A 226760-nucleotide genomic window follows, 5' to 3' on the forward strand; every position below is an offset into this window, starting at 1 on the left:
GATGAACCATAATAATGAAAACATTAGTGACTTTCTATTTCTTTTATCAGCTCATCCTGTTTTCCTTTTTCCTTTTTTAACCTTTTAGAAGTGCCCTCTGCCTGATATGTGAAAGACAGAGAAAGGGACAGGCAGAGAGAGATTGGATCTTTTTGGTAAAAAGAAAAGGAGGATTTGTGGCACCTTAGAGACTAACAAATTTATTTGAGCATAAGCTTTCGTGAGCTACAGCTCACTTCATCGGATGTTTTTTGGTGTTTAGCTTTACGTGTTTATGCTTATTTGATTTTATGTTTCTGTTTATATATACCTAGGCATTGTGTATGTGCGTATGGGTGTATCTATCATCTATCTATCTATATTTTTTTAAAGGTGCTGAGTATCCATTATACCCACTGAAGAGAATGGCAGTTGTGAGTGCTTCGCACTCGTAACTGGACAACACTCCTGCTATGCAGTAGGTGTATCTGCAAACTCTGTGTGCACCTGTGTATATATACTTATGTATACCTGTGCTTGTGTATATGCTTCCATAGACCATATGCATTTGTGTATATATAGTGGGATATTGTACACATATCTGTGCATGCAGACTTGGGTACGGTATGTTGCAAATGCATTGTATGTATACCAGCATATTGTGTGTACACCTGTGCACGGTATGAGTACCTTATACATGCATATTGATCGGACACCCAGCATGTCTATATGTGGTACCAGTCCACATATTGTGTATATATCGGTGTATTGTATTTGAGCATGTGTTTTGTGTACAAACTGAATGGCAAGTGAAAACTATGATGTAAGTAAGTGCCTTGTTGTGAATTTAAGCCAAAAGACGGGAAGGAACATTAAGGGTTCAATATGTTCTGAAGGACACAGAATTCACTGAGTAAATTGCATATATGTTTAAATGGATGTCCTTCTCCCACTAGATGTATTAAAAATAGCAAATCTCCCTTTAATACAGGAATTCCTAGGAAGGGCCCATGACACTGATGATCCCATAGCGCTTTCAATAAGAACAGAGGGATCTGCTCTTTGCTGAGATTTCCCCTCGCCGCGCTGTCATTCAGCTAGCTGTCTGCTTCCCTCCCACCGCAGAGCTGGCTGCATTTCAGAGGAGTAGCATTTGCTATAGGAGTATGTCTATACTGCTAAATGCTTCACTGACATGCCCCCCTGAACCCCCATTAAAGTCAATGGAGTGTAAGTGAGCATGCAATTTGGCTTGTACCGTATTAAAAAAACGTGGGGGGGGGGATCCTTTAAGGATGAAAGATGCTGTATCAATTGACATTTCCCCATTATTTTATTTTATTACTTTATTACTAGTGGAGAGGAGGGTCTTGATTTGGAACCCAAAGACAATTAGGAACCGACTTACTTATGTGCTTAACTTTAGGCAGTGTGACCACTCAGAGTGAATAAAGTCAATCATGTGCATATATCTATGTAGGACTGGGTTCATAGAATAAGAAGCCGAATATAGTGGTGTGACAAAGGTCTGTTCCCAAGAATCCCTGTAAAAATCTTTTTCCAGGAAAGGGATGACTCTTTTGAAACAGGTTTGGTAAGCTAGCCCCTGCTTAGTGCTTATGTAACATACACCCATCCCTTCTTATGCACCCACACAACTCTGATCTCAGCCTGTCTCCCTCTGAGCCACGGCTTAAGAATCAGGGACAAGTTTCTAGGATGTAGCAGTGCACATTGACTTGCTGAAATAGTTAATGAGAAATTATACCATCCCCGAGCCCTATACACACACACCACCCCAGAACAAAAAACCCAGAATAATAATTAAAAGATGCCTAGAAACGCTCTTGGAAGAGCATAAATTCTGAAGATGAAAGTAAATGATTAAAATAATTAAATACTTCAAGTTGACAAGCAGAAGCAGAATCTTGCCAACGGACATTTGTCGGTAATTAGTTAATTAATCCTAACACAAATTATAAGCCATAACAAACCAGTCAGGCTGAACACAGCCGGCTGTTCAGAATTAAACTTAAATAAATAAATAAATAGAGAGAAGAAGAAGAAGAAGAAAGAAAAGTTTAAGTTTCTTACAAATTTGAAAAGATGATGCTGTCCAGGAGCTGGGGTTTCCTTGAGAGAGGGGAAGCCAGGCCACAAGGGCTAGATCGCTGGTGTTGAAGGTCAGATCCCAGAGCTCTTATGCTCTCCCAGATGTTCTCCTGTAACTGCTGCCGCCTTTATCCCTCTCTGCCCTTCTCCCACTCTTAGCTTCTTTCCTTCTTCCATTCCACCTCCCCATGCCTGGCAGAACGTCCCATTCCTCATGTGAGAAGCACCTTCCAATTCCTCTTTCAAGCTGCTTTACAACTTGCCCTTGCTTCTCTCATCTGTAATAGCTCCTCATAGTCTTGCATCTCAGCTGGCGTCCAGTGCATTGTATCAGTATGAGTTAGGGCCTGAACCTGTGGAAGAGCTGTGCATCTTCAACTCCCACTGACTTCAACACAAGAAGCTGAATGGGAGCAGCGCCTTCGAGGAGGCACTCAGCAGCCTGGAGGACTGAATACTTAAGGGACTGTAAGTTCTTCAGGGGAGGACCTTTGTCATGTTTCCAGAGCACCCTGTGTCCATATGGCACTCAGTGAAGAATAACAATAACACGTAAGCAAATGCAAAAGCCATGCATCTGGAGAGGTTTATCCCCAGCATAGGCCCAAAGCTATGGATCTGGCACCATGAATCCCATTTAACATCACCTCTGTTCTCTTCAAGAGTATCCACCAATGTAAGAAATGTCAAGACACCAGCTCTAAGAGGGGATTGTAGGATGTTAGGAGGACAGAGGGCCTGGATATGTCTGAAGTGGAATAACTGAGGCACAACTAGAAATTATTTTGCTCTCCACAACAAAATTTATATGCAGCTTTCAGAGAGGAAACATGATCTGGTGGTTACAGCAGAAGACTGGGAGACCGGACTCCTGGTTTCTGTCTTTAGTGCTAGGTGGGAGTACGGTGTGGTGCCTAGAATAGGGGATTAAGGATCAGGACTCCCCCGTGGCTGAGAGCAAGTATGGTCCAGTGATGTGAACTGGGAGCCAAGAATCCTGGGTTCTATTTCCATCTCTACCATTGACTCGCTTGCTGATTTTGGATATTCCATTAAACCTTGCTGTGCCTCACTTTTGACATTGATAAAGTGGGGATAATGATACTGACCTACTTCACAGGGGTGTCATCTGAATTCACTAATATTTAAAAGAGCTCAGGAGACAAGCAGAGGATTATTGACTAAAAGGGCATGAAGACCATAGCATAGCATGGTCAAATCACAAAGGGTGGCCCCAAGTTCCCAAGCAAAACTGACTTCAGAATTCTGAACATAAAGCCAGGCTGTTATGCCCTCATCCGGAAAGCATTCGCAAAGGAAGGGCTAACGCATACACCCAGTTTTGTTCAGGCTCAAAGATATTTAGTACAAATGATACAAGGCCAAGAGGACACACTTGCGGTCAGCGTGGTGAGGAGCTGGCTTGAGCTGGAAGATGGGGATATTGCTTTAACTATTGCAATGGAAGGAGTTTAATGAACTGAACTCCAGTTTCTCACCTCTAGCAACCTTGGCTCAAGTCCAATTTGCAGCCCTAAATTAAGTGAGTTGAGTGCTGCCCACACAAGTCTTAGTGAATGACAGCTCATATGCTGCCGTGTACCTTCATATTAACACATGCAATCAGACCTGTGGATAGAGAAAGGAGCCATCCATGCCTTGTGTCTTCCACAGCACAAACAGCCTCTCAAATATAGAGACACATGAGTAAGTGTTCAGATGGAAAGCACATGTGTGCTCCTCCAATCCTGGCATGGAAACAATGCCATGTGACTTATCTGGCCAATAAAAAGTCAGCATCATAACTTGGCTAGTGAACGGCGAATATAATTCGATCACAGATATTTTTTTAAAATGGCAAAAAAAAGAAAATCATAATTTGTTTTCAAATAACAAAGAAATACAAAGAAATTGTGATCTTCTCCCTGGTGAAATTTGTCAGAGAAAAACAATCACATTGAATTATTTGCTCAGCTACTTAATCTCTCTCTCTGTAATGTGTATATGGGTATATATATGTGTGTGTCTGTATGCATGTATGACTATATATTTATGTGTGTGTTTATATGTGTGTTCATACATAATAGATAAATAGATAGAAATTACATTGGAAAAATAGCTTTATGGTAAAAAATTATAAGGATCATCCTTTTTTATTGAATTTCCTATTAAATGTGTGTGAAATGGGTTCCTGTTTGCTATAGAGCTCCAGTGAAGAGAAAGTTTTATTTTGTGTGTGTGTGTATGTGTGTGTTGTAAGTGTTTTGCATTATGTGAGTTCTGACCTTCAGAGGGGAACAGAAGGAATATTTTCCCCCCTGAGGCTAGAGTTGTCAGTGAAATGTCTGTCTTTCTTAATAATTTCAATCCGGGTGACAGGGGACAGGGCATTTTGCTCTGAACGAACGTTCTGTAAAAACTGTCAGATAGAATTTGTCTCAAGAAACAACATTTCTATCTATTCAGGGTCATAATTACAGACATCTTATGACCTGTGGAGCAGTGCATTTCTCTCAACAAAAAAAGGAACCCTAAAGTATGTGGTCTGGTCTTCCATGCCGCTTTGGATTAATGCTAAATGGATCCTAACAAATAATAAGAATCTCTAGCCAAAGATTTATTTTTCTCTTGTGGTTGTCCAGAATCCTTAATGAACTACGTACAGAAGTGACACAGTGGAAATGAAGGAATATAAAGAATTGCTACACGTTGGATTGGAGTAATGGTCCATTTCACCCTGTATCCTGTCTCCAAACTGCCTCTCCGAATTTCCTTAGAATTGGAAGTGGCCAGTCTTTTTAATTAGCTGAATAAGTAACTAAGCGAGTAGTTAACCAAATAAGCATGATGACGTTTTGATTGTGCTTTCCCCAATTTTGAAACACAGGAAATGGTGAGAAGACAGACATTTCAGTGACCTGCAGGAATTCAAACAGAAGGACAGAGTTAGAGAGAAATTGGAGAGGAAGGTTTGAATTGATGCTGCTGTCTATGAAACATCCAGAGCATTAAAGAAGTCTCCATTTGTTTTGTTAAAAGCTCATTGAGTCTTGATTTCCTGTCTGGTCTGTTCTCAATGGGGAAAAAGTATCAAATAACGGGAAGCAGCTTTTTTTCTCTCTCATGGCTTGATTTCAAGCTTAGCAACTGATTGTGAAATCTGATCATTACACTGGTCTCCACAGACCTCCACAGTTACGGCTCATGCTGCTTGAAACTGGAAATCATTTTTGGACACACTGAACTATTTCACCTCATGCAGCTCTTGGAGTACAAGTGTGCTCTGCACTGTACCTCTCAGGCTCCCCAAAAAGATCAAACAGGAGCACCAAGCTGGGGGATACAATGAAAATGAGTGAAACACGACAACCCAGATGATATGCTTCACACCACTTCTTTGATTTAATGAACACATTTCAGTTCCTTGCCTGGCCCCTACATGGCATAAGACTAGGACCTGCATGAAAAAAGTTCTACCAGGGAAGCTCTCTGGAGAGTGCAGTAGAAAAGTGTGAAGCGGTTTTGTGGCAAAATCCCAGATCGGAACATCCCAAAACTCTGGGAAAGTCTGAATCCAGATCTGAATGCTACAGCTCTCCCCTGTCTATATAATGAACCAAATCAAAGCTCTGAACCCCAACAGTTCCCCAACCCTCATTTGCAGATTTCTTCCTTTCAAGGCTGTAGCAGCACTAAGCAAATGGCCATGTTAAATGACCTTTCCCACTGCATGTTTTACCTCTGGAGTGTTGAGATTGTCCTGCTACATCTTGGTACATGATGGTCCAGAGTGTGTGTCCCACCACCTCGTCTATTGCAGCATCCATGTGTGGAAGTAGCTGTCTTTCTGGAATTAGCAAGCGGCCGCAGTAGAAGCATCTATCTATAGGAGTGGATTGTACTGTGGCAATTCTCCTGCAATGTGCAATGAAACTAGCTTATTCTTGGCTCTTATTCTTGAGAGTAGAGATTGTCCTGCTACATCTTGGTACATGATGGTCCAGAGTGTGTGTCCCACCACCTCGTCTATTGCAGCATCCATGTGTGGAAGTAGCTGTCTTTCTGGAATTAGCAAGCGGCCGCAGTAGAAGCATCTATCTATAGGAGTGGATTGTACTGTGGCAATTCTCCTGCAATGTGCAATGAAACTAGCTTATTCTTGGCTCTTATTCTTGAGAGTAGAGATGACTTCTATGTTTCTGAATATCATTATAAAGTAAGCAGTCTATGTACCAACTTGCAAAGCTCCTTCCTGTTAAAAGATCCTTTGGGATCCTTTGACCCATATTGTGATGTGGGCTTTTTTCTTTTTAACATTTCTGTGTACTTGGCATTCAGGAAAGTGAACGGTTGAGATCATTGGCTAGAAAGAAGTACAGTGCAGGCAGACTTTCCCCCAAACCTTTCCTAAAATACCTTGCTCCTGGCCCACAGCACTGCCACCTCCATTCTAGTTCTGAGCCCACCTGCAGTTCTACCAATGCACTGCAGTCCTGATCTGCCCCCAGTTGACTTGAGCCCCCAGACAGCTCTGTGGATACATTCCAGTTATGACCTACACCTGCTCTTGCTACTCCAGTCCTGGGGCCTCAGTTGAGTGAAGGTGCTAATATGGTGTTGGTGTATGGTGTTGGTAATATGGTGTTTAGTGGATTCATACCAGGGAAAAAGTGGTTCCTGATCTCCAAGTACTCCAGGCATTCCTGGGGTTACCTTAGTTACGAGCAGCTATCTCACTAAAGTACCTGGACATTCCTGATTTATCCTGTAGTCTCACTGAGTGCTTGTCCCTATTGAACAATCACACCATGGCAACTTCTCAAAGAGCAAGGATGTTAACCCCAGTCTCCTGACTGAATTCCATTTTGGGTCACTGATTCTGCCCATTTAAATCCTCCTTGCTGTTTCAACTGGATACGGGATTCTTTGTCTATTCCTGTCTTTACCTGTTGTGTAGAGTTACTAAATGCTGTTTAATAGCTGACAGGCTCCACCCAAGATGTGGCTGCATTGCACTTGTGGGTGAAGGGATTCCTTAATCACAATCACTAACCTTGCTGATGCTATGCACCATGTAAATATAAGATCATATTACTACGTGATGATTTAGTATTGATGTAATATTGCTCCAATTTTACTACATTGTGTCAACGGAGATTACACTAAAGCAAAGCCCTTTCTTGTCCAATACCAGTGGGTTATCCATAGCAGCCATTAAAAATCCCATGACACAGAATCTGGGGCTGAAATTTTGGCCCCATTGAAATCAATGGGAGTTTTGCCATTGACTTCAATGGGCCTAAGATATCACCCCTGGTGCCTCCATCTAAATTCCCTCTCTTGCCAAGAAGCATGCAAGGGCAGCCACAAGTTGCAGCAGAGCCACTGCACAAGACTCTCAGCTCTCTAAGGCAGAGAGTCTTTACTCTTTACTACATGTTTGTACAGTGCCTAGCACAATGGGGCCCTGAACCTTAATTAGGGCCTCTACATGTTCCCTGGAATATAAATAATAACAGCATCACTAGCTAATGAATTGCTTTCTATAGTGCTTTGAGATACCTGGGGCCTGAAAGGTGCTAGGTAAAAGCAAATACAATTCTAACCCCTGTCAGTAATATGAGACGGGCATCCTATTACTCTCCCTAACGTTTGCTCTCTTTTTTGAGCTGTAATACAGTAGGAAGGGAATGCATCCTGCTATGCTATTGGGGAGTCTTTTAAAGTAATCCTGTACAGTAGCACTGACATTTCCCATGTCCCAGTGATGGTTGGTTATATTAAGTCCAAATTACACTCATTGCAGTGAACATCCCCTTGTCGACACAGACTGAACAATGACACAGTGAGTGCTGCACTGAATGAACACCCTACAGGCGGGCCATGGCCCCAGCTGGTCTCTGAATGATTCTCACCTGTGAGAACAATCCATTAGAGATAGACGCACGTGCTAATCAGCTCCATTGACACTACGGACAGCAGGTTACAATCCATTTTCACCTGCAAACTCCAATCGATTCTCCATTCTGGCCATCACAGGTGTAGAGTAAACACTCTACGGATGGCTGGAGATCAGGAAACGGTTACAGCTCCAAGTGGAGGAGCCAGTTAACCCACTGCATGCCAGTCGGTGATAGCCCTGGGCGCTCAACAGCTTGCACTATCGGAGCATCCAGTTCCCGTTTAGCTTTTCCTTCAGTTTCAGTGTGGGAGCGGGCCCGCAGCAAGGAGCTTTACCGTCGCTATACGGGGAAGGCACATTCTTTCCATATTAACAATAATCACCACTGCTTCAGGATGCGCGGGTCAGATGAACGGGAGATTTTCCGTATTCATAGGACACCCAATTCAAAGCTGCTGTGAGCTGCCTTTCATCCTGCTAATAGTTCACTCTGCATCCCAGGAGAACCAAACTCATGATTTAAATATAAACTGACAAAACCCCTTCACCTCGGTAGTGTTTAACACCCATCTGTCAAAACAAACAACACAGGAAACAAATGCTCAGCAATGGAAACCTTGCCAGCTGAAACCTCGACAAGCACAGTTCACCACAGGTGAGCTAGACTCAAGTAAGCTTGGGCAAAATCAGTTTACTTGCATGACAAAGGGATCTCACCATCCTCGCCTCCCCTGGGTGGAGGAGGAGCCTGAGGTTTCTTGCTGCAGGAGTCCTTTCCCGTTTGATCAGAGAAAAGCTCCATTTTTAATTTTATTTTTATTTAAGCCCACAGCAAGATGAAGGAGTGAGGCTGAAAGTTGCATCTGTGGAGTTCGGGCTGACAGGCTAAATATGAACAAAGAATCATCTCAGCTTCATAAAGCGTCATTCATGTGTTACATGATGGGAAGGTAGCCTGGTCCAGCAGCTCAGCTGGGACCTGTGAACCTGGGTTCTATTCCTAGCTCTGCCCGTAATTTACTGTGTCACCTTTGATAAGTCACTTCCCCTCTCTGTGCCTTCATTTCACCCATTTGTAACATGGGGATAACAATACTTTCCCACTTCTGGGAAGGGCTTTGGGATTCTCATTAGAAAATGAGGTGTAAGTGCCAAGAGTTATGACCATTATAAAACTATCTCTACAAATGCAATGCTGAAACATACAACAGCGAGGGGCAGCATCATAACAGAAATACTAATCAAATCATCTAGAAAATAAAAACTCTAATCCTTGTGCTTTGCTCTTCCAAAACATCCCTTGCTCAGTGTTCCTACAGCATTCCATAATCATGGATTAAACCACACAGCACTGCTGTAAGATAGGTAAAACAGTGGCACCCCATTTACTACTGAATAAACTGAAGCACGGCTAGATTAATGGACAGCCATGGGTCAAATGATATATCAGTGACAGAACCAGGAATCAAACCCAGACGTTTTAATTCCCAATCCCCTGCTCCAGCCAACAGATAACACTGTTTTTAACCCTATACTATGCCTGATAAACTAATATGTTTGTGGGGGAGTTTTTGATCAGACCCAAGAGTGTAAAGGCCTGAATTCTATACCTGGCTCTAATGTAGACTGGCTGTGTGACCTTGAGTGACACACAACTGCTCTGAGCCTCAGTTTCCACAACTACAAAAACTGGTCATGTCTGTATTGCATGACTATTCACAGGATACTGCCTGTCCTGCTGGGCACGGGATTCTGTGTAAAATCTGGGAAGGATCCATTGGGGTGGCCTTTGTTAAATGCTTTGTGAGCTACAAATGTAAAAAGTGCTTTTGAAGTGTTCAGTATTACTATTACAACCACACCTCCTGATGTGCGCTATTGCTCACAGACATCTTCCAGGATAGCTAGACAGCTGATGGACAGATACTCTGGGAAAGACTGCACTCTGATCAGGTTAACTGTTTGCTTGTTGGGGAAGCGTAACAATAACAACTGTAATATTGGGTGGACAACTTGTGAAGGGATAAAAAAAGAGCTGCTGAAAGGTTTGAAAAAACAGCGTACGACTCCATGGACACTATCTTTTTCCAATTGTTGGTGGAATGACTTGTTCACTTTTGGCTCTCGGCTGGGGCAATCAGCACCTAGTAAACAGATTTTTATTCCTCCCCTTTCCCCTGCAAATGCCGTCTTAAATTAGTAAATAGGGGGTTTTGCCCATGTCAGTGGAAGAGGACAAAAGGGCACTCTCTGGGCCAGATCCTCAGCTGGTGTAAATCAGCATTGCTCTGCGGGACCCCTCCTCATATAAAAAGGAGAGATTGTGGACCTGTGTTACGTGTTCTTTTTACTGACATTTACTGGTTTATAGCTTTTCCAGTATTGTCAAATATCCTATCCACCTTGGTGTAGAAGACAACACTTCAGTTTTTCATCCTAGACTGTCTTTCTACTCACATTTCACACATTACGCTGATTTATTATTGTAAAGTTCATTGTCAATGTTATTGTAGGGTTGCCCTGGAGAGATGGGCTTGGTTTGTAATTGCAGGATAGATCATAGGACCAAGCTGATCTGTTATCATGCAATTACTTGTGAGGGCTGGATACACACACAGGGTTGCTGAGTTGTTCATGATCGCTAAGTCAGTCACACCCACACAAGGTTTTTTTAATTGTTGGATTCCTTATAAGAGCAGCGCCACATGCACTGCTTCTTATTGGTGCTAGCCTGGACCTGGGAGACACAAGGTTAAATTCCCTCCTCTGCCAAAGACTCCCTGTGTGACATAGGGTAAGTCATTTAATCTCTTTGTGTCTCAGTTCCCCATCTCTACCATGGAGATAATCATAGAATCATAGAATATCAGGGTTGGAAGGGACCTCAGGAGGTCATCTAGTCCAACCCCCTGCTCAAAGCAGGACTAATCCCCAACTAAATCATCCCAGCCAGGGCTTTGTCAAGCCTGACCTTAAAAATATCTAAGGAAGGAGATTCCACCACCTCCCTAGGTAACGCATTCCAGTGTTTCACCACCCTCCTAGTGAAAAAGTTTTTCCTAATATCCAACCTAAACCTCTCCCACTGCAACTTGAGACCATTACTCCTTGTTCTGTCATCTGCTACCACTGAGAACAGTCTAGATCCATCCTCTTTGGAACCCCCTTTCAGGTAGTTGAAAGCAGCTATCAAATCCCCCCTCATTCTTCTCTTCCGCAGACTAAACAATCCCAGTTCCCTCAGCCTCTCCTCATAAGTGATGTGTCCCAGTCCTCTAATCATTTTTGTTGCCCTCCGCTAGTCTCTTTCCAATTTTTCCACATCCTTCTTGTAGTGTGAGGCCCAAAACTGGACACAGTACTCCAGATGAGGCCTCACCAATGTCGAATAGAGGGGAACGATCACGTCCCTCGATCTGCTGGCAATGCCCCTACATATACAGCCCAAAATGCCATTGGCCTTCTTGGCAACAAGGGCACACTGTTGACTCATATCCAGCTTCTCATCCACTGTAACCCCTAGGTCCTTTTCTGCAGAACTGCTGAGCCATTCGGTCCCTAGTCTGTACCGGTGCATGGGATTCTTCCATCCTAAGTGCAGGACTCTGCACTTGTTCTTGTTGAACCTCATCAGATTTCTTTTGGCCCAATCCTCTAATTTGTCTAGGTCCCTCTGTATCCTATCCCTACCCTCCAGCGTATCTACCTCTCCTCCCAGTTTAGTGTCATCTGCAAACTTGCTGAGGGTCCAATCCACACCATCCTCCAGATCATTTATGAAGATATTGAACAAAACCGGCCCGAGGACCGACCCTTGGGGCACTCCACTTGATACCGGCTGCCAACTAGACATGGAGCCATTGATCACTACCCATTGAGCCCGACAATCTAGCCAACTTTCTATCCACCTTATAATCCATTCATCCAGCCCATACTTCTTTAACTTGCTGGCAAGAATACTGTGGGAGACCGTGTCAAAAGTTTTGCTAAAGTCAAGGAACAACACGTCCACTGCTTTCCCCTCATCCACAGAGCCAGTTATCTCGTCATAGAAGGCAATTAGATTAGTCAGGCATGACTTGCCCTTGGTGAATCCATGCTGACTGTTCCTGATCACTTTCCTCTCCTCTGAGTGCTTCAGAATTGATTCCTTGAGGACCTGCTCCATGATTTTTCCAGGGACTGAGGTGAGGCTAACTGGCGTGTAGTTCCCAGGATCCTCCTTCTTCCCTTTTTTAAAGATGGGCACTACATTAGCCTTTTTCCAGTCGTCCGGGACTTCCCCGGATCGCCATGAGTTTTCAAAGATAATGGCCAATGGCTCTGCAATCACATCCGCCAACTCCTTTAGCACTCTCGGATGCAACACATCCGGCCCCATGGACTTGTGCTCGTCCAGCTTTTCTAAATAGTCCTGAATCACTTCTTTCTCCACAGTGGGCTGGTCACCTACTCCCCATGCTGTGCTGCCCAGTGCAGTAGTCTGGGAGCTGACCTTGTTCGTTAAGACAGAGGCAAAAAAAGCATTGAGTACATTAGCTTTTTCCACATCCTCTGTCACTAGGTTGCCTCCCTCATTCAGTAAGGGGCCCACACTTTCCTTGCTAACATACCTGAAGAAACCCTTCTTGTTACTCTTAACATCTCTTGCTAGCTGCAACTCCAGGTGTGATTTGGCCTTCCTAATTTCACTCCTGCATCCCCGAGCAATATTTTTATACTCTTCCCTGGTCATTTGTCCAATCTTCCACTTCTTGTAAGCTTCTTTTTTGTGTTCAAGATCAGCAACGATTTCACCGTTAAGCCAAGCTGGTCGCCTGCCATATTTACTATTCTTTCTACACATCAGGATGGTTTGTCCCTGTAACCTCAATAAGGTTTCTTTAAAATACAGCCAGCTCTCCTGGACTCCTTTCCCCCTCATGTTATTCTCCCAGGGGATCCTGCCCATCAGTTCCCTGAGGGAGTCAAAGTCTGCTTTTCTGAAGTCCAGGGTCTGTATTCTGCTGCTCTCCTTTCTTCCCTGTGTCAGGATCCTGAACTCAACCATCTCATGGTCACTGCCTCCCAGGTTCCCATCCACTTTAGCTTCCCCTACTAATTCTTCCCGGTTTGTGAGCAGCAGGTCAAGAAGAGCTCTGCCCCTAGTTGGTTCCTCCACCACTTGCACCAGGTAATTGTCCCCTACCCTTTCCAAAAACTTCCTGGATTGTCTGTGCAGCGCTGTATTGCTTTCCCAGCAGATATCAGGGTGATTGAAGTCTCCCATGAGAACCAGGGCCTGCAATCTAGTAACTTCCGTGAGTTGCAGGAAGAAAGCCTCGTCCACCTCATCCCCCTGGTCCGGTGGTCTATGGCAGACTCCAACCACGACATCACCCTTGTTGCTCACACTTCTAAACGTAATCCAGAGACACTCAGGTTTTTCTGCAGTTTCATACTTGAGCTCTGAGCAGTCATACTGCTCCCTTACATACACAGTGTAACTCCCCCACCTTTTCTGCCCTTTTCATCCCTGTGAGGTAGCTATTCCTTTTCTGCCCTTTTCATCCCTGTGAGGTAGCTCACAGGGATGCTGGGAGGCAAAATACATTAAAAGAATGTGAGATGCTCAGATTCTACAGCAGTGGGAAGCCATATAAGTACCTAAGATATCTAAATAGATCGTTGCATATAAATTTTGGGCTATTTACAACACCCCCTAAAATAAAATTAAAAAAACAAAAAATCCTAGAAATATTTGGCTAGAAATAAATAACATTTGCAAACAAGTATAAGGAAAAAATTCCAGCCATTCAAATCTTAAAACACACAGCAGCCCTGATAGTGTCCATTTAATTATTGGATGTCTCCATTTCCTGAGTATTCCTTGGCACAGATGCACCATTGTCTTTATCACAACAGTACAATTGTTTCTGAAATGCCTTAGCCCTAGAAAGGGATGTAGGTATGTAGTGTATGTATGTGCTTTCTAAACAGGAAAATTCAATCTGTCAAGAAAATTCAATAACCATCTCAACATTTAATTGCACCCAAGGGCACAATAAAAATCAACAAGGATGGTAGTTGTTGATTTTTCGTTAACCTTCTCTTAAAAAAACCCCAAACCTGCTAAGTTAGACCGGCTGGCTGTGTATATATGTGCAATATGTACAGAGACCTATAGGGAAAAATGTGTTTAAAACTTCAAATTGGATCCACACAGGAAAACACACTTAAAAACTGGCACAGAGCTTTGCCATTGTTAGGTAAAAGAAAACATCCTGTTTTGATTTATGCACGCAGCACTCAATTTAACAAGTGTAGCTATGGGCAATTGGAAAACAGTCAAAATGGTGAATTTGCTGCTTACTTTCATTGAAACTGTTTCCTAAAGACAATTTGCTGTAGCTTTTTGGCATGGTTGGAATGTTTTTAACCCACAAGGACAATGTCCACTTCTCACCACTGAATGGTGAATGTGTTGGCCTAGCTGCAGTCAGGTATATGCCATGCAGCACAGCGTCCAGTATATTATTTCCTGGGACAGTTTTCCTTATGGTGACTGGTATGGTGACTAGTGATGGGGTTTTTAAAGCTTCAATGGGCCCTTTCACTAACGGACGGCTAAATCTTTATGGAACCACTCTTAGGCTTTGTCTACACTGGCACTTCATCGACAAAACTTTTGTCGTTCAGGGGTATTAAAAAAAACACCCCCCCCGAACGACAAAAGATTTACAGACGAAAAGCGCCTGACAAAAAACGCTCTCATGCCGACAAAGCCGCTGCCGCTTGTGGGGGGGGAAGTTTTTTGTTGGCAGGACTGCTCTCTCCTGTCGACATACAGCAGCTACACTGCATGCCTTTTTGCAGCACAGCCGTGTTGCTTAAAGCCTTGTAGTGTAGCCATAGCCTCAGTGAGCATAATAGATGAGGTCCCAACCTATGGTGGAGTGTAATTAATAAACTAAGTGCCAGTTGGGGTTATTCTGCACCTCAAGTCAGTGACTGCTTTTCAGTGGCCAGACAGTTAGAACATTGGTTGTTGTTGTTGTTGTTATTATTTATATCACAGTAGCACCTAGAGCCTCCCACGTGCTGGGTGTTGTACATCCACATAATAAGAGACAGTTTTTGGCCTGAGGAGTTTACAATTTAAACAGATGAAGAGTGGGAGAAATGCTGGAAATATTATGTGGGGTACAATGGAAATCACCACTTGCTGAACATCAGCTGTGTGCTTACTTACGGAAACTCAAGCTCAAGCCAATGGAGTGAAATCGACAAATAACTGTCACAGTAGGAAATGTCCCTGGCTCCATCAGTAAACTGTTCAAGTAGAACACCCGCCGCTTTTGACATCTTGAGCTTTCCCCTGATGTCTGGTTTCTGACTCTGACAGACTAATTCTGCAGGAAAACAAAGTTTTGATGAACAACCAGATGGGTCAAAATTTAGGGCCTGCTCTATTCAATCCAAAGGGAATGTTACCATTGACTTAAATGAGAGCAGGATCATTATTATATGAAGTGTGTAATATGGGCTGCTCTGAAAGACGGGGCGGGGGGGAGGCGTGTTACTGGGGTCAGACGGGGACAGTGGCTGAATGTCTGAATCTACGTTTTCAATTGCTTACTCTAGCTCATTCGGCATTCTCACTACTAAGTATGCTGAGAGTCACTAAGAGACATGGGCAGACACCTCTAGTACAGCTGGCATTGCTGGCTATTTCAGACCCAAAGTTGGGCAATAGATAAATTACTCCCTCACTCCTGGAATGATTTCACTGGCTCTCTTCTCAGTTCAGTTCCTTTTGACTACAAAGACTGGAGGCTGTGGAAGCAACAATCATTTCTTTCAGAAAGAATTCATGCCCAAAGAACTTTTACCTTACAAACAGCGTTCATAATTTTCCTTTCTATTTGGAGCGTCAAAAAGCTTCACTAGAAAGTAGGTTAATCACTCTCGTTAATTGTTTCTGGTAGAGCTGACCAAACCTTTTCAGTTTTATGTTACTAGAAGGGCTGGCAACTCTATATGCTTAGAGAGCGGTGATGTTTAGACAGCACAAATTCAATCACCTTCCTTCTCCTTCTGAGTTTTGCTTTGAGGTTTGTACATTTATACCCCAAAATGCTTGGTGCCAAAGCAACAAGATTTACACCTGTTATTAAATCCTTGGGATTCTCCTGGTACTAAGCCCAAGTTTGCCTGAAAGGTGCATCAACTTCAGGGAATATATCAATTATCCTGGACCAAGTTTCAGGTCCACAACAAAACCAGAAACTAGGGGAATTAACTGGTTTTCTATTTCGTTCACACAGTTCTGCTCCTGACGCAAAAACATTTCCTTCTACATTACACCACCCTCAGAAAACCTTTGCAAAAAGAAAAGGAGTACTTGTGGCACCTTAGAGACTAACCAATTTATTTGAGCATAAGCTTTCGTGAGCTACAGCTCACTTCATCGGATGCATTCAATGGAAAATACAGTGGGGAGATTATAAATCTCCGCTCTGTATTTTCCACTGATAATTATCATACACATTGTAAAGAGAGTGGTCACTTTGGATGGGCTATTACCAGCAGGAGAGTGAGTTTGTGGGGGGGGCGGAGGGTGAGAAAACCTGGATTTGTGCTGGAAATGGCCCAACTTGATTATCATACACATTGTAAGGAGAGTGATCACTTTAGATAAGCTATTACCAGCAGGAGAGTGGGGTGGGAGGAGGTATTGTTTCATGGTCTCTGTGTATATAATGTCTTCTGCAGTTTCCACAGTATGCATCTGATGAAGTGAGCTGTAGCTCACGAAAGCTTATGCTCAAATAAATTGGTTAGTCTCTAAGGTGCCACAAGTACTCCTTTTCTTTGTGCACCTATTAGTTGCCATCCTCCCATCCCAGGCCTTTGGGATGAAAAGTGTGATTAGTGAGGAATGACTAAAGTCTTGTGGCTTTAGACTGCGATTCAAGAGATCTGGGCTCGGTTCTTGGTTCTGCCACAGACACCTTGGGTAAGTCCCTTATTCTCTGTGTCTGTTCCCCATCTGCAAAAGAGGTATAATTCTACTCCCTTTTTCTACCTTGTCTTTCTAGATTGTAAACTCTTTGAGACAGGGGCTGTCTCTCACTATGTATACGTACAATACCTAGCACGGTGGGGCCTCGAGCTACTACATTGATACAAATAATAACAGAAGTGATAAAAAAAGTAAAATTTCCATGCAAAATGGTGTGAGGGAGGGGGGAAAATCACTTTTTCCCCCAACCAGTTCTAAGCGTTGTGTAAATAAGATATTTTATTAAAGTTAAGATTTGTGTCATTATTGTGGAAAATGCTTCCCTGACCCGGGCTCTTCTATAATTGGGGTCACCATCGCTAATTTTTTTTGCAGGATTATCTTGATTTTTGACAAAGTAATTCTATCTCCTGCCTGCAAATCCTACTGAGCTGACAGCTAGAGACCAAAAAACAAGCTGGGGGCTATGCTGTCTCACACATCATCACAAAAATTGTCTGCTAAATTTTAATTGCAGTCTTCGTTTCTCAGGATAATGTAGGAGACAAACTAAAGACCGACTCAGATCCCAGTTTTTTGCTGGGTTTTTTTTTCCAGTGGGAAAAACCTTTTGATCTGTAACCATTGCACATTTGATCTGGAATCACCAAAGGAATCAACAGGGAACCTCACAGTGTGATTTTATACATTTTGGAGTATAACTGCACCTCAGTGTGACATAGATTTTGCCACATCAGGGACTAGCACTTGATGATGGCATGAAAAGACAGTTGCATACCTGCATACATAACGGTGTTTAGGATCGCTTGGAAGTTGTGTCTAACTTTATTTAGTGTCCTCGCTGTTATGGGCCTCTCACCCCTTTGGCGTGCCACCTGGAACTGGGATACCAGTAAGCCAGCCTAACCCACCAACCTGGGCTACTTTTTCACTGTACTGCTGTGACAGGATCTCAAGCTCCTTCCAGCACACATACAGTTAGGGACACACCCAGCTGCAGCTTCATACAGATCCTGAGATCAGCTCTGCATGGGAAGGCTCAGCTAAGGAACTGCCCAGTTACTCAAGTGCACACCCTCCTTTGAAGGGTAAACCCAAAATTATACCATCTTGCACTGCACAGGGAACTGTACAGCATAAGATCATGAAATTCGCCCCCTCCCTCAATGTGGAGGAAGATATGCAACAGCTTTCTGTCCCCAGTTAGGATTTGCATACACTGGTTTTAGACAAAACAAAAACAAGTTTATTAACTACAAAAGATAGATTTTAAGTGATTTTAAGTGATAGCAAATAGGTCAAAGATTACCTTAGTAAATAAACAAAACCACAAACTGAGTTTAACATACTAGACAGGTAGGATATGGATTAGCAAATTCTCACCCTGAGTGATCAACAAGCTGGCAGATTCTTAAGGCACAAGCTTCCTTGGCTTTTCAAGCTTGGGTTTCCCAGGTTTTCATACGCAGGCTAGAAATCCCTCTAGCCTGGGACCATCACTTCCCCCAGTTCTGTCTTTGTTCCTCAGGTGTTTCCAGGTGTGTTGTTGTAGGGGGAGTGAGGTATCATCATGATGTCATTGTCCCCCTTTTATATCTTCTTACCACTTGCTGGAAAGCTCTTTTGCTGTGACCTGGATCAAACGGTTCCCATTGTGTAGTGCTATCTCTGAGAGGTTTCTATTGTACAGAGTTTCTGGGGTAATCCTTGTGCTTGTGTGCATTTCCTCAATAAACCATGAACGTTGTTTGGCCTTTTTATTGTTGTACATGAAAGGCTGCTTGTGGGTGTTTTCAACCTAACATGTTTTAGTAACACATATATAGCTAAACTTCATAACTTCACATATGATGATAGCACATACAATCCAACGAGATATTAATGTCTAGCAGATCAAGACTTTTAGAACAATACCTCACAAGGCATACTTTATACAAAACATATCCTAATTACATGACAGCGGGGAATATTGGGGTGCCAGGGTGTCACACTCACCAGATTAGTTTGATGTAGAAGAAGATTATAGAGTGGCTATTTCTCCCTTCAGGCTGTGATTGCTGAATACTTTCCTGGCCTGCACGGAGTACTCCTGACTGGCATACAACCACTGCAGGAAGCGTATCGTTCGGATAAGTTCATGGAGCATAGGTCCATCAATGGCTATTAGCCAAGATGGTCAAGGACACAACCACGTCCTCTGGGTGCTCTACACCTCCAACTTACAAGAAAATGGAACTGAACAACAGGGGATGGATCACGCAATAAATTCCCTCTTCTGTACACTCCTTTTGAAAAACCTGGCACTGGCTGCCGTCGGAAGACAGGATACTGGGTGAGACGGACCATTGGCCTGACCCAGTCTAGCCATTCTGACCTTATTGTCAGATCAACAACAGTCTGGTCTAGCGGCTGACCGGGGGGCTGACTGTAACAGAGGACGACGCTATGACCCGCTCGGTACGGTGCATGAGGCGGCGAAGGGGTGTGATTCGGGGGGTGCGGCGACACGTTTGGGGGAGGGATAGCTCAGGGGTTTGAGCATTGGCCTGCTAACCCCAGAGTTGCGAGTTCAATCCTTGAGGGGGCCCATTTAGAGATCTGGGGCAAAAACTGGCGATTGGTCCTGCTTTGAGCAGGGGGTTGGACGAGATGACCTCCTGAGGTCCCTTCCAACCCTGATAGTCTATGATTCTGTGGCTGAGCGGCTCAGCCTGGCGAGGCCCGTCCTCGTCCTGCAGCCACGAGGCTGCCCCAGGGACACCTACTCGGGGGCGTGCTCCTCCCGGCCCGCCAGGAGCCCGCCGAGGGCCCGCCGCCAAGGCACGCCCGGAGGCCGCCGGGGGCGGAGGCGAGCCGGGCCGCTCCCGCTCCGCGGCCAGCCTGCAGCCGGGCCAGGTGCTCAGACACCGCGGGGGGGCACGACAGGAAACCCCGGGCTTCGGGGAGCCCAGGGGGCCCCACCGGGCAGGGGACCCAGACCCCTCAGTCTGCCCCGCGGGGAGGGGAAGGGGCGGGTGCAGCCTCGCGGAGGCGGAGACACGGCAACCGAAAAGCCAAGGCCGCGGCGCGGGGGAGGGGAGGGCGGAAGACGGGCGGAGTCCCCAGACCCGGGGTAAGGGGCGGGGGTCAGAGGTCAGAGGTCGCTGGCTGGAGCGGGGCTGGTCACATGGCGGGCGGGGCTCTCGCGAGAGCGGGCGGCTGCGTCATCCCCCCTGCGCCCGCCGTGCGGCCTCGCTGTGTCACGTCGCGCCGCGGAGGGGAGGGAAGCTGCCGCCGGCCCGGGCCTGAGGAAGAACCGCGCGCGCGCCCCTGCCCCCACCCCCGCCCCCGCCATGGAGTACCTGATCGGCATCCAGGGCCCCGACTACATCCTGGTGGCGTCCGACACGGTGGCGGCCTCCAGCATCGTCCAGATGAAGCACGGTGGGAGGCGGCGGTGGGGCCCGGGGGCGGGGGGGGTACGACAGTCGCGGGGCAGCTGCTCAGGGAGGGGGAGGGGCAGCTGCTCAGGGAGGGGGAGGGGCAGCTGCTCAGGGAGGGGGAGGGGCAGCTGCTCAGGGAGGGGGATGGGGGAGGGGCAGTTGCTCGGGGGTGGGGGGGGGGCAGCTGCTCGGGGAGGGGGGTGGGGGGAGGTAAAGATCTCTTTACCCTCCCTCCTGCTGCAGAGCCCAGGTCACTGGTACACGTCCGGGAGATCCCTGCCCCCTTGATGACGGTTTTCCTGGTGCACCTGCTGCTGTGTCACCATTCACTATTTATGCACCTTTGCACTGGGAAGCAGGTTACCTTGAAGACCCCGAAGGAACTTGCTTTTTTTATTTAAAAACAAACAAACAAAAACCCAAGTTCTTCATCAAGATCTGTGGTGGCGTGTTGTGACACCACCCCGGGGCCCTGCTGAGAGTCCGGTTTCCATTTGGCTGCATGCAGTGCAGCCACCTAGGGAGGCCTGGCCCCTGCCCGAAAGAGTGTATGGTGTAGCCGCTAACTTCCCACTGGAAAGGTATTTTCACAGTGTAGCAAACTTGGCAGAGGGGAAAAGTTTTCAAAAAGCAATTGATCTCCTAGTCTCTGTGCTGTGACTTTAGATATTTTTATTTATTCTGTATTGGTTCTACAGTGAATTCATGTATTTGTCGCCTCAATCTCTTGCGGTAGAGTTTAGAGGCCCAGGTTAGGAGTCCCTTGTGCTTGGCACTGCACACCTTTATAAAAGAAAACTCTATCCCAGCCCCATAGTGTGTTTAAATATAAGATGAGAGGCAACGGGTGGAGAAAAAGAAGCAGCAGGGAGGTCAAAGTATCGGTGAAATGATCATGGTTGGTATAATAAGCAGTAGTCACAGTACACCCACTGTTTAGCCATTGTTGAGCATTGCGTAGGCATCACAGCAAAGGTGAGTTTTAAGGAGAGATTTCATGGCTGACAGTATAGTGTGTTTTTCTGACTTTTATTGGCTCTTCTCCCTTACATGAGAAGCAGCATAGAAGTGAAAAGGTATTTGAGGGTTATTCAGCAGAAATTAATCAAATGAACATCTGTAAAGTGTTCGGTGTTAGTTAGCTCTTGGAAGATATAAGAGCCAAGTTGTCCACCCATTTCTAAGTTACTTCAAATAGAAAAATATCCATAACTGCTCACGTGAGAGAGCTGAGCAAGACCAAAAGAGGTAACTTTGTGTCTCAGATTGTGCACATGTAACAACTGAAGATGAAAAGATATTATGGGGAGCTGTTGCTGATCTTTGGGATTTATAAAGCACCCATTATTTGGTTTTTTCACTTCTAACTTTTTTCATTATTTAAAAACTGTTGCTAGAATGCTGAGCCATCTGAACAATAACAGTTACCTGAACATGTGTACCTTTTATCTACTCAAGTGTTGGAGATTAGTACAGATAGTACAAGTTCCCAGGTTTTACATCCTTTCTGAGCCATTATCCAAAGGAAATTGACTATGTCTTCACTTGAAAAATTTATAAAATATTTCCCCCAGCAGTTTTAACACAGTTTCATTTGAAGTAGTGGGACCCAAGACTTCCTTGGCTGGACCTGTTTTAGTTAACCCTATTTAAAAGTAAGCCTAATTGAAAGGGTAGAAAACATGGTCCAGACACAAAAGTCTTATCAACATTAGAGTTCCGACCAGCTTTCACTGCGGTTCAGTTGAACTGGTGTTAGAGCTGGTGGTGGAGACACTTTAAAATTTCCCCACTGCACATCAGGTTTCAGGGCCTGATCCTGCAAGCACTTACATGTAGTCAGTGGAAGTGGAACTGCTCGCACGCGCAAAGCTACACATGTTTGTGGGACTGAGTTCTATGTTAGCAAAGTAAAACAAGTGCAGTCAAATGTTCAAGTTCCACATATAATTTTTTCCTCTTAAAAGGTTGTACTAGATCTGTGTTGTCAGCCACAAGCATGGAGAAATCATGAGTCAGGCCCCCAAAATCATGAGATTAAAAAAAAGTTTTTAATTTGACTTTGGGTTTCAGCCTTCATGTTCACATTTGAGCCTTTATGTTAATGCAGTTCCACTTCCAAGTGTTTTTCTTCAACACGGAGAGTTAAACTTCCTTTCTTTAAAAATGTGTATTCTGACATAATCACATGAATGCAGCAGTTGGGACTTCAAAAATAAAGCAAACTAAACACCATGCCTTCCCCCCAAATATTGGGAGTATTTCAATAAAATTGCAAACGTTGGCTATGCTGCTAGATGAATCTGACCACTATATCTTACTTCATGGCTACAGAAATGAACAGAGGTGATGTTCTTGTTTCATAAGCAGGACACCAAGTTAGGGAGAAATCTCAGTAATAAATTGCAGTTTTTACTCTAAATATTACTAAATACAGTCAACTTTTTTAAAAAGTTTGGTTTGTAAACTAATGGTGTTTAATTCCTGTTGGAATTTATTTAATCTATTTAGGCAAACATAGTGATGTGGGATTTATTAATTCTAGTTTGAAAAACAGTAAGCTATAGGTAGTAGTCATATTGGTATTTGGTAGTTTTTTCCTTCAAATTGTAAACAGATTGCAGAGAATGATCAGTCTGAATAGCAATCCCTAAACACTCAAAAGCAACTTTTAAAGTATTTAACAACTGCATAATACTCTCCAAATCCTATTAAAGGATTGTGACATTTCAGAAGCTATCAAAAATGTCTTCCAGGGAAGATTATTCAGCAGTATTTAGTAAATTGAAAGTGAAAGTGAGATTCAGATATGGAGATTTAGACTGTTGTTCTGTAGACCTAGCCTGAATGTGAAGAAGCAGTTTTCCCTAGGCACTAACAGCTGCTTGAATATTTATCTATCTTATCTAGTTAAAGCAGACTGGTGGTCAGATAAGATTACAGTATTAGGAGTAGTACAAAAGTGTGTTCCTATAGTTTTGTTGTCATAGCTGAGATTTGAAAAATACCTCAAAAAATTACAGTTTTAAAATTTTGATTTCAAGGGAAGAATTCTGTTTTAGAGTTTAATGATTTTGTTGCTTTTCAATGGGCTATTTTTGCAATTTGTAATCAATATTTATTATTTTTTCCTATTACCAGTGTTCTAATACAGTTCAGTCATGACATTGACTACCCCTGTATTTTAAAATAAGTGGTTTTGCTTGTCAAGGGTTGTCTATCCAAATTACTCCCTTCTGAAACAGCTGCTAGTGGATTTGGATATCCTAGGAAACGGAAGTCTCTTTGACGTACACTTTGATCCTACATTTTTCATAATTTCTCTTTGCTTAATGTGTTCACATGTTTCAATTTACCCAGAATTACACTTGCCCTAAAATATCATGTATTTATATAAAGCAAAACCTAACAGCTTATCAAGCAAAATTCTTGAATATTTTATTGGTGAGTAAATAATAGAATGAAAGAGCTAATACTTAATTTTTTAAAATGTATTGTTCTGTATTTGTGCAGTTTTAACCAACGTTGGTACATGAGTAACAGCTTGCATTTCTGTAGCATCTTCCCTCCTGAAGAATATCAAAGCACTTCAAAATTTAGTTCCAGATTCTGCTCTTGGATCTGCATATGTGGACCCTTGTGTTGAGCTCAGTTGTCTCCATGAATGCTCCCTGCAGGTGCAGGGGCTATCAGCATGGATCCAGTTGCACAACTGGGATCATACACTGATTCACAGAGTAGATGTAGGGCGCTACATTAATCACTGAAATGCAGTCACCTCTCTGAAGTGTGACAGCTTTTAACGGCACATAGGAACACTATGCAACAGATTAAGTTGGGAGACTGAGAGAAGCTGAATATTGTAATTTAGTTGGGATGCTTTGATTAGCATAATTGAGTGATTAAAATCCTTTAATTTGGTACTTATTAAATAAATTGTGAAACTGCTATGGTATTGGCAAAATAGCATGACTGTAGTGTTTGTTCTTGTCTCATTGCCTAGACCATGATAAGATGTTTAAAATGAGTGAGAAGATCTTGCTGTTGTGTGTGGGGGAAGCTGGAGACACTGTGCAGTTTGCAGAGTACATCCAGAAAAATGTTCAGCTCTATAAAATGAGAAATGGTAAGTACAACACCAGAACAAGAGGTCACGTTTTATAATTATATGAATGAGAGCTAATATGCCTGCATGTTATTAGAGGTACTGAGAGTTTAAAGGACAGCTAGAAATCTAGTGTGGTTTTTTTTTAAATAAAATATATTTGTGAGTATTACAGTCGCCCTTAGTGACCATGCCAGTTTTTGTGGGTTTACAGTTTACTGCTAACCTTTTTTAAAAAGACCTTTCCTGTTGCTGAGTGAAGAACCGGTACAAACAGGAAAAAATAATAAACAGATTCTCTACAAGGGAAACAATAAAACTTATTATATAAAAAGTACTGTGAAATGTACTAATTTTTTAAGTTTTTGTAATTTTAGGAGTTATTTCTAACAAGTAGTTCAAAAACATTCAGACATAGGGGGTGATTCTTAATAAAGTTGTTGTTCCTTTAAAGATGACTATTAGATTATTTCAGGTTTGTGTCGTGGGGTGGAGGGGGGAGAGACACTTCATTTTCTTAGTCTGTCTAGTTTGTGGATTTCTGCCTTTTAGGGGCTCAAGTAAATATGGTGATGAGGGCAGGATAGGTAGTTAGGGGCTTGAATACTTGGCATTGAATCCACCCAAATTTATATATTCATAAAAAGTTAATTCCTGCTGTGTGCCTGTGTGTATGTAATATATATATGAATGTCTCCATTTTGATTTCAATAATTCATTTCTTAAATGAGTTTTAAAAAAAAGTTTTTTCCCTTCCCTATCAACAATATGTCCCAGTATAACTACACATCAGAATTGGTACACTTGGGTCTGTACAAAACAGGGAAGATAGCCTAGCTGTTAGAAAGGGGAAGACAGGAAATCAGGACTCTTGTATCTATTGCTAGTTCTGATGTGGGTTGATTTTTGAGCAAGTCATCTGACCTCTCTGCCTCAATGTCTCCATCTGCAAAAGGAAAAGAAAATACTTCACTTATGAGAGTACTGCAGTTAGTTTGCAGAGCACTTCTGAGATCACCTAGTGAAATATGCTATATACAATTCATTGTAAAATCTTTCCTCCTGCCTTTGCAAGCACTGATCACCTCCTGTGGTGTGTTCAAATCTCTAATCAGATTTGTACTGACCTAGTCGAAAAGAGCAGACAGTTTGGCCTTTTGGTCTTTCAGCTTTCTGGATTTCTAGAGTGACTGCAAATGTTTGAACTCTTAATTAAATAATCTTTGGTTCACGTATACTCAGTCTATAGATGAGTCGTTACTGAATTGTAAAAGTATTTGTGTTGTGTATTTTGGTGAAATCCACTGTTTATATCTCTATGAAGCAATAGATTGAGCACCTTATGTCATCGCTTTAAAAAAAAAAAAAAAAAGCAAAGACTACTAGAAAAAACTTTTATCCTTTAGGGCAGGGTAAAGGTTCTAATGACAGTAGGATATCATGTAATAACTTGCTCTGCTCTCCTTAGCATTAGGCTTTTTGATCAAGTGTCTTGTATTATTTATGGAAGCCATCAGTCGTTTGGTTCTTTATTCATTGTCACAGGTTGTAGAACATTTCACATGCTTTTTTACTAAGTCTCTTTCCTGTACACACACTAAAATGGAATTACACGTCTAAAGGATTGGTTTTTACCCCAAAAAAAGATTCAGCATTAGTTTCAGAATTCTCTCCTGTCCACAGTCTTGCCTGTGGGGCAACAGCCTTCTCTTTCTGCAGTCCAGGCCTTTGAAGGTATATCTCCACTGGAATAAAAGACCTCTGGCTGGCCTGGGTCAGCTGACTTGGGTTTGCAGGGCCTGGACTGCAGGGCTAAAAATTGAGAGATCCCAGAACTCAGGCTTCAGCTCAAGCCCGAACATCTACACAGCAATTTTATAGCCCCACAGTCCAAGTCAGCTGACTTGGGTCAGCTGTGAGTGTTTAATTGCTATGTAGGCATACCCTGTGATTTAGAGAAATGTAGGAACTTTCCATCTGTCTTCAAATCCTAGGTGAAAAACATCTTCTCTGTTCCTCTTCGTGTCTCTCCTATTTAACTCCACGCCATTTTTTGGGATACAGTTTGTATGAAAAAATTTTCAGAATACAGATGTGTAATATTCTGCAGTTTTCTAGGGCTTTGTATTTTGAATCCCTGTATAGATATGAGTAATTTGAATGCTTAGCACCCTGTTGATATAGGTCAGTATAATTATTCCCAGTTAACAAAGGGAAAATGGAGACAGAGGTAAAGGGAACATAATAAATGAGTTGTCAGAGTCAGAATTGGAACTTGGAATTGCCCTCGATCATGTTGCCTTTCTGTTTTATTATGAAACAAATAGTGAAAGCAAAGCAGTAAGAACGATGCATTTGCACTCCAGTTTCCTCATCAATGCATTTGTTTCTTATATCAGGGTATGAATTGTCTCCAACTGCAGCAGCAAACTTTACACGCAGAAACTTGGCCGACTACCTGCGCAGTCGGGTAAGTAATAACTGAGGCATACCAGCAATGGCTAAAGTTACTAAGGGCTTCTCGCAAAAATCAAACGCTATGTTTGCCCTTTTCCCTCCCTACGTCCCGTCGTGCTGCAACAGCGTTTTTCTTCTCAGCAATGTTTTTGTTTCATTCTTTTCCCTCGGGCTCACAATTTAAACATGTGCTTACACATGACTGAATGCTCCAGGGCAGCAAACACAAACTAAAAATGAAAATAACATGTGACTGGCCAAGTTTCTCTCTCTCCTTCTGAAATAAGCAAATGATTTGAGTATGGTCTGAGTTAGTGAAGCCATAGGCTCCCCACAGTGAGTCGCGTGGAACTGAGACCCTTGAGAGCGATCAGGTTTTGTTGCTACAAAAGGGGTGGAGAAGACATTTCCCTTTTGTGTCAATTTTATATAGTTCACTTTCACTTCATAATTCCATGCTCTCTTCTGACGCTTGGTGCAGATAATTTTAGTAATTTCTCATTTAGCATAACTAGATTTTTACTTCAGTTGCTTGATGTAACTTGTGTACAGTCAAATGTGATTTTTTTCCTAAACCCACATTTCTGAAATGCCTTATTTGAAAAATATAAACCTCACAAAGTACCTTAAAAACTGCTGCCATTATGAGATACATGTGTTAAGATCCACCCTTGTGGTTCCTGTGTCTTAATTATACTACCATGCTATATTATGCCCTAAATAATTTCAGTGGTATGAATAAAGTATTACTGTACCACAGTAGTGCCTCCTGTTGTCCATCTTTGTCTGCTTGTGTTCGTTGTTTCATGTTCTCTTTTTAACAAACCCCTCTTGGTTCGGGGACCCTGGAGACATTTGGCAAATTAAGGTTCTCCCGTATTACTAGTTAAAAAATAGCTACAATAACATTGTGTTCAGCTTTAAGGAGATGACATTGACAACTATTCTATTTCCTGTAAAATGTTATCTGTGAAAGGAATTTTTACCAATTTTTATAATAGGCTTGCTTGTGTTTTCATGTTAAGGACGCTAAAAACTTGAAGTATCATTTAATATCTTTCCCCAAATGGCTACCCTGTTAGCGCTGCTACTGTTCATTTAAATTATCTATATCTGTGTATTTCCAAATGGAAAATGGATAGAAGCAATATAAGAGGGGGAAGTTTTCAACCTGTGAAAAACTTCAGATTTTGTTTTGATCACGATCTGATTAATTGTCTTCAAAGTGTGGCATAGGAGTTGGGATATGGCCCAGAATCCAGGGTCTTGGTATAGACCAAATGTCCGCTAACTACCTACTATGAATTACTAGGGAATAACTTTCACTTGCAGATGGATGAACTCTAACCAAGAGGTCGCTTCTTTCTTTACCTATGGTTTTTCCTCTTCAAAATGGTCTGTTTTATGGAAATTGTAAGCTATGGTTTACTTTTTTTTTTTCCTTCTCGTTAAATTGCCTATCACCTCACTTATCAGAAACTAATACAACTACAGTGTTAAGAGTCCAGCTTTGGGCCCAGTAAACGTTTTGCCATAAATACCAGACAGCTAAGTGAATTAAGCCCCTTTAAAATCGAGATAAGGCCAACACTTCTCATGCAAATGCATTGAATCCATTTAATCTTCTCCCAAAATGATTTAATAGAGCAAAACTATTTGATGTACTTAGCAAAACAAGCCCCTTTTGTAAACAGACATGAAGCTTTCAGTAAATATCAAAACCAAGTTGAAGCTGTTTTTTTCGAATTAGCAGAGTGTAATGACGGACTAACTTAAGGTAATATTTCAAAGCATTGTTAACAAATGCTGTCTCCTCATTCATCGTTCAGATGCCTCCTTTAAGTGCCCTTTGATGCTTGGCAATTATAGTGAGGAAGTCGGGACTTCAGGGTTCTACACTTGCTGTTGGCTTGCCATGCGACATGTTCAAGGTCAAATATCCACTTCTGTGCCTCACTTTCCCCCAGTTGTAAAATGGGTATTGGATATAAATACGTAATCCTTGGGTACCTCACGGGGAGAGGAGGCTTAATTCACTGCTTGTAAAGTGCTATAAAGTTCTTTGCTGGAAGTTGTCACAGAAAGGCAAAGTGGTATCTAAATATACAAGTTTTGGGATTTCAACAGTCCTCTGCCTGGCACATGTATATTCTCCACACAAAAGAAGAGCAGGGAAAATAAGAGGACTTGATGATGCTGTGAATTAAGTTGAGCAAATATGTTAGTATGGGGAGGAACAGGGGTGAGATTTGTTTATTGCTAGGACATTTTATAGAAATTTCCCAGGGAACCTTTTTCAGGCTTGCCGTCGGTCTTCTTATTTGTAGTAGAGTAGTACCTGTGGGCCCCAACCCAGAGCAGAGCCCTATTGTTGGGCCTCATATGTACATAGAGCCTGCCCTGAAGAGCTTTCAGTTTAAATGAACAAGACAAAAGAGGGGTGGAAGAAGGGGAGACCTGAGGCTCTGACTAGCCCAAGTTCATACAGAGCTGGGAATAAAATACGGGAGTCCTGACTCCTAGTCCTCTGTTTAAACCACACCTCTTTCTGTTTAGAAATGAGTGTAATGTACCTCCTGCAAATTAAATGGATACAAATTGGACTGTAGATGTTATCCTATAAAAATTATATTTATTTTAACTTTCATTCAAATGTTCACATTTTGAAAGGCTTGTATGTTTGCATGGAGCTGTTCTGAGTTTCCATGAGTGACGTGAGAAGCAGTATTGTAATTCTCCTCCCTCTGTTGTGCATACACAGACTTGTCTATCAGTTGCATAAGAGGCTGATTACTTGTCTCAAGGTCACAGGACCCTCAGAGCAGATGGCATAGGTGAAATTGTCTTTGAATGTCCTGCCTACTTAAGCACAGACAGCCATTTGTTACATATGATAAAAATATCACTAACGAGGGTAATAATTTAACATGCTTTTTGGCAAATGCGGTTAGCAGGATGTGACATGATGCGGCATTGTCTTCTTCCTCTATGTGCCATGTCCCTTGAGGCCTGATCCTCTCTGCACCCCCCCTCCTCCCTGTGCCCAGGCTTGCCTTCCAGCTCACCTGCTCCAGATGGGCGACACAGTGGGGAGGACACTGGCAAAGGCAGATGTGTTTATTTACCGGAGACAAAATGTTGTGCTGCTGCAGATGGCAATGCCCCTGAGCAAATGGCGCACTTTGACACCACTGTCACACTACAGGGATCTCTGTGCTGTAGGGAGAACACTATCATCTTTTGAAACTTCGCACTTAGTGCTTGTATGAAAGTGCGGAGCTTTCAACAAGAAGTTACGAACATTGGCATCAGAAAGTTGTATTCTTTGCTCAATCACTTGTCAGATATTTGTTATTTCTGTACCTGTTGTGACCCAGTTAGAATCAATAAAAATATAGCCAATAGTGCTTTGTACAAAGAAATCATTCACGTAGGACTCTGGAAGTCTATTAATCTAATACTGTTGGTTATAGCCATAAAACAGAATATACATCCCAAGCTAAATTATACTTTGTGGGGAAGGGAAGAGGAGGGGACTAGGTTGTTTACCTACATGTTTAAATATATATGTTCATCTTGATGCACAGCAAGGTGTGGAAAGTTCCCTGCAAGCTGAGTTGAGCCTAGACCCTTGGCTAATAGCAGCTAATACTTGGCCAGGCCAATATGAAAAGGTTTTTTAAGATATTCCATTCTTGGCTATGTAAAACAATTTGCCTTGCCCAAACCCAATTTATTTCTTAATATTTTGGAAAGTCACTTATGACTGAACCTGAGTTGCATGTGTCTTCTGCTCTGTGCTGACACAAGGGAGCACTTTAAACCTGGGATCATGTATTGGCAGGGATTGTCTAGGTCTGGCAATGGGAAATGTTACCTTAGTGGGTTGAATACCTGATACTGGAGTTTTATAAAAGATGATGACCCTACCAAACTGTGATTATTCCCCTAATTTTGGGGGCAGGAGAGCAGGCAAGTTAGAAAACATCCCCTAATTTGTATTTTGGTATTGCCTTTCTCCAGCTTTTGGGTGTAGTTCATCCATGATCCCTTCTGCGTTTTCCTTCACTTGTACCCTCAAAAGTCCTACCTTTTATGTTGGGCTGGCCTTTATGAAGAGCCAGGCTATAGAATCACTGTTCTGTCTCAGTAATGCTTTTGGAGATTATACTCTGAGCTATACTGGTTTAAATTAACTAGAATTTTTTTTTTAACTTGCTGTTTTGCCCATCACAGTGCTGATACAGTTATGAGTTTTCAGGTGTAAATCCCCTCTCTCAGGAGGACTGTATGTGAGAAGGTGTTGCTTTCTCACTCCTAGAGTGTGTGTGCTACCCAGTTAGGTGCCTGCTGAGATCAGAAATCCCTGTTTCTGTGCTAAATAGTCCCATTGGAAGTATAGTCATATTATATCAAAGATTTTGGCTTTGTAAAAAGCCTCTGTAGGTCTACTCCAAACCTAATTTTTCTGAATCTCTACTCGTTAAGGAGTTGCACACTAATCCCTCACAACTGTCTTTAAATCTGTAACTTTTAACTCTAAAACCAATAGATAAACTGATTAGAAAAATTGTCTTCAGAATAAAAATTGTCTTCAGCTATTGAGAATCTGGTAATGGAAACTGTTTGTCTTAATACTTACGATTTGGAATTGGTGACTTAAATCCAGAACATTTCTCAACACTACCCTCTTCTTTCCAAATAGGTTGTGAAATGGCTCCATGCCAAAAGGTGCTTGGGCCCCATTTACATGTATCTGGGATACCTCCAATTATTGGGTTTATTCTAGCTAACTATGTTACAGGGTACAAGTCTGAACAGGAAGCAAGTTGAGTATGAGCAGGACTTTTGGGCATTTGGTCATTAACATGCAGGAGCCTTTAAAAATCATTTTAGTGGGTTACAAAATGTAGAAGAGTTTGCTATAATCTGAGCTTGAGCATTGCACTCACTCGGTGCTGCTTTGTTATTGATGTCTTGGTCTAACTTCATGCCAATGCTTTGCGTCCACTCAGGGGTTTCCGATCACTTTAGGAAGGTGAATGAATAATATCTCCATTTTACAAATGAGCAAACTGAGGTGAAGCAACTTGCCCAAGGTCGGTCAGAAATGCAACCCAGGGGTCCAACTCCGAATTTCCTGTTTATAATTAGTAATTGACATTCCTTCACGTGAAAAGTAAAGGAGATGGGGGGGTAAAACTCACAGTGAGGGACAGAATAATCCCATGGGACTAGCTATGTGGCTGGGCTGTACTCTCCTACTCCTTACTTTGAGGGACCCATAAGTGTTGTTTTGCAAGCAGGGGTAAGACCAGAAAATTTCCAGAAGGTCATTCACCTGCGGAATGCCTCAGTCCCAAGGTGCCCTGGCCATAGGAACTCTTCCTGTGTGCGCCATTCAGTTGTTGTTATTCCCAACTCGCTCCCCCATGGCAATTGGTATTGGGCAGCTTTTGTGCTCTGACCTCTTCGGTGGGGGTTGCAGATCACAGAGAAGCTGCATGAAGGAATCTTTGTTTTTGTGTCCTTTAGTGTGTGGAGGGGGTGGAGCTTGCTGGTTGGGTAGTTGTCCTCCTTATTGGCCCCTCCCCTTTCTTTGCTGACTGTGTGTTTACAAAAGTGCCAGATGCGGAGGAGAGAGGGGACATCTTATATAATCTTTTCCCTTCATAGCTTTTTCCTGGTTTTATGGCTGTCCACATTACGCAGTGAAGGCAACACAGGGGCATTGGTGTTTTGCACTGGGTCTACTTCAGTGAAATGTCACCAACTGAAATAGATTATTTTGAGTCTCTGTGTGTTATATTGAAACAATATTCTGCAGGGTATTAGAGTATTACAGCCCAACCCAAACTGAGGCATGTTCTACACTATTAACCACCATCTGTGTCCCTCACCACTTCAGCTAGTTTGAATTCATTTGTCTATCTCTATGGATGAACTAGCATTAATGTAATGCTTTGCAATCATAGTTATTCATATTTCTAGCACTTGCTGAGTGTTTAGCATTCATAACTTGCTACATTTACCTTGCAGCATGTAATTCTGCTTCAACATGTGGAGTCTGCTCCAAAATATTGAATTTTGCCTGAATTCCCCTTAAAAACACTACCGATTAACAAACACAGGGGTTACATTTTGCCATTGGACAGTCAGTGATTTTATCTGTGAGCTTTATTTGTTGGGTAGAGACAGCGTTTTGGATTAGCAAGTGAAATGAATGGAGAAAACAAATACTGTGTTAACTAGCTGGTATAATAAGGCATCTGTGCCATGTTGCATTTTAAGTCATTAAATTTTGAAACCTCTCTAATTACAATATGGCTGCACCTTTAACAAGAAAGCACGCAAATTTGGAGCTGCTGCCGGAGTATAACATCATGTGTAGCAACAAGAAAATGGCCCACCTCTTTGCTGATGGACAATAGCTAATATTAATTTAAGTCAAGTTTGTAGTGTTTCACTGCAGTCCTGAAGATGCACAGCAATAGGTATAACTGGTAGCTTTCCAACTCTTTGAACTTTACACTCTGACACTTAATTCATTGGCAGTTGGACTTGGGGCTTGTCTACATGTGCATTTGTGCTTTTAGTTTCAGGTGTGATTTTCTTTTTTTTTTTTTTTTTAAACCAGTTTCAATTGGGTTAATGCTGTGTAGATGCTCTTATTTTGTTTTTAAACCAGGCTTCTTTTGGTTTAGCTTAATTCTGTTAGAAACAGCTGAATTAAAGTAAGCCATTTTTAAACCAAAGTAAGAACCTCCACCTGGGTTTACACCAGTTTAACTAAACAGTGTAAAACTGTGTCTAGACAAGGCCTTAGTTTTCTGTATGGATTGTGAAAATGAAGCCAAATATAGTGTATCTACACTGCAAAAATAGGAAGTGTGTTCTTAAGTCAGGTTAGTATAGCAGTGAAGACATGGCAAGTCAGGTTACTAACTCAAGTTGAACTGTATAGCTTTTCCCCCCACCACTTCCCACCCCACCCCCCGCATGTAGATATACCCTTAGCTTACGGGAGGGGGTCCATGATTTATTTCAGGTGGAACCCTGCCTAAGCTTAGAGTAGAAGTCACACTTTCCTTTGGGATCACAGAACCTGATTCTTATTTACGGGAAGGGCTCTTCACGGTACTCTGGCAGTGTTCACTCACTTGAAGGCCCCTTTACGCTCCCAGGGAGGAGTCAAAGGGCTTTATTGTAAATGTCTCCCAGGTCACACTGTTGACACTGTACTGGTTAAGGAAGTGTTTTTAATTCTGATTGATCACTTCTGATGTGCTGTGCTCCTCATACTGGGTATATACCCTCGCAGATGAGGACACACTTTGCCATAATCAGTGTATTTGTGTGTGTGTGTGTGTGTCTCTCTCTGAAAAGACCTTTTGTCAGTGCCTATTTGGCTGCTGCAGCACAAATCTACATGCATACTTCTCTGGTACCATTTTTTATTGGTGCAGAAACTATTGCTGTTTCCTTTCTCGACCTACTGCCTTCCCCAACCTCCCAGATGACTTACCTGCTGGGAATGCCAGTGCCAAGGTTGGTATATTTACTAAGTTGCAGCACATTGTTTAAATAAAAAAAACCCAAATTCTAAAGTGCAGCTTCTTATTGTGATGTTATGTTTAATTATAGGTGACAGGGTCTGGACTGAGTCCAAAGGAAGACTGTCAATTCCTCCCTTGCTGTCCACGCTTGGCAGGATGCTTCCTCACGCCCACCTCTCTCCCCCTTGCTGTGACTTTGGCTTCCGCCAGATGTCACACCGCTGCTTGTCGCCGCCCAGCCTCCCATCGCTGATCTTGTTGTTTCAGTGTATTTCTCACAACTGTTCTCTTCAGCTGTAAATTCTGAAGAATTTCACGCTCTTCTTAATCACTGCAGTTATTTTAAATCCAATGGCATAGAGTGCAAAGCTAGATGGGGATGGAAAATACTTCCTTTAACTGAAGGGAAAGCTTGCATTTCTTGAGGGACGAAAAAATGGATTGTTTTGACTCCGTCCCAAAGTGTTAGCCCATCATCTCTCATGTTAAACCTTTGTAATCACAGTAACATTCTAAAAAGTTCAAAGCTCTTGCTCATGTTAATTAGCAACAAAATTCCATGCCTAGTTTGAAATTGATAAACATCCTGCTACTAACCTAAAGTTCAGTGTAGAGAGTATTTAACAAATGTCTGATTTGGTGCTTTTCTGCTCAAAACCTCAGAGTTGGAAGACTAGGCATAGAAGAATTGAGGGTGCAAGAGGACCCCAGTACTAGACTAGCAAGGTTGTTGCCGGTCCATGTTGAAGTGCAGTGATCTGTAGTAGGGGAAACTTCCACCATGCCTACCCATGCTATGAAAGATTAGATCCAGGCACTTTAAAAAGCGTAACATTAATGCTCATATGAAGGTTTTCTTGGGGTTTTGTAATGCTGCCAGTCACCATAGTATCTGTGGTCTTAATTTTTACATAGAAAGTGCAAAGTTCCTAATGGACTTCTGGAGACTCTGGATCCTCCTCCCTTTTGTGGGTAAAAACTATTTGAGGTGGTTCATTTGCAAGATTTGATTTTATTTGTTTGGCTGGCGTGTCTGGTAAATGGGAGTGTCAGGTCGTTGGATACGGGAAGGCTCATATTTTACATGATATTTGCAGCAAAACTAAAAAAAGCAGAGTAGGACAAATTTTGATTTTAATATTGTGGGGTTGATGGGTCAGGAGCACATAATTCAACAAATGTGGAGTTTGGTATTTCCTTGTGGTCCAGTGTCTTTTAGAAGTTGGTTCCTTAAGCCTTCACAACAGGAAAAATTGCAGCACCTGGCATTAAAGGCACAACACTTGGGTTAGTGTTTTACCGTTTGCTCCAAATACCATTGCAGTTTAAATGTTTTAAGGTTAATCAGGTTAAACCATTTTAACTTTCACCTATGAAAATACATATTTTTTTAAAACCAGTAAAATGTCATGGCAAAACCCAAAACAAAAATGTAGCCTTGTGGGACCTTGGATTCAAGTCCTGAACTGCTAGATTTGAAACAAATCTTGGCATACTTTAAAATTCTAGCAGTGGGTGAGTGTTGTGGACGCTGCAGCAGGAAGCAAAGATGACTTTAAATATCAAGAAAAGATGTACCTTGAAAAGAGAGCTCTTCCGTGGAATACATGAATTTTACTCCCCAAAATGATGTATGAAAATGCCCTTTTAATATTGCATTTCTTTGTAAGCATAGGCTCTGAAACAGATCAGGAACTATGTGCATCCCAAAGGGTGTTAATCAGTTAGAAAAGATGTAGAAATAGTAAATAAAATGTGAAAATAATTATCTAATGTTTGAGCCCCACCTTACTCTAGTAGTAAAATAGCATAAGATGATTTATTTACATTTGAAATTTTTTAAAAAGCACAAACAAAAGATGTTTCATGGAGCTTCTGCAGAAGAATTTTGGAAACTGCAAGTTGTTACCCAGCTGTATTGATTTAATTAGTCTGTGACACCACTTATTTATGCTTAAGCTTCTCACACATGCAAAAGTTGGTAATTCGAAGTAGCACAATAATTTGTGAGTTGTCTTCTGTGCGTGTGTCATGGCTTTTAAATGACAACTTTGGTGTGCATGTGAGATGTTTAAGCATAAATAAATGATAATACACAGGCTAATTAAACTAATACATTTGTGTAGCAACTTGATTCTGGAATGACTGAAACAATCTTTCACGGAATATCTTTCAATAACACTTTTTAAAAGTTTGATGAACCCTTAAAATGTATATAATAAAAGCAGTGTAGTGAAATAGAATATCCAAAACCATTGTGTGAATTAATTTGCTAACCCGTTTTATAAGGATATGTTGATTCATGAAGTGGGAAAGATCAGCAGCCTATTCAGTTCCTTTTGTGAGGAGGGCATTCAAACTATAGCACTGTCATTTCATTTAAAAACTATTTCAACTCAAGGTTCTTTGTAACACTTGTATCCAGTGATGTCCTTTACTGTCATGGTTTTTTGGTCTCAACTTAATGTTATCCCAACCATGTAATACCAATGTATTATTTTGTTAAGATTTTTAATAACTTCTCATTGAAGGAATCAGTGTGACAGAATAACTACAGATAGCACTCTGGGAAGGAAGGAATCTGTTTTGCTCCTAAGGATTTAATCACTTTCTTACATTCTCAAGTATATAAGAAACAAGTTCCTACCAACGGCACATATCCCAGACTTTCAAAATGAGTTTGCTCTCTGCTCTGGCACTAGTATTAGGTGTCATTCTTCCCTACTTATGCATCGGATGAAGTAAGCTGTAGCTCACGAAAGCTTATGCTCAAATAAATTGGTTAGTCTCTAAGGTGCCACAAGTTCCTCCTTTTCTTTTTGCGAATACAGACTAACACGGCTGCTACTCTGAAATCTTCCCTACTCTGGCTGGCTGGTTTGTTGATCTACATTTTCTGAAAATCTAATAAACACACTGTTTTCAATGACCGTTTCTTATTAATGCCAAGTACTAAAATCAGTATGGAACTACTAAAAGTGTAAAAGTGTTGAGCAAGCATATGGTGATTCCATGTACTCCTTGTATGAGCCTATGCTTCACAAATTGGTAATCGTGTGTGTGGTATGGATCACATATAATGTGTTCACATGTGTTTGGAATATCTATAGCTATGTGCTTACACAACCACTTTCCCACTGTGGAAAATGCAATAAGAATACATGGGTTTTTAAAGCAAATGATAACCCATATAAAACATGATGCAAACTCCTGGGGCTTTGCAGAATTACTAGATCTGTATTTATAACCCAGTAAAAGGCATGGTTGTATTAGTGGAAATGGGTGGTCTCTCTTGGCTAAAGAATAAACATGAAAACATCTTTATTTAATGGGTTGCATTTAAAGTCTTAAACAAGAATAGGGAGGAAAGAATTAAACTGGAGCAGACTAACACTTAATTCTCTGCATCTGTCAAACCATTTCTGAAACCTAAAAGACACACGTGAAAATATTTAATTCTTAAATGTTTGTGATGCGGGGGGACTTGGATTATCTTGATCTTATGATAACAAGAAAGTGGGCCAGAGTCTGCAGTCTTAGATGGAAGCAAATTTATTCACATAAGCTTAGTGATTTTTTAGATTAAATCTGGTAGGTGGAATAAAAGTCTAATTGGCAATTAATGTTACAATGCAACATTATATATAAAACTGTTCACACTGTGTTCTGTTTTCATACTGGCTTAAAATGCTGCGTGGTTAACTCAGTGTAACTAAATAAACAGCATATTAAATTAACAGAAACTTTGTACCGGCCAAAAAAGTCCACATTTTGTTTGCATGGTGACAGTCAAAAATCTAAGCATTTTTTTGAGATGGACAGTGGTGTGAAAGTATTTTAATTATGATTTGTCCCCATAAGATTGAAACACTAACTGTGAAAGGGTCCTAAGGAGCAGACTGAAGGGAAAGTAAAAGTCTTACATGTTTTAAAGGAATGCAGTGGGCAAAGAAGTTTGCTTCCCAACAACAAAAAAATTTCAGCCACTCCGGGGTTTTGAATTCAAATGTGTTCCTCAGAAGCAATTTGCACAGTTACTAGAGATGCTTTGTGTCCAAAGGAGCATATTGAAACAGGCTGGATTACCAGTCTCTACATGTTATGGGGGACAGTAGAGGGGAGGCTGGTTAGCATTGCTGCATTAATCAAAATTCTATGTTTCTGCTTGCAGACCCCTTACCATGTCAATCTTCTTTTGGCCGGCTACGATGAACACGAAGGCCCTGCCCTTTATTATATGGATTACCTTGCAGCCCTGGCTAAAGCTCCCTTTGCAGCACATGGATATGGTGCGTTCCTAACCCTGAGCATTCTTGACCGCTATTACAAGCCAAGTAAGTATGAATCCTGTGGCAAAGAAACAATTCTCTTTCTACTGACTAGTAAATCAAAGGCTTAATAAAGTGGGATCTCGCGCTTGTGAATCCTGTTGAGTCACTCTACCCGGTTCTGTTGCTGTAGTAGGCACAGAGATTAGATATTCATTGAGGAGTAAAGATCTAAAAATCTATAGACTAGCTTTTCAGCAGAAATGGAGGCTGCAGTGAAACTAGACTTTTTCCAAGTGCTGGCTGTTCCTGTTTTAAAGTTAGGAAGTTTTGTTGGTTTTTTTAAACTGACCTATTAGTTCCTGGCCATCTTCATCTAATAAATAATGTTTTGATGGCTTTACTGTAGTATTTTGGGTACTACTGACTTTTTGCCCCAGGTGTTGCACTGATAATTTACTACTTAGCATTTCTATCATCCTGTACCAAGAGACTAACAAATGGTAGTTAAATCATGGTGTTCAAAACTAAACCGTGAGGCGGGAAGATGTCTTCAACTAGCATCTGCCTCTACAAGCTAGAGTTCAAATACCTCTGCTGCTGCTGTATGTTACCTAGTTTGCTGGCTATGATGTGCATACAATTATCTCCTGAAGTGTCCCTCTTCAGAGTGCAGTCTAGTTTCCCATTTCTCCATAACTGCATCCGCTCAGTTCATAGCATATTAAAAAAACAGAAAAAAAAAACTGCACTCTTTTCTAATATGTTTATCTCATCCTTTTGCAGATCTGGTGTATGGGGATGCTTTGTTTTGGCTGCTTTGCAACCTTTTCCTACTGTTTAGTGTTTACATCAGAATAATTCTTTGCACATCTGTAGCTCTCAATGTTTTTAAAGCATTCAAACTTAGCCTCTCTGATTGCCAGGAGACAGGGCAGCATTATCCCCATTTTACAGATGAGGAAACTTGAAACACAACTGAAATGACTTGTCCGCATTGGAAATCTGCAGAGCTGGGAATAGAGTTAAGCTTTTTCTGACTCTCTTGTACTTTAGCCACGAAAGCACCTTACCCACTGGCAGCAATATTTTGCGTGCAAGGTTTAATTTACTGACTCATAGCAGAGACCTTCCTTTAGCAGTATTTCTATCTGCCTCCTGCAACCAGTGCAGCAGGAATCTGGCAGTTCTCTTCTAATTGGAGCTTATTCCACCTGAGCAGCAGGTGTGAGATGGGAACAAAAGCCCTTGAACCAAGTAGGCTGCATGCTAAGCATGCATCTCTGTAATTTTTTCATTACTTGCGTCTCCTGGAAGCGATGCTGCCTTTCTTCTCTTTCCCCACCCCTTCCAAAAGGAAAAAAATTAAGTACAATATGTTGTCACAGTTGGCCATCCCCACTGAATGCTGATTTTTTTTTTTTTTTATCCTAATGTGTGAGACTAGCAGGGGCATCACACACGTGCCTTTCCCATTATTAAAGCTCATACCCAGCAGGGAATGTAGCACTAAAACCAATCCCCGCCCACGTTCACTGACTTGCAGCCGGCTGTGGACAGATGGAGCTGATTTAAAGCTGTAATAAACTCAAGGAGAGAGAGACGGCTGGACTTCTCCGAAGCCCAGTCCCTGGCCATGGGAGGCAAAATTCCGTCATGCTTCCCATTGGTATAACAAATCGATTCTCAATGGCTTGTTGCAGCGCGAGTGCTTCAGTGCAGGGCATCCTCAGTGCATATGGAATGTGTTTTCTGTGAACTGGGAAGGAGGGTTTTTTTTGGTGCTCAGCTGAAAAGTTGTTTAAATTTAATAAAAAGATTGACTTGAGAGAGATGGCCTCTAACTAAAGCAATCTGTGGGTGTTTTCTCCTTCAGGTATCACACGCGAGGAGGCAATGGAGCTCCTAAAGAAATGTCTAGAGGAGGTGAGTCACCAAAGACTTGGGCCTGTGTGATCTTGAGAAAGGAATGTTTGTTTGCCTTCATTTACTGATATTTTTCCTGTTCCTCTGTCACATTTTTTCCCTGCCTTTGCCAGAAGGGGTAATAAATATACATTGGCCAGATGTGGAACCAGCTACTGAGGAAAAGGATTTGTGGGTACTTACGTTGTCTTAGCATGGTTCATGTCCTCCAGAATGTAAACTTTAAGATTAATTGCTTTTCTTTACTTCTGGTCCTTCCATACTTAACATAATATTGATGTAGACAGCCCTTGACTTTGTCTTTTTATGTTATTTCTGCCTAAAATGTTTTTATCCTTCTGATACTTATCCTCCTGTGCTTGTGGTAAGTTTATTTTTCTACTAGACATTTTTAAACTGCTTTCTCCCCTTAGTTCATAAGTTGAATAACCAAGTCTAACTCCAATAATGACTTGACCTCAGGCACTGAAGCGGTTGATCAGCAGCTTTAGCAAAAATATCCTTTTCACACCATAAATCTTTATCAGAGCAGTCCTCGGTGTCATTGTCTCTTGGAGGTTAAAGAGGTGAACTGGTGTTACTGGGGAGAAGTCTTCTGCAAAGGGCCTTACAAGCATTTTGGTGATGTGTAAGGTTTTTAGTAGATTAGCTTTCCTGTCAATCATGGTGTCTGATAGTTAGCAAAGTACTTTACAAATTACTTTGGTGGGTGCTGCCCAACCCTATCCTGAAAGAAGTTGTGTTGTATAGTTCTCTGACCATTACGTGTCTTACAGCTAGTGAGTTGAAAGGATAGTCTCGCATGGTAACTCAGTAGCTAGATAAGTACATGGCAACTTTGCTGTTGTCATATGCTGTTGAGCTCATGGTTTCTGGGACACAGCAAAAACTACCAAGTTCAACTAATTTGCTTAACTTTGGATGCCACTGTAAATGTGCTTTAGAAATGTGCATAAATCTAGGGATCCTGCCTTGAATATGCCTCAAGAACTGCAGGACCAGTTCTTCTAGAAGTTGGCCTACTAGGTAACTATGTGTAAACCAAGAACACACTTGGGGCATGTGAAGAATCATCTTAAAAGAAGACTAGTATATTACCATACAGTGCTACATGGAGCAGGACCTGCTGACATTTTGCCCTCCATGTCTTGCCTCAGCAGTCTAGTTCATATCTATGCTTACTGTGGTACCCCCAATTATCACTACTGCTAAAAAAAAAAATTAAAACCAAGAATGTCACAAATGCTCACTATATTGGTGCACCCTCAGTAATCAATGCACCCTAACCCAAAAATTCAAAATGTACAAATAAGCTACAAAAGAAAATAATGTGACAGCAGAGCCTCTTTACTCAATGCAGTTCATCCTAATACAAGGAACAAACAATACCACATTGTATTTTATATAATCAAGGCATCCTGCTCTCAAGCAAGATAAGAAGTGGCGTTATCCTCCATATATCAAACTGACCATTTATTATGAGCTCATAAGTGTCTTACCCTAAAGGTGACTTCAGCATTTGCCTGAGAAAGGGTTTGACCTTAACTCGTATGTGTTGGTTATTGGGTGGAGAAGTTTAAAAATGTAAATACATCACAAGCAGATCAGAAAATGTAAATACATCACAAGCACAAGCTCAGGCCCCTCTAAAATGTTTGCCTGTTTGTATCTAAGTGTAATGGTAGAAAATGATGGTAATCTTCTCCACTTTCACTTGAATGAAAAATCTTGTTAGAGAACTGAGATAATTCATGCTGAAATAACAGGCATGTGGGAGAGGGAGCTCATGCTGCCAACGTCTCATGCACGATTGACTGAAGTTTATATCCCAGGCAGTGTGTACTGTGGGGACCTGTTAAATACTTAGCCCTGGCACATAGTCAAGTGCATTTTTTCAACAGAGTTGTTCTCTTGTTAGGTACTAGTTTAAGACAGATTCTTTAAGATGTACATCAAGATAAATTTGGGCATGACAAGTTTATTCTCTTATCAAGTCTAACATACTACATCACTGGGTGTGCAAGCTCCTTATTCAGATCCCAAGTCCTGCTTCAGATTTGTTCAAAAGGAATTTTAGGTAAATACTAAAACTCACATAAGAGCAGAATTAAAATATATTTATTTGCTTATGCAAGTTTGTAGGCTTAAAACGTTGCTGCTTGTGGCTTTTTTCTACTTGTAAAATCCATGTAATTCTTTAAGGTGACTATGCAAACCCTCCGATTTCTATTTAATTTCCAAACTGACTTCCACAGAGATCACAGTCAATTCTAGCTCTCCAGGATTTCTGAATATGAAAGGCACTTCTCAGTTTTGGTGTCCAGAGATACTGCAGAATCAAAGTGGAAGCAGGACAGAAATTGGAGGAGAGAAACTAATGCTTTTAGGACATGCAACGATGTCTCTCTCAAAGAAATGTTTTTTATTTAAGCATTGAACAAATCTTTCCCCTCTCTCTGTCTGTTAAACAGCTTCAGAAACGTTTCATCCTGAACCTGCCTTCTTTCAGCGTCCGGTTCATTGACAAAGACGGCATCCACGAAGTGGACAACATACCCTTTCCGAAAGTGTCATCCTAACCTGTGGGATCTTTCCTGGGATTTTTCTTTCAGTTCACTTTTGGGGTTTTTTTTTCTACTTGTTTGATGTACTACACAATTAATGTACTGCACTTGGGGACTTCAAATAAAGATTGACATTGGCTATATCAATCTTATCACTTTATTCCATTAACCCTTTTCTCCCAAAGTAAATTAAATCATCATCGCTCGGCAGATGGGTTCTGGGATTGCGAATCCTTGACTGTGCAGATAGCAACTTCCTTCCTTGCTGTTCTGCGCCCTTATCAGTGTGTCTCTGTGCTTTCTCAGCTTGTTCCAGTTTTGCTGCTCCAAATGTCTTCCCTCTTAAATTCTTGATCAGATATTAATTTTCCCTTTTAGCAGTTAAGTATCCATCATCCATCCTGTCAGTATGTGGTGCAGTCCAGCAAGCAGCTGGTATAACGTTCCACTTGTCTTAAACAGCTTAACTTGATCTATAGAATAGTTACAAGAATTTATCCAGTTTTATTTTATAGTAAAGGGGTCAACTATCAGAACATCTTAATAGAGTTCTCTTGGTCTCTTAGATTTTGTTATTTAGACCAACTTGAAGTTGAGGGAAGAGGTTTTTCTGGGAAAGAGTATATGTAGGGATAGAAAATGAGTGTCCGGAGAAACTGGTACCCTTTATGGCTTAGTGGTTGGGGAAGAAATCCAGTTTCTGGAAAGTAATGTTTTGCTTGCCAGTTGGATCTTAGCCACCCTAAATTTAACAGTATAATTATTTTAGTATGAATCATGTGAATTAGGAGAGCACCACAAGTCAGCATGTCCAAAAGAATGTGTGCTAAACTGCATCCATTTTTAACACTTGTTTTGAATTGGGCTTAACTATAATATGCACAGTAGGGAACTTTTAAATGTTACTTGTGCCTCTCATGGAGCTTCTGTGAACTATTCCGCGCTAAATAAAGAGAGCCTTTTTTATTCCATGAGAACAATCACTAACCTGTCCAGGGTTAAGATGGTGCTTCCATTCTAAATTATCCATTCTATCATCTGTCATGTAACTTCCTCAAATAATTGCCATATAGTGGCTGACATTTGTTTAATCTTGGCCTAGAATTGAACATTTATAAAGGCTCAAACGTCACACAGAATTGTGAGTTACCTGAATCTGGGGCTGAAGCGGTTTTCAACCATTTCAAATGTTCTGTTCAGATGCTTGTTTTGTGCTTGGATAATTACACATTTGATTAAAATCTTCAGATGGTACATGTGACATGCTTTTTTGCTCAGAAATAAAGGTGGACATGTGAAAAACTATTTACAGTGGATAGTATTTTCAGCACTGTATCCAATATGGTCTAGTTCCCAAGTACAGATATTTGATCCTTCTGACAGATAGGAAGATGAGTGGCTTAGACTTGGCAACCTTAACTTCCAAAGCATTCTTGATCCCCTACACAAACGTCCTTCTATGAACATATTTGTATTTCCAGTATGACCCAGAGGCCCTACCTGAGATTGGGGCCTCATTGTGGGTGCTCCGCATATGCTTTGGGTGAAATTCTAACTCTATTGAAGTCAATGGCAAAACTCCCATTGACTTCAGTGGGGCTAGGATTTCACACTGGGGCGGGGATTCAAAGAGTTCAGTCTAAATAGATAACAGAGAGTACTAAATCCCCATCTTACAAAAAGAGAACTTGAGACTTGCCCAAGGTATACAGGAAGTCTGTGGCAGAGCGTGGGTCCCAGTTCAGTGCCTTAACTAGGAAACAATTCTTCCTTTCTAGGCCATCCTTAGTTGTATCTAATTTTGACCTCTGTTACCATCAGGCTTTGCTAGTCTGCCTTTATTTATCAGCTGTTTTTATTATAGTTGTGGCAACAGTGGCTTTTATTTTTAAACCTTTCTGAAACAATCTTGGGCTGAACTTATCTCAGATTTTTAAAAAACTTTTCAGACTTTGTACATTGTAAAGAAACAAGATTTCAACCAAATTATTTTCTCTTGGCAGGTCACATTTAACGTGATAGGAGGATCCTTAACTTGGAATGTCCTGACTTTTTGGTGGTTGAAATCTCACCCTTACTGTGTTGCATTAATGTCTTTTTTAGCTTTTCGTAAGCAGCATCTCTAATTTATTTTACCACCAATCTTGAATGTTTTTGCATGTTTCCTGTTTGTTTTAGAAGACCTCATTACAGATTGGCTGAGCTGGTATGATGTTTTCTTCGCTGCATACCAAATAGAAAAAGTGTTTAACTATCCCCTGATAGGAGGCTCACTATTTTAACAGACACCAACATATGGGTGTGGTGGTTGTGCCATTAAAGCCCAGTTATGTCCTAGCAAAGGATCTGCCTTGTGTTTTGTTGGGTTTTTTTTTTGTTTTTTATTTATTACTGGCACCCATCTGCACACAGGTGATTAATAAACATAAAACAATTATTCCATTCCAAACAGCCTTGGTGGAGTCAGGTTAGAGTGGAACATATGTTTCGCCTGAGGGCAGGGACCAAGCTTTGAATCCCCACTGACTGAGGGATACAGGGAGTTGCATCAAGAGCCAACAGAGCAGCAACCTCCAGGAATAAATACGGACTTCCATTACCCACAAAGCAATTGAACAAAGAATCTGCAGAAATTTTTAAAATGCTCCTTCGACTCTGTAATAAAGCATTTCGTCCTTCTTGGGGGGATCTTAGTTTTACATTTTTTTAAGGACTTGTACTTTGAAGGAGAGGAAGAGTCCTACTTTTTGCTGGATATTTTTCGTACAGTGATGTAGCATTTAACAAGTCATTGCCACCTAACTGAAGGCCAGCCCTAATATTTAATCTCCTAGAACCAAGTGATAACCAAGTCCTATTATAATAAACCTCTCATTGAACAAGCCCTGTGTTCAATGTCCCAAGGAGAATTGCACCAAGTAAATTTAAGCAGCTGATTTTACCTACACTTATTTCCAGTTTCCATACGTATGACTCGATTTCTAAAGCAAATTGAAATTTCTTTCATTAAAATAATGTGTCCAAAGGTCTTTTTAAAGATCTGCTCGGTTGTTTTTAGATTTATATGAATGCTGCAGCTGTAAATCTCTTGATGGGCTTAGCAAATTTTGAGTTGCATATTGGTCAGAGTAGATGGAAGGCAAAGATTTCCCACCCCAGTTGTGTGCTGAAAAGGGTGGGGGGGGGGTACTTTGTCTTTTTTGCATATAAATATTGTGTCAACTTTACTCCAAAGCCCATGAAACTTCATTTATAAAAAATATCCTTGATCCTAAACTTCAGAAATCCTGCTGAGAGATCTAAATCTAACAACACAGGTCTAATTTTCATCAGATATATTCTTTGAAGGAATTAAACTATTGCAGAATAAAATGGTTTCCATTAAAAACAGAAAGTTTGATATAAAGAGAAATTAAAATGCTGTGACCCAGGTTAAAGTATTTCTAAGTTATTGCAACATCTACATTGAGCTGTTTGCTTTGCTTTGGCTAATAATCCTGACCATATGTTTTATTACCAAAGCCTCAGGGCCTAAAGAGTTAACAAGGCACTCTTCTCATTTTAGATTTCCTGTTTAAAGATGGTCTTTTCCTGAGGACTGTGTGCATGTAACAGATCAGTGCACCAGCTCATCTCTTTGTGGGGCTAGAGTTTGCCTTAAGATCAGTTTACAAGGGAACTGAATCTGTGCCTCAGGCCATGTCTACACTGAGTGCTTGGGATATGTATACAGATATGCTATTCCAGCAGAGCGCTCCTAGTGTGGATACAGATTATACTGCCAAAGCTGCTTTTGATCATATCGTTTATTTCACTCAAGGGGATGGGAATAAGATGTACTTGCAAAAGTGTAGCTTTGCCAGTGTAAACTGTATCCACTCTAGGAGCTGCTTCTAGCACAGTTATGCGAGTCAGAGATTACACCCTGACCCATGTAGAGGAAGTCTGTAGTGTCGACATGGTCTTAGGACCATTTTACTGCCTGGAAAATCATTGGGAGCCCTTCCTGGGTAATAGATTTGTGCATGTGGAATGGGCTATGGCAGTTGCTCAGTGCCCAGTGAACACACAACAGCTTAGGACATGCGATAAAGAAGATTCTTACCTAAGCAAAACTAGGGTAAATAATAGAGCTAGTTGTACATTATCATTGAAAATAATGTGGCTGCTCAGTCTTCTGTGCACAGCCATCAAGCTGATTACTGATGCCGAAGCGAGAGTACCACTAAAGGCATCACCAAGGCACTTCATGCAAGTTTTCTGTCGGCCTGTCCTATCCAAGTGTTTACTCCGTCTAGCTTGTTAAATACGGTGGGTTCACAGTTCAAATACCCGTGCCTGCAGGTAGTGAGAACATGCTTTTTAGCTGCACATTAAGAGTGGACAAGGATCCACTATCAACAGCAGCATATACAATAGAACCTCAGAGTTCCGAACACCTCGGGAATGGAGGTTGTTTGCGACTCTGAAATGTTCAGAACTCTGAACTAAACTTTTTTTAAAGTTTTTTTTTAAAAGTTTACAACTGAACGTTGACTTAATACAGCTTTGAAACTTCACTATGCAGAAGAAAAATGCTGCTTTTAACCATCTTAATTTAAATGAAACAAGCACAGAAACAGTTTCCTGATCTTGTCACATTTTCTTTTTTAAACTTTCCCTTTATTTTTTAGTAGTTTACATTTAACACAGCACTGTACTGTATTTGCTTTTTTTGTCTCTGCTGCTGCCTGATTGTATACTTCCAGTTCCAAATGAGGTGTGTGGTTGACCAGTCAGCTTGTAACTCTGTTAGTAACTCTGAGGTTTACTATATACAAATCAGCTGGCCTGTGTAAGTGAATCTGGAACAATCTGATCAAAGTCCAAGAGAATTTGGGAGGTATTGTAATAAAGTGATTTTAGTGCCAGTCCTCATGAAAGGAAAAGAGTGATCCTGGTAATTACTGTCCAACTTCGATCCCTAGTAAAACACTGGAATGTATACTGAGAGATCCCAGAATGTCTGGTACACAATGGAACTATCAGCAATTAGTTTCAAAGGTGTAGAAAACAAGGGTAAAGAATAGCAATAGCATCTCTCAAATGCACACAGCTAGGTTTGTTCGGTCACTTCAGTTTCTTGAAAACAAAATGAAGACTACTTTCGGTTAAGTTGTAACAGAAGGCAGTGCAATATGCTGCTAGGTAGGATCTGGAGCTAGGGCAGGTGTGTTCTGCCTCTTGTTTTGCCACAGACTTTGTGACTTGGGGCAAGATGCTCCAGCTCTCTGTGCAGCAGTTTCCCTAGCTGCAGCATGGAGATAAAACTCCCCTTTGTAAAATGTTTTGAGATGTAGGGAGTGAAAAGTGCTACATCAGTGCAGTTGTATTATTACACATGTGATGTCTGGTGTGTGGCTGGGGAGTACATTTCAATCTAGTCGTAAAAATAAGTTTAATTTTCAAAATGTCATCCTTAATTCCCTCTTTCTAAAAGGGTTTAACCGCATACTGAGGTTCCATGTGTCCTTATCAGTCAGTGCAATCAACAGTAACTAAGCTCAGGAAATTCACATATGAGCACCAGTCAAACTAAACGGAGGCTTTAGTCACTTCAGCAGACTTTTTTTTTTTTAATGGAAAAGTGAATGATGAAATAAAATCCTATTCCTCTTTCTGCTCTGTTCTCCTGACTAGTTTGGGTTTGAACCACTGCATCCCGATGACCCTCTGTGGACTGTGTTAACAATTAAAACAGTTAGTCATCTTGAAAATGTAAAGTGACATTTTAAGGGTTTTGGTTCCGTGCTAATGTGCCGTTAGGTAGTTATCCAATAAGCTTATTCATGTAGTCTAACTCAAGACAGCTGTGGAAGTAGCATAGAAAACCCTTTACTGTTTATGAAGGGTGAGGGGAGAGGAGTGTTTTAGAAGGATCTGTTTTGGAATTATGAGTAGGTACTTTTCCTTCAGTAAAGTATTATACCATTAAAGATTAGCATCAGTTTAAAAAGCACACTGTGCTAAATCTATTTCTGCATAGCGGTGGAACTAAAATACACCCTGAGTCTGAGCACTCCTAAACGTGGTGGGAGATTGGGCTAATTCTTAACTATAATGGGATGATCCAGACATACTGAACATTACAACTTGGGTCCATCTATGAGGTGGTCTGGAAGAAACTCCTCTTAGTATCTGGATGAAGGCTGTTGTAGGTTCATTTGTTTGGGTCCTGTATCTTCCTCTTCTCCTGTTTTGCAGCCCAACTAAACAACTCAGATCTGCAAAAATCTGTAGTTTTAAAGGCCTCGTTTGGCCATTGCCAAACTGTGCTGCTGTCCTAATGTTCCCTCTGATCAGATGTAGTTTTGTATTATAAATCTGGCACATGAACACCATAATGGTGGGTGCATAATTAAATGGTTAGGAATAGGTTAGGGCTTGATTCTGATGAGTACCCAGCCAGTGTTAGGGATGCGTAGCATTTTGCAGGATTGGACACTTTGATGAAGAAGGAAAGGCATAGGCAGCATGGGTTCCTGGAGAAAGCACAGGCACTGTCCTACTGGAATGGAAAATGAAAAGTTACAAATGGAAGTGATTCAGGTTTGCCTGTTAATTGGTTTTAAATAGAAAGATGCAGTTTTGTACTTTGAAAATTTCCTTTGCGTTATTTTTTTCAGTCACATTTCTCCCTGCCCCGGAGCACAGAACAGGCTGCCCTGTGGCAGGCTTGAGTCCAATGGCAGAGGTGGCATCTCCAGACTCTTGCTAGGGGAGGCAGGGAGAGTCACTTGGGGGAAGCACTAGTTCTGCACAGGTCTTGAGGTCTCCAGCGAGTAATTGGCTGTGGGAGGGCTGGCATCTTGATGTAGTGCAGACTTTTGTGACCGCGGTGGTCTGAGAAGAAAAACAGCTCCTCTCCTACTGCATGTTTGCTGCGGGAGGTGGTGGGATATTCCCTATGAATCACTGGATTACTGCTGCAAAAAGTACAGTAATTAAATGATGTTTTGGGGGAGGATGCAGAGATGTTTCTAGAAAGGTCAGTGAAACAAGATAAAACGTTTCAGATTGCTGATTGGCAATCCTGTAGCACCCTTCCCAAAGCAGCCTCAATGGTAATAAATATTGAGCAAAGAACCTTCCTCTGTAGCTGGCACACTTTATTAAATGGAAATAAAATGTGAGATCTGATTTATGTTACAGAATTTAAGTCCTGATTCTGCTGTCCCTCTGGTGTCAAACAGGAGTAACTCGTTGCAGGGAGTAGCATTACACTGTTGTAAAACAAGTGCAAGGAAGATCACAATCAGGACCCTTACAGTGTGCATTTTGCTATTCTGATTGACAAATAGAGCAGAGACCTTCAAACAGAAGTAAAATCAGCAGTCCATGATTAACATACAAGTCGAATATCAGTTGTAACTATGTAATGGTCTCATTTATATAAGATATCCGGATATTATTTCTATAACAAGTTAAATTTAAAAAAAAATCCTGCCCTATCGTTTGTCATCTGCCATCTCTTATTAGGGTTTTAAGAGGGATATGGACAGTATGATATCACAGCAGCATTAAGCACTGGTGGGCTTGACTGATGCTTTGGTCTCCTGTTGCTAAAGGTGTTTCACTTGAAATTTAACGTATGCCACTTCCATTCTGTCAGAGCTTTTGACTTTGGCTTCACTAGCTCAGCCTGCAGGAAGAACCTGTGTGCAAGCAAGCCTGTTGCGTTCCACAGGGGGTGGTGGTATCAGACACATGCCCCACCTAGCCTATTACACTTGCACTTGCCACTCCATCTATAGAAGAGCTTGTACAGGTGATCTGTGGTTCTCAGGAATTCAGTCTGACATCCAAGGCCCTGGCTGTAATAATCTATTGCCAAATAATAGTTGGGAATTAATGTTTTTTCTCGTGAGTAATTCTCAAGTAATTCTCTTGATTTTTTGCAAACATTAAGTTGGCCCGTGAGGTGGGTAAGAATTATCCCCATTTTACAACGAGTTTCTCAGCCTCAGTTTCCCTAAGTGGCTCAACAAAGGGAGTCATTTTCAGAGCTGGGATCAGGAGTCCCTGGCTACCAGGCCTGTACTTAGACCACTGGACCGAAACGGCAATCTCATTACACAGATGTAACCGGCTCAAAACAAAGCCCCTAACCCAAGCCTCTAAAAGCAGGAACAGTCAGTAGAATTATCTTAAGTACGATGTCACGATTCCGAACAGATCTCAAATATTCCAACCAGAAGAGATCGAGGATCCATGCCCCGCCCTGTTACAGAGCTACTGGAAGGGAACCTCTGAATAGCATCAGGCTATTATATAGAAGTAATGGCCAGACAGCAGTGAAGAATGGCCTTAATCCTAAAATATCTCAGACGATGCCAAACCTACAGATTTTGTGCGTAATAGAGTTGGGGATGGGGGGGGGTTACATTCGACTGCCACAATTTAAGTACAAAGAGGCGTGAGGAAAGGAAGACACGTCTAGAACTTGGTCACTTCTGGAACTGAACCTTTGATGTAGCCCTGCCTACACGGCAAATTCAACCATATCGGGGAACCTGATTGCAACTTGGTTACAAATGCTGGTGGATCCACATAAGCAGAACCTTATGGAGTCCCATTGCAGGAGCAGGACCATAGCTACAGTTTTGTGCTGTAAACTGGACCTTAGCTCTGTTTCATAACCAAATTAAAGCCTTCATTTGACCAAGTAGAGAACTCCTGTGTGAATGTGTAATAGTGCTTTCGTTACAGTGTGTATGGTAACACCCATTGTTTCATGTTCTCTGTGTATATAAAATCCCCCTACTGTATTTTCCACTGCATGCATCCAATGAAGTGAGCTGTAGCTCACGAAAGCTTATGCTCAAATAAATTTGTTAGTCTCTAAGATGCCACAAATACTTTTCTTTTTGTCTTGTGGATGTAAAACAAGCGGATGGAGTTTTTGGTGCTACGGAAAGTGTGGAACATGGTGATTTGTTACTCCAGGGAAGGCTGCTCGTACAATTGTACACAGTGTATCTGGAAGCATCTCAGAAATGACAGCATCAAGGTTTGAGACGAAGACAGAAAGGAGAAGAGTTTGTTTTTTGAGGATATACTCCACATTGCAAACAAAGGGACAAGGCCATGGGGGAACGCTGACATCGCTCTATGGATCTGTCTAGGATAGAGATTCTAGAGTTGGGCTGTAGCCCTGTGGCCTGGGTCAGTTGCTGCAATAATCACTCCTTTGTAATGGATTTCAGGGAGAGGGTTGCAGGGCCTGTGTGCTGAACAGGAGGTAAGTGAGCAGCAGCGTATGGCAAGAAACCCCAGGAACTGTTGAAGAATTAGTGACCTAATTGGAAAATTCAAAATTAATATACAAACGTTGGCAGCAAAGCAATAAAAAGAGAGCCAACTTTAACGATCTCAGAGAAAGCTGGGTGGCATTGGCAGGCGTCAAATGTAACCACTCTGGTAAAGATGACTGGTAAAAGGATTTCTGAATCAAGAATTCCATCATGTGTCTCATGTACTCAGTGGCAGCTTCTGCGCCAGCTAGCTCGGCCACAGTGAAAAATTACCAAGCCAAGTCGGTGATGATTAGAGGTAGGACCCTACCAAATTCATGGCTGTGAAAAACGTGTCACTGACCGTAAAATCTGGTCTCTGGTGTGCTCTTACCCTGTACGATACAGACTTCACGGGGGAGACCAGCGTTCCTCAAATTGGGGGTCCTGACACAAAAGGGAGTTGCAGAGGGGTTGCAGGGTTATTTTAGGGGGGTTGCGGTATTGCCATCCTTCTGCGCTGCCGTAAGAGCTGTGTTGGGCGGGGGCGCAGTGCTGAAGGCAGTGTCCTGCCAGCAGCAGCACAGAAGTAAGGGTAGCAGTACTCCGACCCTCCTACAATCAGTTTGTGGACACACACTCACACACCCCCCGCCCCACCACTCTTTTTTGGGTCAGGATGCGACAATTACAACACCGTGAAATTTCAGATTTAAAGAGCTGAAATCATGATATTTATTATTTTAAAATCCTATGACTGTGAAATTGACCAAAATGGACTGTGAATTTGGTAGGGTCCTAATTATAGGTGGAGCTGGTAACCTTAATGCTAGGCAGTGCTATCCCCTTCTTTTCGTTCTAAGACCCTGTTTTCAGTTGCTTGCAACTTTGCTGGGCTTTAAGGGTTTGGGATGAAATTTTCCATCCTGGGTATCTGCCTCAGGTTAAATTTTGGGGGAAGGAGGGTGGGAGATGGGGGGAACTTTCAGCTAAAATGGTTCAGCTCTTTCTGAGAACCTGGTTAGGAAAAAGTGTCTTGCTAATATTAACAAATATTTTGCAACTGCTTCATTAAGAAGAGCTAGCACCTCTATGAAGGTCCTTTCCAGAAGAAATCATTATAACAAAGTTTTTGTCAAAAAAAGGATTGGACATTTATGTGTGTAATGAGACTATCCCCAGTTAGCTTACATAGCGTTTTTAAGAAACCAAATGTGGAAGGGCTATAAGCTCTCCTGCTTTGGGGCATAAATGAACCTCTAACTCATGGATGTTAGGAAGAAACTTCCCATATGACAAATAATTCCACACTTGTCAACAGTAGGGTTTCTTGCACCATTTTCTGAAGCTTCTGGTAGTGAGCACAGTCAAAGTTAGGATACAGGACAAGTTGGACCAGGAGTCTGATCCATTTATTTGTTCCTCATAAAGAATTAATAAAGTTCAAAATCTATTTTCTTAAATTTTGCTTTACAATTCATCCGTTTTAAATATATGATTTTGCCCCTTTAAAAATCCAGTTACAATTGTTTTCTTTGTAAATCACATATGTTTTACACTCTCCATGCAAGAAAAACATAAAGAAGTTTATCCAAACCATCTCACTTAGAGTTTTGGTCTGAGTGCATCTGATACTTACATTTTTCTATTAGTATTTACCTTTGTATTTGTTGTCCACACTTCATTGGAACACCAAGAAAGCTGGCTGTGAGAACGCTGCCAGGGGTCAGCTTGGCTTCAGCTCTGAAATGTTTATGTAAGCTGGTGAAAGACTTGAGTTTAACCTCTGCTCGTGTATTTAGGAACTATAAAGCTGTATGGTTTTCTTTTTTGGTTTCTAGGTTGGTTCTAAAAACTTCAGAGAGCGAAACCAAAAGGCCCTTTATGTTCAAAAGTTGTGAAAAAGATGGCTTTCTTCTATCCCAGAGCAGTACTCGCTTATTAAACAAGGTGCATGGTGTTAACAGGGGGAAAAATGGGACAAAACGGAATTGCACTATTTTCCTTGCTGGTCCGAAGCTCAAATGCTTCTGTAGCTCAGCAGATTCAAAGAGGGTGTGATTGGTGACTTCTCTTAAATAAGAATGGACATCTCCATGCCCGCGCAGGAAACATTTTCTTTTTTTTTTTTTCTCATCCCCAATGCATTATAGAAGATCTACCAGGAGTAATATACATGGGATTCCTGCTGTGGGGATAGCAGATGGATTGCGATTTCTGTGACATTTTCCCCTGTCCATGCCTCCTCTCCCCCCACCCCCACCCTACCTGCCTGCAGGGGAAGCTGGCTACTCATTCTGTGATTTGGAACTTACCCACCCTGCTCTCATAAGAGGGTTCAAGCTACAAACATAATGGGGCTAGCCACACTGTCCAGAGGCTGCCCTGGAGTCAGGGAGGGTACTGTAAATCTCAGATGGGCTTCTGGCTTAAGAAACTCTGGCAGCACTGGTCAGAGAGAGTTTACTGAGCTAGATGGATGGCTGGTCTGATCTAGTCTGGCAATTCCTATGTCCTGCTAAAGGCAACCTATGATGGAAGAGTTCGCAAGAAGCAGTGAGGTCTGTGTTCATTATGGGGGTGTTTTTTGGGGAGGTGTGGAAGGGGAATGAAATGGAAACCTGGATGGAGGGGTAGGCTTGAATTAAAACATTCCCTTCTGCTGCTGGAAACTCCAGCACAGCAGCAACCCTGGGAGAACCAAAACAATGATACTGAGCAGAAATGGGAAATAAAAGTGCCCATTCTGTGTTCATTGTCCAAAATGCAAAAAAAGCCAAGAAAATTAAATGAGATGTGTAACTATCCCTTCCCCTTGAATCAGCTATAGCAGTATTTCTCATATTTAAGGCCTAGCATACTACACCAGCAGCTCAGAAGGACTGAGTGTATCACCTTCATAATTTGAGCCAGTGTCAATACAATAGATTCTTATTTTGATATTATTCTTAAACCAACCCATTTATCGCCTGCTTGAAGCCTGTTTCACTAGTGATCCGTGCACCACAGTTTGAGAATCTCTGATCTACAGTGTTATTTGTCACCACAGCAGGGTTTTGAGTTTTATACTGACAGTGAAGGCGAAAATCAGCCTAAATTAAAATATTTCCTGTGGATAAATAATATCTGTTAGCAAGTATTTTATTGGAACACAAAGGTTCCAAGTTCAGTTACACAGGGTTATAACTCATTCTCCTGAAACAGCCTCTGCTATCAGCCAACTCATCAGACTCGTCATTTGCCCATGTACAGATTATCAGAATTAGACGGTTTAAAAGCATAAATATTTCTTTGATGATTAGGGATCAGCAATGAATTGAAACATTCTATCTTAATAGGAACTAGTGCTTCCAGCTGTAATATGTGGATAATAATCCTTCCTTTGTGTTGTCTATTTAGACTACAAGTTTTCAGGGAAGGACTATCTCTTATTGTGTACTTGTACAGCACCTAACACAATGGGGCCCCAATCTCAGCTGAGACCTCTAGGTACTACTGGAATATGAATAAATAATCACTAAAAAATAAGTTGCTCTGCAGAGAAATTGACCATATTGACAGCTTAGCTGAAAATATTCCAAATGCAAAGAGGAAATGCTCCTTTTGTGTGGTTTATGTATCTATATTAGATATTTTCTGCATGCTCAGATGTAAACATAGCCAAATAAATAAAAAGAGAGAAGTCATCTGAGGATGATATAATCTGCCCAGGAAATACAGCAATGACTTCTGTTTGCAGTTCCACTTAGCTTTCAGAATTAATAAGGCCTCCAAGATTTCTAGTGGCAGCTCTTCCTGTTAAGCAGCCTGGCACCTTCCACCATGCGAAAACAAGAAAGTACAGCCAGAAATGTCCTAGGCATCTCCAAAAAGTGTTTGTGGAATACTTCACATAAAACTTCTATTTAAAGGGGATAGCAGGGTGTGGCTTACGCCAGGGCTAGTCTGCTCCCGCACCACCACCACTAAGCATTTTGAAGGGCTGATATGGCCATAATAGACATTTTCTTATTCAACGTACAGAATCTGTTCCCTGTGCCTCTAGCTCAGACTGGCCTGGTAGTCGTACTGCTAGCCCTGGAAACATTCACGTGACTACTTGAGAGTGAGCTGGATCCTGGTCCTTCTTGTCCATCATCAAGTTGCGAGCTGAGTTCTGGCTGCAGAATTTTCTTTGCCTTGGAGGATGGAGATAGATGGGACAACAGGATTTTTCAGTGCCCAGATTCAGTCTCCAGCACCAGCTAATAGAGAAAGCATCCTCAAACAAACCAAGACTATTTTATCTGGACACCCCCAAGAGAGAGTTAAGTACTGGAAGCCATCAGTTTTCGCCTGACAGTCTTCTCTGAGTGTAATCTCCTACAAAAGCCATTTAAAAATATTAATGAATCTTGTGGAAACTTTTGCTTCCTGACCCTTTGGAGATCCATGCATGATTTTTGCATTTTGGTCAAGAAAACATGAAGATACGGTGGGCCATTTTCTCCCCTGGTGTAAATCAGCATAGCTGTATTGACATTTATCAAAGTTGCTTGAGACACTTGGCATAAAGCAACCCATAAAGAAACTAAAGCTGACTACTTCTCAACATGATGAAAGTCCACTGCAACTTTTTAGAAATGCTTCTTCCTGAGTTAGGCTGAAATTCACCCCTATGCAGAGAACCAGCAGAAGGCATAACACATCACTGAACCTTAATGATGTCTGTAACATGGGACTTAGGTGAGGAATTTGGCCATTGGCAGGCCGTTAGCAGTGGGGGTGATTCACCCTTTAAGGCATAAATTTGAGAAGGGGAAGTTTTAAATTAAGTGGAGGTGCTGCAATAGAATTGGCTGAAGTCTAATCTAATATGTATGGAATAATGAGCAGGAGCACACACAGCAGCTGGAATTTTGGACATGGGAAAAAATTGGCAGAGAAGCCATTCTACTAGTTTGCAGAATATGGGTCACTAGACCACTGAGTCATGACAAGAAAACTTTGCCTCTTGAAGATTCCCAAGTCAGTTTCAGACTGTGCAGTAGATGGTATGCTAACAAAATTGGACTAGATACCCAAGCAAATCCCATCTACACAGATCCATCCTATGGGGTTCTAGTAAGAGGGACACGAGATCAAAACACATCTTGGCACACTCCAGTGTTTGATTTGGAGCAATACTTTGATCTCATCTGACCTCAGCCCTACCATCAAAAGGGAGTGGATAGTTATCTGCATTCAAACCTGCCTTTTTATATGATGTCTGCTATGCCCTATGCTGCTAAACTGAACGTCATTTTTAAGGGAACGCTTCTATATTCCAGGATATGTCTTCAAACTCCTGCTTGCAAGGAAAGATCAAACAGAAACATATCCTGGAGGCATCAGAATAAATATGCTTCGGCTCAGTTTACGGTAAGGAGCTATCAGCTTCATTGAACACCTCCACTCTGGTTGGATGTCTGTGTACCACTAAGTGGCTCACTGGCTCTTTCAGTGCCAGAGGCTGTCGGTTCAAATGTGGGGGATGCCCTAATAGTGAGGGGTAAAGTCTAAGGGTTGGTTTAAAGATATTATTCTCAGTTACAGCACCAAGAGTCCCTGGTGGCCCAAGTGATAATGTTTGTGTTATGTAGGAAGTCAAACTAGATGATCATAATGGTCCGTCCTGGTCTTAAAATCTATTAAATCTAACTAAACTCCCGCAAAGAGTTCTGATCCTGTGTAGTAAAGGATGAATTCTTCAAGTTTGGTTCTCTGAAAATCTGGGTCAGGAAAAAATAAAATTGGGGTGGGACTCTGTCTAGGACATTTATGCTGTCTAGGCCACTTCCTCCAATTACTTTTCCCCTGAGCATATTGGTTATATTTGATTATTTTGTTACCACTGGAAGGAGATTTTGGTCCTGCAATTTCACTACATGGATTCCCTTCCCCTCCCCCTCATCTGATTCAAATCCCATTAAAGTCAACAGAAACACTCCCATTGATTATTGACTGTCTGACTCCTTTATGCTCTATCTGTTACACTGGAACTTTAAAGACTCTGTCATAAATGAAAGGACACACCAGGCACAAGTCAGCAACTTGCAAAAGTCTATTTATTGTGTTGGTGTACTACAGAGAGAGATTACCATCCTGTCATTTTTAAGGTATCCTATTAAGGTGAATTATTCGTTCTATTCAAAGCCATGCAGAATAGCAGCACATAACTACAGCCTCTTCTTTATGTTAATGATAAAATACAGAGTTGCAGTTCAGTGTTAACCATAGTTAACGCGTGAGATATCTCAGTATTAGGGAACTTAGAGTCCTAGTCTACAGGTCACTTTCGCGTTTCATGTCAGGGACTGTCTTGTGGTTTCCCTAGATTTGTTGTTTGTACAAAATTAATTCAAACAACATTTTAGATTGAAATTCCAAAGTGTCCCATAACGGGTAGAAATCATGAGACAATCTGTTTTGAAATACACTTTGCCAACAGTAATGTCACATATTTCCCCACGATGATATATGTAGTCAGTGTGGGAATTTATACAAGGGGAGGTCCTGGATTGTGGAAAGGACCCTCATGGCTTCTGAGGATGGGAAGGTGGAGAAAATAACTGGGGGTCCCTACAGGACAGGGGTCCTGGCAGGTGAATTCTAGCACTAATGAGATACTGAATAAAAAGCACCCTCCTGGCAAACACTTATCTTTTGGATTGCTCTGATTTGCTGCACTTGCCTGGGAAAGACATGCAGATGGTGTGAAGCAGAAAGAGAGAAGCCAACAATAAGCACCTAACTGTCACATGTTTTGGGGTGAACACCTTGATTTTGTTTAAGGTTTAATAGCATAAGGGAGAGGCATGTGACTAATCTTTCTCTGTTCTGTGGAGATCAATGAGTTAAAACAGTATTTTCTGTATATCTAGATATTTATATGGCCCCATCACCAAGTATTTATGGGTTTATCTTCACCCCCAAAGAGGCTGAGAGGTATTATTACACCCAGTGTCCTGATGTGCCACTAAAGTACAGCAATATTAGAAATCAGATTTTTCAGAGGCGTTGAGCACCTGCCTCTCCCACTGATTTCTGCTGCAGTTGTGAGACTCAGGCCTGACTTTTCACAAGTGGTTACTGATTTTAGGTGCCTCCATTTCTGGGTGCCCAACTTGAGGCCATCTTAGGGGCCGTATTTGAAGACTGTGCCTACACCTGCTTTATATAAACTAGGCTCTTTTTACGGGTCAAGCTGGGCACCCAAAGTCACTAGCCCCTTTTGAAAATGTAGGTCTGGGTGCTTCTGAAAACCAGACTTTATGTGATTTACGCAAAAGCAGCCGGGAAGTCTAGGGCAGAGCCCACAACCTCCCACCCACTTTACAAAGAAGCAGTTCCCACCCCAGACATTAGGGAGCTAGGCTTTGGCTCATGAAACTTTCAAGGGACTAAGCAGCAGCCCAAAGGGGAAAACAGTAGAGGAGGTAGTTTTTCTCCCTGACAAATTGAATAATTACTGTACATTGTAACCTGATGTTCATGCTATCTAATGTTTCTCTCTGTTGCATTTCAAGAACACTCACCAGAATTAGTTGGTATATGCAGAGTGGCCTATTCACACAAGCAACACCTGTATGACTATGACTATGAAATGACTTCTCACTCCCCCTATACTCACCTTTGCATGTTTATAGATTATATATCAGCATCCATGTCATATTGTTCCGATGCCATGTAGCAGATGTGCCTCCCATACCCCCAACCAGTTCTTGTATATTCCCTGTTCTGAAGTCTCTCTCTTAATGTGGGCAAGTTGATGCCAACAATGGGGCAAAGTCAGGACTCTTTTGGTTTTGCAGAGCATCGTCGTTTAGGGATTAGTTTTGCAAACTACAAACTCAGTGCTGTTTCTCCACCCATTTCCATTTGATGTGAATGCTGAACATTTTGGAGGGATGATGATTTGGAAAAATGGCTCCAGTTTGGGCCCATCCCTAGAGGATTTCAATATAAAAAAATTCACGTTTCCTTTTAAGTTGCCAAACATCTCCCTTTTAAGGATGTTTATGTTGCGATCATTTGAGGGTTTCTCTACACTTTCCATCAGCCTCTGCTATATTCCTAAGGGAAAACTATATCTATAAAGCAGACAAAGGCCCGAACCAAGACACCTGAGCCAAAATTCCAGATCTGAACACCCTAGAACTTGGCAAGTGTGTGCGTAAAATCTGAACCCCAATTCCAGTCTGAATTTCACAATGGTCTTTGTCTCCTGAATCCAAAACATTGATCCAAACGCCCCAGAACTTTGTGGGGATCCAGATCCTCATTTTGTAAACCCATCTCTGCTCTATTGTCTTCAGTAAAATCAAAGACTTCAATCCTGCCACTGGCTCTGTGCTCTTGCAGGGGGCCTGCCCAAAGTACAGCTATTTGCAGGATCAGGGCGTAAATCCTAGCTCCGGTAACTCTCAGCTCATTTCTATTAATCCATAGTTTATTTCAGTCAAATGTCAGCTACACAAACAAAACAAAAGGGGACTTCCCCTCCCTTGGATTTATAGAACTTTTCCTTCTGGCAGAAACAGAAGAAACCAAGTGTCCCAGAGAACATGAAGGTGTTTTCTTCAAATAAAAAGAGGTTTATTAAGATAATGAGAATGACACTGTGGTGTGTTGTACATCGATTGCAGCTCTCAGAGAAACAACAGCAAGTACAAAACCCTGCAGAACTTCGATAGCCATTATCATCACAGCCTGTTGTCCATGCTACAGGTCTGTGACTCCAAAACTTCATTCCCATTTCTAATGGCAGAAAATCCAAAGACTTTCCTCTTTCAAAAAAAAAAAAAATCCCAACTCAATTAGATATAAATAACTTGCACTGGACATTTTAAAACTTTCAGATTTAATTACACATAAATAAATATGTACAGATTTAGAACAGTTCAGTTCAATTTGGCCTGGTTCAAGTTCTGCTCCTTGTGCTTTATTAATTATTATTATTATTATTAATTTTAGAAACCTGTGTGCTGTTATTTGTAGATTGTGGAGTTTTATTTAGTCCCAGGTGTAACTTAACCTGCTTGACCCCATTGGCTTGCATGTAACATTCCAGAAGGTTCTCGTTGATCAATTCCCATCTTGGAAAGAAGTCTGAGTGTAAGATTGTTCTCCTGACATGGTTCAGGGTTCCATAGGCCCTGGAGAAAATCTGTAGTGAGTGTCAGTTTGTTGCAAACTGTAAACAAAGTCTTAAAACCGCTTGAAAATCAAGGCAGCAACGCTGGTGATTTTCCTCTTGTCTTGGGCATAGGACGATTGTGTAGGTGGCATCATTGGAAGATTCCCTGTCTGCCTGTTGAAGGCAGGTTATACATCCAGATCTGCCTGCAATACAAAAAAATCCCACCTGACTTACTTCTGCCTCAGTTTCAAAAGCATCTTGAGTGGCTGAGGCCTTTCCTCTCTAGTGATTTTTCGGTGTTTCAGTTTGAACAGACTCCTGGGGCACTTCAGTATTTTGTTGTGGGTTAAAAAACAAAACAAAATAAAATTGCACATGACTTGGCTTCCTGCATCCACCATTAAAATAAACAAAAGCCATCAACCTGTCTTATTCTCTCGATCTCAGTGATGTCCATTAAGGTTCTTTTCTTCTTCTTTTTCTTCTTCTTCTTTCTTAAATTCTTTAAATCTTCTTGTTTATTTGTTTGCTTTAAGAGTTGCATCTCAAGTTCAAACATCGTAGTTCGGAAAACATTTTTTTTCTAACACCAATAAGATCAGACCTCCTATCATGAGCTGGGAAGAGCTCCCCCCAGTGGGGAGGGGGAGGGAGACAGCATGTTATTTCCGATGTTTCACTTCTTTCTCTGATGCTTTAGAGTCTCCAGCTGCATGCCCATTCCCTGTGCTGTTCATGAACATTTTATCCAAACCCTTGAGGGACTCCACCAGGTAGTTCTGGAAGGCTGTGAGTGCTGCACAGATAGCTGGACCCCCGAAGCCGTGGGTTATCAGGCTGAAGTGAGTCAAGCAGCTTTGGACACCTGGCTCTAAGATGAGAGACGGGCGGCTGTTCCCAAGCGGAGAACGATCCTGGGCCATCAAGTCTGCAAACTCTTTACAAATTTGCCTACAAGAGAAAGGAAGCCATTACGTTTTTAAAGAGGCTGGAAATCTATGGTCCTAAGTTTCTGTTTGTGCTCTGTTTCTGTAATTCATTTAATCTGTTATCACTGGGGAGACTGGCTGAGCCAAGAGACTCCAAGTGTTTCCCTTCCAGGACACTGGTCTGAATTCAGCCCTGAGCTGGTAGGGATTGAAGGTCATTTCCATTGGCTAGCTATTTGCTAGCCTGGACGAGATGAGTTTAATGGGTCTCCGATTCAATTCCCTGTGCATCATTATGAAGCCCCAGTAAGAATCATGTTTGCACAGGTGTCACTGAGGGCATGATTTGAAGGCAATGGGGTTGCACAGGTATTACTTAGGGCATGATTTAGCTTGCAGAATCTTTATGATTGGTGATGATGTCCGAGAAGGAAAGAACCTGGCTTGAAGTTCAGGTCCCAGGATGAGTTTGCAGGACTGGCAGTTAAATAAAATCCTTTTACTTGTAAACTAAGTGAAATGATCTGAAAGTCTCTGAGGTCCAAAAAGCAAGGAACCCATGAAGTTATTTTTAATGAGTCACTGTTCGGAGCAGAACACCACTTGAAAACAGTTAGCTTAAAACAATCCAACAACAAAAAATAAGAGGAAAGTGTTTGGTGAAGTGATGCGTTATCCCCAGGGGAGATGTCATGAAAGGCAAACATAAGCCAAATGCGTGCAGTGTCAATGAGCATGTCCTTTGAATGTTCATGTTCGTCCTTCCAATGTGAGTGCATGATGCATTTCACTGTGTTGTGTATCCGTTGGATATGTGTGTGCAGCCCATTACCGTGAGTGTGTCCTCCTTGGGGCAAGGACTGTCTTTCCGTGATATGTATGTACAGTGCCTAGCACAAGGGGGCCTCAATGCTGCTGGGGATGCATACTCACTTGGTAGCCAGGAGCATGTTTTTCCGGGTGTGGAGTTCGCTGGGATCAGAGTGCTGACGGCACAGATATTCCGCTGCTGCCTTCGCTGGGAACTCTGTTTCACACACGTATCCAAAATCCCTGGCGAGGTGAACCGCTTCACCTAGAAGAAGGACAAATTAATGAGCTGGGTCTGTACTTGTGTAACAATGAGGGAGCATTTTCTGCAGAAGTCTCCACATATCTTATTGGGATGCCTTGCTCATTTCTGTTGGGGCTGGATGCCCTTTTTCTCAGATCTCTAGCCAAGGGGAGAAAAACTCTGGACTCTCCAGGATTGGCTCTAGCATTCTGGGACTAGCTGCGTCACAGGGTGGCTAGCCCCTGTGAAGAAGTAGGTCCAGCTCTCCTGTGCAAAGACAAGTGCTCCCATTTGGCCAATTAAGAAGGCAGGGTGCCACTGGGGGCTATAAAGAACCAGAGAGGATCAGAGACAGGGAGGGGAGTGAGGGATGCTCCCCTGGTAAAGGGATGGGGGGAGGGATAGCTCCGTGGTTTGAGCAATGGCCTGCTAAACCCAGGGTTGTGAGTTCAGTCCTTGAGGGGGCCATTTACGGATCTGGGGCAAAAATTGGGGATTGGTCCTGCTTTGAGCAGGGGGTTGGACTAGATGACCTCCTGAGGTCCCTTCCAACCCTGATATTCTATGATTCTATGATCTCCCAGCAGAGAGGCTGTGGGGTTCCTGCTGGGAAGAGTGGAGCTGTTCTCTGGATGTGGAAGGACTGGGCTGGCTGCCTTGGTACAAGGACAGGAGAGGACTGGGCTGGATAGCTGGGGCATGAGGAGGGATCCTAGGACGGTATGCTGTGCATACTGCTTTGGATTATGCTGGGGAAGTTCTAGACAAAGGTTGTGGCACTTTGTTAAAGTTTACATGCATGGAACTTCTGTAATAAATGGAACGCACAAGGGCTATATTTATACTTGGGAAGATGCTTTGGAGGGAAACTGAGGCAGACAGGCCTGTCGTGTTGCACCTGCCACAGGGGGGCCCTTCTGGAGGTGCTGCACTATGTCAAGCTCCCACCGAAGGCAATGGGAGTTTCTTGTGCCCTGCTGTGGGAGAATCATGCCCCAGGAGTCCTGATTGACAGTCGCCGGCTCTAAGAACAAAATCCCTCCCTCCCTCCTTTGCTGGCCGATAAAGTAACACACCAAAGTCAATGTGGCTGAAGTTACATCTGGGTGGAATTTGGCCCATTGTGCTGTGTTCTTGCAGGAGGAAGCATAACAGAGACAACTCTGTCCCTCCCACCTCCCACATCATCTCTCTCTTTCTCTCACCGGTTTTCTCCTTCTATCTTTTCCTACTGGCCCTCCTATTTCAGAATCAGAGTATGATCCCATTGTGTGAGGCAACCACGCTGCCTTACCACAAACCCGGACTATCAAAGGGGACTGACTCCTTTTTGTGGAGGGGGGGGGAACACCCTAATATTGTGATTACTCAAGAGCAGGGGAAGGGGGGAAGCACAGGAGGAATAGAAGGAAGATAGGTTCTTGTTTGTATCCTTCCTCACTGAACAGAAAGGCCTAAGGGGAGAGTGCTCAGCCTAGGTATCCATCATTCCATGGAACTGCCCTCTCATTGATGAAATTGATCCATCTTCAGGCATCCCCATGGAAATAATCAGAGCTGATGGTAATTGATCATGCCCAAACCCCCGGTTAGGCAGACAGAGCTAATTTGACTTGCCCCCCGCTGTTCATACGTATTAGGCCATCCATCCTAATAGCATTAACCTAGTTCCCATCGCTGCCACCCCAGCTCTGAGAATTGTGCGTGAAGCCTCGTTTGGGCAGAGTGTTTGCACTTCCCCGTCTGAAGCGTCTCAATTTCCTTTCCCTCCTCGCTCCCTCAGCCATCACTATATCATGAAATACTGGAAGATTAGAGTGGGGGCAATTTTGTGTGTGTGGGCGCATGTGCGTGTGCACAATATGCCTGAAAATCCAGTCACTTCTGTGGAACCGAAGCTATAACAGAGGGGTTAAAGCAAAGCACTGGAAGTTGGGACTTCTTGGCTCTGTCCTTGGTGCTTGGTGGAAGCATGTGTTAGTGGCTAAAGCTAAGTGTTTTGAAGGTGACTAGTGATTTGGGAGCCCAACTTGAGACACTGTAAAGGGGCTTGATCCGAGGGTCAGTACATGTTCTTAAAGTGCTTTGCTGAATCAGGGCCTGGTGGAGCAGGGGCTTCCTTACCAGCTGTAATGAAATAGATTGGGACACCTTCAGGCCAGTGTGGCGCAGGAGGGCACATGGCAGAGATGGCCATGAAGGAGAGTTGTCAAGTGACTTTACACAGGTAATGCCCTAATTCAGCCAACATTTCATCCCACGTGTGAAATCTTTCAGCGCCTGGGCAGTCCCAGTAAAGTTTTCAGGCCAGATGCCTACGTTAGCCACGTTCTTTTCAAACTCTTTTCTGGAGTGTTTGAGAGTGTTTTGAAAGTTGGAACGTAACCTGGTATCTTGTGTAGAATTAAGGCCAAATTCATCCCTGGTGTAACTCCAGTGAAGCCTGCACCCAAAATGCCAGAGAGCAGACCGCCGAAAATCCCATGAAAAATTCCAGACACACATTTCTATTTCTACTGATTTGCCCATGTGGCTCTCTTAAATATTTCTAACGTGTCTAGCATTGCAGTATCTAAGTGCTAAATACTGTCCTTGAGATTTGCATAGTACATTCATGGAGGACATCAGGATGGCTTCTGCTCTTCCCTTCCCCCTGGTTCTAGCATGCCATGCTTCCTCTTTATAAGATGATGAGATTGGCACATGAGAATCAAAAGAGACAAATGTTAGACTCCAAACTGGCTGAACCTTAGCACAGGAGACACAGCGTGTGAGTTCTACTTGAAGCAAAGCTCTGGAAGCAAGCAAACTGTCCACTAAGCACATCCCTCGAGCACAGCCTTATGTGTCTAATGTTCTTCTTTTGCTATTTTAGGTGATGATTTTTATTCCCCTGTCTCATTTACCCACGGCCACCAATTCTCCCTCCATCTATAAAAAGAAAAGGAGTACTTGTGGCACCTTAGATACTAACCAATTTATTTGAGCATAAGCTTTCATGAGCTACAGCTCACTTCATCGGATGCATACTGTGGAAAGTGTAGAAGATCTTTTTATACACACAATGCATGAAAAAATGGGTGTTTACCACTGCAAAAGGTTTTCTCTCCCCCCTTTTGCAGTGGTAAACTTTTGCAGTGGTAAACACCCATTTTTTCATGCTTTGTGTGTATAAAAAGATCTTCTACACTTTCCACAGTATGCATCCGATGAAGTGAGCTGTAGCTCACGAAAGCTTATGCTCAAATAAATGACATCATCCCTCCATCTATAGTTATGAACAGCTCTGCATCGATATAAAAATATAATTAATGCTCAGAAACACCCAGTAATAAATAAAAAAATGAATAAATAAAAAGTACAGAGGTTGAAGAGGCAGAGGGGACCAAACAGATTAAAATAAGACAGCAAATGTCCAAGAAAAAAGGGGCCTGGGGCATAGCAGGGCAACCTAGTTTCTGTCTGCTGAAAAATGGCAAAGCATTAGCACCTTCCCCTGGGTGAACCATCTTCCAATACCAGAACGCTGAGTTGCAAGAGGAAATCAGATCCATCAAGCACACATGGCCCCACTCTTTTATTTACTATGAGCCGTTAAGCAGTAACCAAAAAGCCAGCAGCCTCGTGAAATCAAAATGTATATTTCTTCCTTTCTTTCGTTCTTTTCGTTCTTTTCTTTGAATGGAAATCAGCCTGTCACTCAGCACGCACCGACTGCCCTTGGTAACAACCTCCACCTAATGAAGCGGGTCATTTAATTTGCTGGCAACAATGGAGACAATTTTCTATTCAAAAACTGCAGGCAGCTGCCTCCAACACGCTGGGTGCAAATACAATGGATTCCGAAGCTGGAAGGGCGTTGGAGCTACCATTTCATTTGTCTCCTTCCTGTGTCCTTTGGTCCATAGATGCGGTAGCAACATCATCATTTCCATAGTGTGAAGGCTGGGAGGAGAACTACTAAACATGCAGCTTTAAGCAAGGGGACTTCATGTTTAAAGGGCAAGTTATATGTTGACTATGGAGGCCCTACATAGCATGTTTCCCGTAGCCTCACTCAGCACCCACCATACTCACAGATCAGCCACTACAGACTGTCTCCCTCTACATACCCTAGAAGGCCCTGGTTCCCTCACTGTTTCTCTTTTGGGAATTGAACCCTGCTGTCTCACACAGCAGAGCCATTGAGCCAACCTCAAGCATATTTTTAAGGAGTGTGCGGAGCACTAGTGTACCATGAATCCAGACATAGGGGCAGCTAGGATTGGAAGTGCATTTGACCTATTTCAAAGGCAAGACAAGGGAACATGTGGAGATCTACACAAGTCTGAGTCCCAACAGACAGGTCTGTTTGGGCCAAGGACACAACATTTTCAGTAGTGCAGTAACTTTGCAATAGAAGTGAGTGCATATTTGTGAATAGGTTGGTGAATATTCGTGATAATTTCTTAATGAGTTTGCTTTGGCCGCGTTCCTGCTCCTTTTGTGTTTGCTTTCTGTGAATCTTCGTGCAACTGAGTTTTACTTGTAGTAATTCACAAAAGTGAATTTTAAGCTCCAGTAGTCATTGATAGCACATTTCAAACTCGTGCTGAAAATTTGATTTGAAGAGTTAAGCTCATACAATGAGGGAGCAGAAAGAATAACATTTGACTTACATGAACCAGTCATAGCTAAGCAACACAGGTTGGGTTTCAGATTTCAGTGGTTCTAAATTCTAGATCCCGTGATGTTCTAAAGGACCCCAAAAGCTTTGGTTGCCACGTGTAAGCGCTGCAACATTTGCCCTGACAGGTCTGCAGAGTCCTACCTCGTTCCGATTGTGAGTGCTTTCTCCAAACTGTGCTCCCGTTAGCCCAGCAGAAATCTGTTAGTTCAGAAGACGTGCTTGGGTCAAGATGGAGAATTACATGCAGACCCCACTTTGGCTTAATGATGGCTGCTGCATAATCTGTTCTGTTTTAGGCCTTCTGTCAAATTGCAAATGGAGGACTTAGAAGGGCAAAGGTTGGGCACCCCAGTCTGATGTTAAACCACAGAACGACTCTTACCTTCCACCAGCGACGTCAGCAAAGTGACATTGGCAGCTTTACGCCTTCCTGCCGGTAGATTTAAGCCTATTTTCTCCAATCTTTCCCTTAAACACCTTCCACCATTTTTTGATTTTGCCCTGCAAGAGAGAAACAAAGAGGGAAAAGATTTTAGTTGAAAGGAAAGAAACAGCAACACACAAATTGCTGTTGTAACTGAGTAGTCTCTTAATCTGGCATAAAATATACAATAAGCTTCACGAATCTCAATTGTAAGAACTACTGATAACAGAATATAAAGTTTGTTAAAATCAATTTCTATATTCCAAATGACACAGTAGTCCTGGATTCTTTTATAGCCCTGGAGAGAATGAAACAGATATGAGACTAAAAAGAACCTTCATCCAATCACTAGTTTTATTGTTTCAAATTCTCAACAATAGCAATCCTCTGTGATGCCTTTGTTCCAACAAACAGCAGCTCATCTAAGTTTGTGCAGGAGACTCACAGATTCATTAACAAAGAAGCATTTGGGCTGCAAACTTGTAGGAACTTGCAAGGTGATGCGCTGTATTGCAAAAATACCCATGTGCCCAGAAGTGCACAGAGACCTGCTGGGCTTTAATGTTGTTCCAAAAGGTGGGTCTTACTGGCGTGACAACAGCAACAGCCAACCAGTGAGCTCATTGCAGGTTTGGGGCTGCATCTCCGCAAAAGGCAATAAAATTGACTATCCCCCAAAGCAGCAGCAAAACATGTGGCCTGTTACTGGAATAATTTAATTCAACAACTCTGCAGCCTTTGCTGTTCTGAGATAAAAAGAGCCCCGGACTGGGACTTCTCTATCCAATGACAAGATATAAGAATAACCACGTGGTAGAGCTGAACAAAACACTTGCAATGGATCCCAGAACTAGGGCACAAGCTGCAAAATTCGTACTTGGATTCAGATATTGAACACCCCTGAAGTTTGGCAAGGTGTTTGGGATGGGGCTTTGGCTTGGCCTTTTATAGACCTAGGGGGCAGCTGCACAATTTGGATCAGAATGTGAACTTTCCCAGATTCAGATCTCGGGGTTTGAAATTGTAACCAGACCTGTACATCATACCAAATCGGAAGGACCCGCAGATGCCGTCTGAAGTCAGTGGGACAGTCTCAAGGGCATTCCCTAGACTGTAAGCTCTTTGGGGCAGGGTTTATCTTTTTGTTCTGTGTTTGACTGGGGCTCCTAGGCTCTACTGCAATGCAAATAATTAAAAATGACCGGCAAGAGTTCATCACTGGAAATAGCTCAGACGCTTTGACCTGAAGGAAGCAGAGGAGAGACAAAATCAGAGGAAGATAAGTAAGGTGTGGTACTTACCTCCTTAGGACTCCCCCGAGAAGAGAGGCATTGAGACACTCTGGTGGGGAGAGCCTTCTCTGCACCTCCCCGACAGTCACCTTGTACTTAGAGGTGGAACTGAGAAGGGAGAGCCGGCCAGGCACGGAGCAGAAGACCTCGTTGGGATTTGTCACCCCTCCAATCAAACTGTCTTTGTTCATCGATAGGGCAGAGATGGTCGTGCCGTTTGCCTTCGAGGGGATGGGCACTGGAAGGAAAAGCAGCAAGAGAGAAAGAATGTCACTGGAAAGGGTCTAAAGCAGAGGAAACAGAAACTTGGTGATGCTTGGGGCCACTCTGGCAGCATTCCAGGAGCTCAATGTACAGGCATTTCCATCGTAAGAAGTAAACAGACATGACCATGGTGTTTTCCTTGGTCTTGTATGTTTCTTAATGGAGAAAGAGAAACTGCCTGAGGGGTGGGTTTGAAAACCAGGCAAAATGCAGATCTGTAACTTATCCCTCCAAATTCAGCGGTGCTAGGACCCGGGGTTCTTGTTTGGCCTCTAGGAAAGGACCAGGTGCATAATTTTGACCAGATCCCCAATCCCGCCTTTCCCTGTCTGCCTTAGGGGTGCTTAGGATCCAAGATTTTGGTTTGGCCTGTCACAGAGAAAGGGGCCATTTGCAAAACTCAGATCTGGATCCTGTTTCAAGATTTCCAGCACTGCTGATTTTTGGAGGGGTTTTGGATTTGGGATTTTCATTGGGGCCCATGGTCACACAGCACCATTAGGGAGGAACAACAGACCTGGACTCTGTCCCTAGCGCCTCCGTTATCTGAGACTCAGCAAACCCCAGGGGAGCTAAGGGCGATATGTGTGGACATGGGAAGGCTCATATTGACTACTTCTGGCTTTGGATCAGGCACACAGCAAGCGGGAGCCCCACACTTGGGTCACCCTGGTCTAAAGTTAACTGAAAAGATCAGTTCACCAAACAACCCAGAACAAACTGCCTTATACTTAATGGGGAAAATGCCAATTAAAAGCAGAAAGGCAGACGGATGGAGGTGAACAGCAAGCTCCACACAGGGCCCATGGCCTTACACCGAGAGTGAAACTGGCCTATTTTCCCAGACATCACTTCAGTAAGAAACCTCTTTAGACACAATAAAGGTTTCTTGGTTAGAGCCATGGCAGAGGCTTGTGCCAAGTGACTTTGGGTTTTATATTTTGAAATTAATACCCAATTTAACTCTGAATCCACGGTTTTCAAAGACGCCATAGCTAACTGCAAATGCAATCACTCCAGATTGTTTAAACCCTGGCATTCTTTGTGGTTACTGAGTAATGGTCACTCCATGATGTACATTCAAACAGTACACATGCCTAATACTTAGAGCAACAAATAACAGGGTGAGATCCAGGTTTTATAAAGGAAATACACATGCCCAAAATGAAACAGCAAACCTGAAATTTAATCGGAAAGGGCAAGTATACTGAGCCCATTAAGGGGGCCTTACAATCAGCATATTGTAAATACAGCTCAACAACTTGTTAGCATGGCAATAAAAGAGCAGCACATGTTACATAAAAATGGCTAATGTTTTAGGGCTAAAAGATGAATGGAAATAAGCTAAGGTCTATTAAGTTCCCTCTCAGTGTGAAACTCTGACAACGTCGGGGGACTGAAGGACAGGTTGCATGGGTTTCCCTTCGGAACTGACTAGCAAAGGGTAAAGTTCTGACAGTTGTGACACTTGGGATTGTGGCTGATGGAGAGGTTCTAAGGGAAGAACAGAGGCTAAAAGATTCAAGAACATCACCGTATGGGCTAGGAAAGCAGAGCTGCTTCCAGACAGCAGCGACGTCAGGGCTTTCTTTCACATTCCCCGGATGGTTAATATTTATCCCTTGGCACATTCCTAAAATAAAAAGCCAGAGCATGTTTTAAAAATGTCCACGTATCACTGCAAAAATGTGTCTCACTGCAGGTCCATGCATTCCTAAGTTTTTGGACTTCATTGAGACATGCATCAACATGCATCCATGCAGCCCCATGCATCCCTGGAGAGCTGTGTATGTCTTGTGGTTTCATGTGTTTTGTGCATCACAGTGTATCCACGTGTTTCCATGCATTCATGTGTCAGTGAAGAGTTGTGCATTACTTGTAGGTTCATACTTCATCCCTGTGGATTCATGCATCAATGTGTATTCATGCTTCCATGCACCACTGGGCACCTACGTATCTGTGTGTCTGACTACATATCCATGCAGGACGGTACAACCATGCAACACGACTCATCCACATGTCACAGCATTTGTTTTCCCCTGGTCCTGGATGAAAGAGCGAATCCATTTGGACTTGGTGCGGTATAATGCTGGAAGCTATTGGAAAGCTCACCTTGCAGAGCAAAAAGGTAAAATGCAGACATGTGTTTGGGAGGCATTCCATGCCGTGATAGAGTGCTGGGCAGCAAGGCCAGGCGCTACGGTCCATGGCAGCACGGTGATGGGCGGATGAACAGGGCATGATGAGGCACTGACACATGGTGTGTCACTATGACAGTTTTAAAACGTGCTGACTTTTTTTTAGGAATATGCACACTGCAGAAAACCAATCCACCTAGAGAAGACTAAGCTAGTCCCTGCCACTCCCAGAGACACAGTTCAGAACCCGTTAGGCAGTCTCTGTTACATGCAATGACTTTCTGAATGTTATAGGTGCTGTGACAAGGAGAACCCATAGCAGACAATTAATTTGAATAATGATCTGTATTTCAGTAGTGCTTAGAAACCCCAACTGAGACCAGGGCCCCATTGTGCTAGGTGCTGTACATACACAGAAGGAGAGAGTCCCATCCCAAAGTGTTTGCACTCTAAATAGACAAGACAGACAAAAAGGTGGAAGGGGAAACAGAGGCAAAGAGAGGGGAAGTAACTCGTCCAAGGTCACAGAGTAGGCCATTGGTAGCGCTGGGAATAGACTCCAAATCTCCTGACTCCAAGATCACTACCCTATCCACTAGACCAGGCTTCCTTAATCCAATCAGACAATCAAACATAACTACATGAAAAATTTTTGTTTTGGTGTCGCTTTCTGTTTGCCTGGTCCGCTCTCCAGCTTTTTTACCAATAAACCTGCTGCAGATGAGAGACAAAACTACCATCAGAGACTGGGAGTTTGGTTTCCTTGGCCTTTTTGGAACCAAAATTGGCTCTTGTCATGAGCAAACCAAAATGTCCCCCTGATCTGCAGAAAGCTGCTTTCCTGTTGCCTCAAGACTCAGGTGATCTGAACACCAGAGTCAGCCTGCAGACAAGAAGGAAGCATAAGACTATCGGAGGTTTGCCCAATACTCAGCAGGCAACACGAAGCCCTGTCTGCACTAGCTCTGGGTTTGCTTTGTTTCCGATGCAAGCAGAATCTCACTTTCCAAACCACGTTGGTGCTTCCAGATGACAGACCATCTGGAAAGTGCTGTGTTGCACTAAGCAAAGAACATTTCTGAGATTTAGACCTGGGCCCCAGTGCAGCAGGAGGAACCACTGTAGCAAGATTTAAAATTACATTACGGGGACAAGGTTTTCAAGGCAAACTAGCTGGGCTTCGGGCCATTGGATGGTTCTCCCCAGGAAGCGTTCTGCTACTCTGTGTGCTAAGCAGAGGCGGCACTGTGTTGCACGGTTTGGGTACAAATCTAAATCGGAACATTCCCAGTGTTCAGGGGTGTTTGCCTCCAGCCTTAAGGCTGTGATATACAAATTAAGCAGGCTGCATTGTACAGGGCTTTCTCCTTTAAAGTCTGCTTGGTTTAGACCACCTGAGATGTCCTGTCTGGGGTTTGAGCCACCTTGGAACACTGGGGGTATTGCCTTCCCATCAGTAGGCTTATTCTTCCATTAGACTCCATGAGAAATAGGTGTGTATATCAAGGGAGGAATTCGCAAAAAGAAAAGAGTACTTGTGGCACCTTAGAGAATAACAAATGTATCTATCAACTTCATGAAAAAACTCGTGCAGATACAGACAGACATCATCTTCCTCTCCAAATGCAAACAGATGGACATCAGTGGTCAAATAAATTTGTTAGTCTCTAAGGTGCCACAAGTCCTCCTTTTCTTTTTGCGAATACAGACTAACACGGCTGCTACTCTGAAACCTGTCATTATGCAAGGGAGGAATTGACCTCACTGCAGATGGATAACCCTAGAAATATAGGACCCGAATTAGGAACTTTGGTGAGCTGAGCCATCTGTCCTTGTATTATACAAAGACTGTATTTCCACCATGAATGTTACAGGGACACGCCCAAGGCTCTGCTCATCGGTGTAACAGAGTGAATATAAACCCAGCCACTGGGTGGCAAGGAAGGAGTTAAAATGCTCTCCTGGACACAGAACTCACCACAGGTGTTTGTCTCCTCACTGCAGGGATTGCCAGACAGCCAGGCTGGGGAGGAGAGGTAATTGGATAGGGCTCAGCTGAAGGGAATTACTCCAGGAGGACAAAGGGATGCAGCAGTGGTGGGTTTCTCTGTGTGTGTGTGTTGAGCTGGGCTAGGGGACTGGCAATGGATCTGATTTAAGTTAGTGAGCATCACCTCTACCTGCCAGAGCTTTCAAAGCTACAGAAATCAATGGGATAGGGAGAATGGGGAAGCTGGTAAAATATGGCTAGGTGGCACTGTCTGCATAGTTTAGCTTCTATGGATTTAAGCCCTTGCCCTGTTGACTCACCGGTGATACTTTTATTGTGTATTTTTAGTAACTGCCTGGAAAACTTGAAACCTGTTTCTTTCCTGATGCTTTCTGCTTCACTACAACAATTATTATTACTTAATTATTTCTATAGAAACAGTTACCCAGATTAGTACCCCAATGTCGAAAGACAGCCCCTGCCCCAGAGAGCTTACAGACTATGCAACAGCTGAATAATGAGCTCAGACAAGGGAGGACCTGGTAGCGTTAGAGATGGGGCTGGGGGCGTGTTCCCAGAGGTCCGCAGTTGCAGGGAGCCTACAGCCCAGGCCGTGCTAGAAGACAGTGTTTTGCAAAGCAAAAGTGGGGTTTAAGGAGGGATTTAAAAGACGTGGCTTGTGTGCTGGGCGACCAGCACGGATTTATTTTTAAGCAAGGAACATTAAGTTCCCATTCTGGGGGGAAAACTCATGGAGTCTGCAGACAGTTTTAGGCAGATGGATAGATTGTTTTTTGGGGCCACCTATCTTTAGCTGTGTCCCTTTGGAAATCCCAAGTTAAACCCGGGGCTTTAAGACTATAAATGGCAGCGTGACATTAATGAATAGCATTTATTTGGCACACCCGGTGTATTCTGTCTGTGCAAAAAGGCTCCGGTTGAGAAAAGGGACCCATAGTACTGAGCGCTGAACAGACACATAGCGAGAAGCAGTCCCTGCCCCAAGAAACTTACAGCGTAAATAGACAAGGGTGAAGACAAGGAGTATTATCATCTCCATTTTATAGATGGAGAACCGAGGCCCAGATTCGCAAAGGTACTTAGACATCTAGCTCCTATTGAAATAAATGGGAGTTAGGTGAATCTAGCCCTACAGACTTGCCCAAGGTTTGAAAAGCTTTGAACTTGCTTTGAAATGATATTGTCCTGAAATATCAGGGGGGATTTTCTCACATAGTCTCTGATCTATTATCCTCTCTCGTATAATAAATTTAGCCGTTAAAAATACTGCAGTGTCAGTAATAAACGTGCAAGTAGTGGGCAGATATTGGAAGGAAACTTGCCTCTGTGTTTCTTGTTCGTGTTGCCAGGTGCATTTCCATCAGGCAGAGCTCAGGATCTCACTGTCTGGTTTACTCTCCCAGGGGAGGCACTAGTTGCTAAATGTTACACATTTTGTGTGTGCCGAACAGCAGTGTAAATGGTGACCTAAAATCCTATGTGAGCGTCCAGCCATGGTTCTAGAGGGTACATGCTGTTTTGTCTTCCCTTAGAATAAGAGAAACTTGTGATTTCCAACCAGAAATGTCGTGTGTGTGTGCGTGCGTGTGTGCATGCTGATTTGCATCTCTTTTGTCCTCTGCACACACCTTGGGCATAGCTGTCTGAGATGGTGAAACTCACACGCTGAGACAGAACTCAATTAATCTGAGACAGGGACTTTCATAACAAGGGCCGAGAGAGATTTCAAAATGTGTCCCAGTTTCTAAGAACAGACAGCCACGTGGCCATTCTGCGTACCTTCCCTCACTGCTTTCAACAGGGTTTTATCACCCCATGCTCATCGTGCTGGACCATGCCATGGAGCTGCTATAAACCCACAAATGCTGCAGAGTGGCCTGGTGGTAAGAGCTGAGAGACTGGAAGTCAGGACTCTGGGTGCTATTCCAGCTCTGCCCTGGACATGCATTGTATCATTTCTTCTCTGTGTGCCTGGGTTTCACCATCTGCAGAATGGGGATAAAGATACCTTGGAGGAATGTTGTGCTGTTTAATTAAAGCTTGTCAAGTGCTTTGAGATCCTTGGATGAAAGATCCCATAGGTGAAAGTGCTGGGGTGGTAGATGTAGCCAGGGGGAGTAGATACAGTGCCAAGATACGAGACTGGTTGATGCTTTGTAGATAGACAGAAGGGAGCTGAAAGACCAACCTGTGAGGGACCTGGCATCTCCAGTGGGATGCTGCAGTTTTCTCAAAATGTAATGGGAGGCCAGGAGCCTGGGTTCTGTGCTGTGCCTCAGGCAATATAGCCCAGGGTGGTGAAGGGAAAGGTGGCTTTAAGCCATCTCTGTACCTCCTGGATTCTGGGTTCAGCGGGGGCTGCATAGCCCCCTGTTGAAGTTAGGTCCGAGGGGCTGTTCTAACTTGTGGCCATTCTACAGCCCAGAATAACTGGAGTGCAGAGCTCCCTGGCCACATCCCCTCCTCCCATCAGGATGCCCTGGTGCCAGGGGCTGTGCAGGGAGACTGCACAGAGTCCTTTTGCCAGCTCTGCGCTGGCTGAGGAGGCCCCCTGCTCTGAGGGCATTCACCCAAGGCCATCTTTGACTGCTACCTACCCCCTTCTATTGCTGAGTTGATTGTAATGGAGACTCAGGTGAGGGTCTCTTTGTGACCTGTGCCTGGCTGGGCCCACTGCAGGGTGAAGATGGGACAGGGGATGTGAGGGACACAGGGCTCATATTACAAACACAGCCCCAGCAAGAGCAGAGGGAAATGAGAGCTACACTAGATCCACTTTTGCCTACAGTTTGCTGGGGGAAAAAAATCTTTACACATTTGCTCCGGCATCAGAATCCTTCCTTGCAAAGCATCTGGACCCAGCACTTGACTTTCCCCAAGCAGCTGCCTCAGCCCCCCGCAATAAATGGTACATCACACTCCCTGCAACTGAGAGCTTTAATTGTCACTTTACAATCTGTAAACTGATCATTCCCTGCAGCACCAGGAGCGTGGCTAGAGGAGGGTTTCTCTTCTGTTCCACTGGAAGAATAATGTGTTGGCCGCTAACAATGGCCCTGATTCTGATCTCGCTTATCCAGGGAACTCCATGGGCTTCGCTGCAGTCCCCTCTGATGTGCTCAGAGTGCATGAGAGCAGGGCCAAGGTTTGTAAAATGTACAGATTGGTGTTTACAAAATGTAGCAGAAAGAAAGGAAGCTTGGAGTTTGGGTTTGGTTCTGGTTTGGGGAAGCATCCAAACTCCTGGTCATTTATCTGAATGTCTTGGGACTGGTTCTCACTGACAATTGACACCAGTGTAAATCAGGAGTCACTCCACTGAGCCAATGGAACTAGATGGGTGTAAAACCAGTGCCAGGGAGAACAGAGTAAGGCTTGTTTCTGTAGAATTGGGCTGGAGAGCTTCCAAGACTAGGAAGCGTAAGCACGAGGTTTCTAGCACGTTTGCTCCTGGTCCCAGCTAAGAGTCCCCTACGCACAGAAGCCTTTGTTTTGGATTCAGGTTCCAGGTGCAGAGAGAAACCAGAAAGGAAAGGGGAAATGTATCCAAGAGGTTCCTCTCAAAAAGTGAGAAAGGGCTTGGAAAGTTTCCTATTTTTCCCTGTCCGGTTTGTCCCATCCCACACCAACCTCAGTGTCTGTTAGAAAGCAGACATCTCTCTATCCCCAGCTCCCATTGTTCATCAAGCAGAATAAGCTTTCATCTGTCAGGGATGGGTTAGGATTGCAGCACTGACAGATCTGTAACCCTGTGATGCTGTTGCCTCTGGAGATACCCTCCATCCTTTTCCTGAGTGCATGGTGCTTTGGTGGCAATGACATTCCACCTCCAGGCATCCATGGTGCTGTCTGTCTTTGCAACAAGTGGATATTTGAGCTTGTGAATATATAAAAACTCCTCGCAGTGCTTGGATCTCAAAGCTCTATTGTCGGACCAGATACTGTCCTTAGAGACTAGTCAATTGACTCCTGACGTACATTTGAAAATGGCTCTCTTCCCTGTTCTTTCATTAGCAAATTGCATTCTTAGCCCCTGGCACACACCAGTATGTAGCAAAGAGAGCTTTACAAGGAAATTGGACTGGATGGAGGGAGTCTTGCAGCCTTGGCTTTGGTATTTCTTAGGTTTAAATTTTTCATCTTGTTCCCTATAGCTGGCTTTATTCCCACTGACATGCCATCCTGATGAGGAGGGGTTAAGAATCACTGAATTTTGCTCAAAGAAGTTTCAAACAAGATCTGGGTGTAAATCAGGAAAGAGCCTTCTGCAAATCTTCATTTGAATTCAAAAGTGAATTTCAATTCTGCTGTGTCTGCAGTACGCTCACGTTTGCTTCCCACAAACATCTGAGCCTTCAAGCTTCAGTAGGCAACTTGTAAACAGCAATTTTTAACCAGGAATATTCACCACAAGCAAATTTTGAAGCTTCTATTTAATTGACAAATTAGCAGTATGCACAGTGGTGGTCAGGTAGTGTACATACAGCATCCAATCAAATTACAGGGAAAGTACCACGTGATTTCTCTAGCTAGCCACCAGCCACTCAGACACCAGGATGAGGAGAATGATGGACACAGTTTGAGGTTCAGATATTGGGTCTTCACAGCGAATTGTTCTTACAGGAGAAAATATTTTACAACAAAAGCGGGCATGTGCTTTTTCATTTGAGAAATGTTTGTCCTTCTTGAAAACAATTTGTGGGCAGAAAAAGTGGCAACATTTGACAACTAAATTGTTTACTGCAAATTACTTGCTCAGCTTGATTTCCAACTCAGTCACTGGGCACGGTGAAGAGGAAACAAGTCTACAGGGAGTACGTAGCTCAATAAACGTCACCCTTCCTACCAGCCTGTTTTCCCCTTCTCTCTGACACATGCCTATCGAACCCTAGACCCCAGCTACATCAAACCTCTGTGTAATGCAGCTGTTATAGCCACATCTCTTCAGAAACTCAGAATGTTAACACTTGGATGGGTGTTTTAAAGAGGTATTCAGTGAAACCTGTATAGGAGACCAACCCTACAAAACAGCCTCTAGTCTTAAGACTCAGCCCCCAGAAATATCCTTAGACACATTGGTCCTGGTTCTTTCCCCTCTCACTGGTTACACACTGGTGTCAACTCCACTGAGTTTAATGGAGTTACTATAGATTTACAACCGTGAGAGTAAAGTTCTGTTCCACCTTTAAAAGGACACCTGCACTGAGTAATCTATTTTTATCAGTCCTTTGAGAGGTTGCTTAAAACAAGTTTCACTGTGTGTGACAGAATTCTAGATGCTAGCACAAAGGAACCTTCTGTGTAAGCTAGTCCAGCCCCTTGCATTAGAAACAGCAATGCCTAGCGATTAGAGCAGCAGACAGGGAATCAGGATTCCTGGATTCCATTCCTTGGCACAAAGTGGGACGTTGTCTATGTCACTTAAGCTCTCTCTGCCTCATTTTGCCCACTGGTGAGATGTATTTATGTAGACAGGGTTGAGAGGCTTTAGTTAATTAATGTTTGTAAACATTAAGAAGGGCAAAGGATTATCAGCATCCATCAAGGAGGACTAATCTAACCTCAGTTTGAATGTCTCCAGTTGTAAATTACATACTGTAGATACACAGATATACAAGAAGTGTCTGCATGTGGGTGTGAGTGAGAGTAGCGCCTATTGTACCTTTGAAAGCTCTTATTTTCAATCAGACGGTACTTCAGAGTTCAGATTGTTCAATTTCCTGGTGTTTCAGCAGGGAGGTATTTATTGATGGTCCTGAGAAGGAGGTCAGTGCCATCAGCTATATTTCAAACCTGCAGTCTGTAATTATCCTTTCTTCCCAGAGGGGATTATACAGGTATTTTCTTTATCTTTGAATGCACGACCTGAACCAAGTCTCCATGTCAAAGACCCTCTCTAGGAAATGCCGCACTCTGCTTGCAGGCCTTTTCAAATGGAAGGATCGAAAGAATCTTGTTTTTTATCTTTCAGCTTTCAAGATTCCTGGGTGCTGATCAGTAAATGGAACTTAGAATCTCAAAGGGAAAATAGAGTACAGGGCAGAAGCCTCCAAACTGTTCCCACGAGATCGCTAACACGAAGAGACCCAGTGCTTAGGCAAGATCTTTATACTAAAATTTTCTTTCCAAATGCAAATCAATACAGTAGATTATGCCCCCAAAACTGACCAGGTAAATATATTTGACCAAAGTCATATTGGAGTAGTTTGAAGGGAGTTGTGGAATCCCTCTCACTGGAGATTTTTAAGAAGGGGTTAGACAACACCTGTTAGGGATGGTGTAGGTATACTTAGTCTTACCTCGGCCCAGGGGGCTGGACTACATGACCTTGCAAAGACCCTGCCAGCCCTATATTTCTATGCGATTCTACATTCTACCTACTTAAATTTCCCCTGTGATTTCAGTAGAATACAGATTCTTCTTTACTTCCCGCTCAAACTGTTGTCTACTGTTGCTGTGCCCTGTTAAACATATCCTGTGTTTAATCCCAGAGGTAGCTGAATGTCTGTGGTGGGTTTCATGATCAGCTTGTAACATTTATGAGAGTAGCTGAGTATTCTTTGGACTGAAAGGTGCTAGTTAAGTTAAAGATGAAACCTGAACACTGTATTATCTCCTTAAGGAAACAATCAATCGGATAACAAAAATTATTCAAACATATGAGTATAAAGTCCTTTCATCTTCAGGTTTGGGAAATAGAGGTGAGCAAGTAATTTGCAACTAATAATTGTATTTAATTAATTTTGCCTTCTTTAGTATTCATGAATTGTCTACAAAAGGATCACAAAATGCTCAAATGTATTTGTTATTCAGAATCATTCATGCATTTCTGCAGCTAATTCACAAACAATTCATTGTGAATATTCACAGTATGCACAGTCATGGTTAGTTTCATAAGTCACATGGAATTGTTTCAGTTCTCTGATTGGATGACTTAGGTAACAGCCTGAATTGCAAATTTTGCAATTCAAAATTAGCAAATATTCAAGGTTAAAATTCACTCTTTGCTACTGAAACTCAAATGATCACAGAAAGTGAATACAAAAGGGTCACAGACACAGTCCCTTAGAAATGTGCTTTTGAATTTCAATTAATATTTCCGATAATTTTTTCCACCGTTCACTCAGCTCTAGAAATAACTATCCAAGTAATGCTCTCCACAATGCTGTCTGCTGTCTATAGTGAACAATGTTGCAATTTTTATTTTCACCTTTATATCTCTGTTGAAAAGGTAGGGTTTATTACAATTTAGCTCCTTCAATTTTTCCTTCCTAATTAAATATAATCTTCCTTTAAGTCGTGAAACTGAACCCCTTCTTCATGCCTATATTAGCAAAAATAAAATAAAATATAACAATAAATGAAATCCTTAATTCAATGATTACCAGCTCTCTATAATTCAATAGCTACCGCCCCTTTTCATAAATAATGTTTTTGCTTCACATTAATTTAGAAAAATATATAGATATTTGGAAAGGTGTGCAAAGGAAAATAAAATGGAGAGTGGAAAAGAATGAAAAGATAAATGAAGGTCTGAGAGTTTCCTAAAGTTTAAATGAAAGGAATTTGATACTAGAGTTTGGTGCCGATGACAAAGGAAGTTTCTTAATGTCAAACTAGATCAGCCCAGCTTCAGATGTGTAACACAGTAGCAAACTCTTTCACACACGCACACACACACACACACACACCATTCTGCCCTGTAGCATTAAGCATCACAGGTTTATTCATTTAGCGGCACAAACTCCCATTACTTTTTGGCAACGGGTATATGGGATCTTTATGTGTTTAAACAGTATAATCCATTTTACAGTAATATGCTTGAGAGGTTTTCACTGTAATTTCCTACAGAAGCGCCTGAATTTGTGTGGCTTGGATCTACATAATCTAAAAGGAGAGAACAAAGATGCAGTGTCTTTTAGAAATGGCTATGGATCCTATACAAGCCATGTTAATGTTGCTATCAATTTGTTAAAATGTATTTAGAGTATAGAAGGGTAAAAGACCCTTCAGCAAAGATTAGACGGGAATAGTCATACAAAAAAAGACTTCTCTTCATGTAGAACTTGCTGCCAATCCACAGAACATTTGGGGAGGGCTTTAATTTGAGCTTCAAACCACAGTCATGTAGATATGCCAGTCCACCTGCCATTTTGGAGTTGGTGGGTAGCTTGGAGATTGCTCTAGGGAAAAGACACCAATACCACTGATCTCCATCAGACACCAGTGTCACAGTGGAAAGAGCCCTGTTTTTTTTCTAGTTCAAAAGCCTGCACACGGGCAAAATCACATGGGATGCCAGGCATTTTTCAGTATAATTGAAACCTTACTTAAAAGAGCAATGGGAGCATTCTCTACAGGGCTGTGAAGCTGCCACCGTTTTCATGAGTGGGATTCTAGACATCTCATGGAAATGTACACACTGCAAAAATCTTTCATCACAGGCCCACCATGCTTTAGAAACTGCTTTAAGATGAATCCCTTATAAGATCCTGATTCTGGAACTCTGCGCCCATGCAGAACTCCCCGTTAACATCAGTGGGGCTCTGCACAGACGCAGGGGATTTGCCCGCATGGGTCCTTGTTGGACTGGGGTCTTGCTCCAGACAAGGGGGGAGTTGGCAGATCTGTGTGTAATACTGACATGAGTTAAGATAAATTGTTTTGCCAAACAACCAATCTCAAGAAATTGATTCCTCCTGGTATTTTTGGTGGAAATTATTAATCAATTAGAGCTGGTTGAAAATGTTCATCCACGTGTTTTTTCAATATAAAATGGCTTTTCAGCAAAACAGGAATGTTCATAGAAAAAATTCATTTTCATCAACATTTTTTACAGGAGAAACAAAATCCCAACCAGCTCTAATAATAAGTGTCAAATTGAGCCCAATAATCTGCATGGAACGGGGAGTAATCATTATGAAAGAATTATTTTAATTGCAGCTGTTAATGTATCTATACATTCTTGTTACTTTTATAATTGTTCTGATCACTTCTTGATTTGAACGGCCCTTCCTGTTTGTGGCGACAAGTTGTGTGCTCCTGAATATTTTCGGGAAAAGACAGGCAGTGTCTCCTGCTAATACCACATCAAACACAACAAACAAAGTTCCACTTTCTCTCACCTGTTGCATGCAGCATTGTCAAAATCTCTGCCCTTGGCATCTGCCAAGCACAGAAAGTTTAGCAGGGATTTTTATGCATCTGATTACTGTCTATCTGTAATGAGTCTCCACGGAGTCAATGATGTCTCGTGGCTAGAGAAGGGGACTGCATATCAGGAGGCCTGGGTTCTGTTGCCAGCTGTCATTGGCTCACTGAATGGCTTTGAGCAATTCTCTTAACCAGCTACTTTACTCTCCATCTATGCTACTTATGTGGCCCCATCAACACAGTGTCTGAGAGCCTCCCAGTCTTTAATGGATTTATCCTCACAACATTCCTCTAAGGCCGGGAAGTGTTATTATTCCCATTGCACAGATGGAAAACTGAGGCACAGAGAGACTAGGGGCCGGATCCACAAAAGTATTTAGGCCCCTAGTTTCCGTTGATTTCAGTGGGAGTTAGAGACCTAAATACCCTTGAAGATCTGGCCCTAAGTGACTTGCTCAAGGTCAGAGAGTAAATATGTGGCAGAACTGTGAATTAAATGCACATCTCCCAAGTCCCAGGCTAGTCCCTAACGTGTCCTCTCTGTGCCTCTGTTTTCCCATCAGTAAAGTTGGGACTTTCTGATCTTTTGCCAGCCTGATGGAGCTCACTGGATGAGACAAGATCTTTGGCTGTCACGTGTTGTTCTCAGCTATACGCAGTTCATCATAAGCAATTTTTGCTTTTGTTTTTAGAGGATATTGTGCTAAATAAAGCCAGTGTGAGCTTTTAGCCAGACATGAAAAGATCCCTCTGGTCAATGCTCAGAAAGGAAATCAGTTCAGTCCAATACTGAAGGGGTCCAGAACAAGCCAAGAGAAAATGTATCTGAGCTGTGGGGGAGTGTCTGGTCACAGCTAGTGGAGACTGTGGAACAGGAAGCACCGGAGAGATGAGAATTGTCTGGGAGGTTGTGTCTCCATCTAGTCATCTCCCATGGGGAGACAGAGCTCATGCAGCTCGGGACTCGTCCAGCCGGTCCAGATGGAACAAGGACTGACCGGATCCTTCATAACCCAGCCCCAAAGTACTTTGGTGACTCACGCTAGATAAATAGCTGACACAGAGCAGGGAGGATTCAACCTAAGCCAAAATTTCAAGCATGTTGGATACGTCTGCCAATGAACTGAAGCTGCGGAGTTCAGCTCCAGGGCTGACTCCCCAAGCACCCCGCCATCCAGCAAGAGACCTGACCCCCCAGGAACTCCGACATCCTGCTCTAGACTTGCCGTCAGTTACAGGGATTTCATTTGGGTTCATCTCTAGCAACAGGGACATGTCAACTGGCAGCTGCTTGGTCAAAGCCTCTTCCCAGTGGGCATGTGTGACCCCCTCAGACGTCCACCATGGAGAGTGAACCTAGGGCTCAAACCAGCCCAGACCTCCAGTGACTGATCCCCCTCCCCACACATCCCTAAACCTGCCCAGCTGCCAACTTCTCCCTTGCTCTGCCGGTTCCCAAGCCTCTGCCTGTGTCTAGGACCCTGCAAGTATCAGCTTTGCCTACATGTGCTGGTTTTGTCTTGGGGCTGCAAAGCCCAAAAAGGTTGGGAGAGGCTCTTTAAAATATGTCCAGCTGAGCCCAGATGTTTTCTCAAGAGCCCTCCAACCCAGTTGTGCAGGTCCTGGCAATGCAGAGGGGTATCCTGACTTTTGGGAGTTTCACTGAACTGAACCTTCTGGGCAAATGTAGACCTGGTCCTATTCAAATCATTAGGTATTAGAGACGGCTTCCTGTCCCCAAAGATCAAGAGTGTCTGGCATCAAGGCATTGGTTTGGTCCGCTCTGCGCAGTAGGGCATGAAGCCGGACGCTGAGAGGAAAGAACCTTTGCAAATCTACTCAAGCATGTGGATTCTTTTTCCAGCAGGAACTCTCTCTGTGACTCAGAGCCTCTATTTGATCCATTTGAGCCAACAATGGTAACCAGATGCCGCAGGGATTGGGGTGGTAAAATAATCTGACTAGAGTAGAATTTAGCACAGAGCATCTCCAAAGCATTTTACCCACTTTGGCTAATTAATCCCTATTTTAAAGAGAAAAAAAACCCTGAGGCACAGAGAGATCAAGGCCCACATCCTCAAAGGCATTTAGGCTCCTAACTTCCACTGATGTCCACTGATTTCAGTGGGAGTTAGGAGTCTAAATACCTTTGAGGATCTGGGCCTAAGTGACCTGCCAAAGGTCACAGAGGAAGAGGAGGGATGGGCCAGCGGTTAGGGAACAATCTCTGACTCAGAGACCTGGGATCTTTAGGTAATTAAGGCTTTGTACATTTTCATCTGAGACTAGGGATCTTGGATTATCACTTAGCAGGCAAGCGATGAAGGAGGAAGGACGGTCTAGTGATTACGGAGATTTGGGCTGTGAAGACCTGGGTTTGATTCCCAGCCCTGCCAAAGACGTCCTGTGTGACCTTAGGTAAGTCACATAGCCTCACTGTGCCTCAGTTCTCCACCTGTACAATGAGGACCTGGGCAGTATGAAGAGAAGACATTAAATATCATGAGGCGCTCAGATACTACAGCAAGGGGGCCAGCTCAGTACCTAGATCGAAAGCGAGCCAGTAGCTGAGCCAGGAATAGAACCCGGGATTTCCTGGCTCCCTCTGTGAGACGTAGCTGCCTGTCCGCTGAGGCAGAACAAAGAGCAATATTTTGCTTCCTGGCTCTGAGTGCTAATGTCAGTAGAGCTGGGCGGTTTGGGGAGGTTAAATGACTCGTTGTGAATCAAAGCCAAACATGCAGAGCAAGGTGACGCTTGGAGGAGGCAAATCCGGCCTGTTGCAGCTGAGGAAGTGTCCCAGGCATGTGTATTTCCAGATGAATATCATTTCTGAGCTGAGTGCCAGCGTCCTGGGTTCACAGCACAAGGACGGTGCTGAGCTCCCCAGGTTTATGACTGTGCCGATATGCGGCTAATCTCATTATGTTCCAGTTGGGGCGGCAGCTTCTTAGAGCACATAGCAAGGGGATATTACACCAGAAATATACCGTGGCGAGAGCGTTTGCTAAGTAAAACAAGTGCTCCTGGCACTGAGGCCATGCCGGACCTGAGAGCAGCCAGCCTGCTGCCTACAACACCACGCAGCAAAATTCCGGCGCGAAATGGGATGCTGGGGTTTGTTAAACCGCATTTCAGTACTCAGCACACTCTGCCAGTTCCCGGCTGCTGGAGTCTGAGCTCTGCTGGGAATAGGCTGCAAGCGCTGGGCTGGGCTCATGGGCACTCCAAGTACTTTCCAAGCCAGCAGCGTGGGGAGCTCTCCTGCATTTAGCCTCTTGGCGTGTATGGAGGGTGAGACGTGTATACAGAAAACTGTAATGCAGAAGTTGGTTCTGCAGAGCGTGTGGGTTTGAATGGCTGTACTTAAGTATTTTCATAGATTCCAAGGGACCACTGTGATCATCTAGTTAGCTCTCCAGTACCACACAGGCCAGAGAACTTCCCAAATTAATTCCCAGAGCAGATCTTTTAGAAAAACAGCCAATATTGATTTAAAAATGGTCAGTGATGGAGAATCCAATTTGGTAAATTGTTCCAATTGGTAATTACTCTCTCTGTTAAAAATGTGTGCCTTATTTCCACTCTGAATTTGTCTAGCTTCAACTTGCAGCCATTGGATCCTGTTGTGCCTTTCTCTGCTAGACTGAAGAGCCCTTTATTAAATACTGTATTTGTTCTCCATGTAGATACTTATATATTGTACTCATATCATCCCTTAACCTTCTCTTTATTAAGGTAAATAGATTGAGTTCCTTGAGTCTATCACTATAAAGCAGGTTTTCTAATCCTGTAATCATTCTGTGGCTCTTCTCTGAACCATCTCCAATTTATCAACATCCTTCTTGAATTGTGGGCACCAGAACTGGACACAGGATTCCAGCAGTGGCTGCACCAGTGCTAAATATAGAGGGAAAATAACCTCCTTGCTCCTACTTGAGAGTCCCCTGCTTATGTTTATTTTGGGTGTCTTACTCATTAATAGGAATATAGGAATTGCTAGACTGGATCAGATCAGTGCTCTTGGTAGTCCAGTATCCTGTCTCCAGCAGTGACCAAAACTGGTTACTTCAGAGAAAAGTGCAAGACACCTCACAATAAAATAAGTTGCCTATAGGGGAAGTTTCCTCCTAAACCCAGGCAGGTAACATGTTTGTGCCCTAAAGTGTAAGAGCGTTTATAACCTGTTTCTATCCTGTCTAATGTAACTCTCTGGTTGCTCTCATTAGCCATGTAAGCATCTATTCCTTTTTTGAATCCTGATAAACTCTTGGAATCAAAGCTATCTAATAGCAATGAAATCCACAGGTTGATTGTGTGCTATGTTTTAAAAAAAAGCTTTTAACTGGTTTAAAATTTGCTAACTATTAGTCCCCTTGAGAAAGGGTAAATACAGCCTGATTTATGTTCTCTATACCATCCATTAGTTTGTAAACTTCTCTCACATCTGCTCTTATTTATTTCCTCTCTGACCAGTCCCAGTCTCTTCACTCTCTCCTCGTAAGGGAGTCTTTCCATGTCTCTAATAATTTTCCCGACCCATCTCTGCACCACCTCTATTTTGGCTGTATCCTTTTTTGGAGATGGAGCGACCAGGCCTGGGCTCCAGGTGAAAACATCCAGCTGAGTCCCAGAAAGGTGTTAGAATATTCTTAGCTCTGTGCTCCACCCCATTCCTCGTGCATCAAAATATTTGGCTTCTTTGGGGGCTGCTGCTGTGCTGTTCATAGAGGTTTCCATGAAGTTGCCCAGGACACCACTCAAGTAATTTCAGGTTTTTGTTCGTGCCCTTGTCCCGTTGGCATGTGGATATGTTTGTGGAGGGGGGATGCGGTTTATCAATGAGTCTGTTACTAAAACTGCACTTAATTTAAACCCGCCTAAGCAGATCCCACTGCTGCCAGCACTTCACAGGCAGAATTCACAGTGGAGTCAACAGATGGGCTGGGTGCAGACTGGCAGCATGTTCAGGCAACTCTAATAAACTAACCTCAAATCCTGCCCTCTCCTCCATGACCAGAGCGGGTCTTGGACACTGTAGGACTTGTCTGGCTGAACTGCACCAGGAGCAGAGGCAGGACCGGGGGGAGGCAGGGAGCTCCTGCATGCCACCAAACCCAGCTCCTTGGGGCACCTTCCCAACCACCACTGCGGGACCATAGCGGGGATCTTGTGGTCAGAGGGAAAGCTTGTGGACTCTTGGCTATAAAGATCTGTCAACCATTCTCCCTTGACAAAGGGATGTGCATCTGCGCTGGAGGCTAGTGCAAGAATAAGGTGGCAGTAGCCCCCACTGACCTCATCAGGGACATTCTGCACCCTATCTTATCCCTACCAAGCTCAGTTACTCAGAAGGAGGATCTGTGCCCTGCAAGCAATGAAGTTTTGCCCACTAAGCTTGTTAGCTCCATGCAAGGCACTTAAAGAAGAGTTTTTCATTAGTAAGAATAGTCAATTAACAGCATAAATGTGTTAATTAATTTTTTTAAAAGCTGGTGTCAGGTTCACGTTGCTGCTGTGAACTGAGCTTGCCTGGTGGCTTTATTGATTTGTTTAGATTTATTCACACACACACACACACACAGTCCCCGCTCCATGGGCTGTGGGAGCCCCTTGACGTAACTAGAACTGCAATCTTTCAGTCAAAAATTGTTTTTGATTAAAAATGGCCTTTGTTTAAAAAAAAAACCCGAAAAATTGTTTGGGGTTTTTTTTTTTAATTTTTTTTCCAATTTTTGGATGGAAAAAACTAAATCAGAAAACTTTTGAGTTTTCAATTGTCCCTCCTTTTGCTCCAATTTCCAGTCTCGCTGCCCCCCACCCCCCCCACACACATACTCCTCTTCAGGGACAAAATGATAAAAAGGAGAAGGGGGGAAGGAAAACCAAAATCCAAACATTTTCAGGTTTTCGGAGTTGACAGGGGTGTTAAAATCTGAACGTAGTCATAAGAATTTTCAAGAAAATGACATTTTTTTTAAAATATTTGCAAAGCATAATTAGTCTTTTTGGACCAGCTCTAGGTATAACTCCAATCCGACATCACACATGCCCAAACAGAACGCCGGGGCAACAGCACAATTCAATAGAATTCAGCAGCAGCCAGCTAGGCCATGCAAAAGCTCAAATCACCCAGCTTCGCAACAAACCAGTGTAGAAAAAACGGGCGTCTATCGAGATATGCAGGAGAGAGGCACCCTGGGCTCTGTCGGCTGGTGCTCTGGCTAAGCTGTATGCAGTGGGACAACTCAGGGCAAAAGAAGGGAAACTGGAGGTTCCTTTAGAATCTATGAATTGGGCCTGACCTCCCCCGCCCCCGATCTTATCTACCACCTTATCCTCTCTCCATCTCCCATTCCTGGGTTGGTGCCTTCTGTCATCCTTGAAACAGCCTCCCATCCTCCTCTCAAGCCCTGTTTCACACTCCTGTCCCACAGAGTCTCCCACACACATCTCCTCTCCTTTAAAGAGCATTTGTGTGTGATCTGTTATGTAGTAGCTTGAGTGACAGCTCCAGAAAGTGCAGTGACTTGACCAAGGCAGTAGACAGTGACGGAACCTGAACCAAAAACCCAGGGGACCTGATGCCAAATCTACTCTAATCCTGAGATCATGTGTGATGGCCGCTGTCTTGGCCAACACCAGAGACAGAACTGGAGACTTCCTGAGCTAAAAGCACGAATCCCAACAGCTTGAACTAAAAAGCCGGTTGGGCTCAGGGGGGCACATCTAACATACACTGCCAGTGGGTCACGCACACGCCCTCGAGGCATCAACTCATGAGGAACAATCCACGTTCCAAATTCACATCTCCCCAAAGGAAAGGCCATGTCAGTGTAACTTTTAAAGAACGCACCCAAGGAGCAGCCCAGCCACCTTCTCTGAACCTGGCTTTTAAAAAAGGCTTTTCCACTTCCAACAAAGGGGAAAGAATTCATTTAAAAACATCTAATTAAGCAGTAAGTCATGACAAGGTTCGTGAAACTCGGAGATAACACATGCCTGGGAGGCATTCTGCAGGCTGAGACAAAAAACAAGGCCTTCCACTGTGCTTGCCCTATGTTATCTCACATTAACACACACCTTGTTGTATCCTGCTGCAGTTATAAGACATTAAAAATATCATTTTAATGAACGGGTGCGTATGCAGGCACGGGTCAGAGTAAAAAACTTCCTTTTAATCTTTTTGTCTGTGATTATTGGGGGGCAGGGGGTGTATACACTGGAGGGAAACAACACCTCACCCAAATACTGGATACAGTCTTACAATTACAGGTCTTTGTGGCCTTGTATTTTACAGAATGACACCACATCTTCCCTTTCTCATGGCAGGATATGACGTTACACTAATCTCTTATGAATATACTTAATTCATTAACTGTTTTTTCCCCTTGCCATATCAGGCTTCATGTTGTATTAATTAATCTGAATTCTACAACACATACTGAAATTAACAAAAAATAAAATCACTCCCCTACCACCACCACCATCAAACTCTACCAAGGCCCATCCTACCACTGGCCTACACAGGAAGCTCCCCCTGAAAATTCTACGTGTGAATCAGGGCTTTTAATTTTGCAGGAGGATTATTTTTTATCTTGAAACCTGAAAATTGTGCGCAGGACTAGTCTGTGTAACTACCTATTTCTCATTCTCCCTCCTTCATTCCATCCATTAGTTTGTTACATCACTTGTTGCATTTAGACGCTAAGCTCTCTGGGGTAGGAACTCTTTGTTACTATGGGTCTGCACAGCACAATGGGGTCCTGATCCTGATTGGAGCTATGACACTTCCACTATCGACAGCAAAATATCCTCAGCTGACAAATCAAACAAATCAAAATAAAGACAGCAAGACCCTGATACTGCTGCCTCTGAAATCAAAGGAAGATTTGCCACTTCCTTCAGAGCAAGCAGGATTGGGCCCTAAACCTGCAAGTGCATTGGATGCAAATAGCTATTTACGTTTGGTGCATGTTTTATTTTGCTGATACTTAAGAATTATGAAGCACCAAAGCCATTTATTTATTTATAGGACTTCATTTTAGACATCTAATCCATCACTCTCTTTCTAGGTACTCATCTGATCCTCCTGACTGTTGCATCTAAGCACCCATCGCCATACCATCATGACGATGCAGGAGCTTTTTGGGCAGACATGCCCTCTGCTGCTCTCACAATGAATATGTGTCTTAAAGGCACAAAGGTACCTAAGAGATTTTTGTTTTCTTTTGAACAAAAAGGCTTTATGAGAAAGTTTCAAACATTCCAGAAAGGGCGTGAATGCGACAACCAAATAAACCTCCTTATTTCTGAGATCAAACTGCAGCCGTTCAGTGTAAAACTCAACGGCACCGTGCTCAATTTGACAAACAGAAGAAAACTTCCCTCCACCTTCTAAAAGCCAGCAAAGTGAGGACTCTTTAAGCTACCCCATTTTGAGCTCCAGCTGATTGTTTTTGGACATGTGTTGTGCCTCCCATATAGCTGTTTGTATGAAGATGCTTTTTAATGTCAGAGTGTGAGCAGCTGTCTCACGCCTCAAAGACACGACGACAGCAGGTGAAAGAGAGCAGAAAATGCCATTTAGCTGAATCTATCAGGACAGCCAAGGCCTACACTGAATTTTCACTGTGAGCTCAGAGGCATTGTTTGACTGTTCTGGTTAAATTATGGTGTTAAGAAAAATATATTCCCCTTCTCAGTTAAGGCTTGATCTGAAAAATGGTTATGGAAAAGAGGCATTTCTAAAGCACTTTCCAACAAGAGAATGAAAAAACAGGTTTGTGTGGCGGGTGGGTGGGTGTGTGCACATGTGGGATAGTCACAATATCTGTATCACCCTGCTTTAGCTATTTAAGATTTTACATATTTTCTTCTGAAACTAAAAATCTCTTATCACTTACCATGTTAGTAATGGGGGGACGGATGGTCCAGTGGTTAGGTCACTAGCCTGCGACTCAAAAGATCCAGCTTTAATTCCCGTCACAGGCTCCCTGTGTGACCTTGGGCAAGTCACTTAGGTTATGTCTACACTGCAACTCAAGTTGTGACTGCAGCACGGGTTGACACACTTCAATCTAGCTGTTGTAGGGAACAGGGGTGGATGCAGCTTTGGCACAGGCTAGCCACCATAGTACAAGCCTGCTGGGGACTGTGGGTACGTACCCAGGTTGCTGGCCCACATCGGGGTCTGTGCTGCTGTATCCTCATTGGTATTGTTACCCGTGCTAGCTAGATTAAAACTAGGGTGGGTATGCTGCAATGACCCCTTCGTCTGCAGTGTTGATGTACCTGTAATCTCTCTGTGTCTGAGCTAAAGCCCATTGAAGTCAGGCTATGCCAGCACCTATATTAGGATTCAGCAAATGCCTCACAATGTTCTCTGGATATTCACTTGACTATAACACCGGGTTTTGTTAGCCTATGTTCATCCTCCATCCCACAAAGATTCTAGCAAATGTGGTTACTGGGAGAAATGTTCACGGAAACAGTGAATTTAAGACAATTATAAGAATATTTGTGGAAAGTGAATTATGAATGCATATTTGCAACCAAAATCTGGCTCAAAGGTCTGCACATCCAATCAGGGAATAGAACCAATCCCATCTGATCGTATGGGACCCATCAGAACTAACCTACGCAGCAACTTCTGAATAGTCACAACAACAACGTGCTCTTGTACAATCTACAGACCAAGAATTAGCCATAGAAATTACCCAGGAAATAAGAACAAATAAAGGAGAAATCTGAGAACGTTGTAAATTCGCTCAGAGATGATTTGTGAAAAACAAAGCGGCTCCTCCATTCCCTGAATAAATTGTTCAGTCTGCAATGACATCTCCACAAACAGTGGAACCTTCTTGCAGGCGCAAATCCCCAGCCTGCTGCCATGCTTAAGGAGCTGGATAAGAACAAAATCTGGCCCTAAATTCTTTAGCCCTGACTGTCCGTGCTACAAACTATGGTGCACATGGCTATATCATTGAGAGAAATAGTGTTGTTATGCTTTATGCGTACTGCACCTTTAACTGTCGAGGAGCCTCCCTGTCTGCTGCTTGGCAGCTGTCATTTTGTGTTTCCTTTCAGATGCAGAATGTTGGGAGTGAGTCACACACTCTGGACTGATCCCCCCTACCTTCCACTCTGTGCAATCCACTGAATCTGTGCAAAGCGTGTGCAATTGGGTGTAGGAAATGCCAGCAAATCAACCAGCAGTGTTTTATACCTGCCATGCACAGGGATAAATGACTACACAAGGTGCAGGGCTACTGGGACTCAGGCTCACATTCCCTTCCTCCCCCCTCCCCCCGATACTTAATATTTGTTCGTTCTTTGCTGCTTTTCTCAATCTTAAATAAAAGCAACTTAGACAGAAGGAGCCATGTTTAGCTCTGCGAGTCTGGGAAAACACAACAGATCCATATCAAACCACTTACTTCATCTCTTAAAGCTACACAGAAATGGTCTATGATGACACTAGCTACCAAAACTACTGACGTTAAAAAAACGCAACCAAATATTTTGGCAATAAACCCTCAGACTAAATGAAATCTCCTCAGTTGTGACCCTACCTGCTGTTGCAAGTATCTGAACGAGATGTCTGCAATATTGAATAACCGCCCTCTGCTGCAGCTTTACTCCATTGCCAAACAGATTGCATTAAATCTCAGTCACTCAAGGTTAGTATCAATTTGTGCAAAGGGAATATGGATCTGCTCCAGCCAGATCTATAATTATGGTCGCTGTACTAAAGAGATGAGGCATAATGCACCCTAGGGACTCCCAAGGTGACAGACTATACAGGCAGAGCTACTGTTTACAGGCATCAGAGGTCTTTGTTGGGAAAGTTAGAGAGGTCTCTTAATATTTTGCTGCCATTTTTCGGCTCAAGTTTTCTGTAAAATGATTTCATAGCTTGGGACATGAGAATCTTTCAGATAAAGATGGGAAAAGGTCAGTTTAAAGTTGACGGAGTGGATGATGGAAGTTTTGTTGACCAAGTGAGTTAGCCATATCTCAGCACTTAGAAAGGAGTTTTTTCCCCTTTTCACCTGCAAAGATTTATATTAGATTTGTGTCCGGGAGATCCATTGTGGGGAAGTTATGGATTAAACTTCCCTGATGCAGTCAGATTAAAGTGCAATTCTTGCAATACTGGGTGCTCTTCACATTTACCCAAAACATCTAGGAGAGAGAAATATACTCAGAAATCCCCACTATAAATGTGTTCATCTCATAACTTTTACTCCCTGACTGTAAATTGCTTAGAATTTGTCTATGCAGGTTTTTTAAAATGAAAAAAAAAATGGAAATTCATTCTTTCAGTGATGCCAGAGCAGGGAAGGGTGGATCCCGCAGAGAAAATGCAACAATATGTGCTTTGGTGTCTAGCGAATAAAAATAGCAACCCCAGACCGGAGCAAATCCTGAGGGTCCTTATTCGCTTCTCCCTTAGTGTTTACACAGGTAAAATTCCCAGTTACCTGGAGCAAGGGCTTCCAGATTTGACCCTGAAGTAAGCAGAGGTGAATGAAGAAAGAATGATGCAATATCACCTCAAAATAAATAAGGCTGCAAGGTAATTAGTTCTGCCTACTTCCAGTTAACGGCTCCACTGTTTATTTACTATTGACTAGCAACTCCCTGGCTTACAATGCAAAAACATACCTTCCCTTCAGACATGCAAAGCAGAATGGGCAGTTATTTGAGGATTAACATACCATTAACCATGGCTATAGATATAAACTCTGGACAACGTTAAGGGCCTGATCGGCTCCCACTGATGTGAATGAGATCTTGGCCACTGACTTCAGTCAGAGAAGGATCAGGCCCCCGTTTCTTTTTGAGTCAAAATATGCCCACTCTTGTAGGTGTTGCAGAGTTGTTAATCGAAAAGGGGAAACAGACAGGAGTTACTGAGCCCAAACTGCGGAGTGTAACGGTACTGAGTACCAAGAGAAAAGTACAGGGTCTGATCCTGCAAGCATTAACCGGGGAGCAGAACATGTAGTGCTGTCAGAAACCTCACTGGCTAGGCATGGAAATACTGCACCCTCTAGTGAGGGTTTTCAAGATCTGGCCCACACGGTCACCTCCACCCCAGAGCGGGATGCACAGGCACCGTTTAAGGCCCATAGGCCTCTTGCTGGCCACCTGCACCAGAGGGAATTCCACTCTCACTACCTTAAAAATGAGGGACACCTTTCTGTGGTTTAAAAACTTGCCCATGAAACATGCCATGGGCCCAATCCTGGGGCTCTTATTCTGGCAGAACTCTGTTTTGCTAAGGAAGGCAGGATTGGGCCCCGGGTTTAGAAGGCTGGTTGTCTTTCTTTCTCCGTGGAAAGATATGGTTCCTGGGCAGAAGTAAAGCTCCCTGTTACATTAGGGAGAGCTGGGGATTCTTTTGGTTTTTTGGTTCTGCAAAGTAGATCTTTTTCAGATACACATTTGCAGCTATTGCTCATGTAAAAGTTGCCCCAACTGCCTCCTTGCATCATAACACAACAATTCGGACTGTGTTATTGCTGAGCCACCAAAATGTTTTGGAATACGAGATTATCTGTTTAGTTTGCACACTCTGCACTCTCATTTACGAACTTCACAATCAGCTTCTGCGTGCACATACAGAGAGATCTGGAAATTGTGTGCAAGGCTTTAAAGACACTATACTGGGGAAAACAAAAACAAAAATCTGATTACTCTCCAAAACATATTGTATGTCTTTATTCTAAACATAGCAGTTTGCTCGAAAAGAAACCTGATTGGAAATTGTCCACGGGCACTGAAGTTGCAGAAGACTTGTATCTACTTGCCTCTTCTTTTCAGACTTTTTTTCCCCCCTTGAGACACTGCAAAATCTTCAGGATGCAAGCCTGGCTTTGTAACAATAATGATAATTCCAATTTGGGAGACAGAGATTTTCTAAATAATCATAAATTTTGACAAGGGAAGAGGGGGAACACCCTCCCTTCGCACACTGTAATTACATCCAAACTTTCCAGACTTGTATTCGCATTGAAGCATATTTTAAAACTGTTATCTCTGATGCTTTTGGCACACACAAAAAAGCAAATGTACAGCAAACACTTATGTGTAATGAGAGCGCAAACACACACTGGAGCCTGTTGTAACGATTTCTCATGCAATGGTATTTAATGAAATGCCTCTTATATGTTCTAATTAAAGCTAAAATAATTATGGTTGTTAATGCTTCACTGAAATGCCTTCTGTAATGAAATTTTATTCTTGGAATAACAATTTTCCTGTAAAGGGTACTGTAACGTACGATGGTTTTTTCTTTTCTTTTTTTTTACTATGTAATGACTACCATCAGTGCACCATTAATGTCGATTGGAGCTTTGCCTGAATAAAGATTTGCAATATTAGACCCAGTAAGAAAGGATTCTGATCTCTGCTAATCTCAGTGATTTACTCTAGGTTCCAACTGGTGAAATTAAGATCAGAAGTTGGGTTCAAAAGGTTTACCCCCACCCCTCACACCCTTTCTTCTTAAAACACAGTATAAATAATAGAGAGGCCTGGTTTCTCTGTTGCTCTATACTTTATAGAATATAATCATTTACACCAGTGCAAAGTTAGTGTAAGATACTACCACTCTGATTTCATAGGGGTTTACACACCCACTTTACACTCATGCAAATGATTGTACAAAGTGGAGGGCAATAGTGAAGCAGGCCCCAATTCTGCAATCTTTACTCAGGCAAAACTCCCATTGACTTTACTGGTGTTTTGCTTGAGCAGGAGGACTGCAGCCCCAGGTCTCTCATTATTAACCCAGTTCAGGTGTCACTCAGGTGTTATCAGATATAGTTATCTCAGGAACCTTTGCATCCCTCTGAACTTCAGAAACCTGAAACTGCCCATATTAACTGTCACCACTAAACCTTTAAAGAGGGCTGTGGTTTTGTCCCTGTGCTTGTGTTTAATGGCTACACGTATCAGTGGTTAAACAGCGCTTTCTATCTACATGTTTGCTCTCTTCAAAATGTGAAGGGAAGCCAAGAGCAGGGTTTGACTATTTCATACAAGTTATTATCCCAGGGAGCCGCATAAATCGATCATGGTCTTAACGCTCTCGACAATACTCCGATGAAGTTTTTATTAGAAAAATATTTCACAGAGTTGAGCTATTTTAACCACGGGTCTTTGTTGTCAAGCAGATGGGGGCGTTTAACAGGTAGAGGCGAATGAGTCGTAAATTACGAAAGACACTCTCAGTGACACCAGAGACCGTCAGCTACGTGTGTGTGTGTACACTTTGTGCGGGGCTGTATTTACGGCTCCACTTTCTCTGACTGTCATTATTGCAATCCGGTTTCAGAGTAGCAGCCCTGTTAGTCTGTATCCCCAAAAAGAAAAGGAGGAACTTGTGGCACCTTAGAGACTAATCAATTTATTTGAGCCTAAGCTTTCCTGAGCTACAGCTCACTTCATCGGATGCATACTGTGGAAAATACAGTGGGGAGATGAATGCATCCGATGAAGTGAGCTGTAGCTCAGGAAAGCTTAGGCTCAAATAAATTGGTTAGTCTCTAAGGTGCCACAAGTCCTCCTGTTCTTATTATTGCAATCCGTTTTCCTGACCATCAGAAATAGGGAATAAACTAAAGGAAAAACTATCGCGTTACCATGGCAGGCGTTATTAATCTGCGGGTTACATTCTGCTGTCGGTCATTAGGGTTTACGCTGGTGAAATAGTGTTGAAAATCAGTGGCCTTGATTTGCGCTGGGGCAAGGAAGAGCAATTTGGCTGTATCTTTGGGCAGGGAGGAAGTGTTTGGGGTTCAGGTGGGAGGCTGGTTTCGATTCTTTGCTTTAACTGGGGGAAGGTAGTCAAGGCTCATCTTTACAAGCTTAGGGGAATAGAGGGCTCTTGAGTAGAAGCGGGCTGAATAGGTGCAAAGTAGAAATATTTTGCACAGAATGAGATGAATGCGACTTCCCCTGTTTCGTAAAAAAGTGTTTTCAGAGAGAGCGAGAAAGAGACCCCGGGACGATCAGTAAATACACCGAGTTCTCAGCAAAACCTCCAGAGCGTTCAGACGCTGTTTTATCTCCCGGGTCTCACTTCACAAAGTGACTGTTTAGCGTTTGAAACAACCCACTATTAACCTCCCGCTGAACGCTCGGCCTGTTTGATTTGGAGTCGAATTTAATTTGGGAAGGTTAAAAAATAATCCGCTCAGGTGGGGCTCCCAAATTAATCCCAAATAATCCGCTCAAGTGGGGCTCCCAAATTATCTTCAGCCGGCGTTAGGATCAACTGCGCTCAGCTGAAGTCAACTCCATTTCCCTGACATCAGCTCGCTTCGCTTTTCCGATTTCTCCCCAACAAGGATTTTGTTTTACACGGTCAGGGAGCGACTGGAGTCTGGGACAGGGAGGCAAATTCTGCATTTGCTTTGATTAGTATTCATTCGGATGGCGGGTCCGATCCTCAACCCTTTGTCGAATTAAAAACAAAACAAAGTTGAAATCAGGGCAGGATCTGGCCCTTGGCTTTTGTAAGGTTAGAAATAAATGGACTCTGTCATGGGACAGCAGCATCCGACTCAGTGAGACCCGATGGCGGGGAAACGAGGTCAGGATCCGAATCAAGGGGGTGAGAGAAGCTGCGAAATGGCTGAGATCAGAAACGAGAGCCCCTGCGGTAAAGCAGTGGGAATGGGTTGTAAGCGCCTAGGAGCCCCCCGCCGAGGGGAGCAGCAGTGACAGGCTTACAAGACTCAGTTTCCCCGACCTGATCTTTAATCCCAGGCTCTGGAAATAACCCGGGGTTTACAAAGCGCCTTGCAATCGTTTAAACATCAAGTCTAACGTAAGAGTGTCAAGGGATAAATATCTCTGGGTCCATCGAGATCCGTGGGCTTTTTATTTGAAACCTTCCCCCCCCCCCCCGCTTTGGCAGTCCGGCTAGATGTACAGAAGTGCAGTTAATTCGCAGATGAGCTAAACGACACCAGTCACCCCATGAGGGAGGGTTTGTTCTTCCTTTGAACTGTTCCCGGGGATTGTAACTCGCCTGGCGAGCTCTTCCCCGGCCGGCCAGAGGCACGGCGGCCTTGCGCGGCCTCTTGGGCTTTGTTGTTTTGCAAAACAAGATGAGAAAATAGTCTCGAAGCTGCATTTTATTAGAGCCCTTTACGGGGGGCATCCCTCCCCTCCGTCCGCTGCCCGCCCCAGCCCCCTGGGAGAAGAACATCCCGTCGACGCGTTTCTTCCTCGCTATCGTCTTCTGCTGAACGCTGTGGGGGGCGGGGGGCCGCAAAGCAAAGCGCGACCCGAGCCCTTTGGGGCGCACCATGCAATGGCCCGGGAGTCCTCAAAACAGCCGGCCCGGCCGAGGGGGACCGGCGGCTCCTGCCCGCCCGGGGAACTTCCTCGGGAACCTTCTCTGCTCGGCTCCCGGGCCGGGGAGACCTGCGCCGGCCACGGGACGGGCTTGGCTTATGGCTGATCGAGTCCCTCCGACTGGCTGCGCCCCCGGTTCGAGTTCAAGGGGGTGAACTAGCGGGAACTCCCCGGGTTTTACACCCCCCCCCCAGCAGACCGGCAGAGGCTGCCCCCCGCCCGGCCCCCCAGACAGCAGGGGCTCATCGAGAGGGAGGACTGACAGCGACCCTAAAGCAGCTGGGAGGGCTGATCCTTCACACCGAGATGGAATCTCATCCTTTCCTGCCCCCTGATATTCGGCACATTTCCCGAGGAGCCCTTTTTGCTGTGGCATTCTCAGCCTGTTACCCTGTCTGGGTTTCTCTCGCTTTCTTATTTATTTCTTTTTAAAAAATGACCCGGTCTCATCCAAAGCAATGGTGCTGCCAAGAGCCCAAAGACCCTCTCTCTTTGTGCTGCCTTGGTCTGGTGCAAAGCACATGCCGGGACCATTTCATGAAGAAGAGAAACTAGTCTTGAAAAAAAAAAGAAAACCCCATGCGGGTCTTCCTGTGACACCTTCATTCTCCGGGGCCAGGGGCCACTTTCTCTCTCTGCAGTAATGCGACCCCAGACGCCTCTCTAGTCTAAACCCCTAGTTTAGTCCGAAATCCATATAGACTCGCCCGTACCATTGTTTTGGTCCAGACTGAGACTTGGCATACCGAGGTCCGATTTTTAAAAAGTAGATTTACAACAACAACAAACAAAAGAAGGAAGCCAATGCACTGGCTTGCTCAGAAGGGATGCAAGGTTTCGGCGCCGACCGAAGAAGTCTGCAGGCCGAAAGCAAAGCAGGGCAGTTTGCAGTCACGGTTGCAAATGCCTTTTATGTTGCGTTAGTCGAGAAAGTCTCGTTCCAAAATACAGCGCGGTAATTAATTGTCCCTGGTCTTTGTTTGTTTGTTTTGTATTCAAATGGCTTCCCGGGAATTCCTCCCGCTTTTGTCCCGACTTTAATCCGGCTTGATGGGGGTGCGCGGGGGGAGAGGGGGGCTGTGTGGAGTGTGACCCAGATGCTGTGGTCTCGAAACCAATTGCTCTGCGTTCGGGGGTAACTTTGGACAGCAAACTTCGCGAGGCGCCCTGGCGGCGCAGCGCCATCAGCGCGCAGTGAACGGTTGAACCTTTGCACGGACTTTTTAGGAACCTGCCCAGCGATTATGAAGCCAACCCCTGAAGGTCCCCGAGTCGCTGCTGGAAGGAACCAGCGTTTTTCTGCCTATTACTGCGCAGTGACTTTTGGGGGGATTGTCGGTGTTTGGGGGAGGGCGAGGGATGTAGACGCGGAACTTTATTTTTAAAAGTCCTAACCAGGTTTGCCCATTTCTCCATAACCCCTGGGAGCTGTTACGGTCCGTTGGGTAAATGCAGTTTCCAGACCGGGAACACATTCTGGGCTCTCCTATTTAGAAATGCTGCTCTGGAGATATCCTAGTCCAGGGATAAATAACCTGCGAGATCACCGCGCGGCTGCTCCCGGCAGCACCAGCCGCGTGTCGGGACTCAAGAGGCGGGACAAGTTCCTGGAAGAGTTTGCAAACTACGCGCCCCGTCCTGCATATCTTTACCCACGCGAGCAAGTCTGTACCGGGCCGGCCTGAGCCTGCATTCCCCGGCCACGCAAACCCGGGGGTGCCGCAGCAAGGCGGGATTGGCTAGCACCTTTGCACAGGTTGCTCCTGAGGCAGGCTCTCCTAGGCCGGGCTTTGTTTTTAAGTTGGCTAATTGAGAGCCCCAGGCCTGCCGGTTCCATAGCCGAGCCAGCCAGCCTGCAGGCCCCTGGAGAAAACGGCTCCGCTTTGATTTTCTGTCTCGTACAACCAGGAGGTTTGCCACCCACCCCCGGGCTGGAATTCCAGGCTCAGGGCTGGTCCCCCTCGGTCCCCAGCCAGCCCAGCGAGGGGGATGTGGTGACATTGGCCGTACTCTGCCCTCAACCCATGTGGGCGACTCGGATGGGGCCATACCCTGCCCAGAATCCCTGAGCCCGAGCGCGGCTGAGCGGCAGCCGACCTGCCACCCGCAGCATCCCGCTCGGATTGGCCCGGGAGTGTTGCCCTAAGTCTGAACAGACAAGTTTGGATGGGCCGGAGCCTGCCCGGATTCCTGTGCAGAGAGTTAGCTGGGGAGTTGTATGGGGGGGGGATTTACTGGGGGAGGCGGGGGTGCAGTGACTTGCTCCGGTGTCTGGGTCCCATCCTGGCTGTGCCAATGACCTGCTACTTGGCCTAGGGTAAGACCCAGATCCAAAGCGCGCAGGGGCCAGCAGCTAGATTCTTTCCATCGGCCCCTGTAAGGCAGGGATACTATTCACCGGGGGGGCGGAGGGGGGGGGCTAGCCACGCGCTGGGTGTTATTCAGCATTATGGAAGAAGGTTTGGGGCACGAGACGGACAATTAGACATAACGCCGCTGGTCAAAGCCCTCTGGCCCCCGGAGACGCGTTTCTCCTTCTTCCGACTGTTTGTGCGCGTTTTGCTGGGCTTTCCCTGGAGTTTTACTGCTCTGGCCCCCGGGCCATTCCCGGCCTATCACCCTGTAGGATGGTTGCCTTGGCCACATCCGCCGATATGACCCACGGGCCGCTTTCATATGGAGCTGGCTGAATGGCTCCGCCGCAGCTGCGGGGGCTTTTATTTCTTATTCCGCTCTCCTTTTTCCCCAGGCGCTTTCAACCCAGCAGGTCTCGTTTTTTAAAAACTATATTTGACCGTTGCTAATGTTATTTTACTGACCCACCTCAAACGGGACATTTTGATTCTAATGGGTGACTTTTTAAAAAAAACAAAAAGGCAACTGTCATTTTGTCTGCGATGAGCACAGATTGTAAGACCCCCAGCCCCAGCCCGGCCGTGAACCCAAGGCCTTTCCAATGCTGAGCAGCGAGCCCGGATGGGATCCCAAGCAAAGTCAGATTCTATTTTTAAAAATATTTTCCTAATTATATTTGATCTCCTGGGGAGGGGGCCGGAGAGACACTCCCCGCCCCCTCCCCCCGCCAGCTTCGGGAATTCGCAACGATTTCACTTAGCCAATCAATCGGGCGAAGTGCAATCGATCGGGAGCTGCCGGCCAGGACAGTAAATAATCAATAGTAGATAATCACCCCCGAACTCTCCCGCTTTCTGCAAGATAGCGACTGCTCTTACCAGGAGCTGGGATTGGTGCATAGTTTAAAAAAAACCACCACCACCCCCCGTCCCTGCTCCACAGAGGTTTATTGTACCTCTCCTGTTCCCGGCTGCTGAAGGCGCCGATCCAAAGCCAGCTGAGATCCATGGAAGCCTTTCCATTGGCTTCCTTCGGCTTTGGATCAGGCCCCGTGTCCACTAGCTTGGGGCCTGGTCGGAGAGGGCTGTAGAGAAGTCCCCCCACCCCACCCCAGCACCCTTGCGTAGGAAGCAAGAGACCCAGGCAGTCCCCAGGCGCCCCCGACATTAAGCCCCAGCCAACCTCCTTCCCCCGGATCTGGAGCAGCTGCGGACTGGTGCGAAATAGCCCCAGCGCCAGCTCTGAGCAGTAGAGTCCATCCTTGGGCCGTACAGACTTGGTGGGGTGGGGGGATTCCAGTTAATCAGTGCCCTGCCCCCCCCCCCATCTGTGTTTCTCCGGCCCCTCTGAGCTCTGACATTGTTAGTGCTTTATGAGGCAGTAAATATCCAGAGGCAGGGAGGATGCATTTGAACGCCGGGCAGGCCCCTAAGTAATTACTTTTAATAGGGAAAAAAACCGAGGGTCTCTGCAAGAAACCGGAGATTGGATCAGGCCCTGAGTCCGGAAATTGGAGCAGGCAGCCCGGATTGGCAGCTCGTCTCTGAGCTGGTGTGAAATGTGTTTAAGGGATTATTTAAAAGGAAGAAATGCCGGGGCCGGACCCCATAAAGAGGCGAGGGACCCGGAACGGGTGTTTGGAGCAAACCCTGCGGCCTCAAACCCTAGGCAGCGCCAGAGATTGGGGGCTCTCCCCCCCTTCCCAGTGGGAACTGGGGTCCCATTGCAGCGCCGGCCCGGTCCCCAGAGGTGGGTGGGCTACTAAGAAGGCTTTCCTTGCAGCCCCTGTTTCCAGAGGAGATCTCCTTACCTTTCTTGATCACCGACTGATCCAGTAAATTCAGCCCGGCATCATCCACAGCCTGAAAGCACGCAAGGCACAAATATTAGGGTGCTGCTTTCCTAATGCAGAACTGAGGGGTGGGGGGCCGTGGAGATCTCTCCGTTTTCAAACGGGCCACATCATCAACACACACACACACACACACACACAGCGGAGATCTAGGCTTCCCGGGGCTTTTCTTCAAAGATCGAATGAGATAAATTAGACCCTACAAATACTGGGCTTGCAAATGGATTCGTGCAGCTCCTGTGAACAGTCACCCCCAGTTATTTCATCAGATACTTTTAAACCTACTTTATGACTAAATTTTTACAGAGAGCAAGAATCTAGAGTTGTTCTTTCTTGTTAGCAACGCGCAGACTTCCCTGTGCGAATATACTGCCTCGGTCGCTTAGGGGGGCCGGGGGGTCGTTCCAGGTAACTCCGGAGCTAATTCCTGTTTAAGGGGGGGACGCAGATAGTTTGCAATTGCCTCCAAGCGGCAGACAAACAAAAATATTCCGAGATTTGAGAGGACAGAGGACTAGGCTGTTCGCAGTGCGATTCTAGCGTTGGTCCCAGGATACGGAGAGAGACCAGAGAGGCGAGGAAATGTTTTTTATTGGACCAACTTGTGTGAAGGGAATAGATTTTTCCTCAAAATGGAAAAAAAAAATTGTATGAGTTGGGGATTAAATATCGTTCTGGGTGCTTTTGTATTCTTTGCGCATAATGTTTCTTTCTCCGTATTTCCTTTGCTAGAGAGTTGACAAATCCGGAATAAAAAGCACACGCACATAAAAAAACCAAACCAAACCGTGTCGTGTTTTGTTAAAGTAATTGAAGTTCTCTACAAAACTCCTGCCCCTCTGCTAGCTACTGTCTTCACGTGGTAAATAAATAAAATGATACGAAAATACAAATAGAACTCGAATTACTTCGGTACACTTGGGAGTGCGAACAAAACACCGACACAAATTCTCTCCCTGGGCTCTTTGTTAGCAGTTTGTGTCTTTGATGGCTCAGATAAAAGCATCGCTGGAATATAATTGGATCAAACTAAAGGGAACGTCTCGATTTCTGTCCTTTAGAACGAGGATAGTATTTTGCTCCATCTTTTAAAACAGTGAAATGATGTTTTGTAAATATCTCTGCGCAGCCATTCCCCCGAGTCCGTCTGCGGCTAATATCACGATATAAAATGAAAACAGGAGAGGAGACATCGTGTGGCTAGAAAGTTATAAAACATTTCACATTCGGGGCGATTTGGATGGCAAAGGAAATCTAGTTTCTTGACGGGACAAGAGAGGAAAGGATCTGAGCGGAGGCGCAAATTCGGGAAAAGCGAATGGGAAGGAGAGTCTGGAATTTGCAGCAAATCCAGAATTTACCGCAAAGATCCAACCAATACAATTGTTAAATAAGAAAATGAATATATCTACCGGACCGTTTTGCAATGGAAATGTCCCCCTCGATCCTCCCCAAAACAACCAACCAGGCAAAACACCAGTTCCAAGCGCAACCTTCCCCCCCTGATCCTTGTCATTTTCTTTTCTTTCTTTCTTTTTTAACGAAGCATCATCGAAAACGAAGGGGTGAAGGCGAAAAAGGAGAGCTGCACTTTTAGAAGCGCGCCCTCCCTTCGGAAAATGAGCCATCTCCACAGCCTGGATGTGAAGGTCCCAAACCTCCCCCTGCCTGGGCACAACCTTCCTGTTACAGCAGAACCAAGGGTCTTTTCGGCTCGGAGAGACCAGCCGGGCATTTTCGGGATCACTTTTTGGTTTCACTCCCGGGATGGAGCATTTGGTGGAGCAGCGAGGGGACGTTTTATGATTAATTGACCCCATTGAACAGCTTCTCTCAAACAAAGGGGCTCCCCCTTTAGTCCCCCCCACACTTTAAATTAACCCCCTTGAATCTCTTTGTTCCACCCGCTTTCCCCCCTTGGGCTGCCCTGGAAAGTCCGTTCCAAAAGACTGGACACAGCGCGGGGGACCCCTCCAGAAATGCAAACCGGGCCAGGGGCTCCGGGCTTTGCGCACCCAGGGCAGCCAGCTGGGATCTGGGCACCGGCGGAACCGAGCCACCCCGGCCGGAGAAAGGCTGCTAACTCCCCGCCAGCCCCCTCCACCCCCCGCCTGGCGGGCCTTGGGTCATTACACAGCCCCGGCATGTACCTGGATGTCCTCGAGGCTGGGATGTCCGAGTCCATGGAGGCCCAGCGGCCCGTCTCCAAGCCCGTGGCCCGCATCGGCCAGCCCGTGCAGCAGGCGGGGGACCCCCGGATATTCCCGGCGGGGATCCAGGCTCAGCGCCCGGTGGGTCTGTGAAAGCAGCCCCGCTTCCTCCTGCCGGGCCCGCTGCGAGTGCCAGCCGGGCTGCTGGTGCTGGTGGATGGGGTTGATGGTGCTGTACGGATCCCCCAGGTGCGGGTAGCCGGCCTCCTGGCTCTGCGAGTAGGGCATGGGGGGCTGCGGGTAGGGCGGCGGGAAGTAGGGGGGCTGGAAGTCCGAGGCCGGCGTGTGGCAGAGCGGGGGAGCCGAGGAGTAAGCCGCCTGGTTCAGGGAGGAGAGCTGGGAGAGGCGGCCGCCGGTCGAGGCCCCGTTCAGCCCATCGGGACGGTCCTGCGGGGAGAAGAGAAGAAAGACGCTGGTCAGGCGGAGCTGGGGCCCCGGCTCCCTCGCCTCCCCCGCGGGCGCCCGGCTCCAGGGCCACCTGGCTTCCCAGCGGCGCAGAGAAGGTCACCAAGCCCTGGGCAAAGCCCCCAGCTCCAGCGCCTGACACCGCCTGGCCACCTCCCCCGCCACGGGGCTAGGAATCCGCTTTGCCCCCTGGCTCCGCGTCCCCTTGGCAGGGACAGGTCCCCGCTCCAGCCTGCAAACACCTTCCTACCTGCACTTCCCTCCTCCGCTTGGATCCCCCCGAGCCTCCCCAGGAGAAAACAAAGCGTCCGCTCGGGACCCCCCGAGCTCTGACATCTGGCCAGAATCAGAGGGTGAAATCCCTTCTCATTGGGAGGGACGAGGCTGCCTCCATTAAATATCTCTGGGGTGGCCCCCTATGAGTCTCCCCCCCCCCCCCAACTTACCATGGCTGAATAAGTGTGAACTAGCATCTGTGCGGGGGGGGGAGGCCTAGAGGAAGGTGTCAAAGCAGAGACGTGGAGGAATAAAAGAAACCCCAATAACAATCCTTCAAAATCGGGTACGGCCCAGCAGCTCCATGCAGGAAAAATCCCAGATCCAGCGGGGGGGAGTTACGCGGATGGCTTTGTCCCTTCGATTACAAAACCGTTCAGTTCCGAAGCGTTTCAGATGGTTCCCACCTCCCTCTGCCTCTGAGCCCAAACCAACGCCATGCACTCCAGTTATAGAGCCGGGGGCGCGCCGGCAGCGCCGGGAGCGCGCGTTAAAGAGACAGAGCCCGAGTCTCGCTTTTTTGTATTATTATTTTAATAGGCAGGGGGGAGGTTTGTGTCTCTTTCTGGGGAGGGTTCTTTTTCTTTTCTTTTCTTTTTTTTTTCTTTTTAAACAACCACTACATTCAGGGAAAGAATCTTAAACAAAACATATCCGTGTGAATTCGTTTACACTGAAAGGACTCTGGATTTAAAAAAAAAACAAAACCCACACAAATATTGAGAGAGAGAGAAACCGTTTAGCAAAAATCAAATTGGTTCTTAGAATTTTTCTTAGTGGTTCTTTTAAGACCAGGTTTGTCTCTTTTCCGTTGAATACGGATGAGGCATCAAAGGGGGGGGGTTGATTCCACTCCCACGGAAAATTCAGGGGGAATTTTAACTCTCGAGATCTCATTAACTATTCGCCTAATCTGGATTTGGAAGATTTGTGTTTCCTCCTGCTCTGCTTTGCTGGATTTTTGTGCCTTTCTGCCGGGGGTGCACCGCTTTCCATGGGGTCCATTACTTGCATTTTTTTTTGTTTCATTCTTGCATTTTTGTGTTGAGCACAGACTCATTTAAAAAGAAAAGTCCTCCCCTTTCCCCCCCCCCCCACCCCCGCCTGTTGGGGTGGGAGCCGGTAAATCCCAACCACCGCAGCCTCCAAGCAGGCTGCAAAAATCTTTGGAAATTCCGGTTCTCCCCCCCCCCCCCCCGCCCCAGCCCCTCAAGTCCACTGATGTCGACGCTGTGTCCCGCGGGCTGGGGGGGGGGGAGGGGGCGGTTGCTGGAGCAAAGAACAATTTCAAATGGCTGAGTCGTGGCTGGGCTGGGGGAGGGAAGATGCTCGTGGAGGTGGATCGCGGTTTAAAGGAAACGTTTGTGTGGCTCTAAGGTTTCAGTTGATTAGCCTGAGCAAGGTGTTAATTTTTCTCTTGTACGAAAAGCGAAATTCCCAGTAGCAGCCTCGGAAATCAATCGATTCTGCCTCCCCCCCCAGTCCCCCAACCCGGCGCAAAGCGGCTCCCTCTGCGTCCAGCACCGACCCGCGGGGGTTATTCTGAAATTTACGAATTCACTCTCGAAATTGCAAGAATAAAAATACGCAGGAAACTTCAGAGCAGCAGCCGCAGACTCCAGCTCCTTGCGCCCCCCGCTGAAACCCGCCCACTGTCCAGCACCCCCAGCCTCTCCCCGCCCGGGGGAAGGAGCCCGGCCGGGGGGCGCCGGTCGCGAACAAATCCCTGGTATTCTTTAGACAGCAATCTCCAGGCTCATCGATACATGTTTGTGTGTAAATCCCCCAGCCCCTCTGGACCCCGATCGTCCGGGTGGGCCAGCGGGCGGGCCGGGCCCAGGCAGGCGGGGGAGCCTGCCCGGGGCAGGTTTCACCAGGTGAGCCGGGTCTCTGCCCGGGGCTCCGGGCGAGGGTGGAGGCCGGCCCGCTGCCGCCTGCCCTCAGCCCGCTCCGCAGGTGTTTTGTGGTTCAGAGCCCGTATTTTTGCAGCCCCGGCCAGCGCTCAGCGAGGACTGGGGGGGGAGGTGGAGGTGGAGGTGGGGGTGGGGCGGGGGTGGGGGTGAGCGTCTGTGTGAATTAAAAACAACGAAATAACTGTGTGACCCCCCCCCCCGCCCATGCAAAAAGAACAGGAGGACTTGTGGCACCTCAGAGACTAACACATTTCTTTGAGCAGAAGCTTTCGTGAGCTACAGCTCACTTCATCGGATGCATCTGCAACGCTAAGGTGTGACCCCCCCCCCCCCAGAGCTGGCGGCCCCTGCTCTCGTCAGCAAACCCTGAGTGCTAAAGTCTGGAGACTTGGAGTGTGAATCTCGGGTAGGTGCCAGTTTAGCGCAGGCACCCACAAGCGCATCTGAACAAAAACCACAGCACCGGGCGTGCACACACACGTATCAGCACCCGCGTGCACGCACACACACACACCAGCGCATCTGTGCAAAAACACACCAACGGATCTGCACACACACGCAAACGGATCTGTACAAAAACACACAAAAGTATCTGCACACACACACACACGGATCTGCACACACACACACGGATCTACACACACACACACGTGAATCTGTACAAAACCACATAAACGGATCTGCACACAAACACACCAACGGATCTGCACACACACGCAAAAGAATCTGTACAAAAACACACAAAAGTATTTGCACACACACACACGGGTCTACACACACACGTGTATCTGTACAAAACCATCTAAACGGATCTGCACACACACACACACACGCAAACGTATCTGTGCAAAAACACACCAAAGTATCTGCACACACACCAACGGATCTGCACACACACACACACGACCAGTCACACACACGAACAAATAGATCTCCATAGCTCCCCACGGACTTTTGTAACTACTCAGAAGTCTACATAGCGACACACGCCAAGATCTCGTTAATTGTCCATAGACACACACATCTCTCTCTGGAGCCGGACACACAAGTACGCTTCTGTCTCTAGAATTATCCACCCCCCGAAAGATAATTACACACCCACGGTTGCAATGCACAGACGTCTCTTAACACCTGCATCCCACACAGACACACAAATCTAGAGCCACGTGCCTTTATCGATGAGGGGCTGCGCACACAGCGAGCCGTACAGCTGCCCTAAGCAAATATTGTCTGCATCACAGACACACTCAGTGCCACGCCTCGATCCCTACCTACAGACACACACAACCGTCTCCCGGGAGTGCACAACCAGACACCGGGAAATGAACATCTGGGGGTGCGCCCGCATCCCTCTGAAATAACACAACCCTGGGCACCGCGGAGATTGCTCCCAATTTACGGCGTTTGGAGAAACCGGATCAACTTTGCTTAACCCCCTTGAGCCAGCCCCAGGCAGCCGGCCCCCTTCCCCTCTCACCCCGCTTCACGGGGCTCCCGCAGCAAACCCGGCATGTGCAATTCTCCCACCTCCCGCAGGACCCCGCAGATGCAGGGACTTGGTCCGAGCAGGCGAGAGAACAACACACCGGAGACGTACAAACATTGTCCCTCAGGCACCGAGTCGGAAAGTGGCGAATTAGGCTGTTTATTGCGGAGTGGAAAATCATAATATTAAAGGAATCGACGTATTTCCCTGACAATAAAGATATTACGGATTTGTTTTAAAAAAAGTGCAGATGCCCCGGGTACTTCTCACCCTTCACAGCCACGACGTGCAGGGAACTGACTGGCTGATCGCCCCTTTCCTGCGAGCCCTCCAGAGGCAGGGCCCCGCGCCCCACTCCACCACAGTGAGCCCCCAAGGGAGGGGCAGAGAGCCGGGGGGCAAAGTCGGATTTTAAACAAAGTCTGATCCCTCACTTTCCTGTTTGCGCGTTAGCAAATGTCTCGCCCCAGTCGCTCCTGAAATGCTGAGATTCACATACACACACACACCACACACACACACACTATTCCCCCTTGGAGGAACACGAATGAGGACTGTGTTGTTGTTACACAAGAGACTTGAAGGGACATCCAGAAACCCAGACTATTTCGGGTTCTTTCTCCCTCCCTGCTGGGGCTAGTCCCACAATACAAAGCCTTATTCTGCCGGTCCAATAAATCATTTCCCAGCCTTAGGACAAAGCCATGTGGCATTTCCAAAGCAGGTTCCCTGTACCGGGGGCAAATCACACATCCTTCCGGATAGGAAATAAAACGAGGAGAAAGGAGCGTCACCCCACCCTTCACAGCTGCGAGGATATCGCACAGACAGGCTTGAACTCCAGAGCCTGGCCAGCCTGTAGCAAAGGGGATCCTGCTGTATTTTAAATCAGCTTAATACATCATCCAGCCCCAGCCCCGAGAATAATCATTCTAATCACCAGCATCCCCACCCAGCTCCTCACCTGCAGGTACAAATGTTCTTCTTTCACGTTCTCGGCTTTCCAATGCATTTTGGGGCAGAAGGGAACTAAAAGCGCCTTTGTAAAGAGATGGAACAAACAATCGAATCGGACGAGCCAAATTCTTCTCCGGCTCCCTCCCTTCTCCCGAGGCCCCCTTTCCTCCCCAGCCGGCGGGGCTCGCGTTCGGGGCCGGGGGATCCAAGCTCCAGGAACCGGCCAGCGAAGGGCAGGTTCCAGGAAACCCGCCGCCCCTCGGAGGAGCCCGTGACCCCTGGCCCGGCGCACGTTTAATTTCCAGCCCTAACACAATTCTGGGACAGGCGCAGTGGGGTGGATTTGAATATTGCGCTGCAGGGCGCGCTGCTCCGCATTAGAATAATTGAATCCGGAATCCCGAGTTCATTTGAAACTTTCCAGAGACGCGCCCGGGCTGAGCCCCGGGAGGGAGCGGGAGCAGCCGTGTCAGGAACCGAACTAAAGGCGAATAGCCCACTCTCGGGTTTCTTGCTGGCTCGAATCGTGTGTCAGGTAGATCCGCGCTCCGCGGAGGCAAGGGACCCTCCCGCCTGGGATGGGCCGGTGCCTTCGGGCAGCGGGAATCGACCGCGTCTGGACCCAGGCGAGGGCGGAATTAGTTTGACAAAACTTTCATTCCATTCTTTGGGGGAGGGGGCGTGAGGGTGTGTTGGGGTATGTCAGGGGGGTGGGGGTGTGTTGGGGTATGTCGGGGGGGGGTGTAAGGGGAGAACTCAATTCTAAGATGCTACCAGCGCATCATGTAAACCCAACCCAGTCCCTAGAAAGAGGTGTGAGATCCTTCCCGTGTGGACATGCCTGCAGCAGGGTGGATGGGGCGCACCCAGCCGCTTTCTTGACCAAATCCTTCCCCTTCTCCTGCTGTCTTCTATTTGTTCGCTTGTTAGCACCGTCTTCACTTTCCCTTCTGCCTTACAGAGCCCAGCCTGCGCCCGAGACGAGGAGGATGAGGCAGAGGAAGGCTTTACTGGCAGACAGTTGGAGGTCCAGGGCTCTCCCTCCTCCAGCTCGGTGTCAACCTTCCCCCCTGCTCTGCTGAACGGTTTGGGAGCCGAGCAACCTCTTCCCCACACCCCACACTAAAGATTCTTTTTATTTCCCTTCCCTCCAAGCCACCCTAGGCCTGTGGTTAGAGCCCTGGCCCCGGACACCTGGGTTCTATTCCCAGCTCTGTCACTGACCTTGGGCAAGCTACCTCCCTGCTCTGTGCCTCAGTTTCCTCTCCCACCCTTTGTCTTTTTAGATGGTCAGTGCTTCAGACTGTCTCCTGGTCTGTGTTTGGTCAGCACCCGGCACAATGAGGCTTTGATCTCCTTTGGTCTGACTGTAATATGCATAATAAACAGCAACAAAGTCTTTGCTAGGACCAGACTGTCCACTGTTGTGCAGAAGTTTCCATTCCTGGCAGGGTGTAATTTGTGCACGAGCAGAGAAGAAACACTTTAGCCTAAACTGTAATACACTGTGATGTGTGAGAGACATTAACAAACAGAATCCCACATTACATTTAATTTAATTCCACTCTTCCTGCCCGGAGCTACAGCTCCCTTCATTTTCATTTTCCCTCTGAATTCCCACAACTCAGTCCTCTTTGATTTCCAGGTTTAATTAACAATGCTCATTAAGTGAATTTTTATTCCTTTCTTTTAATATTACTCTGCCACCTGTCTTTAGGAGGCAAAGGCTGATCATTTATTCTAATTTATTCCTATTAAAGATGGCATTTAAGGGAGGGAGGAAGGATATGCAGCCGTGAAAAGGGCTGATCTCTGCAGATGCTCTTCAATTCCTCTCCCCGCCCTCCTTCCAAAAATTCTTTTCAAGGATGCTGCCCCTGAAAGTTCTTTGGGGCTGTATTTATTTTCCACCAGATCCGTTTCATTTGCTAAGAAAAATTGGATTGGCCATGCTGTATTTTGCAGTCATGTTCCAGTTCATTCTTAAAGCCCCTTGCCAGTCTAGTCCTTCTAATGTTGATTCTTTATTCATCTGAAAGAGGCGCAACTGTGCAAAATGCTGGTGGTAAACACAGCTAACTCGCTTGCCCACAGGATCGCAGCACAATGGGGGAGGCTGGGATCTAAGCTGGGAGCATCAGAGAGGAAGCTGTGATTCCACTGGGAAAAAACAAAACAAAACAAAACAAAAAAGCAGAAAGGTACCACATTGTTACCAAATAGTCCTGGTGAACTTGTTTTGTGACAAATCTCTTTGGGCACCTGGGAGAATGAGTCGCAGCAGAGCGGCTCTCAGCTCTCCTCTGCATGGAGGTGTAGGAGGGTAGGAATTGCCAGGATGGATGAGACCCAGGGACCATCCAGCACAGGATCCTGTCTCTGCCACTGGCCAGCACCAGCTGCTTCAGAGGAAGGTGCAATACATTTTGAAAGTGTGAGTGTATGTTGGTACTTTGGGGCTTGTGTGTTTGTGAGACTGGGTGTGTCTGCCTCAGTGTAGGAACCCACCACCCATTGTCTCCCACTGCAGGGCCCAGCTCTCTAAGATGAGGGGTTCTTCCTCTCCCCAACCCCCTTTTGCTGGGTATTCAACTCTCCCTCACTTGTTCTCACCTCATAACCAGGGCCCAAGCCAGCCCCCAATGAAGCCAAGAGGAATTTTGCCATTGACTTCAATAGGGCTCAGATGAGGCCCTTGGTTCCTTGCTGCAGTGATCAGGGTCAGTCTAGGAGTTTGCTTTATCACAAGCACCTACAAGTTCCAGTCATGGACCAGGACCCCGCTGCGCTAGGTGCTGTACAAACAGAACAAAACGACAGTCCCTGCCCGAACCAGCTTACAATCTAAGTAGGAGATACAGCCAGATGGGGAGTTCCAGAAAACAACGAGACAGCATTGTCTAACTAGACAAGGCAGATGCAAGATGAAGGGACAGGACACATAATTTCATTCATACCTTTCTTCCAGGTTAGGACTGCCAAAGCAGGAACATGCAGAGTTACCTCTTCCTCATCTGCTGTGCCTAGGTGAGCAGCTCACCTGGCTTCGCTTATGCTTTTCTCCCTGTGCAACCTCCCTCTGGCTGGAGTGTCCCTATCACTGGAATTGCAAGCTGCACATTCCATTCCCTTCCATCCTACTGCACTGTCCAGGCACTTCCATTGCTGAACTGGAGTTTCACCACATCCCAGGTCACTACGAGCAGGTTAGACAGAACTAACCCAACGGGCAAGACTTGTAAGATTTCCCATCTGCCCATCAGTACTGCAGATTTATTTAGAGCATTTCCCAACAGCTATTGAAGTGCATCATTTAAACTGAACCTTAGAAACAGTTTGCTGCCCCACAGGCAACAGCCAGATTTCAAAATGTTGCTGGAGATTATTATTTATTACTCATATTATTGTGGAGTCCAGAAACCCCATTCTGCTGAGCGCTGCACAAACACACATCGAAACACAGGCCTCGCCCCAACGAGATTACAATTGAATATGCTTAATTTTATAACTGGTTCAGACTGCCAAAAGCAATAGGACAGTATCATTTACAATGTCTGTGTACTCTAACTGTGGGTGTGTACATTTCAGTTACACAACAAAGAGTCACATGTGTGCCACAAAGAGCACACACACACACAGAGAACCAACCTGTAGTCATTTTTCCATTGGAAAATTTCCCTATAAGCAAAGGGTTCACTATTAAAGAAAACAGCAATGTGCACGATGTGATACATTGAACCAGTTGGGACTTTGATCCTACCAGTTCCAAATTCACTGTACAAATGGATTCACGGATACATGAGTACAAACTGTGTCACCCTCTGCTCAGACCACCATTTACCAAGGGTGAAATCCTGGCTCCACTGAAGTCAACTGGAAACTTGTTCACTTGTGAATACTGACATCCAAATTAGCAATCCCTGAAAAACTGGTCACATAGTGGAGATGGCAGAAGTTTATCCCCAGCCAGGTCTGTTTACCCCTTGATCATGTATCACCATTGATAGAGCCCCATGCATGTGTGTGGTGCTTTGTGCAGTCTCTGCTATGGGGCCTTTGCAGCCTAAGTTTAGACATATCACCAGTGAAAATAACTGGCTGAAATGTGGTGTTAGGGGCACATAAATAAGACTATCTGGTCACTTGGCTTTTCCTCCAAAACAATGAGCTGATTCAGCCCCACATTGATTCTCTGCCATTAGGAATCCTGTCCCAGCTCTCATCAAATACTTGGGCGAGTCATGGACTGTTCCCATCATTCACAGTGTCCATTTAAAAGAAATATAGAGAACAAACAAAGCTACATAATGACAAAGTTCATATGGGGCTTGAGAGGGCTGAAAAGAGTTCAGATGAGAGGTACTTACTTAACCTGAGAGCTACCCCTAGAGGTGAGCTGGAATCGGTGCAACTTCTGGCACCACGTCGCCTAGCAAGACTAACCAACTTCATCACATTTTGCAGCAAGCCATTTGAACAAATGCCCTGGATGATTTCTGAGGCAGTGCTGCCGCCAAATAGCAACCTTATGAAATATTTAGTTTAATCACCAGTGCTTTTAGGGTGAGACGATGTGATATGAGTAAGCACTGTCGGATAACATATGTTTCTGCAGAACTGGCGCTGCACCTTAAGCTATAAACATAAAACAAAACAAAATATGCATCAGCTCACTCGAGACCTTACCCATCCCACCTACACGGTCGTGGGGTAAGTCTGCTCACTCCTGCAGAGCCTGCACTGGTGTCAAGTACACGTTGTGAGATAAATGCACAACTCTGTGCGTGTGTTATCAGCAATAACACCAATGCCCGCGCCTGCCATTCCGGGACCTCAAAGCACTTGGCCGGCATGAACGAGTTAGGACTCAGACCACCACTAGGCAGCAGGTGCTATCTTTCCCATTTTACAGATGGAGAAAGTGATGCACAGAAAGTGCCATGACTTGCCTAAGGGCAGTCACCGAATCACCAGTAGACGCTGCTGTAGACCCTAGTTGGCAGCATGGTCTTTCGAAGATGGGGGTCCTAGCCCTGGCTCAGATACTGGCCTGCCGCGTGGCCTTTGGCAAGTCACATAATTTTTATGTGACTCCTTTCTTTGTCTGTCTGGTCTATTTAGACTGTGAGCGCTTTGGGGCGGGGACCGGCTCTCCTTCTGTGGCTGTGATGGGGTCTTTAGAGTGCTCCAATCACACCAAGATTCCTGACTCCACCCCCTGTGCTCTAACCACTAGCAAACACTCCCTTTGCATCATCAGAGCACACTGGGCTCAGGAAGAAAAGAGCGGCCTTTAAAGGTGTATTGCATCCAAGCCCGTGTTTTAGAAAGCCAGATCCTTGGCGGAGGCTGTACTAGCATTTCCCATGCAGTCCAGTTGCTTATGCAATGTGTTTGCCCTGTGAAATGAGTCACTGTCAGGCATTTAGCCCCATCTCCCTCTAACCCCCAAATGACTAGCTGGCAGCTCATGGAAAGCCAGGGGGGTATATTCACTCTTACGCATATGTGAAGAAACATGTAACTGTTAAGCAAACTGGGGATGGCCAATGGCTCAAGCTACCACCCACTTCTGCCCAGCAATGGACATTCATTCCCACATCCTGCCAGAGCACGAGTGTGCCTTCCCTGAGCTGCAGAGTACAGGAATCAGGAGTTTAGGGGACTACTTCTACTCTAACTGGACTGACAGTTCCCCAAAGCCATTGCCCTTGGATGGAGCAGTTAAAGGGCTGGTCTGAATGGAGACTGTGGCTCTTAAGTATTTTTCCAGGTGGCACAAGCATCCATATCATAGACATCACCATTGCCATTAGCTACTGCCCTGGTTGGCATGAAAGGTCAAGGACCAAATGGGTCACAGGGACTGGATTCCCTCCCCCTCTTAGAAGGGAGTCCCACTAGCACCCAGCTAGGTCTCTGTCCAGGCACTGTGCGTGGGAAGTTTCCAGTCTCTGGGGTCATCAGGCTGGCATTGCTCATGAGCAGGGAGGTGGAGAATCCTAGTGCTGGGCCAAGGGGTCTAGTCTGCTGTGGGTGCAGGCACGTATCTCCTATTGACGATATCCTCTGCTAATGGGCGATCCAGGCCTTGTGACCAGAGGTGGAATCTGGAGCAGGAGCCACTTTTATTAAATCATTTGGCAGGTTTTGATGATCTGAAATGCATTTTAAAATATTCCAATTCCTTTTGCCTGTCCCCTTGTTTGCTGAGGGCCAAGCTTTCTTGGGAGGATGGGGAGCTGCCCCCAATCAGCAGAAAGGGTGCTGACAGGCCCATGCTAACACAGTGAAGTACAGCCTTTAACCGTGGCAGGTTCATCCACTTGCTTGGCTTGGATGATCATTCTTGGTGCCGCTTGCTTTTCTTTTGACTTGCATTCGGTTCAGGCTAGGGAGCTCAGAAAGATACGCCTCTGAACGGCAGGTGACTCCAGACAGCAGACGCCATTGCTCTGATTTATGAAAGCAAATGCCTTACATAAGACTGGGAGTTTGAAAAAAAAACAAAAACCCATCCAACTAAGGCCTTCGTCCAAGGAAGTTCCTCTCTCCTGGTCCTGTGCCCCAGGAAGCTGACAGTGCCCCTTCACCAGGGGTTTTCAGGGCACAGCCACCCTGAAGGGTTTGTTCTCTCCTCTTTGAGAAGTGGCAAACACTAGCTTTAAAAGCTCTTAGGGTGACCCCTGGTGGTCATGCCTCAGAGTAGCTGGCTGGCTCCTGAACAGAGAGCTCATCTTCTCCAGTGAATTTTCTTTGGATAAAATTGGTTTTAACTGGTCCATCTAGGCTGGAGGTTTTTTATCCCTAGACTGATATGGTTATATCAGGTTAAGCAGAAGCCTGGGCTAGTCTAACAGTAACAGCATAGAACCGAGCACCAGGAGAGCTGTGCTGTACTCCTGGCTCTTCCATAGCCTTACCTTGCCTTGCCTCTGTGCGCCTTAGTTTCCCCTTCTGTAAAATAGACACAATACATTCCTCACCTCAGAGGGAAGCCCTGAGGCTAAATTCACTGACATCTATAAAGTTCTTTGAAATCTGTACCCAGGGAGAGCGACACGAGGATAAAGGACTTGTTGGTCCAAGAGCCCCTCCCTGAGCATGTATAGAAAAGATTCCATCATCACAGATATTTAGGTGGAGCCAAACAAATAGCACAGTCTCCTGCCTGTGAGTAGCACTGAGGTTTTATAGGGAAAGCCTACATGATGGCACAGGGTGCAATAAAGGTTTTATTGGCAGGAGTTTGGGACAACATTAGTCACGAGCCGTGAGCTGTGAATTATGCAAGTCACCTCACAGGGTGTCTATAAACCCTTTGTCCTGCCTCACAGCAGCAGGGATTTGGTTTGTGTCACATTAGAGAGAAAAGTTATGGGGATTTTTGAGTTTTAAAAAACTTTTGTCGTTCCTAGTTTTCATCTCCTTCTGCCCCAAAGGTCAAATCACCTCAGTAACATGTACAGGTCCTGGAGATACAGAAACATGAGGACGCACATTTAAACAGACTTCTCAATGTGGGAAGCTATTTTAGGTGGACTGAATGTTTTTGAGGGTGAGGTCTGTTATTGAGCTTTGCTAGTTACAAATAACACACACCCCTAGGAAGCCCCATTTTCCATAAGGCTAGAGCAGGTGGTTTTATCATATCAGCCTTTAAAAGTCACTGGTCCCGCACTGAACAGGGAGTGCTTGTGGGGGGGAAGTTTCAATATTTGGTGGGGCAGGAAACTTTTCTGGGGTATCAGAAGTGCAGTTACCTGAAATAGGACCAGGATGGCAAAAGCAGCACTTGCAGAGGTGGATCAGAGCGCACGAGACAGCAAAACAAATAGAACTTATCTCATGGCTGCAGAAATATCGTACAAGCATTTGTCCCATGAATATCATTATCACGTGGGTGACATAAAACCCACACACACACACGCCTTCCACCTCTTAATTCAACCTTGAGTAAATCTGATCTAATTTTATCAAACAGCCAGGAACCAAATCATTTGAACTAACAGTCACACCACTCCCACGCTTCACCTTGATGGCTTTGAACAGCATTGTTGGATCAGTCAGTTACTACCAGGCCTTTCATTACTCAGGGGCCAATATACTGCATGAGGCAGAAGGAAGATACCCAGGGAGCTTCATGTTAGTGAAAACCCCACCTGCGCACTGGGCTATTCATGCTGTTGTTAGCAGTCTTGTCGCTATGAAGTTGTGCTCTGCACCCTAGTGGATAAATAGAGCAGCTGCTTATTTCAATGACGACCCGAGGAATAGGTGAAACTAAGAGAGACTCACAGTACTATCTGTTACACACAGCAGAAAATGAAATGTGCAGTAATAGAGATTATTTATTAGTTCAGAGAAGCAGCTACGCTCAGCTGTGGATATACGGCTAGATTGTGTCATGGGTTTCTGGGGATAAATGGAGCTTAAGGCCAGAAGACCATTCCAATCATCTCGTCTGGCCACCCACAGAACACAGGTCAGAGAATTTCACCTGGTGATTCCTGCATCCAGCCCACAGCTTCTGGCTGAGCTAGAGTGCGTCTTTTAGAAAGTCATCCAGCTCTCGATTTAAAGATGCCACATGATGGAGAACCCACCATATGCCCTAGATAAGTTGTTCCAATGACTAATTATCCTCAGGGTTTAAAAAATGCTCCTTTTACAGGCCCCAATGCAGTAAGAAGCTCTGTGTGGCATAGGAGTCCATCAGCGTAATGGCCCTTGCAGGATTGGGCCCATACTTGGTTAGGTGGCCTGGTGCGGTCATCAGAGCCTTGGAAATGTTTGGGGTAAATGGTAGGCGATCTTTGGGGCCCCCTAGCCTTACTCGCCTTTGGAGCTCTGCAGTCCTCTTTCTGAGCTGCTGCTTGAATCGCAAGCATGGTGACTTTAGAATATCCAGCAAAGCGAGTACAAAGGAGAAAGGACGAGAGACGCTCACGCACTTTCACAGAATTAAATCTCATTAAGAAAGGGATTTGCAAACTGAAGCAACACACAAATTCTTCTATTGCAACTGGGCTTTTATTAAAACACTTTATTTAACATTTGAAATGCCAACAGAAGGAGAGAAGGTCAAGGTTTTCCTTGGTTCTTTTGGAAATGGCAAAGCCCATCCCGCACATGGGAACACAGGATTTATAGGCTGCATTCAAGAGCCCAGGGAGAGACAAATAAAAATCCTTTGGTCAAGATGAGAAAATATAAAATCAACATCCTGGGCAGTTTAAATCCCAGGATTCCATCTACACATGGCCTGGGGGTGCTCTCCAGTGCAGTGCCTGGTTTAACGGGGAGATAAACTTCCATTCTTATGACAATGAAAGAGACCTGCCAACAACGACAGACCAAAATTAACTGCAGCTTTGACCCTTTTGAAACAAAAGCTCAGCTGCACCCTGTACAATCACGCTGCTTGATCGGAGAGCGTGCAGTCATTTCACCTCCAGTTCACTAGCTGCCAGGGCAAGGCAGGCTCAGGTCACAAGGGAACTTGTGGCCATCTTGGATCAAGGCCCTAGTGGCATTTTGCTCACACTGCATCATGGAACCACCAGACCATTTGACACAGGGTTGTCCTTGTTGCTCAGCTGAGACCGCAGGACTAGAATAGCAGGGGGTGCTGCAGATCAGGACCGAGATCCATTCATAAAGCTGGTGGGGACTTCATTTTAGGGATGAGGTGCATTGGTAGGGGAGCCCCAGACTCGCAGAGCAGGGGAGGGCTGCAGTTCAGGACGGAGGTCTGTTAAGAGAGCTGTGTGAGAGCCCAGATTTGACCAGCAGGGGGTGCTGCTGGTCACCGGGGACGTAAAGCCGTGGGGTGGCCCACGACTGGAAAGCTGTAGGCCTGCATTGGCATGTGCTTGCAGAGCAAGCTTGCTCAGTGCCTGGCTCAGGCTTGAGAGAAGCGAGTGCCTCTGCTTTCGTTAGCCTTATACACAAACCTCCTTGGAAACCACCCCCAGAACACGGAATCCAGGAAGAGTTGGTCACCGGGCCACTTTCCCAGCAACGCCAGAGCCTCATTAGTCCTGAAGAGAATGCATTTCGAAGGGGCACCCTCACGCCGGCCCTCTCCCCCGTTGGGACCCAACTCCCCTCACCCGAATCTGTGAATGCAGAGAGCCAAACGCAGCCAAGCAGCAATTATTCTGAACAGCAGGTGCCAGGCAGAGCAAACCCTGCTCCTCCGGGCCCTGCTGAGCTCTGACTGCACCTCTCTAATTTTACGAGGTGTTTGGCTACTTAAACGCCTCGTGCCCACGTCCTGGAAGTAAACGGTTGAAAGGTGTGTGAGGAGCTAGGAAAACCTCTCTCAAATGCCTGGCTTTATTCCCCCCACCCCCGCAGCACGCGGCTGTGGGAGGAGGCGTCCTTCACCGCTCACAAAGGCACTGTTCTAAAGCTGCCAGGCCATAACGGTTGGCCAGCTCCTTGCCCTGCTGTAAGACGATCACCTCTCTGCATTGCTGGCTGGCTCTGGCCAGCTCCAGCAAGACACCCTGCAATGCCGTCAGGAGCTCAAAGTCCACCAAGACCGGGGTAGCTTGACCCAATAACCGCAAGAGGTCGTCTAGCCAATGTGACCGGAGGACCATTTGGGGCAGCCAGGGAAAGAGCGGCACGCAGCTGGCAAAGGCCTGCATCCCCAGGAACCACAGCTCACTGAGGTCTGCCCAGGCTGCCTCATAGGCTGGTGACACAGCCATGGCCAAGCACTGGCTGGCGGGATCCACCCGGGCAACGTGGGCCTGAGAAAGGAAGCAGATAGCGGCTTCAAAGAAGTCCTTGGCTGATGGCATCCCCTGGAGAGCTGAAAGAAATGGGAAATGAATTAATTCACTGGGCTGGCCTTGGCACGCTCCCAGGAGTCAGCTTGCTGCAGGGCTTTCTTCAGGAGGTGCAGAATAGATGATACGGGAGTTCCTTAATCCACGTCTTTCCAGCCCCCCACAAGCGTACCACATGCTCTTGCTCCACAAGGTTTTGGTTTGTTCACTAAACACACCTTTCCAGTAACAGGGCTCCTGACCCCAAACTGGGCAGGTCACCCCTGCTGTGCAATCTCCCCCGGTCCCAGTCCCGTCCCATTGACAACAAAAGTGCTCAGCTACGTCGCCAGGATCACTTCTTACCTGGAGAAACGTCAAGGATCCTGGCCATCATCAAGCCCAGCGTGGTAACATTGGCTGCTAGAACAAGGCGATCCCTCTGGGGAAGCAGAGCGGGGAGAGACTTCAGCAGCGCATCCATCAGGGAAGAAAAGCATCTGTCTTGCCTAGAGAAAACCAATGTGTGCTGAGTGGAGCTGGAAGCACCCAGAGGTGCCAGGCTTAATCCCGTGGCAGGGAAGCAACACTGTCACAGTGGGAAAGTCCCAATCCTAAACCCTGGAGTCCTGGGCAAACTGGATGCACATTTTACAGCAAAGCTGGAGTGAGCGAGTGGCTGTAATCAGGACCCCAGAGCATGGTGACAACTCTAGTTCTTTCTCTCGGTGATGTCCCAAATGATCACACTCCTGTTACAGAAGGCAATTTCTCTCCATCCTGGCACCACAAACTGCACCTGGGACCCGAAGTGCGATCAGAGCTCTTTCTGCCTCAGCAACGCCCTGATCATTCTGTCGGTGATGTGTAAGGAAGAACTGACTCTGGCTTGGTCCCAGTGGCTGGGTCTGGTCTACAGGGGTAACACGAAACCACGCCTGTTTGTCTCAGCAGAGGTGCCGGACCTGATTCAGACATGCAGGGATTAGAAACCTGAGTAATGAGGCACCCTTCTAAAAAATCCCTTTGGGACCAGATCTGCACTTTGAGGACCCAACTCCTTGCGCAGAAGGGCTGGATTCAGTTTTCTCTAATGCAGCTCAAAGCACTGGGCAGTGTCACTCTAGAGCAGCCTAAGGGAAATCCTAGCTCTGCCAACATGCCTCCAGTCTGCCCTGAGAGTGTCTAGGCTGAGAGGGAAGTTCAGTGCCATGGCACATGCAGTTCTGGCCTCTCTTCTGAGCCTGCCAGTGGGGAGCCAATTAGTGACATGCTGGGAACTAGCCTGAAACCCAACGAACTCCTCTCTCCTACCACCTTCTTTATTCTTACTGAAGATCTTAAAACAAGTGCCTTCCTGCAGTTCCGGGTTTGTTACCTGACCAAGTCTGGGGCGGTCACCACAAGGTTAAGGAAAACTCCACAGGTGGTTTGCAAACTGATATCTATGCTGTCTGGAGGAGCAGAGGTCTGGGGGTCAGAGGCCAACAACTCCCACTGGTGCAGGAAATATTGACACAGCAATGCTGGAGCCCCCTCTGAGATAAGGATTTCCCGAGGTCGGTCCTCTGCCGTCAAATGGCACAAGCCAGGTAGCAGAAATCTGCAGAGGGGATGGGATGGGAAATACAGTAAAGGAGATGCGGTTAGCTGGTTGCAGGCTGACATTTCAATCCGTTAAAAACAAAATGAGTGCATGGGAGAATGGAACATAGGAATTGTCAGACTGGATCAACCCACAGGCTATCTAGTCCACTGTCCTGTCTCCAACAGGATGCTTCAGAATAACAGGCAAGAAACCTCAGAGCAGGCAGATGTGAAGAAATCTGCTCCCAGGAAGGTCTCACCCTAACTCCTAATAGCTGACATCTGATGCAGGAGGTTCTGTAACCCTTCCAGAACTCTTTGCTGCACTAACTGTTGCAACTTTGGCTAGTCGCATTATCGCCATAATCAACCCCTCCCGGAATCTTCCTCTTGAGCAGCGAACGAGAAATCCGTATTACCGCCGAACGACAATCAAGCTGTGAAACACAAGGCTAGAAGCCTGGTGTGTGCACTGCACTGCCAGCCAGGAGACCAAGGTTCAGTTCCCTGTCCTGGCTCCTAGCAATCGCAGACTGGCTGCAAATACTGTCGAGTTTACAGCGTTGTGCCAGAACACAGCAGAAGGTCCCCATCCCTGTGTGCTGGGTGAGCTCCAAGTGCTAGGATCACACCAGCAGAATTATTCAGCTCAGAAAGAAAAGGTGCTTTGAGGCTACAGTGGCATGATCTGTACAAACCCTGTGATCGAAAGACTGGGGTTAACAAGAGTGAAAAATACAAAATCAGATCGGCCCCCTATGCTGCAAACACAGGGACACTTGAAATGAATGGCTGGTAAGTTTAGAACAAAAGGAATGCTACTTCCCACTGAATGCAGTCAACCCGGGGAACTCTATGTTGCAGGAGGGGACGAAATCAAATATTGTGGAAGGACTCCTAAAAACATATGAATAATGAACTACTGCAGTTCTGCTAAGACAAGAAGTGCCAGCTCTCATGTTCCAAGACATTGGCTGTTGCCATGAGGCTCAAGAACGGATTTCTCCAGCCACCTCATGCAGAGTTGCTCAAGTACGTAGATGTATTATGGGTTTTTTCCTTCCTCTGAGATATAAGCTGTGGACTGCTATTGGAAGCAGGATACAGACTTGATGGCCCCACAGTCTGATGTGATCTATGTTTCTGTGCCAAGATGTCGGAGCAGCATAATTGTGTCTATCCTGTGCTTGAGATACTCACCTTAGAGCATCTCTGGGCCACACGGAGCCCTGAGGGCTGCCTGGTCCAGACAGCTCCGCCGCATGCTGGGATGCGCTCCTGGCTTTGTCCCCCTCTTGGAAAAGTGCCTTTGCATAATGAATGAGGAAAGGCAGGAGGTCGCAGATTTCCTGCTTGAGGGAGGAGGTCTCTTCAGCCAGCCAGGCACCGAGGATTCGAACAGAGGCAAATATGAAAGGATCCTTCAGCTTCTGCTCTCCCACCTGCCCAGGGAACAAACCAGGCATGAGATGACGCAGCAGAGGAGAGCTCTGGGAGCAGAGGCTTTTTCCCATTTCAGCCTCCCCAGTGAGGTGAGGCCAAAGGCAGGAAACCCTGGATGGCCCCTCCCCTCGGTGCTGAGCAGTTCGTAAAGGACAGAAAAGCTGGGCTCTGCACCTCACTCCAGTGAGGTAAACTGATAAACACATTTCTGTTGTGACATACTTCCTTTCAGCTTTAAGTCTTGACACTCCCCCGACAGCTAAGTGAACTGGGCCACCTTGCCCTTCAGCTACACGGGGAACGAAAATTACACTGGCCCTAGGTCCAGGACTTGCTGTATTCAGTCCTGGACCAGAGCTGAGTCAGCACGGCTAGACCAATGCACCAGGGACAGGTTTACAACCTCCTGGGGTTTCTGATGCTAGAAAGCACTGATTCCTGATTCTGGCTGGTCTCTAGATAGCAGCTGCCAAATATCTTTTTTCTTTGCAGGGAACACGGTGTCACCAACATGAGGATAATCACAGTGTTCACGATTCTGAATGTCTCATGATCGGTCAGATCTGAAAAAGCTTTGAGAAGACCAGTACAGATGTTTTTGGAATCAGCGAGAACTGTTCCAAGTGTCTGGTGATGGGAACAGGGAGCAGAAAGGAGCACTTGGGGAGGGGAGAGTGTCAGTCTGGGGCTATAGCTTTTAAACGACACGGAAGAAAACAAAAACAGAGAGGCCAAAGCAAACTCTCCCTGATTTCCATGGACGCAGGCATAAGCCTATGTGCATTTGGGATCTCCCAAAACCCAGCAACAAAGAGATCTCCCAGTGACTGCTTGCACAAGGCAGGCATCGCACCAGGGAGGGGGGCTATTTCCAGTCATAGCTTTACCTGTCTCAGGTAGTATATTACAGCCCCAAACGCCTCCTCCATTATCCTCACGAGTTGCATTTTCTGCGCCTCCTTCAGCCGTGGTTTCTCTTCTTTCATGCACTCCAGGATCCCCAGCTCAATAAGGGTGTAACAGCCTGTTACTACCTCCTGCTTCCCATCCACGTCTGCTGGGTCCAGCTCCTCCAGGGACAGACGGACCTCCACACAAGCCAGGTTCACCAGCAGGGCCAGGAACTTGCTCCCGGCCCTCTCCGTTGGGATCCATTCCGAGCCACAGGCCTGTGTGAGGCAGGCAGCAAGCTTCAGTGCAGGGTCACGCTGGGACTGGCTCAGTTTGCTGCTCAGGATGCTAACCAGGCCTCTGTAAAGGTTGCAGAGGCACTCAGAAAGTTGTTGGTCCCGGGTGAGCAGCACCGATGGAGACACAAAGTGAGGCAGAACATCACACAGCTGGAATTTGGTCATGTCTTCAGCCTGGTGGAATTCCTCACTGAGCCTGCTCAGCACAGCCCTAAGGTCAGGGGTGGCTCTCTGCCAGCACTTAGTCTCTGCTGTGGCTAGAAGCCCCATGAGCAGCTCAAGGGCGCGGTCACAGCCGTAACTGCGATTCACATAGGCCTGGCACAGAGCTGACACGGTTCCCTGGGACACCAACTCTTTGGGGCCCCTGGGAGTGCCCATGACTGCGCCCAGACACTGGTAAACATCATCGATCATGGAGCTGGTGGACATATCGTCTGGATCAGATGGAGAAGCCAGGATGTTGTTGAAGGTCGGGATTTTGTTAAGGATCTGTGAATGGCTGGCTAACTCCGGATCAGTGCAAAAACATGCCAGGAGGGTGAGGCCAAGTGCTCGGAACATGTGCTCTGGACAGCCAGCTGGGGACTCCCTGGAAGCAAGAAGCCGGTTTGGGAACGTGAATCCAACTGCATCAAAGATCCGACGACGGGTTCTGGAGTCAACGTCTCCCGCTCTGACTGCTTTGGTCACCTGCCAGACAAACCAAGGATCAGTGAGGAGCACAAACATATGGACAGAGGCCTTGCTAGAGGCTCTTTACAGGGCTGAGTAGTTCAAAAAGAGGCCAGAGGAACTCATTCATTTATACAGCGAAGTGGACCCCCAGCCATCCAGCGGCCCCCAGATCTGCATAGCAGCCTGGGCACCTGGACAAAAGGTACAGCTGTGAACCTCAGAGTGCTCTGCTAACACCAATTAACTCTCACAGCAATCCCATGGAGATGAGTTTTACCCCCATTTTACAAACAGGAAGGCCTAGGCATAGGGATTTGGAGGAAGTTGCCCAAAGTCTCATCGCATGTCAGTGGCAGAACTGGAAACAGAACCCAGGAATCCGTACTTCCCCCCTGCACTAACAATTCTCCCTGCAGGGACATCTAACCGATGGTGGCTGTTCCTCTGTTTGTTTCTGAAGTGGTTGCACTCTATTGTGCCAGCTGAAAATGGATTCTTACCAAGAGCAGGGCTGCAAATTGCTCACTGTCATGTTTTGCATCTCTGAGCACACTCAGGCACCGCTCCAGCGTTGCATTCCTTGTGCTTTCACTGGCCTCGGGAGTAGCTGTTGAATGGGAAGTCATGATGCTAAGTCCACCTGTGAACAAAGAAAGGCAGCATTTACCAAACCAGCAAGCACTGGGATGCGGTGGGGCTGCCAGTTCCAATGGAGAAATCAGGTATGATAGAGAGATGCTCTAACTGAGAAGAAGAGTCAGAGGGGAACGTGACAGGGATGTTTAAGATCACTGAGAACTAATCAGAGCCCCGTCATTACCCTGCCCCATAATCAGAGAACAAAGATTAAATTAATCACAAGAAAATCTAAAAGAAAAGAAAAACATTCCTGCCTATGTGCTCAGCCTGTAGAATTCCCCACTGCAGATGGTCAGCATCTCAAATACAGTGGCTGGATTTTTAAAGGAGCTGGGTTATTTTATGGCTCATAATAAAATCTGTAGTCATGTAAGTTACCATAAGGGTAATCAAACATCAGGCTTCAGGGCATAAACTGATGAATGTAGGAATCAGGAAGGAATCTGCAGCATGGTAAAGTTGGCCAGGTTTTATGGTTGTTGCTTTGTGCATTTATATTTGAAGTATCAAATATTGATCACTGCCGGATCAATGGACTGATTTGGACTACATGGTCTATTCTTATTTAAATGAAGAGAAAAGAAATTATTAAAAACCATTTCAAACTAAGGGATGCCAACTTTTGCTCATTTAGAGCCACATTTATTTCTAGCTTAAACTGTGGGGTCGTGCCTTTCTCAAATGCGTATTCCACACAGGCTGCTGGCAGCTTTCTTTTGTTTGGATAATTACATAGCAGAAAGCTTCCTTAATTATAACTACGTATTTGTGTGGCTGGGCTCAGAATCTGTCATCAGCATTTCCATTACAAACCACAGTTTCAGAGAAGTTTATTACTCCGCTATAAACATTTGTTCCAGGCTCATACATGGTACAGTACGTCCAAACCCACACGTGAAAAAAGTTTTTAAACCAAATTTGGTTTAAAGCGTTGAGGCTATTTTAAAATTACAGAAGCACTAGACAAATAGAAAACAGGAGTGTGGACATTTTGCAGGCGTGCTTCTACTGCTCAACAACAAACTTTGTGTTTTCACAAGGATATTTTGCAGAGTTGGATTCTTTTGGGCATTTCACATCAAAACAGCCACAATATTTGGGGGATGAAATCTGTGACTGTACCCTAGTCACTCTGCATAAAGCTTTTTGAATAGCCATTTGGTATTATGGTGCCACAATATGTAAATACAGCACGTACTAACATGAATGTGTATTTGCATATTACAAATGTGCCGCCTGAGTCATAAAGCTGCCTATCAGACTAAATGAAAGAGTCCTGAAACTACCTATTACAGGAAGCCCGACTAAATTAAAACGTGTGGATGGGGAGAGTGTGCTAGTTTTAGCAGTTACACGTCCAGAGCTCCTTTTCTTTTGGAACAATGCACATCACTTTATAATCTATTATATAGACAAGGATCCCTTCGTCCACCACAGAAATGCAGCCACCTCTGGGATGGTAGGCAGCCAGCGTTTCACAGCACACAGCAATGCTACAGAACTAGTTCATAGTAGTAGCAGAAGACTCCAGACCAAGGGGGTGAGATTGTGAGAGGTCATAAACCAGTTGCCTGTGTTGAAATTAGACCAGCTCTAAGGATCTTAATAAGCACAAGCAGCCCCAGGCCTCCGCTTCGTGGCCTCCCAGAACGGTGGCGCTCCCAGCAGCACAGAGTCCCCAGCCCCATCCAGCACGGACTCAGAGGGGAAGGCAGCGCCTAGTGACACCCCAACCCCACGTCCTGCAGCCCCGGGATCTGCTGCACCCTGCAAGTTTGGGCATCACGACCCACGGCTTTATGCGTCGCCAAGCGGCGGCGTTTCCCAGGGCCCTGTTAATGGGCTTCTGGAAGTCAGTCGTCCTGTTAAGACGGGGGCATGACCCCCCACAAAAAAACTTTAGGGGTGGGTAGAAACAGTGACCAAGCCTGACTGTGTGGTGAGATGGGCTCCTGTCCCTGGGGGTATCCTGCCTGCCCTCCTCCCCCCGAACACATCCCCCTCCGCCCCCGACGTGCCCTTCAAGTCGCCACATACCATGCTCTCCCCCCTCCCCCCCAGCCATTGCCCCCCAGGGAACCCTGGTCGGGCAGCGCCCCCCAGGGAACCCTGGTCGGGCAGCCCCCCCCCCAGGGGATCTGGTCTCAGAGGGGGCTGACACAGAGGCTCCCTCCACCCCCGCAAAGTTCCCCTCATTCACAGCTATGAGAGCCTGAACATGCTGCCCTCACATCAGCCGCCGGCCCTCAGGGTCCTCACCTCACACCCTTCAGCCTCTCCTCCCAGCCAGTCAGCGAGCCCCACGCCCCCGCTCCAGCCAATCGCGTGCTGGATTGTTACACGGCGGGTGATGCCGCCGCCGCCATGCCGGAAATGGGCAACGTCCGGCGGCAGGACTTCCTCGCAGCTCTCCGCAGGCCCGATGATCCCGCGAGGCCCTTCCCGACCCGGGCGGCTCCTGCGGGGCAGACGCGGCCAGGCCCCGCTAGATACACAGAAACCACCGCTCTCTGGCGTAGCCGCCTCTGTTTCCGCTTCCGGGTGCCGGGGGGGGGGAAGGTGAGGTTGTGTTTCCGGGTCAGAGGTGAACGGGTGCCGCCCCCAGCCTGCCGCTGAGTGAAGCCGAGAGAAGGAGCCTCCGAGCCGGCGCACGCCCAGGGCCGGCTCCTCGGGGACCTCCCCTCACTGCGGGGGCAGCCCCGGGCCCCCCCCGCCCATGGAAGCGGGGGAGGAGGCTGCGCGCCCCCCCGGCGAGAGGCGCTGGAGGCCTGAGCCCCCCCTGCCCTGCGGGGAGCGGCGCGGGTGAGGTCGCGGGGGCCGCGGCGGGGGGCGCTCTCGGAGCCCCGCGCGACACCCCCGGGCCCCAGCGAGAGCGCAGCCCCCCGGTCATGTGCCCGTGGTAGGTACCCGCTTGTTAGGCGAGCCGCGTGCTCGGCGCTGCGCAGAGCCAGTGGCCGGGAGTTCCGCAGGCAGCGGCTGCTGGGCTCCCTCCGCTCCGGCACCGCTGCGCCCCCCCTCGGCCGGCACGGGTGGGCTGGGGGCCGTTGGCGCTTGAGCGTGGGGGAAGCCCTGCTGGACCCGGGTTAGCAACCTCCAAGCGGCTCGGGGGCTTCTTGTAATGGGAGCCTTGGCTCCGGAGCCCGAGCCGGGCCTGGGCTGCCTGTGGTGCTCGCCCCGGGTATCTGCTGCCCGTCGTAACGCTGACTTTAAAAAAAAACAAAAACAAACCGTGTTCTTCAAAATAAAACGGTTAAAGGGATGTGCCGGAGATGGACTCTTTCCAGGGAACAGCAATAGCGTCTCTGTCAACTGATCAGCTCCCCCTGACTCTCATTTGACTCCCCGTTTTTTTCCAGGAAATTACTTTCTCCTGTGCAAAGCCAGTCTGGCTTTTGCACTGGGAAGAATAAGGTATGCTATCTAGAGCTGCATGCAGGGGAGAGGGGAAAAGAGCAAACATTTGTTTCCCTTTTCAGTTTGGAGTGGGGCAGGGAAGCAAGTGAGATAATTTCAGGCTTATTTGGAGGAGTGTGCTATTTTATTCAATGTGTGTGTTACTTTATTTTGTACAGCAGCTTTAGGATGTGGTGTTCCTAAATTGTATACGATTGCATAATAGAAGGAAAAAAGAAATCAAGAGACATAGCAATGGGATGAAAACTTTGTCAGATGAAAGTAGACACTGTAGGTATTTTCATTATTAAACTCAGTGTCTGTGTTTACCAGTGTGACTGCCCAGACAAAGCTCACCTTGTAATGTTTTGTAAAGGGTTTTGTTTTATTTTATGCTCCTCTTTCATCTGTTAAGGATAAGTTGCAGTTACAAACTCTCCCTGCAACATAAAATTTTAAATACGTATGCAAGGCAATATAGATGACCTTTTAAAGTATATATTTTGCTTGTAATCGTATATTCAGTAGGTTACTAGGTTGTCTGAGTTGTAAGTTTAAAAAAAAAAAGTCCTGATTACTCAAACGGAATGTCTCATTTCACAGCTGTTAAGATGCTGATCAAACACAGTTTATCGCTGTGTACACCAACAGACTTCTGCATAGCTGGCAGACCAGATTATGATAGGTCTTCATCGATCTAAAGACGTTTTAAGTAAACATTGTCCTGTGATCCATGCAGAAAGCTGTAGCAGCAGACATGGAATTTTTGTTTTTGGGTGTGCTTGTAACACGCAGGAAGTGTTGCAAACTTTTTTAGCTTCCTATTGGTTAAATCCTCCCTTCCAACTCCTTTTCCCATTTGTTACCTTGTGAAATTTTCTTGTTATCATAAACTATGTTGGCATCAACAAGAATTATCTACTGTCCATATTCTTGTCTACTTCTGTTGACCAAAATGCTCTCCCTAATTCTATGGAAATTTCCTTAAGAATAAACTGATACTCAACTCTATAATCATAATGATGATAATACTGCTGAATCTCATCTGAGGAACTTGAAGTGGCTTACAGACATAAACTACGTAAGCGTCACAATGCCCACATTCTGCCTTGTAAGGTTGATATTTGATATTATATTTTGGATCGTTAACTTTTTGTGTCATTCACGTTTCTGAGCAATACATCTGATAGCTCCTTCCACTGACTGGGCTTTGGTAACATATGATGTTATGAAAGGACTTGAGTGACAGATCTCTTCAGAGCTAGTTAATGTTACCTCTGGACTCTTATTCTCAGTCTGAGAATGCAACTAGTCAGGGATTGGAAGGAAAACTGATTAAACTCCAGTTATAACTTGTTTTTTGTTTTTGATGCTGCCCTCAATCTTGGCACAGGTGAGACCTGGAAATTCAAAAAGATTGAACTTCTGGTTTGACCATTAGTGCCATCATCAGTGTCCTTAGAAGCAAAATTGGCTTTTAATTGGTTGTTTTGTCAATGCTGCTGAACCTTTGTCTTCCTTTGTTTCTGGCTGGTACCAGCCAGCACAAATAGCCAAGTGATGACATTTTCTGCTGCCTGCCTAGCAGTTGTGCTGGGCTTATTGGTGTTTGTCTTATCCAAGCAGCGCTGGCTCGTTGTCAGCTGAGTGTTGTAGATTTGAAAGGGAAGTTTCCAGAGTGCGCACACAGAATCAAATGGATTATGATGATGGTATTGGGGATTTTGTTTTTTATGCTTCAAAGATGCAAGTGGTGGTGTCTAAAGAAATTGTGAAGGAAAAACAAATATCCTGACTTACTGCAGTACAAACACAGGAAATGGCGAAGATCTTTTCTGCTACTGTTGGTTTCATTTCAGATCTCTCATAATATTGGTAATTAGTTCTCTGTTGTTGGTCTGAGTCATGATAGATAAGATTGAACACTCCTTTCCCCCCCCCAATTTCTTCAGTCCTTTCACCTTGTCAGCTTCATGAAGAACCACCTATAAATTGTTTGCTGCATGATTTCTCTTTCTTGTGTGTTTATAGAGCCCTGGTTCTGCCTACGAAGGCCATGGAGAAGAGGTTGGAAGCCAAGTTCAGCATTAGCTTCTGGATTTTATCAGGACGTTGCCTGGGAAGTTTTCACCTGTTCTACATGTATGCCTGCCTCTGTGCCCTGTCTTCATCTACAGGTGACTATTCAGTTCTCTCTCTCAGCTATTTCTGTTCCTCAGTCTAGATTTAGCCCCTTGATTCATTTTAAATGTTTGAAGGGTGGGGTGTGTGAAATCTGTTAATTACCAGGCGGACATCCTAGCTAGTGAAATAGCCAAAACAAAAACCAACCCACACGTAAGTACCTGTGAGGAAGGGGGGTTAACCACATGTCTCCATAGCAAAGTATGCCTCTAAGCTGTTAGAAAGGTAGGCTGACCAACACATTTTGTAGTAAAATGGTGATTTTACTAACCCTTTCTACAGCGCTACTTTACTACTCTAAGGGCTTGTCTACAGTTAAAACACTACAGCAAAACAGCTGATCCACTGCAGGTGTGCCACTGCAGAACTTCAATGTAGACGGTACCTATACCAACTGGAAGGGTTCTCCCTTTTGGTTTAGGTAATCCACCTCCCCAGAATGCGGTAGCTAGGTTGACAGGAAGAATTCTTCCATTGACTAGCACTGTCTACATGGGGACTTATGTCAGTTTAACAGCACTGCTCAGTGGGGTGGATTTCTCGCTCCCCTCACCGTCGTAGTTAAGAGGACCTAATTTTCTAGTGTAGACCTGGCCTAAGATGACAGTGCTGCTGACCTGATAATCTTTTAAATAATCTGTAGCTCCCAGGCTACTAACAAAATTCTCCTTCAACCTGAAAAAAAAATTATGTTCTCCACCTAGCTCATATTCAGATGTGTCTGTCTTGTTTGGAGATGGTTTCCAGAGAGAGTCTTCTCAGAGTTAAGTATCTTTTCCAAAAGAGAGGAGAAATGATACTGTGCAGAATCCCTTCATTTGACTCTGGGTTGAAAGCCAAAAAAGTTGGTTAACCTTGTAATGTTTAAAATCTCCACAAAGACAGTAAATCAGTTCAGTGACCTGAATTTACTTATAGAATCAAAGCAATGTAAGGTTGGAAGGGACCTCCAGAGGGCATCAGATCCCACCCCCTGTATTAAAATATACCTTTTATCATTTTTGTTTTTCTCCTGTGGACTCTCTTCAGTTTGTCCACATCTTTCCTAAAGCGTGGCACCCAATATTGGACACAGTACTCCAGCTGAGGTCCCATCATATGCCAAGTAGAACAGGACAATTATCTTCTTTGTCCTACATATAAAACTACTGATAATACATCCCAGAATTATATTAACTTTTTTTGCAACTGCATCATATTGTTGGCTCATGTTCAATTTGTGTACCACGAAAACCCCAAGAACCTTTTCTGCAGCTCTGTCACCTGGCCAGTGATTCCTATTTTGTAGTTTTGCATTTGATTTTTTTTCCCTCCTAACTTTTATTTAATTTCATTTTATTGATTTCAGACCAGTTTCTAATTTGTCAAGGTCATTTTGAATACTAATCCTGTCCTCCAAAGTACGTGCAGTCCCTCCCAGCTTGGTGTCATCTGTGAATTTTATAGGCATACTCTCCATTCCATTATCCAAGTCATTAATAAAAATACTGAACAATACCTGACCTAGGACTGATCCTTGGGGGACCGCATTAGATACACCCTCCCAGTTGGATAGTAAGCCATTGATAACTACTCTTTGAGTATGGTATTTCAATCAGTTGTGCACCAATCTTATAGCAATTTTATCTAGATCATGTTTCACTGTTCTGCCTATGAGAATGTCATGTGGGACTGTGTCAAAAACCTTGCTGAAATCAAGATACATCATGTCTACAGTTTACCACCTGTCAGCTAGGCTAGTAACCCTGTCAAAGAAGGAAATTAGGTTGGTTTGACAATACCATGCTGGCTATTCCTTATAACCCTATTATCCTTTAGATGTTTACAAATTGATTGTTTAATAGTTTGTTCTAATATCTTTCCAGCTGTGGTTAAAAAGTTTTTGTTCTTATTTCCTGTTCAGACTTCAGCCTCCCAAAACCCTGGAAATGAAAACTAAATTAGTTACTTGTGCAGGATTTTTCATTTGATGGGGTTTCTTGTTTGTGTTTAAGATTTATCTTTGAGATTTCCAGATCGAAGCATTTTGTTGCATTTCAGGCCTTGTCTTCACTAGGAATAAGGTGTGTTCTTACCACGTTAGCTAACATGAGGTAAAATTCCAGTGAAAACAAGACAGCTTTTACATGTGTTGTCAGGTCTGGGTCAATGATAGGCTCCCTTTTTGTTTACCTCTACCTGCTAATATGTAAAAATGACAAATTGCGTTGTCTCACTAGGATCTTCCCATTTATTAGTTGCCACATAATAAGTAAACTTTTTTCCTTGTGTGAGTGTACCCTCAGGCTGCCATTGTCTGTTACTTTCACTGTGTCTACCTTGATATTTGCCAAATGGTAGGTTTGATTAAGCTGATGAGCCGTAAGTGTCATTAATCTCATGGTCAGAGAACTGAAAGATGTGTTAACTCCCTGCTTTTTAGCTGAGAATTCTAATCTCTCTGTATTTTGTTGGCTTTTATCAGATCACTTGCTTGGTTCCTGTAGACTGATTTTCCTGTTAGGAGTTTCCTGTTTTTAATAAAGTTTCAAAACCCAAAGCTGTTGATTCTGTATTGCTCTAACTGAGCTTCGGGTACAGCATAGCGACATTTAAGGAGTAAGTAAGGGTGTCTCTGTATGGGACGGTTTTACCAGTATAAGCTAAAGTGTGAATTTAAACTGACAGTTATACCGATATAACTATGCCTGCTATGACACACTTTCTGAGGAACAGAAATGCATTTTTTTTTTTGTTTAATTTACACACTTTGGAAGGGGTTTAAGCTAAATCAAACAAACCCACGTTCATACCCAAATGAGTGTTCACCCAATGAGTTATTGGTATAGCTATAAATCATTAATCTGAACTTCAGTGTAAGAAGATAAATCTGAGTGTGTTGATTATCTAAATACCCTCACAGACTTAGTGGCAATAGGCCCAAAAAAAAAAAAGTCTAAACGATTTAACTATTATCTGGTATTTTAATAAAATAAAATACATTGGTACCTAAAACAATTAAGAAATTTTTATTGCAGGGCTTGGTAACTTTAACAGAGATCTACTAACTGTGGCCCCAGTTCGGCACAGCACTTAAACACATGCTTAGCTTTTAAGAACATGCATCTGTGCTTTGCTGAATTGGGTCCTGGAGGACTAAAACCAGCAGCTAGATATGAAAGATGAAGTTGGGGGCTCTACCAGCAAGGTCCAAGGGCAATGGCCTGGTGAGAAGGCCAGTTTTGTTGCCCATCTTAGCTACTGGGGACATAGAGGGTCCTTGGATTTTTAGTAGGCTGCCGTCTCTAGAGCCTGCTTGTGGGACTCCATCCTTCAAAACCAGCCTTTAGCTATTTGGGGTGTGATAAATGTGAATCCTCTCCCTATTCTATCAGCTGGATCAGGGAAAATAAATTTCTGTCTCTTCTCCCCCACCGCACCTCCCCAATCCCAGAGCTTTCTGCCTGTTTGATGAGGTGAGGGGAAGTCTTCACTTCTCTACCCTACCTCTTAGCCTCTTATTTTTTGTGTATTATCCTCCTCAGTAAATAACTCCAATGCCTGCTTCTTTCGCCAGTCACAGCTCTTCCTAGCAGCAGTATGAAATGGATATGGTTCTTGATAATTTCACACTAGGGCTGACTGACCAGTCTTATTAATTTTACTCTATTGCTGCTTGGCAAAGCTCTGAGCAGCATCAGAGGTACTGAAGCTGTCTGTCTGCAGACTCAGGAGGGCAGCCATGGTTGACATTTGGAAGTTTGTGTTTATAACCATAAGCACTAGATTTTTATTTTTATTATTTTTAATGAATGAAAGCTTAAATTTTGAATAAATTAATCCTCGTTCATCAGGGAGAACTTCCCATTCTCCACTAGTGTATAGGTAATCGAATGCTTTCCAGCTCCATTTTACTGCAATTAAAAAAGCAATAACTCATTGTTAAGAAATGATTAACCAGTTGCACTATGTAATTATTGAGTAAGGTGCTTTTTGTGGTGCCACGTTAGCTAGCTGTAGTTGTGCAATTACAGCAAGGTGCGAGAGGTGGGTTTTGGTTGACATCAAGATAACCTGAACGGTTTTCCTCTGGACTTAACTTTGTGCATGTGCAGCAGATTGGTTCCAATTAACATTATTGTATCCCAAGAACATTTGAATTAAATGTCCAGCAAGCAAAAGTAAATCTTACACTAGTTCTGCTTGTCCTGTTCATGCACTACTCCAAACCACTGCACATTATGACTTGATTGACATTCCCTATTCAGGAGAAGCCAGGATTGGAGTAGAGGGGGTGCTGTGGCTCATGACTGTAGTGCACTTGCAGTTGTGTGTAGTCACTTGACTGGAGTAGCAGAAATGCTGTAGGTCAGGTTTCAGAGTTATTTCAGGGCTGTGTGAGTAGAATCTCGGGGAAACTCTATCCATGGTATAGCTGGTTAAACCAGTGCTATTAGTTGGTTGCTGATTTATTTACTTTGACAGTAATCTGATTGCATTCAGATTGACTGTTCCTTTAGGGGATTCCAAATGAGGTCTCGAACAAAGAAATGGCTAGGGTCCAAGTATTCCCAAACAGGAGAGAGACTGTCAACTGACAGGTTTCAGAGTAGCAGCCATGTTAGTCTGTATTCGCAAAAAGAAAAGGACTTGTGGCACCTTAGAGACTAACCAATTTATTTGAGCATAAGCTTTCGTGAGCTACAGCTCACTTCATCGGATGCATTCAACTGAGTTCACTAATGTCAACAATTAAAGCACAGAGGGTACACTTCTAACTTGTAGCCTTGAAGTTCCATGCAAACACTGCATATTCGTAGACCTACAGAATTTTGTGCTGTGTGCAAAGATGTAGTGTAAGCAGTGCAAAGTAACTCATTGTTGCAAGAGGTTGAGTTTTGTTAAACTACTGTTTAAGTAGTTTAACAAAAGAGTTCTGTGGTCAGGGCTCAAACACTGCTAGAGATAATCTAAAATCTGAGACTGTCCCTTTGGCTAGCAAGATACACACTTTGCAGTTCTGTAGTGTGTCTTTCATTGCACTATTTCAGAGTAATTAATTGATGGGCTATTCGAGGCAGCAGCAGCTGTGACTTGCCCAAAGCCAGTGGCAGAGTCAGCATTAGAATCCAGGACTTCTGATTCCCAGTCCTCTGTTCTGACCACTAAACCATACTGCTGCAGATACACATATGAATGTTGTTCTACAATGTACTACGATTTTAGACTGCCAATTAAAACTCTTCATGTACCACACCATGAAATTTCTTCTGTTTTTTGTTTCTGTATTTCCTGCTCGGCTGGATATAGTCTCCATGACTTCCCTCTGAGGAGAAATTGGAAAGATTGGGACTATTCAGAGAGAGGCAGGAAAAAATGAGGTATAGCAAATAATGAATGGCATAGAGCAGATACACAGGGCAAATAGAAGCACCCATTTATATAATACAAGAACTAGGGGGCATCTAATGAATTTGGAAGGGAACACATTTAAAAACAGAAACAAAGGAATATTTGTTCACATAGCACATAGGCAGTTTATGGACTTCGCCTCCATATGATTTTGCTGAGACCAAGAGCTCAATAGGACCAAGAAAGGATTAGACAGGGTATATGGATAAGAAAATTCACAGGCTAAAAAAGCTATAAGCTAAAAAAGCACTTACTGGCAGGGGTCAGGAGGAAACTTCTCTAAGGGAAGGCTCTTTTATGGGCTTTCTTGCACTTTTCTGTGAAGCACCCAGTTCTAGCTGGAGGCAGGCGGGGCCAAGGAACACACATGTTATGTTTTCACTCTCAGTTAAAACCCAGGTAAGAGCCCAGTTCAGCCTGACTCCATCCACCATCCACACAGAAACCACTAACCTGGGTTTGCAGGTATGTTAAGCCCCTCTCAGCTGTGGAGGAGCGGGGCTAGAGCCTGAGCTTCACTTTAATTGAGGCTGGAACCTGCCCATTTTGCAGTGAGCACGCAGGCCAAGTCACTCAAGTGCTGGTAGTCCTCCAGCGCCCCTTCCACAATTCTCCTGAAGGTCAGACACATTCTCCCACAGTTGACTTGGGAAGAGTCTTAGTGAGTCTCAGCACAAAGGACCCTGGGACATGCCTCCAGACACCACAGCAAGTGCAGAAACAGTGAGGACTATCGGAAGCCTGCATCCCAAGAAAGGGGAAAAAATTCATAGGCAGGAGTTGTAGACCAAGCTGGATGAGCAAGCATCTTAGAGAGGTAATTAAGAAAAAGCAGAAAGCATATAGGGAGTGGAAGAAGGGAGGGATCAGTAAGGCAAGCTACCTTATTGAGGTCAGAATATGTAGGGATAAAGTGAGACAGGCTAAAAGTCAAGTAGAGTTGGACCTTGCAAAGGGAATTAAAACCAATAGTAAAAGGTTCTATAGTCATATAAATAGGAAGAAAACAAAGAAAGAGGAAGTGGGACCGCTAAAAACTGAGGATGGAGTGGAGGTCAAGGATAATCTAGGCATGGCCCAATATCTAAACAAATACTTTGCCTCAGTCTTTAATAAGACTAAAGAGGATCTTAGGGATAATGGTAGCATGATAAATGGGAATGAGGATATGGAGGTAGACATCACCATATCTGAGGTAGAAGCGAAACTCAAACAGCTTAATGGGACTAAATCGGGGGGCCCAGATAATCTTCATCCAAGAATATTAAAGGAATTGGCACAAGAAATTGCAAGCCCATTAGCAAGAATTTTTAATGAATCTGTAAACTCAGGGGTTGTACCGTATGATTGGAGAATTGCTAACATAGTTCCTATTTTTAAGAAAGGGAAAAAAAGTGATCCAAGTAATTATAGGCCTGTTAGTTTGACATCTGTAGTATGCAAGGTCTTGGAAAAAATTTTGAAGGAGAAGGTAGTTAAGGACATTGAAGTCAATGGTAAATGGGACAAAATACAACATGGTTTTACAAAAGGTAGATCGTGCCAAACCAACCTGATCTCCTTCTTTGAGAAAGTAACAGATTTTTTAGATAAAGGAAACGCAGTGGATCTAATTTACTTAGATTTTAGTAAGGCGTTTGATACGGTGCCACATGGGGAATTATTAGTTAAATTGGATAAGATGGGCATCAATAGGAAAATTGAAAGGTGGATAGGGAATTGGTTAAAGGGGAGACTACAACGGGTCCTACTGAAAGGTGAACTGTCAAGTTGGAGGGAGGTTACCAGTGGAGTTCCTCAGGGATCGGTTTTGGGACCAATCTTATTTAATCTTTTTATTACTGACCTGGGCACAAAAAGTGGGAGTGTGCTAATAAAGTTTGCAGATGATACAAAGCTGGGAGGTATTGCTAATTTAGAGAAGGATAGGGATACCCTACAGGAGGATCTGGATGACCTTGTAAACTGGAGTAATAGGAATAGGATGAAATTTAATAGTGAGAAGTGTAAGGTCATGCATTTAGGGATTAATAACAAGAATTTTAGTTATAAGCTAGGGACGCATCAACTAGAAGTAACGGAGGAGGAAAAGGACCTTGGAGTATTGGTTGATCATAGGATGACTATGAGCTGCCAATGTGATATGGCTGTGAAAAAAGCTAATGTCGTCTTGGGATGCATCAGGAGAGGTATTTCCAGTAGGGATAAGGAGGTCTTAGTACCGTTATATAAGGCACTGGTGAGACCTCACCTGGAGTACTGTGTGCAGTTCTGGTCTCCCATGTTTAAGAAGGATGAATTCAAACTGGAACAGGTACAGAGAAGGGCTACTAGGATGATCCGAGGAATGGAAAACTTGTCTTATGAAAGGAGACTCAGGGAGCTTGGCTTGTTTAGCCTAACTAAAAGAAGGCTGAGGGGAGATATGATTGCTCTCTATAAATATATCAGAGGGATAAATACCAGAGAGGGAGAGGAATTATTTAAACTCAGTACCAATGTGGACACAAGAACAAATGGATATAAACTGGCCACTAGGAAATTTAGATTAGAAATTAGACGAAGGTTTCTAACCATCAGAGGAGTGAAGTTTTGGAATAGCCTTCCGAGGGAAGTAGTGGGGGCAAAAGATCTATCTTGCTTTAAGATTAAACTCGATAAGTTTATGGAGGAGATGGTATGATGGGATAACATGGCTTTGGTAATTAAATATTCATGGTAAATAGGCCCAATGGCCTGTGATGGGTTTTAGATGGGGTAAGATCCAAGTTACCCGGGAAAGAATTTTCTGTAGTATATGGCTGATGAATCTTGCCCATATGCTCAGGGTTTAGCTGATCGCCATATTTGGGGTTGGGAAGGAATTTTCCTCCAGGGCAGATTGGAAGGCCCTGGAGGTTTTTCGCCTTCCTTTGTAGCATGGGGCACGGATCACTTGCTGGAGGATTCTCTGCTCCTTGAGGTCTTTAAACTACAATTTGAGGACTTCAATAGCACAGATATAGGTGTGAGGTTTTTTTGTGGGAGTGGTGGGTGAAATTCTGTGGCCTGCGTTGTGCAGGAGGTCAGACTAGATGATCATAATGGTCCCTTCTGACCTAAATATCTATGAATCTATGAATCTAGGACACAGTGACATGTGTAAGGTTGTGCTGGGGAAACACTTGTACCTGGGCTAGGCTAACGTGGATGCCAGTCACTTAAGTTAACGGCAGTGAGGACATACCCACAGAGACAGCGAGAGCCCCTGCTGTGAGCACGACAGTCTTTCTCCCAGCCAGAGATGGGGTTAGCTGGGCTGAGGGGGATTTACAAAATCTGTCAAGGAAAGATTAAGGTGTAAGGAAGACACTGGTGTATTGGCCTTTTATTGTTTTTTACCCTTTGCTCTACAGGCTTTGTACCTTTGGTGCAAGGAATAAATAAAGCTTTGTTTTAAAGGCACTGTTTTTGAATCATTTTAATCAACAGGTCCCTGGAGTGAAAGGGCTGACAGATACCAAATGCAGTTGGGCAGGTGGCATTAACACAGTTAGGAAGCTGGGGCTGTTGCCCAGAGACCCAGTCCCAGAGTGGGTGGACTGCATGGGTCTGCCAGAGTGAGGTGCAGGAAGTCCTAGCCTGTCACCTAAGAGGTGCACCTGAGAGGGCCTAAAAGTGATCAAAGGCACAGTTCATCTTGTAACCTTGACAGATGTAATTTCTTATGCTGAGGCTATAAATCAACCTCCAGCTGTTGAGGGATAGGAGGAAAGCTGCAGGGTTTCTTCTCTCTTTCTCTGAAGCAGCTAGTGCTGGCTACTGTCAGAGATAAGATACTGGGCAGATGCACCCACAGGTCTGATCCAGTCTGGCACTTCCTATGTTCCAGTATTCCTCTACTGCTGCCCAGTCTTGCATGGCAGTCAGCATAAGGAAACTGCCAGGAGAGCATTACCAGGAACAGTTTTGCCTGAAAACAGCTGGGTAATGCAAACAACATTTCCTGTCCTTTCTTCTGCTTTCCAAAATTTGGCAATAATGTTACATCACCTGCTGAGTGATGCTATAATGAGGCTTTACTCATTTACACAACAAAATGATCATAGAACTCTGTCAATATCAAACTCCAGTAACGGTACAAAACTTGCTATGCCACCATTTAAATTGGCTGTGTGGGTTTAATAATATGTGCAAGAGACTCTGTCTGAAGAAATCACTGAGATCTTTTTAAATGAACCATAAAAGCTGGCTATTAGCCCTCTCCATTCAAGACCAATGTTGTCTGTTTTAAGTGCATTTCAGGAAAAGCTTTATTGTAGTTACCATAAAAAAACCCTAAAATTCCATTTTCAGTAGAAATATCCAAGCTTGCTCAAAGATGCCAGTACATTTGTGTGTCATACTGAGATATTGTGAAAACTTTGCACTATGGGTAATGAGTCTAATTTCATTTAAAACTTGCTTTAAATTACTAGCATCTCCTTTTCTTTCCTGGTGCTCCCACAAAAAAGAAAATGGGTTAATGAGAGAGCCTTTTACTTGTACAATTTACTTTGTTGGATAATGCGTTTTGTATTTTAAAGGACCAGGTGACCCTTTTGGGGAGACCCCCAGAAAAAATATCCTGCAGGAAATAATCCTGCATTTGCCACATGAAGCTGGATTAAGACAGGAACTAATAGATCACTTCTATGATTCTACAAACCCCATCTTATAACGTGTTGCTTGTGTGCATGGGTTTTGTGAGTCCCATCAAAGATCAGGAGAATTGTATAGTTAAAAACCCAACATATTTCTATATGCCCATTGCTCTGTGTAGAATACTGTAAATTGCACTGTTTCATAAATGCAAGCTCTTTCCATGAGCTGAGTAAATTGGGTTTTTAATTATCCATGTGCAATAGTTGGGAAGCTGTGTTGGGTAACCTGATGCTGATGTCAGGTAAAATATGGTGCAAGTGTATATTAGTAGAGCTCTGAAAATTAAAACTTGACCAAATGTAGTTGTAATCTCTGCTTTGTATTTCTGTACCTTCCATGTGCCAGCCAATTAAAAAGAGAAATGAAGTGCTCTGTATACAGTGCCCTGGGGTCATCTCTGCTGACGTGATTGCACTGGTGTATCTAGGAGACGTTTATTAGGATTCAGACATGAGTTCTTAGAGGAACATAATTTTTTTTTAGGGTGATTTGCCAGGGGAGATGTTTTCTCAGGAACCATTTTTGTTGTGTGTGGCTTTTTTTTTTTTTTTTTTTTTTTTTAACACCTACTGTTCATTCAGCTTTGGATCAGACATGTACAGGAGTCTATGGACAGATACCCATGGACTTTTCAGTGGGCTTTGGACGAAGCCTTAAATTCCTAAGCACAAATTTTTCCCTGCAGAAGTCACAATGAGCTAGGGATAAGATCATTCCAGGGTAGGGACAGGTGAGCAGTGTAGAAAGGGGATGTGGTGGAGGCGTGTAGTCTTCCAGAGGCAGGTTAAAATCCATTGCTGCCCTGCTTTCAATTCACCTCATAGTTCTTTGGCTTAATTAGAGAGCGTTCTTAGCTTGCAACAGAAAGTGTGTTTTGCACAGTTAAATAAAAAAAAAACCCTCAAGACAGGCAAAATTCCTCTTGATATTCACAATGATGGTGTTAGTCTTTAATCTCTATAGTACAAATCAAAGGACCCAAAGCTTTGTACTCGCAATAAACTTGCGAGAGCTGAGAAGTGTCGATTTCAGATTTTATTGTGCATCTGATCACCACCATCTCCTTCCCCCCACCCCATTTAAAAAATTTTTTTTATGCTCCCACCCTAATAACATGACGAACACTTCAGGTTACAGCAGGGTCATTTCCCCTGCTAGACTCCATGAAGCCCTGTCAGTGTGATCACAATCCAAGCACTTCAAAGTGTAATGAGGTCATATGTTTCCCCCAGGCAGGCGGCTGGTCTGCTTGCTCTTTGAGCGGGGACTTCATGTTGATAAAGTGTGACAACAATGATGCTGGTTTAAAAGGTACTGTTATCAACTTAGCCTTCAGTTGCATTTATTCAGTGTTTCATTTAAAAATAGTAATTGGACTCTGCTTTGTTAGAAACCTTCACCTCCCCTTTTCTATCTTCTAAATGGAGGATGACCCTGGAGTTGCTGCCAAAACAGATTTAGAGCAAATTCTGTTGTCTGATTATTTCCTTCACTAGTCGTGCTACCCATTTATTTTCAATTTGCATTTGCCGGGTAAACATTAAAAATAAATTGGAAATAAAACAGCCTCTTTGTTTCTCCCTACATTTGGAGAACAAAATCACTTTTAAGTTGGGTTGTTTTTCGATTAAAGTTACTGTTTGGGGGGAATGGACTGTTTGTTTGGAGTAACACATCCTTTGAATAAAAACATTAACATCTTTAGAGCAGAATTTAACTTCACTTTGGTTTTAAGCAAATGGTTTACCTATGATTCCCGGTTTAGATTGCGTGGAGGTCACTGTGACCAGATGCTTTCAATGATTGATACTATAACTGCGCAGTTGCTGCATCATCGCAAAATTGCATGCACCCAATTACCTGGGACAGTTGAGAAAAATATAATTATCTTTATCATTGGAATAAGGCCAAGGAACCTTTGTGCCTAGCTGCTAGATTTTCATGGTGATTTTGCAAGGCTGGGTTACTAGCCCTCTCAGTTAAACTGTAGTTCAGGACAGGGGTAAATTTCAAATTTTAGCACCAAAAAAAAATCCCCTTCTCTCACACTTGAGTAACTTTGGTGGCTGTTCAGTATGTGGAGTTTAGGTTTCCAGTGGCTGTGAGCATGACCCAGGCCAATAGAAAGCATCAAGGAATTATAGTTAGAACAAAGAAACATATGACACTTCATGTTTGTTGCCTCTCTCATGCAAGGATCACAGAGCATTTTACGAAGGTAGATAAGAATTATTTTCATAGCTAAGGAAACTGAGGCATTGAAACTTGAACTCTCCTTCTCCCTTGCCTCAAAACACACACACTCTACCTGAAAAAATCTTTGCCAAATGTAGAACCCTTATTTTCTTTGGAGTGGAGAAGGAAGGGGAATGAGAGTTTTACATGGGGGAGAGGAAGAAAAATTTTCTAACCATTCCCTTTTAAGGGAAGTTTAAAGCAATGTTAAGGATGGAGTAGTAGCCTTTTGCTTGTCGCAACTTCCCTGGTTGTCTAAGTTGTAAGTATAACAAGCATCACTGAGTATAACGCAGTACGACCGTTTCTCATTTCCAAAGTGTCCATCACTGTAGTAGCTATACACAATATGCAGAATCATTAGACTATTAGTATTTGACTCACACTCTTGTGTTCATATTTTAGGGAAAAACACAGGATTTGTCATGTATTTGTTATCCATTAAAATAAATAGAAGTTACAAAGTTTCCAGCAGTCAAGAGGACCTTGCCAGAGAGGCAAGGAGCCTGCTTTTTGGGTTGTGTCAGTCTTTGCACAGTGACATGGTTTGTAAGGTAATCTCCCAGTGACCCATTATCTCTGGAGCATTGTAACAATCCCTTAGGCCATTAGTGTATTTTAGGGAGTCCTCAATCTGCAAAGCTCTGAGTATAAGGAGCCTTTAATCCATTGTTCTATGCGTGCACTCTTAAATTTTTCATGCTAAAAAAATCCATAGGCAAAGTAGTTTGTTGTGCGAGCCGTTTGTACCTGATCTAAGTGTGAAATAACTTGTCTTTTTAAAAACACTTGAAAGAACTACTGAAGTTTACATTGTGGAATAATCACCTGTGCAATTAAAGTCACATAACTGCAATAAATAAACCCTGAAGCTAGAAAACTGAGGCTTATTTCTCTGCTCAGACTGCAAATTGGTCAAACTGACTCCCCCCTCCCGCCTCCAAAATTTGATGATGAAATTATGCTCCAGTGGTTTAAACATCATAAGTCAGGTCTCAGCCTAAGGCAAATTTTTTTTTATGACACCGAACACTCTGAAATGAGAGGTTTATAATGGGTAAGCTGACATAACCTTTACTATAGTGACTCTAGCTGCTGGAATCACACTTCAAGTTACCCTCTGAGTTATTTCCTGTATATTCCAATTTACTGCCACTTCATTTAATCCAAAAGTCCTATAAATGGGTCCATTAAATAAATTGTTTTCAAACAACAAGTCTTACAGCCATTCATTCTCAAACTTTTTAGTTGTAATGTGCAATTATAATGTACACCTATGGCTTTTATCTGCCCTTTATAAAGGGGAGACTAACAACCAGTTTTGGCTAGTGGGTAACTCCCAATAAAAGCCAGAGATGACAGATGATAATTTATTAGGATTTCTTAAATCATCCTTGTATTCCCTTCTCTGCAAGATTTACAAAAACAAAACAAAAAACAATTCAACATTTAATTTGAAAGTTGATTTTTTTTTTTGGCGCATTACCAATACCACGTCTTCACCATGCACAGTTTTCACTGCAAGTAGGTTAATGAAAATACTTTTTGTTCATACTTGCTTTCTAGTCTTTCTTTTTGTGGTTTGCAGTGCTTCAGTGGTTAGGTTTCTGGTTGTTGTTTGAGAGAGGTTAATGTCCAAGAAAGCTGTCTTCACTGAATTAAAAAATGTAATGCAGATGTTATAAGTAGGTTTTTCAGAATGTATTGTTTAAATCTAAATTTTAGCTATAAATTAGTGTCCTTTTATACATGTAAATACCGATGGGTTATTTTTTAAAAAGTACTATATGAAGACTACTATCTTATTAGAAGCCATCATATTGTATAGTACCTAGTACCCTCTCATTTTAGAATTAATCAGTTTTTGTTTTTTGGCAAAATCTTGTGTTGAAATCCCTGGGGTTTAGATTCTTTAACAAATGACGTTTTAAAGACTTCAATAAAATTATTCTTAATCATGTTTATTACAGCAGTGTCTAAGGGACAACCAAGAAAGGGGCCTCGTTGTGCTGAGTACTAAGTGGTCCTTGCCCGAGGAGCCTCCAATCTAATCAGACAAGACAGACACAGGTTGAGGGAAGGACTAGAACACGCAAGCAGGGTGAACTATGTGATAGTAGCAGACCTCATGTTAGTTTTGGGTGTGGCTTGAACTAATATGAACTAATGGAGTTGTATGTGAAATAGAGATGAAAACCATGATGGACTGTCCCTCTCGCTGCCTAGCCTCAAGAAAAGGTAGTAATCTACTCCACTTGGAGCAGAAAATCCCACCTGCTTTAATAATTGCCCTCTGAAGCTGCTTTCAACATTGTAGAGTCCTCAAGGTTTAAACAGGTGGCCTTATTAAAACATCGCTGATACAAGTCATTTCCATTCAAAAGCCTCTAGTTATACGTTAGTCATTTAAAAAAAAAACGTGCTTCAGACCGAAATGTGAAAAACAAGGTCTCGGGCAGATGCATTCTTTATATTAATTTTTTCACCTTACCAAAATAAATATTTGTTGTTTTTTTTTAAATTGCGTGAAGGGGGAGAGGGACAGCCTCAGAGACCTATTGGTGGCAGGCAAGCTTTACAGTTTGTGATCACCAAGTTATGAAGTTCTCTGGGCACGCTGCTGGGGAGGGATGTTGCCCCAAGTGATGAGTGGACCAGGTACAGAGAGACAATGGAGACTTAAACAGCTACTTGTTCCTAAGGCTAATTTGCGTGGCGGCGTGGGGTCAAAGGTTTAGTCTAAATATTCTGTTTCCCATAGAGATGGGGAGCATGCAGAAGGCAGTGCCTTGTCCCAGCTGAGAAGAGGAGTGTTTCATGTTGTTACTGGGGTGATAGGCATGCTGTCCAATTGAGGGAAGAATCAGCACTCCCAAGGGGCCTCCGCATAGACATGGTATTACAAATAGCCTGATACAGAGTGGGACAACAGTGCTGATGCTGTTCCAGGTCAGGAAGGAGCAATATGTTAGGAAGGGGGAATGTGTAGCCCATTAAAAGTGGATCCCTTGCAGCCTAAATCATATGTTGTCCGAACAGGAGGACGTAGAGAGGTGGAAATCAGTTTGGGGAGGCCTTGTCTCCCAAAAAAGTGAAAATTCCAGATTTCAGACATTTCCCCACCTTGCTCATTTGTTTCCCTACCTAAAGCCAAAGTGGTTTTAATCAACTTCCATGAGGCACTCTCACCTTTTTCTTTTTCAGGGAAGCACAATGGGTGACTTTGCTAACCTGACTTAGTCTGACTCAGATCACCCATATTTGAGCAAGTCCAAGCATCTGTTCACACGCTACTCATGTTCTTTATTTTATGACTTTGAGTCGAGGAGGGGTCTCAATCTTTGCTTAGAATTTTTTCCAAATCGGACCCTCTGAATGCAGGTTTCTCACATTAAAGTTCTGCTTACAAGTCTTCTGTTCTCCCTATAAAAGTCTTAGTAAAAGTATCCACCTGCAGCTGTAGTCTGTTGGAAATATTCCAACATGGCTTAGATGTGAATTGATAAAAGCTGGTGTGTCTGCAGCAACTTGTATCTTTGCTCAGTATGTTTGTTTCAGGGCAAGTGAAAGTCTGCAAGGACTTGGATAAATGGATTGAAATGGATTTTTTTTTTTTTATCTGCTGCAGCTCCTTTGTATCAAATCAGAATCTTAGTTCTCTTCAGTACTAAGTTCCGCCACAACACCTGAGAGGGACTAACATGGGGTTGTTCCCTATCCTCTATTTTCTAGTAGATCATCCATTTTAGTATTAAATGTCCCAACAGGAGGTCTAGTCCTTCCCTTGTGCGGAACTGTTCTGGATGTACTTGATTTTCCCTTTCTCAATTTCATTTCATTACTGTTCATTATGCTCCCTTGAGTCACCCTACATAATTCCTCTCCATTCTCTCCCTTTGCATGTCTTAAGTACGCTGTTGCTAATTGACATGCATGTTGAGTCCCTGAGATGCATTTTTGTAAAAACCTAGCTCCCCTTCGCATTTTTAGCAATATTATATTATGTAAATGGTACACTAGGAGGAAACTATTTCCTCCTCAGTGAGGGAAGCACTTTGGTGTTCCAAGACCGTTACAAGTTTCTGGCCCTCTGTAAGTGATGCCAATCTACAGTAGAGATCTAGTTCAGCAAAGAATGTTGACTGGTTATTTACCCTTGTCACAAAGCCTGGAAATCCATACACATTACCAGCTAACAATGCTCTCTAAATCTTTTCAGCTGCTGGTGGCTTTCTGAGAGTATTTGGTCCTTTCCCCATGGCAGCAAACTGTGCATGATCCTCAGTCATAAGTGAATAGCCGCATATGGGGGTCTGTGTATAAATTTCTCAGTATGTGTAGACTGTAGAGCCTGCTGGTTTAAATCTAATAGACTATTTTATAACAGAAAGTGCCTTCTAGACAGGCTACTATATTATGTTTGAATCCTACTATAATATTTTAATCTTGAGTTTTAATCATTGTTCTGCATGAAGAGATGCAGACTTCAAGCTGTTGACTCAACTATTGTTACTGCCCCCCTACAGGAAAATGTGACCGTCCTCTGATAACAATTGATACACAACCATACCGCATCCTTCTTGGATTACCAAGCAACTTTGTTTAGACAGTGGAACCTGCGCTTGCTCATGAGGAGCAGTGATTGATTCACATGACTGTAGCTGGGATTCCTGTGGTTTTATTTAATTGAAATTTCACACAAATGTACTTACAATAAAGCGGCAACCACTTATTACAAGAGAATACACATCCTAGAAGAAGGCAGTATGAATGCCAGACTACCTTGTGTATGGGGGAGAGGAGGCATGGAAGGAGGGGCGGAGGTGTGGGAATAATAATCACCACAGAGGCATCTGCTCCCAGTAATCCTCCAGAAACTGCTTCCAAATAAAATCATAATGGTCTGTTTTATCACCTTTCCTAAAAGGGAATTTTCTCACCATCTTGGCCTTGTCTAATGGAGCATTAATCAGCACCTCTATACAACATGTCTTCTCTACCTCTTCATCAGAATAGACTTTTACTCTCTAAATTAAAAAGTTTGCTTCTGTGAAAGTGTAAATCTTTGCAACATTTCTGCAAGTAATAGCTCCCCTGTGGGGAACCTGAGCCATGGATCAATGAAGCGATTTCCCATGGACCACAGAAAGAGTCATGGCACAGCCAGAATTGGGACTTTGAAAATCTGGCTTCCAGTCCCATTCTGAGTCCACTAAAGCACGTGACCTCTCCTGAATACAATTTTATATGGCATGTAAAACTAAACCTATTTCTCATGATAGTTGTAACTTTTTCTTTTTTTTCTTTTTTTCTTTTTTTTTTTAAATGAAGCTATATAGTAAAGCTTATTTTGATTAGAAAAATTTAGGAAGTATCTCGTTGTGTTACTTATGGTTGATGATGTCACCACACTGCACAGTTGTGTAGTGGGTGGACTGAATATTTTGCACCTATTGTACTTGTCAAATGGACTCAATGGGACTGACGGCGGGGAAAGAACTCAGTGGCCCAAGGTGCACTGCGCAGCTGATAACCTAAACTTAAAATGTTTAGTCTCTTCAGTACAAGTTTAGAACGTCTCATTAGCCAAGGGTTGTGCTGCAGTCAGCCAACCTAAACATTCTTTATGCAGAGTATCTACAGCAGGAAAGCAACTCCGCATTGACTTGGGCTTCAGAGCCCTTATACACTGAGCTACCATGCGTAAGCAGATCTGGATACGGAAGAGCCCCCGTGTGTTTAAAATGTTTACAGTACTATTGCCAGAACTGAATCTGTTTGCTACAGGTCACCACACCTCAACAGGTGAGGGACATGAGTGTGTACGTCTTCATTTCAAGATGCAGAAAAGAGTGTTAATCTTATTAATACTTATGTGGTGCTTTACAAACATTATTATAGCCTTAATGCACCTGTGACCTCGGTAAACTCTAATGCTGTTTTGCAGATGCATATATTGAGGCACTGAGATTGAGCAGTGAATCCAAGGTTGTGCAGCTTTTTAAAAGCAGATCCAGGAATGGAACCCAAGATTCATGACTTTGATCTAACCACTAGACCACACTCCTTCTCATAACTCAACTGTCCACATTTTTACTCAAAGCAGATGTCAACTGGGTTAAGAATGAAAGGTCATTTAAATTCTTTCTACCCCATGCTATGCTGAAGTCTTAGAACTCAGCACTAGTTACTGTGGTTGAAGTTCCCTCATTCTGACAAGAATCTCTGGAACGTGGCTGCATCTTCCATGGAGCCAGGTTATCCCCCTAGCTTGGTTTGCCACCTTGTTGCCTGACATGATGATTTATAAAATCCCCTTTTGAATTCTGACTTTAAGTAAAATGGTAATTTAGAAAATCAAAGGGGGGGGCTTAAAAATTCAGGGATCCTTAAAATAATAGAAGCTGCTTTTATACTTCAGCTGTCAGAAGTGATGTACTCAGATTTGCTCAGTCTACTTGTGTTGCTGTTACGCTGGTGCGGCCCATAGCTGGTGGTGGAAAGCTTGATTCTGATGCCTTTGGTGACAAATAACATTTGTATCTTTGTGCTGTGGGAGTTTTTTAATCCAAAAGGGGCCTCGGTGTAGAGAGATGGATTTACCAGCCCGAACTGTTCACTGAGGCAACTCCAGCCCCTATCAGAAACTAGGTGTTCTGCCTAGTATTACTTTGCCCTTCTGTGATACTTTCCAGAGAGTTACAAGCTAAAGGAATTTAACCTCATGATGACCTTATGAATTGGGTATGTTGCTGTTTTGATTTAGAGAGGGAAACTGAGGCACAGAGAGATGAAGTGACTTGCCTACAGTCATATGCAGTCAGCAGAGCAAGTTCTAGAACCCAGGAGTCCTGCCTTCTGGTTCCTTGCTCTGAGCCCACTCCTGTACTCTGAATACTCTTTGTCAGTGCCAAGGATTAACTGTTAGTCACTTTACAGCATTTTGAATTGTCTTTTCTTTTCCACTCTGCCTCCTTCCCAGATGCAAACTGGAACAGAGCCGTGTGCCAGCCAGAGAAGGTCCTGTTTGGTGGCCATTTGAGATCATGGGGAGATCACCAGCTACAGCTTCTGAAGGGATTTCACACTGCCCAGTCATGTCAGGCTGCTTGCTGCCAGAGCCCCAGCTGTGATGCCTTTTGGCTGTTGGAAAAGATGTGTATCCAGGTGAACTGCATGATTCCCCATCAGTGTCAGGCAAACAGGACTGACTCCTCAGATTCCGTTTTGGTGTTTCTAAAGAAATCAAAAACTACAGAGCACTCCTTAAGCTCTCAGTCTGAAGGTGAGGTGGAGACTCTGCTTCACAAATTGTTGGATTGGCACATGCCAGTCCAAGCCAAAAAGAGACTGCGAAGGTCCTTCTGGGAGCTGTTGACACAAAAACAGCACTTGGCAAATGACAGGAGGGGCTTGCTGAAACGGGATAAAACAAATATCCCCACCAGGGGGAATGCTAAAAATCTGCCAGCCGGTACCTTGGACAGCAAATCTAAGAGCGGCTTGAGTAAAATTGGTCTGAAGGATAACCCAGAATCTAGGCCTTCGTTGAGGGAGGTGTATGTTCCCAGTGACCATGCAACTCGAGAGAAAACTTCACTACAAAATGGAGCGGACTCAAGAGAACAGAAAAACAAAAGCCTTGCCTTTCCTGAGAGCAAGAGTGTGAGTGGACTGAGTGATCCAACTGGTAGCAGCTCTCTATGGGTAAGTGTATGGAAAGAAATGGGAATGTGAATGGACTGTCTCTGTTGTTAGTGTCAATCATAACTGGTATGAGTTGAGCATCCTTCTGGTTGTCATTTATTATGCAGGCTTCATATTAAGAACACTTAGAAGGCACCTTCAGAAATGTACTATCAGCCTCTTTGCAGGGAGATGGGGCAGTAGTGTTTCTCTGAATTGGGGTAGGATTTGATTTAATTTCATTAGCCCTTTGGCTCTTGGAAAAAAGATGACAGGCAGACTGCTTCCTGTCCCATATAATACACATCCTAAAAGTGAGAGGTAAGAAGGAGAGAGATCTGGTGGGTGTGATGTAACCAGCAAAAGGCAGGGAAGTGCATGGGTGTTGGAGTCAGTTACCCATAATATATCTGGTTGACCCACAAAATAAAAGAAGAGTGTTGAATTCTGGATCAATTCAGCATATTACTCTACAAATCTCTACTATTTTGTCATGTGTCTTCAGATCAACTTTACTCTGTAACTGATCTGAAGAATTTAATTTTTTTTTTTTTAAGACTCATTCTTTCATACTCAGAAGTTCATAAGGGTTTACATTAGCAGTGGATAAATGAGAATCATTTGGGCTTCTATTCCAAAAAAATAAGAAGTCAGTACAGTATTTCCAGATGTCGTCTGATCTAAACAGAAATAGACGTGTTTGAAATAGTAGGTGCTCTTTGTTATATGTGCAAAGGGTCTGATCATAGGCATTGTAGAGTCCCTAATAGGAGTGGTGTTGCAGAGTGAATCATACGTTAGGAAGCTACATTGCTTGAATATCTCCTGCCATATTTCAAGGATTTGGGATTATTGCAGTGGGCTCCTTTCTCCTGTAGTTACATTCTGGCTTAAGAGAATCTGTTCCACTCCAGCTATGCAATCTTACGGTGCTAGGTAGTGCTGTGACTGATATCCGTCACCAGCTTTCAGAACAGGATGTGGAGTGGAGCCAAAGGACACCACTGAGAATTCCAGAGCCAGGTGTGTGAAACAACATTGTGGTTTAGCTTTGCATTTGCAAATGTTTGATCTTCCAGAACCTCATGCTACTTAAGAGTGACTCATGAGTTTCTCTTTGTTTTCTCTCTCTCCTGCAATATTGCAGTATTTCTGTTCTTCCTGAAACCTTTCCTTCATCTAGCATTTCATAGGAGATTGAGACTTAAACAGTGATCTCATTCTCCCATTCCACATGCACCTGACTTCTGGGGAGATTTCACTACAGTTCACCTTAAACTTTTCTTGTCTCTCTCAGGCCTTGTCTACACTGGCAAGTTTCTGTACACACTGCCAAGCCACTTAGTGCTCAGAAATTGCACAGTTGCAATGCTGTAAAAAAACTACCCCTATGAGAGGCGTACAGCTTTCTGCGCCGGGGCTACAGCGCCGCGGTGCCAGTGTAGACACCCTGGTCGATTACAGCGCTGCAGTTGGCCTCCAGGAGGTGTCCCACAATACCTGTTCTCGCCTCTCTGGTCATCGGTTTGAACTCTACTGCCCTGCCCTCAGGTGACCAACCAGGAACCCCACCCCTTAAATTCCTTGGGAATTTTGAAAGTCCCCTTCCTGTTTGCTCGGCGTCAAATGCAGTGGTCTCAGCGTATCTTTCCAGGTGATTATGCCTGCTCCATGCACCAGACAATCTCCCGCTTGGAACAGTGTCGAGCTGCTGGACCTCATCAGCATGTGGGGAGAGGAGGCTGTCCAGTCTCAGCTGCGCTCCAGCCGTAGGAATTATGATACATACAGACAGATGTCACGATGCATGATGGAAAGGGGCCATGATCCGGACACATTGCAGTGCAGGGTGAAAGTGAAGGAGCTGCGGAACACCTACCACAAGGTGCGGGAGGCAAACCACTGCTCCGGTGCTGCGCCCACGGTTCTACAAAGAGCTGATGCAACACTTGGTGGCTACCCCATCTCCACTGCAAAGGCCACTGTGGATACTTCGGTGGCTCGCATGCCAGTCGAGAGTGGACCGAGCCAGGAGGAGGCAATCTTGGATGAGGAGGCGGAGGGGGACCCAGAGGCAGAGGATGACTCGGAAGTCAGAGATGCATGCAGCCAGGAGCTCTTCTCTACCCCGGAGGAGGCTAGCCAGTGTTAGAGCTTGGCAAAGCGCAAACAGGAGTGGAGGCGCCTGGTAAGTGGCTTTGATTTTGGGAATCACTGAAGCGAGTTGTTGGGGGCAGGAGGGCTGCAGAAAGCAGGCTTGTGTCCGTATGATGCGCATACCACCACATGCCTAGTCTGAAAGGCAGAACCAGGTGTTGATTGACTCCCTCACTTCATGGGAATCTGCCTCAGAGATCTCCACGAAACTCTCATGGAAGTACTGGGCAATCCGATGCTGCAGGTTCTTTGGCAGACCTGCTTTTTCTTGCCTCATTAAGGGTAACTTTCCCATGGCACTCTACCGTCACTGGGAGGGAGAACATTGCTGCACACAGGCAAGCCGCATAAGGTCCAGGGCAGAAGCCACAGTCTTGGAGAAGACCCTCCCTTGATTTCCTGCTCACCCTCAGCAGCAAGATATCTTCCATAATGAGCACAGCCTGTGGAAAATGTGGGGACAGTAATGATTATAAGGCCCCCTCTACAGTGCTGGCTCTCCCCAGGAGCCACATGCCCAGTGTACAGTACGGTCCTGGAACACTGATTTCCTGTGCCTCTGCGGTTACTCACCATTTTGGGGTCTTGGGGCTCATGTGTGCTTGCTTGGGGTAAGTCAGTTAGTGACAGGTATGTGAGTAGTGGCTGTGTTTTAAATCACTGAATCAGTGGCCTGTGTGTTGCAAAGAATACTGCTTCTGTAAAATGCTGCATTTTGGCTTCACAGATATGACCTTGGGAGCCTAGCCTCCCTCTTTCTTATCGCCGGTTGAGTGGCTGCACAGAATTAGAAAGCGGCCACGAAGAACTAAAGAGGACTTCCTGCGTGATGTCATGATAAACTCCGCGGCCGAAAAACAAGAATTGAAGGAGTGGCGGGACAGTGAGAAGAGGAACTGAAAGGAGAACACGGTGCGCCAGAACGAAGCCACAGAGCGGCTCTTAAAGGTTATGGAGCACCAAGCGGACACACTCCAGGCTCTACTAGCACTGCAAACCGAGCAGCTCCATGCCTGCCCACCCCTACAGCTGCTGTCACAAAACTCTTCCCCATGCTCCTCCAGATACTGCCAACACGCTCTTATCAATCTCCTGGCTCCAGTCTGTACCCGCTGCGTTCCACTCCTGCCCTGTCACAGTCCAGCCCTGTGGACTCCCAGTACCACTGTACTCAACACCCGTCCCTCTGCAGTTTAGCCCTGCTGAAGTACAGTACCTGCTGCACTGTACTCCAAAGGACAAGGTTGCATAGGATACCTGGACATACACAAATTTTCACAGGACCCCACCTCCTACTGGGACCCTCCCTTCCTCCTGTCTCCCACAGTGCTGACGTGCTTTTTTGTTTGTCTCTCTCCTCCGGTGGTTGTTTTTAATAAAAGAATTGTTTTGGTTTGAAAGTAAACAGAGCCCTGCAAAGCAACCGGCAATTTTCTTAAACCTTCACAGGGCATCGTCTGCACCAGTCACCTCCTAGCATTACAAGCACTGCCCTCCTGAGCATAGCAACAAATGTTAGTGGCTTTCCGCTTCAGATTGCTGCCTCAAGGCATCCCTGATGCTTATGGCCCTGCACTGCGCCCCTCTAATAGCCCTGGTCTCTGGCTGTTCAAATTCAGCCTCCAGGCTCTGAGCCTCAGCAGTCCAGCCCTGAGTGAAGCTTTCACCCTTCCCTTCACAAATACTATGGAGCGTACAGCATGTGGCTGTACGCATAGGAATATTGTCATCAGCCAGGTCCAGCCTCGCATAGAGGCAGTGCCAGCAGGCCTTTAAATGGCCAAAAGCACACTCAACAGTCATTCTGCATTTGCTCAGCCTGTTGTTGAACCGCTCCTTGCTGCTGTCAAGGTTCCCCGTATATGGCTTCATAAGCCACGGCATTAAGGGGTAGGCAGGGTCTCCCAGGATCAGAGTGGGCGTTTCGACTTCTCCTACAGTGATCAAGAAAGTCCCTGCTTGCAGCTTCCTGAACAGGCCAGTGTTCCGAAAGATGCACGCGTCGTGCACCTTTCCAGACCAGCCTGTGCTAATGTCTGTGAAATGCCCACGGTGATCCACAAGTGCCTGGAGAACCATTCAGAAATACTCCATCTGATTAATGTACTTAGTGGCTGGGTGGTCTGGTGCCAGAATTGGAATATGCATGCCAGCTATTGCCCCCCCGCAGTTAGGGAAGCCCATTTGTGCATGTTAACAGAAGCTACTGTTGGCCATGTTCAGACTGTGAATGAGGACTGCTACAGAGCAGCATGTCCCAAGATTTGCCAGCTTCTTTAGTGCAAAGAATCTGTAGCTTCACTGAAGCATGAGAGCCCATTAACTGGTAAGAAAGTGGAGAGAATCTTTCTTTGCACATAATATTAATAGTGCTTTACCCTTGTCTCTTCTGTCAATGGAGCTGAAAGTACTTTAAACACATGAACAAATATAGTTCTTCACCCTTGCGTTGAGGATGAGGAAACTGAGACAGAGCAGGTATAAGTGACCTACCCAACACTGCAAGGAGAGGGAGTTTTGCAGAAAAGCCTGAACCACAAGGCCAAGCTTCCTCCCCTGGTATTAGAATTGGCTGGCTGTGTCAGAGTGTATGTTCAAGGGCTTCTTTTTTACCTGTGGTATTAAAATGTTCTCTCTAGTCTAATCTAGCTAGTAGGACGCGTGGCAATGCAGTTCTGCAGCGTCCATTGCCCAGACTGAATGCCAGTAACGTGGTATTAAAGTCAGGAGTGCCTTTCTTTGGTTTGACCTTTTGACCCAACTGTACCAGTTGAGTCAGTGATGGGGTAATTCAGTTACAAAACTGGTTCCAAATCAAAGATGGTGAAGTGCTGCATTTTATGTGTTCAGCAGATATTATTGAAACCGCATTTGCTCAACAAATGCAGAGGTACTCTACAGGTAAACCCAGTTAAAGTTGAAATGTCCGGGAGTTACCTTGCAGGCTACTAACCAGAGTGGAGCTAGGTGTTGTAGAAGGAATTTCTGATGAAAGAAAGGAAATTGTTTTTGTCTGCTTTGATTATTTGTCATAAACTGACTCATGCTGCATGGTATGCGGGGGGGGGGGGGGGGGGGAATGCGTACAAGCTTTCTGATCCCCCTTCCCCAAATAGTTTCTGTTGGTCACATAGCTGTTTGAGTGCAGGTCGTTCAAGGCACGGATTGCCTCTTTTAGGGGCAGTCTAAAATCAATAACTCTCTGCTGCAATGAGTGATTCTTAAATCAAAAAGATGCCGGTAGAATCGTCCTCCTTCACACCTGCCCACATCGCAGCTTCAGAAATAGGAATATGTGACGGACAAATTTCCAGAGGGAAATCTGGTTCCCTGCTTTTAGTGTCTTCAGCTTATTCTGCTGTCGCTCTGCTCATTTAAGACTTGCAGACACCCCAGCGTCTTCTATGGAGTCTGCCATAGCACCTGATATGCCACAATAGCTGATGTATTTAGATCTAAGGGGATTAAGCCATGTGCAGCTGAGCAGGAAACAACCTAGCTATTCTGGAGAAAGAGCCAAGGGGGAAGTGCAGGGTGGGCAAAAACAGACAGTAGCTGTGTTGTAAGAAAGGGGAGGGAGCTGCAAAAGCTTCCTATCAATAGGAGAATAGGTATGGGGGGCTTCGTTCCTCCCTAATTTTAGGAGGAACGTGTGAATATCTTGTAGGCATTTGATACCTTGCAGATATGAGGGGAATTTGGGGTCCGTTTGAGTTTTAAAAACTAAATTGGCATCCAGTTTCAGATTGAGACATTCTCTTCTTTCCAGGCTCATGCAGGAACATCCACATCAGAACTCCCAGTGCTGGCTACGTTCTCCAGCCCCATAGCGCTGGGTTTGACTGCCACTGGCAAAGCTGAGAAACCCAAGCAGTCAAACGACACTTCCATCCAGCCTCTTTCCTTAGAGGAGATTCTCCCTACGATCAGTGCTCTGCAGGGGAAAAGCACGATGAAGGTGCAGACCGTTACCACTATGCCCACCGGTGTCCCCACCAACCACAGTGTTACCACAGTCCAGGCTATCCCTGCCATGTCATCAAGCACCCCTACGCCAGTGCCAGGTGAGTGTGTTTACTCCGCAGCACCTTCCAAAACCAGAATATCCCACTGAGAGACTGATGAGACATTAAACCACAGTAAAGCTACCACTGTGGGGCAGTACCTGAATAGTTTCTCCAAGAGAGTATTGGGGGGTCCTCTTCCAACATGTATGTTGGTTGGGGCCTTTGGCCCATCCTGGGGGTCCTGGCATGGGTCCCATACCATAAGCCCTCCTGAGGGCTTCTGGTATAGGCCCATGACAATCCCTGAACGGCCCATTGGGGCCCCTGGCAGAGACTGTGAGGCTATGGGATGGGATCCTGATTTGGAATTACAAATCTCTATATGTCTACTGAATCTGTTCTCCAAGTGCAGCTCAGAAGGAGTGATATTGTCTCCGGTACTGTAATGGGAATAGAGATCTGACACAAGATGTAGTGGCATGAAACCTTGTTTCAGCAACTATCTACAGTACACGGCCCTCCATCAAGCTGAGTGGAAATCCCTCATTTGATTTGGTAAGGTAGTTGCCCATATGGGGTATGACTTTCCCCCCCCGGAAATGTCAACGTATAGTTCAGTCATGCAGAAGCAGTACACTTGGCCGTTAGCCATGTCTTACTCTGCAGCAGAGTGTCATGTTTCCATTCACACAGGTGTTCCTAAAGGTGATCATTACACAAGTGTTCCTAAGGGTGATCATTACAGAATGTGTAAAATAACAAAAGAACCACAAACAACAGTAGGATAAACCAAACTTGACTCACTAGCTTCTTCTGTGAGGATCTGTGCATATACACAGGGCATTGTGTGTTGCTCACCTGGTGTGACTAGCTGCAGTACAACAAAATTCACTAAATTCAGTTCTTGGAAAGACCCAAAGCTGAATTCTTATAAATTTAGGGTGTATTTTGCCCCTGAAAATGGAACAGATGGCTTAGCGGAAAGGAAATGCTATGTACTTTGATAATTGGCAAAAAGCCAATTGGCTATCTGAACTAACCAGTTTACTAATCTTTTTTTAATAAATTCCTCCCCCACTAGTGTTGGAATTTATATGTTCTTCAGTGTCTTAAAAGTGACCTTCATAGGCAAACATTTTGGCTGGTGTCTCGCTGCTCTTTTATGAAGTATAAAGAAAACCTGAAAAGTTATTTTCAAAAAAGGGTTGGAGGCATTATCTGCTTCTTTTTCTGTTAGAAATCCAGATCTCCTTTTCCTTTGGGGGACGCTCTGTGTGATTAGAGGACTAGTGGAATTATGACATCGCAAGAGGTTAAGTAATTGAGAGGAGAAGGAAGTTTTACTCTTTTAGAACTTTTGTTCTGGGTTTCTTTCGTTAACTATTTAACTGATAAACAGATGAGAGTTTAAATATTCAGCCTCCCTAACTTTTTAAAATATCTCCCAGTGTACCACTCTGAGATCCCAATAAGGTCTCAGGGAAGAACAGACTTCTTTTTCTTAATGCCCCCCCCCCCCCCCCCCCAGATTTTTTTTTTAAAAAGTGGGGAGAGCAAAAAATACTCTGAGAAAAGTAATTGCCTTTCAGGTCTTTGTACATAGTAAAGAACCAGAAAAGGCCACAAATCCCATTTTCCCCTACCTTTATCAAGTCACCTTTAAGAACAAAATTAGTCCTCTCTTTTCATCTCTCTGTACATATGAAATGATGGGGTCTAAATTAGCTGTTAAGCCTCGAGAGAGATCTTGGAGTCATTGTGGATAGTTCTCTGAAAACATCCACTCAATGTGCACGTCCAAAAATGGGCAGTCAAAAAAGCAAATGGAACGTTGGGAATCATTAAAAAAGGGATAGATAATAAGACAGAAAATATCATATTGCCTCTATAAATCTACAGTACGCCCACATCTTGAATTCTGCATGCAGATGTGGTCGCTCCATCTCAAAAAAGATATATTGGAATTGGAAAGGTTTAGGAAAGGGCAACAAAAATTGTTAGGGGTATGGAATGGCTGCCATATGAGAAGCGATTAATAAGACTGGGACTTTTCAGCTTGGAAGAGAGACGACTAAGGGGGGATATGATAGAGATCTATAAAATCATGACTTTTGTGGAGAAAGTAAATAAGGAAGTGTTATTTTTCCTTCTCTTAGCACAAGAACTAGGATGTCACCCAATGAAATTAATAGGCAGCAGGTTTAAAACAAACAAAAGGAAGTATTTTTTTCACACAACGCACAGTCAACCTGGGGAACTCCTTGCCAGAGGATGTTGTGAAGACCAAGACTATAACAGGATTAAAAAAAGAACTAGATAAATTAATGGAGGATAGGCCCATCAATGGCTATTAGCCAGGATGTGCAGGGATGCTGTCCCTAGCCTCTGTTTGCCAAAAGCTGGGAATGGGTGACAGGGGATGAATCACTTGATGATGACCTGTTCTGTTCATTCCCTGTAGGGCATCTGGCATTGGCCACTGTCGGAAGACAGGATACTGGGCTAGATGGACCTTTGGTCTGATTCAGTATGGCCGTTCTTATGAGTCAGCTTTGTAAAGAAATGGATGAGAAATGCTGCTGATCTTTTCTTCCTGATTAAGAAATGAGAGGAAAAATCAAAGTGAAACACCCTTGTATTTAGGGTGAGAAAAGCATGAAAGTGGAAGGTGTGCAGCTTGTTTTAGAAAATCTGTTAGCCTGCAAAAAGCTTATATTTTTTTCAGCTGAGAATACTTTGAATTCTTCATATATCTGTAAAGATCTGAAATTGCAGTTCAGTAAATAGCAGCTCTTGTCTTCCCCCTTCCATACAAGAGCACCTGGGTTCTTTCCTGAAAACCTATCTGCTGAGTCCTTCTCATCCCTGTTGGACCGGGTTGAATAGAGGCCTCTGTACAGGGCAAGAGGGTCCCATTTCAGCTCCTCAGAAAAGCAGCAGAAGTTACCTCCCTCTCTTTGGAGACACTGTGTAACTGAATAATTCTAGGCTTCCCTCACAATTGTGAAGGCCCCTTAGTGTTTCTGCATTCAGTACTAGACAGAAACCTGAAGCGGCACTGAGTGATGGGATGTTTGCAAAATACAGCTATTTTGTAGCTGGCTTTTATTCCACAAGCTCAGAAGCCGAAGTTCTCTTTATGTATGTAATTTTTTTCCTGTTCCTTTTAACAGTTATGAAGGAGCTGGTAGTTTCTGCAGGAAACAATGTCCAAGTGACCCTGCCAAAGAATGAAGTTCAGTTAAATGCATTTGTCCTTCCTGAACCACCAACGGGTAAGACTTCATTGGGAGCTCTAAATGTGCGGCGATGATGAAGTGACAAACAAGAGATAAGTGCCTTGTTAAATAGGGAAAATCTTGAAACTCTCCCATCTAAATGTAGTCCTTCTCTCCAGTTCACATGGCAGTATGGTCTGGGTCAGAAATGAGGAGCTGAATGCAGTAAGTTCTGCTGAGACTTGTTTTCGCTCAGCAAGAATGAGGATATTCTTCTTGCTCATGAGTGTGTGACAACCTCTGAGAGAAGATCATTGTTTTAAAGAACTGCTGAGCAAGCGAGGAAAACCTGGTTTTAGATTAATATTTTTCCCCTTCGAAGGACAACATGGTTGTTAGTTTTTGCTGAATGACACACACACATGCCTGTCACAATTTTCTCTTGTAGCCATACAGACTTAGGCACAAGAAGGAACAAATAGCTGAGCTGAGCCTTAGGAGTAATTCAGTGAAGTGACAGGGTTTAAAAGAAAGAGAAGGCCACGTCTCATTTTCAGCTTAAGATCTGATGTACTGATCAGGAATTTTTAATCCTGGTCAGCAGTTTACCCCATGGGCAGTGAAGATATTTTACGTGTCTGGAGTGAGTTTTTGTTGTCCTGGGTTGCCAGACTGTAGACCTTCCTCTAGCTGACTGCTGACATATTACAGAATACTCTGGAAAACCATTAATCCAGAGAGCATTTTGGTGTTCACTGGGATGGAAGTTTGCACGGAAATGGAATCTTGCTTTCTTGAGAACTCTTTCTCCACTAAACTGAAGTCCTACATCTCTGACAACATAACTTTTACAGAACTGTACTGTGACATTGCATTACAGTGTTTGCAAACAGATGAGAGACTTGCTCCTTGAACTCAGCTGTTCTTGTTTATTTCCTCCACCTGAAATATAAACATCCTTTGTCCTAATAATAATAATAATAATAATGCTTTGCAGTTACATATTGTGCTTCAGCTGAGAGTCTGAGTTCTACCTAAAGGTGATGAAGTTTGATCTCTATTTTACAGGGGAATTAGCTGAGGCATAGAAAAATACAATTTGACCATCGTCTCCCAGTGAGTCCCTTGTCCTAGCCATTAGACCTTGCTGCCTCCTATAAGAGCAAGGAGCAGAAATACAGACACTGCAGGTGTGTAGTCCCCAGAGAGAGCAGGTTTGGGAGTGATTGTCACTTCAACGTTTTCTGTGAGGAGTTAGTGGGTCTTCAATGCCAGTCGATGACATGTGCAGTTAGGAATTGTACCAGCTTATAGCAACTGACTTCTGATTTGCTGGACAAGGCTCTGGCTTTTAGGGATTGCTACACTGAGAAGAGGGAAACTGAGTAACCAAAAAGCTGGAGAGTCCGTTCAGTTGTGTGCTGGACCTAAGAAATGCAAATTCTTCAGAGCTTGCTTGTGATATGCTCATTTATAGCCCTAACCACAATGTGGACCTGGAAGCAGAAATAGAGAGGGGCTTTGTGTGACGTGTGAAATGGAAAATGTTTCTGGTTTATGATGCCAAGGATCAAATTTTCAGACAGGTGCCTACAAGATTTGAGAGCAATAAGTCTCTCTCCTTCCCTAGTACTCTGGAGTTGTGATCGTTCTAACCCTCCTTAACCCCTTAAAGAGGTGTAAGAGTAGCACTAGCTCCCAGAATGAGTGTGGTGTTGAAGTGCAGACTAGCACTTCCCCATAGTGCAGCGGCAGGGACTGATGGGAATCTGAGCTCCTGCACTTGTCTCTCTCTTTCTTTTTGTTTTTTTAACGCTCCTTTAATTGTGTGGACTCTGAAATTCTCCTTTCTTTAGGAACCAGCTACTCCTATGACTGGGGGCTGATTACTCACCCAAAAGACTACAGTGGAGAGATGGAAGGCAAACACTCCCAGACCCTCAAGTTATCTAAGGTGAGGCTCTGACTGCCTAGTATCCTGCTGTGTGTAATGCAGGGTGACACACTCTAGCAGAGAAGTCAGAGACCTTGTCAGCCACCAAGGACTTGCATTCTATTTCAGAATGAATAGGAAATTGCATGACAGGCAGGCTGCCGGTGTTTCAGCCAAAGACTTTTAGATAAATGTTTTATAAAGAGCTGAATGTAGTGCAGTAAAACCTGTGATAAAGAATGGACAGATTTAAGAGCCTCAATGCTGTCTACGAGCAGAATGTAAAACCCTAAAATGGCAGCTAACAATAAAATTCAAGAGAACGCCTTGATTGCTTTTCGCCTGAAGCTGGTCTGTGGTTAGATTATTTTTAAAGCTCCCTTTTACACACTCCCCCGTCTTGCCAGGATTTGGGGTGCTGCACAGTTATTAATGACATTAGCTCCCTGGCCTTTGCTTTTAAGGTGTTTTATAGCAGATTGAAAGGATCATTCTTTTCCACAGAGATGTGGGGAATCTTTAACAAGAGGGCTATTTTAAACAGTGCATGAAAATGTAATGCTTCTTTTACTGGGAGATTCCTGTGAGAAGCATCAATTCTGCTACAGCACTGCACTCAGAAAGACCAGAGCTTTAGCCGTAGCAGCACGCAGGGTCCCTCCCCCTCCCTCAGCCCCACAGTTGCCATCCAGCATATAGCCTCAGCATTTAACCATTTCTTCTGCACACACACATGCAATTCCAGACTTTTGGGGGTTTAGAGAAGTGAAGGGACCCTTGGCTGAACCATATTATGGGCAAAATCCATTTGTCCATGAAGACTGAATGGAGGAGGGTTCCCTATGTAAACTTTTTCTCTCCTCTTAAATAGGCCCTGTGTTTTGGCCAGGAGACCTGAATTGAGTTCTGTAATGCCTCTTCTGTTGGTCTTCAGGTATTGCTAGAAAATCTGGCCTGGTTGACAGCCCTATATCATCAGTAGCAATGGGAAATATCAGCCTTTTAATTTATGATGGAGTTGTTGAGACGAAAGATGCCTCAAGTTGCCTTGGAGCAGAACCCTCTGTCTTGCATATATGGACCACAACATAGTTTCCTCTGCTCTGTGCTGCTAACAATATATCAGGATGCAAGATGATAGTCTGACCTCTTAATGGCTCCTGGCAGATTGTCACTGCCTTGAAGTTGTGTAACTTCTTCCATTTCCTTTCCAGCTCACCGTTGGTCTGTATGAATTCAAAGTAATAGTTGATGGGGGAAAAGCACATGGGGAAGGTTACGTGAATGTGACAGTTAACCCAAGTAAGTTCAGTGGCTGGATTGTGTCCCTACAAGTTTAATTCGGCAGCTGTATTATGGTATTTTGTTTGCTGGGCTTGGTTTTGGCTTAATATAGTAAGAATTCATTGGGCGGGGGATGTATGAGAGAGAAAGAAATTACTTTCTGAAATGAAAAACTACCTCCTGTATACATAGCTATGCTATCCTGAGTGCAAACCTATTGAAAACTAATATCATACGGTGAAAGTACTGGAGCACTGCTGCATAAATACTTAGCAAACTCGTGCTCCTGGGAAAAGCACCACTCCAACAGAGACTAGTTGCATCAAGGATAAAACCTAGGGCAGCAGGGATGGGAGATGAAGCCTGTGCTTTGAAGCTCCTTGAGTTTTTCCCCTTATAGTAATAAGTATCAGCCCCATCTGCAGCCAGTTTAAATCAAATCTCATTCTAGGCAGCAGGATACTTTGTAAAGATTTTGTTTGTGCAGCAGGCTTATGTTGTGTATACAATAAACTCTGTGAAATATCGTTGGCGAAGTCTTTGTTTCCAGATAAAGGACTGCTTCCAGAGGGGGAAAAGGTTGAGGGATGTTAGGTTGGGCTTCAGCAGATCAGAGTTTTGAAGTCCCTGACCCGTTCTTGCAAGTACATTGAACATTCTCTGTCTCCCTTGTTTATACAAGAGAACCTTTTCTTGAGCTTCAAAGACCTTTTTCCCTTGAGCTTTGTAAGAAAAAGCAGTATTCTCGCCTCCCCAAAAATTTGCAAGAGGGTAGATGTAGGCTTTTAAATATTATTGGATATCCCCTTAGACCAGGGGTTGTCAACCTTTTCCTTTCTGAGACCCCCTTCCTCCCTCCCCCCCCCCCCCCCCCCCCCCCAAAACATGCTCTAAAAACTCCACAGCCCACCGATGCCACAGTAACTGGTTTTCTGCCTATAAAAGCCAGAGCTAGCATTAAGGGGTAGCAAGCTGGGCAGTTGCCCATGGCCCTATGCCACAGGGAGCACCATGAAGCTAAGTTGCTCAGGCTTCTGCTTCAGCCCCAGGTGGCTGGCTCAGGGCCCCAGGCTCCAGCCCTATTCAGTGCGACTCCGGCTTTCTGCCCTGGGCCCCAGCAAGTCTAACACTGGTCCTGCTTGGCGGACCCCCTGAAACCTGCTTGTGGACTCCTGGTTGAGAACCACTGCCTTAGACTACGTATTTTCTCAGGTCAATTTGAGTGTAGACAGTGAACTTGTCTACCTAGCAGATTTGTTAAATTGCTCTTTTTTCAGAGTAGTGGCTGAACTCATTTGAGTGATCACAGGTGCCAGCCTGTTAGAAAACACCACATTCTGAATGCCTGGTGCTCTAGAGGTGACGTGACAAGACGATATCATAATCCCTATGTGAGCCCTGGCTTCATGTCATAGCCTGCTTGTTCCCTTCTTTATTTTAGAACCCACCAGCTGTAGCACACCACCTCAGGTTGATGTGTAACTAACTGGATTGTGCCGTGTCCAATCCCAAGGAAGATCAGGGCTGGGAGCTGTAATCATTGCAGGATTATCACAGACCTGTTGTTGTTATCAGCAGTCTAGGGGAGTGACCATGCCTCGCAACTTGTACTTTGGACCTCTCTTCTCTTGGTCTTTCTGAGGCTGGATCATGGAGGCAATTCTATCAGCAAACTGAGTGGATTGGGCATAGGGTTGCAAAGAGTGAAAGGAATGTGCTGCATGTCTGTCTTTAGCAGCCCCTAGTGGACAATCTGAACAGTTTTGCAGAGTTCCTTGTCTTATGTTTGTACCGTTGATCTGCCTGTAAACAACATTGTCACAGCGCTGTTGTTGTTGCAGAGCCTCGTGTGAATCAGCCTCCTGTGGCTATTGTGTCACCACAATCCCAAGAGATTTCACTGCCGACCACCTCTACTGTCATCGATGGCAGCCGTGAGTACCCCAATCACATGTAATCCAGCAAGCTGAGGCTGGCTGTCCACTCTGCAATGAGCAGACTGTGTCACATTAAGATGGAATAGATGTGACCCTTTGTGCCACATTTCTGTGGAAAGAACCAGTTCATAACCTGGGGACTTGGTTAACTCATCCTAATTATTTTTTAGGCTTTCCCTATAATTCCTGTTAGCCTGTGGCAAGGACAGCACAGCTACTGGTCGTTATTGCCAATTTCTCTCTCCATTCTGCACACATTGGCTTAAATACAAGGTCCCCCTCCTGGGGGCACTTGCCCCCGTGTTGTCCACTGAAACAGGACGACCCAGAAGAGTTACAGCCCAACTATATTTCCTGGTTTCAACTGAAGTACAAAGAATCAAACAAGTCTATTCAAAATTGGTGGCCTTGTGTGTTAAGCTGCAAGCATATCAATTAACCAGCATAAGCGCTATTGATGTTGTTGAAGCTCTGCCAAGCTTTCCTTTTAAACTTGTTCAGTTTTGTCTCATTGCCTGCCAAAAACCAGTATCTTTTTCCTGGGAAAAGTGGGATGTGTGTGTCTACAAAAACAGTGTATGGCATATGCAATTTGACCAAACCAGTATAATAGAGAAAGATCTACAGCTAGAGACTGGGACAAGAAACTCCACTCTCCAAACTTGTGTGTAAAGAACAAATTAAAGCTCTTTATTTGAAATGTGCCCTCATAAAGCCAGATTCCTAACGCATGTTTTTTTAATTGAATTAGAAAGCACTGATGATGATAAAATTGTCAGTTTCCATTGGGAAGAATTGAAGGGGCCACTACGGGAGGAGAAGGTATCAACAGACACTGCCATATTGAAACTGACCAACTTGGTACCTGGGAATTACACATTCAGGTAAGTTTTGCATATAGCAGTTCATTAGTCCAGGTTCCATATGAATCTCTTTAGTTTTATATCTGATTACATCAGTCTGGGTTGCAAAAGATAGCAGAACAAATCCTATTTTGTGATTTTCCTTCTCTTGCTCCAGGAACTTTCTGGTCAGTTGCAAATAGAGGTTTATACTATATTTCACTTGAATAAAGATTAAAAAATAGCTGGCTGACTTTTTTTCTTTTTTTTTAACTTGTAGAATCCATATAAGACAATGGCAGGAAAAGGAGAATTTAGTATAACAGAGCTACTAAAATGTCTTAAAATACAAAAATAGATTATTCTACATTCAGGAGGAAATTTAATTAGTTAAATACAGTATTCTTTCTAAATGTAATGTGTTCACTAGTGAAAAATTGTTTTTAGGCTTACGTATTTATACAAATCTCTGGATAGTTATGTAGCAGTTGACTTTATTTTGACATCTGCTTGGAAAAAGGAGGGTATATTTATTTCCTTTGATCTATAATTTGCTGTGGCGTCAGTGCTAAACACAGCAGTGGATCTAATTAATAAAATGACACCTGATATAACTCATACACACATGAACAGAACAATACCTCTTATATATACGGTGGCGTAATGTGTGTTACCTGGTACACGCTGGGGTTGAAGGTTTAGTAGAAGAGTGTTCCACTTTGTGCCTTTTTTCTGCTTAAGAAGGAATGCTGTCACCACAGGATTAATGATGGGGGTGTAATGATAAATACCTGAAATGAACATATGCTTTTAAAACTGGCAGGAGCTCTGGATTTTCAGTACAATGGGTGTGAGTTTAACAGCATGTTGGAAAAATCTTGTTTCGTGGGGATTTCTTTGCATTTGTAACTAGCTGATAGATATTAGGAGGGGGGTGGATTTGGTTGTGGAATGCCTTGCTCTCCCTTATAATTACACGTTTCTGTGATACTCATTTTGCAAGTGCACAGTTGACTTAAACTGTGTTTACTCCCCCTCCCCCTCTCCCTCAAAGGCAAACACTTCAATCCCATACCAAGGTAGTTCTAGATTTCTAACCCCTCAGTTAAATCCAGACTGTTTCATCCCTTTGCATTTGAGCTCTTCACTCATAGCCCTAACCTTTCCGTTTTTCCTTTTTGGTCTTTAGCCTAACAGTAGAGGATTCAGATGGTGCCAGCAACTCTACCACTGCCAGCTTGACTGTGAATAAAGAAGTGGATTATCCTCCAGTGGCAAACGCAGGCCCAAACCAAGTGATCACGCTTCCCCAAAATTCTATCACCTTGTACGGGAACCAGAGCACTGATGATCATAGCATTGTCAGCTACGAATGGTTACTCAGCCCCAATAGCAAAGGAAAGGTGATGGAGATGCAGGTAAGTGGAGGTTTCCCACTAATACCCTACATGATGCTTATCCATTGTGCTGTGATGTTTGCTAGTAGTCATTTAAAGGTCCAGTTTGTATGCAGAAATATCTCTCATAATCTGGGCAAGCCTATGTGTTGATTAAATATTAATATATGTTTAAACCTAAATACATTTTAAGATCACGTCCGGTTCGGTGGTTGAACTAACAGCCAAGTTTAATCAAGTCTTCTCCCTTTCCTCTCGGTATGTCGCTCCGCTGTCCCATCATGCTCTGAGGTGTTGAGGTTATGTTCACTTGCAAGTTGGGTTGTAAGCTCCTTGGACACTACATATCTGTTTGATGCCATGCATACCTATGGCTCCATATATGTGATTGATGATAATAAGCAGCCAGTTTCTACCGAGGATAGTTAATATTGGTTCTGGCCCTTCATATCTCTGATCCCTTCAGTGTAAGGAGCCATTGTGATGCATTAGCTTGTTTTCTCAAAGGGCGTGAGGACACCAATATTACAGCTCTCTGCAATGCAAGAAGGTGATTACACCTACCAGCTAACGGTGACTGATTCTGCAGGCCACCAGTCCACTGCTGAGGTCACTGTGATAGTCCAGCCTGGTAAGTTCCCCTTATTACTAAGCAGTGCTGTTGCAAGGCATGGCAGGCAAGATTGCTGTTGCTAACTCTCACTTCTCCCAACATACTTCTGATTTGACTGTCACTTCACCACCACTCTGTGCTGCATTTTCTCCCAGTGTAAGATGGGATTAATACTATCTATCCAGCTATCTTGTCTGAGGCTTCTATTCAATTGGGTATTTATAGGGAAACAATCCTAAACTTTGCCTCACAGAACAAGCAGCATGTTTAATTCCATCTCCTCTTCTTTTGTTGTCCCCAAATCCTTTTCCAGAGAATAATAAGCCCCCCAAAGCAGATGCTGGCCCAGATAAAGAACTGACCCTCCCTGTGGACAGCACCACGCTAGATGGCAGCAAGAGCTCAGACGACCAGAAAATAGTCTCCTTCCTCTGGGAAAAAACACGGTCTGTATCACATCCCAGATCCTTCTGTTGGGAGTATCTCTGACTTTAAACTTTAGTTTTAAAAAAATACCAGGGTCAAAATCTTAGTCCCATTGAATTCAATGGGAGTTTTGCCAATAACTACAGTGGAACCAGGATTTGGCTATTAATTGGAGGAGAGCCCCAATATAGGCCTTGCTGGAGCCCTAAGCATAAGTAACATATGAACCAAAGGGCTGCAGTAAGGCCTGCGCCCAGTTTTGTTTAAATGCTGGAAATATCCTGGCCTTAGCATTAAACTCTTTAAGCCCAATTCCATTCTAAGCTCATTTATACTACGGTTCTGGTAGTGTAAAGGGACCTCACCCACTTTAAAAAGCCCCTTTACACCAACAGTGTAAATGAGAATCTGGGATAACAGAAGCTCCTTTTTGTTTTAAATGGGGTCCTCTTGCAACACAAGCGTGAGTGGAGATAGCACTTCTTCTCCTGCAGCCCTGTTAATTTTGATCATTGTGTCAGGCTTCCCCTAAGAGGCTCTGATTATTTTTTGGAATTTAGGGCAAAGCCTATGGACAACTTTTAAATGTAACTTTTGGTTTTCTGTTAGCCCAACAGTGCAAGCTATGTGCGAAGTTTCTACTGTAAAAAGAGCTGTAATTGCTATAGTATTTTCACTGTTTGCTCATTGTGCAATTACCACGAAGCTGTTTTTTCTAGCAGTCATCTGCATTCAGTAAATACTAATAAAGCACTTTTGCCCTGGGGAGTGTTTGGCACAACATTTAATTTGCACTAGACCCCCAGGGACTGTGCAGAATATACTGTATGTAGGATTTACCCATTTTAGTGTCTTATTGCCTGAGGTTGGAAGAAATAAATTTTTTTTATATGCTCAGGTATCTTGTCTCCTGCTGAGGAGCAGGGATATTACCTGGTAACTACACTTACCGTTGTTAGTGTAACTCCCCTGTTCATCGGTGTGAGATCCGATCCCAGGTCCACAGGCACAGACTAATGCTCTTTTGTTTTGGCTAGGGGCCCGGATGGTGTAAAACTGGAGAATGCCAACAGCAGCATTGCTACTGTAACTGGGCTTCAGGTTGGAACATACGAATTCACGCTGACGGTCAAAGATGAAAGGAGCTTGCAAAGCGAAAGCTCAGTTAATGTCATCGTCAAAGAAGGTGTGTCCAGTTGTGCTGATGTTACAGTTAACGTCTGAGAAGAAAGACCTGTGCAATCACTGACAGCAATCAGTGAAGGCCACTGCCCAGTGTGCAGCTGTTCTTCAAAAAAAAAAAAAAAAAAAAAAAAAAAAAAGGGCGGGGGGGGGCGCAAACAAAATGCCTAAGGAACGGGATGGAGAATAATACGGGAAGTGTTCTAATGTCATTATACAAAGCAGTGGTTTGCCCTCACCTGGCATACTGTAGGTTATGCCATACATGGTTACCCCATGTCAAAAAGGATATTGGCGTTGGAGGGGATTCAGAGAAGGGCAAGAACTTTTTTTGTTCTGTTTGTACAGCACCCAGCACACTGGGGTCCTGGTCCATCTAGGCACTATGATAATACAAATAAATAAAAAGAGTAAGAAGAAGAAAAGCTAGGGGCCTTGAAAATCTCTCATTTGAAGAGAGATTGAAACTATGGGAGTGTTCAGTTTAGAGAGGACTATAAGGGGACATGACACAAGCCTACAAAATAATGAATGGCCTAGAGAAAGGGAGATCAGGAGCTTTTGTTCTTCCTGTCTCCTAATACAAGAATGAAGGGACTTGAACTGAAATGAAAAGGACTCGAATTCAAACCTGATAAAATGTTGTTTTCACACAAGGCATAATGAGACTGGAATTCATTGTCATGGGATGTCATTGAGGCCAAAAACTTAGTAAGAGTCAAAGAGGGATTTATACAGATAACAAGAATATCCTGTTAAAATAGTTAATGCTATAATGAAAGGTTTGGAAGGGTAATGAAGTCTCATGCTTGATCTTAAGCCAGTCTATACCTGTTAGGATGAGACCTTTGTGGGGCAGATTGTCACCTGCCTACTGGGGGGTTTCCAGCACCTTCCTCTTAAGCACCTCGTGCTGGCACCTGTCAGAGACAGGATACTGCGCTAAGTGGACCATGGGTCTGATCCAGTTTGGTAATTCCTGTTCTTGTAAATCAGTATCAGTTTCTCTTACTACTATTCAACGGAATTCACTTCCTCAAGACATACACTGGACCCTCGCTAGAACGCGGGATTTGGGATCCATGCATGGTACTGCGTTAACGCGGGGACCATGTGAAAATGAATTGCGATTAAAGTAATTAAATTTGGGATCCATGGCCACAACCGCGTTATATGCGAATTCGCCCTATATAAACGCGCATTCTAGCGAGGGTCTGTTGTTGCATCTGGTTCAGAATTTGGCCAGGACCTTGCATTTACCACTTATTCTTACAAAAATTGCCATGGGATCTTTAATATGAGCATAATCAGGAACTCCTGTGTGTCATCTGAGCAGCACAGTGCTCCCTCCCAGCACCATACTGGGGTACAGGTTCAGATGTCACTGAAGGAAGAACAAACTGCACTGAATCCTGCAGTATCTGGGTTAACCCTCATTTAAGCCTGGGTCCAACCAGACCCTGCAAGTTATGGATGCCTAGATTACAGCACAGCCCCCAGTGCTATACTTAAGCTCTTACAAATTCTTGTAACAGTTTTTCATCTACTTGTTTAGAGATGAACAAGCCACCAGTTGCAAAGATTGCTGGGAATGTTGTCATCACCCTACCTACAAACACAGCAGCCCTGGATGGATCCAAATCCTGGGATGATAAGGGAATTGTCAGCTACCTGTGGACCCGGGACGAGGGCAGTCCTGCGGCTGGGGTGAGTCCTGCAAACATGGTCTTTGTAATGGGAATATGCAGCATTGCACTAGTATGGAAGATGTAGTGAGGTTTAGCTAGACTCTTTGGCAAATAGCTCCTGGGAGAGTTCGACATTGGTTCCTGCACACTGATTGCTGTGTGGAGTGATGCAGCTCAGTATGTTGTATAGGGGTCAAATCTGCAGGGCCTTGTTTGTTTCTTAATATTAGTTTTGCTTAAATTCCCAGGAGGTGTTAAATAATTCAGACCATCACCCTGTGCTTTTCCTCTCCAACCTGGTGGAAGGGACATACACATTCCATCTGAAAGTGACAGATGCCAAAGGAGAGAGTGATGCAGATAGGACCACTGTGGAAGTCAAAGCTGGTGAGTCCTCTTGCTCACTGCACCTTGGAGATTTTTTCTAAACTGGAGTATCCTGCCATGAATGCACCTTTCCTGGCAATGGCAAAAGCAGGTTGCAATACCCAGGATCTTAGTAAAAGTGAAGGATTCTCTTTGTAGATTGTGTTTAGGGACTTTGTACCCTGATGCATGCTCTGATATGACAGAATCGACTGCAGGAAAGTTGTGTGTCTGTATCTGGAATGCTCCAAAATCCATCAAGAGCAGGAAAAGTCAGAACATGAAATTAGAGGGAGCTGATTAAATGATGTGGAACATTATACCTGATGAACATTAGACTCTAAACAAGCTATTTCAGCTTAGTCTCTAGTCTGTCAATCTGTAAAATAAGTGTAATTTTCGGGAAGTAGATAATTGCTACTGCCATATACCCAGTTGAATGACCTGTGTTGTCTTTTTTTAAAAATAAACTCCTATAGCCAGCTTTTTTTTTCTTTCTTATCCATCCATCCGTCCGTCCGTCTATCCTGCGTTGAGGAGTTGTATTCAGTTGCGTTCTGTAATGTACTGGACATCTGAGGGAAAATTAACTGGTCTTCTATGCTCATCCTTCTGAATATGGGATTTTCTGATGTTTTAGTACATGAGCTCTTGACTCAGCTAGGGAAAGTACAGGTGTCATAAATTGTTTGGGGGGGAAACCATTATGTTTTCCTATAGTCTTTAAAGATGTTGGTCCATTCTCCATGTGGAGAGCCCCACTGCAGAGCCTTACTACTTGCCATTATGTATAGAGATCATGTCATCTCTATTATCCTCTCGCTATTAGATGCTGCACTTTGTGTCCCAAATAAAAGTATTTTAGGAAGCAACTAAAAATTAAGATTTTTCACCCACACTGTCATTTGGAAGCCCTTAAGGATCTGCATGATCTTGTTCTGTGTTCTCCCTAGATCCAAGGAAAAACAATCTTGTGGAGATGATACTGGATGTTAATGTCAGCCAGCTGACGGAAAGGCAGAAGGGTATGTTAATCCGTCAGATAGGTGTTCTGCTGGGGGTCCTGGACTCGGACATTACCGTACAAAAGATCCAGCCGTACACAGAGCAGAGGTAGGAGCGATGGAGCGGGCTGCACGAGGGGGTACTAAAGCAAGATTCACACTCCAGTGGGAATCAGAATGGATGATGATGGCATGCTGAAATGCTGCTCAAAGTGTATGTTCTTGGTTGACTAGAATTTGTGAATGTGAGTGGTCGGATAAGTTTCAGTGTTCATGCAGCTCTGGAGATTACCAGTTACTTTCCAAAAGCCAATTCCTGCTTGCTGCTGTGTTTGGTCCTTCATTCTACAGATTGATGGGGGAGTCTGTTACAAGGTGCAGTTTGGAAAGTAACTTGATGTGTTTGAGGTTAGGAAGAATTTCTAAGATACATTCTAAAGAGATGCTTTGGTCAAACACAAGCTGTTGGGCTCAGTACATCGCTAACTGGGTGAATTCTCTGAAGCTTATTGGCAGCTTGTGTAACCTGACTAACCTGCCTTGGCCTTAAAATACCAGCTTGACTTCAGCACTCCATCCTTGGAGCATAGAGATGATGCTTCTGTGCACATCGACACGGGGAAGGTAATTGTTTTAGAGAGGGCTACAATGAATATTTTATACTGTTATCAAAGCCAGAGCTACCAAATAATTCCTAATAACAGTATTCCAGTGTCATTACTAGAAGTATGTGTAAAGATGACCGAATAAAAAGGGATGTGGTAACAGAAGTAGGTTATTTCAACAAGTTTTCAAACTAACATGGATGTGTGTGACATGACTCCTCTTTTTTTAAATTAGAGGGAGAAGGTAGGTGAGGTAATATCTTTATTGGACAAACTTCCTTTGGTGAGAGACACAAGCTTTCACTCTTAAATTAGTGTTCAAAGAACATGATACAGTGCATTAAGCTGAGCGCCAGTAGAATCTAAACTGTAGATCCACCTGGCTACACTTCGCGGTTTACAAAGCTTTGTCATGGTCAGTGTTCTGTACAAATGTTTTTTACAAACACCTCTCAAGGCTCAGAGGAGACTAAGACAGAGTTAAACGCTCAAGGTCACACCACAAGTCAGATATAGGATTAGACCTTGCACTTTCTTGACTTCCAGCCTTCTATTAATTCCTGCACACCCACACTTACCTGTGGCAACTGTAAAAGCAGAGCAATTCATTGTCCCTGGCAAACTTAAACAAATATTGGATGAGCCAAGAAATGGATAAGCTAATGCTTTTAGTTCTAACAGTATTTTTTCCATCTCTGCCTTGAACCTGGTTGCCACCATTCTTCCTCTGAGCCGGGGAGTAAGGAGTTTCTTCTAATCAATTTATATTTGGCTGTTACAAGTAAATCATTAATTAAGTAAATGGACAGTGTGAAAAGTACTCTAAAAAGGTGCAGTTCTTTTGTACCAGATGACTCAGAACATGGCTTTGTGAGGTCCTGTGTTTGCCTCCATGGCTATCGACCATATTCAGTTTGAGGTAAAATGAGAGTTTCCCTAGAGCAAGATATGCATTATCTTGCTTTGTGTTCTGTGACACAGAGGAATGTCTGTTTACTCTCTCTTTCTGGAATGTAGTGATGACCAGTTGACATGTAATTCTGGCCAGATTCTCTTGGTAACATTTTCTCATGTCTGATTTGCAGCACAAAGATGGTGTTCTTTGTGCAGAACCAACCGCCCCATCAGATCTTCAAAGGGCACCATGTAGCGTGGACGCTCAAAAGTGAACTCCGGAAACAGCAGTCGGACTTCCTCATCTTCCGAGCACTAGAAATTAATACAGTCAGTAAGTAGGAATAATGGTGGAAGGAGCTAACATCTGTTCCTCTCCCTCTACGGATGCTTGCGGGACCAGGGGGCCTGCACAGGCTGTTAGCCCCTCTATCACCCCTCCCCCAAGAAAATATCCTAGGTCTAGCACCAATAGGAAATCAAAGTGTAACCCACTGGGCAGTGAGTATTATGTCCGCCTCCATCCCCCCGCCCCGCCCCCACGTGTCTGCTCCACAGAGCCTATTACAGTTCTCAGCTTGAGAGCCTGGCTTTTTAGCTGAAGTTTGTAGGCACTGGTGCTTTTAGATCTGGAGCTGCCAGGTTCAATCCCCAGTGTTGACCAAGAGGATGATCATCACAAATGCATCCCCATTCCTACTACAGGTAAGCTATGCTAGGAACCTGCCCCTTCCCTTTTGTCCTGTTTATGGGAGAGCACTGCCCACCACAGGTCAGCTTTGCTGTCTGCTTAACGTGCTTGAAAAAGACACACTTGGCATCCATCTCCGCTAAAGCCACCTAGGGAGAAGGTTAATTATCCTTAACTTTCTCAGTGGGTCTGGAGCAGCTCAGACACATCTGATCTGTTTGCAGCTCTAGCTCTCTGATCTAGAGAGAAATTTAGCTCCGTTTTCTTAAGAAACGAAAACCAAGAAATGAGAAATCAGATTGGTTTCACAGGCTGTCGAGAAAAGGAAAAAGATACTTATTGGGTGAGTGAATTCAAGTTTGATCCCTGTGGGATTGGGCAGCTCAGGAACTTTATTATATTTGCTGGTTTTTTTCTTTCGTACTATACCAGTTCTAAATCATGTGCTATCTGTTGCTTAAGTCTCAGCTTAACCTCACTCTCAGCCATTCCTGTCCACAGCATGCCAGCTGAATTGCTCTGAGCATGGGCGCTGTGACTCCTTCACCAAGCGCTGCATCTGCGACCCGTTCTGGATGGAGAACTTCATCAAAGTGCAGATGGGGGAGGGCGAGAGTAACTGCGGTAAGTGCAATCTGGGGTGGGGGGGAGAGTGATTTCCCTTCTTGAAGAGGGCTGCGTGGAAGGAGCTGAGTGCTGCCTAGTTGGGCCTCATGCACCATCTGTTCATTGCCATGCTGAAGAGCTGTTGTCTGCCAATGTTAATTCAGCTGGGTTTTTCCTAACATCCGGTTACCCGGATTTGGGGCCCAATGTGGTTAATGGCAAAACTCTCATTTATTTTAATGGGACCAGGAGCAGTGTCCTTATCCTGGTCAGTGAATATTTGGTAGGAAAACTGATCTCCAGAGCCCTCAGATGATAAACTCTGATGAAAAAGAGTTGAGTCCCTTTTCAGCATACGGCTAGCACCCCGGTCCTTTCCCTGGCTCACACAGCAAAGTGGACTCGCTGCCCATGCTTCTGCTTCCATTAAAGAAAGTCTAATGCTAACCTTTTGTGCGATTATGCTACAGAAGCGGAATTCACTGTTAAACCAGACTGTTGCTCCCCTGCCATGGAGGACTAACTTTTTAATAAGTTAATACATAGTGTGAAAAGTGTCTTGCAAGTGGCATGGACAACAGAGACCCGAGCAAAGAGAGGGCCTCGAAAATCAGGTCTGAAATGTGTAGGCTCCCTAGAGAAGTTAGTGGTGGAGCTGGCAATAGAATGCTGGTCTCTTGAATGCTATTAAGTGATTGTTATGATTGACCTTCTACAGGAGGGTCACCTAAAGTCCCAGCCATGAACTGTGTGAGATGCTAAATTGTGTATCTCGGGGTTTTTTTGGTCACAGAATGGAGCGTGCTGTATGTGATCATTGCGTCCTTTGTCATTGTGGTTGCCTTTGGAATCTTATCCTGGACTGTGGTCTGCTGTTGTAAGAGGTAATAACCTGAGCCCTTAAATCTTCATCTCTAACGCTTCAATACGTGTAGCTGCCTCCTGAGGCAGGTCATCCAAACGATAGTCTAAGCAGGTCACTTTACATAGGCCTCTGTTATTCCCATATCTAAAAGTGTGTCATTCGTTGCCAATTCAGAAAGAATGGGGTGTGAACAATGGTGTAATGAGGGGAGAGTAGGGCAGAGGGGTACAGGTGAAACACAAAGGGCCTAGAACTCCAGGTTCAATTTGGATGCAAGATGTTGATTAGTGTAAAATTGTGCGACCAAAGTAATGTTTTTAATATAGTGTCCTCTCCTATGGATAAAACTGGAAACGAGTTACACAGCTCTTACGCTTAGATCTTTTCCTGTCAGGGTTTGTCTAAATATGAACTTCAGCCTAACTTTTTCCCTTCTCCCCTCCCCCTCCAGGCGGAAAGGAAAACCCAAAAGGAAGAGCAAATACAAGATTTTGGATGCCACAGATCAAGAGAGTCTGGAGTTAAAACCAAACCTCAAAGCAGGTAAAACATGACAGAAGAGCTTAACGGTTGCAGAATGCTGACACAGAAAATCCCTCTCCTGCTGATGTAAAATCACAGTGTGAAACTAGCATGGTATTGAGTGATGATGACGATGCTAAGAAGGTCTGGGCTCTTGCTTCAGATCTAAAGACTGGTCACTTAGTCAAAGCATCGAAACCTCTTTGGTCTAGAAGAGAGGCTGGAAACTGCCTAAGAACTAGTCTCTGTCCTGGTATTTCCAGGTTCTGTCCCATTACAAAAAGTACATGAACAGCCACTCCTTGTATTGTGGTACTTCCAGTTCTGAACCCAGCTGGATCCAAGCAGTGAGAGAGATGCGCAAAAATATAACCAAAAGCTATTTCTGTAAAGTTTGGGGCTCAATTCTTGGGCCTTATTTGAATGTTTACTCATCTCTAGCAGGATAAAAACTCATTGCCCTCATTAAATGTCTTGGCTGGATCCCAGAGCTGAGACCCTGACATATCCGTGTTGCAGCTGAAAAATGGAGCGGCATAGTGGGTTTGGACTGGCCAATGAACAGCAAGAAGTAGAGTTTGACTTCTCAAAAGGCACTGGGGACCATGCTCCTGCACGGCCTGGTCTGTTCTTCTGTCAACATGCTCTGTGATTTTCTCTCTTCCCCCCAAATCCTCCAGCCAAAAATGTCCATATAAAAATATCCCAAGAGTCTATGTCAAAGTTAATTATTCTCTCTTGTCACTGCCCTGTCACTTGTCACAGGACAACTAGGCAATGGGGCTGTGTGCTGAGAAGTTCTCATAACTGTAGTGTGAGTATGAACTGGAGTGGGTGTGGGGGCAGGAACCTAAGCAAAGATTTCTGAAACATCTAGATTCCTTGGGATCACAAGTTTGAAAGCGTGCCATGCTGGCTAGGAAGGCTGATGTCCCCCTTGGGAACAAGACCTTTTAAAAACCCAGGTTGTGCATGCTCTGTGTAAATACAGAATCCATTGGCCTTTTCCACCAGGACAGGGTGTGTCCCTCTGTCCTGGGCCAGTATTTCCCTCCCCACCTCTCACCTGGTGCATCGTGCTGGTTGTCACCCTCCACCCCAGAGATGGCTGCGTTTGTTGTGCAGGTGATCTAGAAACGGTATGTTTGTATCTGTAGAACACCTGCACCAAATCATTGCTGCTGGGGAATATGTCTGAGGGTAGGAGGAAGAAGTTGCAAAGCATGTGTAGAACTTACACACACCCTCCAGAGAGTGAGAGATATTTCAGCTCTTAAAATAATTCTTACTAATGAGACTCTTCCCCTACTGTTTGTATGAAAGGGAGAGGTTGTGTTAACAGTTCATGGAAAATAGTCCTTAATCTTTGTTTGCTAGCTGAAAATAATTGCTCATCCTAGTATTATCCTACTTAATGGCATTCCAGCAAAGTGAACAGTACCTAATGACAGCAGTGGAGGGCATTGCCATAACTGTGCTGATCAGATAATTCCTTTGGGAGCAATGCATCCTGAAAGCTCAAGTTTGAATGCCATTGAAGAAAGGGGATGCTTCCCCCTCCCACAACATGCCCACTCCAGTTAAGTCTGACCATCTGGCAACTAGCACCAAAGAGCCTGACCACCAAACAAAGGGCAGGAGAGTGAGTTTGTGTGTGTGATTTTTGGAAGGGGGGGTGGGGGGAGTGAGAAAACCTGGATTTGTGCTGGAAATGGCCCACCTTGATTATCATACACATTGTAAAGAGAGTGGTCACTTTGGATGGGCTATTACCAGCAGGAGCATGAGTTTGGGGCGGAGGGTGAGAAAACCTGGATTTGTGCTGGAAATGGCCCAACTTGATTATCGTACACATTGTAAGGAGAGTGATCACTTTAGATAAGCTATTACCAGCAGGAGAGTGGGGTGGGAGGAGGTATTGTTTCATGGTCTCTGTGTATATAATGTCTTCTGCAGTTTCCACAGTATGCATCCGATGAAGTGAGCTGTAGCTCACGAAAGCTTATGCTCAAATAAATTGGTTAGTCTCTAAGGTGCCACAAGTACTCCTTTTCTTTTTGCGAATACAGACTAACACGGCTGTTACTCTGAAATCGAAAAGGGCTTATTGTGTCACCATCACTCTGTGGCAAATGTACCTCAAACTCTCACTTTTCACTGGTAACTAAATTCCCTCCTTGATGCTTCAGATGTTGTCAGCTAAGCAGAGTGTCTCTTTGCCCAGTTACACATGAGAACGTTCCCACTTTCAGAGCAAATGTTGCATTTCACCATAAAGTAAAAGCTGAAATTTAATTATTTCCTCTGTTGACAGCATCAGTATACATGTCTCTCCTCCGCCCTTGTGAATTTAATCTTAATTCAGCCCGTCAATTTACCTTCCTTCCCTTGCAGGCCGGAGGAGAAGCAGTGATGCTAGAGAAGGGCAAATAGTAAGAGTTTGCAGTGATATTCTGTCACACCCCTGTCTACTCTTTACCACAGCCTCTAACCCCAATAGAACTATATCTAGGCAGTGCCCTCTCCCAAAGGCAGTGAGGTGTGAAAGCCCCAAACACCTCTCATCCACCCTGACAACCTCACCAGTTTCTCTACAGGTTGTGTCCTGGAGCATCTCAACATGAATGTGTGACCCTGATCGTGTCACGATGCCTGAAACAAATTCAGGGGTGGTTTGTTGTCCTGCGAGCTTGGTGGCTCTTGGAGGGAGTTGGAGGATAGCTCCATGAGACTCAGCTGAGTTCTCAACGGATGATGTGCGCCTAATAGCAGCACTGAGTGAGCCTGCGATCCCTTCTCCTGTTCGCTCTAGTGTATGTTACTGAGGACGTTGAAAGTGTTTCTAATGTGGGATTCTCTTTGGCTTCTTTTAAAGGCAGCAGACAGAAAGCTCAGGTCCTTAACACCAGCCTGATGCACTCCGAATCTGAACTGGACAGCGACGAAGCCATCTTCACGTGGCCGGACCGAGAGAAAGGGAAACTACTCCGGAGTCAGAATGGCTCCCTGCGCAATGGACAGGTGCTGCCCAAACCGAAGAACCAGAGAGAAGAGATCTTATAGCCAAGCCGTAGGTCACCTTTAGCTAGGGGACAGAGCGAAATGGGGGGCAACTCCATTCCCCTGTCACGGGGGGGCCCTTGGAGACCAGCTGGATCGTGTTAGGACAAAGCTGCTAACTTATTTCACGGAAACTACCTTTGTTTTTGTGGGTTTCTTTTCGTTCGGGAACTGGTTGTACTTGAATCCTGACTTCAAGGGAAATCAAAGGGAGGAAAAGGAAACTGTGAAATACAGACTACCTGGCATCTGGAATGCAACAGGACAGAACCACTTACCACAGCTGTGAAAGCACAGACGCACCCACCTCATACTGCAATGGAGGCAAAATTCCCATGGACCTTCAATCTAGTCCCCACTGGAGGTTCTTCTCTCTGAAGGAGGGTCAGGGTCGGGCTTGTGAGAGCCAGGCTTTGGGCTCCCGTCAGACCTCCCACAGCGATGGCACACTGACTGACTGACCCTTTTTAAAAAAGAAAAACAAACCTAGCTCACATGTACTTCAGCTGCAGAAACAGCTTTTTTCCCCCCCTCTCTACCCCAATCCCTCCACTGATTAAGCACCATTTTCTAAAAAATTAACCTTGTACTTTCACACCAGCTGACCACATGTGGTGGGGGGGGCATTCAAAATACCACGCTCGCTCAGAATGGGCTGCCTCCGTTCACGGCTATGAGGAGGTTGTAATTGTTTTAAATTGTTAGTCTTGTCACTGGGAATGGAGGTGAAATGGCACCTAATCTGATGCCGAAAGCTTAGCTGGAGTGAACGGCCCAGCTCCAGAGTCTGTGGTAGCCAGCTGAATGGGGCGCCCCCATTCCTTCAGCCAGCCCTTCCTGGTTTGGACCAGACCAGGGGATCGTTTGCTAATGGGAAGGAGAGTGCCTGCCTTTCTGGTATCTGCGACTAACAGCTTAATTCCAAAGCCCTGCAATGTTTATTCAGATCCACGACACGCTGTGTAGATCCTGAAACACTTCAGCGTATGCTCAGTAACACTGTCGAATATCAATGCTGCCCTCCCTACTGTCAGATGCCATGATGCTGTCCTTTCTTCAAACACTTACACACGTCAAAGACAAACATGGGTGGATACTTCACTCCCCGATGGCTGGACATTCCCTTCCAGCTGGCACTTCGGGAGCCTTTTTTTTGTGCTGTAATTGAGTAGCATTGAGCCCTGTGTATGCTCTTAGCATTGAATTGTTTTGACTGGCAGCTGGCATGCACACTTCAAAATCATTAAGTGACTGAAACTGGGACCATTCAAATCCTCTTTGCCCGAATACCTGCAGGTGGCTCTAGACGCACCTCCCAGTATGGAGCGTGTCCTCGCTGGGGAGCTTGGTTCTGAAGTACATGCCCCTTTTGGTTGAGGACAACGTGGAGTTGAATGATTGTGTGGGGTACTCCCTTCCCAATGCCATTTCTGTCTCGACATGCTGCTTTCTTAAGCCAAACCTCCATCCTTGGCAAGCGTTTGCCCTTTTCATTGGGGTGTCAGATGCCTATGCCCTGCTGGGATGAGTACTTAGTTCATGGCCTTTCTTTGTGTTTAATTAAACTGGTAACTTGTGTCACTGGCTTTCTTCTTTGGATACTGAAAGACAAAAGGCTTTAAACTCCTAAATTGTATTTATAGTACTGCACTACTGACTTGTGTTGAACCAGATGAAGATTAAAGACACTATTTAATTTGAGGGAGTGTCCCCCATTGAATGTTGTCATGGCTGCTGCTAATTTAATGTTTCCGTGCAATCAGATGTCTTCCTTAGGCACAAGTGTTGGATTCTGTGTTTATTTCTACTTGGCTAATAAGACATGGGCATTTTGCCCAAATGGCTTAAGCCAGCTGTAGTTCTTGACCTCACTTGATAGTGCTCTGTAGTGCAGACTGCACTTCTACCATCCCGCATGCGTGTGCTCCTGTTCATCTCTCCATACTCGTGTGGTGGTCTCAGCCTGGCTGTTCTCCCGCTAGGTGATGGGACCCCCAACGCTTTGCCATAATCCCACATCCACTCCTGCCTTTCCCCCACTACGTAGGGTAAAGGGAACACCAGAATTGTCCATTTAAAGGGACGCAGTCAAGTTAAGAATCACACTTCTGTCTGAAATGTACTGTTGTTTGTGAGTAGCACTGAAACCTATGTGCAGGGTGTCATCCATGAAACTCCTTTAAACTGATGGTAAATATCCCTTTAATCCTCTCCTCCCTTAGGCACATACTTAAAGCCTGTCACTCCCCTTTCCTCCTGGGGAGGTCCTCCCTGCAGGGAATTCTCAGCCTGTTTACAGCAGTGAAGCTTCCAGGGATTCTTTTGCGGCAGCAATCAGTACCCCTCACCGGAGATGCGTGGCGTGCCTTTACACTGGCCCTCTGCCTTCCTGTTACGGAAGGGGGAAGCATTAAAACCTGTCCAGCTATTACTCAATGGCACCTTTGTTTAGCTGAGGTTTTTTTTCCTTCCTCCCATTTCTACGTGGGGCCTGACCACTTACAATGAAGTGCTTTCGTTGGCTGACAGCAGCGCTGTCGATAGAACAGTTGTTTCCTGCCTGGCATGGAGACGACTTGCATTTTGCAGGAGGCGACAGGCCTGCTACAGACTCCTTGCTAACCAGTTTTGGTAGGAGAGCTTCCTGTCCTTAGTCATTTGTCATCTCAAAATGCAGGCTTATGACTGCAGACCACAAGTCCCGAAAGTTAGATTTCCTGCTTGCCATTAGTATTCTTTTTTTGTGCAACATTCCCCCTCTGCATGAAACACCCCCTCAGCCACCCCCAAAAAAACCCTGTTCTACCTTCAAATATTAACCCTTTGTGCCTCTAAATTGTTTCACCCTGACAGAGGTTACTAAGAAGTATGTATATGCACATGCCCTCACTATGCACTGATAAATGTGAGAAGCTTTTCATAAATGAATTCGGAATCTAGGAAAATCTAATCTTAATCAAGGGACAAGAGGTCAGTGAAAAACCCTGACAAACAGAAGGTGGAAGCATTAGGTGCCTTGGTGTAAAAATCTCCGTTAGGGTGGAAGACAGTGTGGGCAGATTGTCTGCTTGGAAAAAGACAACAGCCCATGTTAGAGAAGATCCTCTGATGTAGGAGTGTGTACAATGAAAGCATTAGTTTAAAATCCTGTAACTCCCTTTCCTCCTCCCCAGGGTATTATTAATAACATTGCTCATTTGTTACCTAAGTACCCTGATCCTAGTTTGACCTTGCAATAAGAAGTTTTCTGCATGGCTGTGCGTTATAATGTCACAATTAGAGACTCTATGGCTACAAGTTACCCATGTGTGGAAGTTAAAAGCTGAGACATCTGTTAGATGAACCATCAGCCCAATTTGATTTTGTTTTCCTCACTCTTCAGTGTAAATGTACTTCAGACACACACTTGTGTTTAGTATAGATGTTTGAATCAGAAGCCAGAATCTCTTGCAATGTTGAGATCCAGTTTTAAATAGTTTGTTCTTAATTTTTCACTAGTTCTCTACACTGGGGCGGCCCGACCCATCTGAACTTTAATTTAATGTCATGATGTGTGTTTGATTGCGGCATTACTTGGATCAGGACTGGAAAATGATTTTTTTAAAACCACATTTCTTTCAAATAAAAGGGGAGGTTGTTTTGCTGCTGCTTATCTCACTTCCGGCTCCTGTTTCTCTCTAGATAGACTTTGATGGGGTGTCTAAAGCAAGCGTCCCAAACGTGAGGCTCTTCCACTTGAAAAATATGCTGTCTACAGTCCGTCAAATATCCTTTTGTTCCCTTTTCCCTATCCTCGGCGTCTGCAAGCCACTTTGGTACCATTAACTAGTAACAATGGTGCGGCCACTCTCCTGCCTAGCTGAGTGTTGTATTTTCAACTTGTCAGGAGCTGGAGTGCAATATTCTAAACTTGTAGATGGCTGAAACATGCTTCACCTAGAACTCGGAGGCTGCTCGAGACTAGCTGGAGCATCCTGGGCTGGATCTTGTAGATTTTGCCTAGACACGGCTCTCTGAGGGATGGCCCAGAGTCCGCAATATAAAACTTCATGGGTTTTCAGACCCACCAAAGATGCTTTGGCTGGATGCCCTTGCTTTAATGCCAATAGCTGTTATCTGGTCATGAGCTTGACAGAGCTGCTGCAAATGATCTCTTCAACTTCCACCTCCTGTGCTCACTTTCCATCTGTTTCATGACGGTTACCTTGAGAGACAACCCCACTAACTGCTCTTGGCCTGACTTCTTGCTTTTCAGGCTAGGACTGAAGAGGAAATTCAATCAAGACAAATGCGAGCTACTTCACTTAGGAAGGAAAAATCAAATGCACAGCTACAAAATGGGGAATAACTGTCTAAGTGGTAGAACTGCTGGCAGGGAGCTGGGGGGTTATAATGGATCACAAACGGAGTAAGAGTTGTCAGTGTGATGCAGCTGCAAAAAAAAAAGTGAATATTATTCTGGGGTGTATTAACGGGAGTGTTGTAGGTAAGACGTAGGAGGTAATGGTCCCACTCTACTCGGCACTGGGGAGGCCCTAGCTGGAGTACTGTGTCCAATTCTAGTGCTACGCTTTTTAGGAAGGATGTGGACAATTTGGAAAGAGTCCAGAGGACAGCAACTGCCGTGATATAAGGTTTATAAAACTTGACCTAGGAGGAGAGTGTTTAGAAAAAGTTTGGTCTTGAGAAAAGAAGATGGAGGGGTGACCTGTTCAGGGCTGTTATAAAGAGGACAGTGATTAATCATTCTCCCTGTCCATGGGAGGTAGGACAAGAAGTATTGGGCTTAATCTGCAGCCAGGGAGCTTTAGGTTAGATATTAGGACAAACTTTCTAACTCAAGGGGTAGTTTGGCTCTGGAACAGGCTTCCAAGGGAGGTTGTGGAGTCCCTGTCATTGCAGGTTGTTATGAACAAGCTGGACAAACGTATCAGGGCTGGTCTAGGTTTACTTGGTCCTGCCCCAGGGCAGGGGGTTGGACTTGCCTACCTCTCGAGGTCCCTTCCAGCCCCTGTGACTGGTCAGCCCTCTGCTGTGTGCCTTGGCTGTTGGAGGACATCCCTGATATACATATACCCCAAAGGCAGCCTCTGTGCTGATGAGCAATACGGTGGGACTTGGTGCAAGTGGCACACAGGCGCTAGCCCTAGGAAACCCCCCCACCCCCATCTCTGACTTCCAGCCGTGTGCTTTAGCCGCAGAACCAGCCCTAAGTGCAAAGGCTGCCGCAGTCCCTGGCAAAAAAGCCCTGACAACTAAGATTTCCGAGGCTGGGCGTAGAGGGAGGGAGCTTCGTGTGCATCCGCTGAGGGCTGCTCTACGGAAGCAGGAGGAGATGCAAATGTGGACTATTGATTTCACTGGAAAGCGAAATTGCTGAAGCTTCAGGGATTGAGCTTCAGCAACGTGCCCCGGCCCACGGGCTGTCTGTACCTCCTGATGAAGCCGAGGAAAGTTTATTAATTAGTGCCGTCCTTGAAAGAGATTATCAGGGGCTGCCCTGCTGTCAGTTAAACGAGTTGCTGTAGAGATTGCACATTAGCATTGCAGCGGCCAAAAGGAGCCTGTGTAACATTAGGGGGCTGGTTTATTTCAAGAAGTGGAGGGAATTCACCTTCAGAGCTGCCCCTCTTTCCCCCTCGCCAGCCCACGCCATCTAGGTTACTGTACAACTTAGAAATGGTGCCCTGGAGTATACGCCCCTGCTGCCTCTAGAAGTCGCTCCAGGAGATGACCCGGCTGTGCGCTGCTACCTGGGCCCAGCCCCCGCTGCTCAGGGCAGCCTCTTCCCTCCCTTCGCTGCCTTAGGCTCAATTATCAATTGGCTCCAAAAAATAAATAAATAAATAAATAAAAATCAACCTTAAATTTCTCAGCTGGTCTAATGGCTCCAAATGGCACCATCTGCCCCAGGCCCCTTTCGCTCTCCACATCTCCTAGCCCCTTGTGCCTGTTGCTTTTGGGCAGGATCTGGCCACCTGAGAGTGGCCCTACCACTTTCTAATCATTTTTAAGTTACAGCTTCCTAAAATGGCCACATTTCAACTTTTTCCACTCCAGGATCCTCCCCGCCCACCTAGCCAGGATCCCCCACCCACTTAGCACCATGGGACGGCCGTGACCCCGAGACTATGAATTCATGTTCTTACTCAACCCCCAAGTGGGGTCCTGGCTTTTTACCTTAGATGGGGAACAAACCACCACCTAGCTCTGGGACTAAAGCTTTGCAGCCAGCACTGCCCCTCATGGAGATTCGTCAGTGAGATCACAGGTGGGGTTTAGTGCTAGCCTGCTGGCCAAGTCCCAGTTTTGTCCTCTGTGCACTAGGCCACCCTGCCTCTCCCTAATCTAAGTGTCCGATGAGACAGCAGGTGCCTCCTGCTGATGAAAAGAGCTAGGTATTAGTAGCATTAGCCTGTGGTGTGCGTTAGGGCAGGGATTGACACTCTGTTCTGTGTTTGTACAGCACCTAGCACAACGGGGCATGGGTTTCTGATGGGGGTCCCTACGTGCAACCTCAACACAAAGGAAGAATGACTAACTCTGAGGCTCTGACGCCTTCTCTGCTGGACTGTTCATTGCACCAGTGCGGCCCCATTGATCGAGCTGCACCCTGTGCAAACCCTCGGTACAGGGGTAAGCTGCAAATTGCAGGGGGTTTTTTTGCCCCAAGGCAGCACCGTTGCACAAGGAGTCTGCACTGGCCCCAACCCCCCTCCTCTCATAGACAGGACATTCAACTCAGCACTTGCTCTCCCCTCCCTTGAGAGGCAGCTGCAGCTCACGTGGGGGCAGAGGGGATGCTGCTCGCCAAGTCCTCCAGAGACCCTGCCACGTCTCCTGGTGTACCAGGCAAAGTGGGGGGAGGGAGGGGGGAGTTCTACAAGGCACAGACTGACAATATCCCTGGGGGGCTTGCACCACTGTTCCGTCACCAAAACAAAAACCAGCCTGTCCGTCGGGGGCCAGTCCAGGGGTCCCTTGCTCTGCCTCTAGGGATGTGCGTGGTGCTGAGAGCCCTGTGTTTAGGGTAAGGTCTGCTAGCAGCCCCTTCCAGTTTGGCAAGGAGGCCAGGCCAGGAGAAAGCCAAAGGCCTAGCAATGAAGCAGGCCCAAAGATTTTTTTTTTCCCTGAGGGAAAGTTTAAAATTTTGGTCTAAAATCTTTGTACCTAGAGGAGCTGCAGTGGTCCCCCTGTTGGCAGGGTTCGATGTGCCCTCTCCCCCTGCCCAGTCTGGGGGTGCCCAGCTGCATTTAAGACTCACCCTGGTTTCCACAGTCCAGGATTGCCTTGCTATTACCTTGGACGCTAGGTGGTGATTTAGCTGCACTTGCTGATGAGTTTGCATTGACACCATTAAGGTTAACGACCTGCTCGTTAACAAGAGAAGATGGCTTTGAAGGGGAAATTTATTCTAATAATTGTCAGTTGTCGTAGCCAACACCTGTGAATGACACGGCCCCTGTTGCACTGTATGTTACATTCGCAGCAGAGTAACACCGGCACTGCCAGCTGCTTCTCCTGCTCATCAGATCCAGGGGGTGGTTGCTGCCATGTCTGTTCTGCAGGGGCCACGGGATTCATGGGAAACAGCCACGCTCAGGGTTGGCGCTGTTGAGAGGCGCACGGCTCTGCAGGTGGGGGCAGAGTGGGACGCAGGCCTGGTGCAGGGGGAGCAGCCTGTGAGGGTGGGGCCAGCTGGGGTGCTGAGTATGGGGGTCTTGAAGCTGCTTGGCAGATCTGACTGTACTGAGCCCATTTGCCACTGGGAAGGGCATCTAGGCAGGTGCTGGGTGGATACTCGGCATGGATAAAGGTCAGACTTTACGCTGCTTGCTTTTATTGGCCTTTATTTAAGGAGACCCCTGTCTCTTAAGGGGCAGAGCCGCCTGCCCGGTTACTCCAGGACACCTCAGGCCGATTACTGTTGTTCGCATTACGGTAGCAACAAGAGTCCCCAGCTGAGACCGGGGCCCCCAGGGTGCCAGGGGCTACATGTGCCCCGCCTGAGATGTGGGGCCCTGCACAGAGCAGCCTCTAGTAAGAGGCAGCTCATCCTCCAAAGAGTGTACAACTGAATGGTGCAAAGGTGGGAGACAGGAAGTGCTGTTATCCCCACTGCACGGATGGGACCCGAGGCCCAGAGAGACACAGCTTCCCCGGGGCTGGTGCCTCCCTGTCAGTTCCAGCCCCAGGTTCTGCTTGGAGCCCAGGGCTGGAATTACGAGTCCCTCCTAGTTTCAATGCAAAACGATCAACCAGCCACGAACGCAGGCCAGGCTGGGTCCCATCTCCCTCCAACCCCCTGCAGCCCTTCCTGGCCACCCTGGCTAGGAGTCTACGTCTGTAGCAAGGCTCCGAAGTGGAGAGATTTGGACGTTGCTGCCCGCTCAAGCCAGGATGCCCCCTGCAGTACCCACGAGATTCACCCCTTGCTTGGGGAGATTCTGCTGCCCAGTGAAGCTTTTCCCCTCGTGTCCTCCTGGCAGCATGGCTCTCAGTGACCTGCCCTGTGTGCTGCAGCAGCCAGCCCTGCACTGAGGCGGGGCTGGGCTCACATGCACAGGGCTCCCCTGGGTGCAGATTCCAGTGCTGGGAGAGGCTCCCCTTAAATTCCTGCTGAGCAGGGTAGCAGGAAGGGAGAGGCCCTGAGAAATGCGGGGGTGCGAAAGGTGCATCTTGGTATTTAACTGTAATTCATTCATTAATTAAAGCTCCAGCCCTAGTTGTCCATTATCTGCTCCCCTCCTCACTCAGCCTGACAGGTGCTGAGACCCTCACAGCTCAGTCCCTGCTTCCAGGAGCGTGCCCGTGCTGTCACCAATGCAGCACCATGCCCCTGCTTCTGCCCCCTGGCTTGCAGTAGCTCTGACCCTCCCTCTGCCTGCTGCTTCTCAAAGAAGCCTTCCCATCGCTGCTTCAAAGCCAGGACCCCTCTGCCAGCATCCCCAGCCCCAGACGTACTGGATGTGTCACGCCCCAGTGTGGTCAGCCTCTGGCTGCCACCGTCCACCTGCAGCACATTAGCTGCCCTCCAGGGCAACTCTGGGCTTAGGAAGAGGGAGGCTGTCACCAGCCTTGGCAGAGGGAATCCCCAGGTCCGTGCTCTGCATAGCAGAGAGACAGGACTCAAGCAGCTGCAGAGGCGGCTTTCCAGTGGACGACACGTCCCACGGGGTCCCTCTGAGTGAATCTGGACTGTGATGAACTGGAGTTCAGGGGAGCTCGTGTGCCTGTGCACCGTGGCCCTCTACTGGAGGGAATTGGACTGAGCCACTGTGTCTCATAGGCTCCGTACTGCAAACAGTCTCCTTTAGCCCAGGGGCCTGTGCTTTAGGGACAAGAGGATCTGAGGTCTCTCCACCCTGCTCTCTGTTGCTGTGATGTCCTGAGCGGTCGTGATGTGCAATACAGGTCATGTCCTAGGGGGACATGAGGTTGGCTGTGAGCTTGGGACATGCCACACATGCAGATGCTTTGCCGTGCAGAGGGGGAGGCCAAGTACGGCATTGGGGCTGGGTGGAGGCATCCTGCTGCTGGGGACATTTCACTGGCTGCCTGGGCAGGTGCAGATAATGCTGTTGATCAATACAGCCCTGGGTCCCCCACTCTGTGTGAGCCCCTGGCTCCTTAAAGACCTGAGCTGGGACTGCTGGCTCATGGGATAGCACACGGGGGCTGGGGACCCAGGGCTGTGAAACCCCCCGCATCTCCTGGGCTAACGTGGACCCAGGAATTAACCCTATAGTAGGTTTCAAAGCCCTTTAATTTCCTGGCCTGTTTGCTGTAGTTTAATCTGGTATTTCAGGTAACTTTTGTTATGTTCACAACCCACACACAGAGAAATTAGATAAAGGCCTAGACACACTGGCTGGAAGGTTGCAGCACCCCACTAGATTTCTTAGAATTCAGAACGATGATACTCAGGAACCCAAAAACAGAGAGAGACAAAGCAGGCTGCTCTCTAGGCAGAGAGGCCCAACTACTCTGATCACAGGTTTCCCTACAGTGTCCCCTTGTTTGCAAGCAGGACCAGGAACACACACACACGTCTTAAAGTGAGCTTGCAATTCCAAGACAGTCCTTCACATCACAGCTTTAGCTGGTTTAGGGCCTAGTTTTCAAGCCCAGGGCTTCAGCTTCCCCCACTGGATGTATACACAAGGACTGTGTGTGTGTGTGAGTGAGCACCTGCTTGAATCCTTGTACATCTAGGTGCAGGCAGGACATGGGTAAACATTGCTGTTTGCTTTGAATGCTCTCATCCGGGAGGTCTGCCAGGGGTGTGCACATCTGCCTTTGCCCTGGCTACTTGGCTAGCAGCCACCACTATGGAAACCAAACAGGGTGTTAATTAGCGGGTGAGGTTTGGGACTAGGAATTAAGGCCAGAGCTGGGGTCTGATTCCACAGCCCATTGGGTGCAGAGCGCACATGGGGGAATCCAGCCCTCGTTTGGGTTCCTGAAGGGGAGCCAGGCGGTCTGGAAAATCTGGCCTCTGAGGCTTTGAGGCAGAGATCAGGGATGAGCATAATCTCCCATTAAGCCTTCCCAAGCCACATGCGTGCCCGCAGCACGGTGAGCAGCCCAGGGGCCCACCAGGGCCTACACAGCCCCCGAGCAGTGTGCCCTTCCCACGTGCCAAGGCCCCGCATTAGCTAGCTGTGAGTCCGTCTTTCCATTGTTGAAAACAATCTCTTTTCCACACTTGCTGCCAAAGTTTTCCCGCTTTCCCCGGCTCCCGCACGCTCCAGTATATTTAGCTGCCTCTAGCCTGCTACCTTTCCTTATATAGCAGAGGCCAAACGAATTTCTCACTCTCATTATTAATAGCCTGCGAGGAGTTCTGAGGAGCCTGCCAAAAATAGCAGGCAAACGCTGTGCGGCCGTCCGGGGAGAGGGACATTAGTGCTGAGGGACCGGAGTGAAAGGCCCTGCCAAGAAAGTGCATTCTGCCAGGGGGAGATATGGGGGGACTCCTTGGTTTTCTCCTTTTCCAGTTGGTCACTAGAACATGGTGTTGTATGTTCCCCGCCGACCGCCTCAATTCTCCACCTCGCACCTCCGGGGGCTGCAAAGCCTCCTCTTGCGTTTGGGATGTTCTGCAGCTCCGAGGAGCCAGGCTCAAAGCCCAGAGAATGCTGCTGGCGAAAGGACCCGGTGGAGGGAGAGCTGGGAGGTAGGAGCTTGGCTTTCGAGTCTCTCTCATCACTTTGCAGGCGTGAGGCTTTCAGGAAGGGGGTTGGGGGGAGCGGTTCCATATATTAAGAGCAACCTGCATTGCCTGGGCCTGCTTTGAGATGGGGGGGGGGTCGAGTCCTTTCCACAGCCCCTCCCCACTCCCCCTTCTCCCCACTGCTCTTCCGCCGAAGGCCGATGGAGCACTGATCAGTGGGGCTTTGGCATGTCACAAATGAGGGGTATTTGGCCTCCCCCCATCTCCAGAGTCTGGGTGTCAGGGCCTCCAAAAGTCACCCCAGCCCCAGGCGAGCAGGCAGCCCCTGGGAGCGCTGGCAGAGGGGACAGCAGGGGACCCGAACCCGCCGACACATTGCTGCGCACGTCAACTTGGAAAAGCTAAACTGAAGTCCAGAGCCGCTGGCGAGAGGCGAAATGCTCCTTGCAGCAGGGTCAGGAGAGTGGCAGCGCCCAGCGGGTTCCCTCCTGGGCCTTGCCTGCTGGCGTGCTGACAGAGAGCACGTCTACACCACTGGACCCGGACAAGTCCCCCAAATCCCAAATGCCCGAACCTCCGAGTCTCCCCAGCGCTGATCAGCCAGCCAAAGGGTTTGGACGTCCTAAGGCAAGCGACCTCCTGGGCTCCCCTGCCTGGGGAGCCCTCTGACTTGCCCTGGCTGCTTTTTGCCTTTCATGCCTCGGGTTGGTTTGATGGCAGCGTCTCTGGGCCCCTTTGGCTGCTTGTGGCCAGGGTCTCCTAGAGCTGCTTCCTGGCCTGCTTCCACCATTTTGCAGCTCCCCGTGGGAGGAAGGCGAAGTCACTGCTGCAGCAGCCGCACGAGGGCTGGGGGTGGCTCAGAACTGTCCGGACTGGACTTTGCGTCTGCTGGCAAAAGGGGAGAGACAGGGGCCTCTTGCAATTTGCGTACCCGCGACAATATTTACTGGCAAATACAGAGGCCGGAGGATTCATTCGCGTAGATCTGTGCGGCTCCCTCGCCGTCTGCCTGGCAGCCGGGCATGGTTGTGTGTGTGTGTGTGGAAGGGGTGGGACTCGTCTTGGGATGGGGAGGTGAATTCTGCCTGCAGGGGAGGGGGGGAAGCCCCAGCAATGAACGAGGCTCCTTTATAAAGAAGAGGGGAGCATCTTTACCTACGTGCACCTGAAGGTGTCTGCAAGCCAGGCAGGGTCTGCCTTTAAATCTCCTCTCTCCCCTCCCCTCCCTCGCAAGGAACTTCTCAAGCTGAGCTGTGAGGATGCTGCATGCTCCTCGGGAACAGGATGCAGACAAGCTGAAGGAGTTCTGTGGCAAAGTCAAGACGAGCAGGCAAGTGCCGGGAACTGGCAGGCGACACCACCGCCCCCGGGTGCCGGCGCTCCAGCCCCAGGCAGAAGTGGACTCACCTTCAGGACAGTAAGTGGCTCAGCACTGGGGAGGGGGCCAGAAATCGGGATGCTGGGGACTGCAGGGCGGGGGAGCTGGGTTTCCCTGGGCTGAGCGTTTAACCTTCACTAGTACAAGGCTGGTGCCTGCACTCCCAGCTCCCACGCCGGAGATGCCTTTTGTTATTTGCAGCCTCTGCACCAGACACTGATAATCAGAACCGTAATCAGCATTTTACTTGGGCTTTGCAGCAGCTTTGCAGAGTGTGTGTGTGGAGGGGGTGGGGGGCTCAGTCTCAGCCATGCGTGGGAGGAGAAGGGGCTTGTAGTCTCAGCAAATGTCCTGCAGGGTTAGGGGTGGCTGCGGTCCTCTTGCTCCCCTACCCCCTAATTTGCTTGGGCCCAGTGGAGGTGCCCTGGGATTGGCGAAAGCAAAGAAGCAGGGTCATAGGCAAACTCTCCGCAGGAATGGGGGGCTGCAGGGCAGCACAAAGCCGGCTCTGCATCACCCCAGTGCTCGGGGTATGTGTGCTGGCCCCCCCCCGGTGTCTGCATGGAGCCGGGGATAACGGTGCTCTGGGCGACGCTGCTGTGGGGCCGGCAGCCTCTTTAGAGACCCTGTGTCTGCTGTGGGGGAGAGAGCCTGAGCCGTAAATCACCTGCCTACAGTCAGCAACATGGCAGGGGTCCCCCAGAATGGGGTGCAGGGCTCCCTCGCCGCTGGGCAAATCCTTTGGGGGCCAGGACAAGGAGGAGCATCCCCTACATTAGTGTGTGTGTGTGTGTGTGTGTGTGTAGGGCGGGGAGGGGCGAAGGGATCCCAGCTCTAACTTCTGGGATCCTGATCCCCATATTCTGCACATGCCCACGGAGGATCATCGTGGCAGGATGGGGCTCCTCTGGTCTAGCCGTCAATCAGGCCCCACCGTCGCATTGTCATGTTGGTTTGAAGCAGGGGGAGGAGGGGTTTCTCCTGCCATCGGCAGGTCACTTCACAATTTCCTAGCCTAGCTGGTTTCTTCGGGGAGGGGGCAGAGAGGGGTGTGGGGGGTGCCCTGGAAGGAGCTAGCCCTCTCACCCTGCGCCCAGCTCTCTGCCTGGTTGTGTGTCTCTCTTTTTTCTGCCGCTTGGTCTGATGAAGTGGCTAATGCAGTTGGTTTCCAATGGATCAATGGCCGGGGGAGGCAGGGAGCAGGGCCAAGCCGGAGCAGTGAACAGTACAACTTGGAAACGGCTGTGTTAGCGAGCGCCTGCCGAGCACCGGGCAGCACTGGGGAGAAAGCAGAAAAAAGACACTTCCTTTTATAGGCCGGCTGGGGCTGTGCTGGCCTGGCAGGGAGGGTGGCTGGATGCCTGCGAATCCCCACATCAAAGCCTCTCTTGGCAGCCTCCCCGGGCCCTCCATTACTCGGGCTTGTTGTTGCTCTCCCTCTGCAATGGAAGCCTCAGGAATCCCCAGGGGCTGGCTGCAAGCTGGGAACATGGGTGGAGCTCCATGGAGGGGCAGCAGCTGACAGGGGCTGAAGATCTGGCCCACATATGGGGGTTGGGGTCACTCGGCGATGGCTCCCCCGGCCCAGAATCACAGCCTGGGCACCCAGACGTGCCAGCCTCCCCCTGCAATGAGTGGCCAGGTATGTTCAGAGGGTCAAATAAAAGGCACTTTGGAGCAGTGGACCTGGCCCCGGCCTCCTGGTTTATCGGAGGAGGGTTGAAATCTTGCCATGGGGCTGCAGCCCTCCTCTCCAGCCTCCTGCGAGTTTCCAACCGCAGCCCCAGCTCCCCCGGCACGGTGCAAGAGCTGAGCAGCTGCTGGTTCAGACACTCGTCAGCACCCGTCAAGGGCAGCTCCAGCCCAGAAGGAATCTCGGGCCTGGGCCCAGTTAGGTTTGGACAAGTTGCGGGGTCGGACAACCCCAGGGATCTGAACCAGTAGCCAGCTCAGCCTACACTGCCTGGCACCTCAGCTTCACTGGGGGTCTGCTGCAGCATGCCGGGCTGTGTAGCTGGGATGGGGGAGCATGGCAGCTCCTGCGGGCAGGGGGATAGGGGGCATGATGCCACCCCAGAGGGGCTCTGGAAAGAGCCCTGACCAGAGGGAGAGTGGAGGGGCTGGGGCAGTTGAAGGCTGCCAGATGCAAACATCTGGCTTTGCAGGGTGGGTGAGTGCTGTGCTTAAGTCCATGCAACACCTGCCTTGGGGCCAGCCCCGTGCAAAGAACGCCACATCCCTGAAAGGAAGCAAAGAGCCCAGGCTGCTCCTCAGCAGCGCTGGCTTCCCATCCCAGCGCTCCTAAGCCACTCAGCTCAGGCTGCCGGGAGCCGGGCTCCTGTCCCCTCCAAGGTCACCAGGTCTCACCCCTGCACCACCACAGCCAAGGTTAGAGCAGGATTCCTCTGCATGGCCGGTGCTGGGCTCCGAGGGACAGCGGCAAGGCGGGGGTGTGATGGCTGGGACAGCAGGCGGCTGTGGGTCAGAGGCAATGGCAGAGCCACGGGGCGCGGGTCAGGGCCTGAAATGTGCTAGCAGAGATGGGGCGGGGGGGGCATGACTGGAATGAGAGGGGATGCTGTGGGTCAGGAGTGAGGGGGGCTATGGAGGTCTTGTCTGCAGACTGTGTGGGGAGGGAGGGCTGTGGGGCAGGAGGGAGGGGCACTGCCACGGCTGCGGGGAGGAAGCTCAGGCTGGCCCTGCCCGAAGCGTGCCTGGCTCCCCCAGCTCTGGCTGCTTCCCACGTAACGAATCCGGCGGGGGACAGGGTTCAGCCCCAGTGCCTGTCGGTGACACACAGGCGTCAGTGTCCCTGCGGCTTTGCAGGGCCGAGCAGAACAAGGCCTAGGCCCCTGACAGAGCTGGGTCGAAGGGCCCAGGCTCACAGGAAGCCGGTGCCAGAACTGGGCCTTGAATCCAGGGCTCCCAAGTCCCAGCTCAGCCCCTAACCCTTGTTCCTGGCACCTGATTGTGGTGTCACAGTGCCCCTAGGCACCTGCTACCCCTCTAGCCAGAGCCCCTCGGGGCAGGGTCATGGCAGAGACTCCCGGGGGGTGGGGGGGGGCAGCCATCCCTTTAGCAAAACAGCCATGATCAGCTGGGGGGACGGAGCTGTAGACAAAGGCAAAGAAAAAGCAGAGCTCCCCAGACCAGCTCTGGGCTGCCAGGGCCATTTCCTGTGCCAGCTGGGCCATTTCAGAGCGTTTCTGTTGGGGGCGCTGTTGTGCGCAGGGGCATTTTGCAGACACAGAGACATGCACAGAGATCCCTGCCGTGCACGGCACACCCAGCGTCACACGCACGCGGGTACACGGACCTGGCCACTCACGGCAGTGTCTCAAATGCACGACCACCTGCGTCCACTAGCATCAGTTAGCCACGGGGAAATTCACAAGTGCACTTGAACGCCCCAGGCTGGTTCCCTCGCACTCGCATCCGGGGAGATAATAGCGCAGAGACCTGCTGCTCACTTGCCCGTGCCCTGTCCTAGACATTTTGGGGTCACGCCCTCCTCTTCCTCAGCCTTTGCAGCTCTTCTCTCCTGGGGGAAGGGCGATGAGCTCTGGGGCGAGCTGAGGGCCTGATCCGGCTTGCTGTGGTGGTGTGAATGGCTGCACTGAGGTGGGGGGCGCTCCCCGGGTGGAGGGGAGGGTCTGGTATCAAACTCCAAGGAGATCGCTGCAGGAGGCTGAGAGCTCAGCACAGTGGGGCTGGGGGGTGGGGGGGCGAGGGAGCAGCGATGCCAGCCCCGTGCGGGGCGGGGAGACAAGGCTCGGGGGGTGGGGCACGTAGGGCTCCAGCAAGCAGCAATATCAGCCCCCATTTCGTGCGGGGGGCAGGCAGAGCTTTGGTGAGCAGCAACACCAGTCCCGTGCAGGAAGGAGGGCTTGGGCCAGCCCTGTGGGGTGGGGCGGGGCTCGGGCCAGCTCCTTGGGGTCGGGGGGGGGGCCTCAGGCCAGCCCCATGGGGGGAAGGGAAGGCTCGGGCCAGCCCCATGATGATGTCCTGTTTTCCCTTTGGGAAATATGGTCACCGTCCTGTGAGGGCAGGAGAGGGGGACCCCGGAGTGTGCTGGGCACACCGGCCCCTTGCCTGGCGCAGGGGAAGCTGCCCCAACCCCTCTGCTGCTGGGGCTTGGGCCAGGTCCAGTTTTCAGTCCTGGGAGCCGGGAGCCCGAGGACCACAGGCTGGGCTGCAGCCAGAGGGAGCCAGATCCCTCCCTGGGGTGACTCCAGCCGCTCGGGGTGCGCTGTAGGGATGGCCGTGGCTCCAGAGGCCGAGCAGCATCTCGTCGGCCAGAAGCTGCTGCTCTCCCAGGCTCCCAGAAGCCGGGTCAGCCGCGCAGTAAGTGCATATTTGGCACCCGGCAGCTCCTTGCAGAGACAGGCAGCACGTGTGGTCGCTGTCCGCCCGGTGCTGAGTCACTGCTCGCCTGAGGCCTGACCGCCTGCTCCGGGGGATGTGCCCCTGGGACCAAATGGTCTCCTGGGCCCAGCCTGCCCCGTCCCTGGAGCCCAGAGGGCTACGACCCTGGCTCTGGGCCCGGGGGGCTCTGCCCAGCTTCCTCAGCCAGAGCCACTGCTGCTCCTCATGGCCCGCTTGAAAACCAGCCCCATCGGGCACGGGCACGGCCAGGCCTTTTCGCAGGGGGAGGGGAGGGGGCTGTGTTTCAGCCTCCGAGACAGCCCCTGGCTTGGACCCGTGCTCCAAGGGTCCGTTCTCCCGCTCTGGTTCAGTGCAGCTCAGGAGAATGGGTGTTTGGGGGAAAGCTCCCCCGTTTTAGTGCCATTGAATCAATCTCTCCTCGCCCCAATTCTGCCTTGACCCTGGACCCCGCTCTGCAGCCTCACCCAGACCTGACCACCCCCTGCTCGGCCCCTCCAGGCTGGGGCTCAGACCGCAATCCCCAGGGGCCCAGCTCCACCACTGGGGCTCTCAGCAGCAGCCGGAGAGCCCAGCTCCTCCTGCTCTGAGGGTGGGGGCTGGGAATCAGGATGCCTGGGTTCTATCCTTGGCTCTGGAAGGGAGTGGGGTCTAGTGGTTAGAGCAGGGTGGGGTGAGGGGGCTGGGAGTCTGGGCTCCTAGGTTCTATTCCCAGCTCTAGCACCAATTTGATACGTGACCTTGGGCAAGTCACTTCCCATCCTTGGGAGATACAATGGGCAAAGAGGGGCCTGGGATGACCTGCCACCTGACAGAGGGCCCAGGCCCTGGCCCAGCAGCTGGTATTGCCAGGGGCTCCCCTCTGCCTGGCCTCTGCAAAGAGCCAGCTTCTGCTCAGCTAATGTGCACCACAGCTGACAGCAGGAACCGGGATGGGGCAGGAGGCGGCCCTCGCCTGGTGCCCTCGGGCCGCATGGCCAGCGCTGAGGGTGGCAAGCCGTCCCTCCAGCCTAGAATGGCTCTGCAGCTCTCCCTGCCTCTCCGCTAACTTTGGCCCTTCCAGCATCCCTGTCCCCAGAGTGCCTCAGACCAGGGCTTAGGGCTCTCTTGGGGCAGGTGGGGCCTGCAATGAGCAGGCCAAATTCACCCCTGCACTGACACAGGGAATGGGCGGGGGTGTGTGTATCTCTTACTGCCGTGGCATCCAGCCCCTCCGGGCCCGTGGGGAATAATGGAGGGGCAGGACTGCCCCAGCAACCCCTCCCCCCATCCCTGACCTGCCCATGCTGGGGAATGGGGGTTCTTGCAGGGGGGAGCGCAGGCAGCTCTGGGCCAGGCTTGAGGGAGCGCCCTGCACAGCTTTGTACCTCGTGCCAGCCAGGAAACCAGGGCGAACCGCTGCCCTGAGCGGGGACCACAGAGCCAGGAGCCCTCCGCACCCACTTTGCACAGGGGGGATGGGGTGCCAAGGGGAAAGGAGGGGGGCAGTGGGCCCAGCTACAGCAACCCCTTGCAGAGAGAGAGAGAGACAGAGACAGAGAGACACTCACAGAGCTCTGCAGAGGCAAGTACAGTCTGCTCTGACTTTCCCTTGCTCCAAGGTCCTCTGTGCCCTTTGCTCAGCGCCGGCAGGGGCCTTGGGGGACTGGCTCGGGGCAATGCGCTGTGTGATGTCAATGGCACCTTAGCCTCTGCGCGGGGCCTAACATCACCCATCGTGCCTTGGAGCCAGGGATTACTTGCAAGGGGTGAGCACTGGGGTAGGGGGTCCATCCCAGCCATCCATTCCCTAGGTCCAAACATTCCCAGTCCAATGGGCCCAAATCTCCCCTGCAACCAGTACAACCTCATTGGCTCCAGCAGCGTTATTCCTGATTTACACCAGGGTGGGAACAGAATTGGAGACAAGGAGCAGTGATTTCCAGCAAGTTGCATGAGTCCCCTGCCCCCTTGACCCTGCTCTGTGGCTCTGAAACCCCCCCTTCCCCCGAGGTGGCAGCTCTCCCTCCAGGAGTTTCATGAGCTCGTCGGGGCTAAAACAAATCCAGCAAGTGGCCCCGGGCCTGATCCTTGACTGGTGTAAATCAGTGCAGCAATGCAGATTTACACCCACTGAGGTTCTGGCCCTTAGGGAGGAGGAGGCGCTGCGTGAGTCCCCGGGATCTTCCAGCGCCTGATTGTCCTCGCTGCTGAGCCCCAAATGGCAGCACTGAGTCTGCAGAGGCAGGAGGGCCCGGTGGTTAGGACTCTAGCCTGCACGGGGCAGCCCAGTAGTCAGGTCCCTGCTCTGGCCTGTACAATGGGGTAATAGCACTTCTCAGCCTCGCAGGGGGAGAGTGGGGGGCAGGGAGGCTAAGTCCGTGAAAGGCTGTGAGGTGCTCAGATACTACGGTGATGGGCGCCACATTGGGATCTTAGCTAGAGGGGGATGTGGGGGGAGCGTGAGCCCCCGGTGCCATCCCCAGCCTCAGTACTGAACTCCAAATGTTGCTTTGACAGGGAGAAAGGGCTGAGGGAGTGGGTCCACTGTGCTCTCGCTCCAGCTGTAAGAGGATCCCAGAGTGCATTGGAACCGAAGCCTCAAGTCATCCCTGAGGTAGGGGTGTAAGTACCATTCCACCCCATCCCTGCATTTTACAGCTGGGGAAACTGAGGCACAGAACAGGGCAGTGGCTGGGGGACACAGCGAGCGGAGGCAAGGGATGGAGCTAGAAAAGGCTGTTGTGAACCTGGCCGATTTTTACAAATGAGGAGTGGGTGTGACAGCGTGACACCAAGGTCTGGGGGGTCGAGTCTTTGGCAAGCCAGGGAGGTCGGCACAAACGTGAGGGGGAAATGGCGCAGCCGGTTTCCCCTGGAGCAGCGAGTCTCTCGATTTGTCTGTCTGGAGGGTCACAGGGCGCTGTGGGTTTCATGCCTCGTTCCCAAGGCTCAGCACAGATTTTTGTGAAAAGGCCCATACACTTTGAGGTGGGGGGGGGGAAGCCACAGGGATTGCAAAAGCCTCCAGCTGTTATATGTATTACAGCTGCGATCAGGGCCCCATTGTGCCAGGTGCTGTACAGACACAGAGACAGCCCCTGCCCTGAAGTGCCGACAAGACAAAGGAAAAACTAGTATCCCCATTTAATGGTGGGAGAAACTGAGGCACGGAGAGACTAAGTGACTGGCTCAGGGTGATACAGAGAGGCAGTGGCAGGGCTGGGAAGTGAGCCTTGATCTGCTGAGTCCCCAGCTAGTGCCTTAGCCGCAAGCCCAACCTCTGAGCTAACACAGCTCTGTGTCTGAGCCATGTGACTCACAAGTACATTTGCTGTGCTCCCTGCAGACAGTACTTGGCCAGACTGAGGCAGGAGCTCACACAGTTACAAACTGCAGCAGAAAAAATGACCTGCACTAGGAGTTAATTGTGCAAAGAAAGAGGAAATGTTTTGGGCTTCGAATTCTGTTCTCCTGGCCTGAGGTCTGTGTTAGGATAATAAATACACAGTTATTGGGGGGTTGATTTTTATAATCTCAGGGCTAGGGGAAGCTAGAAATAGGTCCCCAGCCCTGTTAAACTTGTGCCTTTCGCCTCACTAAGGCAGTCTTAAGAAATATGAAATATTTCCTGCACTCACCTCCTGAATAAAACAGCGTCGTGGGGAGTGGAGGGTGGTTCTTGTTTTTGTTTTTTTACTTTTAACCTTGCAAGCAGTGAAAGAAAGAAGGCAAATGACTCTCCCCACTCCCTATGTCCCGCCTGAGTGTGATGTCAAAAGGGGAATTCAAGCTCGGTATTTCAAACCTTCCTAGGCTGTGGAAGCAAGAAGAGCTGGTTTAACACATGAGTCTTGGGTTTCTAGCTGTTCAGGAGTCTCGATGATTTGCACGGCTCAGACCGTAGATTTCTATCTAACTGGGCTTGGATTTAAGGCCATCAGAGATCATTAGAGCTCGTCTAATCTCCTGCATAACCCAGGCCAGAGAATGGATCTGACCCTCACCACCGTAGTATCTGAGCGCCTCTCAATCATGGCCAGCTTCCTCCTAGCAGCATCCTCCCCATTTACAGGCGGGGAACCACGGCACAGAGAGGTGAAATGACTTGCACAAGGTCACACACAAGAGTCTGTGGCGGAGTTAGGAACTAGGGCCACATTTCTTGAAGGCTCCTCTGGTGCTTTCACGACTAGCCCATCCTGCCTAGCCAACAAGAGATAAACCTGGGTTGTTGGTGCCGTTTTGGGAAACCACTCTTCTGCTCGGTGTTGAGAGTAGAAAGGGGGGGAGGCGGGGTTGCTTTCCAGTATGATGCATGAATCTGAAACAACCTTATAAGGAGGTGCAAATTTCAGTTAACATAGAAGCCTTCCGGTATGCAACATGCCAGGAGTATGGTACTCCTAGCCCATGTAGTAAACCTTCGGCTGTGTCTAGACTGCAGATACAGGGTGTGGCCGCAGTGCAGGCTGACAGGCCCGTGCTAGCGTTAATCTAGCTAGCTGAGGTACTGGAGCAGTGAAGCCGCAGCTGCGCGGGCCAGCCCCACGAGTTATTATCCAGGGTTCCGGGTGGGTTTGCACAGCCGGCGATGAATCTCCTGCTGCTGCAGCATCACTGCTCCAGGCTCTGAGCTAGTTAGATTAAAGCCGGCTCGGGTATGTCTGCCGGAGCTGCAGTCCCACCCTGTGACCCCAGTCTAGGCGTACCCCTATTTTCCTTCTTCAGTCTGCAATGCAAGCAGTGGATAGATCTGGGGTCCTTGTTCAGTGGAGCACTAACCCTACCCAGCGCGGTAGCATGCGGGCCAGATTTCCCAAAGAGCCAGCACGTTGGGTTCACGCCGGGCATGGGGCTCTCGTGAAAATCTGCCCCAAAGCGTCACAACAGGAGCGTCTGGCTGCTGGGGGCGTCAAAACTCGGCCCAGAGGAAGAGACGCTCAGCTAACGTAAAGTAGCGGAGCTCCACCGACCGTGATGGAACTCGGCTGATTCACCCCTGCTGAGGATCCACTCCATAAATCTGTCTATAACGCCTAGAGAGTCAGCCAGGGGGGTTCATCATTGTCATGTCTGAGCAGACAGTGAGACTGAGGTTGGCTCCTGGAGGGGTGGGATTTGCTCACCTGAACCTTCCCCTGGGCTGATGTGTGACATTGTCCAATGGTCATCTCAACCTCTGGGTTACAACTAGGTAACTCTATGGTGCTAAATATAGAGTCATAGACTTTAAGATCAGAAGGGAACATTATGATCGTCTAGTCTGACCTCCTGCACGATGCAGGCAGCAGAATCTCACCCATCCACTCCTGTAACGAACCCCTAACCTATGTCTGAGCTATTGAAGTCCTCAAATTGTGGTTTAAAGATTTCAAGGTGCAGAGAATCCTCCAGCAAGTGACCCGTGCCCCATGCTGCAGAGGAAGGCAAAAAACCCCCAGGGCCTCTGCCAATCTGCCCTGGAGGAAAATTCCTTCCCAACCCCAAATATGGCGATCAGCTAAACCCTGAGCATGTGGGCAAGACTCACCAGCCAGACACCCAGGAAATAATTCTCTGTAGTAACTCAGATCCCACCCCATCTAACATCCCATCACAGGCCATTGGGTATATTTACCGCTAATAGTCAAAGATCAATTAATTGCCAAAATTAGACTATCCCATCATACCATCCCCTCCATAAACTTATCAAGCTTAGTCTTGAAGCCAGATATGTCTTTTGCCCCCACTGCTCCCCTTGGAAGGCTGTTCCAGAACTTTACTCCTCTGATGGTTAGAAACCTTCATCTAATTTCAAGTCTAAACTTCCTGATGACCAGTTTATATCCATTTGTTATCCGAAGGTCTCTGATCCACACAGGAGAACCCAGTTCCCTGCTCCAGCTATTAAACCTCCCTCCTTCCCTGAGCCTGAAAAAAGAACCCAGGAGTCCTAGCTCTCAGATCTGTGTTTTAAGCACCAGACTGGCCTTCCCCTTTATGAATAAGCAGCAGTGAGACTGGATGAATCCTGAGTGAAAGCATGAAGGAGAAACGCGGTGGCCCTGCCACCAGGCTGGGGATCTCGCTACAGGGTCTAGCCTCAGCTCTGCTTCGGCCAAAGGTTCCTGGCCCAGGGCTGGCACGACGCAAATGACACATGGTACAAAAGATTCCTGAGCCAGGAGGGGAACCTGGAGGAGCTTGTCAGCTCCGAGCTGGGCTCAGAGAGAATTTGGGGTCCAGTCAAACAGGTGTAAACTGGCTCATTGCTGGAACCAGGGAAAAGCCTCCCCCCCCGACCCCCCACCTCCACTGCGTGACAGGAGCCCGCAAGTCACCTCCGGCTCCTGGTTGAAACAGAGCCTGTTTCTCTGAAGTTTAGCGCTGGCCAGGCCTTTCTAGGTCCGTGCTCCCTCGCTCACCCTCCCCAGCCGGGGGCTGAGCGCAGGCTTGGATTTCGCTTGCTCTGTGCATTAGGGAAAGGAGGGAGCAGTTCTGCTGAGTAGACGTTTTCGTCCTGCTCTCCTTTGCTCAGGGAGAGGCAGTCTCATGTGGGGATTAGGCCACGCAGGGGGCGAAGTTATCTGCAGCCGTGTATGATAGCGGAGGGCATTTGCTGGGCTTAGCCAAGGCCTAGTGGTGGGTTTCTCCCACCCCTGCAAAACTATAAAGTTCAGCAGGATTCAAGAGGTGCCCTGAGGGGTGCGACTCCGGATTGGAATAGCAGGGGGCTGTAGGTCAGGACTGAGGGGTATCAGCAGAGCTGGGCGGGGGCACAGGACTGGGGTAGCGGGGCACTGTGGCTCAGGGTTGAGGGGCATTGGCAGAACTGGCGGTGAAGGGAGCCCAGGGGCTGGAATAGACGGGGACTATGGGTTGGGATTGAGGGGCATCGACAGAGCCATGTGTGGGATGCTTGCCAGCACACCCCTGCTCTGTAGCTAGCTCTGTCCCTTGCTTTCGGGAGGACTGAATTCACCCCTTTGCTTTCCCAGATGTCACACTAGCCCCTGCTCCAGGATTCCCAGCAAGCTGCTGCCAGCCCCTGGCTCATCCTACCCTGAATATATCTGCTGCCCCTTAACCCTGGCCTGCCCCTGCATTCTGTAAGGAGCCCCTGGCCCTGGAATATGGGGCTGGACAGAAATGGACGAGGTTTGTTTTTCATGCCGATGAGCCGGGCAGCCCCAGCCTGCAGGTGCAGTCGTGGCAGGGACAGTGCAGGCCACGTGCCCCTGGGCCAGGAGGCAGCCCCTTTATGTCTGGCGGGAAGTCCAGTCTCTGGCTCAGTAAGTTCACAGCCTCTCTGCTGTGGCAGCCAACAGGTGGGATGGGCCACTACGAACTGGGTTCAGCGCCTCCAGCTCATCTCACAGAGCCACTGCAGTCAGCCAGACAGCTCCCAGCTCCCCTGCAGTTTCTAGAAAGTCCATTTCTTTACTTCTGTTCTAAACCACTGAGTGGGGGTGCCCTGTATTGCCGAGCTGCTGCCGTGTTCTGCCCCAGAGGTGGCTGCACTGCAGTGCTGGGTGAGGCCTATATCTCCCTGGCAGGTGTGCTGCAAAGCTTAATTAGTTACAGAGTAGCAGCCGTGTTAGTCTGTATTCGCAAAAAGAAAAGGAGGACTTGTGGCACCTTAGAGACTAACAAATTTATTTGAGCATAAGCTTTCGTGAGCTACAGCTCACTTCATCGGATGCATATTGTGGAAAATACAGTGGGGAGATTTATATTAGTTAATGACACAGGCAAAGTGCTTCGAGCTGCTCCCATGAAAGGCAGAGAATTAACGTCAATGACAGTGAAACAGTAACCAGGTGTCTATTGGGAGTCCTCGCTCTTTATATCAGCGCCTAACAGACCCGACGGCAAGTCTGCTTGGCCCCCGAAACCCGGGGACCAGACTGCATGTTCCAGATCGCCATCTGCTGGCACCCTGTCGATTTACAGCTGTGCAGACATGGAGCACGCTTGTAACACTAGCATAAGCCACCTGCCCGGAGCCCAGTCAGGAGCACCCTCCCGTCTCCGGTAAGTGCTTCATTTTTCATGCTCCTTGGAGTGGCACGATTTTCCAAACTGCAGCCCACTGCTGCATTTGAACTCATGACCGAGAGGGTCTCTGGAGCCAGTCATTCCCCGCCCCCAAGCCTTTCAGTAAAGGACAAGGAGCCACCCCCAGTCTCACCCACAGGCAAATGTCAGACTCCAAGCACGTCTCACCACCGTTGTTTCAGCCAGGCCCATCCTGCCCCCGTCGTCCCCAGGTGGGTAACGTAATCTCCTTGATGTAGTTCCAGTTCCAGTCAGTGCCGCTCGGGCCAGAGGTGCCCTGGCAGCACGGAGAGGTTACGCAGGAGACAGTCCCTCTTTCTCTGCCTTTACAGCCCGACTCACTTGCCCCCCTCTCCCCCCACCCTGCTACCAGGAGGGACTCGATAGCGTTTAGAGCTGACAAATGAAAAACGTTCCTGAGCGGAGAGGAGGTGGGGACGTGGAGCTTTTAGCGTGGTTGGTAAAAAACATGTCGTCGTCCCATGAAAAATGAAGCTGGTTCGGAGAAGGGTTTTAATGTAGCCGGATCACTGTGGGGAAGTTGCTTTTAATGGAGATGGTGGGGGGCAGGTAATACACGCTGCAATGGATCTCTGACCGGTTCGGGACCTTTGGCGCCATCCTGTGCATTGCAGCCGCTCTCCGTGTCGGGGATGGAACTCAATCTCGCTCTGCAACCGCAGGCCTAAACATCTTTCAGCGTTAGCGCTATAGGGACAATGAAACACATTGCAGCAGTCGGACTGTATTCAACGGAGGACAGCGGTGTACATTTTATACATATGCACGCACACGTGTGGGTGTGCACAGAAACACCCACACCCACGACAGCAGCCAGGTTGTAGAATTACTTTGCATTTGTATAGCACCCGCTGGCAGAGGATCCCATAGTGCTTTGCAAACATTGAATGAAGCCTGACAGATAGAGCGAAACCTGTGAGCCTCATTTTACAGATAGAGAAACTGAGGCACAGAGGGGCGAAGGGGCTGGCCCGGTGGGCAGACAGAAAGGAGCATGGGATAGAGAATGGGAACAAGGGATGGGCAAAATCAGCGCAGCGAGGCTCCCTAACCACAACTACTTTGGGAGGAGTTTGGAGCAGGGTCTCCAGGGCCGATTCCCTTAGTTATTTGTACTGTTTCATAGACCTGGACCCTCTGCAGCTCACCCAACCTCCCTAGTGCAGCCCGGAGGCTGGCAGCCTGGCAGAGTGAATCAGCACCACAGGCTGGAGCATGATCAGCCTGCAGCCAGAGACGTGCAAGAGCCAGACCTGAGGGGCACAGGCCCTGGGTTTGCCCCTCAGTCTCCCATGTGGCTTTGCCGAGAGCTTTGCGCTCCAGTGGGGGATACAACAGCCCCAACTCCCCCCACCTCCAGCATGAGCCAGAGCTGAACTCCCCAAGGGCACTCGCCATTTCAGGGTGGGGGGTGGCCCCGCCATCAGGCGCTCCCAGCTCCCTCCTGCCCAGGGGATGCTCACAAAACAGGGCAAGGGGACAGAGCTCCCCCCGCCCCACAGTCTCTAAAGCTGCTGTTTCATTGCATTCTCTTTTCAGGGTCCAGAACGGGCCTCCCAGGGAAGGAGCTGGAGCAGGGGGGAACTGGGACCAGCTGCCTCGGAGTCTCCAGGAGATGGGGTTCGTCCAGTCCAAGAGGATTACTGGAAAGCAGCCTTGAGATGGTGGTAGGTGCTGATCCTGGCTGGCGAGCCCTGTGCATGCTGCAGGGAGCTGGTACATGCGGGGGCTTGCCCCTCGGGGCCTCAGCACCCCAGCAAGGGCCCAGAAAATGATTTTCATACACTCACCCCATCCTGCCCGCACAGCTAGAGGCCCGACTCACGCAGCTTAGGGGATGACAGCAACAAACCAAGCACCAATGGGGGCTGCCAGGTGCCCGGCCTGGAGGAGCAGCCCCTCCCTCCCAACCCTACATACTTCTTCATATGCCCATAGGGAGTCAGCCGGCGTTATGGAATGTTAAGAAGTATGTATCTTTGGGCTGGGGTCCTCACGTCCTGCAGACACGGGCTCAGGACAGGGTCTGCACCCTGGCCACTGGAGGAAGACCACAGGCTCATACTTGTCTGGGGGGACGGAAGCCCCGACGTGGGACTGGGCCCTGGAGAGAGTGTGTCCCTGGGGCTGGTAAAAAGGAACCAGATCAACTTGGAACTGGATTTGGTCCCCTTCAACCAGCTGCGGTGGCGCATATGCCAGCCTCACCAGGCGATGGACAGCACCTGTGCGGCATGCTATGTACATGTGTCTTGTATGCCTGCTATGCTTGGGAAGAACGAGACATGGGGGAATGGGGCGGCTTGGAGGCACCAGGGTATTTTAATAGGATCCAGCTTGTTCGCCGTCCCCTGGGGCAAGAAGACAGGAGTTCCCAGAGTCATTGGAGGACAGTGGTTTGCGGTAAGATCTCTCCCTTTGCCAAGGGACCCCTCCTCTGGGACTCCTTACAAAAGCTAAACCTATGTTGAGGGGCGTGTGCAGGATCAGAGTTAGTAGCTAGCTTCAGCTTTTGACCTGGGAGCTTGGTCTACCCAGGATCTCAAACAGGGAAAGCTCTAAAGGAATTTAATTGTGACCTGCAAAGGGAGTTTCAAAGTTTGGTTTATGTCACTTTTTCAGTTCTTGATGGTGGATAGAGATGGCCTGAAAGGGTTCTCCCCTACCCCATCTGCCCGCTTTTTATTTTTAACCTTAGAAATATCAGCCGTGTCAAGATTGGCTGTGATGGTATCACTGGAGGACTCCCTGTGGCTCTCAGGGATATATGCTGGCAACTGCCTTGTGTCTTTTGTTCAACACTTAATTGAACTGTGGAACTCACTGCCACAGGAGATTGTTGAGACCAGAACCCTCACAAAGGAGGATTGGATGTTTATATCGATAGCAGAAATCTACAGAGCTAACATAGATAATGCTAAAACAGAGAGTTTTGATAAGAAAACCTCCTGCTTCAGGGCTCAAGCCGGTCTCTAACTATTAGGGGTTAGGATGAGAACTTTCTGCTACAGGGCTTCTTGACCCTTTCTCTGAGGAATCTGGGGCTGGTTACTGTTGAAGACAGTATACTGGACGAGATGGACCTTGGGTTGGAGCCTATATTTAACTGAAGAGGTGGGGGTGCTGATCTTTAAAGACGTCCTTTCTCTGAAGTGCTTATTGGGCAATAGAGTTAAATAAAGCATTAACGTCAAACAAAGTCTTAAGCAGTCTGACTCAAAATCTTTTCCTCTCTTGATTGCTAAACGGTTGCCCTCTTGCACTGTCACCATTTCACTCATTCTCCAGTTGCACGTAGGCTAAACAAGACCTTAATTTCTAACGTTAAAAAAACCCATGCAGAATTTGTAATCCTCTTTGCCCTTTTTATCCACCATAAAGAACTAAAACAAAGCACCATGGTCCTTTTCGCTTTGCAGGCCACCTTTGCACCATGTTTATCGGGCAGACAGCTACCGCCTCAATCACTCACTTTCTAGTGCCCAGCCTTGGAATTAAACACCCAATCAGAAAATATATGGACTATACCATCTGGTCACAGGGGGGAGAAGTTTGAGGTGGGTGGGGAGGGTTTGTGTGCTAAGGACATTAATGATAAATAAGTCCTGCTAATTCTGTGCAAAGTATGGGAGAGGTTAAACGGGCAGGGTTCCCTAATGAGTTACTTTGCCTTTGGGATGGGTTGCGTATTCCTCTATCCATAGACAACCTCATAAAAGCCAACTCCTTGGAGCTGGGTGCTGGGCTCCCTGTCTGTAGCCGGAGTGTTTTCTCTTTAGTGCCCGGCTGCTCTGCGAGTAAGTGAAATTTGCAATGATCAAGTGGCCTAGCTAATTCCATGTGGGGCTGGGGAATCTTCCGAGCAGGTCTGTTTGGAAGGGAGACTATTTTAAACAGAAATGGAAGGAGAACTAACTGTCTTGTAAAAAGAACAGGAGGACTTGTGGCACCTTAGAGACTAACAAATTTATGTCTGTATCTGTACGAGGTTTTTTTTTTTGTCTTGCGTGAAAGGGAACCTCTTAACCCTTATTTTAAGCAGGCAGATTTCCTTATCCCAAGCTACTAATGCTGCCTTTAATTATTAAACCTGAGACAGCTGTTCGAAGCCCGTTCTGCCTTGCACTGGCTGGGCCACTTCCTGTGTGTGTTCTCCCCCGAGATGGGCTGGGAAGCAGGAGCTAATGCAGTCACAAGGCTGTAGGGTCTGTGCAGACTTCTCCAGTGGGCTTGGGTTTTGCAGCAGACTCTGGTGTCTACCCTTGAGGCCAGACCTGAGCTGTGACATCTCTGAAGGATCCTTGTGCTGTTACCACGTCTGTCTCCTACACCCACCCGTCCACCTCCGGCGTTTGGCGTGGACTGGCTGTCTGGGTTTCACTTGCCCTGATGTAACTGGGTTGTCTAGGGTTATTTTTACTCCATGTGGATTGCACTGCAGGCAGGTAGCAAATTTCATCTTAAAGGCATGGCTTCGTGCTGTCCCTTTAAAGGGCCAGAAGCAGGTGTCCCGTCCCTAGCCATCTACCCCCAGCTTTTCATCTTGGGAAGCCTCCATGGAGTCACCCCACGAAGGGGCTGACAGCTCCCCGTGGCCGCAATGGCAGCCGAAGTCAAACCTATGCAATTAAAAAAAGAAACAGAAGAGAAAAGCGTCTGCAGCCACCGGAAAGCTCCTTGTTCCTGCCGGGCCCAAGGCCAGCTGCGTCAGGGGCCCAGGGCTGGGAGGGGGCCAAGTGCCGCCCTGGTTGCGCAGTTGCGATGTCACGAGCAACGCGGCCCGTTCCCGGATCGGCTGCTCCAGAGGCGGAGCCGCCTGCGCCCGTGGATGGGAGCGGGGCCCATTTCTTCCTCTTGAACTGTAAGGCGTCGGTTGCTCCTGGCATGTTTTTCTAAGCTTGGTGGGGAGGGAAAAGAGCAGAAAGGAGCGGGGGGGGGGGGTGTGAGCAGAGCCCCCTTCCAACGGAGCTCTGGTTCCTTGCAACCAGATGAGACAACGAGCTGGGGGAGGGAGTCGCGCGGGCGGAGGTGTGGGGTGCAGGTGAGCTGCCCCAGCAACCTGCCGCCCGAGCAGGCGGCTTAGCTGCGCCGACGCCCTGCTGAGAGAACGGCACTGGTGGGCGTGTGCGCCCCGGAAATCCCGTCCTCGCTCCGGGGGAGCTGACGGAGCTGGAGCCTGCGAGTGCCAGTCCTTAGCCTGGGCTTTCCTCGTCTCTCCCATACCCTGCCCCTGCCCCTGCCCCTGCCCCTCGGGCCCCAGGTGGGAGCGGGGGACTCAGAAGTTGGCCTGGCTGCGTGTCAGTCTCCTCCTGCTCAGGGCTGAGGAAGCTGGTGTGGATCCAGGACCCCTCTCCAGGTGTGGATCCAGGACCCCCCTCAGCCATGGGTCGTAACTCTCTCCACGTCCCTTTCGCTAAGGGGAACGCGCACCACGAATTGTGACCCTCACACAGAGGTGCAAGTAAGCCAGTGCGCCCCGGTACGGGGTACCGGCAAGAGCCCTTGCGCTATACCGGGGCGGCCCGGCTTCCCCAGGTGGCCATTTAAAGGGGCTGGGGCTCCCAGCAGCCACTGGAGCCCAAGGCCCTTTAAATAGCCCCCAGAGCCCTGGGGTCGCAGCGGCAGCCTGGGGCTCCGGCAGCGGTTTAAAGGGCCCAGGGCGGTAGCGGCTGCCGGCTGCTACCCCAGCGGCTGCTGCGGCTACCCCGGCGGGGGCAGGGAAGGGCACTTACCTTGGCTCTGACCCGCCCCATCCCCGCCCCTTCCGGGGGCCAGAGCCAGCCCCAACTCAGCCCCGTACCGGTAAGTCCCTATTTCTACTTCCACCCCTGGCCTCCGAGGCAAGCTGCAGAATGTTTGTACGGTAACTCCTCACTTAACCATGTCCCGGTGAACGTTGTTACCTCGCCGATCCATTCGGGAACATGCTCGTTTAACGTTGCGCAGTGCTCCCGTAGAACGTCGTTTGGCGGCCACCGGCTTTGCCCACTGCTTGCAGGAAGAGCAGCCCCTTGGAGCGAGCTGGCCGGGGTAGGGGGTCTTGGAACCAGGGTGGGCCAGCAGCCCCCCTCTCAGCTCCCCGCTCCCCTAAGTTCCCCGGAGGGCAGTCGCCCAGCAGGCTACCAATTACTGGCAGTTCATCTGTCCCTCCACCCACTGCCCTCTGCTGCTCCTGCCCTCTGCCTTAGAGCTTCCTGCTTGCTGTGCAGGGACTGGGGGAAAAGAGGGGTGCCGATGTCAGGGTGCCCTCTCTCCCCTGGACTCCATCTCTACAGAGCAGAGGGGACACAACAGGGCTCAGGAGGGAGGGAGCTTGCTGGCAGCAGCTGCTGTCTCAACTTGCTGATCTACTTAAAAAGGCAGTGTACTTAGAGTGGGGTCAGCGTACTTAAAGGGGCAATGTGCATCTCTCTCTCACACACACACACAAGCTGTGTGTGTGTCTCTGTCTCACACACACATGCACCCCTCGTCACTTTGGAAAGTGGAGGGAATGGTGCGCTCCAGTGGGATAGCCTGGGTTCATCATCACGTTCAGTTTCCGCAGGGAATGTTTGCAGCCACGGCCATGCGTCCGTTGTGTCTCCTCCCTCCATTTGTGCTGCCTTGTAGAGTGTGAGGCTACAGTAACAACGGTGTGTTAACCCTTGAGGGCCCAGCTGAGTGCTAGTTCATCATTTAGCAGTAAGGCATTCCCTGGGAAATATCCCACCCTCTTCCAACCTCTGACTCCACCACCTCAACCGAGCTTCACAATCATCGTTGCTGTGTACAGTGTTCAATTGTTTGTTTAAAACATATACAGTATGTGTATATATATATATATATAATGTCTTTTGTCTGGCGAAAAAATTTTCCCTGGAACCTAACCCCCGCTATTTACATTAATTCTTATGGGGAAATTGGATTCGCTTAACATCGTTTCCCTAAAAGTAGCATTTCTCAGGAAGGTATCTACAACGTCAAGTGAGGAGTTACTGTAGTTTGTAGGCGGCCAGGATGCCCGTGGGCCCAGCAGAGCAGGAGTGTTGCCAAAGGTTATCACCACAACTTAACCATTGATGCAAAGCAGTCCTCCCATGCCTTCCCACAATCCCGCTGGAATCTCCCCACTGGCTTCCACTGACTCCCCTTTTGCACGCAGTGACCCTGCCCTGACGTTCATAGCCATGTCATGCTGGCCATATAGGTCCTCGACCCTCAGCTGCCAGTTCTGATTTCAGATCCAGAGATGGAGGCCAAGGTGGGTGAATCACCATGTTCTGAACTAGCGCCTGCTGCTTTGGCCCTGCCTTGGCCTGAGACGAGGTCACCTCCGGCTGGAGATCCTTCCCAGGAGCCAGAGGAGCTGTTTGACCAGGCGCCGGACCAAGAGGAACCGGATGAGACGGACACAGAGGAGAAACCAGAATCAGAGCCCAGTAAATCCCCTTGCTGACCATGCCTATGGGTGATGTGCACTGGCATTACTTGTTACGGGGTGGGGGGGGGCGACACTATGAACAATGAGGTGGCAATAATGACTAAGGACAGATACAGCTTCCCTGGTGGGCAGTAACTTCCAGCTTTCACCCTCTCCCCCTAGACCATGCACGTCCCCAGATGGATTTGAAGTAGGTTAGGGTGGGGTGTGGTGAGAAACCATTAACAGTCAGACTGCAGAGGGCAAAGGAGCTCTGGTTCAACCACAGTACCTTGTTGTGAAATGAGCCCCTCTCATAAGCAAGTCACAGTTGGGTTGTCTCTTTATAGCACACTAAGCAAAGCAGTGCAGGATTTTTGCATGTTCAAAAGTGCACAGCTAGTTATTTAATCTCTGCTCATAAACCAGGCACCCATCATGTATCCACATGTCACTGTGGGCATCCAAGGTTAGCCACGCAGGCAGGAGAAGGGAGCATGCCCAAAGGTCAGGAATGAGGCAAAGCCTCCCTGGTGCACAACACCTTCTTCCTGCACCTATGACATCCCCTCTCTGCTATGAGGAAGGCATATGTGCTAATGTCACAACAGCGGTACCCCGCGCATTCAAGCCCAGTGCAGGGGCGGGAAAGAGAGAACTTATTCTGATGTGCAATTTCACTATCTGTATCTGATTAAAACACCTAGTTTCTGTCACATGCTCCATGCCACTTGGTGTTGAAAGCCGTGTGGGTTTCTCAGTATCCTGGCAATTCAAAAACTTTTTTCTTTTTTTTTTTGCTTTGGGGAAGGATTTGAGCCAAAATCCAGGTAGTGTGAGGTTTTTAAAATATCAGTGAATTGAACATTTGCAAAATTTTTGTTTTGGGGGTGAACGAGACACTTTGTTCTGATTGAGTTTTCTTTATATTTTTAAACAATAAATTTTGAAGGAAATGTCCAAACAAAATTGTGTGGAACTAAAAAGTCAAAACACCTTTGACTCTTGAAATTTTGACACACACAATTCTGTGAAAACCACACAAATCTGCACAGCATTTTAGCAGTGCCAAATCGGCTGCTTTTTAAAAAATTTTGTAAAATAAATAATCTTGGGCTGAAACGTCTGCCAGCTGCATTTAGCGCACCAGTGCCTGTCTAGAGCTTGACTTGCAGAATTCAGCAAGAGCATTCGTATGGCTGCTGTCAGTGAGTAACCACCACTAACATTTAAACTGCTCCTTCCCTTTCATCTGGTCATGCTGAATTACCTGGCGTGTTTCAAGTGCTGTTGCGTACTGATGATGACAGTCCGGCTGCTAATCCTCACTGGAAAGGGTTTTGAAACATCCCTCTCTGGGAAGACCTCACATTTTATGGGGGGTGGAATTGGCTTTTGCATGTATTCAATTAATGAGCTTTCTTATGCTGGTTTGTTCACAAGATGCACCAAAACAGAGCCGTTTGCCCCAGCACCTATAAATCACTATTGTCTCCATCATACAAAGCAAACATTTGAGAGTATAGGTCACCTCTTATTGCCAGGGACTGGAGGTCTAGTAGAAAGTAGCCTGTAAAGATTCAGATTCTTGAATCCACTCAGTCTAAAACATTCCCCTTTATCTTCTTAGTTGTCTCCTGAAGCGCTGCATGTGGCTGAGACATTCTCCTGTCAGCATCACACCTTGCCATTCTCTGGGCAAGGCTGCTGCTGGGACACTTATTGCTGCTTTCTGCTGTACCTGCTTCTCTTGCCAAGACATCAGTAGCTCTATAGAAACGGCTACCAGCAGCAGTGTGTTTCTGCTGTGTGCGGGCTCCATGCCACCACACCTGCTGGCTTCCTGGAACGAGGTGGATTGTGGGAGTTTCCAGGTTTTAGATCTTTGCAGTCTCAGATCCGCCCTGGCAGGGAGCAGAGTTCTCCCATGATGCCTAGGGAGAGTGGTGCAGTTTGTAGTGATGCTGTGAACCCTGGGACACGTTCCCAGAAGCCTTAGTGTAACACAACCGGATGCAGTGTTAGTGCGGACACAGGGAGTCACAGCCCACCGCAGCACACACTTGTTGACTTATGGCATGGTCACACTGTCGCATGTTAGCCTGAATCAGGAGAAGTTGGCTGAGATAGGGTCAATCAAGGCAGCTCTGTGGAGTAGACACACTTCCACAGCAGAAACCAGTGGTGGGGTGAATTTCATAGAATCATAGAATCTCACGGTTGGAAGGGACGTCAGGAGGTCATCTAGTCCAACCCCCTGCTCAAAGCAGGACCAATCCCCAATTTTTGCCCCAGAGCCCTAAATGGCCCCCTCAAGGATTGAACTCACAACCCTGGGTTTAGCAGGCCAACGCTCAAACCACTGAGCTATCCCTCCCCCCAAATTTGTTGGGACAGCTGGAAATAAAAACATTCTAAGCTGGTCTAAGTGGATGATTACTTCACCCCTCAGAGCGAACAATACTGAGGCAAATCTGCTTTACGTGTGTAAGGACAGAGGGCCTCCGCTCCGAGTGATGTTCATGACGCGTGTGCTCAGTGTGGGTTAGTATCCAGTGCTACTGGTAATGTATTTTCTGTAGCATCTGAAACGCTCTGCCTCTTCTCTCTGCTGCTCTTACCTGGACCACCGTTTCTGGAATGCCAGTGCAGTACAATCTTCTCACTCCTGCTGCTCCAGTCTCCTCCTCTGGGCTGGTCCGAGACCTTCCTGAAGGAAGAGGACAAAGGAACCCTTCAGAAAGTTCATCTGCTGGGTAAATGTGTCCTGTTGGCAAGTGCCTGCTTTGTGTGGAAGTACTTACTGGTCATTGCAGCAGAGCAAAATCCAGCGAATTTAGACAGCGATTTAGAAACAAGCCTGGACCATGGAGGTGTCTGCACCAGGAGCTGGCTTCCTCCTCCATGTCTATGTGTTTAAAATTTGCTGATCTCATTGTAGTGATGCAAATCTTCTCTTTCCCTAGAGTCCAGCAGCAAAGCCATGAAAGCAGCAATCGGGGCAACTGTCGGAATAGGTAAGGGGCTAATTCAAAGCACTCAGTTCATCCAGAGTTTTTTGTGGCACAGCTTTTCCCCCTGCAGACAGTGCAGGTGTCATGCTGAGTGGTGGCAAAGAGACTCCAGATGAGTGAATATGCTGGCCTGTAGGGAGCAGGGACACCTCTTTGGCTGCTTGACTGTGTCCCAGTGAGTCGGCAGCGGCTCCAGAGGAAGAGTGGGGTCACTGGCCTGGGGAGCAGAAATCTGCATTTGAACTCATGTGTGTGCCCATGGGGGGCTGAGCCTAGTTTGCAGAACTGGACGGCTCTCCAGGCATGGGGTGTCCTAGCCCTGGTTGTTCCAGTGATCTGCCTTGCCTGGGATGACTCTCCCTGTAGCCCTTCCTGGGAGTCTAGGTCAGGGCATGCAGCTCTGTGGGAGCTGTGGGTGGGAGCTGGTTCATGGACGTTCTTCTGGCTGGAGCCAGTCGAAGGGCTTGTCGACACGTACACCGGTGCTGCTGTAGCACTTTCGTGAAGGTGCTGCTACACCAACAGGAGAGCTTCTCCCATTGCCGTAGTTTATCTGCCTCTGCGTCGATGGGAGACGCTCCCCTCTTGACGTAGTGCTGTCTACAGAGCTGGCGTTAGGGGGCAGCAAGCAGGGCAGTTGCCTGGGGCCCCACGCCACAGGGGCCCCCGCAAAGCTAAGTTACATGATCGGGTAACTTCATCCCCACATGGCAGAACTCGGGCTTCAGCTCCTTCGCTTCTGCCCAGGGCCCTAGCAAGTCTAATGCGGCCCTGGCTGTCTGCACTGGGGGGTTAGGTCAGCAGAACGACGTTGCTCAGGGTGTGAATTTTTCACGCCCCTAGGGGATGTAGTTATACCGATTGTAAGTATGTAGCATAGACCTGGCCTAACAGCCGATGCTGGGCTTAACACTGCAGTGTCTCTAATGCAGGAGTTGCAGTCATTGGGGCCCCAGTAGCAATCTGGGCAGCAGGCTTTACTGGAGCAGGCATTGCAGCTGGGTCAGTTGCTGCCAAGATGATGTCAGCAGCGGCCATAGCCAATGGAGGAGGAGTGGCTGCTGGGAGTCTTGTGTCAGCCCTGCAATCAGCTGGTAAGCCTACGGGGCACCAGGAGGTGGTGCCTCATTCAGACACGTGTCCGGTGCTCTCCTGCCTTGCGAACAACTCACCATGGAAAAGTGATCCTGCCACTTCCAGACAGGCTCTGATTTTCCTTTAGAAGGAAGAGCAACGTCTCTATATTGTTTGACCAAATGTGTTGCTAACTGACCTTGCAAACGTGACCTGCAGGGGCAGCACTGCATGCATTCAACAGTATGCTGGTGATGGTGGTGGTCTGGCTAGCTTGGGCCTGACCTCATCGAAATAAGTAGCATTAATCATGTTGTGTATTCAGTATCTTACCAAGTATAGCTTTTTAACTTCGGTTAAACTGTCAGGCCAGGCCCTGGTGCTCTGTGCCTTCCAGCATTTGCATCTAAAGGTGGAAGTCCCAATTACCATGGGGGTGGGATGGGAGGGAGGTGCTTCCTTGAATCCACAGCTCAAGTCATCAGAAATTAAGGCAAGGATGCTGTACGTGTCCCAACGTTGCATGAGCTATTGCACTGGAGTGCGTGCTCAGTTCACTGCAGGAACAAGAACTAACCCACATGTTTGGGTTTAGATGCTCAAAGGATTTATTTCCTCTAGGAAGGAGTTGTGAGGGGGAGAGATGAGAGCTAAAACCCTGGCGGGTTAGGAATAAATACAGTACTGGGTTCACCGTACCTCTGATCAGGGACTCATCCAATAATGGATGATGCAAGTGAGCCAAGGCAGAGGTGCACAGAACAACAGGTGTTCAACCCACAAGTGTCTTGCAGCTCTTGGTAAGAAAGAAGACTGTAGCCAGCAGCCTTAAAATAGCAGAGTCCATTATGTCAGTGCAGAAAGCGTTAAGGGCTCATTCTCAGATTTCACTGGCAGTCTATCCCTTATCCACAGAGGCCAGCGGCAGGGGTGAGCTGGTGGCTCTGGGCTAGATTCTATTCTCAGTCATGCTAGTGCAAGCCCAGAGTGACTCCACTGATCTCTGGAGTCTCTCTGGATTTACCCTACTGAGAGCAGGCGTCACTCCTCTAAGGGAGTCAACGGACTAGTGCAATGTAGTGATACTGACTAGCTGTTCCTCTGATTCTTTGCAGGTGCTGTAGGACTCTCACTAGGTGCTAAAGTTGGGCTGGGCACTGCACTCGGATCTGTAGGTGCAGCTGTTGGCTCCTGGTTCTCTAAGAATGAATGAAAGCCGTGCAAGCCCTGCTGGCCTCAGAAGTAGACACTGACCAGTCCTGGAAACCCTTAAACTGCAAAGCTGGGCCAGAACAGCATGTGGGGTCTGGCAGTTACTTCATTGTTGGCTGGGAAAAGCTACTGCAAACGTGTCACTTGTTCTGCCTTCTCTTTGACCGTTGTTGAGCCGCTCTGATTATGGTGCGGGAGGGGGGTCTGAAAACAATAAAGCTGGTTTTAAATGGACAAACTTGTTGGTTTGAAATTGATGTGGGGAGAGTCAAAACCCTTGGGAGCATCAGAGGTTGTGAAAGCCTCTCCAAGCGAGATGCTTATGGAGTGAATTCTGTGTCCCGTCCTGCCTGGGTGGCAGGTTGCTGTATCAGCTGATCCTCCCTGTATCTTTTCCCTGAAGCGCACATATGCCTGTCCCCGTGGGGTTTTTGAGAAGACACAATAGGCTGAATAGAGAAATCTCACACCAGACGCATTGTCTGCTCCTGAGTGTGGATGCTGCCAATCCCACCTGCCCAGGCTAAGTGACAACACAATCTCTAGCTAGCCCTATGCCTCGCTCTCAGCCAGGCCTTCAGTCGCCCTCCTGGGTTTAGGCCTTGCTATCAGTTTTACTCTCTGGCTGCAATTGAGTCAGCTATTTAACCCTCCTTCTGAAATGCTGATGACACTGTTCTTGTCAGTAGCCTGCGAAGATCAAATCAATCTGAGTGCCTGAAACCTGCTCCCAGCCCCTGTTAGACTGGCTGTAGATGTCCTGATTTTATAGGGACAGTCCCGATATTTGAGGCTTTGTCTGATATAGGCACCTATTACCCCCCAACCCCGTCCCGATTTTTCACACTTGCTGTCTGGGCACCCTAACTGGCTGAGCCAGAAGCCTCTAGCTTCTTGGGCATTGGCATGAGAGAAGAGACGCACTAGCCCCGTGGAGAAGAGATCTGATTCGAAGGCAGAAGTTAGTTCTGCGATGTAAGCAGCCCTTGCCAGCTGCGTTTATCTTGGCTGACGTGAGAACCCTTCCTCGGAAGCACAAACTGTGAGTTCCCTCCTGCAGCTGCCCAACTTGGCAAAAGAAACAGTAAAGTTACAATGGGTTCAGTGCTGAACACCGTGGAAGTGGATCCTTGCACACGGGGAGCTGGTGTCAATGACCAGCCACCGCCGCTTGCTTCGTTTTGGCTTCGTTCCCACTCGTCCGACAGCCCCACGCAGCAATGGGAGAAGGAGCTAGATTCCATCTCCACCTGGTGCATTGTCCACAGGCTTGCTTACTGAGCTCCAAACAGTTGCCTCTAGGAAACCCGCTGAAGACGGACAGCTGCCCAGGTGCCACGGAGGGCAGAATGCCGCCCGCAGCAGCAGCTGCTGGTGAGGAAGCCCAAGGCATCCCATCCAAAGCCGGTGAGGAGCGAATGCTGTTACGCTGGTGGGGCCTGTCTACACTGGCACGTTGCTGCGCAGTAAAGCAGCTGTCTGTGCTGTAACTCCCGAGGAAGAAGCGCCTGGCTCAGCCTCTCAATGCTAGTGCCTTGCCTTTGGCTGGCTTTAGTGCCCAATATACAGTGAGTTTTGGTTTCAGTGTAGATCCCAGTGGACAATTCCCTGCATCCCGCAACCTCGTTTAACTTGCTCCTATCCCTACCCTTTGGGGGTAGTTGCAGCAGAGAAACAAAGGGCTGACTGGACCTCAGACTGAGCTTCCCTCTCCCTCCCCCTCCAGCCCAGCCCCGTGGGCAGAGGGTCTGCTATGCGAGGACAGCTTCCAATCCAGAGCTGCCAAGCCACTAACCTGCCTTTTTACAAAGAGCCCCTTTTCCTGTCAGGGGAAGGGAGGGGGGGAAACACAATTATTCAGGGAAACTCGGGAAAGTTTCTGTTTTAATTCTGCTACGTTTCTCTTGAGGATCTCCAGTCAACTTGCAAACCAACGAAGGAAATCTCACCAAACCTCTCCCCGTGAGGCCGGGGAGGAGTCACACCAACATAGAATAATCTTTTGAAAAGGGTTTCAGGCCCTTGGTTATCCACCAGGAAGCAGCAAAAATAAATAAAGAGGCAGAATCGGAATGGCGTTTGCTCTGGGCCTCCTTTGGATAATGTTTGTCAGGCAGGCAGACCCATGAGCAGTACAGCAGGACCGGAAACTTTCAACAAAATGTTTTCCAATTGAAAAATGCCAGTTGGTCAAAAACACACCTTCTGCTGGGCAGGTTACTCAGTTCAGGGGGGAACTTCTGCTCTGCCAAAGACAACGCCCTTGGGATTGCCAATAGCCTGCTGGTTTGACACCTCCCCCGGGCTATGGGAGTCCTGGCTTCCAGGTCCTGCCGTGCCTCATTCCGAGCAGACAAACAGGTGAGCGCCCTGACCCCAGGGTTGTTCGGGAACACACACATGCTCAGGAAGGGTCTTATGCTAGTTATGAAGTGGAAATGTTGTTTTCTGGCCAGCCCTAGTCAGTAGGTGTGTTCATATTTCAAAAAACCCCAAACCCCCCTCCCCACCAAAACAAGCCACCACGCTGCACACGGGCTGGACAAGCATTAGACCAGGGGTTCTCAAACTGGGGGTCTGGACCCCTCAGGGGATTGTGAGGTTATTGCATGAGGGGTCACGAGCTGTCAGCCTCCACCCCAAACTCCACTTTGGCTCCAGCATTTATAATGGTGTTAAATATATAAACAAGTGTTTTTAATTCATAAGGGGTTCGCACTCAGAGGCTTGCTATGTGAAAGGGGTCACCAGTAAAAAAAGTTTGAGAGCCACTGCGTTAGACTCTCCCTCCAGGGCTGAAGTGTAAGGAAAGCGGGGGGAGGGGGAGGAAATGATCGGCGTACCTAAAAGCAGGTGCCATCTGGCTCTGAATCACAGGAGCTAGGGTTGGGGGCAGGGAGGGGGTTTGAGCACACTTTGGCTGCTCACAAGCGAATCCTCCCTAATCCTGTGTTTAAAAGGAAGCGAGCGGATCCTGGCATTTTCCCTGCCTTTGGGGTGGGCTGCGTGTCCTGTGGTCTAGACACACCCACGCAAAAGCTGGTTTACTGTATATAGCTGGGTCCAGCGCTCCCTATATATAGAGACATCCCTCAGAGGGTGGACCATTCTTCTGCCCCAAGGCTGAAGGTAAGTTGCTGCTCTGTTGATAAGAGAATTTTACCCTGCAATGGTGCTAAAAACAAACACATTGAAAATGACAGGAACCTGCAGCACCATAAATTTTACTCTCCCCCTCTCCCCCACCCCCATAACATAAGTAACATTTTTAACTTTGCCTGGGCTTCAGGTACCTTCTGATTAGAGTTGCAAGGGTTAGATTTTTATTGGTAAACGTGGATTGCTGCATACACACACACCCACAAAAGAATATTTCCAATAATTGAAGTTTATGGATAGGCAAAGTAAGACAAATGCTGCTGGAGAACTTAGAGTTTGAATGAAGGATATTTATTTACTTTGGATATTTGGATATGTGATGTTGACAATTCATCGTAAAGGTTATAAGGCGTTAACTTTTTGAATAACAAGGTCTTCTGCCATTAAATAATTATTCGCACACACCCTTACCCCGTTGCCTGCCCATCCCCAATAATTTCCTGCAACGGTGAAAATTTAAATCTATAAAAATGCTTAAACCCCACACTTTTGCACAACTGTGACCATTTAAATAGACACATTTTTAAAGACAACAGTATCTGTTAATTTATTTTAAAAAATGTAATTCTGCCAACCTTATCTCTGTGAGGCTCTCCCTGGAGCAGACAATATTTACAACAGATGTGGAAAGATGGCTTCCAACCAAGTAACTTCCCCATTAGCAAGAGCCTTTTTAATCTGATTTCTTTCCCGTGCGTAGCTGCACTTCTAATTAAGAAACCTAGTACAGTAGAACCTCCGAGTTAGGAGCTGACCAGTCAGCCACACACCTCATTTGGAACCAGAATCAGGCCGCAGCAGAGACAAACGAAAGCAAGTACAGCACAGTGCCGTGTTACATGTAAACTACTAAAAAAAAAAAGGGAAAGTTTAAAAGAAAAAGATTTGACAAGCTCAGGAAACTCTTTCTGTGCTTGTTTCATTTAAATTGAGATGGTTAAAAGCAGCAATTCTCTTCTGCATTGTGAAGTTTCAAAGCTGTATTAAGTCAGTGTTCAGTTGTAAACTTTTGAAAGACCAGCCATAACGTTTAGTTCAGCGTTACGAACATTTCAGCTTTAGGCACAACCTCCATTCCCGGCAGTTCGGAACTCTGAGGTTCTACTGTATTTTTTAAGTCCGAGTTTGCTTTTACTTTCGTTTCTCGTTTTTTTGTGTCTCACAGCTTGGGCTGGGAAATTGAAACCTAGGGATCCTCTTTCACCTGCTTGTCATCAGTGATTATGCAACCTTCTCTAATGCTCTTGAATTGTGAGGTTTGGGTTGGGTGGTTGTTTTTTTGGAGGAGGGGCAGGGAGAAGGGAAGGGTTGTCTTTGATTGTGGGCCAAATTTCAAGTGAGTACCCCTTGAAGAGCCCCCCGAGTCTAACTTTTCTGCAGAGAGCTTTGAGATTCTTAGTGGATGCATTTGAGTCGGTCTCAGACAATCTTCTGGAACCGGGTGGGGACAGTGAACAACACTGTTTTAAAAAATATTCTGGAAGGGTTCAAGGCAGGTGGCTCTGAAAGCTGTTTCCTTTGAGGCTCTCACTAATGTATAGCGGAAGGAGAGCAGGGATGGAGGAGGCTAGTACAGCAAAATTGCAGGGCAATTAGGGCACAGGTGGGCAACCTATGGCCCGCGGGCCAAATCCGTCAGCCGTTTTAAGCCGGCCCTCGAGCTCCCCCTGGGGAGCGGGGTCTGGGCTTGCTCTGCTCCAGCATTCCAGTCAGGGAGCAGAGTCGGGGCTGCTCCATGCGGCTCCCAGAAGCCGCAGCATGGCCCCCCTCTGGCTCCTATGCGCTCCAATGGCTCCCCTCCAGCACTCCAATGGGAGCTGCAGGGGCAGTGCCTGTGGATGGGGCAGCGTGCAGAGCCACCTGGCCATGTCTCTGCATAGGAGCTGGAGAAGGGACATGCTGCTGCTTCCGGGAACTTCTTGAGGTAAGTGCCACCCAGAGCCTGCACCCCTGAGCCTCTCCCCACACTCCAACCCCCTGCCCCAGCCCTGATTCCCCTCCCGCCCTCCGAACCCCTCAATCCCAGCCCAAAGCACCCTCCTGCACTCCAAACCTTTCATCCCCAGCCCTACCCAGAGCCTGCACCCCTTTCCACAGCCCAACCCCCTGTCCCGATCCTCCTCCCGCCCTCCAAACCCCTCGGTCCCAGCCCAGAGCACCCTCCTACACCCCAAACTCCTCATCCCCAGCCCCAGAGCCTGCACCCCCAGTCGGAGGGGAAATGTTCAGCAAGAATTTAAATTACAATCTGCCCAAGAATGAAAGGGGTGAGAGACAACCCCCTTAGCATGGCACAGGGAGGTCCTGCATGGGTGGGGACAGTCTGGGCAGAGAGCGAGGCTGGATGTGTGCTAGCACAGAGCCATGCATCCCGCACGTGCAATCGGAGGGGTGCTAAGCACTAACGAGAGCCGAGCGGTGGGGCTGGCTAGGAGGGCGATGAGGTTTGGCGAGACATCTTGCAGCTCAGCTGTGAGAATGGGTTACCCCTGGACACTAGCTCAGGCTGCATGTGGGTAAGGAGCTGAGGGCTAGTTAGTGACACTGGGGCATGTACAAACACCAGAAATTACACGTGTGCTGGCTTGTGCGGCCAGTGGTGTAGCCCCACACCCGTGGCACTGGCCCCCAGGGGCTCTATTTGGGAGGATGCTCAGAACCGGACTAACTGTACTTCCCACTTTCTGTGCAGGGCCACGTGACAGACTCAGAGCCACACGCAGCAAACATGCTTCGTAAGAGCCTTTTATTTACCTGTGCCTTGAACAAGAATTGCCCCGCGACGAAGTCACCACGCTGTGCTAGCAGCCAGCCACCCCTCGAAACCCAGAACAGGGGGAGGCCCTGGACACTTCCAGTGCAGCCCCAGTGCTCCCTTCCTGCAGTGGCGTGTGCGTGAGGAAGTGTCTGCCCGTGGTAGTGAAGAGAACAATTCAGAACTAGCCCCACTGGCTGGGTTCCTTCTACCTGGCCCTGGCCGTACTGAGGCTCATCACCACCATAGGGCAAACAGCCTCCCGAGTGGCCCTGGTCCCATGGGCGTCCGGGATGGGGCCAGGATGGGGTGGAGACTTCAGAGCCACTTCAGTTCTTCTTTTTTAAATGTTCCTTTTGCAACAGACTGGAGCATCCCCAAATCCCTTCCCTCTTGCTCTGCTATGCTGAGCCTCGGTTACATTGCGCTGAGGCTCTTCATGGCTTCCCCGGCCTTGGCTGCAGCCTCCTGGCCAGTGAGATGCTGCT

The 226760-nt window shown here is 46.4% G+C and overlaps 5 protein-coding genes and 1 long non-coding RNA gene across 20 annotated transcripts; 3 read left to right on the forward strand and 3 right to left on the reverse strand.

Moving 5' to 3' along the window:
* The first annotated feature begins 20116 nt into the window (after positions 1-20116).
* Positions 20117-43442, forward strand: PSMB2 (proteasome 20S subunit beta 2). Its single transcript, XM_037881604.2, has 6 exons — positions 20117-20420; positions 24423-24545; positions 26924-26994; positions 38709-38871; positions 40682-40731; positions 43203-43442. The coding sequence occupies exons 1-6, from the start codon at positions 20330-20332 to the stop codon at positions 43308-43310; spliced, it is 606 nt and encodes a 201-aa protein (XP_037737532.1). The 5' UTR covers positions 20117-20329; the 3' UTR covers positions 43311-43442.
* A 16644-nt stretch (positions 43443-60086) lies between these two features.
* On the reverse strand, positions 60087-108201 carry TFAP2E (transcription factor AP-2 epsilon). Of its 2 annotated transcripts, XM_027823138.3 has the most exons (8): positions 107307-108201; positions 106396-106842; positions 104204-104255; positions 71894-71992; positions 70105-70333; positions 68762-68880; positions 63590-63731; positions 60087-62678 (listed from the first exon to the last, which is right to left on the reverse strand). In XM_027823138.3, exons 1-8 carry the CDS (start codon positions 107331-107333, stop codon positions 62390-62392), a joined length of 1404 nt encoding a protein of 467 aa, XP_027678939.1. In that variant the 5' UTR covers positions 107334-108201; the 3' UTR covers positions 60087-62389. The 2 variants fall into 2 exon arrangements, with proteins under 2 accessions (XP_027678939.1, XP_027678940.1); XM_027823139.3 differs by lacking the exon at positions 71894-71992.
* A 12305-nt stretch (positions 108202-120506) lies between these two features.
* On the reverse strand, positions 120507-130407 carry NCDN (neurochondrin). 4 transcript variants are annotated; one of them, XM_043532017.1, is made up of 7 exons: positions 130315-130407; positions 127672-127811; positions 126191-127186; positions 125061-125302; positions 123652-123876; positions 122640-122782; positions 120507-122317 (listed from the first exon to the last, which is right to left on the reverse strand). In XM_043532017.1, the coding sequence occupies exons 2-7, from the start codon at positions 127795-127797 to the stop codon at positions 121881-121883; spliced, it is 2169 nt and encodes a 722-aa protein (XP_043387952.1). In that variant the 5' UTR covers positions 127798-127811; positions 130315-130407; the 3' UTR covers positions 120507-121880. The 4 variants fall into 4 exon arrangements, with proteins under 4 accessions (XP_043387952.1, XP_043387953.1, XP_037737940.1 ...); XM_043532018.1 differs by having other exon boundaries at positions 130258-130345; XM_037882012.2 differs by lacking the exon at positions 130315-130407 and adding an exon at positions 130070-130234.
* Positions 130161-184380, forward strand: KIAA0319L (KIAA0319 like). 5 transcript variants are annotated; one of them, XM_043532012.1, is made up of 21 exons: positions 130161-130369; positions 133235-133380; positions 152679-153403; positions 159309-159603; positions 162720-162821; positions 164621-164718; positions 165912-165999; positions 167823-167915; positions 168670-168802; positions 169950-170178; positions 170665-170788; positions 171084-171216; positions 172234-172382; positions 173934-174085; positions 174315-174453; positions 175386-175545; positions 177127-177269; positions 178128-178250; positions 179026-179116; positions 179549-179640; positions 182495-184380. In XM_043532012.1, the coding sequence occupies exons 1-21, from the start codon at positions 130161-130163 to the stop codon at positions 182680-182682; spliced, it is 3612 nt and encodes a 1203-aa protein (XP_043387947.1). In that variant the 3' UTR covers positions 182683-184380. The 5 variants fall into 5 exon arrangements, with proteins under 5 accessions (XP_043387947.1, XP_037737936.1, XP_043387950.1 ...); XM_037882008.1 differs by lacking the exon at positions 130161-130369 and adding an exon at positions 130571-130709; XM_043532014.1 differs by lacking the exon at positions 130161-130369 and adding an exon at positions 131201-131221.
* A 10725-nt stretch (positions 184381-195105) lies between these two features.
* On the forward strand, positions 195106-220592 carry LOC102934184 (interferon alpha-inducible protein 27-like protein 2A). Of its 6 annotated transcripts, none has more exons than XM_043532469.1 (6): positions 195106-195272; positions 209196-209323; positions 214880-215077; positions 218025-218075; positions 219005-219166; positions 220262-220592. In XM_043532469.1, exons 3-6 carry the CDS (start codon positions 214888-214890, stop codon positions 220357-220359), a joined length of 501 nt encoding a protein of 166 aa, XP_043388404.1. In that variant the 5' UTR covers positions 195106-195272; positions 209196-209323; positions 214880-214887; the 3' UTR covers positions 220360-220592. The 6 variants fall into 6 exon arrangements, with proteins under 6 accessions (XP_043388404.1, XP_037737691.1, XP_043388403.1 ...); XM_043532470.1 differs by lacking the exons at positions 195106-195272; positions 209196-209323 and adding exons at positions 211506-212517; positions 217706-217814; XM_037881763.2 differs by lacking the exon at positions 195106-195272 and having other exon boundaries at positions 209185-209323.
* LOC119563979 lies at positions 215443-224217 on the reverse strand. 2 transcript variants are annotated; one of them, XR_005222798.1, is made up of 3 exons: positions 224093-224217; positions 217680-217768; positions 215443-216992 (listed from the first exon to the last, which is right to left on the reverse strand). It is a non-coding gene; the product is annotated as an uncharacterized LOC119563979 (long non-coding RNA). The 2 variants fall into 2 exon arrangements; XR_006286631.1 differs by having other exon boundaries at positions 215443-217768.
* Positions 224218-226760: the final 2543 nt, after the last annotated feature.

This window comes from Chelonia mydas, chromosome 19 (assembly GCF_015237465.2).
Source record: "Chelonia mydas isolate rCheMyd1 chromosome 19, rCheMyd1.pri.v2, whole genome shotgun sequence".
In the NCBI taxonomy this organism is placed as follows: domain Eukaryota; kingdom Metazoa; phylum Chordata; order Testudines; family Cheloniidae; genus Chelonia; species Chelonia mydas.

What these genes read in the sequence shown, in the direction of transcription:
- LOC102934184 (XM_043532468.1), top strand. Translation starts at nt 211,282, where the DNA reads ATGGGAGAGGTTAAACGGGCAGGGTTCCCTAATGAGTTACTTTGCCTT. An exon ending in GAAACCAGAATCAGAGCCCA is followed by an intron (nt 215,078 to 218,024) that starts GTAAATCCCCTT and finishes CTCTTTCCCTAG; the next exon opens with AGTCCAGCAGCAAAGCCATG. An exon ending in GTCAGCCCTGCAATCAGCTG is followed by an intron (nt 219,167 to 220,261) that starts GTAAGCCTACGG and finishes GATTCTTTGCAG; the next exon opens with GTGCTGTAGGACTCTCACTA.
- PSMB2 (XM_037881604.2), top strand. Translation starts at nt 20,330, where the DNA reads ATGGAGTACCTGATCGGCATCCAGGGCCCCGACTACATCCTGGTGGCG. An exon ending in CATCGTCCAGATGAAGCACG is followed by an intron (nt 20,421 to 24,422) that starts GTGGGAGGCGGC and finishes CTCATTGCCTAG; the next exon opens with ACCATGATAAGATGTTTAAA. An exon ending in TAAAGAAATGTCTAGAGGAG is followed by an intron (nt 40,732 to 43,202) that starts GTGAGTCACCAA and finishes TCTGTTAAACAG; the next exon opens with CTTCAGAAACGTTTCATCCT.
- TFAP2E (XM_027823138.3), bottom strand. Translation starts at nt 107,333, where the DNA reads ATGCTAGTTCACACTTATTCAGCCATG. An exon ending in CCAGCCTCGAGGACATCCAG is followed by an intron (nt 104,256 to 106,395) that starts GTACATGCCGGG and finishes GCGTGCTTTCAG; the next exon opens with GCTGTGGATGATGCCGGGCT. An exon ending in CTGCTTTCCTAGCCCATACG is followed by an intron (nt 70,334 to 71,893) that starts GTGATGTTCTTG and finishes TTTTCCTTCCAG; the next exon opens with TGCCCATCCCCTCGAAGGCA.
- NCDN (XM_043532017.1), bottom strand. Translation starts at nt 127,797, where the DNA reads ATGACTTCCCATTCAACAGCTACTCCCGAGGCCAGTGAAAGCACAAGG. An exon ending in AATTTGCAGCCCTGCTCTTG is followed by an intron (nt 127,187 to 127,671) that starts GTAAGAATCCAT and finishes TTTGTCTGGCAG; the next exon opens with GTGACCAAAGCAGTCAGAGC. An exon ending in GATCCTTGACGTTTCTCCAG is followed by an intron (nt 122,318 to 122,639) that starts GTAAGAAGTGAT and finishes CATTTCTTTCAG; the next exon opens with CTCTCCAGGGGATGCCATCA.
- KIAA0319L (XM_043532012.1), top strand. Translation starts at nt 130,161, where the DNA reads ATGCCGCCGCCGCCATGCCGGAAATGGGCAACGTCCGGCGGCAGGACT. An exon ending in GAAAGGTGATGGAGATGCAG is followed by an intron (nt 170,179 to 170,664) that starts GTAAGTGGAGGT and finishes GTTTTCTCAAAG; the next exon opens with GGCGTGAGGACACCAATATT. An exon ending in AAAACCAAACCTCAAAGCAG is followed by an intron (nt 179,641 to 182,494) that starts GTAAAACATGAC and finishes CTTCTTTTAAAG; the next exon opens with GCAGCAGACAGAAAGCTCAG.